General features: G+C 42.4%; 2 protein-coding genes across 9 annotated transcripts; both read left to right on the forward strand.

Moving 5' to 3' along the window:
- Positions 1–3,464: 3,464 nt before the first annotated feature.
- On the forward strand, positions 3,465–202,919 carry SYT14 (synaptotagmin 14). 4 transcript variants are annotated; one of them, XM_050951827.1, is made up of 9 exons: positions 3,465–3,528; positions 22,918–22,965; positions 81,238–81,402; positions 91,334–91,552; positions 153,280–153,548; positions 156,494–156,943; positions 194,990–195,179; positions 198,768–198,824; positions 199,987–202,919. In XM_050951827.1, the coding sequence occupies exons 1-9, from the start codon at positions 3,516–3,518 to the stop codon at positions 200,298–200,300; spliced, it is 1,725 nt and encodes a 574-aa protein (XP_050807784.1). In that variant the 5' UTR covers positions 3,465–3,515; the 3' UTR covers positions 200,301–202,919. The 4 variants fall into 4 exon arrangements, with proteins under 4 accessions (XP_050807784.1, XP_050807782.1, XP_050807783.1 ...); XM_050951825.1 differs by lacking the exon at positions 198,768–198,824; XM_050951826.1 differs by lacking the exons at positions 194,990–195,179; positions 198,768–198,824; positions 199,987–202,919 and adding an exon at positions 157,370–157,426.
- Positions 202,920–231,865: 28,946 nt separating this feature from the next.
- On the forward strand, positions 231,866–250,542 carry SERTAD4 (SERTA domain containing 4). 5 transcript variants are annotated; one of them, XM_050951933.1, is made up of 4 exons: positions 231,866–231,892; positions 240,258–240,449; positions 241,666–241,781; positions 244,876–250,542. In XM_050951933.1, the coding sequence occupies exons 2-4, from the start codon at positions 240,275–240,277 to the stop codon at positions 245,632–245,634; spliced, it is 1,050 nt and encodes a 349-aa protein (XP_050807890.1). In that variant the 5' UTR covers positions 231,866–231,892; positions 240,258–240,274; the 3' UTR covers positions 245,635–250,542. The 5 variants fall into 5 exon arrangements, with proteins under 5 accessions (XP_050807890.1, XP_050807888.1, XP_050807887.1 ...); XM_050951931.1 differs by lacking the exon at positions 231,866–231,892 and adding an exon at positions 232,046–232,507; XM_050951930.1 differs by lacking the exon at positions 231,866–231,892 and adding an exon at positions 239,593–239,738.
- The last annotated feature ends 37,816 nt before the right edge of the window (positions 250,543–288,358 follow it).

Below are 288,358 nucleotides of genomic sequence, written 5' to 3' on the forward strand. Positions count from 1 at the left end.
TTGTGTCTGTGATTAGGAGAATTGAGGTAAATATTATAGACAGTTCAGGTGGTGACACCTATAATTAAGGTTCCCTGACACTTTCCATTATAAGACACTGTCTACAGTTGCTGATAACTTGGCTAAATGTAAATCATTTGAGTTGAAATTGTATGTGTTTGGTGTCTGCCTCAGGCTTTTTTTTTTTTTTTTTTTTAATTTAAGCTAACACGGTTCAGCTGTTTCAGAGTGATGTTAGGGGAAATTATGTTGTTTTGTAAGAATTTTTTTAAATTTAGGCAATTGTTGAGCTGTGAAGATCTAGTGCCTCTATGATTTAGAGCAGGGACTTGAAATTTGACTGGGATGTACTTTAGTGGCCTTGTGAAAATTTGCCCAAGTTATAAACCACTAAAAATCTCAGCTCTCATATGCTCAGAGACTCAGATGTTCAGAGACTGTACCTGCCAAAATCTATCTTCAATGAGCATGGTCCATCCCTTCATACACATCAACCAGACTATGCATGTGTCATTCCTACATAGCAACTGAGTATACTCTGGCTTTGGGCTGTAGGAGCTAAGCAGGACTTTGCCTGCAGTTACTCCTTCTGGCTGCTACCAACTGTAGTGGTGGGCACAGGAACGGAGAGCAGGGAGACTCTCTTTTTGCTCTCAGTACTCCCTCTGATGAAAAGGGGGTAAACAGTGAAGTGGCAAAGTTTGCAGATGATACAAAATTACTCAAGATAGTGAGGAGTGCAAAGTTACAAAGGGATTTCACAAAACTGGGTGACTGGGAAACAAAATAGCTGATGAAATTCAATGCAGGTAAATGCAAAGTAATGTACATTGGAAAACATAATCCCCAACTATACATACAGAATTATGAGGTCTAAATTAGCTGTTACCGCTCAAGAAAGAGATCTTGGAGTCACTGTGGATAGTTCTCTAAAAACATCTGTTCAATGTGCAGTGGCAGTGAAAAAAGCTTAAAGAATGTTAAGAACCACTAGGAAAGGGGATAGATAATAAGACAGTACATATCATAATGCCAGTATGTAAATCTATAGTACACCCACACTTTGAATACTGAATGCAGCTTTGGTTACCCCATCTCAAAAAAGATATATTAGACATGGACAAGGTACAGCGAGAGCTACAAAAATGATTAGGGATATGGAACAGCTTCCATATGAGTAGAGATTAAAAAGACTGGGACTATTCAGAAAAGAAATGACCAAGGGGGATATGATAGAAGTCTATAAAATCAAGAATTTTGTGGAGAAAGTGAAAAAATAAATGTTATTTACCCCTTCACATAACACAGTAACCAGGAGTCACCCAATGAAATTAATAGACAGCATGTTTAAAACAAACATAAGGAAATAGTTCCTCACACAACACACAGTCAACCTGTGGCACTCATTGTCGGGGGCTATTGTGAAGTCCAAAAGTATAACTGTGTTCACAAAAGAAATAGACCTATCCCTCCATGAATTTATCTATCAATGGCTATTAGCCAAGATGACCAGGGATGCAACTCCATGCTCTGGGTGTCCCTAAGCCTCTGATTGCCAGATGCTGGGACTGGACAACAGAGGATGGATCATTACCCTATTCTGTTCATTCCCTCTGAAGCACCTGGCATTGTCCACAGTCAGAAAACAGGATACTAGACTAGATGGATCATTGGTCTGACCCATTCTGGCTGTTCTAATGATGTCCATGGAGTGAAGAAGAGAAAGACGAACCTGCCTCAATCAAATGTGGAGAGATGGAGATCTGAGGGTGGGCGGGCAGGAGCAGGAGCTCAGGGATGGTGGAACAGGGCAGGAGCTGAGTAGGTTAGAAGACAGGGCAGGAACAATGGGGGAGAGGATTTGGATTCATTGATGGGGTGATACATAGGAGCAGACAGAGGAGAGGGGCCAGCTGCAAAGAGGGTATGGCCATGAGGGTTGGGGGTGGGGAGAGAGGCAGGATCTGGGAGGAAGATAGGAGCAGAAGTGGATAAAAGAAGGGTCTGTAATCACTAAAGCACACTCAGTTACAGAACATGGAATTGAACCCGTTATTTCTGTGGCTCAACATTCCTTTTCTGTGTAGCAAATACCTGTGAAAACCACTGTGTTTCCATCTAGCAGAAGGTCCACATAGGAAACAAGTCTTCTACTGGTTATACTTACCTCAACTGATAGAGGACAGTGCAATGAATCTAAAGATCTCAAACCTGCTAATGGTCCATATAGGGGAGAAGAGTGAGTGTGGCTCTACATAATCAATTTTTTAATTTTTATTTTTACATTTTTTAAAATTAAGGCAATTACATAAACAATACAGTAGAAGAATGTTAATGTTGCAGAATGAGGCACTTTAAAGTCAAGGAAATGCCAGAATTAAGACTATCTCATTCACGATATATGCTCTGATCCCATAGATACACCTTTACCTAGTGCATAAAGCTCATGTGCTCACATGCTTAAAGTTACTGTGGTGTATGTAAAATTGGGAATTTATTTAAATTTTAAGTCTTTTTGTTTTCTATATGCATAGTTTTTTAAACAAATAAAACTTCAAAAACCTGGAAAATTTTATGGGTTTCCATTTGAAAATAAACCATTTTTAACAATAACTGTAATGTTTTTAAAATTTCAAGGATTGGGGATTGGTCCTGCTTTGAGCAGGGGGTTGAACTAGATGACCTCCTGAGATCCCTTCCAACCCTGATATTCTATGATCAGCTATTGATACCAGATGAGCAAAATTTCAAAATTCTGCCTATTTTGGATGGGAAAAAGTCTGCCTTTGCTGAAAAAAGAAATCAACTACTATCTTTGGTAGCTGGCAAAGAATATATATGCACTTTATGCCAAATTTTATATGGCCCAGATCATGATCCTACTGAATGCTAAGATAAAATTCCCATCACATTGTAGTGTGGGGTCAGGATCTGAGCCCCGATTCCTTGGTTGCACAGTAGAAAGGACCATTGTATGCCCTAACAGGGCCAAATCCTGCTTACTTTGGAGTCACAGGCACAGACCCCGTTAGGGTGATCAGACAGCAAGTGTGAAAAATTGGGACAGGGTAATAGAAGCCTACATAAAAGACCCCAAAATTGGGACTGTGCCTATAACATTGGGACATCTGGTCACCTACACACCACTGACTTCCCTGGGCTCAGGCAGGGTATAGCAGGGGGTGGAGGAGTGCAAGGCTTAGAGCAGCAGCAGGATGGAACGCAGACCCGGGTCACTGACGGCCTCTGACAGCGGCAGTCGCGAACCAGGGCGGCGACGGCCGTTGGCCTCGGCATCGTGTCGCCCACCGCCACCCAACTGCCGCTCTTTGGAATCTAGGCGCACCTGTGGCCCGGGGAAAGGGGCGGAGTCACGCGCAGCCCCACGGCCGTGGCACGCGCCATTCTCCCTCCCCTTTTAGCCCCCCCCTCCCCGCTGTTTCTTTCTTGCAGCCTCTTGCCTGTCGGTGTGTCTCCTGCGTGCGCTGCACTTGGTACGGCCCACCTGGAAGATCATGGCGATTGATGGTAAGTAGGCCAATAACGGGCTCCCCTCCTCCTGAACACCCCCTCCCACCGGACAGCGGGCGTGGGGAGCAGGGGGCTCACTCCCCCCTCAGGTAAATAATCCCTGGCAAAGCAGGACTGTGGTGCCAAGCGGTCGCTGTGGTACCCGGGTGGCCGGCTGGGCGGTGGGACTGGCTGCAGCCTGTGGTGCCAGGTGTCTGTGACTGCAGCAGAGCAGCTACCCCGGGGGGGGGCTATTCCCCGCCGGGCCTCTCCCCCACCCTGTTGTGTCTGCGCCGAGGAGTCGCTGAATAGGTAAATACATAATCCCCGGGGGTGCCAGGCAGCTGCCCCGGGCGGGTGTTGCCGAGGGCTCCGCCTGAGGCGGGTTGAAGCTTCCCCTCGCTGCACACTCGCCTCTCGCTGGCCGGGAGAAGACGGGGACTAGCCCAGGTTCTGAGCGCCCCCCGCCATGGTGCGAGGCTTAGGCGGGGCAGGGGCCCGGGCCGGGGCGGGGCGGCAGTGGGGTTTGGCTGGTGTCCGCGCAGACCAGGAGATGTTGGGACGCAGCCTGGTGGGGGGCTGCTGCTGTTTTCAAGCCCATTGGAATGAGAGGCTCAGGTTTCAGTCACAGAGATTGTGGATCGCATCGAAACCCACGCAGCATAACTCCCCCATCGTCCTCCCTGGAGAGACTTCGTCAGTTGCTCTAAAACTCCTTCTTCCAAAGGACGGAGTCTCCCTCTTTCTCCGTGCTACCCAGGGAGTGAGACTTGCAGGGCTGTCTGTGCCTGCTCCAGCTTCTTTACACTCATCACTTTTGTTTTTAAAGGAGTGAGGATCAAGTGGGCACTTGGGAGAACAAGGGATGATAGACACTTGTTGGTACTGTTGGAAGGTGACCCTCTGTTTAGAAAGGGGTGCCATTTCTGAATTGGCACAGTTTGTTTTGAAACCTCATTCAATTTTGAGAAAAATTATAAATGTAATTAAAAACTCACAACCCCCCAAACTCTAATTTCCAGTGAAAGAGACTGTAAAGGTACACTGTCAATTTCAAAATGTTTGTCAGAATTTTTTCTCCTTACTGTAGCTGAAAAGCTATAATTTAAAAAATAAATTCCAAAACTATTCGTTAGTTTGGTTATTTTGTATATTTGCCAGCACGTTAGGCCTTGACTACACTGGCACTTTACAGCGCTGCAACTTTCACGCTCAGGGGTGTGAAAAAACACTCCCCTGAGCGCTGCAAGTTACAGCGCTGTAAAGCCTCAGTGTAATCAGTGCTGGGAGCACAGCTCCCAGCATTGCAAGCTACACCCGTAGAGGATGTGGTTTACGTGCAGCGCTCCGACCACACTGACACTTCAAAGCACTACCGCGGCAGCTCTTTGAAATTTCAAGTGTAGCCATACCTTTAGTCAGTTTCACTGTCACAGGGTAGGGGCTTGGCTTCCTATAACTGTGGAAGTTGCTTTATGCAAGCAGATTGTAGTGCCCACACAGAATCAAGAGAATGCTGTGTGCCTGCTGGGGTTTACCCACATGGAGTAGCATGCAAGATAAGAACCTGAATTGATCAGCTTCTCCCATTCTGAAAAGCCCCCTTTAAATAGCAGGGGAGCAGAAATCCCTTCTCAGATAGCTTTTATTTATTTATTTTATTTATTTGGTGTGCGGGGTTGGGGGGAGAGAAAGAAACCGTGACTTACTATATAATATAAAGGATGTGCTATCATTAATTGGAATCTTTTTTAAATTAGTCACTAAAAACAAATCAAGCTGACAGTGTCCTTTAAAACAGTGCCTAACTTTTATCCCTAAAATGGAGAATCTCCTCCAAATGCATGAGAGCTTATTGGGCTGAAGATATTTTTTTATCACCCTTTGAATTCTATATTTGAAATCTATTTTTGAAAGATGAGTGGTAGGAAGAAGAAGACTACTACTAAAAATGTTAAAAAACAAAAAAGATTCAGACTTTTAAAAGTGCTCACCACCTGCAGTGGGGGCCAGTGTTTCAAAAGAACTCAGTTTCCACTTGGACACTTAAATATAGTGGCCTAAATGGGAGCTGAGCTCTTCTGAAAATCTGATGCAAATCCCGTTACGAAATTGAGCAGCTAAGTATTGATTTAATTCTCTTGGTCAAGGCAGGAGTTGAAGTGAATTTCATTACTATAGGCTGTAGCAGCAGTGTAGCATCCGTTCTATTAATAAATTATAACTTTTTTTTCCCTTCAGTTTTACTGATCAGTATATATATTCCCTTCTCCTCCTAAGTTTGGTTTTTTCCTTTGGTCTGCTTGTTAGCACCTTGCCTTTGGCTTTAGTGTTTGACAAACCCCTTTAACCAGTCAGCTAATCAAATTGATGTTTTTATATTAGTTAGCTGTCGGAGAAAAACTTTGTTCTTGCTTTTAGTTTGGGTGCAGCAAAATTAAATACTTTATTATTTCTTAAGCAATATTAATTGAGGGAGGGAGTGCCCTAGGACACTGGGTTGCCCCAGTCCCGGACAGGTCTCTCCACAAGTAAACAATTACAGCAAGCATTTATACCTTTGTTACAGACAATAGCAAGCAATATTACAGACAATGATGAGCAACAGATGCATTTTGTTTATGCATAGGCTATTCTGCTATTTTATTTTTTTCAGCTTCTGGGCGCCAGCCTACAGATTTAATTATCAGTGCAAGGTCGTAATAACTTCTCACACAGTTCTTTTTTGCTCGCCTTACACAATCCTCGCTTCTACAAGTCTCACATCATTAGGGTTACAGCTGGCCTAACTCTTGTTAACAAACTAACATGCATTAAGATCCCCTACAAATTCTTGTCAATTCTTTCCCTTCTTCCACACTCCCCCCTTTTGTACTTTTAGTACAACAGACATTCTCAAATCTCTATTTGCTTTAAGCCATGGATTTTTGATTTTACATCAGATGTTTTAACCGTAGGGGTTTTCGTTGGATGAAATGACAATGCATGATTAGCATGGACATGAAAGGTATTACTATTACTACATCTTTTACAACAACAATAACATAATTCTAAACTGACTAACAGCAATGCAAGCAATATTATACTCAGAGCAAGCATATGATGAGGTTGTTGTACAATTTTGGTTACAAAGCATAATACATCATACTTAGTACGCAAAGTAGATACTCTATAAGCTGTATGAAAGGCATTCTTTTCAGCTTGATATATATGTTGAAGTATATGAATTTGTTCTTGTAATTTAGAGATTTTTTGAACCTCTGGTAACAATGAAAGCAAATTTTGAAATCGATCAGTCTTTACTTTAATCCAGTTAAATGATACCTGGAACCTAAGAGCTACTTGCAACATTCTATCTGCAGGCCAGTAAATGATATGATTGCCTGCAGCAGTGGTAAGATTAATGTGTATATCTTGCAATGTGGTGGCTTTGACATACACACAGCTATCATTAGCTTGAAAAAGTGGGTGTCCTGTCAGGGTAGTTCCTTGTCCTCTACCTTTCCAGCAGACGCTATCATAAACAGTGACAACTTTCCCTGGCTTCAGTTTTCGTACACACTGAAGCTGTGGTGGTTCTAATGGCCAAAATGTCCATTGATTTCCTAATCCCATCCAAATATTAGTTGTAATCCCAGGAGCACTAACTAAAAATCGATTAGGCAAATCAGGTGGTCTAACTTTCCAGATATTTCGATGAATCACCCAATCCCATAAGCATCCTCCCCATGGACCTGGTAGGATTCGGTACGTGGGAGCCCACACTCCCTTAACCGGTCCATATGCTTGGAAGGAGCACTGTGAATGTTCACACTTCCACTCAGAAAGTTTTCAAGTATGTCTTCATGGCCACAGATCAGATGGTATTCCTGACGTGTCTGTAAGGAGGTTAAACAGAGGTTAAAAGATGGTTTCTAGCCTCTCTTAACTCACGCTCAATTCCAGGGTCGGCCTCAGGCCAAGCAGCCTGTCTGCTAAGCCGTTGATGAACTTCAGCTGGCAGAACTGCCCTCAAGAGTTGATTAATATCTGCCCAAGATGGATTATAGCACTGAATTACTGTTTGAAGCTCTTCTCTAAACTTTTCCCGTTACTTTCTAATCTTAGGAAATTCCTTTATCAAGTTTCTAAGATCTCCGGGTGTCCAAGGGGCATGCACTGTAACTAACCTTCCATCTCCAGGCAAGTCTCTCAAAGGAGCCTGGAGTGCCTGTGCCCTGCTTCTAAGAAAGTAGTGGGCATTTTCATCAGAAGGATCAGATTCGGGTGGACTAGTGAGAGGATCAGAATCACTCACAGGTGGAGAAGAAACTCCTTCCGTAGGAGAGGAAAGAATTTGTGTAGGGGAAACTACCGGGGCAGGGGGATGTGACGGCTGTGGCCATGGAATGCTGCTGAAAAAATCTACTATGTCTTCAGCAGTCTCCTCCTCACTATCAGCTTTAACTAATTGGGGATAAAGAGGAGCAGAGGGATTTGCTCGAGCAGGAAAACTTTCAGACGTCTTACATTTATGTATCGAACCCTGTACTTGAGTTTTTAATTTTTGTTGGGAGTCCTTTAGACTCCGCACTCGAGACTCATGGAGTCTCTTTGTTGCTTCCTCCCACCAATACATAAACTGCTCCCGCTGTGTATCAGAGGCTTTTTTTGAAGTTAGGATTCCTCTGAGGTATGTAAGTTTATCTAAATCGAAGGTACCTTCTAATGGGCATTGTTTAGATGAATTTTCACGTGTGTTCAGATTCCAATTGTTTAAATGTCTGCAGGTTTCAGGACCATAATGTAAGTACATGTAATATGCTGGGGTACCCTTAGGGGGTGAGGTGGAATATTTAGACTGTCCCCCACCCATTTTCCACTTACACACATAAACTAATGATCTCTCCCTACAGGGTATTCACACAGGAGAGGCTAACGAGGATGGCCACGACCCTCCTACACCTCCTTTCAGCAAAGAGCGTCGGCTAGTCTCTGGGAGACGGCGCTGCTTACTCTGATTGCATCCAGTGAGATGATCAGACTGTCAGTAGCCCACACAGAAAAGGAAAGGGGAAGGGAAGAAGGGAACACACGCTCCTAGACCCAGGTAGCTTCCTCACCGGACGATGCCAGGCCGAATCATCCCACCATGGGTCGGATCTCCTAAAGATCCACTAGTTACCGGGCTTGCGTTAGAGTAGTCCTGGTCACGAGCTTTCGCTTCACAGGGTACTCTGGGCGTCTTCCGGTAACAGTCACTCACACTGGTGTACACACACACACACTAAGGCCTTTATTTCCTATTACCACGATGCATCTGTACCTTATGTCCGGACCCAATACTATGAGGCGGTATGACAACACCTTTTGAGGCGGTAAAAACCCCTCAGCAGCAGTGCATCTCTAATGCATCTCACTATGCATTACCTAATGCATTACCTTGTTGGCCAACCCAGCAGTTTCCCAGTACTGCTATAAACTAACCTGATTGAGGCTTTCCCCCAATACCACTCTGCATCTGATCTTGCTGCACAGTCAATAAGTTCAGATGGCGTGAGCCCAACAGACACAGACGTCCCCACAGACAGTCCTCCTCCGACACCCCAATAGAGATTTCAAAAGGTATCTTACCTCTATTGTGGCGCCATGGGGTTTGAAGGGGAACGATCCGTAGCAGCTGCCTGTGGGTCCGTGGGCGCTGCCATCCCGGACGAGCCCCCAAATTGTCGGAGAAAAACTTTGTTCTTGCTTTTAGTTTGGGTGCAGCAAAATCAAATACTTTATTATTTCTCAAGCAATATTAATTGAGGGAGGGACTGCCCTAGAACACTGGGTTGCCCCAGTCCCGGACAGGTCTCTCCACAGGTAAACAATTACAGCAAGCATTTATACCTTTGTTACAGACAATAGCAAGCAATATTACAGACAATGATGAGCAACAGATGCATTTTGTTTATGCATAGGCTATTCTGCTATTTTATTTTTTTCAGCTTCTGGGCGCCAGCCTACAGATTTAATTATCAGTGCAAGGTCGTAATAACTTCTCACACAGTTCTTTTTTGCTCGCCTTACACAATCCTCGCTTCTACAAGTCTCACATCATTAGGGTTACAGCTGGGCCTAACTCTTGTTAACAAACTGACATGCATTAAGATCCCCTACAAATTCTTGTCAATTCTTTCCCTTCTTCCTTGGTACATGCTGCTTCTTTTGTCTTCCATACTGCAAGTCCGGCTGGCAGCAGGTCTTCCATCTTACAGCACTAAGATACAGAAATAACAATGTTCAAGACATTTTCACACACATCATTAGACATAAAATATGTTCATAGAAAGTATTCTAGTGTTTTTAAAAAACACTATGTACTAGGTCAATATTATTACTATTTGTAACTACAGGGAATCTGCAAAGTAAAAAATTTCAGCGTTTAGAAGAAATATCAAAGATTTTTTTTTTATACATTTGAAACAAAGTAATTTATAGTTACATTTGAAATCTACACAATTAAAATATCAGCTTCAAATAATATTTATTAGCTCTAGTAAAGAAGTACTTTTGGTATATTTAAAAGAATTTTAGGTATCATTTTCAATATGTCAGTCATGTTAACATACACCAGTTTACATCAGTGCTAACTGAAAAACCTAAGATGTTTTTCTCATGTAAAGTTCATAAATATTAATAGTTGTAGGGAAGAAAGCAAGTGCAATTTATTTTGATCAGTAAAATTATTTATAGCTACATTTGTGCAGTGTGGTAATACCTTGGTTACTGACAAAGCTTTAAAAACGAAATATTACTTCATGAGGTGAAGTTCGGGTAGCCACATTTTCTGCTAGTAGCTACCATTATAAAACTTGCTGAGATGATTTCTCAAAATAAACATTGTTATAAAATAATAAATCATTTAAAGTCATTATGAAGCTGAAATTCCAGTCATTGTGGGGATAGTAATTTTTAAAAAATACATTAACATTTTTTAAAATATCAGGTAGATAGTTTGGATTTGGCTTGAGCAACTCCAGAAGTACCAGGAAACAGCAGAGGACAACTAGGAAAGGTGCAGGCTGAAATGGGACTAAAGAATTACTTTGACAGCCTTTCCTGTGATCTGTTTCTCCCTCAGACAAAACAAGTAACGCATAGTGTCAAGTGTAAGATACGTTGGAGGGGTAGATACAGGAAGCACATTGTTTAATATTTCCACTAATAATAGAAGAAGGTAAAGTTTCAACTAATAAAAAATTTCAGAGAACACAAAAATTGGAGGAGTGGCAAACACAATCAATGATAGTGTCAAATGGAAAAATGACTGAGAGATTGGAAGAGTGGGCTCCCTAAGAGGGAAAACTGAAAGTGAAATGGAGCAGTAAGTCACCAAAAGTAGCTGTTGAAAGGAATGTGTCATATTAACTCCACTCTGTGACTCTGTTGGGGCTGCTTTCCCACAGCTCCCTGGGATTTGGGGCTCTGTGAGATTTCAGGCAGTGTGCTGGGATGGGAGGAGAGAGCGCGTGCCACTGAGAAGCTGTTCTTTGTAGCAATGCTTCTTTCATATTCACACAGTATACGTTAATGTTGCTTATACTGTAGCAGCATTAATTTCACTTTCACACCTGCACTCCCTTCCCTCTTGGAGAAAGGGCTAGGCTCAGACATTTGCTAATGAGCTTTGATGAAACAGGACTCAGCTGAGAAGCCGATGATAGCATCTCTTTAGCTGTGATACATGAAGGATGGAGGGAAAAGTACAGGGACAGAATGAATGCTTTATGATCTGAGATGATGCATTTGGATAGCTCTGTAAATCCTCTATTTCTGCCACATTTCTGGACTTTCCTTCTTGTTCACTCTCTAAAGTTGTACACCTGACCTCTTCAAGGTGAGAATGCAGTTAGAAATTCACCAGTTCAAACTCATTGAGTTCTTGAATTTATACTCTTGCAGGTTTTGCTGGGAGGAGTGGAGATTGTTTAATGTTAATAATTATGAAGGTATACTATGCAACATGAAAAGGAAGTAAATAGCACAGATTCAAATTGGGGGATGATTGGTTGGAAACCAGTAAGTTTGAAAAACACCTTTTGTAGGACAGTAGATAGTGAATCTAGTAGAGAAACAGCAAACTCAATCTGACCTTGCAGTGCAGTGCTGTTTAAAAAACACTAACCAAATAATAGTATTTTTCTTTGATGACATAAGGAACCAGAGGGATAATAGTGCTTCTTTGCATAGCTTTGATGAGACTATACTTGGATTATTGTGTCCAGTTGTGCTCCCCGTAAGCTAGGATGGATAAATGTAAAACTAGAGTAAGAACAACAAATTTGGCTCAAGGGCATATGAGGAAGTGCTTAGAGGTAAATATGCTTACTCTAAAAGAAGGCTTGGACAGGGTACAATTTACAGTTTCATGTATGGCTTCAGTGTAGCAGTATAAATTAAGGAAGGAATAAATCAGTTACTGATGATGGCAGGATGAGGACAAATGTCCTGAAGGTAAGGAAGGAAAAGTTTAGGCTGGGCATTAAGAAAATGTTATTAATAGTAAGGAGCAGTCTGCCAGGGATCTAACTTACCATGGGAGATGGTTGAATTTCCATATTTGTCAATTCTTAAGAACAGGTTAGACTACATATACTGGCCCTTTCCTACACTGCCGTTTTTCTTCAAATCTCCCATCATTGCTGTGGAATTGGTTTTAGCTCCACTGATGCTAACAATAGTTGGAGTACTAACATAGATCAGGTGCCCACATTACCACCCTTCAGGGTTGGATGATAGGGTGCTAAAAAATTAGGAGCCATTCTGTATTAGTGATATCAGTTACAGAGCTGCATGAATACAACAACATAAGTGCCACAAAAAGAGATTTTCAGAAAAATCTTAGTGTAGCTGAAACCTAATGGGAATGATATAGAGAATAGTTCTGCAATATTCAAGAGATTAATTGGGTTATTCAAGTAGTCTCTTCTGACCCTAATGTTTAGGATTTTATGGGAAGCAGAGGCTTTCATACATTAGAAGGCAGTTGACACAATAAGCTACTGTTGCATTCAAGAGTTGGAAGAGAAGAACTGAATTGTGTAGTAGATTACCAAGTTTATAAAAATATTAAACAAATACCAGCAAATGCTGAACAGTATAGTGATAGCCAAAAAACCTACACCTCTACCCCGATATAACATGAGTGGATATAACACGAATTCAAATATAACGCTGTAAAGCAGTGCTCGGGGGCGAGGGGGGGGGGTTTGCACTGCGGTGGATCAAAGCAAGTTTGATATAATGCGATTTCACCAATGCAGTAAGATTTTTTTTTGCTCCTGAGGACAGCGTTATATCGGGGTAGAGGTGTACATTTAAAATAAAATTTCAGTTTCACGTCAACGATTGATAAGATGAAATGAAGACAGAAGAAGAAAGTGTGGATCCTTAAATTAGTAAGCAGTAATAATTTTTAAATATATACTGTTAGCATTAGAGGCAAAGACTTCTGTTGCTAAGGATAACTAATGAGTTCAATACCAAGCCCCTTGTCAGTTGCTTTTTTTACTTTCTGAATCTTTCACCTTCGTAGGCTGAAATTTTCCAGGTTTATTTTCAGCCCCAAAGGGGTTTTGTTTTTTATTTGAGCAAAAATAGTTCACCTGATTTTACTAAAAGAGTAAATCAATTATGCTTTCCCATAATAAAAGGAAATCTTGTCATGTTTTTCACAGCTTTGTAGCCAAAATGGTTGGAACACACTGAAATTGGCATTTCAGTAATTCTCTGTAAAGATAAATGCTTTTCGTGAGTTCTTGTAAACTCTTTTTTTTTTTTTTTAAATTTGATGGATTTATTACCCCTTGAAAATGTCATGCTTTGCATGCACATTTTGCACTGTTTTTTCCCTAAATCCATAAAAGGGATACCAGAGGAATGCTTAGCTTCTTTACACCTTCAATATTATTTTCATATAAATGTTTGGGAGGGCTTTTGTGTTGTATATGAAGTTTGCAGGAGGGCACATTGTTCTGAGATATCTTACAAATGTAAACTCTAGATTTACTTGCTTCTGTATTGGATGTTTTGCATCTGTACACTTTTTCTTTTTTTAAATCCAACATCAAAGTCTTCCTTGTGCAGTTAAGGGGATGAAGTGGTTTGCTCTGAAGTAATCTTTGGAGGCCTATGGAAACCTGAAGATTTTCACTGTTGTTGTTTATTTTAGATTTAATATGTAGCATATGTTGTGTAAGTACGGCTTATTGTAGTTTTTGTATAATGGTATTTCCTTGACTGTCTGCCATTCCCAGTCCATGCATTCGTATGGTCCACAAGTGAAGTGAAGTTATATAGAACCTGAATTATTAAAATACATCCCTCAGAAGACAATTTATCATATAAAAAGTCTGTCAGGAAAGATATATTAGTTCATTATGACCTGAATAACCAAGGATGTAGAAGAAATTGTATGATATATTGTACTTTAAGCAATAGCTTTTGGCCTTATAACTAAAGGCTATTGTAATGCATACACACAGAACTAAGGTTGTGCATACAACATGAAGAGTGACGTTTCCTGACTTTCTTTTTTCACCATCAAGTCTATTATAAAGTTTCCACTAAATCTATCTGAATGAGCTAAAACTTGATCGTATGAAGCAAAGTTTACAGGATAGGAATGCAGAGATTTTAAAAACTGATAAAATTCAACTGTCTTGTCTCCTGTGACTTTATTTGGACAATTTTCTGCTTTATGATGTAGTCAGAACTGTGAATACAAACACAGATTTGTGGTAGAAATCTAAATCTTCAATTTAAAATGACGAGAGATGATTATATTCCATCAGCCATGTTTCAGCTGCCTCTTCTTATTCTGGATTCAACATGTGATCTTTATATTTGAGATCAGTCATGTTGGCTAGATAATGGAAAGATTCCATAGCTTCTCTGAATCATGTTTTGATTTTGTTTTTGTGTGGTTCCAGTTCTTTTATTAGTTAGATCAAGTCAAATTTCTAATAACATTTCAGTAATAGTGTCACCAGCCTGTAATCTGGGTGGGGTAGAAAGAGATAATTTAAAATTGTTGAAAACAGAGTAATTTTATTCTAAAAATTACTGAAAAATTTAATCTAGAGAAACAAGAAGTGGTAGACCAGCTCTTTTCTCTTACTGACAAATCAGGGAAACACAAAATCAAAAGATTGACACAGGTTATTCTGACTCGTGGAATCTGACTCATTTTACTCAAAGGGGTTTTTTTCCATATCTTAGGGGACAGCAGGATTAAAACCAAGCAAAATCAGAATTATTAACCATGGATATTTTTTTATTGAAGAAAGTAAAAGAAAATTTTAATACAACACAAATGATAAAATGCAAGTGATAAATTGGCTACTTCCATTGCAATCTCTTCTGTCCATCTCTCTATAGAGAGCTTTTACAGATATAATACCTTTGAGAGTGGACCACTGCTGGGGATGCTCTTCATCTGATAAGTTAAAACCAAAGTATATTGTTATCCAAAATTATTATGAACCCAGTCTTAGTATTTTACTAGATACTTAGAAGCTGTTTCTGTATGGACATAATAATTAATTTAAGGGTAGATAGAAGTTGTCTTGTTATTAATAACGCTGATCTACAATTTTTGAGAAGTCGTCTGCTTCAGAGATAAAATATGATATTTATTATGTATTTTGATGTGCTGAATTCAAATATGACAATTAAAACAACTGGCTACTGTTTCTAAGATATTTGTTTTTACATTTTATGTCTATGTATATTGTGTAGATAGTAAAGTTTTAATCATAAATTGTAAACCTAGGTCTTTTCATGTGTTTATGGTTGCTTTACATGATAATATTTCACCTGTCCTGTTTATGTAACACTTTAAAAATCAGCAAAAGGGTTATATAAATCAAATTTATTATGAAACAAAAGGCAAAAAACTATTATGTACATAGTTTAGTCCTATTCAGTGTCTACTCGGCGCTTCTTGGCTTGTCTCTTGTATTCATTAAATGGAGCATCTCTTGTCACTGTCCAGCAATAGTCTGCAAGCATTGATGGGCTCCATTTGCCCTGATAGCCTGCCAGGAGATTCCACTGCTGTAGTCTGGAGCCCAACAGCTCTGCCTTACTCTTGGGTAGTTCCAAATCCCTGACAAGGTCATTCAGTTCACCTTGTGTTATGAGGTGTGGTTCAGAGGAGGAGGATGGGAGAAAATGTGGGTCCTGTGACATTGATGGTTCAGGACCAGAAGTTTCATCCTCTTCCTCTTCCTCGTCTGACTCAAGTGAGAATGATTCTGGTGCATCAGGAACCGTCAGTCCTTCTCCGGGGGCTACTGGGCGTATAGTTGATGGAATGTTTGGATAATGCACAGTCCGCTTTTTCTTCTTTGACATACCTTTCCTAACTGGAGGCACCATGCAGAAGTAACAATCTCTCTCCAAATCATTGGCACTCTCTCTTGACTCTCTCCAAATCATTGGCACTGCAAAAGGCATAGATTTCCTTTTCCTGTTCAACCACTGGCGAAGATTTATTGCACAAGTGTTGCAGCATACGTGTGGGGCCCACCTCTTGTCCTGATCTCCAATTTTGCAGCCAAAATAAAGGTGATAGGCTTTCTTAACCATAGTGGTTATACTGCGCTTTTGTGATGCAAAAGTCACTTCACCACAAACATAGCAGAAGTTATCTGCACTGTTCACACAAGTACGAGGCATCTCTGCTCACTTTGGCTAAACAGAAATGTGTCCCTTTGCAAAATCAAACACTGACAAATAAGAGAGCATGACACTCACTGTATGATTTCTAGAGCTGATATAGGGCAATTTGTTCAGCAGAGTGATGTAAGTAAGCTTCGTTTTGATTGCATTGATTCTAGGAATAACATGATGCAATTCATATCATGTATGACGCAATACCAGCTTCAGATTGCATCATTCATTGTTTTGCCTGAAAAGCAAGTACTGTCCAAACCCTGTCATAGATTTATTCATAAATCCAGTCAAAGGTGTATTTTAGTCATTTCTGGTTTAAATTGAGATCCCTTCCCTTTATAACTCACTTATCCTCCGCCATTCCCAAGTCAAGGGTTGTATATACTGACCCAATAGCATATCTTGAAAACTAGAGCCAATTAACAATTTTAAGCATCATTTTCGTTCTCAGTGACCCAGAATTAGTAAAGTTGGACTACATTTATTTCAGAAGCATTTTGGCCGTAGAGCAGTGTAATCAGCTAGTTTATAGGCGGGCAAAGTAAGCAATCTTAACGCAATCCTATGAAACTGAAGGAGGTGTTCAAATCAGTGATTTTAGAGCAGAAGCCATTTAAAGAGCTGTCTTGAGACAGGGCAATTGACCAACATTAAGAATCTTAGATCCAATTAAATCCCTCTTCCTTTTATTTCCAGTGTTAAGCCCTTGACTCCTCTCCAGGTGTATATGGTCTAACCATTTGATGATTAACAGGAGCAACTATTAATGTTTTAATTTATAACAGCATTTTCATATCCCAATAAAATCATTACAAGAGTTTTAAATCTAATCTCTTGGTTAACTTTCTTTCACCAATCCATGTTGAAATCTTGGGGAAGCTATACTTGTGGTTTTTTTTTGTTTTTGTTTTTGTTTTTTGTTTTTTTTTCCTTGAGTCTTCTCCAGTTTTCCTTAGCTTTTGTGGCAGCTTGCTTATAGAGATGGAAAGGATAAGTTGATGAATGTTTGCTGTTTAAGTAGAGTAGCACAGGATTTGTGTATGTGGGTGCTCACTTCTGAGGTTTTTAAAAATAATTTTCCTTTTTGTTTTGTGAAGTTAGGAAGACACATCTTTTTCAGGCTTGTTTAGATTCAGAGTTGGTTGCTGTCCTCTTTTCATTGGCTTCCTGCCATTGGGGTTGGCTTAGGTGCTATCTTCAGCTTCTGAATATGCAGCCAGGTGATTGTCTCTTTATCCAAGGTCCTTAGAGTTACAGTCTATCTGGTATAGCAAGTAAATGTCTCAGATATTTTGTACAAAGCATAAATTTCAATAGCCAATATATCCTTTAAACATAGAACAAAAAATAGTACAAAAGTTAAAGCAAGGTAATGTTTAAAATGCAGCTTTTCTTAGTTTGTATAACACTCATGGTTTTATGGCTAAAGTATGATAATCTTCTGAGACCATTTGCTTGTTCTTGGGAGACAGAAAGCAGAAACCTCCCGCAATTTCTTTAGCCAGCCTGAAATTTTTATAACATAATTAACTTAAACATACCACAGATATTTTTGTATTTTCAAGCATTCTGTCTATAATACATTTGTAGTTGTATCTTAATATTCGGTAAAGACGCAGACAAACTTATAATAACCTAAGCAAAAATAGTTTTATTAATATAATTTTGCGTCAATATTGAGGTCTCTCCCTCACATCTACAAAGTCCCTGTAAATTCTTCATTTTTTTAAAAATAGATTTAGTGGCTTTCTAGAGTTCCTTGTATAAAATATGTTTTGTCCTCCTTGTGCTAAGGGCAAATTTTGGCATACTTATGGTAGTTGGCTGTATAGACAGTTTTCCTCAGTTCTGCTCTGTTTAGTTGAGAAGTTGGGACATCAGTCCTCTAGTTTCATCCAATCAACCAGGAACGTGATGGTGGTTTTTACACTAATGCTTTTGAACTGTATTAGTTGATACTTTATTCTCAACAAGCATCAAGTAGTGTGTTGCATATCAGTATGTTGCTTCAGCATGATTTCAGCTGTCGTCTTTTTTCAATTTATTTTCATTTTCTGAAAATTGGTGAAGTCCTCTTTGTTTAACTTTATTCTGGACTTCTGGATGGGATTTTCAGCAATTTGGACACAGTATTCTGTTTTTTATTTTCATGTGTAGAATCAGTAGCATTAAACAAGAATACATTTCCTTGACTAGATGTTTGTAATAATTATTGAGTGACTTCTCATTTTCAACCAACCAACTAATGTCTGTGTTGATTCTTTTAGCTCTTTCCATAATTTTCTTTCTTTACTAGTGAGTTGAAATCTATCTGGAGGAGTGTATCTAGGGAGAAGTATTTCTGCCTCTTTTAAAATGTCTTATTTGTACTCCATTGAAGGCGGTTATGTTGACATAAGTGGTTATGACTATCTTAACGAGTTGAGGTTTGAGCCTTTATGCCATAAAAACAGCCAAATCTTTCATTATTCTTCGTCAGATTTTTGTGTGTCAAGGACAAAAATACTGTTCCTAAACTAAGCTGATATTGAAAAGCTGCTGGAAAACCTTGAACAGGGACTTAAATGATCAGTCTAGCTACATTTTGATAACGGTGATGACCTTGAAAAAAATCTTACCTGCAGGATCATTGGACTCATCAATATTCTATCTTTCCCATTCAGTAGATGAAGTTTCAGTCAATGGCACATTTGGGCTTGATGAATCAGAAGACACAGATTTTCTGCTCTTTAAGATGAGCATGGCCCTTTCTCATTTGCTACTTAAACAATTCTTGACAGTTTTTGCATTACAGTGTGAAAGAGTTACCTGGTTTTATTGCTTTGATTTATTTGATCCTACTATTTCTTTCATCTTCATTCATGTCGAGTCAGATAAATTTATATGCCAATGAAGGAATCATTAACAGTTGTTTTAGCATATTGATTAAAAGCTTTCACACATACTACACTTAAAATGAGAAATGACCACGTAATAAATTACCCTGTTGAGACTGAAGATTGATGAACTCGATACCTTTTTACAAAGGAGCTGTATCACCTCTAAGTCAAGATTGGGTTCCATTTTTTTTTAATTTGGGAAGATTCATTCTTTGATTTGCATGAAAAATACATTATATCTTCCCCAAACTTCAAGCTCAGAGTCTGAGTAAAGACTGAATTTTCAGAAGTATTTCAAACTAAATCATTTACTTTGAGTTAAAATTAAATGGGACTTTAAAACATTTTTTTAGTGTTTGACTTTTCTTCATATCTGTTTTGCTAACAAATGGTTGTTTTATCATCATTCACACTTTCTATACAGTTAACAGTTTATTGCCAGCATTTCTTGAATGCATTTAATAAAAATAGATTGTAATTAAGCAAAGTTCTAACAATTGTATTTTCTTGTCTTTCCCATCACATTCACAATTTTCCACTGCTAAAAATGGCCACCATTTTCCATAATTTAGTGTGGGACTGAAGCTACCTATTGGGTATGAAATTACTCATGGCCTCAATAAAGATGGCCACTACTTTATTTGTTGAACAGATGTCCCCAAAAGGAGAAGTGGTACTTAACCAGTGGGTTGGTTATTTGCTAGACAGCAATATAATGCTAGGAATCGGGAATCTTGGATTCTATTCCCACATGGGAGGGGATAATGGTCTTCTGGTTAGAGTAGTGGGTGCACTGGGAGTAAGGAATGCTGGGTTCTGTTTCTAATTCTGAGAGGTGCATAGGCTTGTGGTTAGAACCATGGTTACTGATAGCGTAGCAAAGCACTTAGATTTGGCAAATGCTTTTTGAGGGGCAGAATCAATGAGGCTGTGTATATTAAAGACAGGAAGTCAGAGGTGCAGCACAGAATCAACAGGCCAGGAGGAAGAGGCACCAAGGTGGCTTTAAAGCCAGGAGGGGGTCACATGTAAGTTATAATAGCCTGTCTTTGGCTGCCCATGGGCAGTAGTGCTGCCCTGAATCTCTGCAGTGCTACATGTTTCAGCCCCACTTTTGATGTACTCCTCCCACACACAGCCATATTATCCCTGGCATGCCCCTATGCAAGGACTTCAAAGGGGATCTTTGGAAGATGGCCTGCAGATGTCTTCAGTCCCTGCATCAAGATGAATATTCCCTGGATGGAACTGGATCTTTCTGGAGGCTCTTTATGCTGGGCAAGAGGGCAGGGAAGCAGCCTAAAGTGGCAAGAGCCGTGGAAAGACCTTCACCCTGGTGTCTATCCTAGCTCTGCTTGAGATGATCTTGTGCGACCTCTCAGTTATTTTATATGTGAAAGTCATGGATGATATTTTGCCACCTCATAATATAGGGATATGAGATGTTGCTCAATAATAAAGTCTTTGGAGTGAAAGGAATAGATGAGATTTGAACTCATGGTCTCCTGGCTCCCAGCTCAGTGCACCTTTCACAAGGCTGAATAATAATTTGATGGAGAGCTTTTTCTGACCCTTCCATCCCCCAGAAAACTGGGAATCTACTTCACCTGTAGTCCAGTATACTTAAGTGCTTGCTTGCTATGTGAAAGTGAGGCTGCCCCTAGTCAAAATTGCCACCTCTTGGGTCTTTTGTTTCTGGTGGGACTGAAGCCACAAACTATCCACAGGAAAAGGGTCCTTCCCTGTGGTCTACAGTTGGGAAACTGTGAGGAGAAGGTGTATACCATAACTTTGGCTCAATTGGGAAAAGTGATTAGCATTCCCAGGGGAGAGGAATTTGGAGCTCCAGTTCTGAGATCTCTCCAGTCTTGTTAAAGTTTTGTACCTCTGACTATGAGTGTGTCTGCATAGCCTACAGAAGTGAGCTTCCCAGCCCTGGTTGATAGACTTGGGCTACCCCAAGTCATTACTTCAAAGCACTGTATATGCAGCTATTTTTAGAGTTCTAGCGTGAGCCCTGCTAGTCCAAGTCTGTTGGCCCAGGCTATGTAGACATACATGAGGAACACTTTTTCTGCCCAGTTGAGCAAATCCAGCACTTGACAAGATCTCCTAACCTGCTTTCCAGAATGCAGAAGCTATTGTATTGGAGTTGGAAACATAGAGAAGGGCCTTCTTTGTCCCCTCTCTCCGCCCCGCCTTTCTTCACACAGTTAGTCCTCTCCTCACTATGCCTGCTGTCTCCCCCTTCCCCCACTGCAAACATTCCCACTCCCGCCATAGCCCCATGCCATTGGGGAAGTCCAGGCATCTTTATCACCATTTGGCCTTGCCCCCCTTAAAAATATAAACAAAACATCTCTCCTACATTTGCTGTATTAAAAATATGGGAAATTCCTTAAACAGAAACTTTGTTTAAAAGGGCTTGAAGTTACTGGTCCGTTCAACTCAAGCTCTAAAATTCAAGAAAATACCTAGTCATGGGATACATCTTTACCATACCTTAATGTCTACACAGCATCTGTCCACTGACAGGAACAAACTCCATATTTTCATAAGGAATATTTTGTCTCCAACATATAAGAAACTATACTATGTACAACACATTAATTTCACTTATAAGGTAACATTAATTACAGTCTCATGCACTCTTCCCCCATAAACACTTAACACACCACACTTAACCTGTGCCCTTTCTGTCAACTCTAAATATTTGCTGAGGGCGCAATTTAAGGTTTTGCATTATGCTGTGAGGGAGATTAATATATTGTATATACACTTCCTTATCTTTTGGAGGCAGAAAAAACTTCATTGTGAATATCCAGTCTGTTAGTAATGGGCATTAAGATATGGTTAAGAAGTGTCCTGTAACTTAGTATTACCCTGAGTTTGTGTTTTGAGTTTGGATGATGTCAAGCTTAAATAAAAACATTGTTTAAAATGGTTGTATATGTGTCACACACACCTTTTTTAACACTTAATGACCGTTTAGTTCACTCAATAACCAATCCTTTCTCTCTAATCACAAATGACTAATTCCATTCTTTTTCTTTAGGCTTCTGGACACTTCTTAACTTTCCCTAGTAGGCATGACAAATTTCGATATTCTCACTGCTTCCCTTTGAACATTTTAGAATAGTTAAAGTTTTCATTCACAGTCTGAAATTGCAGCCTAATTTTTCTAGTAACAAAAAGCTTTTAAATATGTTATGCCCATGTAAGTACTTCAAAGTAACATAAGTTTAAAAAAACTCCTCACCAAGTGGAAAAACCTGATAAAACCTGGGGTGATGGGAATGACACAAATAACCTCTCGGTTTCCCCCTGAGGAGATAAAACCTGTTTTGTACAACTTATCAATTAGACATTGCAACAGAATGTCAATATGATGTTCTAAAACTCTGGCTTTCTGAAACTTCATTTGCAGATCAGCTGGCTCACTAACTTTTCAGAACTAGAGGACTTGGTTTATAGTTAGGAAGAAGTTTGGGGTGACTTCAGCTCACAGATTTCAGTGTGTAAATTCCACATGAAAAGTTTAGGGATAATTTAATATTCAGTCTAATACATTGAATCCAATGCATGAATAACTGCATGTTTAGTAGAATGGTAATACCAAAGAACTGTTTGAGTTTTCATATTTCCTATTTACATATAATATCCTCTGAAAAAAGGAACTTGTTTTATTTTTTTTGTAATGTCCTCATTAGGTGGCTCTCAGTTTCCTTCTTTATCTTTTTTGCAGTTTGTAAACCTTATTAAATATTAGAATAGATTTCATAATATCTATTTACTATTTTCTAATGTTATTTTTCCCAAATAGGTGGAGAACGAACCTGTGGCGTACATGAGTTAATCTGCATTAGAAAAGGTACACAATTTTTTAAAATGAATGTTTAGTTTAATTTTAAGGGTAATTTTTGGAAACAAAGAAATATTTTAAACTGGATATTTATGCTATACTTTCAAATTGCTGTACAATTACTTCCATTTAGTTTGTATGCAGTGTTGTTGTAACTATGTCAGTCCCAGGATATTAGGGTATGGCTACACTTGCACTTCAAAGCGCTGCCGCGGCAGCGCTTTGAAGTGCAAGTGTGGTCGCAGCGCCAGCGCTGGGAGAGAGCTCTCCCAGCGTTGCACGTACTCCACATCCTCTACGGGTGTAGCTTGCAGCGCTGCGGCACTGTTTACACTGAGGTTTTACAGCGCTATATCTTGCAGCGCTCAGGGAGGTGTTTTTTTTCACACCCCTGAGTGTGAAAGTGGCAGCGCTGTAAAGCGCCAGTGTAGCCATGGCCTTAGAGAAACAAGGTGGGTGAGGTAATATTTTTTATCGGACCAACTTCTGATGGTGAGAGAGACAAGTTTTGGAGCTTACACAGAGCTCTTCTTCAGGTCTGGGAAACAGAGGGTTTGGCTACACTTGCAGCTTTACTGCTCTGGGAGTTAAAGCTGTCTTCGTACAGCTGTGTAGGGAAAGCGCTGCAGTGTGGCCACACTGACAACTACCAGCGCTGCAGTGTGGTCGCATTTGCAGTGGTGTTTGGAGTGGTGCATTATGGACAGCTATCCCAGCGTTCAAGTGGCTGCAACATGCTTTTCAAAAGAGGGGGGTGGGGTGGAGTGTGACAGGGAGCATGGAGGAGAGAGAGAGAGTGGATTTTTGGAGCCGACATTGTGTCAGCTCCCTGCCTTGCAAATTCCGACCACTTCCCCCACCGCACTCTCATTCACTTTTAAATGCAAATAGCCTTCAGACCAGATAAGCAGCTGCTCCAGCCGACTCCATCCCCCCACCCTCCGTGCTGTTTCTCTCCTCAAGCAAACACTAGCTGTGGATATTCCCTGCCTGCCCTCTGCTCGAGCAAACAATTGCTGTATTTGTTTTTTAGATAAGCAGCTCCGGGAGCCCCGAGTTCACAGCAAAACAAAGAGAGTTCTTTAGTTAAAAGCATTATGGGAAAGTTCCGGAGGTCAGTTACAGCGTAGTAAGATTAATCACTGTTTACACTGGCACTCCAGTGCTGCAGCACCAGCTCTGTTCTCTTTATTCCTCTCATCCTTGTGGAGTACAACCAGCGCTGTAGCCAGGGAGATACAGAGCTGTATGTGCCTTGCCAGTGTGGACGGGGAGTAAGTTACAGCGCTGTAAAACCACCATCAGCGCTGTAACTCTCAAGTGTAGCCAAGCCCTTAGGCTATGTCTACGCTACAGACCTTAGAGTGTCACAGCTGTACTGCTGCAGCTGCGCCACTGTAAGGTGTCCTGTGTAGATGCTCTATGCTGACAGGAGAGAGCTCTCCCAGTGGCATAATTAATCCACCCTCAACAAGCGGTGGTAGTTACATTGGTGGGAGAAGCTTTCCTATTGGCATAGTAGTGTCTACACCGGCGCTTCTGTCGCATAAATTTATGTCACTCAGGCGTGTGTGTGTGGTTCTCCTCCCCCCCCCCCCACCCCTATGCCCGACCAACAAAAGTTTTACTGACAAAAGTGCTAGAGTTGACATAGCCTTAGGCTATGGCTATACTAGAGAGCATTCAGCTGTGCTGCTGCACTGATGTAGCTGCACTGCTGGGAGCTATCTTGTGTAGCCGCTCTAAGATGACGGGAGAGCTTTCTCATTGACTTAATCCACCCTTAACGAACAGCAGCATCTATATCGGTGGGAGATGTTCTCCCACTAACATAATGCTGACCACACTGGTGCTTCTGTTGGTGAAGCTTATGTTGCTCAGGGAGGTGGTTTTATTCACATCCCTGAGCAATGTAACAGGGCCCCCTGGCTCCTGCCTCTGCTCTGGTCCACAAAGCGCTCAGAGACCTTTGTGCTGGTCAAACATCTTGAGTAGTCTGATTACAATGTGGGTTCCCACCCCTTCATACCATATACAGCTCTGCTCCAACTATCCTAGGGAGCCCCCAGCTCCAGCAACAAGCAGGGAAGAACAAAATCTCTCCTCCTGCTGCTATCCGCTTTTCCCCCCTTATACTTCCTTCCTGTACCTATTTATAGCCTCTGCTTAATGGCTTAATTAGCCTTCCAGCTCTACTTCCCCAACCAATTAGGCACAACTCTGTTTAACCAGCTGTATTCTGCATTGTTTGAGTGGAGCTGCCATGACCAGAGTACAGGCCCAGCAGTTCTTGCCTAGCACTCTGTTACAAGCGACATAAGTTATACCAACATTAGTGGTAGTGTAGACATAGCCTTCCTCAGAGTGTCACAGCTAAACATGGAACAGATTGTTTAGCATAAGTAGTTAACACACATTTCAAGGGACCATTCAAGGTGAAGGGGCCTTTTAACACCCCTCCAGTCATAGGAAGAAAGGAAAGGGTCGGGGGAAATAGCTGGGGCTAGTTTTAATGGGTTGTTGTAATAAGCCACAAATCCAGTGTCTCTCTTCGGTCCATGATTTTTGGTATGTAGCAAAGTTATAAATTTAAACTCCCAGGCTCATCTTTTGAAAGTGTTATACAGGTTTCCTTTGAGGGTGAGGACTGATAGGTCAATGTAGTAAGTCTTTAGCTGCGTGTGTGTTCTCTCTGTATGCTGCACTGGCTCTGGCCAGATAGCCCATACAGAAGACTCTGATCAAACTTCTCAATCAGACCACAACACTTGGTTTAGTAGTGAAGGCACCTGGCCAGGTTTATTGTCAACGAAGCATGGTCCTACTTCTCCGGATTAGTGTTTACAGTTATACTAGCACATGCATGCCTGTTGCACAAGATGCAATTCAGTGAATGGTGGACTTTCCATTCCCTTCTTGACTGGCCAAAGACAGATCCTCTGTGACCCTTCTTTTATACACCAATACAAACAAGTTATATATTGCCCCTTGATGTATTGAGGTGGTTAGTTACCACCCTTTACCTTGTACATATTGGTTCCATCATCACGCTGTCATTGTAATCTTATTTTTAAGAGAGGGTTAGTGTATCCTGGTATCATCTTCAGGGAGTGTTTTTACACTATAACCCTGTATTGGGGTGTTCTGGTACTGTCACAAAAGGCCAGCACAAAACCCTCCCCCCAAAAAGCCCAACAAAGTCTAGTCAGTGTGTTTTTAAAAAGTTAAAAAAACCCACAAAAGCTGTTTTTTAACTGGTACAAAAAACACCACCAACAAAGATCGCAAAACAAAACACCCCCAAAAAACCCTAAACTTAAAAACCCTCCTAAAAGCTAAAGCAATTCAAAAATCAACAGCAAACCTCAAACGGCCTGGGCCCAAAACAAAACTCCCATCCATCCTTCCCCTTCTTCTTCTTACCTTACATCCAGGCTTGGCCGGCCTCAGGTAAACCGTGTGTAAGTATAAAAGTGGGTTAGGGCTTGGGGCACTAACACTTTCTTCCTTCCTCTAAGTAACATAAAAAGCACCCATCAATCTCTGCTGTTATTTTATTATTTTATTAATAAAGCTTTAAAACTGAAACACTTAATGTGTTTCATCTCCACCCTAAAAATCCTGTGGCCTCGGCCTAATCACCTGACGCCTCAGGCAGATTGGTAACAAAAATCTGTCACAGTACCACCCTTCTGGAATGTGTTTGTGTGAGTGTCCTGTGCCTAGCACTTCTTAGGAATGTGTGTGTTTTTTTGCAATGTCAGCCCAGTTCTTGCCAAGTTCTGTGAACTTGAAAGTAGGCATCTTTTGTAACAGAGCCTGACTTCTACCCACAACCTGAGTCTTGTTAATTTTGCTTTATGTCTACAAGGTTTGACACTATTTTAGTTCGGATCTCAGGCCTTGTACAAGGCCTCTTATACCAGGCCTCATGTTCCAGGCTCTCTCTTTCTACTACTGTCCAATATAGAATGATTGCTTTATGAAAAGTGTTCACCAACAGGTGATGTGGTGTTTTTGTCTTCTATCATTTTCATGTGTGAGTTCATCTGAGAGCGTAGTGATTGTCTGGTTTCACCAACACAGTTGCTGTTGGAGCATTTAATGCACTGGATGAGGTATACCATATGTTGTGATAAGCATGTGTAGGACCCATAGATTTTGAAAAATGTATTGTGGTGAGTGAAAGATGAGTGTTGATCATTGTAGCAGTGGAGATTAAGGATGTATATATCGTTTAAACAGTTAACTGTTTAAATGATTAAAATAAGATTTAACTGGTTAACTGATTAAAGGGAGAGGGACTGGGGCTGCTTTGGGCTGTGGCTGGGGTCAGGGTCTGGGTCTGCCCTGGACAGCGAGCTGACCTGGCCTGCGGGGCTAGGGCCGGGGTCAGCTGGCCCAGGGCTGCTGGCCTGGGTCTGGGGCTGCTCCAGCCAGCCCGGGGCTGGGGGTTAATGGTTAGGGTGGGTTAATGGTAAGACTAATGCTTACCGGTTAACCATTTAATATTTTACATCCCTAGTGGAGATTCGTCTGCAGGTTTTGTATCTGTTGTTCTGGCAGGGTCTGGTGCCACTTTGAGTTTGTTTGTCCTGGTCTGTGGGCAGCTTCTTTCTGATGCTGAACTTGGAGAGGTTGGGTGGTTCTTCAAAGGACAGAAGTGATGTTCAGGAAAGGAGATTTCAGGATGGAGTCACCATTGAGGAGAAGTTGTATTTGTTTGATGCTACCCTGTATGGGTTCCAGTGTTGGGTGTTAGGGATGGTCTGGACAGTATTTGGTCCTGCCATGAGGGCAGGGGACTGGACTTGATGACCTCTCAAGGTCCCTTCCAGTCCTAGAATCTATGAATCTATGACAACTAGGGATATGCGATCAGAGTGGGTTTTATTTCTGTATTGAAATAGATTGCCTCTTCCATTTAGTTTAATAGTCACTGGAGGTTGTGGTTGTATTTTGGCTCTTGGGTGCACTGTGCTGGCGATCTTAGTCTAGTTCTTAATCTGGTGTCCTTATGATAATATTTATTAGTACTATTTTTTTATAGTCTCATGCTTGCAACTTCTTTTATTTATATAGTGCACACATCTGAAATTCTCTAAGTGAGTGAACATTTTTTCTGTTTGAAACAAAGCCCTAAAAACAACAAAGCTGGGAAAACTGAAGGTCCTGGCACAGTCAAGGAATTATGATGTGATTGGAATAACAGAGACTTGGTGGGATAACTCACATGACTGGAGTACTGTCATGGATGAGTACAAACTGTTCAGGAAGGACAGGCAGGGCAGAAAAGGTGGGGGAGTTGCATTACATGTAAGAGAGCAGTATGACTGCTCAGAGGTCCAGTATGAAACTGCAGAAAAACCTGAGAGTCTTTGGATTAAATTTAGAAGTGTGAGCAACAAGGGTGATGTCATGGTGGGAATCTGCTATAGACCACCAGACCAGTGGGATAAGGTGGACGAGGCTTTCTTCCGGCAACTAACAGAAGTTACTAGATCACAGGCCCTGGTTCTCATGGGAGATTTCAATCACCCCGATATCTACTGGGAGAGCAACACAGAAGTGCACAGACAATCCAGGACATTTTTGGAAAGTGTAGGGGACAATTTCCTGGTGCAAGTGCTGGAGGAACCACCTAGAGGCAGAGCTCTTCTTGACCTGCTGCTCATAAACAGGGAAGAATTAGTAGGGGAAGCAAAAGTGGATGGGAACCTTGGAGGCAGTGACCATGAGATGGTCGAGTTCAGGATCCTGACACAAAGAAGAAAGGAGAGCAGCAAAATATGGACCCTGGGCTTCAGAAAAGCAGACTTTGACTCCTTCAGGGAACTGATGGACAGGATCCCCTGGGAGAATAACATGCTGGGGAAAGGAGTCTAGGAAAGCTGGCTGTATTTTAAAGAATCCTTATTGAGGTTACAGGAACAAATCATCCCGATGTGTAGAAAGAATAGTAAATATGGCAGGTGACCAGCTTGGCTTAACAGTAAAATCCTTGCTGATCTTAAACACAAAAAAGAAGTGTACAAGAAATGGAAGATTGGACAAATGACCGGGGAGGAGTCTAAAAATATTGCTCAGGCATGCAGGAGTGAAATCAGGGATGTCAAGAGTAACAAGAAGGGTTTCTACAGGAATGTTAGCAACAAGAAGTAGTTCAGGGAAAGTGTGGTCCCCTTACTGAAGGGGGAAGGCAACCTAGTGACAGAGGATGTGGAAAAAACTAATTTACTCAATGCTTTTTTTGCCTCTGTCTTCATGAACAAAGTCATCTCCCAGACTACTGCACTGGGCAGCACAGTATGGGGAGGAGGTGACCAGCCCTCTATGGAGAAAGAAGTGGTTCAAGACTATTTAGGAAAGCTGGATGAGCACAAGTCCATGGGGATGGATGCACTGCATCCGAGGGTGCTAAAGGAGTTGGTGGATGTGATTGCAGAGCCATTGGCCATTAGCTTTGAAAACTCATGACGATCGGGGGAGCTCCCGGATGACTGGTAAAAGGCTAATGTAGTGCCCATCTTTAAAACAGGGAAGGAGGAGGATCTGCGCAACTACAGGCCAGTCAGCCTCATCTCAATCCCTGGAAAAATCATGGAGCAAGTCCTCAAGGAATCAATTTTGAAGCACCTTGAGAAGAGAAAAGTGATCAGGAACAGTCAGCATGGATTCACCAAGGGCAAGTCATGTCTGACTAACCTAATTGCCTTCTATGATGAGATAACTGGTTCTGTGGATGAGGGGAAAGCAGTGGACGTGTTATTCCTTGACTTTAGCAAAGCTTTTGATACAGTTTCCCACAGTATTCTTGCCAGCAAGTTAAAGAAGTATGGGCTGGATGAATGGAGTATAAGGTGGATAGAAAGCTGGCTAGATCATCAGGCTCAACAGGAGGTGATCAATGGCTCCGTGTCTAGCTGGCAGCTGGTATCAAGTGGAGTGCCCCAAGGGTCGGTCCTGTGGCTGTTTTTGTTCAATATCTTCATTAATGATCTGGAGGATGGCGTTGATTGCGCCCTCAGCAAGTTTGCAGATGACAGTAAACTGGGAGGAATGGTAGATACGCTGGAGGGTAGGGATAGGTTACAGAGGGAGCTAGACAAATTAGAGGATTGGGCCAAAAGAAATCTGATGAGATTCAACAAGGACTAGTGCAGAGTCCTGCACTTAGGACGGAAGAACTCCATACACTGCTGCAGACTAGGGACCGAGTGGCTAGGCAGCAGTTCTGCAGAAAAGGACTTAGAGGTTACAGTGAACGAGAAGCTAGATATGAGTCAACAGTGTGCCCTTGTTGCCAAGAAGGCTAATGGCATTTTGGACTGTATAAGTAGGAGTATTGCCCACAGATCGAGGGACGTGATCATTCCCCTGTATTCGACATTGGTGAGGCCTCATCTGGAGTAGTGTCCAGTTTTGGGCACCACACTACAAGAAGGATGTGGAAAAATTGGAAACAGTCCAGCAGAGGGCAACAAAAATGATTAGGGGGCTGGAGCACATGACTTATGAGGAGAGGCTGAGGGAACTGGGATTGTTTAGTCTGCAGAAGAGAAGAATGAGGGGGGATTTGACAGCTGCTTTCAACTACCTGAAGAGGGGTTCCAAAGAGAATGGATCTAGACTGTTCTCAGTGGTACCAGATGACAGAACAATAGTCTCAAGTTGCAGTGGAGGAGGTTTAGGTTGGATATTAGGAAAAACTTTTTCACTAGGAGGGTAGTGAAGCACTGGAATGGGTTACCTGGGGAGAAGGTGGAATCTCCTTCCTTAGAGGTTTTTATGGTCAAGCTTGACAAAGCCCTGACTGGGATTATTTAGTTGGGGGCTACGTCCTGCTTTGAACAGGAGGTTGGACTAGATGACCTCTTGAAGTCCCTTCCAACCCTGATATTCTATGATAACCTCTGTGCAAGACATTATGCTGCCTTCATTACTTGACATAACCATTCAAGCCACAGAGAAACATTATAATTTAGTAAATTTTCAAAATCTCCAAAGTTTATTGAAAATAGCATTTCATAATGAAAGCTCTCAACTTGAATGAAGATTTAATACCTCATGACCTACTAGAGCTTGAAAAAATGCTGCATGCCACTGGAAAGTGAGAACTCTTATTCTGGTGGTACAAAAATATCTGGTTTTTACCTCTTTTAGTTTGTGAGCTATTGAATCTTGCAAGTCATTGGTCCAAAGTTGAATGTTGCCCATCATGTGTCTCAGACAAGTGTGGTTTTGGCAGGAAATTTTGTCTTTGGGGAGGAGCATGTGATTCCCCCCCCCCCCCAGTGTGTAAAGTTGTACTTGTTTTAAAAAGAAAGATCTTTGTATCCAGTTTCAGAGTAGCAGCCATATTAGTCTGTATCTGCAAAAAGAATAGGAGTAATAAATTTGTTAGTCTCTAAGGTGCCACAAGTACTCCTGATCTTTGTATCAAAACTGTTTGAAAGCTGCTTAGAGGTTTGGAATGTTAATTCCTGGTGGTGATGGATTAGGGTTCAGAGGGCAGGTTAGGCACTCATATGTACATGACTGCTGTTTATCACATGGTGATGCAAATTTATGTGGCTATCAAAGATATCTACACCAAATACAGGAGGCACATATATATATACAGTGTGTACACACATTTATCACGGTACACTATTAAAAATATGCAAACATTAGGATAGCATGTTTTGTAATGATATTGCAGGTTAGATATTCTCCGGTTAAACATGGTTAACAGTCTTTTGGCGCAGTGGGCACCCAGATTTTCTATTAACTTCAGAGACCAGGTTTCAAAATATAGTTTTGATTTGGTACTGTTTTTCTCTGAATTTGCCTTTTTAGTTGCAATTTCATTTACACACACACACACACACACACACACACACACACACACACACACACACAATCTTTTTCTTCCTGTGAATGCAGTTGATATTTCTGAGGATATGCGGGGAACTGATATTAAAGGGAACCTGTTATGTTGCTTTGCTTTACATCCAGCACATAAGAAATAAAGCAGAAATGCTAGAAATAAATGGAGATATATAGTAAAATACCATCTGTGTTTCTTTAAGAACTTGATCCAATACCATTGAATTTGATAGTAGTCTTTCCTCTGACTTTAATAGAAATTGGATCAGGGCCTTAAAAATCTGTATGCATGTTTGTGTGAAAATATTTTATCCACTGGTCTGATAAATTATATCTACGATTATAATAACTGAGAGATGAAAGAAAAAAATTCTCTGTTTTAGATTGTTTGCTTTATGTGTTTCTCAACATTTTGAGAATAGTCAATTTCATAATCTTTCATGGGTTATCAGTCAGTTTCCCCTTTTGTTTGGGTGAGTCTTTCATGCAGCAACAGATGAGAAACAAACGTTTTTGAACATAATGAAACCTGATTGTGAAACTTGACTAAGGGCAAGTTGGTATGTGGACTGAGGGCAAGTACGTTAAGGTCTTAATTAACTTATTGTTTAAAAATCATCTTAATTTCAAGTTGATGTATAATTTAATAGATGATAAATTTGTGTGGATTAAATCAAACTTATTCTGAGAATTTTAACAGATTTTGCTTAATAGAAAATGTGAATAATTACAATACAATAAAATACCATTTATCTAGGCTTTCATTATCTGTCTTTCTGGATGATAGGGCTTGGGCTGTCAGCCCCGCCGCCCCCGGGGGGCTAACAGCAGAGTCCACCCCATTCTCCTGATTATCTAAATTTTTGATCTGATGTGGTCCTGTGCCCAGTTAGATCAGATAAACAGAGTTCTGCTGTAAGTTTCCCTGTTTCAGGGTAACTTACACTAAAAATTGAAATAAAAGTGGTTTGTTGCTATAAAATGACTATAAAATAGGATTTTCTTTAAAAATATATAAATTATATTTATTTTTAAAGGTGTATGGAAATGCCAAAGGTAATATCAGTTATTTTTATTGAGGAAGTATGTGTGCCGTTAGTTACTAGGCTTCACAATTTAGAGGTGATTTTAGGCCCCCCAACTGTGTGACAACTGTAAAACAGAAGTAACCCAGTCAGCTTTCTACTATATTTATCTGGCTAGGAGATTGTGAATTCTCCTTTCGGATGCAGACCTTGCTACTGATAACAAAAGTATGGGTACCTCCCTATTATGCAATTGCAGTGCACTTTTCAATAGGGTATACCTCAAAACAATCTGGAGACTGAAGCTAGTGGAGAATGCTGTGTGGCTTGCTTGTTGAATGGGACATTTAGCAGGGAGCATATGACGTCAGTGTCCTGGGATCTATATTGGCTGTCTTTTGATCTCTGGGTGGAGTTTGAGGTGTTATGTGTGGCTTTACAGGTCATATTTGTCTTGAGACTGGCCTATTTGGTGGATTGTTTTTTTCCCTAAGTCATACTACCAAACTGCAGACAGCAGGAGTTCCTGAACTGGGCTTCTCTCATTATAAAAGAAAGAGGGCATCTGACAGTGCATTCTCTGTGAGGGCTCCAGACTCTGGAACTTGGTCCAAAATAGCCTAGATACTGTAAAGAACATCTGTTTGATAGAATGTTTGGAAACAGCTAAGAGTATGCTTCCCATAACAATAAAGGGTGGGAAGGAGTTTTTGTACGTGTCTGGCTGGCTGAGTTCTAGTTGGAATGATTATTCCAGTGCTACTGGGATTCAACTCTATTGTGTAAATAATAGTGTTAGGGCACCTAGTACCTTGGATAGGTGTCTTGTCTTTTAAAATCTAGATATATAAATATAAGTGTATACTCATGTTTAAAAATAAAATTAAAACGAAAAATCTTTTACTGACCAGCCATTGGAGCAGTTGACCAGACCAAACAAGACTCAGTGACAGTCTTGCAGAAATACTTCAAGCTGTTACAAAAGCCTCATTTTCATTTTGCTTTAGATATCAGATTTGCTTGAATGGTTTTGTGTGGTGAATCTGCTTGACTAACAGCTGCCTTTTTCCAAAGCAATAATACACTTGTCTTGTTTATGGAGTGTCCTGCGAGCCGTATGTGTCAGTTTGCAAACAGATTTATGATCTTTAGCTCTGAACTAGTATGAATTGAGTTAATTATTGAATTGCTTTGAGAGCAGTTAACTAATTGAAAGAAAAGGAACAATTAAAGGAAAAAGTGGAAATAAATAAAAAAACAAATACAAGTTATTCATATTTTTTCCCCCTGTTTTTTGACAGCCAAAGATTCAGGTTTCTTACTTGGACACAATTCGGTCAGTATTTTGGGGCTATTTATTATCCACAACTTTGGCCCAATCCTGGAAAATGTGAAGCATCTTTAGCTTCCCTGCTCAGTATCATGCATCACCTCAACCCATAATGACTGCTATAAGTACCATAACACTTGCTTCCTAAGTAGAAAGCTCTCCAAATTAGGCATTTGTTTACTTAAACAGTTACTCAGTTTCCTTATTTCATCTTATGACATGCCTGTTTTTCACTGACCATTAAAGAAGCAATCCAAAGGTTATTTACAAACCTGAAAATCCCATATGGCAGTGCAGTGTGATGCTGCTGTGTTACCAGGCCATCTACAGTATTTTTCTTTTTTCTCTTCAAAGAAATACCCACTGCCACTTTTTTTGGCAAATGCTGTGTTTCTGTCCCATATTTTCCCAGAACATTTTCTACCCTGAATGTTCTGTATTTTGTGACAAAAACAAGATACTTGATTCTTAATTTGCTCTGGCTACTACTTCCCTACCTAAAATCATAATCCATTATTTTTGTCAGTTTATTTGTTACAGGGATGATTGTCATGTCATAAACAAATACAGAAATAATATTGCAAGTGAGAAGTAAGCATTTGGAGGAGATAATGCATAAAACAAAGTTCCAGTTTCCATGCGAATGTTTTTTGTTTTTAAAAGAGGGCAGAACCCCTCCCCCTTCTGCCTTTTTAAAAACATGATATGGAAAAACTTTCTTAACAAATTGAAGCCCAGAACTCGGTGCGATTTGTCTGTACTGCATTTGAGAGGTGAGATTCCCAGCACAGGTAGACAAACTCGCACTAACTCAGCTCAAGATAACACACTGAAATTAGCAGTGTGGATGTTGCAGCGCTGGCCGCTCAAGCTCTGACCCAGAAGGTTGGGCGGGCTTGGATTCAGGCAAGTCTGTCTACTTGTACTGGGAATCGTGCCTCCCAGCATGCCTGGGGCATTCAATCCCCTGCAAAATCAGGCCCCAAACCAGCTTGAAAAGGTTGGTGGATATTATTACTATCCAGGCATAGGATCAGCAATCAGAGGCCAGGATTGCATTAGGCTGAAAGACCAGATATATTATTATAAGTCTACCTGAACTGACATTTTCAAAAATTAAGGAGAAACACTCCTCTACAAAATTTGTGACAGGAAGTTCCAAAACCTTTCAGCAAAGCACTTCCTGTTATGGTTATACACAGATTTACAGAAGTTACTTGAACCAATAACTAAAAATATTTAAAATAAATAATGCTTGCTAAAAAAATCTTCAAACTATCTTGAGATACTGCTTAGTTGTCCTCAGTTCGTCACAGAATGTAAGATGTCACAAAAAAAAACAACAAACAGTTGGATACTGTCTGGCTGTGCTAGAAGGACAGGAGACACTGGATGTGATTTAATTACTTCCTTTAAATCAGGGATGGGCAAACGTTTTGGCCTGAGGGCCACATCTGGGTGGGGAAATTGTATGTAGGGCCATGAATGTAGGGCTGGGACAGGGTTGGGGTGTGGTAGAGGTGTGGTGTGCAGCAAGGGTGCAGGGTACATGAAGGGGCTCGGGTGCAGGTGGGGTGCGGGGTGCAGGAGTGGGTTCAGGGCAAGGGGTTGGGGTGCAGAAGGGGTGTGGCGGGGGCACAAGGCAGGGGATTAGGGGGCTTAGGGCAGGGGGTTGGGTGCAGGGTGTGGGAGGGGTGTGAGGTACAGGAGGGGGCTCAGGGCAGGAGGCTGGGGTGCAGGAGGAGTGTGGCAGGGGGTTAGGGGGTTTAGGGCAAGGGGTTGGGGTGCAGGAGGGGTGTGGGGTGCAAGTGGCTCTGGGGTGGCAGTGGCACACAGCAGGGCTAAGGCAGGCTCCCTGCCTGGCCTGGCCTGGCCCCACGCTGCTCCCAGAAGTGGCGAGCATGTCCGGCAGTGGCTCCTGCAGATGGGGTGGGGTGGGGCAGGGCAGGCGGCTCTGTTGTGTGCTTCCCTTGCCTGCAGATACCACCCCTGCTGCTCCTATTGGCTGCGGTTCCCTGTTCCCAGCCAATGGGAGCTGCAGGGGGTGGTGCCTGCAGGAGAGGGCAGCACATGGAGCTCTCTGCCCCTTTTTCCCCCTGGGGCTGCAGGGATGTGGGGCTGGCTGCTTTCGGGAGCAGTGTGGACCAGGGCAGGCAGGGAGCCTGTCTTAGCCCTGCTGTGCCATGGGGCTGGCAATCCTGTGGGCTGGATTGAAGGCCCTGATGGTTCAGATCTGGCCCATGGGCCATAGTTTGCCCTCCCCTGCTTTAAATCCTTTATCAATCAATTTTATTTGGTCCCTGTATCCCTTCCTTATGGAGTACCTGCACTAGACAACCATTATAGAGAAGTGCCAGCAGTTAGCTTGGCTGCCTTACCCCACACCCATACCTAGCTGTGTTCCCAGACATGTCCTAATGCTCCTTTAATATTTGTCAAAAAGTGTCAGCTCTCAGGTCAGACAGGTGGATCCCATCCTCTTTTGAGTTATTCTGGTGCCTTGTTGACTTGTGTGGGCTTCACAGCTGCCCACCACACCCTGCATTGCAACAGGTCCGACCACACCATATTTACAACTGGAAAAGTTCCAGGATCTGCCCCAAGTCCCTCTTAGCTTTGATTGTTAGGTCTACCCTTTTACACATTCCATAATCATTTTCCCCAAGCTGAGTTATAGTTCTATCAGGTGCCTGCTCATATGCTTCCACAGTGCACAGAAGGGGCATCAACTGATCCCATAACATGGCCCTCCTCCCATGCCAGCTCAGGACTGCTTCACCACTTAAACCCAGCTATCAACCCGTGGCATGTGCTTGGAAGAGAAACAGATATTTAAAGTTTAAACATTGTAGAAATGCGCTCACCAGCCTCCTAACCTTCTGTGATCTGAAGGTCTGGTGATTCTTCTCTCCATAATGGCACTCCATTAAAATGACTCAGAAACAGGTCCTATACTCCCAAATTCTTCATTTCTCCAGTAATTCATATAAAATGGTGAGATCTTACTAGGCAGGGCCATCCTTACCCATATGCAAAGTATGCAGCTGCGTAGGGTACCAGGAAATTTGGAGCACCAAATTTCCTGGTGCCCTGCACAGCTGCATGCTGCTCCAGCCCCTGCCCCTGCTCTGTCCCAGCCCTGTCCCAACTCCGCCCCTGCCCCTGCTCCGCCCCAGTCCCGCCTCTTCCTGACCCTGAGGACTGCAGCAGGGTAGGGCCTGCACTCACCGGCAGTGGGAAGTGCAGTGACCCGGCCCCAGCTGCGCCGCCAGTGGGTGCTGAGGGGCGGTCCCCCCCTGCCTCCCAAGCCAGCCCTCCCCCCCACATAGAGGTCTGGGGCCCCACACCAGCTGCGGGGGGGCTGCGTAGGGCCCCAGAATAGCTAGGGATGGCCCCATTACTATGCCTGTGGTGGCCGCTGCAACCCAGTCACAGAATGCCTGCCCTGGGACTACCACCCCTCAGGCAAAGTTAGCATGCCCAATAATAAATTGTGGCTCAGAGTATTTACTTTTTTGGACCTGTGATGGAGTGTACCACCCCCGCACTGGGCCACCAGTAGCGGACCAATCATTGTGGGGCCAGGAGGCCACCCCCCTCTTCCCTGCTGCACATGCTCTAAGTGGAGAACTCAGATAGAAGGAGGCAGCCCAAGCCAGTAAAGGATGGGATTGGGGAGGAAGGGTGCACACTGCTGGCTCCTGCAGGAGTACCTGTAGCGCCCCTGGTGGTAAAGCCCGGTGACCTGGACTACCTGTCAGAGGACCTGCTGGCTGTGGAGACTACCATGGAAGCCGAGCTGCTGCCCGCTGAGGAAGCTGCCTAAACTTAGCCCCAGCCCTGAGAGACATGAGATAAATAGACTGATTGATTGTTTGCTTACCTTGCCCTGCCCAGGGGCTGCAGCCTGCTTGCTGCTTCACCCTGACCAGGGCGCTAATCCAACAGACTGGTTGATTGTTCTGCCACTCAGAATCCATGGACCACCCATTTAGGTGACCCTGTCCAGGGGCTAGGCCAGACTTGGCAGAGATCACCTGCTTAACGGGAAAGCCTACTACCGAGTGGCAGAGTGGGCCACCCCCATACTGATCTGACCATACTGAACTTGACTTGACCAAGCTCGACCAGCAAGGCGCTGCCCATCACAAGTGGTGGAGAATGTGGGCAAAGGTCAGGTCCTGCTAAGAGGACTAATTCAAGGAGAGCTACGTGTGAGAACACCATGGACACAGGGCAGATATTAAAATGGATGCTAGAAATCCAGCAGCAGCAGCAGCAGCAACAAGCCCAGCTACTATAGCAAATGGCTGCCCGACAACAGCAACACACGTCCTAGCACCAAGAGCAGCAGCAGCTGATTAGGGAGCTAGCAAGAATGGCTAGTTCAGCAGATGATGGCGCTCCTGCAGCCGTGGGGACCATCTGGACCTGTTGCAGGGAGCTAGGGCTTGGAGAACACTCTCACTGGGTTACCGATGAGGCTGGCCAAAAGGGGATGACCCAGAGGCCTCCATGGTCACATTCGAATGGGTTGCCACGGCGGTCTGCTGGCCCCCAGAACACTGGGCTACCCTAATAACCCCATACCTAACCGGATCTGCGCAAACCGCCTACCGGAACTTAGGCCTTACAGAAACTCTTGACTATGCCAAAGTGAAGGCCGCCATCTTAGACCAAACTGAGGTGAGCTCCGAAACATTCCACCAGCAGTTTTGAAGGCAGAGGTATTTCCCAGGGGCACGGCCTTGAGTGGTGGCTCAGCAACTCTGAGATTACTGCTGGAAGTGGTTGGAACCCAAGAAGTTGATTGAGCCTCAAGTGGCGGATGCTATTGTACTGGAGCAGTTTACAGAGATCCTTCCCCTGGGGGGAAGGAATGGGTTCGCAGACATCAGCCAAGGGCTCTCACTGAGGCGGTGTCCACAATGGAAGATTACTTGGTTGGAAAAGGGCCCCGACTTCTAACTCCTAAACCAGAGAGCCCCGGGGACTGCAGGAGGGACCCAAGAGAAAAACCGCACAAACCTGAAAAAGAAGGACCTCGGAGTAGGCTGGGGTCATGAGGGCTGACTTCCCATCCTGGAGTTACGTGGAGACCTAGTGGGCCACCCTGTGAGAAAGAGGTCCCTGCCAGTAGGACTGTGCTGGCACTGCTCAACTCAGAGGCAGATGCCTTGAAAGGTTGATGTTATGAGTGCGGCTAGGTGGGGCACTTCAGACGTGACTGCTCTTTCATGGACTGTAATTATGGCCAGCTCTGGGTAGCAGGTTCTCGGGCCCAGCAAATGGGCTCCCTGAAACTGCTCATCTCTGTGCAGGTCAATGGCACCCTAGTAGCTGGTCTTATTGAATCGGGTTGCAGCCAGACCCTTGTACAGGCTGATCTGGTGAAGTCACTAGACTGGACAGAGGCTCCTATATACCTCCAGTGTATCCACGGGGAGGTACAACCCTACCCTGCCACCAAGATGAAACTGAAGGTGGGCAGGTGCCAGGAGATGTGCTGAGTCAGCCTGGACAAAAAACTAGCATACCCCGCAGTTCTAGGTCGTGACTGGCGCTGGTTTGGGGAGGTCATGCAAGAATGGGGGAATTGGCCACTGGCGGAAACAAACGAAAGATCACGAGCAAGGGGACTCCTGGGCCAGCAGGAGGAAGAGGGACAGGATGAGTTGCCCGCCCCCCCCCCCAGCGCCTCTGAGGACTCTGGACCATGTCCTGTGTGAATGGCTGGTAACTTACGGGTACTTCCTGAGTGAGCAAAGGGAGAACCCCACATTGAGTTGTGCATGGGAGCAGTTGACCCTAACCGAGGAGGAAGGGATGCCAACCCACAGCCACCCCAAGGGCCCCACTTTGAGGACCACGAGCGCCTACATCAGATGACCAAAGACCCACAAACCCAAGAAGTGATCCAACAACTGCTGGTGCCATGTAAGTTCTGGCGGGACTTGCTGTGTCTGGCACACTTGGTGCCCTGGGATGGACACCTTGAGCGAGAGAAGACCCTATGACAGGTGGTCCTTAGGTTTTTCTGGCATCCATAAAGAAGTAAGTGACTCTTGTGCTTTCTGCCCGGAGTGTCAGTGCACCAGTCCCAAAGGGATACCCAAGGCACCCCTGATTCCGCTCCCAGTGATAGGAGTGCCATTTGAGAAGATAGATATGGACCTAATTGGGCCCTTAGAGAAGAGTAGTTCAGGGTTCTGCTACACATTGGTGGTGGTAGACTATGCAACACGATATCCCAAGATGGTCTCCTTGCCTTCAATAATGGCAGCCGCCATAGCAAAGGAACTCTTAGAAATGTTTGTCCGAGTCGGATACCAAAAGCGATTCTGACAGGCTGAGGTGCCAACTTTTCATCCTGACTAGTAGCAGAGCTATGCAAGCTAAACATCCGGGCCCCGAAGACTTCCATCTACCATCCCCAGACTGATGGCTTAGTTGAGAGATTTAATGGGACTTTGAATTTGATACTCTGTAAATTTGTAGAGGATGATCCACGACATTGGGATAAACTGTTACCTGCCTTGCCATTTGCAATATGGGAGGTATCCCAAGCGTCCACGGAGTTCTCTCCATTTTAACTATTGTACGGAAGGCAACCTAGTTTACTGGGTCTGTTCCCTGTATATTACAACTGTGAGAGTGCCTTAAGAGGCTCGGAGGGTTTGCCCATGAGAACCCAATGAAAGCACAACAGACTCAGGAGTAGAGGTACAATCAGGGTGCCCATCTGTGGACCTTCAAACCTGGTGATTGTGTCTTGTTGCTACTCCCATCATCTGAGTCCAAAGCGTTAGCCAAATGGCAGGGACCATTTGAAGTAGTCTGAAGGGTGGAACTGGTAGATTACGAGGTCCAGTTGCCCAGATGGTGGCACGAGATGTGGGTGTACCACGTCAACCTAAAGGCCTTGAAAGCCCAGGAGGGCATGCTAATTGCCTCTTACCCAACTGACCCAGAATTAGGGCCAGATGCTTTAAGCCTCCCTGACACAATGACGATTGACATGGGGCAGGAGCCCAATGAAGAAAGACGGCAACAACTACAACAACTGATCCAGTCTTTCTCAACTGTTCTGTCACCTTGCAGACTGAGGTGGCATACCATCACATAGCCACCCACCCAGGACAGAAAGTGGGGGATCATCACTGACAGTTGCCCTGGAAGATGTGGGGGATCGTAAAGGAAGAACTTGAGCTGATGCTAGCCTTGGGGGTTGTGGAGAAATCCCGTAGTGAGTGGAGGAGTCCTATTGTCCTTGTGCCCAAGCGAGACAGATCCATGAGGTTCTGCATAGATTTTCAGAAAGTAAATGTGATCTCCAGGTTTCATGCATACCCTGTGCCACGGGTAGGTGAGTTACTGGAATGGTTGAGGAATGCCAAGTTCTTCTTCGAGTGATTGCTCATATCCATTCCAGTTAGGTGTGTGCGCGCCGTGCGTGCACGTTCGTCGGAAACTTTTTACCCTAGCAACTCCAGTGGGCTGGCAGGTCGCCCCCTAGAGTGGCGCCGCCATGGCGCTTGATATATACCCCTGCCGGCCCACCCGCTCCTCAGTTCCTTCTTACCACCGTGTTGGTCGTTGGAACTGTGGAGCACGGCTTTGCTGTCTTCCACGTCCCTAGCTCTCCTTCGTTGTACAGTTCATAGTTGTAGTTAGTAGTAAATAGTTGTTAAGTATAGTTAGTTAAGTAGTATATTGTAAATAGTTGTAAATATTTGTTAGCCAGTTTGGGCCGTAGCCCTTCCCGGCACCGGGCCCATGCCTGGTTCGCCGGGCTTCAAACAATGCACGGCCTGTAAGAAGCCGATGCCGACCAGCGATCCCCACGACGCGTGCCTAAAGTGCCTGGGGGAATTGCAGATCTTGGACAAGTGCCGCATTTGTAAGGCTTTTAAGCCTAGAACAAAGAAGGAGAGAGACCAGAGATTGAGGACTCTCCTTATGGAAGCGGCACTCAACCCGGCAGCTTCACAGACCATCGCCTCTACACCAGCACCGGACCGCGCCGGCACTGGAAAGACTCCCCGGCACCGGGTCCCGAAGCAAGGCCCTCAAAGTCTGCAACTCCATCCAGGCAGACTCGAGTGGAGCGCCCGGCACCTATCTCGGCCGCGGCACCACCGACAGGGATCCCGTCGACTCCGGGCCCGGAGGGTCCATCGAGTCCGGTCCCTCCTAACTCCCCCATAAGATCTGGGGTTGAGCTATTGGTCCCATCGACGCCGGAGACCTTTGCCTCGGCACGGGACCTAATCGCTCTAACAGAGCCAACTCAGCCTCCACCCCCAGTACCTCCGGTGCGGGTTGTGTCCAGAGGCAAGCCGACGATGAGAGCGCCATCTCGGGACTCACGCTCGCTGTCGAGGTCCCGTCACCGTGGACGCTCCCGATCCCGGCGCCGCTCGCAGTCCCGGCACCGCTCCCCTCGGCGGTACCGGTCGCACTCGCGGCACCGGTCATCCTCCAAACAGTCCCGGTCTGGTTCCAGTCACCGATACCGGCACCGGGACTCTAGGAGCCGTTCCCGCCGTCGATCAACTCCCCGGTCGACCTCCCGGCACCGCGTCGGTGGCAGGTCCCGGTCCCGATCCCGGCACCGAGTCCAAGACAGGCCCCAGTCCCGATCCCGGCACCGGTATGACTCCCGGTACCGGTCCCCGGCACCGAGAACATCTTCGGCGCCAGGACGAGGGGATTCCTACCAGCCGCGTTCGGCCCCTCCGTGGCCTTCCAGACAGCCGTCTGTGTCATCACAGGCGGACAGTGTTTATGCACTGGGCACAGACAGGCACGCGGCCCTTTTTCAAGACCCTCCTCAACAGGACCAGGGACCGCAGCAGTGGGGGTTCTGGACACCCTGGGCGTACCACCAAGCCCAGGGCCCCCAACAGCTTCCTCTTAGGCCTGCGACGACTGAGCACAGGGCACCGGAGGCATCGCTGTCTCGCGCCCCCCCCCCCCCCCGGACGGGGAGGACATGTCAAAACAGCAGGACCCTGAGCTCCCTCCAGAGTCAGAGGCGCGGGCTCAGACAGACCCCCCGCTGGACACTCTCTTGCCAGGGGTCTCCTCATCGTCTTCTCCCGATGAGGCTGTGGCAGGCACTTCTTCCACCAGCCCTCCCCCACTCGACTTCAGGGCACACCAGGACCTCCTCAGGCGCGTAGCGCAGAACTTGAACCTGCAAGCTGAGGAGGTCTCCGAGATCGAGGATCCCGTGGTGAGCATCCTCTCCTCAGATGCTCCCATGAGGGTCGCCCTGCCCTTTATTCGGACTATCCAGGCCAACGCCAATACGATCTGGCAATCGCCGGCCTCCATCCCCCCTACTGCATGTGGCGTGGAGCGGAAGTACATGGCTCCCTCCAAGGGCTATGAGTACCTCCATGTTCACCCGACACCGTGCTCCCTCGTAGTGCAGTCGATGAACGAGAGGGAGCGTCATGGACAAGAGGCCCCGGCTCCCAAATCCAAGGAGGCCAGGCGTATGGACCTCCTCGGCTGCAAGGTCTATTCGACGGGGGCCCTTCAGCTCAGGGTTTCCAACCAGCAAGCCCTCCTTAGCCGCTACGCCTTTAACTCTTGGGTGGCAGCGGATAAGTTTAAAGAGCTGTTGCCACAGGAGGCGCGTCAAGAATTTGCGGCAATTCTTGACGAGGGCAAGAAGGTCGCAAGAACCTCGTTGCAGGCCTCCTTGGACGCAGTGGACTCGGCCGCGCGTACCCTCGCCTCAGGGGTTACAATGCGCCGCATCTCCTGGCTTCAGGTTTCTGGCGTTCCACCGGAGCTCCAATACACCATCCAGGACCTCCCGTTCGAAGGCCAGGGCCTGTTCTCGGAGAAGACAGACCCCAGACTAAAAAGTCTGAAGGACAATCGGGAAATTATGCGCTCCCTTGGGATGCACACGCCCGGGACACAACGCAAACCCTTCCGGCCGCAACAACAGCAGCAGCGCCAGCCGTACCCCCAGTTCCACCAGCGGCAAGACCTCAATAGGCGCCGCGGCTGAAATGGCAGGCGCAGGCAGTCGGGGAACCAAGGGGGGCAGAACCAAAGCTCCTCCAAAGCCCCACCTGGACCCAAACCTTCGTTTTGAAGGTGCGCCTGAGGGCGTAGTACCAGTTTCCCCCACGGATCCTTCCTCCCCGTTTTCCAACCGCCTTTCGTTTTTCCACCAGGCGTGGACCCAAATAACATCCGACCGCTGGGTCTTACGCACTGTGCAGACGGGATACCGTCTGCAGTTTACGTCTTTCCCTCCCTCCCGCCCCCCCACCCTCGTCCCTCTTCAGGGACCCCTCTCACGAGCAATTCCTCCGCCAGGAGGTGCAGACGCTCCTCGACAAAGGAGCCATAGAGGCAGTTCCGGAGAACGAGAAGGGCAGGGGGTTTTATTCCCGCTACTTCCTCATCCCCAAGGCCAAGGGAGGCCTCAGACCTATCCTCGACCTGCGGGAACTCAACAAACATCTGGTGAAGGTGAAGTTCTACATGGTATCCCTGGGGACCATTATCCCATCTCTGGATCCTGGAGACTGGTATGCCACCCTCGACATGCAGGACGCTTACTTTCATATCACCCTATTGCCACACCACAGACGTTTCCTTCGGTTCGTGGTCGACCGCCATCATTACCAATTTGCGGTCCTCCCGTTTGGCCTCTCTACGGCCCCGAAGGTATTCACCAAATGCATGGCTGTCGTTGTCGCACATCTTCGGCGCAGTCGCATTCACGTGTTCCCTTACCTCGACGATTGGCTGAGTCGGGGCACTTCAGAGCTGCAGGTCCGCAGCCACGTCCACAGGATCACCGGCCTTTTTACTACCTTTGGGCCTCATTATCAACGTGGACAAGTCCACTCTGCTCCCCACACAGAGGATAGAGTTCATTGGGGCCGTTCTGGACTCCACCTTGGCCAGGGCCCTTCTGCCGTTGCCCAGGTTCCAGTCGCTGTCGGCCATCACTCAGCGCTTGCTGGCGGCCCCCCTGACCTCTATAAGGACATGCCTAACCCTGTTAGGCCACATGGCGGCCTGCACGTTTGTGACAGGTTATGCACGGCTCCGCATGAGGCCCCTCCAATCTTGGCTCATCGCTCAATACCGGCCGGCCAGACAGTCGCTAGACACGCTTGTCACACTCCCCCAGGGGGTATTGGATTCCCTCCGCTGGTGGCTAGACCAGTCCGTCGTGTGTGCGGGGCTCCCGTTTCACCCACCCCAACCCTTGGTGTCCCTAACAACGGATGCCTCAGATCTCGGCTGGGGGGCCCACCTGGGAATCCTGAGGACACAGGGCCTGTGGTCCCCGCAGGAGGTGGATTTACACATCAGCATGCGGGAGTTGAGAGCGGTCCGCCTTGCTTGTCAAACGTTCTGTCATCAGCTTCGAGGTCGTTGTGTCGCGGTATTCACCGACAACACGACGATCATGTACTATATCAACAAGCAGGGCGGCACCAGATCCTCTCCCCTATGTCACGAGGCAATGCGACTCTGGGACTTTTGTATAGCCCACTCCATTCACCTCACGGCTTCCTTCCTCCCCGGAGTACTGAACACACTGGCGGACCGCCTGAGCAGATCCTTCCTCTCGCACGAGTTCTCCCTTCGCCCGGAAGTCGCCCTCTCGATCTTCCAGAGGTGGGGTTGTCCCCGCAAGGACCTCTTCGCGTCCAGGGGGAACAGGAAATGCCAGGCGTTCTGCTCCTTTCAGGGCCGGGAACCCGGGTCTATGGCGGACGCCTTCCTTATTCCGTGGACGACCCACTTGTTTTACGCGTTCCCTCCGTTCCCACTGGTCCACAAGGTCCTTCTGAAGGTGCGCAGGGACAGGGTCCGCGTGATTATGATAGCTCCAGCGTGGCCCAGGCAACATTGGTACCCCATGTTGCTGGATCTGGCCATAGCCAACCCAGTCTCCCTGCCCCTTCACCCGGACCTGATCACCCAGGACCACGGCAGTCTCTGTCACCCGGACCTCCAGTCGCTGCACCTCGCAGCGTGGCTCCTGCGTGGCTGACCAGATCCGAATTACGCTGCTCTACCCTGGTACGTGAGGTACTCCTGGGCAGCAGGAGGCCTTCCACCAGAGCGACGTACTCGGCCAAGTGGAAGCATTTCTCCTGTTCGTGCACGGAGAGGGGTTTCCTCCCTATGGAAGTTTCGGTTGCCAATATTTTGGACTACATTTGGTCCCTCAAGCAACAGGGCCTGGCGATATCGTCCCTTCGGGTTCACCTGGCGGCTAGCTCCACCTTTCATCCGGGTGGGGATGGCCGCTCGGTTTTCTCTCATCCGACGGTGACTAGATTCCTGAAGGGACTAGAACGTCTCTACCCCCAGGTTCGACCCCCTGCCCCTACCTGGGATCTCAACCTGGTTCTGGCTCAGCTCATGGGGACCCCCCTTTGAGCCGTTAGCGACTTGCTCCCTGCTCTATCTTTCTTGGAAGACTGCCTTTCTAGTAGCCATCACCTCAGCTAGACGGGTGTCGGAACTCCGGGCCCTCACGGTAAATCCCCCGTATACGGTCTTCCATAAAGATAAGGTACAGCTGAGACCGCACCCTGCCTTTCTCCCCAAAGTGGTCTCAGCCTTTCACGTCAACCAGGAGATCTTCCTCCCCGTTTTTTTCCCGAAGCCTCATTCGTCACGCAGGGAGCAACAACTCCACTCGCTTGAAGTCCGTCGGGCTCTCGCATTTTATGTGGACAGAACCAAACCGTTCCGCAAATCCCCCCAGCTTTTCGTGTCAGTAGCGGACCGCATGAAGGGGCTTCCCATTTCCTCGCAGAGGTTATCCTCGTGGGTAACGTCCTGTATCAGGACCTGCTATGACTTGGCCCACGTCCCTACGGGCCGTGTGACTGCGCACTCTACCAGGGCGCAGGCGTCGTTGCTGGCTTTCCTCGCCCGTGTGCCCATCCAGGAGATCTGTTGGGCAGCGACCGGGTCATCGGTCCACACCTTTGCTTCCCACTACGCCCTGGTCCAGCAGTCCAGAGAGGATGCGGCCTTCGGCTCTGCAGTGCTCCATGCCGCGACTTGTCACTCCGACCCCACCGCCTAGGTAAGGCTTGGGATTCACCTAACTGGAATGGATATGAGCAATCGCTCGAAGAAGAAAAGAAGGTTACTTACCTTTGTAACTGTTGTTCTTCGAGATGTGTTGCTCATATCCATTCCACACCCGCCCTCCTTCCCCACTGTTGGAGTAGCCGGCAAGAAGGAACTGAGGAGTGGGTGGGCCGGCAGGGGTATATATCAAGCGCCATGGCGGCGTCACTTTAGGGGGCGACCTGCCGGCCCATTGGAGTTGCTAGGGTAAAAAGTTTCCGACGAACGTGCACGCGCGGCGCGCACACACCTAACTGGAATGGATATGAGCAACACATCTCAAAGAACAACAGTTACAAAGGTGAGTAACCGTCTTTTCGTATCTACTCTCGATTTCACAAAAGGATACTGGAAAATCTCCCTGACTCCAGCATCCCGGGGGAAGACAGCCTTTGACACACCATTTGTCCTCTTCCAATGGACGACAATGCCATTAGGGCTATGTGGGGCTGCTGCAGCCTTTCAGAGGCTTATGGCCAGTTACTGTGGCCACATGAGCAATATGCGACCACTATATTGACGATATAGTGATATATAGTACCAACTGGGAGGACCATCTTGGACACCTCACTGAAGTGCTGCAAGCCCTTGGAGAAGCTGGGTTGACGGCCAAGCGTCCAAGTGTCACCAAGGGCAAAAGGAGCTAACGTATCTGGGGTAGACAGTGGGGTGGGGACAGCTGCACCCACTTGTGGATAAGGTCCAAACCCCACGACCCAAGAGGCAGATGAGACAGTTTCTAGGCCTGGCCGGCTACTACAGATGCTTTGTCCTGCAGTTTGCCACATTAGCAGCACCCCTAACAGACCTGATTAAAAAATTTCCCAACCTAAGAGGGTACAGTGGTCCCGGGACTGCAAGTACGCTTCCAACGCCTGGTAGGCACGGTTAAGTCAGGAGCCGGTTCTTTTTCACCCAGATTTTGCAATAAGGTTTATACTCCAGACTGACGCTTCAGAGGTAGGCTTGAGAGCCATCCTATCGCAAGAGCATCATGGAGAGTAACACCTGGTGTTTTATCTGAGTAGGAAGTTATTCCCTCGCGAGACCAGGTACTCAACGATTGAGAAAGAGGCACTGGTTGTGAAATGGGCCATTGAAGCACTACAATACTACCTCCTTGGGAACCACTTCTAGCTCATCACAGATCATGCATCCCTCCAATGGCGCCTTGCTATGAAAGACACTAATTCCAGGATTATGAGGTGACACTTTGCCCTCCAACCCTACAATTTTGAGGTACTTCACTGACCGGGCTGAGTCCATGCAAATGCGGACTTCTTTTACCAGGTAGGAGGGGAAGGGGGTAACTGGGGACTGCCATCTGGCCCAGACTTGAGGGGAAGGGTGTGTGACGGGGTGTACCCCAGCCCCGCAGTGGGCTGTCTGGGGCGGACCACTCATTGTGGGCCCAGGAGGCCACACCCCCTCTTCCCTGCTGCACATGCTCCAAGTGGAGAACTCCGATAAAAGGAGGCAGCCCCGGCCAATCAAGGGAGGGGAGGGGAAGAAAGGGAGCACTTTCCTGGCTCCTGCTCCTAAAGTGCCTGGGGGAATCCTGTATTTCCCGTGGCGGTAAAGCCTGGGGAACCTGGACTACCTGCGAGATGACCTGCTGGCCATGAAGGCCGCCGTGGAAGCCGAGCCCCTGCCCACTGAGGAACTGCCTAAACTTTTCTCCAACCCTGAGAGACGTGAGGTCTATAGACTAATTGTTTGCTTACCTTGCCCCGCCCTGGGGTTGCAGCCTGCTTGCTGCTTCGCCCTGGCCAATGGGCTAATTTCCCCCAACTATTCGATTGTTTGCTGCCCCAGGCAGGAGGCTGCTGCGCTATAGAGACTACTTACTTACATTGCCCCTCCCAGGGGCTGCAATCTGCTTGCTGCTTCACCCTGAGCGGGGGCTAATCCCACAGACTGTTTTGCCGCTCAGAATCCACTGACCACCCGTTTGGCCTGGCCCCCAGACGGGTCACTCACACTTGGCAGAGATCATCCGCTTAAAGGGAAAGTCTGTGACTGAGTGACGAAGCGGGCCACCCACATACTGGACTGACGGGGGCACCGCAGCTCTACCAGCAAGGCCCTGCCTGTCATAGGCCCCTCTACCTCTCCTGATTAAGCCCAGTAGCTCCCGAATCTTATCCTTAGGGAGTCGCAATATACCTGCCAGTGTGTCTATCTACATCTCCAGGAAGATTAGTATAGTGGAAGGTCCCTCTGTTTTTTTCCTTCACTAGGGGTACCCCCAGTTCTTAAGCAAGGGCTTGAAAGGTGTCCATCAGGTTAACACAACCATCCAAATTCGCCCTGCCCACAAACAAAAAGTTCTCTGAGTAATGCATTACTTGCTGTAAACTACTTCTTGCATCTCTGCACATTGAAGCATTGTACTAAATTTCTCAAATGCTGAACAGAATATTGCACATTCCATAGGCATAGCTTTATCAAAATAAAATTGTCCCTTGAATGAGAAATCCAAAAGTATGAAGTAGAAGGATGCCCTGGCAGCAGTCAATAAGCAGACTTGATATCACTCTTGGAAGGGTAGATTTAATGATCAAAGCAGATTCTCGAACTTTTCCCAGGAGTAAAAATTGTATGGGAGGACATACTGCAACGCAGGGTGTGGTGGGAAGCTCTGAAGCCCCAAAAGGTGAACAAGACTAGGAGGCACAGTATCTGAATAGGTCAATTATTTCATTCCAGGCAAGAGCCTCTCCTATCCCAGTTGCTTGATCTGTTTAATTATAATAGCAGTGGAATTTGTTTTGGATAGGTAAAAAGTGTAATAAAATTTTTTAATCTCTAGGAAGTGAGAGAACAGAAAAGGAAAAGTGGTCAAAGGTCAAGCTTCTGATGTGTGCAAGTAATAGAGAGAAGTGGGGTCCAATAACCCATAGGTCAGGACCTTAAAGTATCATCCTCTCTATACTTCCAGCATAGGAAGAGCAGGTTCCTGGGAGAGACTGCGGAAGAAAAAACATAGACGTGTAGAGACAGACGTGAAGCTGAGGGCCAAGCAGCAGTCCAGAACTGTCAAAGCTGAGAAGCGGAATAGCAGGCTAGGGATAGTGGTGATGAGAGAGCCTGAGGGAGTCTGGTAAAATAGAGAATAGTATGTATTGTAGCTATACAGTTGTGTCTGAAACTTAACAAAACAGTGTAATAAACAGTTTTTTTACTTTAAATAAATGGTTTATTCTTCTTTGAGTGATTGCTCATATCCATTCCAGTTAGGTGTGTACGTGCCGCGTGCACGTTTGTCAGAGAAACTTTTACCCTAGCAACCCAGGCGGGTCGGCTGGGCGCCCCCTGGAGTGGCGCCGCTATGGCGCCCCATATATGTCCCAGCCGACCCGACCACCCTTCAGTTCCTTCTTACCGCCCGTGTCGGTCGTTGGAACTGTGGAGCACGACTTCGCTGACCTCCACACTCCCTAGCAACTCATTTCGCTTCGTTGTATATAGTAGTTATAGTTAATCGTTGTAAATATATATATAATTATTAGTCAGTTAGTTAGGGTTATTAGTGTAGTTATTAGTCGTAGTTTGAGGGGATCGGGGACCCCCCCCCCTTCCCTGCACCGGGAGCCGGGGCTCATGCCCGGCTCATCGGGTTTCAAGCAGTGCTCGGCTTGTCACAAGCCGATGCCAGTTGGAGACCCCCATGACTCCTGCTTGAAGTGCCTCGGGGAGTTGCACTTATCGGCTAAGTGCTCGATCTGCAAGTCTTTCAAGCCGAGAACCAAGAAGGAGCGAGACATTAGATTAAGACAGCTCCTTATGGAAGCGGCCCTGACACCTCCACCCTCAGCACCGAGCACAAGTCAGCCGGTAAGCAAGGGCACCGCCACGGCACCGAGCGCTGCCAACAAGGACTCATGGCACCGGCCTCCGCCGGTACCGAAACCGGCTTCGAGCCGCTCCCTCTCCCCGAGGTCGAAGACGGCGAAGGCGCAAATCATCCCGACAGCAGCTGCCTCGCAGCCAGAGCCTGCGCCAAAGACGGACCGCCCGGCACCGATACCTGCCGCGGCACCGTCTAAGCCGGTACCGTTGACTCCGACCCCACGAGGGCCGTCGAGTCCGGCACCTGGTGGCTCCCCGGTGCCCACCGCGGTAGAGCCTGCTTCACCATCTACCCCGGAAACGTTTGCCGCAGCGAGGGATCTGATCGCGATCACCGATGCACCACTGCCCTTACCCCCGGCACCGCCGGTGTGGGTACTACACTCAATGGGCAAACCGATCCTGACCAGACCAGCTTCGGTCAGCGTAGCAGACCGGCACCGCTCCAGATCGCGGTCCCACGGACGCTCTGCATCGAGGCGTCGCTCATACTCTCGACGCCGATCTCGGTCTCGGCACCGTTCAGGCTCCCGGCACCGATCACTTCGGCACCGTTCAGGCTCCCAGCACCGGTCAGGCTCCAGGCACCGGTCGACGTCTCGAACGTCAACCCGGTACTCGCGGTACCGCTTCAGCTCATGGCACCGCGGTGGGTGCCGCACCTCCAGGAGCGGATCGAGACAGAGGGACTCGAGATCTCGGTCAACCTCCCGGCACCGAGCCGGTCGCAGGTCCCGGTCTCGCTCTTAACATCGTCACCAATACCGACACCGGTCACCACAACCCAGAGGTGTAAGGTCTGTCGGTACCTCGGCGCCAACTTTCGCCGCTCCACCTTGGCCGTCTAGAGGCACGTCGGCATCCTCCCAGGCGGGTAGCTACTACGAATGGGACCAGGATCCCGAAGTACCGCTGGGAGTGTTCCAGGACCCCCGCCCGCAGGACATGGGTGCCCAACAATGGGGTTTTTGGACACCCTGGGCATATCATCAGACCCAGGGTGGCCCCGTGCCCCAGACCCGTTCTACCGCCTCAGAACATCGGGTACCAGAGGCCACTGTCTCCCGCCCCCCCGTGGTTGAGTTGGATAAACAGCCGCCACCGGACTCCCCGGGCCAACTCGAGCAGGAGCCAGTCCAGGAGCAGGAGACCGCACAGGATGCCCTCATCCCCGGAGTATCCTCCTCCTCCTCCTCGCCAGATGAGGCCGTGGCTGGGTCTTCGGCGTCAGGACCCCCGCCAATAGACCTCAGGGCCCACCAGGACCTCCTCCGTAGAGTGGCCCTTAACATCAACCTACCTGTGGAGGAAGTCCCAGAGGTTGAGGACCTGGTAGTGAGCATCCTCTCTGCGGATGCACCTACCTGAGTAGCCCTCCCATTCATAAAGACTATCCAGTCCACCGCTGATAACCTGTGGCAGTCGCCAGCCTCCATCCCGCCGACAGCTAAGGGAGTGGAAAGGAAGTACATGGTACCCTCTCGGGGATACGAGTACCTATACATCCACCCTCCTCCCTCCTCCCTAGTTTTCCAGTCTGTCAACGACAGGGAACGGCACGGCCAACAGGGACCGGCCCCCAAAGCCAAGGAAGCTAGGCGAATGGACATCATGGGTCACAAGGTGTAGTCAGCTGGGGCCTTGCAACTCCGTGTGGCCAACCAACAGGCCCTATTGGGCCATTATAACTATAATATATGGGTGGAGGTGGGTAAGTTCTCTGAGCTTCTACCCCAGGACTCACGCCCGGAATTTAACGCGTTCCTGGAGGAGGGTAAGAAGGTGACCAGGACCTCTCTACAGGCCTCCCTCGACGCGGCCAACTCAGCAGCCAGAACCTTGGCCTCGGGAATCACCATGAGGCGCATTTCCTGGCTTCAGGCCTCCACCTTACCCCCGGAACTACAATATACCGTCCAGGACTTGCCCTTTGACGGGAAGGGTTTGTTCTCGGACAAAACGGACTCCAAATTGCAGAACCTTAAGGACAATAGAGTCATCATACGCTCGCTGGGGATGCATACACCTTCCACCCAGCGTAGACCCTTCAGGCCCCAAGCAAGACGCACATACTTCCCACCCCGCCAGAGGCAGGACTTCAGTAGAAGGCGTGGCCGGGGGCCGCAGATGCCAATCCGGCTCCCAGGGAGGCCAAAACCAAGGGCCCTCTAAGGCACCACCGGGCCCCAAGTCCGGCTTTTGAAGGTGCGCCCGAGGACGGCGTACCAGACTCAAGACAGGATCCTTCCCCTACCTTCTCCAACTGCCTCTCCCACTTCCTCCCGGCGTGGTCCCGCTTAACTTCAGACCGCTGGGTGCTACGCACGGTGAAGCAAGGATACCACCTGCAATTTGCTTCCTCCCCCCCTTCCTGCCCCCCTTCCCAGTCCCTCTTCAGGGACCCCTCTCACGAGCAAACCCTCCTGCAGGAGGTTCGTTCTCTCCTTGCAGCAGGAGCTATAGAGGAGGTACCTCTAGACGAGAGAGGCAAGGGGTTCTACTCCCGATATTTTCTGATCCCCAAATCCAAGGGAGGTCTCAGACCCATCCTAGACCTGCGGAACTTCAGCTTGAGCATCCATTTGTTGAGGCCCCGCATGATCTCCCTGGGAACCATTATCCCATCCCTGGATCCTGGAGACTGGTATGCCGCCCTTGACATGAAGGACGCGTACTTCCATATTGCCATCTTTCCACCGCACAGGAAGTACCTTCGCTTCACGGTCAAACATCAGCACTTACAATTCGCAGTCCTACCCTTCAGTCTCTCCATGGCCCCGAGGGTGTTTACCAAATGCATGGCTGTTGTGGCCGCCCATCTCCGTCGGCAGAAAATCCATTTGTTTCCGTACCTCGACGACTGGCTCCTAAAGGGGTCCTCCCAGTCGCAGGTGCGGCAACATGTCGAGGTGGTTACGGACCTCTTCTCCCAGCTAGGCCTGCTTCTCAATGCCGAGAAGTCCAGCCTGGTCCCCACACAGAGGTTGGACTTCATAGGCGCGACCCTGGACTCTACTCAAGCAGGGCTTACTTACCTCAGCCCCGCTTCCAGGCTATCGCCTTGCTCATAAGGAACTTGCAGGCCTCCACAGTCACCTCAGCTCGCACCTGCCTCACACTACTGGGGCATATGGCCGCATGTACTTACGTAACGAAGTATGCCAGGCTCTGAATGAGGCCTTTCCAAACGTGGCTTCATTCCGTATTCCGCCCGGGCAGGGACCACCTAGATGTATTGGTGACGGTCCCCTCAGACCCTCTCCGCTTCCTCGACTGGTGGCTGACCCCATCCCTAGTGCGCGCGGGGATGCTGTTCCATCCAGAGCCGCCGTCAATGACTCTAACAACCAATGCATCATCCCTGGGGTGGGGGGCCCACCTAGGGCACCTACGTACCCAGGGCCTATGGTCGTCCCAAGAGCTGTCATTCCACATAAATGTCCGGGAGTTGAGGGCAGTCCGCCTCGCCTGCCAGGCGTTTCACTGACGTCTGCATGGCCGTTGTGTTTCCGTACTCACGGACAACACAACGGCCATGTACTACATCAACAAACGGGGGAACCCGTTCGTCTCCCCTATGTCAGGAAGCCATTCGACTCTGGGACTTCTGCATAGCCCAGTCGATAGATCTGGTGGCATCCTTCTTCCCAGGAGTCAGGAACACACTGGCAGACAGACTCAGCCGATCCTTCCTATGCCACGAATGGTTGATCAGACCGGATGTCATCCATTCCATCTTCCAGAGATGGGGATTTCCCCGCATAGACCTCTTCGCGACCAAGTCCAACAGGAAGTGCCAGGAGTTTTGCTCCTTTCAAGGTCTCTCTCCTGGGTCGATCACGGACGCAGTCCTCCTGCCATGGACCCACCACCTATTGTATGCCTTCCCTCTGTTCCCTCTGGTGCACAAGGTCCTGTTGAAACTACGCAGGGACAAGGCACATCTAATCCTGATCGCTCCTGCGTGGCCAAGACAGCACTGGTTCACTGCCTTGCTGGACCTGTCTGTCGACCCTCCAATCCCCCTCCCTCTCCACCCAGACCTGATCACTCAGGATCACGGCAGGCTCCATCACCCAGACCTACAAGCCCTCCACCTCACGGCGTGGCTCCTGCATGGCTGAATGTGGCGGAGCTTAGCTGCTCCGCACCGGTCCAACATATCCTCCTTAACAGCAGGAAGCCGTCCACTCGCTCAACGTACAAGGCCAAGTGGAAACGCTTCTCTTGCTGGTGTGCTACTCACGGGGTGAACCCTACGCAGGCCCCGATTCCCACGGTCCTAGACTACCTCTGGTATCTTAAGCAGCAGGGCCTGGCGACATCCTCCTTAAAGGTGCACTTAGCGGCCATATCTGCCTTCCGACCAGGAGAGGGTGGCCGCTCCGTATTCTCCCACCCCCTAGTCTCTAGATTTGTTAAAGGCCTGGAGCGTCTCTACCCCCCCGCACGCCGCCCTGCTCCCACCTGGGACCTTAACTTGGTCCTAAACAGACTCACGCTTCCACCATTTGAGCCACTGGCAACTTGCTCGCTCACGTACCTGTCATGGAAGACGGCCTTCTTGGTGGCCATTACATCGGCCAGGCGGGTTTCCGAGCTGAGAGCTCTCACAGTGGACCCACCCTACACTGTCTTCCATAAGGACAAAGTACACCTGCGACCCCACCCGGCGTTTCTCCCTAAGGTTGCGTCTGCCTTCCACACTAACCAGGACATCTTCCTCCTGGTCTTCTTCCCGAAGCCCCGCTCCTCTCGGAGGGACCAGCAGCTACATTCCTTAGACGTACGCAGAGCGCTCGCTTTCTACATTGAGCGAACAAAGCCGTTCCGGAAGTCTCCTCAGCTGTTTGTGGCGGTCGCAGAACGGATGAGGGGCCTACCAATCTCCTCCCAGAGGATTTCCTCCTGGGTGACTGCATGCATTCGCGCATGCTACGATCTAGCTCGTGTCCCCTCTGGCCACCTCACGGCACTTTCCACGAGAGCTCAAGCATCATCGGCGGCCTTCCTGGCGCACGTGCCTATCCAGGAGATATGCCGTGCAGCGACCTGGTCATCGGTCCACACATTCACCGCACACTATGCACTAGTCCGTCAATCAAGAGATGATGCGGCCTTTGGCGTAGCAGTTTTAAATACCGCCACATCTCACTCCGACCCCTCCGCCTAGGTAAGGCTTGGGAATCACCTAGCTGGAATGGATATGAGCAATCACTCGAAGAAGAAAAGACGGTTACTCACCTTTGTAGCTGTTGTTCTTTGAGATGTGTTGCTCATATCCATTCCAAACCCAGCCTCCTTCCCCACTGTCGGAGTAGCCGGCAAGAAGGAACTGAAGGGTGTCCGGGTTGGCTGGGACATATATGGGGCGCCATAGCGGCGCCACTCCAGGGGGCGCCCAGCCGACCCGCCTGGGTTGCTAGGGTAAAAGTTTCTCCGACGAACGTGCACGCGGCGTGTACACACCTAACTGGAATGGATATGAGCAACACATCTCGAAGAACAACAGTTACAAAGGTGAGTAACCGTCTTTTTTCACTTTCAAGACAGCATGTGGAGCCCCACATCTAGCTAGATTGCATGAATGCTCCCAGAGCCACTCATGAATTACTCAGAGAAAGGCACCAGCCAAATCTCTCCCAGCCTTGCACCTCAGGAATATACCATTAAGATGAGCAGTGCAAATTTATTAATTGGCTCACCACTTCATCAATGGAAAGTAGATATACACCAGCCTTTGCAAACTGGAGCAGATTTGCCACACACTTCAGGCAACCTCACTGGTAAAGATAAGCAATAAAAAGTTTATTGACCACACAAGGTAGATTTTAAGTGATTATAAGGTAAAAAGTCAGAGTTAATTACCACAAGATAAGAAAATATAAGCACGCAGTCTAAACTATCAATCCTATTAGGCTGGACATCTAGGTTCAGCAGTTTTTTCTCATCCCATTGGATATCGCAGTCGTTAATATACAGGTTTGTCCCTTAAATCTGGGCCAGTCTCCTCTGTTAGAGTCTTCAGTCTTTTGAGTGTCTTTTTTGCTTGCAGCATAGGAGGGGGAAGGAGAAAGGCGAAGCATAGGGCCCCTGTGTTCTGTTTTATACCCTTAATCCATGTGTGCTTGGAGAACGCAAGTCCAGGCATATCTAGTGGGCATTGCTGAATCCCCAGGCAAGGTTCAGAAATTTGCCTGGTGTGGCCTGATCTAGGTGAGTCATTGAATTGTAGCTCCCTTGTTAGACAATTGCTGTTGAAGGGTTTGACACTCACCTGGGTGTTGGTTACTTTCCTTGGCATTGTCTCTGGAGAGCTAGTATCTGGGCGCCTCCCAGACCCATAGCATATTTTCAGGACTATCATATAACACAAGTCTCATAACTTCATATACACTAATGATATACATATTTCAATAGAACAGTGACTTTCAGCAGATCATAACCTTTCCCCTGATACCTCACATGGCCTGTTTTATGTGCAATATCATGATTATATATAAATGAGAAATATGGGGGTTACAGGATGCTCCCCCAAGGTATAGAATGTCACATAGACATACTAGTATTTTAATTAAGCTTTGAACTCTCTTTCATGCATTTTTTTTCAGTGTGTGAGAAATTCAAGCTGTTTGTTTTACTGGATTGTAAATTAACAAAAAGATAAATATATTTTACAAACTATTACTTTACCCCATGAAAGTTATTATACAAACAAACTATGTGTGACCATCATGGATTTTTTTCATGACTTGTTCTCCAAGATTTGAAGGGACACTATCAGTCCATTTTTAATGAATGAGGTAAAAGTAGTTTTGGGTATGTCACCAGGTCCTGAGTAGCTTGGTGAATTTTTGTGGTTTTGCTATCCTATTTTGTTAATAAATTACCCTTTTTTTCCCTTCCCTTTTCTGTTGCTGTGAGAGACCTACACAAGCAGGAGAAACTTCAGCAAACTGTTTGTAGAGCAGAAAGAGTGAAACTGACTGTACACGCAGTGCTGTCAAATGCACAGCATAAAGAAGCTGTGAAAATACTGAAATCATTTATTTAACTCAAGTAACGTAATGCTAAATGTCACTTAACAATATCTGTTTAAAGTAAAATCCAACTGAAGCATGATTTTATGTTTTTAAGTAGTCATTATCCCTTTAAATATTCAAGGCAATATTACTTCCTGATTTTTACCCTTTTTGGTTATTAAGTTACCAAGATGTATCTGTGTTTCATCTCATTCATATATAATACGTACAAAAAAATCCATTCACACTTCTTTGTGAATCTCATTTTATTACTAGAGACTTTTATTTGTTGAGTGGTAGAATCAAACTATTTATTTATGAAACTCAAAGAACATTTTATTTTTTTATGACACATTCTACATTAAAAAAATAGACCTTTTAAAAAGTAATTCTTTTTGTTTCCCCTTCCTCTCATTCAGTTGGTGCTTATAGTTAGAGCTCAAGAGAAAGAGGAGACTGCAGAGCATGACAAGCTTCTTTAACTTAGGTAACATGACTAAAAAGTGAAACAAAATGTAATTATCTCATGTTACTGTTCAGTGTGTAGTTCATAAATATTGAAGATACAAAGGTTACCAGCTTTCCTCTGTTGCTTTAAGTATGGATAAAAACCCTTTAACTAAAAACAAGATACAATTTTTGAAATAACAATCTTATAGCACTTTCAAAAGACAGTAATAATCGGTTCATTAGATGATTGCAAAGCAGAAATCTATCTATTTGTTTTTATAATAAATGTCCTGTATGAAAATCTATAATTATCTCATAAGTAGCAAACCTATAACTGAGGTTTTGATGTTCAGAGAATATCACTAAACCTTTAGAAAACTGAAGGTTAAAGTTGTTATATTTAAAAATATTAAGATATTAAATTGTTTTGCTGTTGACTATTTTACTATGAATCTGTGGAACAACTAATCTATACCCGAATATTTTTGGAGCAGTGAAATATTGACTTGAAACACAAATACTGTTCTTTGAGGTATATTCTTGTATATCCCACATATGAGATGCATTCTTGCTGAGGCTGCAGAGCTTCTGAATCTTCCAGTAAGCAGTGCCTGTTGTGGTCATGCAGCCGCAATCACTTCAGTTCCTTCTTTTCTACAGCAAGCTGCAGGTATAGGAATGTTGCTGTATCCAAAGTCTAACCTCCTGCCTTCCCCCCCTCTTCCAGAATATATTTGTGTAAATAGTTATTAAATTTAGTTTTAGATGAATTTTTGGTAGCATTTGAGCCATTGCAAAGATTAGTTCCTAGAGATTTTTTTCAGGTTCAGTTCTGGATGTCATGGCTGACCCAGCTTCCAAGAAGGCCAGTTTTAAATGATTTTCATTGTACCCCTCCATTTTCCCACAGTTCAATATACACACTTGTCTAATTTGTTTCAGGGAAGGCCATTCTCCAGGTCAGTGCTTGATGTGGTGGGCCCTTATGTCACAAGCCCATAGAGCAGGGGTAGGCAATCTATGGCATGTGCGCTGAAGGCGGCACACGAGCTGACTTTCAGTGGCACTCACATTGCCTGGGTCCTGGCCACCGGTCCAGGGGGCTCTACACTTTATTTTAATTTTAAATGAAGCTTCTTAAACATTTAAAAAACCTTATTTACTTTACGTAGAACAATTGTTTAGTTATATATTATAGACTTATAGAAAGAGACCTTCTAAAAACATTAAAATGTATGACTGGCACGCAAAACCTTAAATTAGAGTGAATAAATGAAGACTTGACACACCACTTCTGAAAGGTTGCAGACCTCTGCCATAGAGATAGAGACAGGTTCTTCAGTGCCCTGATGGCATTGGATTTGGCAGGTTTAATGAGAGCTAGTTGGAGTCTTCATTCCAGTTACCAGCTGTTCTTCCCCTCCATTAGGGAACTGTTGGTTGTTGGACTTTGGAAATAATCCAATTTGATTGCACATTGGTGGTTCCACCCCAAACCACATACAACCCACCTTCCCTGTTACTTTTCATATCCCTCTGAAATACTGAGAGAGACTGCTCAGAGAAGAGATGGGTTCCTTTATTAAGGCTGGAAGCTGACGAAGACATGCGAAAGCAGCACAGAGGAAGAATGCCATTCAAGGTACTTATTCATCCCACAACAGAAAGAGAGCCTTCACCCCATCATATGCTGAAGAAACTGAAGAGTTACATCAGAAAGTTAAAATTCCATATGCAGACTTCGGCTGTGGAACTGGTGCATTTGACATCACGTATCTTTCACAGAGATTCACCTTTTAGGTCTCCAGAATGTCCTAGCAGACAGCCTGAGCAGGCATTTTCCAGCAGACCACAAGTGGACAATGAAAGATTCTGCGATTCACCCATCTTTTCAGGATTTAGGTACTCCTTTAATAGACCTGTTTGTGACAGATGAAAACAATATGTGTCTTAGTTTTTGCTCCAGATGGAGTCAGGCCCAGGATTTCACGTGCATGCTCATTCACTAGGCCTTGGTACTGAATGTATGCATACCAATTTCTCTGATTCCTAAAAGCAGCAAAGAATCCTGTGGCACCTTATAGACTAACAGACGTTTTGGAGCATGAGCTTTCGTGGGTGAATACCCACTTCGTCAGATGCATGTAGTGGAAATTTCCAGGGGCAGGTATATATATGCAGGCAAGCTAGAGATAATGAGGTAGTTCAATCAGGGAGGATGAGGCCCTGTTCTAGCCGTTGAGGTGTGAAAACCAAGGGAGGAGAAACTGGTTTTGTAATTGGCAAGCCATTCACAGTCTTTGTTTAATCCTGAGCTGATGGTGTCAAATTTGCAGATGAACTGAAGCTCAGCAGTTTCTCTTTGAAGACTGGTCCTGAAGTTTTTTTGCTGCAGGATGGCCACCTTAAGGTCTGCTATAGTGTGGCCAGGGAGGTTGAAGTGTTCTCCTACAGGTTTTTGTATATTGCTGCCGCCGCCCTGGGGTAGCGATGGCAGGGCTCCAGCGGTGATTTAAAGAGCTCCGGGCTCCGGCCACTGCAGGGAGCCCGGGCCCTTTAAATCACCAGCCCAGCTGCACTGCCACAGCCCCGGGGTAGCAGCAGGGCTCTGGCGGTGACTTAAGGGGCCTAGGGCTCCCCGCAGCAGCTGGAACCCTGGACCCTTTCAAGCCCCACCAGAGCCCTGCTGCTACCGCACTATATGTGAACCCATGTTATATCGGGTCATGTTATAGCAAGGTAGTGGTGTAGTTTGTGGACCCACGGGGGTCTGTGGACCACGGGTTGAGAACCACTGGTTTAGAACAACCAGCTAACATTAGGGCTCAATCTGCTAGGACTCATGGCAGCCTCTAAAGCTTTCTTCTGAAGCATACCAATTTCAGATCTCTCTAATGCAGCCATTTGGGATTAGTCCATACTTTTACTAAACATTATTCCATAGTGGAAGCATTGAAGTCTGATGCCTCTTTTGGCAGAACTCTACTGCAAACATTGTTTAAATAAAAAGAACAGGAGTACTTGTGGCACCGTTAGAGATGAACACATTTATTTGAGTATAAGCTTTCGTGGGCTACAGCCCACTTAATCGGATGCATAGAATGGAACATACAGTAAGAAGATATTTATACATCCAGAGACTATGAAAAGGTGGAAGTGCCCATACCAACTGTAAGAGGCTAATTAATTAAGAGAAGCTATTATCTGCGGGGGAGAAAAACTTTTGAATTGATAATCAAGATGGCCCATTTCAGACAGTTGACACAAAGGTGTGAGGATACTTTAACCTGGGGAAATAGAGTCAATTAGTGTAATGACCGAGCCATTCCCAGTCTCTGTTCAAACCTAAGTTAATGGTGTCTAGTTTGCATATTAATTGAAGTTCAGCAGCTACTTGTTGGAGTCTGTTTTTGAAGCTTTTTCTGTTGCAAAATTACCACCTTAACGTCTGTCACTGAGTGATTAGGAAGATTAAAGTGTTCTCCTGCTGGTTTTTTAACGTTATGATTCCTGATGTCAGATTTGAGTCCATTTATTCTTTTGCGTAGAAACTGTTCGGTTTGTCCAGTGTACATGGCAGAGGGACATTGCTGGCACATGGTGGCATATATCACATTGGTAGATGTACAGGTGAGCGAGCCCTGATGGCATGGCTGATGTGATTAGGTCCTATGATAGTGTCACTTGAATAGATCTGTGGAGAGAATTGGCATCGGGCTTTGTTGCAAGGATAGGTTAGTGGGTTGGGAGGCTGTCTGTAAGCGAGGACAGATCTGTCTCCCAAGTTCTGTGAGAGTGAGAGATCATCTTTCAGGATAGATTGTAAATCTTTGATGCTCTGAAGGTGACGGCCAGTGGCGTTCTGTTATCTTCTTTGTTGGGCCTGTCCTGTAGTAGGTGGCTTCTGGGTACCCTTCTGGCTTTGTCAATCTGTTTTTTCACTTCAGCAGGTGGTTATTGTAGTTTTAAGAACACTTGATAGAGATCTTGTAGGTGTTTGTGTCTGAGGGATTGCATTCGATGAAGTGGGCTGTAGCCCACGAAAGCTTATGCTCAAATAAATTTGTTAAGTCTCCAAGGTGCCACAAGTACTCCTCCTGTTCTTTTTGCTGATACAGACTAACACGGCTGCTACTCTGAAACCTGTCATTGTTTAAGTAGACTGCAAGCACCTGCCTCCTCATAGCAGGTCAATGGGCATCACCAAGAATGGAATACACATGGATGAGTGCTTGAAAAGGTAAAAAAAATTACTTAACTTTAAAATAACACTGGTCTACAATTTTTGAGAAGTCATCTGCTTCAGAGATAAAATGTGATATGTATTATGTATTTTGATGTGCTGAATTCAAATTGGCTACTGTTTCTAAGATATTTAAGTTTTTACATTTTATGTCTATGTATATTGTGTAGATAGAGTTTTAATCATAAATTGTAAACTTAGGTCTTTTCATGTGTTTATGGTTGCTTTACATGATAATATTTCACCTGTCCTGTTTATGTAACACTTTAAAAATCAGCAAAAGGGTTATATAAATAAAATTTATTATGAAACAAAAGGCAAAGAACTATTATGTACATAGTTTAGTCCTATTCAGTGTCTACTCGGCGCTTCTTGGCTTGTCTCTTGTATTCTTTTAAATGGAGCATCTCTTGTCACTGTCCAGCAATAGTCTGCAAGCATTGATGGGCTCCATTTGCCCTGAAGCCTGCCAGGAGATTTCACTGCTGTAGTCTGGAGCCCAACAGCTCTGCCTTATTCTTGAGTAGTTCCAAATCCCTGACAAGGTCATTCAGTTCACCTTGTGTTATGAGGTGTGGTTCAGAGGAGGAGGATGGGAGAAAATGTGGGTCCTGTGACATTGATGGCTCAGGACCAGAAGTTTCATCCTCTTCCTCTTCCTCGTCTGACTCAAGTGAGAATGATTCTGGTGCATCAGGAACCGTCAGTCCTTCTCCGGGGGCTACTGGGCGTATAGCTTGATGGAATGTTTGGATAATGCACAGTCCACTTTTTCTTCTTTGACACACCTTTCCTAACTGGAGGCACCATGCAGAAGTAACAATTGCTGGTATGATCTGTTGGCTCTCTCCAAATCATTGGCACTGCAAAAGGCATAGATTTCCTTTTCCTGTTCAACCACTGGCGAAGATTTATTGCACAAGTGTTGCAGCATACGTGTGGGGCCCACCTCTTGTCCTGATCTCCAATTTTGCAGCCAAAATAAAGGTGATAGGCTTTCTTAACCATAGTGGTTATACTGCGCTTTTGTGATGCAAAAGTCACTTCACCACAAACATAGCAGAAGTTATCTGCACTGTTCACACAAGTACGAGGCATCTCTGCTCACTTTGGCTAAACAGAAATGTGTCCCTTTGCAAAATCAAACACTGACAAATAAGAGAGCATGACACTCACTGTATGATTTCTAGAGCTGATATAGGGCAATTTGTTCAGCAGAGTGATGTAAGTAAGCTTCGTTTTGATTGCATCATCCATGACTTCTAGGAATAACATGATGCAATTCATATCATGTATGACGCAATACCAGCTTCAGATTGCATCATTCATTGTTTTGCCTGAAAAGCAAGTACTGTCCAAACCCTGTCATAGATTTATTCATAAATCCAGTCAAAGGTGTATTTTAGTCATTTCTGGTTTAAATTGAGATCCCTTCCCTTTATAACTCACTTATCCTCCGCCATTCCCAAGTCAAGGGTCATATATACTGACCCAATAGCATATCTTGAAAACTAGAGCCAACTAACAATTTTAAGCATCATTTTCGTTCTTAGTGACCCAGAATTAGTAAAGTTGGACTACATTTATTTCAGAAGCATTTTGGCTGTAGAGCAGTGTAATTGGAGTTCTTCAACATGTATTGTCCTTATATATTCCATGATTTCCACACTACTATGGAGGCCTATTATGCTTGGATTCTGTGGCCGCAAAGTAACTGAGTAGTGATTGGGCCTGCTCTTTCGTTCAAGTCCTCTGTACAGGAGGACAGTCAGTGCATGCACAGCCCCAATGGGTATTGCTGACCAAAAGACTCTGATCTCCAGCTCATGGGATATGTGTGCACCAAGAGTGGAATATATATGAACATACCTTGAAGAACTTCAGTTGCTATAAAGGTAAGTAATTTTTCTTTCTTGTATAGAAAGCATGCACTCTTACTTCAGTTTAATATTGAGATATGTATTAACAACAATAGTCACATGCAGCCTATAAAATGTATTGCAAAATATCACAAAGGAGCACAAAATAAAAATGAGAGGTGGATTTAAAAACAAAATATTTTAAAACAGAGGGAATTTCCCTTCCAATTATAATAATTTTAAAATGGGTCAGACATCAGCCCCAATTTAATTGATAGTGTTCTCTTAAAGCAGATATAAAAAATCAAAATCACGAGTGATTTATTTCCTCGTTGATTTTTTTTTTTGATTTTTTTAAATATGTTCAAATCTAATCTGGCAAACATAATGATGACTTGAACTTGCCAGCACACGGTAGATTAATATTGTAACACTTTTAAAAAAAATGTTTCTCTCCTTGCTGATGTTTCCCTAGAAAGCTCATTTATTTGAATTTCTGTGATAGAATAGCATACTTTTGTATACAGAACACTTGGTACTAAGAGTGTAAGCTGATGTACATTGAGTTATGAACCTCAGTTCTTAGAAATACTTTTACTTTGTAATAATTTGTATAAATTCTATACAATATATAAAACCAAAAACTTTTAGTGAATAGTTTACAAAATTAACTTAAGAACTAGTTTAGCTTTTTTGTCATAGATTTGTACTTATGACTGAACCATATAATAAACTATAATAAATGCTTTGACAGAAAATGCAACAGAGACTAACGGAGTACAAATTCTGTTTTTTGATGTTTGCAATCTTAATGAAAATTAATTCATATAAAGATTATACCCAGTCCTCACCCCTTTCTCAGTGGGTGAAGAGGGTCCTGGATGTTGTGAATTGTTACCTTAGGGACGAGTGAGTCCGTAGAGTTCATAAGAGAGTCTGCACCAGTTTGCAACTGAACAACTCAGTTGGGATTTGCTGTCCCTCGGAGTACGTGAGTTTTGATGGAGGGAGGCCAATGGATTCATCACTACCTGGCTTTGCTGGCTTTTTTTCCTCATTCCCATATCCTGTGTACATTATGAGGTGTGTAGCAGTCATGGAATCCTTCTGTTGCTTTTTAGAAGGAGAATTCCAGTAGACAATTGTGATGGTTCTCAGGGCATCCAGGACTGGGGTCACCCTGTTACCTCCTGCTTCCAGTGTGAGGCAATCTTGCCTGGGGTGGCTGGGTATTAGGCTGGTGGCATTAGGGAGCTATCAGCTGCTTGAGTGCTCTCCTCCAGCCCTGACTTTACCATGCAGGTTAACTATAGGTGCACCCCACTAACTGAGTCCCTTTGAAGTGTTCCCCTGTGATATCCAAACTCTAACATTGGTTATTCACAGAAATCCCAAATCCTCTGCAGCCAAAGGAGAGTGTACTCCACTTTTACCTTAACCCCCTGCTCCTAACAGTGAGAACTTGTAATAAAACAAAAGAGAGTTTATTTAAAAAAGGATACACATTATATTAGAAATAAGGAGTGATTGAAAAAAACTGGTTATAATACAAACAAAATAATAAAACACAAACTTGGATCTACACTTGTCTTTTCAGTCTAATAAAGTAGGTTTTCCTCTCTCCCCGCCAAACTCCAATCTGTTGCAGAGCTGGCTGGCTTCACAGGAACCAGGATTAAATTTTTCATGAAAACACCACAAGATGTCTCCTCAGTAAAAGGATACAGAGTACCTTTCCCCACCTTGTGTGACACTGAAAAAGTCATTTATCTTTATTCATAGTCATGGTGATTCTCTGTTGTAATGTTACTTTTCAATTGTTTGCAGTTGTCTCTGATGGTTTCCAGTGAAAGTCTTGGGGTGGAGCAAGGCTAGATTGTTGAAAATCACTATATTAATGCAAAGTATTATTTGTATTTATTAAGTGCAAAGTGGATGCAATGAGAATCCAGGCAAATTTAAATCATGGTTAATCCTCCTCACTTTTTGCCCTTTTAGATATTGTTGATGATGTGTAAGAAGAGCAGCCAGTTTTCTGCCATCTTAATACTCGCTCAGCTGCAGTTGCAAGATTTTTCGTTTTATAAATCCTGTATCTGATTTACCTTCACAGTAGTGACAGAAAGTCGTTGAGCCAACATGAAGTGACAAGATAAACTGAAAAAAGGCTGCTGTTATTCCAAATAAGAGCATATCGTGCAGTTATACCAGTATTGTAATGCCGATAAATTTCCCTGTGTAGACAAGCCTTTAGATTTTGGTTTTATTTAGTGACCGGTTATACAGATTGTACATATTTTATAAGTTAGCATTAGATGGCACCGCCTATTAGCTAAGGTAACTTAATATCAAATTCTATATTTACATTTTACATTTGTATACTTTGGAAACAACATAAACTAACCAGCAGGTCTCAAACTTCACTGCACCTCGGCCCCCTTCTGACAACAAAAATTACAACATGACCCCAGGAGTGGGGACTGAAGCCTGAGCTTGCTGCCCCAAGTTGGGGAACTCAAAGCCCAAGCCCCACTGCCCGAGGCGAGGGTGCCAAAGCCCAAGCCAAAGGGCTTCAGCCCCGGGCAGGGGGCATGTAACCTGAGCCCTGCTGCTCTGAGCTGAAGCCCTAGGGCTTTGATTTTGTCCCCAGGCAGTGGGGCTCGGACTTCAGCTTCAGTCCTGGGCCCCAGCAGTCCAACATCATCCTGGCAACCCCATTAAAATGGGGTCACGACCCATTTTGGGGTCACAACCCACAGTTTGAGAACCCCTGAACTAAACTTTAAAAAAAGGCCACTGTTATTCTGAATAAGAATATCCACAGTGGGGAGTTGATCAGTATAACTATAGTGGAATAATTATACCTGTGTAGTAATGCCAGTAAATTCCCCTGTTCAGACAAGCTCTAAGTGAATGAAGTAAGACATATTTCCTTAGTGATATTTGTCAGTAATATTGCAATATATAGTAGTAGTTGAATATTTTCAATGTTCATAAAGCATTATTAAAGTATTTTTTTTCAGTGTAATATAGTATAGACTCTGTCCCTCATTCATGTTGTCTTCACTTTATTTAACACCAATTGATAACAACCTGATTAACTGTTAGCGCTGTTAATTGTAGGGGAATTGATAGTTAAGGTTGAATAAGCTCTGTTCCGATGCCATGTTTTCAGTCTATCATAACTTTCCAAAATTTGAACTTTTGGGGCTGAAATTTTCTATCCTGAGTCTCTATCTAAAGGTTTTTTTACTCCTTTTTAAGTTTGAGCAATTAGAAAAACCAGAACTTTGAAAGTAGTATGTGCATGGGGAAATCCATTTTCTCATTTGTTAAAAAGAAAAAAAAACGAAGGAGAAAAAGTTGTGACTTTAATAGCTGTAAGTGCTAAAATAGTTGAGAATATAGAGCTGAAATTTGGCAAGGTAGTAGTCCTATTTATGGTGAAATTTGTTTTTACTTGACAGCTGTGTCCATTTGAAAATTATGCTTCACTCATGAGCAATATCGTTGATACAGATGTTTTATAATATTGTAAATGCATGTAGGCTCTGCTGCATATGCTTGGTTACTTTAGTTAGTTTCCTGAAGTATTCCAAAGCGCCCAAATCACATTTCTAAATGTTTGAGAAATGTTAAACTTTTTTTTTTAAATTTGCTGCTGCTTCTTTCCCCCACCAAAATTTCCTCTTAACCTAGAGCACTGTATACAAGTTGAAAATGGGACTTACTATTATTATTATTTTATATTTATTATTTGTACTACAATAGCACATAGCCCCAGTCAAAGAACATTATGCTAGGCACTAGTTAAGCAAATAACAAGAACATAGTTCCTGTGCTGGAGAGCTTTACATTTTTACATAGAACAAGAATATTTTGCATAGTAGGCTGTAGTCACAGGTCACCTTGTACTGAGACATTATTATCTGGCAGTATTCAGAAAGCTTTATGGCAGAGTTAAATTTTAAGAAAGCTAAAATAGTGGCTTTATAGATTTGTGACACAGTTTGTCCCACATATAAAGGGAGGCATGGAAAGGGATATGTGAAAAAAAATTGTGGAGGCATTTGTGAGAGAAGCAAATGAATAGCTGATAGGAGTTGGCATTGGTAAAATGTAGGCAGGAGATCAGTTGTCTTGATAGACAGTAGAGCTGATAAGTATGTCTGATCTAAATCTTGAAGCCCTTATAAGGTATTGACAAGAAGCTTATGTTTCATGCAATGGAGAAAAGGATAGTCAGTGGAAATTTTTAAAGAAAGTGACTTGGGCAGAATGATGAGGCAGGAAGATGATCCTAGCAGCAGTGTTTTGAGTAAGCTTGAGTGAAGGGGGGAGGCTTCAGATATAAAGACCAGCTAGGAGATTTCAGTAAGCATGAGCAAGTGTTGGCTATATGAACAGACAGAAGAAGCTAGATCTTTCAAATGCTATGTAGGAAGAAGATGCGTGATTAGATGCACCCTGAATATATGAGTCTAGACAGAGAGAGGGCTGACTTGAAGTATCAACAAGATCACAGGAATGATTGGGAGGGGGATTGTCATGTCTAAAGGGGTAAAGAAGGGGATGTAGAGAGCTGAGAGGGAGGGAGATCAAAGGTTTAGTTTGGACCATATTGAGTTTAAATTGATGTCTGGACATCCATAAGGAGATATCACAGATAGAGATTTGGATGGATGAAGATATCATCTCTGTAGAGAAGTTAGCCCCATCACCTGTATTGGTACAAAGGGCTATGAATATTCTACAGCTTATACAGTCTGACCAATCTCAATATATTTTTTGTTTAGTTCTTTTGTAGTTTAAATATAAAATACAATATGCTCCCCAAAGATACTACACTTGGCTGCAATATATGTCACATATGGTCTGGGCCAGAATTTGTCCCTTACCCTATTTCATTGCCTAATAGCTCAGTATAAATGTCCAACAATAGGGAAAATGTTACAAGTTGCTAAATATATGTTTTGTAGAAAAAGAGTGAGTAATATTATGTGATTATATAATTAGCCTGATGTCATTCATGTGGATGAGGCACAAGGAGCTAAGGTTGCATGTACAACCTTCAATTTGGGAGCTCCTGAGTTTTGAGTGCTTGTTCTTACAGATGAAGTTTTTATGTGTTAGTAAAACAGCATGGATTAAAACTTGTTTGTCCTGTTGCTTAATATCACAATTTCCAATGAAATGTGAGAAAGAGGAAGGAACTGTCAAGTAAGGAGACAAAATATAAGAAAATATTTGCAAACCTTAAAAAAAAAAAAAAGGAGGGGGAGGATAAAAATTTGCAAACCTTTTAAAAAGAGCTCTCCCTGAAGTTATTCACAGATCTCCCACTGACTTAAGTGGGAGCACAAAGAGCTCAATATCTGTTTAAGACACTTTTTGTTTTTGTATGGGTGAGTAGATGACACCTGAATATTATTAAGATACAGAGTATGTTCTATCAAGTAGTAATGGGTCTATTTTTTCACTTTTGAAACATTAGAGCAGAAGGCTGAATAAAATATTACCATTTTAATTATGGTATTTTATTTATGGTAAATTAAAGATGTAGAGTAGCTTGCTACAAGTACAATATTACCCAGGTGAATAATAATACCACATTTTGAAGCCCTGTGTATTTAACTTGCTTTTCTCAACCAACAGTCTCTCTCTTTTAAAGAGAATAAAATACTAAAGTAGCCTTCAGGTTCAGTTGCCTGTTATTAGAGAAGTCATCAATATCCTGGGTGTTGTAATTAACTGTAAAAGAAGAGATTTTTATTATCTGTAAACTACTTTAGTGATACAAACATAGAAAATTATAGTTTTTATTGCTATCCAATCAATCTTGATACTTCACTTAAAAACTAACTCTGATGGAGTTTCATTGTGACATGGGTTGTTAGCAAGAAATATATATATATATATACACACAGTATGCAGAGGAGAATAAAGGATGGATAGGAGGAATCTTGGGCTGAATTGCTTTTTGTCAGTCATTGTATGCATTTTATATGGCAAGAGGGAAAGTTCACCTGTAACTTCAGAAAGATAGTTGATTAAAATGACAAACTACAATGAGTAATCTTTGTACTAGAATAATATTATGAGCTAGATAATTACATTTTTAAAATTTCAAAATATGCAAATATAAAAATTAATATAATTTTTCTTAGAACTGATTCAGAACAGATATTTTAGCACTTAAATTTCAAGTAATGAAGAAAACAAAGAGAACCTGTTAGATAAAAATTGCTGTAAAAAATCCAGTATCTAAACTAGAAAGCAGGTATACTTTTTCTGTTCAAGCTGCTTCTCACTTACAGACTGAGTCAAAGCCTATTGAAATCCTTGGGAGTTCAATGGACTTTGGATCAAGCCCACAGTAACTTAATTTGTGAAAAGGGCAGGTAAGATTTCATCTATGAAATAAATAATTAAAGCTTCATTGACATAGAGTTAGGTTACCATATGGTTTCATACATTACCGGATAAGTGAGAACTACACTACATTGTGTGAGCTCCAAAAATAATTTGCTTTAAATTACACGTTGTAAATTAATCTTTTTTTAAAAATATTTTTGTTTTGTAGATTATATATCTGAAGATCTACATTTTTATTTGGCTTCAAGATATTTTTAAAGATGATTATGTATTTTGATGAGAATTATACAGTACATTTGAAACTGCTTTTTATAACATTTTAATAACAGAAATTAGATTTGAAAGAGAGGCACTAATTTTCATGTTTTAAGACAGCTCAGCTAAAATAAGGTAAGTTTGTTCTCTAGTATAGTCCTAATTAGTAATCCAAATGTATTAATGTAATATTTCCATAATACTTTTGTATAACATTAATTTTCATTGCCAGTGAATAAATTAGTCGTAATACCAACTTTGTAGTAAGACATTTGAGTTTTTTTAATATGTTGAAAGAGCATTATTACATTAATTACCATACCATCCTTTCGGCCATTATTTTATATTGTTTAGAATATAAGCTGAGGATAACTATCAAGTTAGTGAAATAAAATATGTGAATTTGATCAGTTTACAGAAAATATTTTGAATTAAAAAACAGAACAAAACAAAACATCTTTCTGCTCTAGTTTTATAGTCACTGGAAATTCAGTTTTTTTTTCTTTTACACTTTTAATGGTTTAATGAATGTCTGTTTGGATTGTTAATTAGAATTTATGTGAATACATATTTTGAATGAAATTCTTTTCATGCATGAATATAGAAAAGACCATGTTTTACACATGGTAAGATGCTGCTTCTTATTGTTTTCTGTCTAAGGAGCACAACTGGTTAGCACTTGAACTATGAGAAGCTAATTTAGGGACTTATCTAATCATCATTACTCATACTATACTACACTGTTAGTGATGATACCTTCACAAAAGTATGGAAAATCAAAATTCAGTTTTAACACAATGCAGTTTTACTTATTATGGCTTTTATAATAGCATTAAAAGTAAAAAAAAATTTTAACTTGATAACATATTCAGTCCATGTACAAGCATTAAGATTCGACATGTATGCAAATTGGAAATTATCTTTTTTGTATCAAAGTACAATGGTGGTATTAAATTACATTAATAATTAGGCTTTCTGGAGCTAAAGTTTCAGTCTTTTCAGTAAGGTTAGATACTGTGCTTTCTTCACTTCAGAATGATGTCATTAGATACTGTGTATCCATAGAGAGCTGCATAGCTTAGTTACAGGGTTTTTTATTTCCTTTCTTGAATACTACTTGAATACTAATTTAATACTAGGCCTACTGTATTGTGGAACAAACTGCTTTATTATAGGTTCCTTTCTGTTTCAGGGCTCATGTTGAATAGATCAGAATCACCTTTGAGGTTGACAAGAATAGTCTGTGCATTATAAATGTTAATGATATAAGCACATTCAGTTGTTTTTTATTTTAATTTTAAATATCAGGGTGCATAATACTTGAATATATGCTTTGATTTTAGGATGAAGTAATTGTAGTTAACTTGGATGATTAGTTTTTTGTTTTTATTTTTAAATTAGAACTCATTTCATACCCTCCCATGTGGAGTCACTGATCAGAAACCCACTAACCAGCAGAAAAACAATTGCAGACTTAGCAAATAAGAGTCCGTTTCTCTTCTGCCAGTGACATCCATGTGCTGTCTGCATATTTAAACATTGAAAGACACAAGACACTTGTCCATGTACTTTTCATGCAGGATGCTTTTAAAAAAAATGTAGCTGGCCACTTACCAGGGCCTGTGTAATTTTGGGCCATTTGCCCTTTTCTCCCTGCTTGCCCAGTCCTCTTTCCTTTTTGTAGCTTTCTGATAAGAAGTTAAAGAAAATCAAACTAAACAAATAGCATACCAGCCAATTGATTGATGTAAGGTAAAAACAATGTATAACTTGGTTAAACATGAGGCCCATGACTTTGTATGTATAATAGATCAGAGACCTGATTGAACAATGCTGCTGAACCAGTTTTAGTACTGTTGGTTCTGGCTGGGTACTTAGTGCGGCATGAGCCAAAGTAGTATCAGCATAGAGGGTAAATTGCTCTTGCTATATGCATCCAGTCTGAAATGTAAGAGTTCTTCTGACCCTACTCTGGATCTTGATCTTTGTCAATCTGGTTAGTGACCCGGGTACAACAGAGGTGGCTATGGTTGTGCTGATTGATGATCTCCTGGTGGAGGCTGAAGGTCAGGTATCCTTGCTGATGTTGTTACATCTGTTAGTTTTCTTCAGTACAGTTAACCATGAGGTTTTGTTGGCTTATTTGTGAACCACTGTGGGGTGGCGAAGGCTGCTTTTGAGTGGCTTAGTGGGTACTCTCACAGGATGGTGGTAGGCTACTTCTCCAATATGAAGGTGCTGTCATGTGTGGATCTTCAGGGGATCCATCTTGTCATCACATGCTTAGAAAAGTGGACTAGGTCATTAGGAGGGTTAGTGTGGAGACATGGATTGTATTGTATTCAGTATTCTGATGCTGTACAACTTTGTCTCCCATCTCAGCTGAGCCTTCCATAATGGTCAGATGCATTACTAACTGTCTGTGGGAAACTGAAATATGGAAGAAGGAAAGGTGGCTGAGACTCAATCCAGTCAAAATGGAAATGATTTTGGTTGGTTGAAGGAAGCAACCAGAAGATTTGTCAGGAAATAATATCAGCCTCCTTTGTTTGAAGTATGTGTGTACTATTTTGTGGATTGAGTTTGCAAGCTGAGAGTCAGGTTTAAATTCCCAACCTCTGCTAGAAGAGCAGGAGCAGCTACAGTTAGGCTGGCTTTTTTAATCTCTGATGGCCAGAAGTGTACACTTGTTTCTTATGTATGTATTCCGTGCATTTGTCACCTTGAGATTAGACTAGTGCATTATTCTGCATGGGGCTACGTTTTAAATCCATCTAGAAACTGCAACTAATGCAAAATTCAGTAGTCATCTTGTTAAGTGTGTCATTTCATGAACATATTAAGCTGGTACTCTATGGGCTTATCTATATAGGTGGGGGTGGGAGGGTTACTACACACTAACTTGAATTTGTGCACATTGAAATAGCCTTTGTGTACACAACAAAAACCCTTGAAAAGCATAGTAACTCCCTAACTGTGCAATCAGTAATACACTTGGAAAGTGTAGTAAGTTTGTTGCAAATTGAATTAGTGCAAATTGAGTGTTTGGGTGCACTGAATGCTCCTTCACACTACTTTATCAGTCCTCCAACTGCTATACCGCACTGTTTTGCATGCTGCTGTGACCGATCTGTCTGTTTACCTGTGTGCCTTCCACTGCTCTGAGATCAAATTGACCAGATCTCCCCTCCCTGGTTTAAAATCTGGCACGAGGCCAGGATTTGTACGTTTGTACCCGGATTTGAGTACATCAATATTACAGTGGTATTATTATAGCAGTGCTACATAATACCTTGTGCATCCACTCAGAGCCATGCAGAGATCCTGCCATCTGGGGAGAAACAATAGTGCAGCCATTTCTTGCCATCAGCCACCACAATAATGACATGTTCATAGATTTTGTGAAGTAGCTGTTTGCAAAGGGTCACAGCTGGGACACTAATCAGTGTCACCTGAAGAGCAAAGAGCTTAGGATCCTTTACAAGAAAACCAGGGATGCAAATCAAATCTCCAGTAATGCCCCTGTATACTGTTCATTTTATGAGGAGATGGATAGGATTTTTTTTTAGGCACCCCACTATCAAACCCAGCTCGTGTATGGACAGTGCTGACACTGTCACTGCCACCAGCAAGGAGACTGTTAATTCCAAGAAAGACCAAGATTCAGAGGAGGATGAGATCTTCCCGAACAGCCAAGGCGCTCTCCTTCAATAAAACCCTAAGAGTACCCATACAGATAGCCCAGCCGGATACTGTACCCAGGGCCCAGGATGATGATCCTTTTGAGGGGACCTCAGCATGTAAATATCTATCACTCTAATTTGTTATTGTTAGTTATTTATTACGCTTTACAGCAGTGGTAACTGCGCCTGGTGGCACCCGCCATTTGTAGTGGATGTGAGCTAGGAGCCTTTCTGAGCTCCTAGCCCCTGCTTCCCTCTCTCCTTCGCCCCGCGGGGTCTCCTGTTCTTCCCCCTTTCCACCAAACACATTTTCAAAATGGCAGTTGGACCAGGTATTAAGCCATTAACTCATACTGACATCCCAAACGTTGATTGTTTACATACTCATGACATGGAGGCCACATATCCATCTACTTATTTTCTTTTCCCTGCCTGCCTCTCTCCACTGGCTGGTGAATACCGATCCCCTCCGCAGCCCTATTTGTATGCCCAAACTGGCATCCACATACGGTGGCCCTAATCCCTCTCCCCTTGGGAAGTAGATTCAAATAATGAAACCTTGTAGTTGTACAAAGTTTTAAAAGTTTACTGAAACAATCAATGCAGGAAAAAAGGATAGGTTAGATTTCACAATTTACATGAGGGGTGTAGGTAGACGTAGGAATTATGCACCTATACAGCTATTTAGGCTATTGCTCCTACCTGAGACACATCAAGTACCCTTTTCAACATTGCAACCAGAGTTTTAGACAGGAAAGAAGTTTAGGTTAGTTTTGTTTTCAGTTTAGCTTAGTTAGTGTACAAGAAGAATATGTAGGTAAAAGGATTGCATAGATTTAGAGCTTTTGAGGCCACCAGCTCAGGTATTTCCAGTACCTTTTCCTCATTGCAATCAATTAGGCAAATGTTACATAATGACATTTCATAGTGTAGTGTATAGAAAAAGACTGGGAGCCATTAAGGTTTCAAACAATCAGTGCAAAACCCACTCTATTTCTTTCTGCCCTTTTTTCATGTCTGCAGAGGAGTTAAAGCAGAATTAAAGGCAAAGAAGTGCTCTGTATTGGCACGGATGTTCCATGGTTTCCCTTCCATTCCTGCAGCACTTCCAGGGGGGCCATCTTGGTGAATAACATCACAGCATATTGCTGGTCTTCCCTTTGCCTTTTTGAATAAGTCCCTTCTCTGCCTTCTAATCACCTACATTAATGTAATGTCACCAAGAGTCAAAATTGTCTTAAGAGGTACAGAAGGGATTACTGTCCAGCCCCTTCCCACACCCTAGCCATCCTCATCCAGTTGTCTATACCCACCATCCAGATATTTAACAAAAAGTTACAGCATATGCTGTAAGACCCAATCTAGGATACACACACACACATACCCAACTCATCCACATCATCCTTCTGTACGCATATTGCAAAACTGCAACATGAGCTATGAGACTTAACCCAGGAAACACATACACCCACTCACCTCCCCAAATATCCTTAAAACTGACATGTAGAGTAGGACACACATGCATAAGAGGAGCAAGGATGTGCGCAACTTACCCTGTCTGAAGTCTTCCAACCTATCCTTGCAACAAAGCCCGATGCCAGCTCTGTCCACATATCTATTGAAGTGACACCATTATAGGACCTAATCACATCAGCCACGCCATCAGGGGCTCGTTCACCTGCACATCTACTAACGTGATACATGCCATCATGTGCCAGCAATGCCCCTCTGTAATGTACATTGGCCAAACCGGACAGTCTCTACGCAAAAGAATAAATGGACGCAAATCTGACATCAGGAATCATAACACTCAAAAACCAGTGAGAGAACACTTCAACCTTTCTAACCACTCAGTGACAGACTTGAATTGTGGCAATTTTACAACAAAAAAAACTTCAAAAACAGACTCCAAAGAGAGACTGCTGAACTTGAATTAATATGCAAATTAGATACAATTAACTCAGGCTTAAACAGAGACTGGGAATGGTTGGGTCATTACACTAACTGAATCTATTTCCCTATGTTAAGTTCTCCTCACACCTTCTATGGGTCATCTTAATTATCACTTCAAAAGTTTTTTTTTTTTTCCCTCCTACTGATGATAGCTCATCTCAATTGATTAGACTCTTCGTGTTGGTATGCATACTTCCACCTTTTTATGTCTTCTGTATGTATAAATATCTCCTGTCTGAATGTTCCATTCTATGCATCTGAAGAAGTGAGCTGTAGCTCACGAAAGCTCATGCTGAAATAAATTTGTTAATCTCTAAGGTGCCACAAGTACTCCTGTTCTTTTTGCGGATACAGACTAACACGGCTGCTACTCTGAAATCTCTCTAAATCCACATTTCATGGCAATGAGGTGTAGCTACTAAAAACCAAAAAAGTATGTGGTGTATAATATGCACAACATTGCTAACCTATTTAACCTAACACAAGCAAAATTTAATAAATTATTCCCAACAAATAAAAATGTAAAGGAAAAGCAGGAAGGTAAATAAATATTTGTACTGCTTATGGGAATTACATGTTAACTACCATAACCAATTCATTAGGGAATATAGAGAAAGGAAAACTGCCTGACCTTATTAGTGATGAACAGTTAGCTAACTACTATTTCCCTTAGTGTATAACAAAAACTATGGTAAACCGGTAGTGCGTTGAATCATATAGGCAAATTCCCTTTCTTAGTGGAATGTGACTGAATTTCGCTATTGTGTAAAAGCAAATGTATCATTACTGTATTCTTTGTTAATATAATAGCATCTTATCAGGAACGTGCACAAGACTCAATGGCTGGGTAAAAGACTTTTTGTAATTTGATGTCAGTGACGTCACATCCTAATCAAGCCATATGTTATTCAAATCAGTCTTGCTCAATGTCTGATTTCATGTAATGATTTTTTTTACATCATCATTACAATATTTGATAACTTGGTTACTGTCCTAAAAGATGGCATCTATGAGGAGTGATTGGATTTATCTTCACTATTGGTGGTATCGCACAGCAACACAAACCTGGAGAGCACCGCACATATCTTGCATGTTCCACTAAGAGAGATCAATACATGTGCCAATGCAATGTTTTTGAGATTGCGACTCCAGTATATGGCCATAATGGTTCAGGCCAGTACAAGGAACAGAGAAGCTGAGCTGCTCCTGTCTCCTGCCCAGTGAAGCTTACCAAATGGCGACAACCCGCAGTAAGGGTAACCTTTAAGATGGATGGACAGTATGGAGGCCTGACTTGCAATGTTACTACTCCAAATTTCTGTTTTACTCTTCCTGTATGTAGCACTGTGGGGGACACTGTAATAATGCCTATTCCAATTTCAAAATAAAGCTGTTATCAAAAGTAAGTCTTTAACATGCATATTAATTCACTCATTTAAATTTAAAAACATTACTAGACACAAAAAACATACACTTTATTTAGATTAGCAATGACATGCACAAGGCAGACCTTATCCATGATGGGGATCTTAAAATATTAATTTCTCATTTGGACACAAGTTCCATTTAAAGCTTTACTAGTGGTTCAAGGTGTATTAATTTTAGCTGTGTTCATTATGTATTGCCACTTATGCAGGGGTAAAACATTTTAAATTAGGTTTAAAGGCCCTCCCCACTGTTTCACATATTAATTTGGCAAAGGTGTCACCTTTTGCTATAACAATTAGCAGGGTGACAAGTGGGGGCCTGGTGACCAATATGTGCTGACTAGTGTGTGTGTGTGTGTGTGTGTGTGTGTGTATGTATATATATATATATATATATATATATATATATGTATATATATATATATGTATATATATATATATATATATATATATATATGTGTATATATATATATATATATATATATATGTATATATATATAAAATTAAAAATAGATATTATCTGCACCATATATACCTTAGTATGCATTAAGTATAAATTAGCATTAAGTACAACTAGTATAGCAGTTATAGGCTAAATTGGCCCATATCTTTAATCCTTTTGTCTCAGCCTGACTATTGATACAGTTAACAGCACTGTCCGATCTTTTACATCAAGACAGCAAAAGAACTCTTCATACACAAGTTTCATAAGGGTATATTTGGCAGCCATTAATGTCTTTCACCATCCATTGGAAAGCTTTGCCATATTTTCTTGTGTACAAAATCTAGTTTTCTTAAGAGGTGATTATATTTTTTTCTACCTATTAGGGAGACATCTCTGGTTTGGGAGCTTAATCTGGTCCTTTTGGCACTCGTGAAACCATTCTTTGCATGCTGGGAAATTGACCTCTTGCTCTATCATTCCTGTACCATTTGTTTCTGTGAGTGCCTCACCATGCATTGCCAAAGCTTCCCAAAGGACTGTGCACATGATGGTGGTGGGTTGCACACAGCAATACTTACCCATGGTGCACTGCGCTATGCATTGGCACAAGCACTTCTGGTGAGAATGTGCAGCGCTGATGCAAGGAGCCAACTATGCATGTACACAAGCGATCTACTGACCGTGGTGGCTTTATGCTGACATAACTTGAGTCAGCAAAATTTGATATTGTAGACCTGCTTTCAGTTACTAGTATTCTCCCAAACTTTATGTCAGTCATGAGGAAGGTAGGTTACGTATATTAGACATTCTGTGTTGGCTTTTTATCTTCAGAGAACAGACCCTTCAGAAACTCCCTGAGGCTTTTTAATTTTTCTTTGTAGAAAGGATTAGGGATGTCCCTATCTCCACACAGAGACTGTCCAACTAATTTTCAGGGTGTATAAGACATGTTAGGAGATCATGACTGTAGATTCCCCTCCTAACCTTGGAGCCCATTCAGCAAGCTCAGTCCATTTCAACAGCCTTGTTGAGGAAAAACTCTTGTTGTTGACATCTGTAAGGCAACTACACATACAGGTTGCAAGAGCAGATGCTTCATTTGAGGTGGCTGTATTTTAGTCTGTCTTTGATAGAACTCTGAAACATCTATCTTCATAGTTGAATCCCTGCATGGGAGGCACCTAGAATAGAGCACCCACAGGGACAAGCAAAGGAGTGGTTACTTATCTGTATCGTGCTCCACAACCCACCTTCCCTCCTATCTGCTTCAAAGTCCCTAGTTTAGGCTGGGTTCAGTAGTAGAAAAGGAACTGGATTGGCAGCTGGTCCCACACTAGCCTACGTATCCTCGATAAAGTGCATGAGTACATTTAAGGCATATGCATGGATTAAGCAGACAGTTCTGGCAACAACAAAAAAAATCTCTGATTGAAGGTTCATTGAGTACATGCGCACCTTGATGAACTCCGTTTACTGCACAGGTAAGTAACCTCTCCTCTCAGAAAAGAGTTCATATGTTTGTAATGTTTTCATTAGGTTAATCAATCAAACATTCTGTTTCAACATACCTTGGCTGTTTGGTAGGTGTGAGCTGGGTTTCTTGAAGTTGAGTATTTCCTCCATGCCTATTCAATATAATCATTACAGAATTCAGGGCTTTTTTGTACGTGTACATTGTTCTGGAATTTCCACAGTATGGATGTACCTTTTTAGTAACAATCTATATTTCCAATAAAAAAAAATCATGTTTGTGCACACACTGATCAGTGTGAAAGGAGTTGATGATTCTGTTTTCAATTTCTGGTAGACTAGCTGAAGTTCATCAAGATATGATGAAAAATTGTATAACATGACGTGGTAAGACAAATATTCAAAATGATGCCAGAGATGTTAAATACCTTTTATTTTTGGCAAATCTATGTGACGTCTCTTACATGAGAACTAATTTAGGACGTGTTGGATGACTATAAGAAAATACACCTCTACTTCGTTAGAACGCTGTCCTCGGGAGCCAAAAAATCTTACCGTATTATAGGTGAAACCGCGTTATGTTGAACTTGCTTTGATCCACCAGAGTGCGCAGCCCCCCCCAACCACCTGAGCGCTGCTTTATGGTGTTATATCCAAATTGGTGTTATATCGGGTTACATTATATCAAGGTAGAAGTGTAGTAGGTTTAATCAGCTGATCACATTTTTTAACACCATATCTAAAATACATCAAAACTGAAGTAGTATAATTTTATTTTAGTAATCTTGCATATATATTAGAGACACTGTGGGTATTGGTTATTGAACCATCATACTCTGAAATCTGTTGTAGATTTTTAGATTTTTTTTTCTATTTCTTTTCAGTATCTCCTGAGGCAGTTGGATTTCTGTCAGCTGTTGGAGTGTTCATTATCCTCATGTTGCTTCTTTTTCTATATATTAATAAGAAGATGTGTTTTGAAAATGTTGGTGGCTTCCCAGACCTTGATTCAGGATACAATGCAAGGAAGAATTCACAAGACAAACTTTGTAAGTATCTGAAATATATTCTACTCAGTTTAATTCTGTAAAAGTTAATAGACACTTTCATAGAGTAATACAAAATGGACCAAATGAAAGAGATGTGTTATATGTATAAAAGTTTATGATGACTGGAAGCTATTTGGAGGAAAGGCAGCCTCTGTGACTGCTTGCCCCCAGAAGCTCTACAGGTCTCCATGGTTATATAGCCAAAGAGATTATCTTTGCTTATGACAGTGGTTCTCAAACATTTGTACTGGTGACGCCTTTCACACAGGAAGCCTCTTAGTGTGACCCCCCCCCCTTTATAAATTAAAAACACTTTTTAAAATATATTTAACACCTTTGTTAATGCTGGAGGCAAAGCGGGGTCTGACAGCTCATGGCCCCCCATATAATAACGTTGTGATCCCCTGAGGGGTCCCTACCCCCAGTTTGAGAACTCCTGGCTTATGAGAAGATACTTTTCCCTCCCTATGCTCCTTGATATTGGATGCATAATGCCAATTGAAATATTGCATGGTTGTCTATAATTGCCCGTCTCAAATAGATGTAGGTGAACCACATTGTTGGAGATTGTACTCAGCATGCTGAGTTAGTTCTCCAGTGTCCTTGCATGGGAGGTGGCTCGTTTAGTTAGTCAGGGAAGAATTTTCAAGGAAATCACTCACCAGAAAACACAAGAGTTTCTCTTTGGTGGCTAATAACTCATATCTAGAGCTTGCCTATATGGAAAATTGGATACTATCTGTGGCTTACTGGGTCCTGACTGTCTAAAAAAAAATTAATAATAATTAGGGAAACTGCTGTATCAGGGTTATGAATTTTGTATTTCTCTGGGATTGGAGGTTGGTAAAATGGCCTTTGGGCTGGAAGAATTCCAGCTGGCTTTGTTGGCTCTCTTGTAAAGAAGAGACAGGCCTGGGATAAGGAGCTATAGACTATGGGAGATGGTATGTTTGTTTTACTTGGGCTGTTCTTCTTTCCTGCCTTCTTGAAAGTTGCTTCCCAAAAGGGAGGAGTAAGTTTTGTTTTCTGGGGTAGGGGCTAGGGCTTCTTTCTCTCCTTCTAGCTGTGGAACAATTGTCTGTGGCCCAAAGTATCTCACATTGCTTAGAAAGCAACAAATGGTTTGAGCTGAGGAAACCCTTTGGGGTATGTGCTATTATGCAGCTATTATGTTAATTTACAGTATTTCATTGCAATGTGAATTAATTTAGTAAAAGTACATAATTTTAAAGTGTTTAACTTCTTCTTTGCAGGTATTGAATAAAATACACATTTCCCCTTGTTTTGTTGTATTTTTGAAAACAAATACTTATGGTATTATGGCTAGTTGATACTGAACTTTGATGAAAGACTACTTATTTTGCAATGGAAAAATATTGTTTTGAGCTAGTTGATCTTGGCTTCATTTCAAAGATTTTTTTAGTTCAATTTATTATTTCCTTCAATACATATAGAGTTTTGGGCAAGAACAAAGCTGCAGTGGCTGCAGGTTATACAGTAGGCTTTTGGACAGCAAAACTAGATAAATGTAAAATTGAGTCTTTCGGGTGGGTGACAAATTCACAAAACTGAAGACCTTTCTACCAAAAATAATTTGTTGGTTAAGATTGGACAAATGGCATTTTTCAAAAACTTTCAACAAAATCTGAGCCTTCCTTCTGTGTCTTCTTTGGTTGACGCTCTTAGTAATGCTGTAGATGATCTGACCAGTGTTGTTGGAGAGGTCAGCTATACTGTAGCTGATTCAGTCACAGAGCAGGTAACAAGCATGATAAATGGCCTTCGCACAGAAGATCAAAACTCTAGAGTGCAAGAGGATAAATCTATGCCTATTAGAGGGGAAAATACAACATCATTAGCAGATTCTAAGGAAACTAATATGAAGGAAAAAACATGTGTTGAAGAAGATAAACATAAGCAGACTCATTATTCTGATTCATCAGATTCTTTAAAACAAGAGTTGAATCAAGTTAGAATGTCAGTTCATGTCCAGGACAAAAGAAACAATCAATTAAAACGGGGAGATGCTAACAAACATTCTAATAATATGGAAGCATCTGAAGACATGAAAAAAGTAGGAAGACATGTTAAAAGCAAAGGAGCCACTGGAAACAAATACTTGGAAAATGAAAAGTTTTCAAAGGATAATAATTTGAATAGTAACAAATTTATGGCAGGTGAACCTATTATTGAAGACTCAGGCAATGGATTACATGCAGTACTGGAGAATTCTAAGGATCAGTTGAATAGAAAAGTCAAATCCAGGTTTTCAGCGATTGATTTTCAGGATCCCAAAGAGCAGCCCTGTACAGATGGATTCAAGGATTCAGAAGCAAAAGCAAATGACCTGCCAAAGCAGAGATTACCAGAATCAAATTTTAAAAAGACACCGAGTGATCATCCTGATTGTGTTAATGAAGTAAAAGCAAAGAAATTCAAAACTTTTTCAGATGGTAATGAACAAACCATAGTGAAATGTGAAGAAAATGCAACAACCACATTTTCTAAAGGAGGTAAAAAGAGAAACTATAAGAAATCAGAAAAGATTTCAAGAGAAGTAAGTAGCAAGAAGACACCAGAAAAAGGTGAGGTGTCTTTCATCAAATTTTTCCATTAGGCCTTTCCTGCATCTTTTTCTACATACTACTTTTATCTCCTAATTTACAGACTTCACTAGAACAATTCTTCCTTTTAAATTAGATCACTTTACAGTATATTTTATTTTCTAGGTAATTTATTCTCTAATTGCAATGATATTTATTGAAAACCAGTTAATTTTCTTTCTGTAATTGGAGACTCAGAGTTTGGCTTGTTTAACCTAACCAAAAGAAAGCTGAGGGGAGATATGATTACTTCAGAGGGATAAATACTAGGGTGGAAGAGGAGTTAAAGTAAAGTACCAGTGTGGACACAAGAACAAATGGATATAAACTGACAATCAACAAGTTTTTAGATCTGAAATTAGGTGAAGGTTGTTAATCATTAGAGGAGTGAAGTTCTTTTAACAGTTTTCAAAGGGGAGCAGTGGGGGCAAAAACATAACTGGCTTCAAGAATGAGCTTGAAAAGTTTATGGAGGGGATGGTATGATAAGACTGTCTACAATGACATGTAGCCGATCTGTGACTGCTAGCAGCAAATATCTCCAGTGTCCGATGAGGGGACATTAGTTGGGGAGGGTTCTCAGTTACTACAGAGAATTCCTTCCCAAGTGTTTGGCTGGTGGGTCTTGCTCACATGCCCAGGGTCTAACTAATCACCATATTTGGGGTCGGGAAGGAATTTCCCCCCCTGGGTCAGATTGGCGGAGACTGGTTATTTTTTTTTGCCTTCCTCTGCAACATGGGGCATTTGCAGGTTTAAACTACTGTAAATGGTGGATTCTGTGTAACTTCAAGTCTTTTAAACCATGATTTGAGGGCTTCAGAAACTCGGCTAGAGGTTAGGGGTCTATTTCGGGAATGACTGGGTGTGTATGAGGTTAAATTAGATGATCATGATGGTCACCTCTGATCTTCAAGTCTGAGTCTATGCTAGTACTCATGATTAAATCTCTATCGTTTGTTCTAAATTTTCTTTTTTCCAAATAAAAATTATTTTGCATTTTTTGAAGTGCTTTTGTGTGGTTTGTGTCAGGTCCTGGGAATTTTTCTCTAGTCTTTGGCTCTAGAATGTTCCTAAAAATCTGTTTATTTCAGTGGTCCCGGTCAGAATGTGTAAGAAAACACTTAGTGCAGCAAACTGTACTATATTGTCTAGGAACAGCTTCAAAACATCTATGTTGCCCTTATTGCATGTGGATCAGGGAACATATATATGAGCTTAAGATTTAAATTTATTTTTCTAACATTTTATTTGCAATTACAGTATTTTCTCAGAAACAACAAAAATCCAAAATTAATCTTCCATTTTTTCTTTGAAAGCAGTTTAAATTCTTTTGTGCACTTTTTAAGACTATCTAGAAAACAGTTTTTTAAGGTCTGCAGAAAACATTCAGTATGGGATTTTGAAGGCATACGATAAACAAAAAACTGAATTTTTGATATATTTGTACTGTGGTAGAAAAATTTCCCAGCATTTGTTTTCTGCTTAAATAATACAGTAATTTTAGGATAGAATAATCACTGTCAAGAGGTAATTAAGAAGCCTGTAGACATAAAAACTTAAAAACTTGGCACTTTACTAAATTATTTCTATAACTTGTCTTAAGGAAGGTTAGTCTGATACAGAGAGATTTCTTATATGTGCTGTCGGTAAATAAGCTTTGTGATGTGTTTTTAGCATACTGAGCTTATAAAATATGTACATATGTGACACTACGCAAATTATTTAATGAGCTAAATTTCATATTTGCAAGTAACTTAATTTTTAAGATGAAATGTATACTTATAAGTATGTGGATTCGTTGCTGGTGAAAGGCATCAGTTGGTGACAGCCTGATAAATGAAGATCTGGGGAGCAGCTGGGCAAATGTCCTATACACATTGTTCTGCCAGCATATTTCAACCCTGATCTGGGAGAGGGGCAGACAAAAACTTTCTTTAGAGATAGCAGGGGGTCCTTCTCCATGTCATGTGCAGGTCATCACTTCTCTGCTGAATCGACGAGTTAGAACAAAGCATACTGGTGAGTTTATGATGTGAGAGATGGAATTGGAACCTATGAAACTGATTTCATATAGTTAGGGTTGCCAGGCATCTGATTTTTTTCCTGGAACGTCCAGTCAAAAAGGGACCCTGGTGACTTTGGCCCGCACTGCTGACCAGGCCTTTATAAGTCCAGTTGGCGGCACAGTGGAGTGCCCTGGGCTAAGGCAGGCTCCCTGCCTGTCCTGGCTTTACGAGGCTCCTGGAAGCAGCTTCCAGGTCTCTGCAGCCTCTAGATGCATGGACGGCCAGGGAGGCTCCACTCACTGCCCCCTCCCCAAGGGCTGGTTCCTCAGTTCTCATTGGCTGGTAACCGCGACCAATGGAATCTGCAGGGGGTGGCATCTAGGGGCTACAGGGACCTGGCAAACACTTGCCAGGATCCTGAACCCCCTCCTGCAGCCCAATCCCCTGCCCCAGACCGGAGTCCCCTCCCACACCCAGACTCCCTGCTGGAGCCCACACACCCCCAACCCTGTGCCCCAGCCCCATCCTGCATCCCAAACCCTTCATCCCCAACCCCACCCCAGAGCCCACACCCCCAGCCGGAGCCCTCACCCCCTCCTGCACCCTAAACTCCTGACCCAGCCTGGAGCCCTCTCCCGCACCCCAAACCCCTAGCCCCACCCCAGAGCCCACACCCCCAGCTGGAACCCTCACCTCCTTCCCACACCCCAACCCCCTGCCCCAGCCCAATGAAAGTGAGGGAGGAAAGGGGGCTGGAGCAAGTGGGGGCATGGCCTTGGAGAAGGGCCAGGGAATGGGCGGGGCCTTTGGGAAGGGGTGTGGTAGGGGCAGGGCAAGGGTTTTGGGTTTTGTTTGATTAGAAAGTTGGTAACCCTACATATAATGGCATAAAATGGAAAATACCTCTTATCCCTATTTGAGCTGGACTGGATTCAAACTAGTGACTTCATTAGCAATATCCTAAGGCATCAACTCACCCAATAAATGATAACTTAAGATATGGTCATATATACATATTCAAAATGGAGTTGATAGCACTACGTACGGTTACAGTTGACTGACATTTCCCATTATGAGATTCTGTTTTCAGTTGCTTATAACTTTGCCAGACTTCTATTGTTTTTAGGCCGAAATTTTCCATGCCGTGTCTCTTTTTTTTAGTCAGATTTTTGGGGTTTTTGGGCGTGTATGGCCGTCCCTCCCTCTCAATCTCAGAGGGAGGCCACACCCTTAAAGTGGCAATTTATCAAAGGAGGAAATTAGCAGTTTGTGATACTTGGGCCCTCTAAGATGGGCTGAGCAACAATCAGTTTGCGTAGAGCAATACAGAGTCTTGGAACCCAGGCCCCAGGTAGGGTGGAGCACCAAAAAGTCTAGTGTTCTGGCCTGTAGTCAGGGCAGAACAGCCAAAAAGTCTAGGGGCCCAGGCCCTCAGGCAAGGTGGGGGCATCAAATAGTTAGGTGTCCTTATTCTAGCAGATGGCCAAAATATACAGGCCTCTTGGCCTAAAGATGGGGAGGTTGCCATATAAGGGGTGGGATGGCAGAGGGATCCAGGCCCACTCAACTTCATTGGGTCCTAGTCCAGGGCAATACTAGGTCAGTGGGGATCTGCCTACAACACACTGATCTAGAATCAAGCCAAGACTCAGCCAGACTGTAGTCTTGTTTTCCTGGGCTACTTCCTACATCCCTTTTGTGTGGTACTTCCATTTTGTGGGTGTCCTCTATTTTCCCAGGTCAGGTGGCCAGTGGTAGCCACAGCAACTCCTCGGCATCTCGATTGGCTGGTTGCTATAGCAAGTTCTCAGTATGGTTGAGATACTCTTCAGGTTCCAGTATCACAAGAGATGCATCTGTCTCCCTTGGCAGCTCCAGCCCAACTGAGCTGCAGGGCCTGCCTTTTATACTTCTGGCTCCTGTCCTGCCCCTCTGCTTCCGGTGGGCCGGGCGTGGCCTTCCTGGCTCAGCCCACCAGAGGGCAGGTTGTGGTTCCTCCCTGTCAGTCTCAGAAGGCTGCCACGCCTCCTTGCTCCAGTTTTGTTTAAGTTTCAGCTGGTTCCAGGAATGAGATTAGGGAAAAATAAATTGGCCCATGTTAAAAAAAAAAATAAAAAATCGTATAACAGTTTCATTGAGATGCTTTTGCACCTCCCTGCTATGGAGCAAGAACTTGAAATTTGTGGGTATGGGAGGGATGTTCTGGTGTAAGAGAAGTGCCTTTTGCTGTTTCTGTGGAAAAACTGCCCAAATTATACTAAGTTATAAACCTCTGGGAAAATTGCAATTTGTAAGTACTCAATAGAGGCTTTTGTAACCATGCCTTAGCGGGTCACAACTGAGGATGCCAAATTCAGGACGAACTGCTGAGAAATAGGGCAAACACAACCCAAAACTGGTGGTTATTCTTTTGTGGCTGGTTTGGTATATCTTATAAAAGTAAACTCCTGTTTCATCACACTGGCTAACAAGAAAACATAAAGGCAGTTTCCTCAGGGATTCCAGTTCTGATATCACCACCAAAAGCACTATATTTAGAGATAAGTGGTACTTTACAACCAGTCTAATTAAATAATGGGTTCTTCTGATCCCAAAGGACCAGCCACACACCCAGGTCAATATATAATTTAGATCTTACCCAAAAATCATGCTGATGCCAATCCTTTATTATCTAAAATCTTATTTATTAAAAGAAAGAAAGGTGAGAGTTAAAATTGGTTAAAGGAATCAATTACATACAGTAATGGCAAAGTTCTTGATTCAGGCTTGTAGCAGTGATGGAATAAATTGCTGGCTTAAGTCAAGTCTCTGGAGTACATCGACAGCTTGGATGGGTCATTCAGTCCTTTGTTCAGAGCTTCAATTTGTAGCAAAGGTCCTCCAGAGGTAAGAAGCAGAATTGAAGGCCAAATGGAGGTGTTTCCAGGGCCTTTTATAGCTTTTGCCGTGTGGAGGGCATTCCATTGTTCTTACTGTGGAAAATTACAGCAAAAAATGGAGTTTGGAGTCACATGGGCAAGTCACATGTTCTTACTCAATTTCCCTAGTCGTTGCAGGAGGCCATTACCTACGCTCCAGGCAGCACGTTTACGTGACAGTCCACTTAATGTAGATTGGCGTCTCCCATGGTCCATTGTCAACCAAGTGTTTCTTGATGAACCACTTAACTCTGAATAGTCCCTCCAAGATGTGCTGGCGAGCTACCTTGTGGGTGGTACCCCAGGATACTGGGCTAGATTGACCTTTGGTCTGACCCAGTATGGTTGTTCTTATACCACTAGAATGCCCTTCTCCTTTGTTTGAGATTTGCTCAAATTAGTCACTGCCCACGTAAAACAATTTAAATGATAAACTTTATCTTAAATTGTAATCATAATTGAAGAGGCTAGTGTGCACTTAAGTTAGTAGTGCATGTAGCCCCAACCAACCTATTTGTGCAGCTCAGGTGGGTATGCTAAAATGTACAGGAGAGAGCCTCTTTCCTGTGCAATTGAAGAACTCCACACTTGTGGAAGACTTCATTCTAGTCTGGCTATGTTCCTAAACTCCACTGGAAAAGAGCTTCTATTCAGGATTTCCTTCAGCCAAATCCTTCCCCATCTGTGGAGCTACCACAGTGAGGAGGGGCAAAGGCAAGGGCTTCTGCTGACCATATGCAGTTAATTGGAGTTTCAGGCAATGATCCTGCTGACCTTTATCAGGTTCTCAGGAGCCCATCCTTATCCATCTTAGACCTTAAGATCCACACTAACCTTTGCTTCAGCTACTGTGCAGCTTACAAAATTGGTTAGACCCCTTCCTTAATCCTTTTGCACACTATAGGAGGTGCCAAGCCCCCAGAAAACTATAGGAGTCTTTACTCAGCCCTTGCACACCATACAAAGTTTCAGCCCTAATTATTCCAATTAATATGCAACAATTTATTTTACTAGCCAGTTCACTGTGAAACTAAGTCTGCTTGGAAATACTTATCCAGCTTATTCATTTTGGATATCCACTTGGGGTAGAGTACATAATTTCTGTTTCAGGCCTCATAGTTACGTCGTATATTTCTATATAGGGGTTAAGTGGAACTTAAAGATAGTGTAGATCTTGTACTAGCCATCTGCACTGAGTGAATTTTTGTCATAATGTGCGTAGTGGAAAAAAATCAGTCTACTTATGGTATGAATTGTTCAAATAAATAATTTTTTCTGGAACATGGTTGTGTGCTGCTCCCAAGTGAGATTTGATTTCCTGCTAAACTTCAACTTTTAAACTATAGCTACTTCAAATGGAGGATTTAAAAAAAAAAACTAACTAAAAACCTTGTAGGATTTTTAAAATGGAAAATGTTTATTTTTCACTCCATTCTGAAAACAGCTGAATCTTCGTTGAAACTTCAAACAAACAAAAAAGCCTTCAAAAGTCACTAAGTTGGAAAATTTTAAACACAAATGTGGTCATTTCAGAATTTACGACTGCATAAAAACAGAGGTTAGAATATAAACTTCTATGCAACCTTAACTATTGCCAGGTGGCTTCTATGAGAATCTGTATTAATTCCAGGTTTGAGGAAAATCATCAGTTGTTTTAAGTAAAATAAGACTCCGTATGCCCATTTTGATTTTCATTTAACTGAGTACTTTTCTACATCCTTCACATATATAGGTATGTGCCTGTATTGTAAAACTTCTGCTTTTAGCTATGAGCATATTGGTCAATTTGTTAGATTGTCTTTAAAAATGTAGCAACAGTATTACCATACCGTTTTTTCCTTTAGGTGTTATTAGCCTGAAATATATTTACGTAATTTTGTCATCTGTTTTGTTTTGACATCAGAATTTTATTTATACCATATTCTACACCATAAGCCCCTTAACAGGAGAGAATCAGGAGTTAACTTTATAATATGAGTCAGTAATCCAAAATATGACATTACATTATGTTGTCTGTGATTTACATAAAATCTTTGGGAATTTTATTTCTTAAATAAAGAGATTCAAGAAATTGGAAAAGTGTGCTTCCTAAAAAAAAAAAAAAAAAAACAACAACCAAAAAAAACCCCAAAAAACAACCATGGCTTATTTCCCGTTAAATATACTGTGTAATATTAAGGAATATGTAATTTTTCTGCCTTTGTAGAAAAACAATAAACATTTCTGAGGTATTGCAGTTCAATCTGGTACCTATGTAAAACGATGACAAAAGTTGGTTAAATATATTTTGTTTATTTCAAAAAATTTCAGTAAACGTTGAAAATATTTAAATTGTATTGATTGATTTGTTTCACTTTTTCTCGAGCTGTCTGTCATTTACTGTTCTGTTTTCTTCAAACAGACAACTCGTACATGAATAAAGACCAGCATGGTTCTTCTTCTGAAAGTGAAGATGAAGCATTGGGTAAATACCATGAGGCCTTGTCCAGAACACAAAGTTCCAGGCCACCAGTGGTAGATAGCAGACAGCAAAAAAATTACATTTGGGAAACTAGACAAAAATATAGCCCTCTATCTGCAGAGTATGATGGGTACAGTAGTGAAGCCTCGATAGATGAAGGTAAGATGTGATTTACAATATTTCTCCCATCATCCCTCACCTTCAGGTTACACTGTGGATATGAATGTTACAGTTAAAGACAGTCTGGCTTAGAAATAGTTACTATCTGCTTGTAACTCTAAAATATTTTTTTATATCTGCACACATTACAGAAGACAGGTACTGGCATGCTTTCATGTCCTTCCCAAAAGCACTGCATATAGAATTTAATATAGGAGGAATTAATAGCATGCAACTTTACCAACAGTAAAAGGAGTTCTTCCAAAAAAAATGTTAAGCTGATTTTTGTGGGGATTGAGAGGAAAACATGGTGGCTTCTGATGAAGTAGTATAGGTACAAAATTACAAGACATACTTGCTGGATCCTTTGTACAGAGGTATACTTCATACATATGTTGACTTTTATAGCTCCAAAGTATAGCTTATCATTCAGTGGAATTATTCTATTATGCTATTAACATGTAAATGACAGGAATGTCCCATGCCTTTTATTTAAATCACAGGAGTTAAGAACCAAAAAAAGTTGGTTTATTAATAAAAATTCCTAAAGGTCAAATTTTGAAAATAGATCCTTTTTGTGGCATATTTTTGAATCTTCCGTTCATGTCAGTTAGGAAGTGCCTACACTGCCATTGTGAGATGTGGTCACAGCTTGAGTAGACATACCCGAAATAGCTTTAATTTAGCTAGTTCAGGTACTGTTAGCAGTGAAACCACGACAGTCCTGGGCTTCAGCTCAGGCTAGCCAGCTGAGTAATTACCCAGGGTTCTGAGTGGGCTTGTACAGCCACGCTGAAGCTTGTGCTGCCGTGGCTTTATTGGTATCCAAGCTTGCTAGGTTAAAGCTAGCTAAGGTATGTTTACACAAGCTACAATCATCCCCCATGATTGCCATGTAGATAGCTAAGTACACAGTCAGGTACTGAGGTGTCAAAATTATATAATTTGCATCTGGAAATAGTTCCAGGTGCAAAATTGTATCTGTAAGCATTTCCAAGCATAAAAACGGAGTTCTGGCTGAGGTCCAGTTAAAAAAAAAAATCAGGTTGTATTTTTCATGTATGTGCAAGGTTAAGACTTTCTTGGTGGAGGAATTAGAAATTTTTATTGTATATGTAATAAAACTGAAAGTGTATTTTAATGGACACCATATTTTAAAAGATTAAATAATTTTTCCTAGCAAAAAGTAATACATCTCATAGAATCAGAGAATCGTAGGGTTGGAAGGGACCTCAGGAGGTCATCTAGCCCAACTCCCTGCTCAAAGCAGGACCAATCCCCAGATTTTTCCCCCAGTTCCCCAAATGGCCCCCTCAAGAATTGAACTTACAACCCTGGGTTTAGCAGGCCAATGCTCATGTACGAGTGCTTACATTTAAGTATAGCTTGCAACCTAAAAACATCCTTACAAATTTGGAAAGTCTTTTCATAATGTGAGAGCTTAATTTATTTTTGTTTTGGAAAAATGTCCATTTACAACTTAAGCTAGAAGAGATGTTGCTTTTGTGACCCTTTCTTACAATTCTTTGGAAGCACGAGCTGGATGGGTACTCTGATACCTATGGCAGGACACAGAGATAGAATAGGTAAGCCATACTTGAAGCTCTCAGCAGAGTAAGATAATTTTCTTTCTTCACCATCTAAATTCATCAGTCCTTCTGCTTCAAAACCGCATCTTAAGAGATCGGCGAGCTTGAGTCTGAGCATTTAGGGACGAAAAAGGGGAAGTGATGGTTATTGTTTGCTCAGGAAGCACTTGGACAAAGGCAAAGATGAGTAAGGGTAGAAGGATGTTTCAGTTCCTTTTATCTACTTAAATTGCCAACAGCAGCATCTACATTCCCTCTCCTTCCCTGCTGCCTTTCCCCATAACACCTATGCTCTCCATGCTATGTGAGGATCCAGCTTCCCCTGGAGCTACTTAAAGGGAGAAGTATAGGGGATACTTAGCTGGGGATGGGAAAGGGAAAGGGAGATGTTGCCATCAGCAAATAGGAGAAGAAAGATACACAATCTGAATGCTGTTTGCCTCTTTCCTGTCAAGTGTCTCCCACTTGCCCACTTCCTCCTACTGCAAAGTTTCTGAGATTTGAATCTGAACCCATCTCCTAAAGTTTTTTCTTCCCCTTCCTTGCTTCCAAGCTTGTCTTGCAGGGCCAGTGAGATTTTACCAGTCACCTTCTTTTGCCTCCTGTCTTGAAAATGCTGGGGCTCATGCTGGGTTCCCCCTTTCACCTGAGCTGGAGTCCTTATTCCTCAAGCTGGAAATTTAGAATGTTATTGAGGTCCATGAAAGATGGGCCATCCTTGGCAGGTTCTAAGCACAGCAGCTAGGAGTTTGCTACCCTGTTTCATGTGCCCTGCTGCGTTGTCATCAGTGCCTGTGCTTCCAGAGAGTGTCTCCATTCAAGAAATGGGGTGATTGTCACAAAATAAGGTCAACAACTTAAGTGGTGAATTGACCAATTTAATTTATTAGTAGAAAAAAATTAAGGAAAATTTTTAAAAAGTTTGATTTAAAATATGTTCAATTTCAGGTTATTTGCATGTATGTTCTATATTTTAATTTACAGAAAAAATGTCAAAGTAATATTTATCAGAGTTTTGTGAATGCTTATTTTGCATTTGCTGTTCTATGTAAGATGACATTCTTTTCCAACCCATAATCAAGAGCTGAACTCCAGCAGTGTTGTCTGCCAGAAAACCTGCAGGTGTGTTACAGTTGTGAGCAAAGCATTTGTAGAATCAGGGCCATGTTTTATAATTATTTCTTTAGCCATTAGTCTCCATGAGATGCTGCTCAGTAATGTTACACAAGTCAACAAAAAAAAATCATAGTGTTCTTTATAATATGTTATGACCTGAACATGGTACGGTACAGTATATATTTTGTTGATATTTCCTACTTCTTCCAAAACAATTTCAGATACAACAGCAAATTGCTTGCACTATTATTAAAATATGTTACATACAAATTTGCTCTGAATACAGGAAAAGACAAGGAAGAGTATGCATGGTTGCACTCTATTCACCAAGAAAGGCAAGCTTCACATCCTAGAGCTTTAGTGACAGAGAAAGTGGGACCCTGATAAAGAACACCTGCAGTTCATAAAAAGAGGCTGGAGCATACAACCAGCCAGTTCTGATATGTTCCGAGAACACTGTTTAAACATTTGAAGTTACAGTCTCACATTAAAAGTGAAGAACATCAAAAATGTTTTAGTCATTTTGTTTCAGTATAAATTATGCAATGCCAAGTTTTACTGTTTCTGAAAACTGGACATGAATGCTTGGAAAGGTATAACAAGTGGAGTTCCGCAGGAGTCTGTTTTGGGACCGGCTCTGTTCAATATCTTCATCAATGACTTAGATGTTGGCATAGAAAGTACGCTTATTAAGTTTGCAGATAATACCAAACTGGGAGGGATTGCAACTGTTTTGGAGGACAGGGTCATATTTCAAAATGATCTGGACAAACTGGAGAAATGGTCTGAGGTAAACCCGATGAAGTTTAATAAAGACAAATGCAAAGTGCTCCACTTAGAAAGGAGCAATCAGTTTCACACATACAGAATGGGAAGAGGCTGTCTAGGAAGGAGTATGGCAGAAAGGGATCTAGGGGTCATAGTGGACCGCAAGCTCAATATGAGTCAACAGTGTGATACTGTTGCAAAAAAAGCAAGCGTGATTCTGGGATGCATTAACAGGTGTGTTGTGAGCAAGACACGAGAAGTAATTCTTCCTCTCTACTCTGCGCTGGTTAGGCCTCAACTGGAGTATTGTGTCCAGTTCTGGGCCCTGCATTTCAAGATGTGGAGAAATTGGAGAGGGTCCAGAGAAGAGCAACAAGAATGATTAAAGGTCTTGAGAACATGACCTACGAAGGAAGGCTGAAAGAATTGGTTTTGTTTAGTTTGGAAAAGAGAAGACTGAGAAGGGACATGATAGCAGTTTTCAGGTATCTAAAAGGGTGTCATCAGGAGGAGGGAGAAAACTTGTTCACCTTAGCTTCTAATGATAGAACAAGAAGCAATGGGCTTAAACTGCAGCAAGGGAGATTTAGGTTGGACATTAGGAAAAAGTTCCTAACTGTCAGGGGTAGTTAAACACTGGAATAAATTGCCTAGGGAGGTTGTGGAATCTCCATCTCTGGAGATATTTAAGAGTAGGTTAGATAAATGTCTATCAGGGATGGTCTAGACAGTATTTGGTCCTGCCATGAGGGCAGGGGACTGGACTCGATGACCTCTCGAGGTCCCTTCCAGTCCTGGAGTCTCTGAATCTATGAATCCTTAATGCTATGAGGCATCACAGCAACCTTAACTGAGATTTTTCAATAAATAGTTTAGTTTTAGTTTACATGATATAACTTAAACATAGATGACGTAAAGACAAATAATAGACAAATTTCTTAATTCTTGGAAAATGGAACAACGTTACTTAAGGAAAATGTCATATAAGAAATAAACAGTTTTAATACTTAGTAATATCTTTGCGCCCATGTTTTTAGGTTTTCACAAATGTGTTTAATCTTTTCTGTTTCTACACCCTAGATATTTTAGTTCCACTTTCAGAACATTAAAGCCTTCAATCCCTATGCATGACTCCTACTGAAATCAGAAGGAGCAATGTGAGCTGATAAAACTACAATAGCTTTCCATTTTCAGAAACATGTGCTATTTTTTTTGGCAATTAATCAGTAGTTCTGTCAGACTGTATATACCCTACTACGTATTTTCTAAGAAGGGACCCATAGATGTGTTTTTACCAAAAGCTGTCTTTTCTGCACTTCAACAATTACTTATATTTTTGTTTGCTTTTTTTGTTTGGCTAGTCCTGCTCTTATTTGTTTTAAAAACATGTACACAAAATCTTACAACAGGACAGGCAAGAAACAGAATCTTGTATTAACATATGAGGTTAAGAAAGATTGCATTGCTTGATACATTACCTGCTTTTTGTAATCCCAAAGTGTAAAAATTCAATTATAATATCTTAAAATCTTCTTATACTACTAAAATAATACTGACATTAATTATAAAACATGTATCAATACTTGACCAGCATATTGTATTTAATTTCACATTTACAGGATGCATATATTCTGAAAATGTGTTATTTTGAAGCTTGGAAACATAAGAGAATGTGGCATATTTTGTTATCATTCTTTTGTCCTCTAGGTGGCAGATTAATCTTTCTTTCCACCTCGAAGTACTGTATAGAAATAACATATCATCATGATATAGCATGTCTAATAATCTTCAAATGGAGAAAACAAGTAATAACAACATTATTTCTAGTTTTGTGTTTTTACCTGCATTGTTTTATGGCTCCGTTTTAATTTGCTCCATTAATCTTTCGTTAAGTATTTTAGTTAGAAAAAGAGTGTTCTTCTAATTCCAGGTTTCAGAGTAGCAGCCTTGTTAGTCTGTATCCGCAAAAATAACGAGAGTACTTGTGGCACCTTAGAATTTATTTGAGCATGTATATATATCTTCTTACTATATGTTCCATTTTATGCATCTGATGAAGTGGGCTGTAGCCCACGAAAATTTTTGCTCAAATAAATTTGTTAGTCTCTAACGTGCCACAGGTACTCCTGTTTTTCTAATTCCAGGAGGTCAAACACAGCTTATGAGCTGGATCTGTCTTATTCATGTATTTCTGTAGCAAATATGATATATTCAGTTTCTGCACAATCAAAATTTACCTTTTGTAATAGAGGTTTGACCTGAACTGGGTCTAGATTCAGGCTTTTCTGCATAGGCCAAAGGATCATTTTACCTCTCGTGGGACAAGCTGTAGTGAATTACCTCAGTCTAAGACACAAATGTGTCTTTAAATAAACCCTAGTTTATTGCAAAATTAAGAAAAGATCAAGTCAAAGCAAGATTAAAAGGCACTGAAGACATACCTAGGCCTGAAATTCCCTCACCTTGCACAGATAGGCCCAAATTGTTGAAGTCACAGAAAAGAGATCAGCAAATTTAATGCTACATTTCTAGACTTCTCTTTGGCCTGGTCTACACTACGCGTTTAAACCGATTTTAGCAGCGTTAAACCGATTTAACGCTGCACCCTTCCACACAACAAGGCCCTTTAAATCGATATAAAGGGCTCTTTAAACCAGTTTCTGTACTCCTCCCGGATGAGAGGAGTAGCACTGAAATCGGTATTACCATATCGGATTAGGGTTAGTGTGGCCGCAAATCGACGGTATTGGCCTCCGGACGGTATCCCACAGTGCCCCATTGTGACTGCTCTGGACAGCAATCTGAACTGGGATGCACTGGCCAGGTAGACAGGAAAAGCCCCGCAAACTTTTGAATTTCATTTCCTGCTTGGCCAGCGTGGAGAGCTCACCAGCACAGGTGACCACGCAGAGCTCATCAGCACAGGTAACAGTGCAGTCTCCTGAGAATCGAAAAAGAGCTCCAGCATGGACTGCATGGGAGGTACTGGATCTGATTGCTATATGGGGAGAGGATTCTGTGCTAACAGAACTCCGTTCCAAAAGACGAAATGAAAAAAACATTTGAAAAAATTTCCAAGGCTATGATGGAGAAAGGCCACATCAGGGACTCAGTGCAGTGCAGAGTGAAAGTTAAGGAGCTCAGACAAGCCTACCAGAAAACCAAAGAAGCAAACAGAAGGCCTGGGGCAGGACCGAAAACATGCCGCTTTTACACTGATCTGCACCACTACCCCACCCCTGTCCGTGGATTCCGAGGTGGGGTTGGTAATCTCAGCCGTGCCTGAGGATTCTGCAGACGGGGAAGAGGAGGAGGAGGAAGAGGAGGACAAGCTTGCAGAGAGCACACAGCACTCCGTTCTCCCCAACAGCGAGGAGCTTTTTCTCACCCAGACGGAATTACCCTCCAAGCCCTCCCAAGCCACTAGCCCAGACAATGAAGCCATGGAAGCGACCTCTGGTGAGTGAAACTTTTGTAAATATAAAACATGGTTTAAAAGCAAGCATTTTTTAATGATTGATTTGCCCTGAGGACTTGAGATGCATTCGTGGCCAGTACAGTTATTGGAAAAGTTTAACATGTCTGGGGATGGAGCGGAAATCCTCCAAGGACATCTCCATGAAGCTCTCCTGGAGGCACTCCAAAAGCCTTTGCAGAAGGTTTCTGGGCAAGGCAGCCTTATTCCATCCACCATGATAGGACACTTGACCACGCTATGCATGTAGCAAGTAATCTGGTATCATTGCATGACAAAGCCTAGCTGCGTATGGTCCCAGTGATTGCTGGCATTCAAGCAGCGTCTGTTCTTTATCTCACTGTGTTATCCTCAGGAGAGTGATATTGTTCATGGTAACCTGGTTGAAATTCAGGAATTTAATTAAGGGGACAGAGATGGCCATTCCTACTAGGCTGTTTGCCTGTTGCTTAAAAGAAGTCCTTCCTTGCAGGTAGCCAAGCGGGAGGAGGGGAGGGAGGGTAATGGCGCTGAGCTTTTTCGCGTTTGGCTAGCAGGGATCATCCCTGCTACCAGCCATGCGGTGTGGGGGGGCAAGGGGGGTGATTAGCAGTGATCTTCCATGATACCAGCCATGTGGTGGGGGGAGGGGTAAAGCGATCATCCCAGAGAATTGGATGGGGGGTGGTTTCTGCTGCTGCATGTTAACAGGAAAGAAGCAGCATTGAACGGGCTCTGCTTGGTATTTGGGAAAGGAGGGCACTGTGTGTATGAAGGCTGCAGAAGCTGAAAGACAATGGCTTACCATGGACGCATGCAAGCTGAATTCTGCTGCCTGGACCTGCGTCTGTGAGATCTCTAACACTAGAGCTGCAGGCACTCTATATTAAGATGCAAAATGCGACCTTGTAGTGAAATCACATATGCTATGTAAGGTGAACAGTGTTGTTCACTGTGAAAGAATATAACCGTTGTTCTGTAAAATGTATCTTTTTAAATGCTTCTCTCCCTTTTTTACGTCCCTCATGCAGCTGCAAATTTTTCAAGCCTCCCTACTCCATCCTGAAGGCTTTCTTAGATAAGGCGGAGGAAAAAAAAGACCCGAGATGAAATGTTCTCGGAAATCATGGAAGTAACCCGCAATGAAAGAGCTCATCTGAATGAGTGGAAGGACGTGGTATCAAATTACAGGAAAGATGCCAGTGAACGTGAGGACAGGAGGGACAAACGTGAGGACAGGAGGAACGAACGTGAGGAGAGGTGGCGGCAGGAAGATCAGAGGTGTAGGCAGGAAGATCAGCGGTGGCAGGATGCAACGCTGGGGCTGCTGCATGATCAAACTGACATCCTCCGACGTTTGGTGGAGCTTCAGGAACAGCAGCAGGGTCACAGAGTGCCGCTGCAGCCCCTGTGTAACCACCCTCACCACTCACCATGTTCCATATCTTCCTCACCCAGACGTGTAAGAACGTGTGAGGGAAGGCTTCGTGCACCCGCCCACTCCACCCCGCGTGGACAGCCCAACCAAAAGGCTGTCATTACTCTGAAATATTTTTAGTGGCCTTTTCCTTCCCTCCTATCCTCCTCCCAAACCCCACCCTGGATACCTTGTCAGTTCTCTCTCTCTTTTTATAATGACATTTTAATAAAGAATACATGATTTTTAAATGATAGTGACGTATTTCCTTAAGCAAGCTGTAATCGAAGGAGGAGGGTGGGTTGCTTATAGGGAATAAGTCAATCAAGGGGGGGGGTTCATCAAGGGGAAACAAACACTACAGTCACACTGTACCCTGGCCCGTGATGAGACTCGTTTTCAAAGCTTCTCTGATGCGCACCGCTTTGTGATGTGCTCTTCTAATCACCCTGGTGTCTGGCTGCGTATAATCAGTGGCCAGGTGATTTGCCTCAGCCTCACACCCCGCCATAAAGGTCTCCCCCTTACTCTCACAGAGATTGTGGAGCACAAGGCAAGCAGCAATAACAATGGGGACATTGGTTTGGCTGAGGTCTGCACGAGTCAGTAATGTGCGCCAGCGCACCCTTAAACGGCCAAATGCACATTCTACCACCATTCTGCACTTGCTCAGCCTGTAGTTGAAGAGCTCCTGACTACTGTCCAGGCTGCCTGTGTATGGCTTCATGAGCCATGGCATCAAGGGATAGGCTGGGTCCCTAAGGATAACTACAGGCATTTCAACATCCCCAACTGTTATTTTCTGGTCTGGGAAGTAAGTCCCTTGCTGCAGCCGTTTAAACAGAGTAGTGTTCCTGAAGACACGAGCGTCATGAACCCTTCCTGGCCATCCCACGTGGATGTTGGTGAAACGTCCCTTGTGATCCACCAGTGCTTGCAGCACCATGGAAAAGTACCCCTTACGGTTTATGTACTGGCTGCCCTGGTGCTCCGGTGCCAAGATAGGGATATGGGTTCCATCTGTCGCTCCCCCCGCCCCCAGTTAGGGAATCCCATTGCAGCAAAGCCATCCACTATGACCTGCATGTTTCTCATAGTCACAACCTTTCGTAGCAGCAGCTTAATGATTGCTTTGGCTACTTGCAACACAGCAGCCCCCACAGTAGATTTTCCCACTCCAAATTGATTCCCGACTGACCGGTAGCTGTCTGGCATTGCAAGCTTCCAGCGGGCTATTGCCACTCGCTTCTCAACTGTGAGGGCTGCTCTCATCTTGGTATTAATGGCGTTTCAGGGGAGGGGAAAGCAAGTCACAAAGTTCCATGAAAGTGCCCTTACGCATGTGAAAGTTTCGCAGCCACTGCGAATCGTCCCAAACCTGCAAAACTATGCGGTCGCACCAGTCTGTGCTTGTTTCCCGGGCCCAAAATCGGCGTTCAATGGCTTGAACCTGTCCCATTACCAGCAGGATCTCCAAAGCACAGGGGCCCACGGTTTGAGAGAATTCTGTGTCCGTGTTCTCATCACTCTCGTCGCCGCGCTGCCGTAGCCACCTCCTCCTCGCCTGGCTTTGCAGATCCTGGTGCAGCATAGACTGCACGAGAATGCGCGAGGTGTTTACAACGTCCACGATTGCGATCTTGATCTGAGCAGGGTCCATGCTTGCTGTGCTATGGCGTTTGCACAGTTCAGCCAGGAAAAAAGGCGCGAAACGGTTGTCTGCTGCTTTCACGGAGGGAGGGGTGAGGCTGTACCCAGAACCACCCGCGACAATGTTTTTTGCCCCATAAGGCACTGGGATCTCAATCCAGAATTTCAAGGGGTGGGGGAGACTGCGGGAACTGTGGGATAGCTATGAGATAGCTACCCACAGTGCAACGCTCTGGACATCGACACTGGCCTTGGTACATGGACGCACATCGCTGAATTAATGTGCTTAGTGTGGCCGCATGCACTTGACTTTATACAATCTGTTTTACAAAACCGGTTTATGTAAAATTGGAATAATCCCGTAGTGTAGACATACTCTTTGTCAGTTTCACCAGGATTTGGACATATGCCATTCTCCATGACAAACTAGATCCCAATGTCAGTTTCCCTTTTTTGACATCCTGTTATACCCTCTTTTGATGTGGTCAGGTGTCAACTTACTCATTATCATATTAAACAAGAAAGTATGTGTAGCATTAGCATCTTGACAATAATGTTTTCTCAGGGAGAGTGAAGTAACCTTTGTTCGTTGTTCCTGTCCCAGTATGATTGCCATATTGCTTTTAATGATATCCCCTCTTTACTGTAGGTTAGGGTGACCAGATCAAAACACTAAAACATCAGGATACATTGGGGTGCTGTCAGCACTGTCCACAGTCCACCCCCATTCCTCCCAGGCTCTACCCCCACTCTGCCCCTCAAGCCCTGCCACCTCCCCACTTGTGCCCCCCTCCCCGCGCCCTTCCTCATCCCCCTGGCCCTCTGCTGGCTTGTGGCATTCCTCCTCAGTCCCCCACCCACCGCTCACCTCCTCACCCACTGCTTGCTTGCCTCTTCACCCTTCCCGCCCGCCACTCGCCTCTACGATGCCGACTTTCCCTCTGCCAGATGGGGGCTTGCCCATTACCCGCCTCTTCCCCCAAGTACCCACCCCTGCCCTGCCTCTTCTCCACCACCTTCCCTGTGTGCACTGCATCCCCATTCCTCCCCCCTCCCTCCTGGAAAATGCCAAGCATCGCCAAACAGCTGTTAGGCAGCGGGAAGCGCTGGGATGGGGGGAGGAGTGGGGACGTGGCACGCTGGGCGGAGAGGGAGGTGTGTGTGGGGGGGGAGATTGGCTGTAATTTTTCCCCGTGGATGCTCCAACCCTGGAGCACCCACAGAGTCGACACCTCCCTTCCACTCACCTCCTTATCTGAATATCGGGACAAATGGTGTCCTGATCGTACATTGGGGATGCAGGACAAAGGGTTAAATATCGGGACAGTCCCAATTTTATTGGGACATCTGGTCACCCTACTGTAGGTATAGTTATTTTTCCTAGCATTTCAAATGCTGCTTTGATACTGTTAGATATAAAGTAATCTTCCTTACACAATGTTATCCGATTTGCAGGATCTGGTCCACTTTTACCTATAAACATTTTTTTATTTCAGCACAAAGAGTGAATATTTCATACTCTGTTAAAATTCTTTTTTAAAAAAGTAAATAAATTATTTCATTTTTCATAATACAAGCTGCTAATTATTAATATAAGTAAGGAATTGTTTGTTTACAACAATTTAGTTTTAAGTTGACTGTCCTTTGATATTTTTAAACCTGAGGCAATTTGCCAGTATCTCTCTGTCATAATTTTAAAGTGACCCTACTTTCTTAGTTCCAATTCATATGAAATATGATTTCTCAACAGACGTTAGCTAATCTGTCATACTGGCCCTCTTAATATATCCTGTTGTGGCTCCTTATTAAACCTAAAACACCCCCAAAGCAGCCATACAAGCAAATTGTCATGCCTTTGTCCTTTTCTAACAGTTCTACGGAAGAGGGCAGTATTTTTTCTTTAGAGAAACAGTCCCCCGAGGTTCTTGAAAATAAGTTGTTTTTTTTTTTTTGAAGTTGATAATATTAACACAAACATGGTGAAACTGAGACATTGCAGACAGACGTCAAAAGCCTAGATTTTTCCTTGTTTCTAAAAGCAAGAAATCCCCTAAATCCCGGTTACCCAAAGAAGTGAAAAGGATTTTGATTTTTATATTCATAATGTGCAAAAATGTCTCAGTCCACCTTGGATGCCCCTGACTAAGCATGCTTTTCCCAAATCTCTTGATCAGCTAAATTCCGGATGATAGCCAGTGAATCTGGGGCACAGTTCCCAAAATTGGCAATGCTGTTATTGCCTGTATTAGGAAATCCTCAGTACCACTTGATATGTGGTAACATAGTTGGAATTATAAGACAAAGTCATTGGCAACATAAATATTCCTTAAAGCTTTCTTTCTTTTTCTTTAGGTGTTCTCAAATTAGCTACAGATTACCAGTGCAGTACAACTGTAGATTCCATCTCCATCCTATTTTAAAGTATTTTTAACAACATTGCAGTCAGTAACCCTGTGGCTAAAGACTAGGTTGTTCAGAGATTTGGTTTGTAAGATTAATTTGTTTCTTACTCTTCACAAGGATTTTTGGAAAGTACTAAAATATTACAGTAAGAAAACAGAAGTTCTCTTAAATGAGCATCTGCTGCTCTAGCAGGCATATGGTACTGGCTTTTATCGACCTTTTGTACATTGTGTACAGCAAGGGGTTTCTCTTATAGTTTTTTTTACTTCCCCATCTCTTTTTTCCCAGCTAGGCTTGCAGCATGGTATGCTTACATATCTGTTGGACTGCAGCCACGTTGCTCCTCAGTTTAGTGTCTCTGAATAGGAAGGCAGAGGTTTCTCTGGAACTCCGAAAACTCTATTTCTTCTTCGAGTAGTGTCCCTATGGGTGCTCCATTATAGGTGTGCTACCACTCCCTGTGCCTTCGATTGGAGATTTCTCATAGCAGTGTCCGGTCAGCCTGTGCATGCATGTCAGTCTTGTGCCTCGTGCCATTGCTATGTAGCACTGCATAGGTGAACTGCCCTCAGTTCCTTCTCAGCCTGAGACAGAGATCTGACAGTTGTCTCGTTGAGATTTCCTCAACTTTCTGCTACTTTTATTAATAGTCAGTAGTAGTATTAGCATTACTTTCTACTTAGTAATTTTTTTAGCTTGTTATTTTTTCTTTAAATACTGTTTGATTTTCTTTCTGTTTGGATAGATATTAGCTAGTGGGTAGTCTTTTCTTTTACTGGGAGGTTTTGCCTAGTTCTCCCAGCTTCAGATGCTGTCTGTGATGCTGGGAGGCAATCCTGGTCAGTGACAGGTACTCCACTGCATCCATTGTCTCAGGAAATTGCATGTTGTCCAGAAGTGTAACTTTTGTCTGGCAAGGAAATCAAGAGCTGAAAAAACAGAGAGAAAGCTCATGATGGAGATCTTTACATCTATCTTCTGACCCAGGCCAATAGACACTCCTCTTTCCCCCGCCCCCCAGGTGTGTCGGTCTCCAAGCAACACTGCTGCCTCCATGACCATTATGCCCCACACCTGCAGGTCATCTAAGAGGAAGACTCAGGACTCTTTCCGTAAGTCCTCAACGGAACGTGTCCCTGGCTCACAAGGTAGAGAATCTACCTCTAAAAAGCCAAGTTTGTTAGTATCCTCAGCTACCCCAACATCACCAGCTCTGTCACGTACTCAAAAGGCTGCTGGCTCCTTAGGGAGCCAGGGCATGGCTAGACCAAAAGATGGCAAAGCTTTGGGCCCAGAGAGGTACTGTTAATGGGCCAAGGCAGCAAGAAGGGCTCTAACTCTGCTTCCTCAGTACTGAAGAAGCCAGCTCAGGCTCCGATTATGCTTTTGTTGAAGTGCTCGAGACCTTTGGTACCATCAGCAACCACACTTCCTGCTGAGTGCCTGAGATCTACAGTACTGTCACCACTGTTGGCTATGATCACCTCACTGCAGATTGCAGGCTTGGTACTGATAACACTCTTGAAACCACAGAAGTTCCATTTCCCCTGGGACCTGGCTGTATCTGAGATGCCCAATTCTTTGCTGTTTGGCTCCTATGTGTTGTTGGTACCGAGAACATCAAGATTGCCTGATCTCTCCAGGTACTCCACTATTCCAGAGTTAGCTTGAGGAAGAGGATTCTGACGAAGTTCTTGCCTTGGTGTCTCAAGTGTCAATACAGTGTTCTCCCACTCACTCCTGTAGAGGTCTCTTTCCAGAAGCTTCAACTAAACTGTAACTATTCATGGCTCACGATCACCACCAACACCTCATTTGTTTGAGTGCCCTTGGGTGCCATCTCCTGTGCCTCATGCACCTCCTCCTTGCCCATATTGGGACTCTTGGGTGGCTTATCACCTACAGTTTTCCAGAGCATCCAGAACCACCAGCCATAAAAAGGAGCAACCAGCTTCACCTGCTCCTTCTAGGAGACCTGACCCTCAACAGAAATCTTTGAGGAGCAGGAAGCTAAAGCTGATGAAGAGGTTTCTCCTACAGCCAACATCTCCTCTTCCTTTCCAAATGAAGCAATCATGCTGCCTCCTCCATCCTTGGCAGATGACTTTAAACGCTTCCAGGATATGATCAAGCGAGTTGCAGACTCCTTGAAGATTCCTCTTGAGGATATGGAAGGGCCTCATCATAACCTGCTTGATAGTCTCTGTTCAGCCCACATAGCTTTGCCTGTTAACAAAGCTCTTCTGGACCCAGCGAAGATCACCCGGCACATGCCATCTTCTATTCCACCTACATGGAAAAGAGAAGATAAGTATTAGGTCCTGGCAAAGGACTGTGTTTTTATTTTTCCATCCCTCACTTGTTGGTAGTTGACGCAGTTAATAAAAGTGGATGGCAGCACCATACTAAAACCAAACCTCAAGAAAAAGATCATAAGTGTCTGGATTTACTCGGGAGGAAGTCTTATTTCTCAGCCTCCTTGAAATTTAGAATCGCCAATTATCAGATGTCAACGGCAAAATGTAACTGTGTCAGTTATATCAAACTGAACTCTGTTGTGGACCACCTACCAACAGAACACAGGGATCAGTTTCAAGCAATTATTGTAGAGGGGCAATTACTTGCCAGAACAGCTCTGCAAGCTGTCATGGTGCCTGTGTGGGTCACAACTGAGAATACCAGATTCAGGACAAACTACTGAGAAATAGGGCAGACACACCCCAAAACTGGTAGCTATTCTCCCATAAGATATACCAAATCAGCAACAAAAGTAAACTTCTGTTTCACCACACTGGCTGACGAGAAGTCAGAAAAGCAGTTTCCTTAGGCATTCCAGTCTTTATATCACCACCAAAAACACTAGACTTAATGATGAGTGGTTATTTAAAACCAATTTAATCAAACAAAAGGGTTCTTCTGATTCCAAAGGACCACTCCCACACCCGGGTCAATATATAACTCCGATCTTATCCAGTAATCATGCTGTTGCTAATTCTTTATCTAATATCTAAAGATTTATTTGTAGAAAGAAAGATGAGAGTTGAAATTGGTTAAAGGAATTAAATGTATACAATAATTGCAAAGTTCTTGGATCAGGTTTGTAGCAGCGATGGAATAAACTGCTCCCTTGTTAAGTCTCTGATTTGCTTTCAAATCACTGGAAGATTAGAATGCTCCCATTAGTATAAGTTTATAGTCCAGAGGTTTGAGCAGGAAAAAGGCAAAATGGGTATGTTTCCAGTGCCTTTTATAGCCTCTGCCAAGTGAAGAGAAACCCATTGTTCTCACTGTGGAAAATTACAGCTAACAAGATGGTGTTTTGGGGTCACATGGGCAAATCACATGTCCATGCATGATTTTGCTTAGTCATAGCAGGAGCCATTACCTATACTCTGGATGGACTGTTCACAGGAAAGTTGATTAAGTATAGATAGGCGTCTCTCATGGTCCATTGCGAGTTGTGATACTTATTTAACTTGAATAGTCCCTTCAGGATGTGTAGGCTAAATACTTCGTGGGCGTTACCACATACTTGAAATACAGAGTGTGACAAAGTTCCTCCTCTACCTTGGTGGGTCCTGCGCTTATTGGCGGATTTGCTCGCCTCAGAGATCTTCCCCTCTGGTGGAACCCACAGTCCTGGTCAATTCCTCCTGTGTCTGATCAGGAGTTGGGAGGTTTGGGGGAAGCCAGGCCCGCCCTCTTCTCCGGGTTCCAGCCCAGGGCCCTGTGGATTGCAGCTGTCTATAGTGCCTCTTGTAACGGCTGCATGACCGTTACAACTCCCTGGGCTACTTCCCCATGGCCTCCTCCAACCACCTTCTTTATCCTCACCACTGGACCTTCCTCCTGGTGTCTGATAACGCTTGTACTCCTCAGTCCTCCAGCAGCACACCCTCTCACTCTCAGCTCCTTGTGCCTCTTGTTCCCAGCTCCTCATATGCACTCCACAAACTGAAGTGAGATCCTTTTTAAACCCAGGTGCCCTGATTAGCCTGCCTTAATTGATTCTAGCAGCTTCTTGATTGGCTGCAGGTGTTCTAATCAGCCTGTCTGCCTTAATTGTTTCCAGAAAGCTCCTGATTATTCTGGAACCTTTCCTGTTATCTTACCCAGGGAAAGGGGACCTACTTAATTTGGGGCTAATATATATGCCGTCTGTCACTCTCCTGTAGCTATCTGGCCTGACCCTGTCACAAGAGCCAGTATTCATAACTTCAAATACAAAAGTGATGCATGCATACAAATAGCATAATCATATTCAGCAAATCATAACTTTTCCATAGACACTTTACTTGACATACTTGTTGCAGTTATACAACAGTGTTAGTAACAATGATCTACATGGTCATATTTTAATCAGATAATGCCACACAAGCCTTCCTTGATGCTGCTGATACTGCCACCCATTCAATCGCTACAGTAGTAGTGATGAGAAGAGCTTCCTGGCTCCAACTTTCTGGATTCGCAAAAGAAGTCCAGAATACAGAAGAGGACTTTCCTTTTGATGGGTTTAAGTTGTTTGCAGATAGAACGGATGAGTCTCTGTGAACATTAAAGGACTCTAGAACTACCTTTCCTTCTCTTGGCATTTACACACCCACCTGCAAGAGGGAGCACAGTAAGTTCCATATGGCCCAGATATCCTACCATACTCAATACTTTACCTTTTCAGAGGTTGTATGAATATCATTGAAAGAGGCAGAGATTTCAGAGAAGGAAACTTTCTGCCTCTCAGCCTTCCTCCTCACACGCATCCACCTCCAAGCAGCAATTTTGATGAGTTGGTTGAAGGCTCTAATTGCTATTCTCAGCCTCATCAGCTGCACCAATTCACCTTTCTCCCTTTGACTGCACGGTCACCACTTCAGGTGCTCCTGAGAGTTGATCACTATGGACTAGTGAGTTTTGGACATGATTTGCACAGGATACACCATCCACTTTACTGCACATACACCAATGAACCCCACCCCTTGCTTGTCACTCTTCAGGGACCCCTCTTATGAGAGCTTGCTTTATCAAGAAATAGACACTCTGTCACGCTTGGGAGCCACAGAATCAGTCCCCAGCAGCACAGAAGGAGGGGTTTTTTTCAAGTTACTTTATGGTACCAAAAAAGAGTGGAGGTTATAGACCCATCCTAGACTGAGATTATAAATACCTATGTGAAAGTACAGAAATTCAAAATGATTACACTTGCAGCCATAATTCCGTCAGTAGAGTAAGGGGATTGGTTCTCAGCCCTTGACCTTCAGGATTTGTATTTTCATATTGGTATTCACCCATCCCACAGATTATTTCATTGTTGGCAATGATCACTTTCAATACAAGTGCTCCCCTTTGGCCTGTCATCTGCCCTGAGGGTCTTCTTGAAAGTCATGTCGGTAGTAGCAGCACAGCTCCGCAGGAAAGGTATATTAGTATTTCCGTACCTGGATGATTGGCTGCTGAAGGGCTACTCCCTGGAAGATATGATTTGAGCAACCTCCAAGGCCATATGCCTCTTCCTCAAATTTGGGCCTGCAATTGAACTTTCAAAAATCCACTTTGACCCCTGTACAAAGTTTAGAATCTGGAGGGGTACACCTCGATTCAGTAATAGCAAGAATGTATCTCCCTCTTCACAGGTTTGTGGCCCTTTCCAACATACCCAACACAATTCAGTTCAACTCCCCAACTACAATCAAGAACTGTCTTCAGTTGCTGAGGCACATGGCAGCCACCACCTTCATTACAGAACACACGAGGCTCCGAATACACTATTTTCAAAGGTAGCTCACAACGGTTTACTCACCAAGCAAACACAGTTTAAATATGCGACTTTTCATACCTATCTCTGTAAAACAATCCCTCAATTGGGGGAAAGGCCATCACAACATGTGTACAGGAATTCCATTTGCACTTCCTTCCCAATGGTCGTCGTAACAACGGATGCCTCTCTGCTAGGGTGAGGAGTGCATCTTGACACTTACATAATGCAGGGCAAATGGACATTGCAAGAGGGCATGCTTACACCTCAACCTCATGGAACTCAGAGTGGTCAGATATGCCTGCTTCTGGTTCCTGCCACTGATCGGGGGCAAACACATAAAAATCATGATGGACCATATGTCATACATGTTTTACATCCATTGCCAAGGAGGAGCGAGATCCCCCTCCTTCTGTGCTGAGGCTGTAAAGCTTTGGAATTGGTGAATGTGCAACCAGATCGCCATCATAGCAGCCTGTCTCCAAAGGGCTCCAAATGTGGCTGTGGAAGCACTAAGCAGGCACTTCTTCCAAGACTATGAGTGGGAAATAGACCCCAGCATATTACACCACATATTCAGTCAATGGGGCACCCCTCAGATAGATTTGTTTGCCACAGTTACACAAGAAATATACCCACTTTTGCTTGAAGGGTGAACTGGGTCACCAATCCCTGGGGGATGCTTTTCACCTTCAGTGGTGATCAACTCTCCAGTATGCATTCCTGCCAATTCCCTTAATAGCCAAAGTTATGCTCAAAATAAAGAAAGACAAAGCCAGAGTCATCCTAATAGTTCTGACCTGGCCCAGGCAAACACGGTTTCCCTGCCTAATACAGCTCATCATTTGCTCTCCAGTCACTCTTCACACTATTGCTCATCTCCTTTCCCAGGAAGGTGGAAGGATTCTTCACCCCAGTCTCACAGTGCTTCATTTCAAAGCATGATGGTTGATAACTCATGGGATTAGAGGCAACCTGCTCAGATGGCATAAAACATTACTATTACACAGCAGGAAACAATCTACTCACTACACGTAACTCAAAAATGGATAAAGTTTGCCGGTTGGTGTGACCTCAAGCATGTTTCATTGATAACCTCATCACTTCCAGATATACCTCCTAACTCTAAAAACCTCAGGACTATCAATGAGCTCCACAAGAGTCCACCTGGCAGCCATCATGGCTTCCTACTCCCCATTAGAGGGTTATTCCATCTTTGCCCAACCACAGTGAGTTTCCTCAGAGGGCTTGGAAACCTCTATCCACTGATCCAATGCCCTACTCTGGTATGGAATCTTAATCTGGTCCTTAAATGCCTCACAAGACCACCGTTTGAACTGGTGGCTACCTTCTTCCTGATAGCCATTACATTGACACAACAGGTTAGAGAAATAGTGGCTCTGATGGCACCCTTCACAGTATTTTTTTAAGGACAAGGTCACACTGCAACCCCACCCCAAATTCTTACCAAAATTTCTTCTGAGTTCCATATCAATCAGCCAATTCACCTGCCTATCTTCCATCCCAAATCACATCTAGATAACCAGGAGGCACTGCTACACACCCTTGACATCAGAAGAGCCCTCGCCTTTTATCTAGGTAGGACAGGGTCCTTCAGAAAGACCCATAGGTTGTCTGTCTTGCTAGCAGATAGATTAAAAGGGTCAGCAGTCTCTCACTAGAAGCTTTCCAAGTGAATATCAGTCTGCATTAACTCTTGTTACGAGTCTTGCAAGATTTAACCACTTTTCATTCTGCAAGATCTCTTGCCACTTCCAATGCCTTCCTCAAGAACGCCCCCATTATTTTGTATCTGTAAAGCCTCTACTTGAGCGTCTGTACTTACGTTCACTGAACACTGTGCTGTAACTCAGGACTCTGCTTCTGATACTGTGTTCTGCACAGATAGCTTTTCTGTATTGGAATCAAATCTGAAGCCCACTCCACCTTACAGGGTTCTGCTTGGTAGTCACATAGAGTGAAGCACCCATACGGATAGTACTTGAAGAAATGGTTAGGCACCTTGTGCAATAACTGTGGTTCTTTGCAATGTGTATCCCTATGGGTGCTCCATTACCTGCCCTCCTTCCCCTCTGCTTCAGAGTTCTCTTCTATGGAGCTTTGTGGTAGAGAAGGAACTGAGAGTGGTTTGCGGGCACAGTGCTATACAGCAGTGGCCCAAGGCACGAGACTGACTGACATGCATGTGCAGGCTAAACTGACACTGACTGACTGTGTGGGGGTGCTAGCACACCTGGTGTGGAACACCAAGAGGGGGACTGTGGTGGGGCGACGACTCACTGGCATAGCGCCTCCTGCTGGTGGTCCAGGGAATTAGCACTTTTCCAGCTCCAGAGCACCCTCTGCCGGCTGATGTCTCTCCTGCTGCTGGCCCCCATGTCCCTCCTGGACCCTGGTCCCCTTTCCCCGGGGGTTCTGCCCACCGCAGTAACCCCTCACTCTGGGTGTCCTCTAGCAGGGGAACCCCCAACCCCCTATCTCCACTTTGCCTCAGTGGCTACTGCCAGTCTCCATTTAGCCCCTGCTTACTGGGGCAGACGGCAGTCGGTAAACCACTCATCATCGGCAAGGGGCTGCCTCTGCCTATATCTGTGCTGCCCCTCTGCAGCCCTAGTACACTTTTGTGGGCCCTTAACTTGGTCTGCAGCCTGGGGCTTCTCTAAGCTGGAGCTCCCCAGCTCCCTTTGCCCTTCCCCAGCACTGCTCCACCCTAGGTTCCCTCCTCAGCTTCCCAGACAGCCAGGTCCTTCTCTCTCTAAGGAGCTAGAGAGAGTGTGTATACAGCCTCTGGCCCTCAGCCATGGTCTGACTGGGGCATGGCCTCAGCTGTGGCTGCTTCCCCAATCAGCCTTTCGCCAGCCACAGCCCTCTCTAGGGCTGCTTTTAAACCCTCTGGGCAGGAGCGGGGTGACCACCCCGCTACACATCCTCCCCCTTAAGAATGCATGGGGGTGGGGGGATCCCTATCGCCCCAGTGCCCTCGCAGCTGGGCTCGCAGGGAATCCTTCTCCTACCGCAGGCTCTCCACTGTTTGGAGCCACCTGCTTCCCTCTGTTGTGGTCTGGATACCCACCGTAGCTCTCTCAGCTCCCGCATGGGTTTCTCTGTCTGTTTTGAGCTCCCACCATAGCCCTTCTGGCTCTTATGGGGTCCCCGGGTTCAGCTGGGGCCTCCCTGCCCCAGACAGTTCCAGGTTTTGGGCTTCAGCCTTGCCTGTCCCTCTCGCCTGGTCAGGCTCGGGCTGGTCCCCTTGTTCAGTGCTCCCCCTCTTCCTAAGGGGGCAGTGCCTTTTTAAATAGCCCCTGGTGTGGCAGTGGAAGCACCTCTTGTGCCTTCCCTTGGCCGTGGCCCTCCCATGGTTTGTATGTGGCTTAGCCCTCACTTCAGGGCTAGCCTGGGCCCTGCAAGTCCCCTGAGGGCACTCCCTCTGTAGGTGCCTGGGCTCCTTGCAGGTCCAACAACTTTGGAGTCCCCTGTTGACTTCACAGAGGGCGTTCTCACAGTTCCTACTTTTTCCGTGTGGGGCCTCTGTGCTCCATCTCCATAGGGACAACTTCTTTTATAGTGTCCTGGTCGCCCACAGGCAAAACAGTTTTCAGGCCCTTCACCGACCTCTAGCCCTTGGTACCTGGTCTCCCATATGGTCCAGGTGTCCACCCCCGCAGCAGTCGGAACAACCCCCTCTGCAACTCGGTGAGCTGGGGCACCCAGGCCCTCCAATAAAAGTCCACCATTCTGTCTCTCAAAAGTCGCGGATCTGGGCAATGGTCCCACAGTCCTTGTCCTGCCCCTTGTATCAGGAGTGGACTGTATTGCGCCTGCATTCTCCACCACGTTTGGTGGGGCGACGACTCACCGGCGTGTCGCCTCCTGCTGATTCTCGAGGGAATTAGCTCTTTCCATCCCAGACTCCGGCCTGCAGTGGGCACTCTGGGCTGGAAAGAGCTAAGTCCCTGGACAACCAGCAGGAGGTGCCATGCCAGTGAGTCATCGCCCTGTCACAGGGACACATCTCAAAGAACCACAGTTACTGCACAAAGGTAAGTAACCATTTCTTCTTCATGCAACTTCTTGCATTTTCTTTTCCTTTAGCTAAGCATCCATCTTGTAGGGAGAGTCCCTTCACTGGAGCACTCAGAGAACTGCTGGAAATTCCCTTAGCCTAGTGCTAATGTGAAAAAGCTCCTTTTCACAGCACCTCAATCTGGCAATCCTATTCATTTTCCCGACTTGCTGAAACAATGTTTTGGGGCTTCTCCTGAGCAGATACATATTCAACAGAGCTCCAGTTGTTTCCCCACCCTTTGAGTATCATTTAAACCAGAACCAGGACTCAGATTGGACAGGGGGAGGAAATGTGCTCTGTGTGACACCCCCCGCCCCCAAGTTGTTACAGTGAATTCTTTTTACCCCTATTATCACAGGGAATTCCTTGGTAACCATATCCTTTCCCTGTCTTGCTTCTTTTATGATATCTGGCCATGTATAATTTTAGGCTGGAAGTTGGAAGACTTCTGACTGTTAGAGGAATGAAGTTCTGGAACAGCCTTCAAGTAGGAGTGGTGGAGGCAAACAACCAGACTAGTTTTAAGAAGGAGTTTGATAAATTCATAAACAGGATTATATGACTGAGAGAGCTCAGAACTGGAATCAATGACTCGGGAGGTCCCTTCCAGAATTATGTTCCTATGTCCCTCCTTTCAGACCACTCTTAGTTTGACTCAGAACACACCATTTCAAAAAGATGGCATGGAGGTCTTAGTGTAGCAGATTTGACCCACCTCTAGCAATTTAGCGTCCACCAGCCCAGAATCCTTTCAAGATACAGTGAAGAAAGCGCAGTGCTGTGAAAACCTCTAGTGGTGTTAGAAGACTATGAATGATTGAACCCAGCAAGAAAAGATTTCCATATGTAGGACCTCTCAAAAACTGGAGCAAGTTCTGCAGAACAAGGCCTCTAAGTTATTCTCTGTACCAAAAATTGATTCACCCTTTGTATGCTACAGCCCAGACTGTTGCAGTCAAAGAAAATATTGATCCCAGTGAATGGAGCAGGAGCTGAAAATTATTTTTTAGACCAGAAGATTGAAAGCTGCTTTATATGGAACTTTAAATCCTTTTCCGTTACTTTACATGTCACTTCAGCAGGTTGTGATGTCAGCTTGAATGGTTCTTTCTATTCTTTCATCTCTATTATGCTCCCAGAAGAGATCCCAAATAGTATGGGAGATGTTTAAAAAAAAGCTGGGCTTTATCAATAACTTATTAGATTTCCCTGATGCCATATTTTGTGATAAGATCATGAGATCTCTCTTGCATAACATCCTAGCACGAAGAAATTCTGTATCTGGCTTCAGGCTCTGCACACTAATACTGCTTCTCTCAATAACCTCATTCACACACATTTGATAGGGTGAAATTTTTCAGAGAGGCCCTAGAGTAGCAATTGCCAAATGTTCCAAACTGCCTTGTATTCTATCTGGTAGGTGTATATACACATCCATGTATTATTTGGTTCCATCTGCACTAGGAGTGCTTTCCTGGTATGATATATTGCCAGGCCCAGCTGTGTGTTAAAAAAGGTTCAAAAATTGCCCCTCTCTGATCTGATCTGATCTGCCCATGTGGCAGGGTGCCTGAGGGGGAGATAGCGTCTGGCAGCCTGCTGGAGCGCTTCTGCCAGCAGGGGGTTGGTGATGCTGCAGGGGAGCAAGGTGCTGGGCAGTTTTGTGGGGAGAGGGGATGCTCTGGGCAGTGAGGAGGTAGAGGGTGCTGGGACCTAGGGGTTGTGGGGAATGCTACAGCACACCTAGGTTTCAGGCTGCCCAGCCCTGCTGCTCAGCCCCACACGGTGGGACTTGGGTCCCAGCTGCCCAGCCTGATGTGGCAGAGTCCAGGTCCTAGCTGTGAGCTGCCCTGCCCCATGTGGTGAGGTGCAGGGGCCGGCTCCCAGCACCACGGTGCAAGTGCAGGGTCTGGCTGCTTGACCCTAAACTCAGGGCTCCACTCCTGGCCCGACTCTGTGGAGGGGTCTCTGGGTGGTGGGCGCTGGGCATAAGGGAGTGTGGGTGGCTTTGGGGGGGGCACTGTGGTTCTCAACCTGCGGCCCATGTAATACATTATGGGCTACATTTGCAGCCCACAAAGATAAATAGGTTGAGAATCACTGGTGTATCAGTATTCCTGTACTAGTAACACACTCTTAGTGTAGATGTGGCTATCTTTTAAGAAGATGTTTTGAGCATTTGGGTCTGGCAATCAGCCTAAATATTTATGCTGCACTCATCATCATGATATCAGATCCTGGAAGTGAGCGTGACATCACCCTAACCTCAGACAAAACTATCAATCTCTTCTAAATGTGTTTTTCCTAAACCTGAGTGCTGAGTTTCATCAGATTGAGTCAGGACTAGGCTACAGAGCTCTAAGATCTGTAGAACTCCTGTACATTTCTCTAGATAGATGTTTTGTCTTGTATTCTAAGGTTGAGGAATTTTCTCTCATGACCTAGAATACTGAAGTCTCTGGTCTCAGACCACACAAAAACCCTTGAAACACATGCAGCCAATGAAAGTGAGATGAACTTACAGAAATTTGTACTGCAGAAGATTTTTAGGTGATAATCCCAAAATATACTGAAACCTCAGATTCTTCTATGAATGCCTGTCCATTTGTATTCCACTCTCGATGTGTGTTTGCTCCATGCACTTGAGATTGGACTCCTTTGGTCAGCAGTGCCCAATGGGACCATGCCTGCACATCGAGTGCTGCTGTGCCCACATGTGCCTCTCTCTTCCCGAGGACTTAAGAGATGGAGTGGGGCTAAGTGTCTCTATCTGTGCACACCTGCATATCTAAACAAATTTAATTGTTATATTGTAAACTAGCTTTTAGTTGTTAACATGGGATTGCGATACTTCCATTCAAGTATTTTTATTCTGTGTTTTTGCTTACTGAGTTCCAGGCTTCAGTCCTTATGACTGAACAAAAATATTCAAGGTTTAAATATTGCCACTTGTATGAAATAGTTGTGGCCCTCGGTAATGGTCATTCAAGGTATTTAGTTTGCTTTGGTGATGGACATATTCTTGAGAAATACTTGATTTACCATTTATTTTCTAAATGGGCACAAAAACAAGAGGGGCTCTCCTAAAACATATTTTCTTTGGGACCACTCCATGAGACCTGCTTCTGATCCAGGTAAACAAGGTCCACCTAGATCTGAGCAGCCTTCCTCTGGAAATGCGCATGTGAGTGTTGGCTCTGGGGCCAATTCCCAGGTTCCTGCTTCCTCAAAGCACTCAGCTGTTCCTGCCCTTAAGTCGTTATCAATTAACAGAGATAGGACACAGCACTATTCTTCTACTGATCACAAAAACAGTTCACTGTGTGAGGGACCTAATATGAAAAAGAGGCAGAGATCACCTTATTCTGCATCATCTAAAAGTAGAACAAGGTCTCATATAGGTCCCTCTGGCACCCAAAAAAGACCTTGGGCCCTGTGCTTTAGTGCCTACTAAAAAGCTTCTGCATGCAGTCTCCTGCACAGACTATGTGGCACTGTATTCAATGCTTTAAATATTGGCTGTGACATACCAGAGGTACAGCCCAGACCAGTGAGAGGCTATGTCACCTCTTTCCTGCAACCTTGGGTACCTTACAATGCCTTGCTGTAGTAGCATGCAAGCCACACCCTGAGTGCCTGTGTGTAACTGCAACCTGCCAGCTGTACCCTGGCTCTCACCAACCTTAGGTATACAGAGTAATCCCCAACACACCATTAATTCTGGATCGTCCCCCAGAAATGTATGGACAGCACAGATGAATTAAGTCCTTTATTCCTTTAAGGGAATAATATACCAGTTTACTATTTTAAATAGCCAAACCAAATACTCCAATTTAAACACATTGGATTAGATTAAACAATAAAACAAGTTTATTAACTACAAAGAGAGAGATTTTAAGTGAGTATAAGTAATGAGGCATAAAAGTCATTAATGGTTACAAGAAAAATGAAGTTAAAATGCTAACAACTACTTAAAAAACCTATCTTAATTGCAAAGAAAACTTTCTCACCGCTTTTCAGTACCAAGATTGATGATAGTGGGTGATTTAGTGGTATTTGTCCTTCCCAAGTCACACTGTAATCTTTACTACCGAAGATACTACCATCAGCATCATCCACCAACAGCCTTGGAACCAGGTGCATCTTTGGTACTGGAAAGGCGTCTTCCCAGCTTATTCCCTGATACCCTCTGCCAGGTCTATTCCACCATTGAAAGAGTCGTGTTCTCCTCATCAGCTTCACAACATAGTGGGAGAGTTCATCTACATACTTCACACTCATGTGAAACTGATGCCTTTTGATAGGGATTTCAGAGCCCCAAACTATCATCATCACCACAGGGTATACATGAAGGGACTCCCTACCATACCCCCACTCATTTTGCTTCTGGCTCACTGCCGGATGCCAGGGGGTCTTCAACATGCTAGAAGACCCTCTTCCTCTGCCCTTTACTGGGTTAGATCGCCTCCCTGGTACAGTCCCTAAAGGCTCAATGATATCAGCAACTCAGAAGAAACAAAGATTCTGTAGAGGAAGGCCATCAGCTGCTACTACTTCGGCAGCAGTGCAACCTATGAACATGTTGAGATAGCTGGTTTGATGTTAATTCAAGGGCCGCCTGGGACCACATCCGAAGGTTCTGTATCCCTTTCCCACAGTGTTTGGGGACCATTTGTTTTATTTTCTAGAGGCCTGAAGCAAATCACCTTGGACTGCTGGGTCCTGCATATATTCCAGGTGGAGTATTCTATACAGTTCCATGCTCTCCTTACCGTCACCCGCCTGCCCTAGCTCTTTTAAGGGACCGTTCTGTGTTACAGCAAGAAGTAGAGTCACTTCTTACCACTATAGCAATAGAAGAAGGTCCTCTTTAATACAAGAGATAGGGGGCTTATTCCCATTATTTTCTAATTATCAGTAAAAGAAGGATGGCACCTGATTCTGGACATGAGAAAACAATGCATTTGTTAGTCAATTCAAATTCAGAATGGAAGCCCTCGCCTCAGTAATCCCATTCCTAGATGCACAGTACTGGTTTGCGGCTCTTGACCTCCAAGACACGTATGTTCAGATATCAATGCCTTCAGCACATAAGAAATACCTAAGATTTTTAGTGGGAATCTCAAATACTCAATACAGAGTCCTGCCATTCGAATTATTAGCAGCTCCAAGGTTTGTCACCAAGTGTTTTGCTGTAGTAGTGGCACATTTAAGGAAGTGGGATACAAGTTTACCCTTACCTTGACAACTGGCACATTCAAGGGAGCTTAACTCAACAGGTCACAGACAGCATTCATCACATCCTGTAGCTCTTCACCACCTTGGGGCTCAGGATCAACAAGGAAAAGCCATCTTTTGTGTGAACCCAAAAGATAGTTTATAGTAGAACTTGTAGACCAGGGGTAGGCAACCTATGGCATGGGTGCCAAAGGCGGCATGCAAGCTGATTTTCAGTGGCACTCGCAGTGCCTGGGTCCTGGCGACTGGTCCAGGGGGCTCTGCATTTTATTTAATTTTAAATGAAGCTTCTTAAACATTTTAAAAACCTTATTTACTTTACATGCAACAATAGTTTAGTTATATATTATAGATTTCTAGAAAGAGACCTTCTAAGAACATTAAAATGTATTACTGGCACGCGAAACCTTAAATCAGAGTGAATGAATGAAGACTTGGCACACCACTTCTGAAAGAGGGACTGATGGGTAAGCATGCAACACTCTGGGACCCCTGTTGTAGAAATCAAGGCAATACATTTGATTTGTGTAACATTTGCACCTCTCAGGCAAATAATTGAGATAATGATAGACAATGCCATGATGATGTTTTATGTATCAGACAAGGAGGAGCCAAGTTATCCCCTTTAAGCCACGAATCTGGTCTGCCAGAGGAATTGGTGCATCCACCATCAGTTCACCTCAAGAGTACTACACCTCTGAGATTACAAAACTCCTGATCAGATTTCATGCAACTATGAGCAGCCAATAAAGGACTCTGGCATTCACGTGACAGGTGGAGTCATCTGTAAATTCTGTGGCAGTTAAGTTGAATAGAATGTGTCATATCTTTTTCTACATGAAGGGGGTCTGAGTCCCAGTTCACAGTCAGACACATTCCTCATCTGTTGAACTCCCAGAGTGTTGCATGCTTACCCATCAGTCCCTCTGATACTGAGGGTTTTGAGGAAGCTCAGGAAAGAAGCTGCAATAATGATCCTGATAGCACCAGAGTAGCCCACACAGTTCTGATATGCAGGTTTCTGTTTGACCTCCAGTAACGTTGCCTCTGATATCAGACATAATTTTCAAGAGCAGGAAAATACATCCAGAGCCAGACTCTCTGCATCTCATAGCCTGGATGCTGGCTTCAGAAACCTTTTCTAGAGATATCCAGAACATTCTGATCTGAAATAGGAAAGACTACAAGAATGACTTATGCAGCCAAGCGGAAAAGATTCTCCATCCAAATGGAGAATATGTCACCTCTCTCCCACAGAGTTTTAGATTCCTCCTCTTTTAGATTGTTTTCTGTCATTGAAAATCTGAGGACTTTGTTTGTTGGCAGCTGTATGAGCTCACCATCCCCCTATACAGAATCATACTGTATTGTTTTATCCTACAATGGTTGGGTTACTTCCTTAAAGGCTTTAATGCAAGTATTTCCCCTGCATGGGACCCCCCTTCCTCCTTGGATCTCCATGTCATTCTAGCTGGGTTGATAGTTCCCCCCCTTTGAACTTTTGGCATTATGCTTTTCACACTATCTTTCAATGAAGACAGCCTTCTTAGTAGTGGTCATGTTAACCTGCAGGTTGTGGGAATTGCAGGCACTCATGAGCTCACCATACACGTTTTCCACAAGACAAGGCCACACCTGATCCCCATCCAAAATGTTTACCCCAAATGATCTCTAACATTTGCCCAGACCAGATCATATAGTCACCTGTTTTCTTTACTAAATCTCACTCCAGTGAAGGGGAGGTAAGACACTCATATCTACTCAGATCCCCCTTTTTCTGGCTAGATAGAACTAAGTCATTCAGGGTCTCACTAAGATTGTTTGACATAGCTAGGGATGTCTGTCTGTTACCTGCTGTTAAGAGAGATGAGATGGATTGTATACTAGTTTCTACAATATGGATTTCAGTGTTGTTTCTTTTATTTTAGACCTAGTTATCTGATGATTTAGTTAGTGAAACATCTAAAGGCTCATGTTTGCTCTCGACCATCAGATAAAGATGCCAGAGAAATTGGTTTCTTGAGCTGAAAAATGTTCTCAGATACATTGGGGATTTATATTGTCAGTTATCAGGCCCTCATGACCTGATATCAATTCCACCTTTAGGCCTGGAAATGAGCTCGTTTGAAACACTTTTGTTGAAATGAAATTTTGCTGAAATATATGTATTTTTTATCAACACCAAAATGTTTTGTGGCAGCATGTCAGTTTTAACAGTGTTTGAGAAAGCATGAGAGAGACTTGCACCCTGTAGCCCAGTGGTTAGGGCACTGGTCTGGGATGTGAGGCTGAGGTTTGAGTCACTGCTCTGCCTAATTCAGAGTGATCAAGGATGAAAAATACTGCTCTGAATCAGACAGGGGAGCAAAGACCTGAACGCGGGTCTGTCATAGTCCAGGCCAGTGTCCTATTGACCAGGCCACACCCAGAATTCTGTTTTCATTGAAAGGTTCAAAAGGTTTTGGTGTGACTGCAATGTGGAACAAAAACAAATTTTGAAACTTCAATAGTTGCCATGAAATGGAGTCGTCATTTTGCAGCCAGCTCTACTGGAAACTTCTTTTGCTTGACCATCTCCCTGAGTGGCAAAATGTTTTAATGTGCTGTTTAATTTAATGAAGCCTTATATGGGGTATTGCTTCAGTTTAGCATGTGATTCCTATTAATGTAAATGGTGGTCTCATGGTTCAGTCTAAGCATGCCATGCAGAAATAAAACAATGTCTCTAATCCTGTAAACTCATAGAGCACTCATTTAAGTTTTCCATCTGTTCATGGAGAGTGTGTATAATAGTTCTTGAATTTTAAACTGGATAGCTGTTGGCATTCTTTCATCTGCGAGAGACAGTGGGAATTGCAGCCTATGATGTAGTTAGTTTGCAATGTTTCATGTGACTGAATAGTCCAATCCAAGATTTGCATGATCTTTAGCAGTTATTGCAAATGTATGTATCTTGGTTGAGAGCTGCTTGCTTCCTACTGGCTCTCGCAGATGAAAGAATGCCAATAGCTATCCTGTCCTAGACTTTGATAATTGGCATTATGCTTTTCACACTATCTTTCAATGAAGACAGCCTTCTTGGTAGTGGTCATATTAGCCTGCAGGTTGTGGGAATTGCAGGCACTCATGAGCTCACCATACACGTTTTCCACAAGACAAGGTCACACCTGATCCCCATCCAAAATTGGATGGAGATGATGGCACTACTTATTATGATCACTTGCCAAGATTTCCCATTGGTCAGGATCAATTCCAAATTCCTTCATAGCTTGCTTGCAAGTGTCTTTACAGTGAAGCTTGGGACATCCTGTTGTTCTTGTTCCCTCTGATAGCTCCCCCGTAGCATGTCCTTGGGTATACATCCATCTTCCAACCTACTCAGATGACCCAGCCAGTGCAGTCATCTTTGCTTGAGCAGAGCTGTCACACTTGGTTAATTAGCCCTTTGAAGAACCTCTGCAATGGTGACTTTATCCTGCCATTTGGTGTTGAATTTATGGTGTAAACAACATAAGTGGAAACTATTTGACCTTTTCTTTTGATGAACATAAGTTGTCTATGTTTCCCTACCATACAGAGTTTTAAGGATGCAAGCGTGGTACACTAGCATTTTGGTCTTGATGGTAAGCTTTGAGTTGTTCCATGCTCTTTTAGTTAGTTTGCTAAAGGTGGTGACAGCCTTTCCAATGCGAACATTTAGTTCTTCATCTGGTAAGAGGTTGGTGGTCACTGTAGAACCTAAATAGCTGAACTTTTGGACTACTTCTAGCTGGCTTACATTTAAGGATCTCGTGGAACCCCCTGTCCTAATACGTGGAATCCTAGAGGATTAGAGTTGGAAGAGACCTCAGGAGGTCATCTAGTCCAACCCCCTGCTCAAAGCAGGACCAACCCCAACTAAAGCAGGACCAACCAGGGCTTTGTCAAGCCGGGCCTTAAAAACCTCTAAGGATGCAGATTCTACCACCTCCCTAGGTAACCCATTCCAGTGCTTCACTACCCTCCTAATATCAAACCTAGACTTCCTCCACTGCAACTTGAGACCATTACTCCTTGTCAATAGCCTAGCTCCATCCTCAGTACAACCATTTTCTTTATGCTGATGTGAGAGTAAATACCTGACAAGCACTTGGAAGTGGTCCATGAGTTCTTGTAATAGATCTTCATTTTGCACTATGAGGAAAACATCATCAGAGAATAGAATTTTTCTGTTTAGCACCTTTTTTACTTTGGTCTTTGACTTAAGTTGGAACAGGTTGAAGAGTTTCCCATCTGATCTTGTGTGGAGATGCACTCCATCTTGCATGTCCTTAAAAGAACAGTTCAAGAGTATTGAGCAGAAGATTCCAAAAAGGGTAGGGGCAAGAACACATCCTTGCTTCATTCTGCTTTTCATCTCAAAGCTGTTGAAAGTGGACCAATTAATTTTAAACTGGATACATCTATATTAAATTAGTATATTTATTTCATATTTTTTTATTTAAAAATGCTTGGAGCCAGATCTTCAGTTTGTGTAAATCAGCTGAGCTCTAGTGACTTCAGTGGAGCTACGTCAATTGTCATTTTAATGAATAAAAATAATTCTAATGCTAGTATATTTCTTTTGCAAGTTCCCCATTCAGGAGTTGAATGGAGAAAATTGTTTAAAGATCTCTCCAGTGAATGGTGAATAGGGATTCCCAGCTTCGGGTACTGCAAGTTGGAAGAGATGCAGAATTTGGTTAGTCTGAATTTGCTTTGAGCAGAAGAAATAACAAGTGGATACTATGTGAAGAGTTAGTTGGTTCTGATTTTTGTTTTAGTTGGTAGAAACAAGTGAGAGAGAAATTAGAGAGAGTACGTTGTTCTCTGTAAAATTAGAAATTGTAGAATATTAGTCATTGTTTCCTTGCTTTATGGTTTAATTGTCTGATACTGTATGCTCATTTTATAAGACTTTTGCTTATATTTTGAATGTATTTTCTTAAATCACAGAGCAGGAAATGACTCGCTTGGTCATCTAGTTCTTCCTTATGCAACAGTGCAAGGTAGTCTGTTTTGCTAGTTAAAGCCTTGAATCCACATTGTAAATATCTGAAAAATATAGTAAAACTAAACATTTGAGAGGCTAACAGCAACCTCCGCACTTAACATTTGATCTGCTAATATTCTGTTTTATAAAAAGTGTGTTTTTTCCACGTTATTTTGATCTTTTTTGATAACTAGGGATCTAATTTTATCTAAGGCCAAAATGTTTATTCCTGTGCTAGTGAGAGAAATAGAGTGTACGTTTCCATACTATGGATTTTTGAGAGAGCAGTTCATGCTCTTGAGCCTCTTAATATAGGGGCATTAGAGAGCCATCTGTGTGTATGAGTTTTTATACATGTATTACAGTTAAATAAGATATCTAAATATAAAATCCAGCACTAAAAGAAAATGCAGCTGTCTGAGGCTCCTGGTGGGATTTAGAGTCCAGACCTAATAAATAGATTACCAGTACACAGCTCTATGTCTATGTTACAGTGTATATATTAAAAAAAAATCATGGGAAGCATGGTCTGCATTGGTGAGATGGAATGAGGCTGATGGTATACACACAAATGCCTAATTTATCCATGGTATTTCTAAGTTGCATATCTCTTCAATATGTATGTGCTCAAAATGCCAAAAAGTAGTATAATTTATGCCCAAAGCGGAGTTAATTCCCAGTCTTTTCATGTTCTAGGCAATTTTCGTTGTCCTTTTCATCCTATTTCTTTTCCTCCTCTTCTTCCTTCCTTTTCTTGTCTGGCTACCTTCTTCTGGAACATATTGTGAGGACATCCCTTTACTGGGGGAAAGCCTTTTGAAAGAATTAATTCTTTAACTTAGATCATAATGTGGTCTGTTTACATCTAAAGTCATTTCACAACCAGAGTCATGATACTAAGAATACAATGCTTCATGAGCCAGAGTCTTATATTGAGCCTGTATAGTTGCAGTGTCCTAATATAGTATATTTGTTCTGATGACTTGTGGATAAATAAGCAGTCTTTATGGGTCTCAAGTATAAGTTAAAAAATTACAATATTTTGCAGCAGTCTGGCTCTGGAAAACCTACTCACAGCCAAGTCCACGAACACTGTTCTGTTGAAGGTCCAGGAGCAAAGGCTGCTAGAAGCTTGCAATGTACAGAGATGTGCTGAAATTTAACAAATCTCCAAAAGGTTAGAAGGTGGCTTTTAGGGTCAAATTAATGCTTGATGCAGTTCTACTAAAGTGAATGGCATTAAAATGATAACATTCTGGCCGTACTGTTTCATTTGTTCTGCGTGTGAACACATCAGTGATGTTGCCTTAGCAGTCTTCCTTATGAGTTTACTCCTTTGTCTACTGGGTCTTTCAGTTAGAAAATGATGAGGGAAAATAGTTATACACCTCTACCCCAATATAACGCTGTCCTCGGGAGCCAAAAAACCTTACTGCATTATAGGTGAAAGCGCGTTATATTGAACTTGCTTTGATCCACTGGAGTGCACAGCCCTGTCCCCCAGGAGCGCTGCTTTACCACGTTATATCTGAATTCATGTTATATTGGGTCACGTTGTATGGGGGTAGAGGTATATATGGTGTAGTAAATTTATATATTTGTTTTTATTTATTTACTATTTTTATTTTAGTTTTAGTTTAACTTAGTGTAGGTTCACAGCAGTGTTAGTCCTTCAGAAGTCTGGAGTATGTAGAAGCTTTTAGCCTAGGAGCAGCTTCAGGTAGAAGGGCTCTGATTTTAATGAGTGTGGAAAATTGACATAGTTGGAAGAAAACAGTGTGTATTTTTTAAAGGCAGTTTTCTTGTCAGTGCAATCTTGAAAACAAGAAAAAAGCAGCCATAAAAAAAAGAGAGCTTTTGTGATAACTTAATGTCTTCTCTTCTTCCCCATCTGCTTCTGTTTCAAAAACTCCACTGCCAGTGTCAGTGCTGCCAAGTTAAAAGCAGCAATAGACTCTAGGCTCCTGGAGAAGTCTAAAGTCTATAGTATATTTATATTTAGCTAAGACTGACTGAAAAATATTTTCTACCTTATTTTGTGTGTTTTGATGTGAGGATAGGATTATGTGGTGAACTGTGTTCCCTCTAAGCCCTGCTCCCTACTGGCAGACATCATGCAGAGTTCTGAACCTGCCACTCAGCTCCATGTGGTAAAGATTTGTCTGAGCAGCCTCCTCTTCCTTCAGCTCCTGTCAGAAGGGGAAAAATTCACCTTTTCTTCTGTTCACTTTGCTGCTGGCCAGCAGGGGAAAGCGGCACTAGAGATGTCCTCTTCTGTCTCCTGTGGAAAAGGAGCGCCTGCACCAAGAGCGAGTGCATGAACAGCTTTTTATTTCTTGTGATGCACAAAGAGTTCATAGGTATTAAAATTGTGCTCTCAGTGCTGATTATTCTGCATACAGAAAAATAGTGAGAGGGAACACTGGGTAGCAAATGATAGCAATAGTGAAATTGTATTGGATAAAATTATATTTGGCAAATTAGATTACTTATTCCTGTTCTGTAATAAAATATGTGTAAATACAGAGATAACATTCTGATATTCATCCGATTATGTCTCCATATCAATACAGAAAATATTGTCCATAACTGCATAATAGCATAACCTAAAAGTTCAGCACTTTTCTAATTAGAATGCTAGGTTTTCCTACTTTTATATTTGCTCCTCATTCCCCATATTGCAGAAAAGATGGTAATTATTCATTCTTAAAGGATTAAGTAATTCATTAATTTATTTAAATATGATGATACAATATGTCATTTCCATTGTATATATGTTCAGAAATGTGCACTTATAACAACCATCCCAGTGTTAGCTTGTAGTTGTGTAACGTGGTAAATAGCCAAACAGAGGCACACATTTTCCAGCTAGACTCTTTGCAAGTCATGCTGGAATTTCTGTGAGATCCTTTCAAAGTCTACTGCATTGCCTGCTGCTGTCCTATTATGTGTAACAATCAAAGTGATTCCGAAAGATGCCTTTCTCCACAGCAAATGAAAAGGAATGGCTAGATAGATGCTGACAGGCCCTAACCATACTCTTTAAAGTTGAACCTGAGTTATCCAGCTGAAGAGCAATAAACCTTTCCATGAGTAAGTTCCAGGAGTCCATTGAACATGACTGGAGATGTTGATTCTGCAGGGTTTTTTTTGAAATTGGATTTTGTCTTCAGTATTTTCTCCCTAACTGTCTCACCTTTTGTTTGGGGGAATGCATTTTGGGAGGTATTTACAATTGTCCAAAATATATAAAACCACCACAGATGGCTTCTTGTTCTTTAGCATTTAAAAATGTATATTTGTTTTGAGGCTTCTCTTGAGATTTTCAGTCTCCAGAAGTTTGAATCCGTCAATATGGTATCTTAAGAAAAAATGAAATTCCTAATTTGTAATTTGACATCTGTGAAGATATCATTTTACTGGCTTTCTACTCATCTTTTCTCCTTTTCAGAGTTGGGAGGTACAATATTTTCCAGTGACTGGATTTGTGGTCACCCGTTGATAGATATATTTTTCTGACACAAATTTTGTGAAGCAGGTAGAGAGCCACTTTGATTCCCATTCATTAAGGAGGATACTGAGGCACTAGCAGTTGGTCAGAATAAAAGACAATTTCTGGTGTCTCCAAGGGCCAAAAAACTTGCTGCACATATTGGAATCTGGAGTTTGGTAATGTATTAAGTCCATAGATAGGAGCTGAAATTAAGTCATTAAAGTGAAAGAAGTTGAAAGCAAAGAATAGTGCAGCAGAGACGGAATTACACAGTAGTATACCTAGGTAATATCATGGAAATAGCAGTAGATAGATTTGCAGATGTGGAAGATGGTGGCAGGAGGAAGAGAATCCAAGGTCAGGTTAGTATCAAGTTTGAAGATAGGGCAGGTAAATAGAGATGTCTTAGTTGAAAAAATGCCTGAACAAGCTCTTGTTGGAGAAGAGTAGCATGTCTCTTGTTGATAGATGTGAAGGAAATTTAGATAAACATAAAACTTTACCCCAAAGCCACGTGTTACCCAGTCATGAACAGCAGAGATGGCAGATGGTGTCATTTTAAAAAATTGAACAATATGTACAATAGATGATCAGCAGATTAAAAAGTAGTAACTAAGTTCAAAGTTAGCGATGGCGATATGAAAATTGTCAACAAGAGAATCCTCCTTTCCCAACACAACAATCTCAGAAGAGGATATCCACTCTACGATGTAAAGTTTTTGTTTCTGATGGATGCAAGTGAGCAAAGTGATTTCCCAAAATAGGCTACCCCTGCCAGCATTCTGAAGTCTTTGAAGAAATACCGTTTGCAATGATGTGGAGTCTTTGAAGAAATACACCCCTAGCAATGGGATGTCTCTGAAGTGATGGAAATCATGCATTAATAATTACAGGAAGGTTTTCATTTAATTTAAAACATATTCGTTTAATAAGTCTCTCATCTGGATCAGGGGATTTCTCAAAGGGTTGAGAATGAGATCTTTTTGTGATTTCTGTAAGTAACTTGGCAAAGCCTATGTGAATAATTGGGCTAAAATGGAAAATTTTAATATAATACTGTGTTTGGGCATTTAACATTACTAAAAAGACACAGAAATCAGATGCAGTACAAACACAGATGTAGTACGGTATCAGTGTAAAAGAACACATTCTTGAAGAACCAAGAATTTTTGTTTATGTTGTTTTACACTGAAAACTAGATGTGTTTCTTTCACTTGTGTGACATAAAAGCTTGTAAAATGATTGTCAAGTATCAGAGGGGTAGCCGTGTTAGTCTGGATCTGTAAAAGCAGCAAAGAATCCTGTGGCACCTTATAGATATTAGGAATAATATACAAAAACCTGTAGGAGAACACTTCAGCCTCCCTGGCCACACTATAGCAGACTTTAAGGTGGCCATCCTGCAGCAAAAAAACTTCAGGACCAGACTTCAAAGAGAAACTGCTGAGCTTCAGTTCATCTGCAAATTTGACACCATCAGCTCAGGATTAAACAAAGACTGTGAATGGCTTGCCAATTACAAAACCAGTTTCTCCTCCCTTGGTTTTCACACCTCAACTGCTAGAACAGGGCCTCATCCTCCCTGATTGAACTACCTCATTATCTCTAGCTTGCCTGCATATATATATACACCTGCCCCTGGAAATTTCCACTACATGCATCTGACGAAGTGGGTATTCACCCACGAAAGCTCATACTCCAAAACATCTGTTAGTCTATAAGGTGCCACAGGATTCTTTGCTGCTTGTAAAATGATTGTCAGTGTTGCAGAAATCTTAAAATGTTCATTTATGTAAGGGCCCTGCAAAACCTGACCTTGAAACTTTAGGTGTAATATAAATGTCCAATCATTATCTTAAACACATTATTCTACATGAAATAGAAAGATGTATGCATGATTTCAGCATTTTGTTCCTAAAGTGTATTGACTTTTAGAAAATATTACCCTGGATCCTAGTTATCAAAGCTAGTGAAAATATCATACAGTGGTTTGAAAATCTAGAAACAGAACAATCTGCAGAAGAGACTGTTGCAGGACAAGTAACAGTATCTAATAGAGCTCTCTAATCTATAATCAGTTTTTATTTGGCCACCCATCACTGTAATGTCTGAGCATCTTCCACTTAAAATCAATAGCGAAGTCCTTAGTGGACTTTGTGGAGTCTCTGGCACTTCTTCCTTTATGGGGTCAGAACTCTGCTTGTGGTAGGGGTTTTTTTGGGGGGGTGGGAAGAGTAGGAGAGTTCTGGGACTAAAAGAGTTGTAGAAATTGTGAGTATCATTTATAGTGGAAGGAAGGAGGCTTGGCAAAATTTCCTACAAATTGTCAGATTTTGGATTTGCCTGATCTCACCCAGTAAAATTTGCATCAAACCCATAATTTGTGTTTGACTTGTAGCTTATTTTTTAGAGAAATGTATCCAATCTTGATTTAAAGACTTGAAGTGATGGAGAAACCACCAGATCCCTTGGTAAGTTATTCCAAAGGTTAATTATCCTCACTGTTAAAAAAATGAGCTGGTTTCGAGTCTGACTTTGTCTGGCCTCAGCTTCCAACCATTCCATCTCATTATGCCTTTTTCTGCTAGATTAAAGATTTATCAAAACTATCAGAAATCTCTTTCTCACATAGATACTTGTAGACCATGATCAAATCACTTCTTAACCTTCTCTTGGATAAATAAATAGATTGAGATCCAAGTCTTATGATAAGGTGTGTTTTCCAGATCTTGAATCATTCTTGTAGCTCTTTTTTGAACTCTTTTTTCTAATTTGTAATTTTGTAAGTATGGCCTCTGTTATTGTTCTGCATGTATGAGCTTTCATTTGTGTTTATTACAATGAGCTAACCTTACCAAGTAATCCAAGTTTGCCTGTATAGCTGACCTGTTTCTATCTTTTTTTACTGCTCCTCCAATTTTTGTGTTGTCCACAAATTTTACCAGTAATGGTTTAATACTTCCAAATAATAAAGATATTGAATAGCACTCAGCCAAGAACATCACTAGATATACCTCTATTGGATGACTATACCCCATTTACAGTTACTTTTTGAGGTCCATCACCTAGCATTTAAGCAATTTAATGTGGGGTACATTGATTTTATACAGTGCTAATTATTTTATCATGATGTTATGTGAGACTAAGGGCTTTTCTACACAGGGCAAAAGATTGCACTAACTAGTATGCACTACCCCTTGTGAATGCTCTTACTGCAGACTAAAGATTTGTCTATATAGAGACACTCAAGAAAATTAATCCAAATTAACTAATGGTGTACATTTAAAGTGGATTAGTTAAACCATGTTAAATACCTGTGTGGATGCTTTTATACAGAATTAAAGTGGTCTTAATTTGATTTGTGTTCATTCACTTTAAAAATTAATTTGGATTAACTTTCCTGAGTGTCCCTGTATAGAGAAAACCTAAGAGTGCCTTTGTATGCAATAGCTCTGCCTTGATAGATTTTAGAAGTGCATTAAGCTAAATCACCTGATGGTACTTTCAGTGTGCAGTAAAGCTGCCAATATGGGGAGTGAATGCAAAGTAGTTAGTGCACTTTAAATTTAAATTCTGTGTTACTGCGCACCGACTTCTCCATGTAGACAAGTACTAAGTCAAAATGCCTTACAGAAGTCTAAATATGTTATATCAACACAACTTCCTTTATCAGCCAAACTTGTGATCTCGTCAAAAAATAGAAAGTTTGATGAGGTCTATTTTCCATAAAATCATGGTGATTTTAATTGTTATCTTTTAATTTTTTAGTGATTATGTCCCAAATCAACTTTTGCATGATTTTATCTGGGATCAATATCAAGTTAACCAGCTTATATACCTGGTCATCCCTTTTATCCTTTTTGTGTACCCTTCTACCTCGATATAACGCTGTTCTCGGGAGCCAAAAAATCTTACTGCATTATAGGTGAAACCGCGTTATATCGAACTTGCTTTGATCCACCAGAGTGTGCCGCCCCCCCCACAGCACTGCTTTAACACATTATAGCCACATTCGTGTTATATCGGGTTGCATTATATCGAGGTAGAGATGTATTGGTACTATATTAGTTTTTTACCAAGGCTACATGATATCTTTAAAAATCAACATTAATGTTTCAGAGAGCTCCCTCTTGACCAATCCATTTTATACTCATGGGTACAAATTATCTAGTCCTGCAGATTTAAAAATGTGTAATCTCAATAGGTAACTAGTTATTGATGTAATGAAGTATTTCATTATCACTGTCAGATATGACTACATCAACATGCTTTTTTACAAATAAAGAACAGAAATATTTATTGAATACTTCTGCCTTTTCTACATCATGATTGACAACTTTGCTGTCTAGTATGAGACCTGTATCATCACTAGTATTTCATTTTTTCCTGATATTTAAATAAATCCTTCTTGCTGTCCTTATTTTTACTGGCCACAGATTATTTCCATTGATATTTTTAGTGTTTGTTCTACTGGTTATTACTATATTGTGTTCGCAAATAAATGAAATTGGTTATAATCACTTGCATGTAGGTAGCCATCTATTTTTAGATCAGTGATCAATTCATCTTCATCTGTCAGAATGAGGTCTAATACATAATTCCCCCAATTTGGGTGCAACATTTCTTGTGTTAGAAATTTACCTGAATTTTTAAGAACTTCACAATTGTTTTCCTAGTGGCAACATGAGACCTCCATGATTTGTAAGACATCTGGGGGCAGAGCCTAATCTTTAGTGAATTGTCATTTTATCCTGAGGATCTGGCTCCTAGAGTGAAATCTTGGCCTCATGGAAGTCAATGGCAAAACTCATATTGATTTCAGTGGTGCCAGGATTTCGCCTCCAATATTCTAATTTTCAGCCTGTCCTAGTCATATTAATCTGGGCATAGGGTTTTGGTGCCAGCTAAACTGAATGCATTTCATTCTTGATATGTAAAGGAGAAATCACTCTCTATACCATCTAAACTTCTGGCACTGTAACTTTTATGGATATTAACAGAACATTTTGTAAAAACTTGTCTATTATCTTTTTGTGTCTTTTAGTATTTGAATCTTGTTGAACCACTCTACATTGTTGGATTTAGAGCTCATTTTCTAAGACTATTTTACAGTTATCTTATTTTTTATTTGTTATTTGTCCTTTTTTCCAGTAGTTTACAAATGCATTATTATACAGATGCAGCACATTTATGACATTACTTTGCAAAGTGTATCAATTTGTCAGATAAAGTTAAAAATTAGATACACTGTATTCATGTTAAAGTCACACCCTAGCTTATTTAAAAGCAGCTTTGACTTAGAGTTGCAAGCCTGAGGGTACTGATTTGAATTATGCATGACTGTCTGGTGTGCAGTTCCATTAGCCTGCTGGATGTATAATGTAAACATGTTCTGAATTTTAAGTATAATATATGAGCAGCAGGTTAAAAATAGAGCTAATAAGAGAGTACATATCTGGAAAATGTGAATCTTGCAGAATAAAACTATACCAGGATGATCTCTCTAAAGGTATGTCTACACAGCATTTTGTAGGGAGCAGGAGCCAGCCTCCTAGCCCAGGTCAACAGACTTGAGTTAACTGGGCCTGTGCTAGCACTATGAAAATGTTATATAGACAGCACTTCGAAGTTGTGTCTCAGGCTGGAGGCTTCAGAACCCAGCTCTAGCCTGAGCCGCATCTTCAAAGCTCTGTCTATACAGCTATTTTTAGAGCACTTGAATGAGGGCTTGTCTTCGCTACCAGGGAGATCAATGCTGCTGCAATCAATGCAGTGGGTGTTGATTTAGCAGGTCTGGTAAAGACCCACTAAATTGACAGCAGAGCGCTCTCTCGTACTCCAGCTCCCCAAGAAGAGTAAGGTAAGGCGACTGGAGAGCGTCTCCCATTGGTGCAGTGCAGTGAAGACACCAGGGTAAGGTGACCTAAGTTACGTCAACTCCAGCCACATTATTCACATAGCTGGAGTACCAGTTACGTTATTCACATAGCTGGAGTAGCATTACTTAGATCGACTTACACCAGTAGTGAAAACAAGCCCTGAGCCACACTAGCCTGAGTAATCAACCTAGGCTGGGAGGCTCACTCCAAAATGTTGTGTAGATATACCCAAAAGTCTGACTTCAGGTGTAGTTTGTAATAACTGTTTCGTATTTTTGTAATTTATTTTTCTTTATTTGTTGCTGTTGTTTAGCTGAAACAGTTACTATTTATGTGTAAGCCTACTACCTGAATGGGGGAAAGGTTACGGTTGTTTATCATAACCGGTTTATTATTCAACACTAGAAAATAAACTTGTAATAGAAAGATCAGAAAGAAGTATGTTACCTTTTGGCAGACAGAAGGCCAGATCCTGCTCTCACAGTGTGTAAATCAGGAGTATCTCCATTGACTTGAATGGAAATTCTCTCAATCCTTTATGAATTGTTTGATATTAATATACTCAAGATGGCTTTGGCTGAAGGTATCATAACCTTAGTCCCAGATTTGGACCTTAGCGTCCAAAATATGGGGGTTAGCATGAAAACCTCCAAGCTTAGTTACCAGCTTGGACCTGGTACCTGCTGCCACCACCCAAAAAATTAGAGTGTTTTGGGGCACTCTGGTCCCCCTGAAAAACCTTCCCTGGGGACCCCAAGACCCAAATCCCTTGAGTCTCACAACAAAGGGAAATAATCCTTTTTCCCTTCCCCCCTCCAGGTGCTCCTGGAGAGATACATAGACACAAGCTCTGTGAAACTACACAGAGTGACTCCCCCTCTCTGTTTCCAGTCCTGGAAACAAAAAGTACTTTCCTATTCCCCCAGAGGGAATGCAAAATCAGGCTAGCAATCCAACACACAGATCTCCCCTTGATTTCTTCCTCCCACCAATTCCCTGGTGAGTACAGACTCAATTTCCCTGAAGTAAAGAAAAACTCCAACAGGTCTTAAAAGAAAGCTTTATATAAAAAAAGAAAGAAAAATACATACCAATGATCTCTCTGTATTAAGATGATACAATACAGGGTCAATTGCTTAAAAGAATATTGAATAAACAGCCTTATTCAAAAAGAATACAAATCAAAGCACTCCAGCACTTATATTCATGCAAATATCAAAGAAAAGAAACCATATAACTTACTATCTGATCTCTTTGTCCTTACACTTAGAAACAGAAGACTAGAAAGTAGAAACTACTTCTCCAAAGCTCAGAGAAAACAGGCAGACAGACAAAAGATTCAGACACAAACTTCCCTCCACCCAAAGTTGAAAAAATCCGGTTTCCTGATTGGTCCTCTGGTCAGGTGCTTCAGGTGAAAGAGACATTAACCCTTAGCTATCTGTTTATGACAGAAGGTCCTGATACTTGCTGTTTTATTCAAGAAATGTATTTCAGTGGTTCCATTTGCCTCATTATACTTAATGATCAATATGTTTTTCCACAGTAAACTCTTGTTTTGTAAACATCCCTAACTTGACAGTAAAAGCATGACACAATCTGAAACTTTGTGTTGAAGATCTCAGCATTGAGAACGCAGTTTTTAGTACCATTTAAAATAAGTAATTTGGTAATTTTTGAGATACTATTGTGAAGAGAATTTTGCGTGTGTTCTTGTAACTCAAATACACAGTTAAATTTTAAAAACAAAATTTTATAGTTGATTAGTCAAAAATGAGGACTACAATACTACATATGTTTAAATATTTAAAGTCACTTTTCTTAAAAACTTTTAAGTATTCATGCCATTTTCATTGCACCTGAATAATCTGATAGGTGGAATGACTAACAATCCTTCAAGACAGTGATGTTCAGAATGAAAAAAAGTTTCTTTGCTTTCATAGGTCCTGGTCTAATGGCTAATAAAAGTCAAAAGATTCCAAATTTTTTCTGAACTTAAAACTACCCACTGAAAATTACTTTAATATCTAGATGCCTACTTTTAGCTTCATACTTAAGGTCAAGTTGAGTTTTTCACTTAAGGTAAGTATTTAACTACTGTGTTATGTGAATTCAGTGTATTTTCCCCCAAATTACCATGGTTATTCTTTGAGTATAGCATGAATTGAATGAGAATTTACAGGTAAATCAGTTAATTTTATTCTATCAATTAATATTAATTTTTTAAATGGATCATTTAAGAAGTTTAGCACTTGGTCATTTTACCCATTATTCTTGATAACTGAAAGTTTATCCTTCATCATGGATAGAAATTCCATGCTTGAATAATAAGAGTATAGCAGTAGGAATATACTGCGGACCACCTGACCAGGATAGTGACAGTGATTGTGAAATGCTCAAGGAGATTAGAGAGTCTACAAAAAAGAGAAAACCCAATAATAATGGATTTCAGCTATCCCCATATATGTCACTTCAGGATGGTAGGCAGAGATGAAATTTCTAGACACCATTCATGACTGTTTCTTGGAGCAGGTAGTCCTGGAACTCACAAAGGGAGAGGCAGTTCTTGATTTAGTCCTATGTGGCACACAGGATCTGGTCAAATTGGTGAATATAGCTGAACCGCTTGGTAATAGTGACCATAATGTAATTCAGTTTAACATCCTTACAGGGGGTAAAATACCAAAGGAATCCACCACACTAGCATTTAACTTCAAAAAGGACACTACACAAAAATAAGGAGGCTAGTTAACTGGAAATTAAACAGGAAAAGTCATGAGAGTGGAATGCCTGCAAACTGCATGGAAACTTTTTAAAAACATCACATTAGAAGCTGAAACTATATGAATACCCCACATGAAAAAAAAATAAGAGGACCAAAAAATACCACCAGGGCTAAACAACACAATAAAGGAGGTGTTTAGAAACAAAAAGACATCTTTTAAAAATTGGAAATCAAATCCTACTGAGAAAAACAGAAGGGAACATAAACTCTGGCAAGTCAAGGGTAAAAGTATAATTAGGCATGCCAGAAAAGAATTTGAAAAGCAAATATCAAAAGACACAAACTACCAGCAATTTTTTTTAAGTAGAAGCAAGAAGTTTGCTGAGCAATCGGTGGGACCACTGGACGATAGAGGTGCTAAAGAAGTACTCAAGGAAGGCAAGGCTGCTAATGTGTATAATCAACTTTTCAAAAATATCATATGGTGGCGTTCTCTTTAGGTTTCTTGTTGAGTGTTTATATATGAAATTTTTAAAAATAAAGAAATTCCCAGACACAAATTCCCAGATATGGAGTTTATAGTTGAGTGTACAAACATTGAATGGATTTAGTGGTATCCCAAAGAAAGCATTATAAACTCAGGAAACTCAAAGTTAATTTTAAATTTAAATCCAAATACATTAAAGAATGAAAATACACACGTATAGCATCCACACAACCTTAATTCAGACCTATTGTGACACTGATGGGGGCAGGGGAAAGGAGATAACATTAAATATATCTTTAAAATTAATTTCCTCCAAGCTGGGGGCACAACACTAATATGCATTAATCATAATTGTATGTTTTTTGTATAATGTCACCACAGAGCAGAGTTAAGGGTTTTTTCGGGTGCGCCTTCAAAGCCTGGGGAGTTGAACTGGTAGGACTGCATTCCCTGAAGTTGTTTAGCCTTTGAAAAGTATAATACTTCGAGAGGTTCTTAGCGAGTGCAGAATAAGGTGTCATTTTGCTTTACTGTTTTAACAGATTTAGCCATTGCTGCCTCCAGTGTAGCTATTTTATTAAAGCCAATCATTTCCCACTTAGTGCGCTCCAGCTCAGAGAGCCAGCTTGCACCTGGCCATTGCATATACAATGAACTATTGTACGTAAACATTAGATCTAAATTCACTCTGTGTGCAGAAAAGCCCTATTTGGTGTATGTTCTCCTTATTTATAATATCATTATAGTTCTTGTTAAATTAAAAAAACTGCAGTGACTGTGGCATCATATGTACTACTGCTCTGCCATCCCCCACAGCCTTCAACCAAAGCATGGGAGAAAAAATCTGGGAAGCTAATACAAATAATGAGATTGTATGTATGTGAACTACAACTGGCTGACATTTTTCAGCTGAAAAAATTTCCCAATGAAATCTGCAGATTTCCACAATCAATTTTCACAGAAAAATTTCAATTTTGAAAAAAAGATTTCAATTTTTGATAGGAAAATTCAAAGAAACATTTTGTTTCAGATCAACATGTTGAAACAAAACATTTCATTTTGATCAAAAATGTCAAATTTTGTCATTATGACACTTTAAAATACAATTTTAAAACTTTCTGTCCTGCAATTTTTAAAAATATTTTGAGTTTTGTTCTGCTTCATGATGAAAACAAATGTCAAAATATTGGAATTTCTTTCTGGACAGAAGTTCTATTTGCCAAAGAGTTCTAATAGGAGAAAAGGAAGTGAAACGTTCTAAAACTCTTGTCTATCCTGTGTGTTATGTGATAAAGTTGAAGTCTAAAATATTTACTTCCAGTTATTTTTACTAAATCTTTAGTTCCCCAGATTCATAAAGAATGCCATCCTGAAGAGTGATTAGGTGGTAGTTATCCACTTTGAATATATGCCTTAAAGCTGTCACCCATTATTCTGCTTTGGGATGCCTGTTTCACAGTAGTGACCTCCCTTCCTTTTTGACTTTATAGTAGTTATGTTTGCCACACTCGTTGTCTGGGTACACACCGCAAGAAGGACAGGAGACACTTGTTATGGATTTTAATCAGGCCGCAACTTTATTATATAGAACAGAGAGGCAGGGGGAGGAAGGGGCTGGCTCCCTGCTGTACCAATCAGAGGACTCCCTAGTCCCTTCCCCCGTTCTGTTCTTTTATCCAGTACCTCCTTTTAAGTCTTTTATCAGGCCATTTAGCTAGTCACTGACTGCCCTCCCTATGGAGTACCTGCACTGAACATCCAACCAACCTTACAAAATAAGTTGTGACATATGGTCTACCACTTCTTTTTCTCACCAGAAAAGGTCCTCCCTCACACCCGCTGTGGGGAAGGCAAAAAACCCTCACTCTACTGAAGCCAATTCTGGTGGTGCGGGAAAAATTCCTTCCCAGACCCTCTTTAAAAGGAGCGGCTAGCGTAATGCCCACAACAGGTCATAACCCAGCCTGCCATTCACCTCCACTAGGGAAGGGAGGGTGGGTGCTGGCTTCCTTGCTGTGTGGAACAAAGAGACTTGCCCTAGCCAGGTTTTGTACCTTTAAGCCCTTCGGATCTCACTTTCCGGGGGAGGGCGGGAAAGAGTCATTGTTGCAAAGCTGACCACTAAGCACCTTTTTACAGCAGTTTCCAACTTTCCCGTCTCCCCCGCACCATAAACCAGAGCTGTCCCTCCTGGGTAAGCCCAGACAAACTCTGCCCCACCTTAGTTATGGTGCAGTCACTTTGCCCCACCTTAGTTGTGGTGTAGTCACTTTGCAGCCAACACCTTACCATAATGTTGAACTCAATAGGTCAAAATTAGAGGTGATTCTGAATCAGTCTATTGTGAGTCTAAATGAGTGTAACTAATATTTTCTTCTGCTGCCTCTCCCCTCCACCCACCAGCCTGTAATGTACCCTCTGCTTTACATCACCTCTGAATTTGGTTGCCTGAGTGTGAGGGAGTCTAAATTGGTGTAACTAACATGAAGAAGGATCAGAAGACAGGAGTGTAACAAGAAAATCAACTAACAGACCATCAATTATGTTAATGTACAACTTTTTACACATTCTTCTGGCTCCTTGAAATGTAAATTACACCAATTCGGACACCTTGAACGCATATACACATAGTAAGAGGACATGAAGAGGTCTAAAGGTATTAATCTGTGTTTTAAAGAAATCTAACTTGCCTCACCTTATATATCATCTCTGAATTTTGCCCAGTGAGTCTCCATTCCTGTGACAAGTTCTGAAACTTGCATCACAATGTATTTCACAAGAAACGTTGAGTATCACTTCAGAAACACTTAAATTCTCTCCACTCAAAATGAACAGCAAACCCAAAATTGTTTAAGATCATTGATTTACCATTGGACACCATTTATAACTCTATCTTGGAGTTAATCAGGTTAGTTTTAGTTTTGTATGTACAACATCACTTTCACTTCAGTTCTCTCTAAAAACAGTAGTAGATTTAAAGTAGGAAACAACCTACTGGTATGTTTCATTAAAAATTTAAAGAATGATGTATTCTTATTTTTGAAAGCATGAGGAGTGCTACCAAGAGATTAGATATTCATCCTGTATAGATGCCTCAGATTCCTAGTGTGTCAGTTTTCTGATGTTTAATAAGACACAAAAAGCAGTTGTGAGAGCGAGCATGTCATTCGTATCCATGGTAACTCAGAGATACTTTGGAACTCAGAGGGATAGAGTAAGTCACAGTAATAGGTCTCATTTTAAGGGGAAAATACATAAAAGGTTCAAGTATATGCTTTTAATTAGTTTCCCAAAATAGCTAGAAACAGAAAAGATGCAGTGAAACAATATAACTCTTAGAAATGGCAACATTTGAAATATAAAGATGTGCTTAGCTGATAGGCTTTTCTCTTACCATCTTAAGGGTATGCAGACTATGAGTACTAATAGGCTTGTTACCATTTGTTAATCATGCTTAGGACATGAGAGAGCATACTGATAGAAGGTAGTCTAAGTCTCATGACTACAAGTTTTAGAAGTTTCATGTCAATGTTAATTCCCATAGCAATGATGCAGCTTCTTATGAATGTCATATTTAAAGCTTTCCTTTGTGTTTTACAAATGTATTACTGGAAAGGTACATTTATTATGTGCCTTTATGCAGGAATAATACGAGAGATATGGTTGAAAGATGCAGATCAGACTAAGGTTAAAAATCCGTATTTTTAGATTAACATGACTTTAATCTCTTTTTTTAAAAAGGATGCATGTTGCAATGATGAATAGAAAATATCATTGGAAACTTAAATGGATGGGTTAGAATTGGTTCCAGGAAAAACAAAATAGAAAGGGTAAAGAAGTGTAAGATATGATATACTTCAATAATTTAATTTTTTTTAATAAAGTGAATTCTTTAAAGTTTGCAGTTTGAATTACATTGTTTGTAAAGAATTCATCTTGTGTTGCAGTGCAATTCATCACATTATTTCTTCTCTGTTGCTATAGAAACTAATTCTGGTGCAGCTGTGATCACTTATCAGCTTTCTAACATTTCATTACTTATTTCTTATTTTAAGTTATTAAATTGCTTCATCTGATTTTGAGTTAAGCCACACATTTCAACATTGTTGAATTGCTGACTGGTGAAAATGTTGGGGTTTTTTTGCATTCATCTCTTTCTGTAGTGTAAGCTGCTATACTTTTTGTAGAAATTTGAATTACAAGAAAATTAAAGCTTTTTTATTTGCTGAATTATAAATTGCTATCCAATATCAGTATGGTGTAATAGTTATTACTTCATAAATCTAATCTTAGTTATACTCGATGTTAATACTTCATAGACCCTAAATTGTTCTTAATACTGAGTTTTATTTATGAAGTGCTTGACTGTGTGGTGACTTATAGTTATACTAAGTATAAAACTACAGAATTATTAAATTTGTTATCTGAAATCCATATGTCTTTTATTAATTTGGACAAAGGACCAATTCTCAGTGATATTATTATGTTCAGTCTGAAACTAGTTCACAGCAAGAATTGTTGTAGTAGCACTTGACCTTGTGAAAATCCCGGGTTATATCATAGATATTAATGATGTAGGTGAATGTTTTTTAGTCCCTGTTTTTTTTTTTTTCGTATGACAGAACTACCAATATGTATGATTTGTAGAATACAGTATGGCTGGTAGATTCAGATGAGGTTCAGGAGTAGAAGAGAACTACTGCAGATCAGAAATGAGCTGCATAATTAACTGCATGGAGAGCTGAACTATTTCAAGTGTTTTTAAACACGTGCTGTACAGACATTTTGAGATAATGTGATGCCTGTACTGGATTACACAATATATAATGTTGGTTTTGTAAACCACAGGATAAGGTAGTTAGGCTTACTTTACGCTGAGATTTGAAACAGTAGTACTCTTCTAATATAAACCAGTGTTAATATAATTCTGGCTAATATGATTTGAAGACTCATCTACACAGCCAAATAGTATTGGTAGAACATGGATAGGCCTGGTCTGCATAGATTGAACCAAAATGATGATATGCTGCTAGATATGCAGCAAAGTATTGAAATGTTTTAGTGGTATTTCTCCAGATAATTATTTAGCTTTTGAATGGGTCTACATTAATTTCATGTAGAGTGCAATAAGCCATTTTCAATTTTGAAATTATCATACAAATATCTTGCAACTGTAGCTGTCGGACTTAGATTACTAATTACCTGCTTGTGCACCACCTTCAGATCTCTTATTTAACAAATAGTGCGAAACAGTAATTTCAAATTAGGTCTATAACACCTTGCTAATTTAGGATGCTCCTTCAGAGAAATCTTTTTATGTGCACGTATACATTTAGTCTGTCACACAGCCTGATAAGTAAACACATCATCACGTCTTGACTACTATACTCACCAACTCTTATTTTTGTGAGTTGAGTTAAACTGCATATGAGTTAAATAGATGGCAAGTGAAAAGGCTGTAGTGTGACCCTTGATTATTAAGGGTATTCCTGTTTCACTGAATCCCCTATGATATGAACAAGGCTGATATAGCATTCTTGTAACATTTGTAAATACCACATTGTCTTATCTTTAGCTCCCCCTCCTCTCCCATGTTCTCACCAACCCAACATGCATATAGCCTTGCACCCTGGTGGCAGCTGCAGCAGTTTAGTGTACCTGTCTTCACTATGCAGACTCAGTTTCATCCACTCTTGTCAAGGTTCAGGATATCACCTGCTTCTGAAGTATGTGGGGAACACTGGAACATAGGATTTACCAGTGGTCCATCTAATCAAATATTCTGTCTCTGACGGTGGCAAGTATCAGATAAATCAGAGGAAAGTGCAAGAAATCCGTTTATGAGAAGACTCAGGAAGGAGATTGGATATTCTCCCTTTCTCTGTCTGCTGCTTTCTCTCACCAGAAAAAACCTCAAAGCAGGAGAACACACTTTTGGAACTAGGTTGAGGCCATTTTGGAGAAAGCAAAATAGGCTAATGCCACCTTCAACATATTGTCCCTGACTTTCCCACTCTTTTTTTAGGTTAATGGGAAGGAAAGGTTCTACCTTTGATACCAAGGTATGTGTTTACTTTTGGATTTAAATGTGTCTGCTGCCCATTTCTCTCTCTGGGCACTTTACATCAACAGTGGTCCCAAAAGCTGTGGGTTTCTAAGCCCCCTTTTAGCAGGAATTAATATTTGTAAAGATTTTGAAGGACTCTGAAGCTTATACCTAGTATGCCATAGTTATAGCCTACCATAAACATCCTGTTAGAAGGAGACCAGGAGAGTTTTACTCTGATGGCCCCTATGACCTCTGACATGTGAGTCCTGACAATTGGTCAGTTAGGCTACAAGATCTGGTTTATAAAACAGAACCAAGCCCTTCATTTTGCTTTTCTCAGGAATGCTACACTAGCAAGCTTACAGTGGCACAGTTGCACCAGTGCAGGTGTGCCACTGTAAAATCACTCATGTAGCCTCCTTATGCCAACAAGAGAGAGCTCTCCCACTGACATAATTAAACCACCCCCAACAAGAGGTGGTAGCTATGTTAGCTGGAGAGATGTCCTGCTGACATAGTGCTGTCCACACTGGTACTGCTTTTGGTGTAATTTATGTCATATGGGTCTTTTTCATACCCCTGAGTGACATAAGTGATACCGAAAAAAGTGCTAGCCTTAGTCTGTCTGTGCCTCAATTCCCTGTCTGTAAAATGGGAGTAATTAGAGTGGTGTGGAGATAGATATGTTAAAGACTTTGAGGTGCTCAGATACTGTGGAAATGGAGACTATATATGTACCTTAGCAAACAGCTAGAAATCCTAACTTTTGCCCTATTGCAGTGGTCACTCTAGGGCAATTGAATCACGGGAACATATGTCCACTCCAGCCACACCCCTACTCTCCTTTGGTCCATGTTCATTTTCCTCCTGTCTTATCGAAGACTGCCCTCTTCACCTGAGGCTTCTGTGTCTGGCATTGAAGCCCCCACCTCGGAAGGGGAATATGGGGGGCTTAGAGCTATTTTACAGTTGCTTTGCTCCAGTCTGCTTGGTGCAAAGAAATTTCAAGGCAATGATGAATGGGACCTAATATATGTAGAACTTCACATGGCCATTTTAAGAGTTACTTTTCAGAATACAACTACAGGAGTTAGCTGCCATGGTAACAGTCTTAAATGCATAAACTGTAGTTGTTCCCAAGAAACTATAAAAAGGGAAATTATATCTTAAACTGTAACAACAGCTCTTAAAGACAACACTTACATGCCTCGTTAAATTGAAGATTTGGAAAATCGACTAAAATGTAAGAATAGTGGAATTCTTGGAATTAAGGAAAGTATGGCTATTTGAACTGCTGACTGGATTGTATTTATTATATATTAATATTCTTATTAATGTAACAATTACTGAAAAATAAGTTTAACTCTTCTGTGACATGTGGAAAAATTTTTTATCCTGATAATGTTTGTCAAGTTGCATGTTAACATTTTTGAAACAAGCGCCACATTTTAAAATGTTTAAGAACCATGTTATATGTTATATATATTAATTGTCAATACCTGCTTTTCCTTGTCTTTGAGACCAAGTTTTGGAGCAAATACAGTGACAAAAAATGGGCCTTGCTGTATAGCTCATTCATGGATTTCTAGACTATGCTGGAATAACCAGTAGAGAGAGTACCATTTTGCATTGCTGAAGTAAGATTTTGGACCCATCGATAGCCTTTTCACATTTCCCGCACTTCATCCAGTTAAATCAAGCCTCATGTTATATGGCACAAAGTCTATATTTTGAGACTTTGCTGCTGCCAGAGAACTGTTGGATGAAAAACTTGCTTGCTTTAAGGGAAGAGCAAATTATAAAAAAAACCCCTCTTGTGTGGATATGAAGATTTCTCTAAGAATTCTGTCTTTCTAGAATTCTAAACACTTTTTAACAAAATTTCATTGAAGTCTTTCTCTAATAAGAAATTACATGCAATTTAAAATAAATTATAAATAATATCTCCATCAACATTGACCGTAAAATTTGCTTTATTTCATTCCTGGAAAATAAATGTTCCAGTCTGTTACCAAATTATTGATTTATGTATATCTCACCTGATTTATCAAAGCATATTGCATTCCAGGTATGAATAGGAAAGACAGAGAGAGGTCAGTCTTGAGATAAATATCTCTGTGTAGGGACACACCAATAATTTCAGCAACATACAGCAATGTTATATATGTGGTACTAAAATAAGACACACCAAGACCCTGATGTTGCAGACATACACGTAAATTTGGCTTTATGCACTGAAGTCATTGGAACTACTCAGAGTGTGCAAAGTTAAACATGTGAATAAGTTTTTGTGTAACTTCAAGTCCCTGTTCCAAAGCACGAGATACTAAACCATTTAAAGAAAAAGCTAGAAGTTTTGAACATGGGCAAAACAACATATTCCCCCCCTCAATTTCATTCTTAAAATGACTAAATTCTTTTCCAAAATTTTGGCTGAATTTCACTTGTTTTTGGCTGAAATTTGCCAAATGCAATTCAGGCAAAGGTAAGCACCCAGTATGGAAAATTTCAGACAAATAGTAGAAGTTTGGCAAAACTATAAACAACTGAAAACAGGATCATATAATGAGGGAATGTTGGGCAATGTTATTCATAGGCAGTGCAACCAGTACCATCAATAGTTCTGTACTTTCCCTGTTTGTACTCTAGAAACAGAGTGGCTTTATTGGCCATCGTGAATGTTTTGTGCCAATTTGTGAATATCTTTGATTTGCCCATTTTTTGTTTCAAAAACAAAACTCTCTCTCAGATTTGTATCTAGAAACTTTGCAAAATTGAAGACGCAATTTAGTAGTGGAACAAAGATGCAGCCCAAGGAATACATACTAATTAGTCAGCTTAGTACACAATTCTGGAAAGTAATATGTGCAAATAGTTAATGTTATTGATGCTGTGCACAACCCTAGTTAAAAAGGTGAAACCAGAGTCTAGCTTGTATCCACTGAAGAAGAGAATACAAAACGAGCAGTAGTACTGCATAAGGCAACACTACCTGAAGAACTGTATACAGTACGGGTTATTATCCCCAAGGATGTATATTATTATTAAGGGTACAGTGTCAGACAACTATTATCATTTCAAGTCTCTAGAATCTCTCTTACAAGGAAAGGTTTTAGAGATTTGTGCATAATCTCACTGAAAGAGAGGAGATTTTTAGCTCGTGTGGCAGAAACTTTAAAACACTTGAGAGAATTTGCTAAAATTGATCAATATAAATGGTTATACTAATAAGCTTATATATTTAAATAAGTACAGCCGAGAAGTATTTGGGTAGACTTTTGACAATATAAAGCACTGTACAGGATAATTGTTAAATATTATTTAAGAAACTAAGGATAAAATGGGAACTTAATCATTGCATACACAAATTACTGAAAACAGAATAAGTTATCAGGGAATGCTATTCAAGTAGAAGGCAGATGAGTTCAAGACATACCAAGATTCATTTCTGATGAAGGGAGGGATGGAGAGAGATGGTGAGAAACAGGACAATGATAAATATAATTTTTAAAATAAGGAGTAGATACCACCAGATAGCCATTCTTAGTTCCTTCATTTTTATAATGTACTTCTATTTTTAGTCCATTTTGGCACTCAGAAGCTTGGAATTACTTCACTAATTCAGCACTGACCATTGTTTATCCCTTACACAAGGGATGCATTTCTGGTCAAGCTAATGGAATAGTTTTCAGGTCAAAAACAGTTGCAGCAAAATAATAAGCAGCAGTTGCAGCAGAAGTTAACAGAAAAGTACAGTAGACTCTGCAGGCTCCCACATTTTGTCAGCAAACCAAACCAAACAACAGTTTTATTGGCTCACAATGTAAACAAACACAAGCTAAATGGAATTTACTATACCAGCAACAATAGTCTCAGTTGTGGGAGTTTTTACTTCTCCTGAGAGAAAATTTGGAAGTCGCTCGAAAGAATGTACATAAATGACATTTAACATTTTTAGGGAATCTAATATTCTATCAAATAAAAATTATACTCTAATCATTTGTATTAATACTAATAAAAAGTAATTGTGTTAGCATATGACAATCAATATTTAATATATTCATCTATGATTAATAAAACTATTCTGCAATGTAATGAAAATGCAGTGTAGTGATATAGGATTCAAACCTGAAATGGAAGTGAATGCCAACATTTCCACAGGCAGAGGATCAAGCCTATAATGAGTATGAACATATGATGTTTTAAATACTTGGGAGCAAAGAAAAAGTGCCATTAACAAAATAAATCATGTGTGCTGGTACAGCATGTATAGTAGATTAAATCCTGGTTCTGTCAATTCCAGCTTACTTTAAGAACCTCTAAATTTGAAAAGAAACCAGAGATTACTGTATTGTGAATAAAAACCAAAATATATAGCATTTGAAAACAGAAGATTGTTAAAAAGGGGCTGCCTCCCAATGTGCAGATACATTTCATGTTGACCTTAGATTCCCCACATTTTGATAGGCGAATCACATATACATAATTTCCGTCGTAAAAATTAAAATGCCAGGAAATCTGCTTCATAGTAAAATAACATTTTTTCACACACACACACATAATCTTTTCATTTTAAAGGGAAGATAAACCCTTCATTCAATATTATATATTTATATTTTGTCCTCTCCTTATGATGTAGGGTTATTCGGTCAGTTGAACTTTTCTCCCATCCAAAATATTAAAACATGAAAATTACATTTGGATGGTGTGAGCTGCATACCAGAAACAGCTAAGGGTGCTTAATCATTCAGAATAAAAAAAAAGTCTTTAATTTTTAAACATGTATTTCATTTTATGTTTTATTAAAATTGTCTTAACATTTGCATAGAACCCCCTGAAGGATTAAAATTTGAAATTTACATTAGATTAAAAAATGAAGTATGAAAAATACTGTATGTAGCAAAATTGCAGAGGAATGAAAGATGCCACCTAAAGTAAAGATATTCATGGAAACTACAAAACATGACTTGCAAAAATTCTGGATTTATATAAAGTTTGTTGATTTAAAGAAACTTAGAACCAGGTTCATTATGAAGTTTTCAGTAAAGCGTGTCTCCCACAATATTGTGAATATTTAAAGAAAAAATATACAAGAGATGCATCAAGGTTCCCTCCCCACTTTGAACTTTATGGTACAGATACGGGGACCCTCATGAAAGACCCCCCTAAACTTATTTTTACCAGCTTAGGTTAAATTTATGCTGCCACCACCAAGTGTGTTCCAAATATTTAGGGAGAGTCACTTGGAACTTTGCCTTTCCCCAAATACCTCCCGAGTCCCTAACCCCCCTTTCCTGGGCAGATTTGAGAATAATTCTGCCCCCAAACCCCTGCACCCCTTTTCCTGGATAGGCTTGAGAATCCCCCTCACCAATTAGTCCTGGTGAACACAGATCCAAATCCTTGGATCTTAAAACAATGAAAAATCAATCAGGTTTTTAAAAGAAGAATTTTAATGAAAGAAAAACAGGTAAAAGGAGTACCTCTGTAAGATTAGAATGAAAGATAATTTCACAGACAGTTAAATTGAAAATACAGAGGGTTTCCCTCTGGGCAAAACTTTAAAGTTACACAAAGAACACAAATTTAGCCTCACTCTTATTTGCAAAAGAATTTACAAACAAGAGAATAAAAGTAATCGAATACATTTCTTCTCTAAATACTTACTACCCTATAGGAGTGGGATGACTCCTTCTTTTTCTGTCTCTGGCAAAAGCCCACACAGCACAGACAAAAGACTTTTCCCCCTTTCAGATTGGCCTGCTAAACCCAGGGTTGTGAGTTCAATCCTTGAGGAGACCACTTAGAGATCTGGGGTAAAATCAGTACTTGGTCCTGCTAGTGATTGCAGGGGGCTGAACTCAATGACCTTTTAGGGTCCCTTTTAGTTCTGTGAGATGGTATTTCCATGTATTTATTGGTCCTTCTGGTCAGGTGTCAGCTAGGTTATGTGGGCTTTTTAACTCTTTACAGGTAAAAGAGGAATTAACCCTTAACTGTATGTTTATGACAAGATGTTCAAAGATCACGTACAAAAGTGTACTTTGGTTGTTGTTTATATGTCTAGGGAATTACAACCACAGGAATAAAGTTTTAGTTTCCAGATGCTAATGAGATAGTCATTCTTGGAAGTGGACTGGAAAAATTAAATAAAAGAATGATAGGATTGTGGAGATGATGACCATTTGGGGGAAATAGTTGAAGATCCTACATTTGCAAACACAGAGAAAAGAGCTTCACCAATAGCAGGATACTTTTGTTGGGACTAAAGTGGAAGGTAATGGACCAGAATAAAGTGGAAAAAATTAACAAAATTGGGGATGAAGCATTTTATAAACAATAAAAAATGTGAGAAGAAAAGCATTCTATTCAGCAAGCTGTTGAAACCTTAAAGCATGATTCTGCTCTGAAAAATGTCTGTGCAAATTTTCACATAATTCACATAATTATAAATGGTATGTTTATAGTAATATTCAGCCAGGCATAGGTTGTTTCTATGGGGACTTATGGAAATCCCATTGAAGCAGGGAAAGACTTCTGTTGGCTTCAGTGGTCTTTGAATCAAGCCCAGAGCGGGGCATTCTTGAAAATAGACTAACATCCATCTTTTGATGGACAGAGTTTAAAGAAAATCTTTTTACCTCTGACTTCAGTCCACTAATGGCCATTTACTCAGTGTGACTGCTGATTGTACCAGCAGTCCATCAGCTGCTTGTGTTCATAGATTCTTACCCATAGTTCTTAACATGCCCAATCAATAAAATCTCTCAGAAAGGGCTGACATACACAAACATAGTTTTTTAATTTTAAACTTTGATCTATACACAAGTTGATCAAATAAATATTATTTGCTGGTTATATAATTTTGCTTCTTACTAGTTAAATTCTTAGGGAAAATGCCCTACTTCTTATTTTGAGCTTTGATCGAGTCTATGTGATTTCATTGGTCTCTGATGTCCATCAACAATTAGATTGTCTCTTCACAGAGTTCCTTCTGATAGTACTTTAATGCATGCAATAATACATAAACAATGATAGCCATTTATAAACCATCATTTGCCAAATTAGCACATAATGGTATCTGTGCTACCACAGTATCCCTTATGGTTAGAGTAGGGGAGATCCATGGTAACTGTATGGTAGCAGTTGGCAAGTGTTAATTTTTAATGGCTTCTGCTATATTTGAACTCCTTCTCTGAAAATGGTCATCTAACATCCCTAACACTCCTATTTCTGTGTGACCTGCATTGTCTGAGGAAAGTACCCATATTACTTCATTTCAGTGACTGCTGAAGTGTTATTTGGAATACAAATATACGTAAGATTGGAAAGGCATATACTGGCAATGCTTCTATGCTACTGGTTTGCAAAGGAGGGGCTGCTTAAAATAGAAGAATGCAGGGCCAAATTAATCTCTGGTGTAACTCAATTGAATTCAGTGGAATTCCATCCAGAATATATTAGGACTACAATGCTAGGCAGTTACTAATCCATACTTCTGTTTGCTTGACTCTGAACTTTGAGGCAAGAGTTTTAAACAAATTCAGAACAGGCATAATTGATCAGAAAGAGTTTAGGCAGCCGTGAGATAATGGGCCTGATTTTCAGAAGCGCTGGATTACTTGCTGCTCCAACTCAAGTCAGGGGAGTAGCAGTTGCTCAGTATATCAGGAAATTCTGCCCTCTCTGATTAAGAGTTGGACAAGGGGTATGGATATGTATTCTGCAGCACTGAACATTTACATCTGTGTGTGCACATAGGGGAAATAAAATTTAACCTGAAGAAAGGTCTATCTAATATTAGATGATTCTTAATACAAAAAGATCCACTGTTACTATTTTTTTAAAAAATATTTTACCTCAAAAACCATTTTCAGTCTAATTCCTTTAAAAACTTAGTTACCTCTTTATGTTGAGTTAAGGGCTTTTTTTATTCTGAAATGGTTTGTGCCTGTTTACATTGTTTATACAAATGTGTACTTAGATCCTCAATATCGGCATTCAAAACCTGTTTTAAATAGTTTACATTGTAGTTCTCTTTGGTAAGTAAGCTTTCAAAAATAAATAGTTAAAAACTTGCATTTATGTTTCTGCTTTTCTGACATTTATGAATCACTCTAGCTGCTTAAAAGGAATTTTCTTCTCTTCACTTTTACTCCACCTACATTAAGAGCACCTTTTCTGTCACACAGTCTTATGCAGTTTTCCCATAGGGGCACATGAGAGAGTTCATCAAAGTGGAAACAAAAATGAATCACATAGTCATTTTATTTACTCATTTAAGACAATTATGGTGCTTATAGCTGTCCGGGCACATTTTAGTTTCTCTAAGTTGTGCACAAATTACTGAAAAAAAATTGTCATTGTAGATTGCAACTTTTAAAAAAATTGCAGCATAGCTGTATGGTGGTAGTTGTCTCATTTAATGTTGTTTGTGGGCATTTTGCCACTTTGAGCAGAAACTGTTGCTTTAGATTTGAAATAACATTAGTGACTTTGTCCGACTATACCAAAAGAAGAAGACACTTGATATGGATTTAATCAGGATGCAACTTTATTATTAGTTGTCTGTAACTACCCAGCAGATAAAAGTGTACAATGCAGGTAACCCAATGTTTATTCTGTAATTACCCAGGGGGCTTCCACCAGCTACCCATCCTTTTCCATCCAGGTCCCTCTAGCAAATCCATTGCCATCCACCCTCCCTCATAGGAGAAGTTAAGTGGGGGATTGGCTCCCTGTCATTCCAACCATAGGAGCCCATAACTCCACAGCGTTCTGTTCCTTTAACCAGCACCTTCTTTTTAAGTCCTTTACCAGGCCATTTATCTGGTCACTGGATACCTTCCCTCTGGAATACCTGCACTGGACATCCACCGCACACTTACAAAATAAATTGCGACTTATAGCCTGCCACCTTTTGTGCTCACCATAATAAGTCTTCCCTGCCACTCTCTGTGGGGAAGGCAAAAAAAAAACCCCACTCCACTGAAGCCAATATGGTAGTGTGGGAATAATTCCTTCCCAGCCCCCTAAAAAGGAGTGACTTATGCAATGCCCACAGCAGGTTCAACCCCTGCCTGATAATCACACCTCAAGGGGAGGGACAGTAGGTGCTACCTTGCCTGCTGCACGGAGAAAGGAGTTTCGAACACCAGGGCTTGCACCTTTAAAGCCTTTCGCCCTTACATTCCTAGGGAGTGAGTCCGTGCTGCAAATCTGACCACCACCTACCTTTTTGCAGCAGTGTGACCTTGTTCATAACTTTGCCCTTAACCATCAGCTGAACAAAAACTGATGTTATGTACCAGCCAGCTCTTCAACAACCTTACCAAGACCCATCAATAAGCCTGGAAGCCCTGCATCTTGGCAGGGGATTAGACCAGATGACACTTGCTGTCCCTTTCTAACCCTATAGTTCTATGATTCTATGGTACATATTTTACCTATGTCTTTGGAATTTCTATTGCTTCTGCTAACACAGACCATATTTTATTTTCCCATCTGCAGTTTACTTTGTAGTGCCAAGTAGTAAGGCAATAAGCTAAAATTTGAAATGAGTGCATAAAATCAGGCTTCTACATCTTTATTCTGACACCTTGATTTTCCATGATGGTGAGTAGACAGAATTTATCTGTCCAGCTGGTGTCAGTGGAAGCTGAAAATGTTCAGCCCCTTGGAAAATGAAGTCACTTTGGGGATTGATCTAAAGCTCACTAAAGTCAGTAGTAATCTTTCCAATGGCTTCAGGGAGTAGGGACCAGTGTCTAATGTCCAGGTACCCAAATTTTGAGCCCTTTGATTTTAATAACTAACAGAGGATATGATGCTGAGAAGCCACTAAGTTTAAGTTCAGTGGGTGAAATTCACCTTTGGGAAGGGGCATATTGCTAGTCTTTTGCATTACTTAAACTCTATGTAAAGGCTGAACAGGTAGTCCACTGACTGGTCACCTGCTCAGAGGTGCCAATGCGGTCCCTACAAGCCATGGAAAAAAAGCCTTTGTGCCAGCCCTACGTAAGATGATATACTAAGCCACACTGCTGGTAGGCAAGGAGAGAGGTTGCATATCTTCATTTACATGGATCCATTATCCCTGATACTTCACACAACTGACATGGAGGAGTTGTAGTCACTATTTCAGCGTGTTGGAATTGCAGCCACATAGGAGCTACTCAGCAATCTTCCACTGTGGTCTGGGAGTGGATTTCATTTGCCCAACTGCTTCACACTCCCAAAACTCTGACTTAGTGAATTGCATCCAATAGAGTTGGAGGGGCCTAGCACATCTCACAATCAGGGCCAGAGTTTTTATATTGTGTAAAATATTTATGTCATGCATATACAATTCATGTATTCAAGTAATTTGCTTTTTTTCCTATACGTTCTCTCTAAAAGAGATAGATGAGTTATTTGTTTATTAATGCAGTGTGTTTTCAGGAGTATCCTATTTAATTTGAAACATCAAGAAATTGAAGATAACTGTTGTGTTTAAATGTTGCGTCCAGATGTTCAAATTCAGTCTTTTTCCAAAGCAGTTAATAATAACCAAATGCTACATCTGTTTTCAGTTCAGAAAGTGTATAAGTAAAGAGCTATCACTTATTCACAGCAAACTGTATTCAAAGAATGAGAAGAACACCTCCACTGGATGAACTGCAGCCTCCACCATATCAGGATGATAGTGGTTCTCCTCACCTCTCTTGTACACCCTCTGAAGTTGATGACAGTAAATGTGAATTTTCCCACTGTAGCAACAGTCCAAGATGTTCATACAAGTGCCAAAGTGAAGGAAGCACTGGACATGAAATAGAAAGCTTCCATAACAAAGGATATGAAGAGGATGTACCCAGTGATAGTACTGCTGTCCTTAGCCCAGAGGTAAATGAAATACAGTCTAGCACTACACTTGTAGGCATCTTGGATGTAACACAATAGTATATTAACTTCTCTTGCAGATCTTTTAGAATCAAGATATTTATTTTACATCTTACAGAGACTGTGTACATTAACTTCAAAGGTCTGTTATAAAGAAGAAAAATGTATATTGCCAAATAATATAGCAATAAGATTTTAACTTACTCTGTATAATGACCTCAATGACACTTCATTTTAAAACAACCCCCCAGCAGGAATAGTTTATTTTTTAAACCAGTAAAAGCTATGATATACATTCTCATGGGGAACTATATAATAACAACTTGCTTCTTATAACAATTTTCAATTAATAATTTAGCAATAAATCAATCAAAATTATATTTCTCTTAGTGCCTTTCATATTAAACTCCCTAGAGAACTGGAGAAAAATCTTGATTAAGTATCCTTATGGTTTTGAGATTAAAGAAATATTTTATTATGGATAATGTAATTGATTTATGGTACACTTACTTTCTCATTTTTCTCTTTGTAATTTGTAATGATTATTCTTCCTAAACTGAATTTTTAATATTTTTAATATGTAGATGTCTAAAATGTGTAAAGACAATCAATAGTATCAATTCTTAAACCAGAAGCAAACAATTTTTAGATAAAAAAAGCTACATTATAGCATTTCCTATTCATTGATATGAAAAAGTCATACCTTCAGCCATATGAAAGGACCTCAGGATTTACATTAAGGTTTTACATGTTTGGAATAAATACTTGTCATATGAATAATACAGTGATCTATATTATACTTCAAAAAATCTTATTTATACAGTATCTTTTGTCACACTAGCCATTGCATTTTTTAGCTCCTAATTGTATCAGTCCTTGGGCTGAGGTTATTGAGGTACAATATGCAAGCATACAGAACCATTGCTTTATCTTGATCAGAACTATTTTGTATTATAAATTCAATTCAGGCCCAACCTTTGGTCAAATGGCTCCCTCAGTGATCTAGAATTTTCCCATTCCCTAATAAATAAATAAATAAATGGGGATGAATGTAATTTTAATGACATCCAGGAGGTTTGAGGACCTGTTGCTCCCTCCTGATGTCCTCGTAGAAATTGGTCACTGATCATGACTATGACTGTATTATTTTTATGGTAATCACAGATCTAATGGAAAATGTGGAGTTGACAATTTGCTGTGTAAAACATGCATTGAAACTTTATGCCCTCCTTTTTAAAAATAAACTGCTAATGCAGAGAGGAAAAACCTCAGAGATGTGGATTGTTACTGAACAAACAATATTGCTGACGAAGGTAGCTGAGGAGGTCTTTGTTGGAAATAGCTGGCCTGTTCTTTGGGCTTGCTTGGGTTGAGCCTACTGACACAGACCAGCGATCACAGGACAATCATGGGAAAAGAAAACATAGGTGCATACTTAGGCAACCTGGCTTTCCCAAATGGAAAAAAATATAGATTGATAAATATTGTAGTCAGAAGTGGGACCAGACAGCAAATGTGAAAAATCGGTACAGGGGTGGAGAGTAATAGGTGCCTATATAAGAAAAAGCCCCAAATATCAAGATGTCATCCTAGTAGTCAGTCAGTAGTCAGTCATCTTTTGGGTCAGTCCACAGTGCATGTGTTAAAAGATTCTTTTCATGTTCTGCTGAATGATAAATGCCAGAGAATTTTCATCTATACATCATGCTCTGTCTGAATGAACACCACTGAAAAAACACTTTCTATAGGAGGAGTTCCAGATTGTTGGTTTTATTGAAATGTTGTGTTTTTGAATGGGAGGCACACAAATTATTTCTTTATACTTGACTTTTTAAAAATAAAATTTTTGTCAAATAGTGAGTAGAAATTATTTGTTTCTTTTACATAGAATGATATACTGAAACATTTCTAGCGCTGTATGAAGCACTCACTGTATTTATGAAATTAAAGTTGCTCTATGAAATCTGACATATTGCTTCACACAAAATAGCACTTATTTTCTTAAAAAATACAGCCTTAATCATGCCCCATGATAAGAATATATTTGTAGGTACAGCTAGGTTAACTTTCACTAACCTACCTGTACCATGTAAATGGAGTAAATTCGTAGTAAACTACTTATGCTGTAAGGGAGAAAAATCATCCCATATTAAAGAAGGGTTCATTGTGCAAACAAAGTGATTTTATTTGAAACAGAAAGTAGCTCCATGTCTTCACTATTTTATTAGCTATTAAATTTTTAAGTGCACACCTAATGAGAACACTGAAGATTTTAAAAATTAAGCATTAGCAATAATTGCTTTAAGAACTGTTATACAGTATATGGCAAGTACAGAAGACTTTTCTGACATAGGTATGGTTCTTGTATACTTCTAAGAAGTTACATTTAACAACCTATATTAGCCATCTGCTGCATGTACATCTGACTGCATTGGGAGTTGTATGTGCAATCAACTGCAGCATTTGGCCCATTACTTGCTCTAGTCCTATATATTTCACGATGTTCTGTTACCGTCAAATCAGGTATTAATGTGTTAAATATGTTAAACTTGAGTATTTGGTTTTTTAAAAAAATTCTGCAGAACCCCTCACTTGAATCAGACATTTGGATTGCACCTCACAATGAATGATAGTTTATTTATCTAAGCTTATGTGGAACTGAAAAAATTAAGTCATTAATATAACTTTATTAGTTCTAGCTTTTTCTTTTCCAGTTGGTGCCTGGGTTTTTCTATTTTGACTAGCTGGAAGTAGCTTTTGATTTTCCTTGGTTGCCAGTCAGCCACCTCTTCATTCTTCAGTGTTTAATTACCTTGTTTATGAAGTGAACAAAAAGATCATAGTCACATCATGCTGCTTAGAGAAAACCATGCATTTCTATGCTAGATTTAATAATAGAATACCAAAAATAAATAAATAAATAAAAGCATTTATATTTCTTTCCTTAGGATATGTCAGCTCGAGGATCATCTTCACAGCTTCCTAAACCTTTTGATCCTGAGCCAGTAGCTAAATATGGCACGCTGGATGTGACTTTTGACTATAACTCACAAGAGCAGAAGCTTCTAGTAACAGTGACAGCTGTCACAGACATCCCAACATATAACAGGACAGGCGGAAACTCATGGCAAGTACATCTAGTTCTCCTACCTATAAAGAAACAGAGAGCAAAAACCAGCATCCAGCGGGGACCATGCCCTGTCTTCGCAGAGACATTCAAATTTAATCACGTTGAATCTGAGATGATTGGGAATTATGCAGTTCGGTTTAGACTGTATGGTGTACGTCGCATGAAAAAAGAGAGGATTGTGGGGGAAAAGATTTTTTACTTAACCAAATTGAATCTTCAAGGGAAGATGTCAGTACCAGTGATAATGGAGCCTTCTTACAGTCTTTCTGTGAGTATTGTACAAAGCAGAATAGTATGTAATTATGTAAATTGTCCTGAATTGATTAGGAATAGTTTATATATTTATAGAGACAACACTTCCACTGACTCCTCCCCTCCCCATTGTCATGCACACTTTATGCAAAATAATAGTTTGTGGGAGGGGGTCCAATTAGCTACTGTTAGGTAAATTTATTTCTCATGTGTAGAACCTGCCTATGCTTTTTCAGTTTGATTACTTTGGTATTTTCACTATAAAATATTATAATAGTAATAGGAGGATAAAATTATTATATTGAAATTAGTTTTACAGGTTTGATTTATCAACATGTTAACCATTGTGCTTTCATTTTAAAAAATCTATATTAGTAGGTGATTTTTGTCTTCTGTAATAAAATTCAGTTTGTAATATAATACACATGCTTTGCTTTCCCAGAAACAATGGAAATAGGAAACCTGAAGATGTGGAAACCCTTATTTTAATGACTTCAGAGGACAAGCAAAATAGAATATTTAATTTATTTTTAGTCACATTAATCTATAAAGGACAATAATTTGTTGGGATTTGAAATGAGAATCAGATAAAAAATATAATATGGAATCCTGGTAATGGAGCAGATGATATAAGAGGACTTTATCATCTCCCATTTTTTATGATTCTGTAAGGAACGCAAGGGAATCCTGGGTAGTGCTTTCTGAGGACAAATACTGTTCACTCACCTTAAGTAAACTTTCTACTATTGAGGTGCTTAATACAAGAGCAATGAAAAATACTTGAAACAAAATTGAAAATACACTAAATTTTCTATTTTTTTAAGTGTCTGAGGATCTTGCAACAATGAAATATGTATTGTAACATTTTTGTGTCAGTGAAAATTGTGCTGAAGTTGAGTTCCTTCTGCTCCCCCATCCCTTTGGATGTTAACAAGAGCTTTCTTGTGATGAAGTCTTGAGTTTTAAGCTCGGCTGGGTTTTGTCACATGGCTGAAATTCTGATTAGGGGTCTGATTCAAAGCTCATTGAAGCCAGTGGATCAGGCCCTAGATGAGCGTATACCTCATGTGCTCATCAGAAGTAATTTTGACTTATTTTCTAAGGCCAGTCTACACTTACCAGTACAGTAACGCCACGCTTAACGTTGTAGTTATGTTCCTGAAAAATGCGACTTTAAGCAAAACGATGTTAAGTAAATCCAATTTCCCCATAATAATTAATGTAAATAGGGGGGTTATGTTCCAGGGAAATTTTTTTCACCAGTCAAAAAACTATGTATAGTTATTTATTTATATATACATAAAACTGTGTGTGTATATATATATATATATACACACACACACACACACACAGAGTATAAGTTTTAAACAAACAATTTAATACTGTACACAGCAATGATGATTGTGAAGCTTAGTTGAGGTGGTGAAGTTAGAGGATGGAAGAGGGTGGGATATTTCCCGGGGCATGTCTTACTGCTAAATGATGAACTAGCATTCGGCTGAGCCCTCAAGGGTTAACACGTTGTTAATGTAGCCTCACACTCCACAAGGCAGCACGAATGGAGGGATGGAAGACAGCATGGCAGACAGAGATAGAGAGACACATCCTGTATGTGGGAGAGAGAACGAGATGTGCATTGCCCTTTTAAGTAAGCTGACTCCACTCTAAGTACATTGCCTCTAAAAAGATCAGGAAGTTGAGACAGCAGCTGCATCCAGCAAGCTCTCTCTGTCCGGAGCCCTGTCGTGTCCCTACTCTGCTCTACATGGAGAAGGAGTAAGCGGGGGGCAGGAATGGCGGGAGGGGGACACCCTGACACTAGCCCCCCCGTTCCTCTCCCCAGTCTCCCTGCACAGCAAGCAGGAGGCTCCCCGGAGGAGCTCCAAGGCAGAGGGCAGGAACAGCATATGGCAGTGCGGGGAGGGACAGCTGAACTGCGAGCAATTGATAGCCTGCTGAGCGGCTGCTGCACAGGGAACTTAAAGGAGCGGAGAGCTGATGGGGGGCTGCCAGTCCACCCTGGTTCCAAGCCCCCACCAGTTAGCTGCAACGGGCTGCTCTTTCTGCAAGCAGCAAAGAATCCTGTGGCACCTTATAGACTAACAGACATTTTGGAGCATGAGCTTTCATGGGTGAATACCCACTGACGAAGCATCTGACGTATTCACCCACGAAAGCTCATGCTCCGAAACGTCTGTTAGTCTATAAGGTGCCACAGGATTCTTTGCTGCTTTTACAGATCCAGACTAACACGGCTACCCCTGTGATACTTTCTGCAAGCAGTGGACAAAGCAGGCGGCTGTCAAACAACGTTATAAGGGAGCATTTCACAGCTTTAAACGAGCTGTCATGGTACAATTCCCCACTCTGAACCTTAGCGTCCAAAAGATGGGGTACCAGCATGAATTCCTCTAAGCTCAATTACCAGCTTAGAACCTGTAGCGCTGCCACCAACCAGGAATTTCAGTGCCTGGTACACTCTGGTCCCCCAAAAACCTTGCCCTGGGACCCCCAAGACCCAGACACTCTGGATCTTAACACAAGGAAAGTAAACCCTTTCCCTCACCGTTGCCTCTCCCAGACTTCCCCTCCCTGGGCTACCCTGGAAGATCACTGTGATTCAAACTCCTTGAATCACAAAACAGAGAGGACAATTCACCTTCCTCCCTCCTTCTCTTTCCCCCTCCCAGACTCTTCCTGAGAGAGAAAGTAATCCTGACACAGAGAGAAATTAGCCTCTCTCTCCCCCTTCCCTCCTTTCTCCCCACCAATTCCCTGGTGAATCCAGACCCAGTCCCCTGGAGTCTCACCAGAATAAAAAAATAATCAGGTTCTTAAACAAGAAACTTTTAATTAAAGAGAGAAAAACAGTAAAAATGATCTTGTAAATTTAAGATGGAATAGGTACAAGGTCTTTCAGCTATAGACACTGGGAATACTCTCCCAGCTTAAGTATTCAAGTACAAATTAAAATCCTTTCAGCAAAATACAAATTTGAACTCCTCCCAGCCAAATACACATTTGAACTCCTCCCAGCCAAATACACATTTGCAAATAAAGAAAACAAACATAAGCCTAACTCACTTTATCTACCTCGTACTCACTATTTTGGATCTATAAGAACCTGTATCAGGGAGATTGGAGAAAAACCTGATTGCACATCTGGTCCCTCTGAGCCCCCAGAGTGAACAACAACCAAAACTAACAACACAGCACAAAAACTTCCCTCCCTCAAGATTTGAAAGTATCCTGTCCTCTGATTGGTCCTCTGGTCAGGTGACAGCCAGGCTCACTGTTCTTGTTAACCCTTTCCAGGCAAAGAGATATAAAGTACTTCTGTGCTATTAACTTTTCTTATCTGTTTATGACACGAGCATGTTCCCTAATTGATCAGCAACGTAACAACAGAACAGTGTTAACCTGGAAGACTTTAAGTGAGGAGTTACAGTAGATTAGCACTGCTGTGATTGATGTAGCAGTGTTGATTTAGTGGGTCTGGTGAAGACCCACTAAGTCAATGGTAGAGCGCTCTCCCGTTGACTCTGGTACTCCAGCTCCCTGAGAAGAGTAAGGTAAGTCGACAGGAGAGCGTCTCCCATTGACACAGCACAGTGTAGACACTGCAGTAAATTTACATAAGGTATGTTGACTTCAGTCACGTTATTCACGTAACTGAAGTAGCATAACTTAGGTCAATTTACCATAATAGTGTAGACCAGCCCTTGGGAGGGAGAGTGGAGTTATGTCTCTGAAAAACATCAAAGATGATACTGAGATTGTTATCCACTAAAGAAGGTAGATATAGGTACCAGGCTTTCAGTCTTCCCCTCCTGCTCCTTCACTAAAAGAATACCAGGAATGGGGGAAATGGAGATTATTGGTGGGTCAAAGAGTCTTCTACATAGCCTGTTGCTGGTATAGGAATTGCATAGGAATGGAAAGTCAAATGGCCTGAAAGAAGCCTTCATATGTTTGGATAGTTTGAATAGGAATTCATACTTCTGGACTTATGTGAACCAGTTTCCAAATCTTTTCAACTCCATACATTTTAAGGGTTGTTGTGTACTGTGGTTTTAGATATAGTTTTTCAGTAGGAAGGCTGACTGATGACTGCATGCTCTGAAGTGTACGTGATTCCACAGTAAAGTTAAGGTTTGCATTTTATAATGTTATTGTCCTTGTAGTCCTAAAAGTAGGGCTACGATTACTTAAAGGGGAAAAGGAGAGGATTATTTTAATTTGGGCAGCTATAACTGAGTAGGGAAACTTGGAAATTATAAATCTCGTACTTACATAGGTTCTAAATCCAGAACCAAATTTGTCTTATGCTAGTGTTAGTCTGTTTTGTTGCTAAACACTAGCTGTATTTGATTGATCCTTTGTACATACAGATATTGTAGCTCTCTTCTCCCCTCTGGTTCTCATTATTTTAATTGTACATATTAGATAATTTATATATTAAATATATTTTAAAATTAAAATATATTTATATGTTAAACATTAAACATATGTGTCACCGAACCTTACTAACTTCACTGAAACATCTGTAGTAATCTCTTCTGAACAAGTTTATCTTACTTGCTGCTGCCTGATAGCATGTCAATAAATTCTTATTTGCTAATAATCAGTCTGGGAGCAGTGCAAGTCCTGCATAAGTCTCATGGAGCATAGCTTCAGTTCCACCTTTAAAAATACTTAGAAGGGATACTAGCTAGAGACCAGGTCAACAGGTTAGTTCACCTCTGCCCCTACCCCACAGATGCATATGGTTACTGGTGTGTGTGGTGGCAAACTTCCCCACGTCAGGGACATACTGGTATAGAGTCAAGTACAGTCCTTGGTGGGTGTTCTTGAAGTCCATCCACATTACTATGTTCCTTATACATGGCTCAGTACCACATCTTAACTCCTTCTCATAACCTCACAAGTCCTGTTCCTCACCCAAGATAAAATATCCTCTCTCCGCTGCATCCAGAGCCTTATCATCACTCTTCTCCCCTTGCTCTCCTCTCTGCTCTTTTTCTACCATAAAAAGGGTGTATGCATGTAAAGAATATATTTTTCTCTCTCTTACTTTCCTTCTTCCACACACAAGGAAAATACTCAAAGTCACTATCAGATTTCAGCTGTTCTGGTCTTTTTGGCCGATTATCTCAGTTCGTGTGTCCATGTGATTCTTTTAGATCAGTTAGCTGCCTGATACCTCTGAACAAAATATTTTGTTGATCTATCTGAAGTAAATAGGATCACCGAAGTGGTTCTGCACTTTCCTCCAAAGGGATTGGAAAACTGTTCATCATTCTTTTCATCCAAGTAAATAAGAAAAATTGTCTTGTGCAAGAAATTGGATCAGAGTCTCCAGTATTGTGTGAGTAGAAAAACAATTTTAACAGTTTATTGGCAGATGAGCAAAAATTATTTGGATAAAATCAAAACACTACCCCTCCCCCTTAACACCGTCCACCAGAAAGTTGCCGTTTGGGATAGAACAAAAAAAAATACATTTAATATCCTCTGGATCTGAATTCAGAAGTTAATTTTGGGGGTACAGTGTGGAAAATTCCAACACATCTGAATAGTACATTCCATTTATTTTAATAAAATATTTTGTCTGTTCCTAATTGAGGGCTTAGAGGTGGAGGAAGGCTTGGTGTTTGGATTTGACTTGCTGCAAACCTGTATTAGTACACTTGCGCACCTTCTTGACTACTGAGCTACCTAATCCAACTTTGCAATCTAAATGATCACTTTTTAAAACTCTCTATAACGAAATATTTCTTGCAGAAGAGGCGACAGCATTTGCAGTACTTTACAAATAATTTTCCTTGTGCGTATATCTGTTATGCCTTTTAATGGGTAGGCATAATGATCTTTCACCTTACATCCCTGTGCTAGTCATTTTGCTATGAATAATTCAATTTAAATTTCTCACTCTCCATCCTTGGATATGCTAGATGTGATCCCAATGATAGTGACTAGACACTGGGCAGGTGTGTGTGCATCAAACATTTGTGGAAAGATGCTTAAATTGGCCTCTGGAATTGTGCAAGAAACATTTTAGTTTGAGTTATTTTTAGTGAAGTAAGGCATTCATATTTATCAGTTTAGAAGCTGATGTTTATTCATTTGTTATACAGACACTCCCCGGGTTACGCAAGACCCAACATACGCAAATTCGCACTTCTGGAAAAAGTTCCATAAGCCAGAAATAGGATTTTTGAGTTGCGAAAATTTGTGCTTAATGTGCAGGTATACGTTTCCGACTTATGCAAAATTCAAGTTACACAAGGCTTTCCAGGATGAAATGATTGCATAAGTCGGGGGGGGGGGGCGTATGTACATTTCTTCATGCACTGTGCATTTGTTTCATGTTGCTCTTTACCTGTGGCACACATTATGTAGCAGTCCTACAGGATATAGTAGCGCTACATTTGTCAACTCATTACCTTCTCAGAAAAGCATTTTAAAACTAAAACTTTTAAATTTCATCACAGTCATGAGGATTCATGGCCATTGGGGACTGAGATTGACAAGTTTTATATAAATTAGAGCTATCAAGCAATTAAAAAAAAATTATCATGATTAATCTCACTGGTAAACAATAATAGAATACTATTTATTTAAATATTTTTGGATGTTTTCTACATTTTCAAATATATTGATTTGAATTACAACACAAAATACAAAGTGTACAGTGCTCACTTTATATTTATTTTTATTACAAATATTTGCACTGTAAAAAAGAAAAGAAATAGTATTTTTAAATTCATCTAATACAAATACTTTAGTGCAATCTGTTTACCGTGAAATTTGAACTTACAAATTCAGAATTACGTACAAAAAAACTGCATTCAAAAATAAAACAATGCAAAACTTTAGAGCCTACAAGTCCATTCAGTCCTACTTCTTCAGCCAATCACTCAGACAAATGAGGGTTTTTTACATTTGCAGGAGATAATGCTGCCCTCTTCTTCCTTACAATGTCACCTGAAGGTGAGAACAGGCATTTGCATGGCATTGTTGTAGCCAGCATCGCAAGATATTTACATGTCAGATGTGCTAAAGATTCTTATGTCCCTTCATGCTTCAGCCACCATTCCAGAGGACATTCGTCCATGCTGATGCCGGATTCTGCTCAATAATGATCCAAAACAGTGCGGACCAATGCATGTTCATTTTCATCATCTGAGTCGGATGCCACCAACAGAAGGTTGCTTTTCTTTTTTGGTGGTTTTGTTTCTGTAGTTTCTGCATCAGAGCGTTGCTATTTTAAGACTTCTGAAAGTATGCTCCACACTTCATCCCTCTCAGATTTTGGAAGGTATTTCAGATTGTCAAAGATAGAATCAGGACTCACAATTTGTCAGACCACTCTGTTTATTAGCGCAGCTCTCCGCCAATAACATTCAGAATATGTGAGTGGCCATGCAAGGCCCAAACAGTCTTATTTATACAGATAAAAGAGCGGGAATTAGACAAAGGGACAAAGAAAGCAAAACAGTAAAATTCACCTGGGGCACTGCATGCATATCCTATTTCCTTACTAACTGCTATCGATCTTAGGCTAATACTTCGCCAATTGCCCTTAAACGGTGCAATTGTTCTATGTTAATGTCTGTATTCCTGACACCTGGTTGCAACATTCCAACAATTTTGCTTAAAGGTACAGACAACATTTCTTTAATCCTTTCTATTCTTACAATATAATTCATTCTACTTTCACAAGATTCTTAAACCTTGGGTTGAGTGCTGTAGCTATCTTTAGAAATCTGATATTGGAACCGTCTTTGTGTTTTGTCAAATGTGCAGTGAAAGTGTTCTTAAATCAAACAACATATGCTGGGTTTTCATCCTAGACTATCATAACACAAAATATATGACAGAATGTGGGTAAAACCATGGAGTAGGAGACATACACTTCTCCTCCAAGGAGTTCAATCATAAATTTAATTAACACATTTTTTTTAAAACAAGCATCATCAGCATGGAAACATGTCCTCTGGAATGGTGGTCCAAGCATGAAAAGGCATGTGAATGTTTAGCATATCTGGCATGTAAATACTTCGCAATGCTGGCTACAAAAGTACCATGTGAATGCCTTTTCTCACCTTTAGGTGACATTGTAAATAAGAAGTGTGCAGCATTGTCTCCTGTAAATGTAAACAAACTTGTTTCTCTTAACAATTGGCTGAACAAGAAGTAGGACTGAGTGGACTTGTAGGCTCTAAAGTTCTACATTGTTTTGTTATTGAGTGAAGTTATGTAACAAATCAACATTTTGTAAGTTGCATTCTCATGATAAAGAGATTGCACTACAGTACTTGTATGAAGTGAATTGAAAAATACTATTTCTTTTGTCATTTTTACAGTGCAAATATTTGTAATCAAAAGTAATATAAAGTGTGCACTGTACACTTTGTATTCTGTGTTGAAATTGAAATCAGTATATCTGAAAATGTAAAAAACATCCAAAAATATTTAATAAATTTCAATTGGTATTCTATGGTTTAACAGTGCAATTAAAACTGCGATTAATCGCGATTAATTTTTTTAATCATGATTCATTTTTTTAGTTAACTGCGTGAGTTAACAGTGATTAATTGACAGCCCTAATAAAAATGGTTGTGTCTTAGACCTGTGGAAGATTGTATTCCCATAGTAAGTCTTCCCCTAATACATTGCATTCATTGTCCTACTTTAGAAATCTGGAGTTGAATATTAAAATTTGAACATACGGATTTATCTTAATTATTAGCAGGTGGCCTTCCAGTTTAATAGATTAAAAGGGGGAAAACAACTAAGCCGTTTCAATTTACAGTAAATGAACCAACTTCAGATGAAAGATCTTGTTCATAATATTTTATATAATTAAAGTTCTGTCTAAAATTAAATTAATCTACATATCAATGACTTTACTCTACATTGCATGAATACATTAATGTAGTTTATAAAATCATCTCTACCAAAGTAAGATCCAGTTATCACTAAACACTGAAAGATTTAAAAATATATTTTTGTATATTTGATTTAGGACCACAAAGTCTACTTTATCCAACAGATTTTTCTCTAATAATCTCTTATTGAGAATGGATAATAATTCAAAATTGCACATAAAGCTGTGTGCTGTAAACATGTAATTCAACTCTGTACTCATACAGATCCCAGTGCCCTGTAGATCAACAGTGCTTACCCATCAGATCTGGCTAGGTTTGGATCTGTGGTTCTTTCCTGTGGGGGCCTGTGACCAACAGAGTATCATTACCCAAATCAGACTTCTCAAAACAAAAGTATTGTTTATTTAGCCATACAAACAAAGCATTCCAGAGAAAAGGATCTTAAAACAAAAGACCTACACACGTCCATCTTACCTAAACTCTCTAACCAGCCTCCTGATAGGGACCCTGGTAGGTCTGACTTCTCACAGACCAGCACACAGAAAACTTCAGGTTCTCAGTCTCAAAAACCTGTCTCTGTCTTTGAAGGATTGTGTATCTCTCTAAACTCCACACCCTCTCCTCCCCCCAGTTCCATTGATAAACCTCACCCTTCACAGAGACTGATTTGGACCCGGAGAAATCTATCTGGCAAGTCCATCAAGGAGGTTGCATGACAGCCTCAAAGCAAATGGCTCTTGCATTATCCCTCAAGTGTATCTCTGGATCCACTCCCCCCTTCCTGGATGCACTTTCTGACAGTCCTTCTACTGAATTATCTCAATATATGCATATAGTAAACTTTACACTAATGAGGCCAACACATAATTACACTGCTGCCTCGATATAATGCCACCCGATATAACACAAATTTGGATATAATGCGGTAAAGCAGTGCTCCGGGGAGAGGAGGAGGGGGCAGGGCTGCGCACTCCGGTGGATCAAAGCAAGTTCAATATAACACAGTTTACCTGTAACAAGTAAGATTTTTTGGCTCCTAAGGACAGTGTTATATTGAGGTAGAGGTGTATTATTATAGGCAACTCCAAATACATAACATGTCATTGGGAGAACTGGTTTCAATGAGATTGAGAGATCTGTATGAAAAGAGAGTAAGATTCCAATTGTTAATTATCCAGTTGCTGAAGGAAATCCTGAAAATAGAAAATCAGACTCCAGTGTAAGATATTATGATTGTTATGGCTTGATTCTCATCTCTTTTTTAAACTGGAATAAACGGGAATAACTCTACTGAAGTCAATTAATTGAGTTACCTTGGTATAAAATATGAAGGAGTAGAATCAGGCATGGAAGTTCATAGTACAGACGATGAAACACTTGTGGTTTCTTTGATAAGGTTTAATAGAGGATTAAAACAGACCAAACATTAACAGGACTGAGCTAAATCAAACATATAGGGCTGTGAGCTCTTTTTGAGCTTACTGTGAGACACTGATCTTTTTAATGTGCAAGACAAAAGCCTAAAACAGTGATGCAACAAGAAATATCAGAAGCCTGGCATAATGTCATCTTTAATATCAGTTTCAAAATTTCATATTACTGGTGCTTACTGGTATTTTATAAGCAGAGTTTGTTGATATATAGCTAAATCTGGGTCTACAGCGAGCCTTACAATAAGGTATAGTTAAGATAAATCAAAGGAAAGAAAGCAAAAGAAATTTCAGTTTTGCATCAGACCTGAAGAAAAGCAGACTTTCAGGTTCCAAATTTTAACCAAAGATGTTATGTGATCTCTAATTAAGGCTGTGTGAATTTGACAGAACTTTGTCATGTACTGTATGAAAAGGCAGCTCAGCTCTAGGTTGTTCAAAATGGTATTGGCTGTAACCAGAAAAACTGAATAGATCTACTTTGGAAATTTTAAAATGTGTTGATATGCAACAGAAAGATGATGCTATGCATTTAGGCTATTATAAGATATAAGAACAGTCTGTACATACTGGGTAAGGTTCTGATGATGTAGCTTTCAGGAGATATATGCGTGTTGTGCATGGACTTAACACACTGATCTTTCAGGTCTGAAAGCCTTGGTTCGTGTTTGATTTTAGTAAAAAATTAAGGGTGAAATTCTTCCTGGTGTGGAGGTTTAGTGCACAGTTCTCAACACCACTTAAATTCCGTGTTAAGACAACATGGGGCAGAGCATCAGGGGACCTCTGTACTAACCCCGTGTTCTGCAACATGTAGGTCAGCTTTGAAGACAGGCAGTAGATCAATGGGAGCAATGATTATTCAGATCCAGTGGAATCATGTGGAAGGCAGGCAGCCACTGTCCCACTCTATAGACAGTAGATGTGTACGGTTGTGCTTCAGCTCTGTATCCTGACTCCATCTTGGGGTGCCTTTCTCTTGCATAAAGCTTGATTACTTAGGCTATATGCTGAACTGAATTTCACTCTGATTGGGTTTAGTGGTCTCAGACAGCAACAATATCTAGTAGTTGTTTCTCCATGTCACAAAACGATTACACATTGTAGGACATGTGGCGTTTTTGGCTCTTGATTCAAATGCCAAGGATGCTGAAGATCAGAAAGAAGGTATATTTCCATTAAATCATCCCCTCAGAGAAGGGGCAGGACCTCAGGGCAGGGTTGGGGCAAGAGAGTTCCATTTTGTGCTATTAGAATGTTGGCAATCTCATTCAGTGGAGTTGCCAACTGTTTGCCAGTGGTGAATTTGTCCCATGGTCTATGAATTCTCTCTATAAAAAGATTAACAAAGGAAGCTTTCTACTCGAGTCCACATCATACTATAGAAGAGATTATTTGAAACTTCTGAAATACAGGGTTGTTTTGAAGAATTATAAAACAGTCTGTATATGGGTTTGGGTGTTCCAGAAATGAAACATTCTCTTTACAATTTTTGAGCTACTAGCTGAAGTATACTCCCTTTACAAGAAATCAACTCCTAATATCGGATTACTTATCAGTTACTGCTCAGTCTTAAACTTCATCTTTTTTTGTGAAGGTCTAGGTCCATCCCTCCCTAGCCCAGGATTCAAACAGGCCTGGCATTCTTAGACAGCACTGGTATCCTGGGAGGGATTTAAATCTGGGTTTCCAGCCTTCCTTTTTAATTTAGACCTTGGCTGTCATGATTATGAATGATGATCTGCCTGTTTTAGATTAGAATCAGTTGGCCATTTTGATCATTTAGGATCTTTTGATACAATTGACCATGGATAAGTGCTTCAGTATTAAGGGACATTACTTGATGTGTGGCTGCCTATCTTCCACTTCTAAGTAAGGAAGGGCTAACCTAGGACTCGGAAAAGCTAGACAATGTTTAAAAAAAATTAGCCACCATTGCATGAAAATATAGAATCGGGGCCAAAATCTAGTTTAGTCTCTCTTCCTAAATGTGATATTATTGTGGGTTCATTAACCATAGATATGGGTATTTTATTGGAAGGTTTTTTTCCCCCCAAAATAATTTGTAGCTGGAAATATTGAAGGAACTTAGAAATGAGATTTCAGACATTCCTTCAACTGTCTTCCAAGCATTCTTAAAAACCATAAATACTCAAAAGACAAAGAATTTCTTCAAAATGCTCAGGACCCAAAGTGTTTGGTGAGACACTTGAAAGAGGGGATGGAAGGAGATGGAGTTTTCACACTATGAACAGAGCACATATGTACTGTACAAAGTGCAAATTTACCCCTTTACTGTGAGTTAGGTTTTATTGATAAATCAATTAAAACCTATCAAACCTTAAACTAGGATTTTTCCTGCAAGACCTCTTGTATGCCAGTCACCAGCTCCCTCTGGTCTTGAGAAAGGCCCACCCCTTATATACCCTATTTGGAGCAAATCGAATCCATCTGTTAGTAAAATTCACCAATGATTCTGTTTACCTGCATGTGAGGATATGTAAAAAAAAAAAAATCACTTCAGAATGTAAGTTTTTACTTCAATTACAGAAACTGTGTGTCCAGCAGATGTTTGTTTATTGATCTAAATCAATGGAGAAGTAAGTGGAGTTAAACCCCGTAAAACCAGTGTATCGGAATGAAGAATCAGGCTAAGGGCAGTCAAGATGTATTTCAAATGCACCAAGGATATCAGAAAATCTTCAGCTTTCTTCATTTTCTTCTACTCAGATTGCATATGGGTTAAATCCACAAAATCAGGGCGGGGTGGATTAAATGCTGCATCAAAGAACCATACAGAGCAACTGGTAAGCCATACCTAAAATCAGGGCCACCGAGAGCTGGTCCGGGCCCCAGTGAAAAAAAATTTTTGGGCCCCCCAGCAAGGGTGGATTGGTTAAAAGGGCTGACGAAGACGGGGAAGTCGGGTCCCGGGCCCCCTACCAGACTGCCAGGCCCTGGTAATTTGTACCGGCTTCCCCCACTCTCGTTGGCCCTGCCTAAAATTACAAACAGCATCCTGCTAGAGCTTTTAGCTGAAGAGTTGCAAGATCAACACCTGACATAAAAGTTCTACTTTCAAAGACAACAAACTGACCCTTAAAACTTCTTCAGGCATACCTTCCAAAGGAGGCATATTGTCCAATCTGTGGGTTCCAAGATAAATTTCCATTTCCCTTAGAGATGCTGATAGTCTCAATTCCCCAACTTCTATTTTATTTTCTCTCCCTGCTTGCTACTTCTCACAGCAATGGAGACATGAAGAATTGGAACACTAACTGATTATTTTCTTTCTTCGGTTATTGTTTCCACTAATCTGAAACCATCCATAAACTCAGCAGTTAGTGACATCTTTTTTCATTTCTGCCCTCTTCCAAAACTTAGTGTATGTATGCTCCCTCTCCTTTGCTGGCCACCCCCCAAAAGTTTCACAGCTAAGGCTTGTTTAACTTGGAACAAGTTATCATCTTCTGCAGCTTTGGAAATATTCTTCTAGCAGGAAGCCAAGTGGGTGGAATTTAGGCTTGGATTTTTCCAGCCAAAGCACCTGAACTCCCTACCGCAAGCCTTTTTGTGCCTAGAGGGGTAGCTCTGGATTGAGGAATTAACAATGACACTAATCAAACCAAGGAAATTGTCTATATGCATCTTTTTGCCTTTCAACTATTTGATTTATATCTTTTTTGTGCTGTCATTTCAATGTTCAGTTTACCTGCTCTGTCCTCTGTGGCTTCTTTCTGGGTTCTTCTCCTTTCCTTGAATCGTACATTTTAACATAAAAACTATGGGTTATTTTCTTCATTTAAGACCTCATGATTTTAATTCCTTTTTTCTATTCATGTAGTCTGCATCCTGTTTCAGACAAACATTTCCATTTATACAGTCCCTTTAAGAAGGACCCTTATAGTCATGGCTTCGTCAGTGCTTGGCTCTCAGCTAATTCTGACCTTGAGCTATGTATTTCACATTACATGTCCTGTATTTCTAATGTGCTTAATCACCTGGCAGCTGAATCCCAAGAGAATCCATCTTATCTTCACTTCTTACCCTTCTCTATAGTTTACTAGATAGCTGTGAGATTAAAGCAGATCATTTCCAAACTGCAAAACATCTGGGATCCTCTGTCCAGGAGATTTAACATGACCTGAACAAATCATGTGGGATGCCACTGCCAACCTTTTTTAGTGTTGGGTGAACTATCCAGAGAAAACAGTCTAATTGACAGCCATTGCCTCTTTTTTCTGTATTGTGAACAGATTTTTAATATTGCAAGTGTGTTCATTATCCAAAATGATTCAATGAATATTTTATGCAAACAAATTTTAGCAGATTGATTACTCGCAAACTGAGTTCAACTGTAACCTAGTCACACAGTATTGTTTCTGTTCCAGGAGTGAATGAATGTATCTGTTAGAAAGGGAGTGAGGATATGATAAAATCACTGGATTCTCTCAGTTGAGGATGGGAGCAATTTGTGGAATTAAGACAGGCTTGGCGGACATTTTATCCTCCTCTACCCATAACAGGCAACTGTGAGGGGGCAGATGGTGGGAAAAGGCAGGGAAGGGAGGACAATGGTTCTTAAATTGGCTCAGGAGCAGTGACAGCAGCTACATCACTGATGCAACTTTTTCCCTTAACAAAGGTGCAGGTTTTGGCCAGTGGGTGCACTGTGCCAGGGGACGTCATATTTTGTTTAAAAATTGGAATTCAGAAAAAATTGAACATTTTTAGTTGAAGTCCACTCCTGGGCCTGTTCCTGCCAGTGTCCCTCACATGGGTCATCTCCTGGCTCAGAGACCACTTCTAGCCAGGCTGAAACCCAAGTCCCAGACCTAGACAAAGTCTGTGTAGCATGGATCAAGGGCATTCCAGGTGATGCACTCCCTCTCTAATTCATCCTGACTTTCCCAGCCTCAGAAGGGCAGCCAATGGCACCCCTGGGCTCAACTTTCCTTGGTTTGTCACCAAAACTAGAAACATTCAATTGTTTCTGAATTCCAATTTTTTTTTTTAACAAAATAGGTCTTCCCCTGACACAGTGCCCCCACTGACGAAGACCTGGATCTTTGTTAAGGGGAAAAGTTGCATCAGTGATTGAGCTGCTGTCACTGCTCCTGAGCCAATTTAAAAAGCGACTGTACTCCATTCCCTGCCTTCTCCAGGAACAGGCCTGTAACCAGGCAGACTCACCCCAGCAGCACCTCCCACTGGTCATCCTCGGGAATTAGCTCCAACTCCAGTTCAGAGTGCCCTCCACAGGCCAGTGATCCGCCTTGTTCTCAGCTACTGGCCCCGTGTCCCTCCCTGGACCCCAGTGCCCCTTTTACATGGGGGTTCTGCCCCCCTGGCAGTGACCCCTTTCTCTTTGGGGTTTTCCCCCTCCTGGGAACCCCCCACCCTCTATCCCCACTTTGCTTCAGTACTGGCTACTGCCAGTCATTGTCTAGCCCCACGCCCTGGGGCAGACCGCAGGATCAGCCACTCATCATCAGCAATGGGGTGTGGACCTGCTGCCTTGGCCTACCCCTGGGTTGCACCCTGCAACCCCAGTACCTCCTGGCCTAATCCTAGGCTGCAGCCTGAGGCTTTCCAGGCATCAGCTCCCCAGCTCCACTGCCTTTCCCCAGCCCTGCTCCACACTAGGTACCTTGTCTGGTTTCTCAGCAGCCAGGCCCTTCTCCATCTACAGGCAGAGAGAGACTGTTTGTGCTCCTGGCTTCTCTACCTTATGTAAGGGCCTATTGCTCAGTTTGGGGCATGGCCCCAGCTGCTGCCACTTTCCCCAATCAGCCCAGCCTAAAAGGCTGCTTTCTCCGGCCCCAGCCCCTTACCCAGGGCTGTTTTAACCCCTTCAGGGCCAGAGCAGAGATCCTCTCTGCTACAAGGCCCAGCAGTGGAATTGTTGGCTGTGCCTTACAACCTACTGCAGGTACTTCCCTTCCCACTTTCCTCTCCCATCCTTACTATCCCAAGGATCCAGGCAGAGCAAGTATGCGGTGGGGAAATGGGGAGGAAAGCAATTGGACCAAATTGTGCAGCTGAAACAGGAACTCCACTGCTGGACCCATTCTGCCTGTCTCAGCTGTTGGTTGACAAAGTTACAGGCACTGCAATGAGCCTGATGAGGGGACAGAAGTACTCATCAGCCCTCAGCAACCTTAAATAATCCATCTTCTGTCTACTGAGAATGGGGGTGGGGGGACAAATAGGACCAGCAGGACAGAGCTCAGGAGTGGAATTTCTATGTCTGCTCCACAAATATTTCATCTCCTTGTCCCCTCTTTGCCTTCTCTCTGCCTCTTCTTACTTAGGGACTAGGAGATAGGGAGAGCAGCAGCTGGAGTAGATTGTAGAATTCTAGTCCTGGTCTGAGGAACCAGCTTTGGTTCATCAAACTCAGGTTTTGAGCTGGTCATCTATAGGAAGTTCGCCATTTGGGAAATCTGCTGAGAGAGATGAGCTTGTTATCTGCACTCTTGACAGAGTTTCAGCTCCCAGGCCTCTCCCTAACATCCCCTCCATATTCCCTGTTAGCTTCAGAGGGGTAAAGAAGAGTGGGGGAGTTGGTAGCTCTAGCTTTGTCAGGAATGTAGCTGAGAAGTCTGTGCATTATGCTGGCAGTCCATAAGTGGATCACTAATACTTCATAGTTCCACTAAGTAATTCTCAAAAGAAGGTCTAATAGCAGTTAGTAATTTAAGTTACACATCTTTTGGGCACTATACACTAAACTCAGCAAAAAGAGTTGGTGGATAGAAAGCTGGCTAGATCGTCAGGCTCAACAGGTAGTGATCAATGGCTCCATGTCTAGCTGGCAGCTGGTATCAAGTAGAGTGCCCCAAGGGTCGATCCTGGGGCCATTTTTGTTTAATATCTTCATTAACGATCTGGAGGATGGCGTGGACTGCACCCTCAGCAAGTTTGCAGATGACACTAAACTGGGAGGAATGGTAGATACGCTGGAGGGTAGAGATAGGATACAGAGGGAGCTAGACAAATTAGAGGATTACACCAAAAGAAATCTGATGAGGTTCAACAAGGACTAGTGCAGAGTCCTGCACTTAAGACAGAAGAATCCCATGCACAGCTACAGACTAGGGACCGAATGGCTAGGCAGCAGTTCTGCAGAAAAGGACCTAGAGATTACAGTGGATGGGAAGCTGAATATGAGTTCACAGTATGCCCTTGTTGCCAAGAAGGCTTATGGCATTTTGGGCTGTATAAGTAGGAGCATTGCTAGCAGATCGAGGGACATGATCATTCCCCTCTATTCAACATTGGTGAGGCCTTATCTGGAGTACTATGTCCAGTTTTGAGCCCCATACTACAAGAAGGATATGGAAAAATTGGAAACAGTCCAGCAGAGGGCAACAAAAATGATTAGGGGCCTGGAGCACATGACTTATGAGGAAAGGTTGAGGGAACTGGGATTGTTTAGTCTGCAGAAGAGAAGAATGAGGGGGGATTTGATAGCAGCTTTCAACTACCTGAAAGGGGGTTCCAAAGAGGATGGATCTAGCTATTCTCCCTGGTAGCAGATGACAGAACAAGGAGTAAGGGTCTCAAGTTGAAGTGGGGGAGGTTTAGGTTGGCTATTAGGAAAAATGTTTTACCTAGGGAGATGGTGGAATCTCCTTCCTTAGAGGGTTTTAAGGTCAGGCTTGACATACCTCTGGCTGGGGTCATTTAGTTGGGGATTGGTCCTGTTTTGAGTAGGGAGTTGGACTAGATGACCTCCTGAGGTCCCTTCCAACCCTGATATTCTATGATTCTATATAAGTTTTATGTCTCTTTTGCTCTGTTTTATTTCTAGGTATGTGGAAAATGTGTTAAGGCTTTTGCAACTTTAAAAACAGATATTTTTTGGAGTGTTCTCTCTCTCTGAAATCTCTAGTGCAAATGACTCTAAATTTCCTTTTCCAGACATGCCCTACAAATTTGCAGGCTCATCTAAGTTTTCTTCTGGATCTTAGACGAGCTTTGAAATTCAGCTTTAAATAGAAACTTAGCTAGATCTTTAACTGTGGAGCAACTAGATACTGTTCTGTATTCTTGTAGAAAGTAAAGCTATCATTTAAATATTTAGTCTAAACAGATGCACATTATGGCCAAATAAAATAAAATGTTTAACTATTTCTGTACATATTAACATTTTGTTCTTTTGGATTTAGTATGAAAAAGATCTTTTATGAGACTTATAAAATTACTGTACCCTGAGCAGTAATAGTGTTGTCAAAATATGACAAGCTACACAGGGCTCTTACCTGGCTTGTTTAAAGTCTTTCAGGAAGACAGAATGCTGTTTTGCCAGTTTTGAGAACATAAATTCTATTTAGTCATTTCATTTTATGGCTAATTTATTCATAATATCTTGAGTTCGGAAACAAAACTGAATAATATGGCATTTTTCTTGTTATATTAATTTGGCTGTGCATATTTTTCTAACTTTTAAAGTATGAGTAAGGACATTTTATATAACTTTATAGCCTCCATAGTGATAAATTAAGGCTGTACGTAAGAGTTTTAGTCCCTTGACTATAATGAATGAATTATATTTTTCATTTGATCTCCCTTTCCAGATGTTTGCCCATAATAACATGAGTTTTTTTGAATAGTACATTCAGTAGCTTGTTCTCCTGAGAGCAAAAAAACAAAGGGAAAAGGTTTTGATGAAAAGTTATCATTTTAGCAATTTTTGAGGCAATCTGATTATAACCACATAGATAATAATTTAATAATCATCAAAACAATTGTAAATTTAATGTGAATATTATTAATGTTGAATCATAGTTGATATCAAGTCTTATTTTGGGATTTGCATATAGAAAACATGCCAGCATTTAAAGTATTAAATTTTACACAAATGAGAATGTTGTTTCATAAACTGAAGTTACACAATGGTAATATTTGTAAAACATTTGATGTTGCTCCTATGATTTAAGTTGATTCAGTACTTAACTCTGCAAGCTTAGCTTTAAGCACATGAATAGGACTATGCAGTATGCTTAGTTAGGCCCTGATTTGGGAAAGCAGTTAAAGCACGTAAGCATGCTTCCTGATCAGGAATGCTGTCTTGAATTGGAGCCTTGTCATGTGGTTAAAGTTTTATATATGCTAGCAGGCTCAGAGTCTAAAACAACTTGACTCACAAGAGTGATACCATATGTTCTACTAATTTACCATATTGTAACTCCAATTTAGTAAATTTTCTTACTTATATATATCGAAATCAATGGGGCAATTCTGGTGCTTAAATTAAGGATGTGGTTAAATGTTTTCAGATTAAGGTCTTCATTAACATCTTTTGCCACTGAAAAACATTATTCATATAAACAAACATGACAGAATATTAGAAATTAATTCCTTTGGTAATTTTTGAATGTTATTAACCTTAATCTTAACTTTACATGTACTTTACAAACAGAGTATCCTGTTAAAAAAGTTTCTTATAAAACGAATAGTTCCAAAATGAATAATGTTGGACAGCAAGGAATACAGTCCTCTTCTGTCAGATATACTGGTTTATTTGCATACAGACCTGTCTACGGTTATGTGCTTAAATCCCCAGCCTGTCTTGTCCCCAGTTCCTGTGTCACTTTGTCCAGATGTGAGTCTTGTACTGGGAATTTGCCTGTACTTGACAACTTCCAGCATCTGGTCCAACTTTAGTCCTTGAAGATTGATAAATTTCAGTGTTTGGCATCCAACCTTGATTTTTCCTAGTGTGCTCATGGTTTGTAGCCTGTATAGGCTGGCGTTCAGATGAGCTGGTCTACTACTTTCTGGGGAGTAGCAGCTTGCCACCAGAGTGAAAGTCAAGGGACATAGGCTTTAGTAATTTTACTCCTGAGCTTTTTGCTTACACGTAGGATGGAATACTGGTCCTATTGAAGTCAATGGCAAAATGCCCATTGACTTCAGTAGGGTCAAGATTTCCTCCATAATGTGTTGGGAGGTTACCATCCTATGGTTTCCAAAGTATTAGGGCTTATCTAATCAGGGATACTCAGGAAAATTAATCCAAATTTTTTTAAGTGGATTAAACCACATTAAACCCCTTTGTAGACACTCCCATTCAGAATTAAACTGGCCTTTATGTGATTTAGCTTGATTTACTTCTAAAGAGAATTAAATTAAACCAAATTAAGATCATTTTAATTCTGAATAAGTGTGTCCAAACAAGGGTTTAATATTGTTTTACTAATCCAGTCTAAATTCACACCTTTAGTTAATCTGGATTAACTTTCATGAGTGTCCATATGTAGATAAGCAAAAGAATAGCTAGTTAAGAGAGATCATTTTTTTAAAAGTTTTGAAAGTTGTAAAATGACAGTGCTGTACTAGGGGGAAAAAAACTAGATTAAAAAGAGTATTCAGTACATTTAATCTTCATTTCTTCATTTAACTGCTATTTGGCAACATCTTTACTAACAGAGTGAAGCTTATTATTTCATGCATATTTAACATGAGGATATAAGCATCACTTAACTCTTTGGATCTGCTGAATATGTTCCCACTAAGCAGAATTTATGCTAATACTGTCCCAGTTAAATATCCGTCAGTGCCATTCATTATCATTAGGTTAAATTGGCTCCCTGGGAGCTAGCCCTATAAAACATATGATGATGAAGTGATGCATACTGTACCATCTAGCAGATTTCCTGAACTGTCATGTGCTCTAAAATTTTCCTCTTTGCCACTGAGAAAAAGCAGATCATCCTCTTTTGGGCACAGGAGAGTACTGGGAGATCAAGGGGAATGAGGAATTTAAATTTCCTCCCTAAATCCCATAACCTAATGATATTGAATGTCTTTGGTGACTTTGGAGATGTAGTATCAAAAAGAGACCATGTTATTGTGCTCATTGTGAGTTGTTGGTACACTGTGCAAAAATTTGAAAAACGTATTTACTTGAACAGCTTTGCCTTAAAAAACAAACAAACAAACAAAAAACCCACTTTGTTTTCCACTTTTCTCTTCCCTGCCCAAACAAAGCTCATAAAAAAATGTGTATATAGGACTATGCAGAGGGTGTCTTGAGAGGGTGTCTCTGACTTTGGAGTAGCATTGTCCAACTTAACTCTATAAGAGCCTACAATAATGGTACATATAGGGCTGAATGCTTGAAACAAATGAAAGTTACAATATCAAATTCAGTTCAGCTAGTCACTGAGGCTAGGATTTCAATACATTATATTGATACAGTACAAATAAAAATCAAAAGCTGGCCAAAAAAATTCAATATGTGTTAAATGGTTTAATATTAGACATTTCCACAACTAACATGCTGTGAATCACATTTTTGCTACTGACAGATTATCAACAAGGTCTAATCTTTCTTACATATATTTTTAAAATCTAGAAGACTCAGATGCTTTTGTTTCATAAAATATGAAGGCACATTTTTAACCTGTGCAGGTAGGAAAATGTATAACTTTAACTGGACACAAAATGTGCCCACATCATTCACCAGTCCAATTGGTTCACAAATTATAACAGACTTCTATTGTTTCATCATCTGTAGGGTTCCCACATTCCGATCAACAGTGCATAAATACTACTACTTAGTATTAATAATTCGTACTCTATTATACTTGCCCAACATAGTGCTGGCTCCATTGTAGGTTTGAGCTCTCAGAATTTTCAATGACAAGTTTGGGCAAAAAAGCACAGGACACACCACATCAGCCAGTGCTTGTTCAATAGTAGTACTAAACTATTGAAATTTAAATGTGTTCATCAAAAGCTAATGTCATAATTTGCCAAAGAATAAATAAAAATGAATGAAGAAAGGTTCTGTAAACACATTAGATCCAAGAGAAAGACAAAGGAAAATATAGGTCCACTACTTAGCCAGTAAAGAGAGCTAGTAACAGAAGACATCAAGAAGGCTGAGGCCTTTAGTGCCTATTTCATTTCAGTGTTCATTAAAAAATGTTGATGGTGATCAGATACAGATAATATTAACGATGAGGGGGAAGGAATGCAAGTCAGAATAGGGAAAGAACAGGTTCAAGAATATTTCAATAAGTTATATATGGTTGTCGTCAGGACCTCATGAAATTCATCCTAGGGGTACTTAAAGAACTAGCTGAAGCAATCTCTGAACTGTTAGTATTTATCTTGGAGGACTCATGCAGGATGAGAAAAGAGCAAACATAGTACCTGTTTTTAAAAAGGGGAACAAAGAGGATCAGGGGAATTATTGACCAATCTGCCTAACTTCATATCTGGAAAGATACTGGAACAAATTATTAAACAATCAATTTGTAACCACCTAGAGGATAATGGGGCTATAAGTAAGAGCCAACATGGAATTGTCAGGAATAAGTCATGCCAAACCAACATAATTTCCTTTTTTGACAGGGTTATTGGCCTAGTGGATAGGGGGAAGCTGTAGACTTGATATATTTTGATTTTAGTAAGGATTTTGACACAGTCTCACATGACATTCTCATAAGCAAACTAGGGAAATGTGGTCTAGATGAAATTACTATCAGGGGGTGCACAACTAGTTGAAAAAGAGTAATTATCAATGGTTCGCTATCAAACTGGGACGATGTATCTAACAGGATTCCAGAGGAATCTGTCCTAGGTCCAGTACTATTCAATAGTTTCATTAATTGTTTGGATAATGGGGTGGAGAGTATGCGTATAAAATTTGCAGGTGATACCAAGCTGGGAGGGGTTGCTAGCTCTTTGGAGGACAGGATTAGAATTCAAAATGACCTTGATACAATGGAAAATTGGTCTGAAATCAACAAGATGAAATTCAATAAAGACAAGTACAAAGTACTACAGTTAGGAAGAAAAAAAATCAAATGTACCACTACAAAATGGGGAATAACAGGCCAGGCAGTAGTACTGCAGAAAAGGGTCTGGGGGTTATAGTGAATATGAGTCAACAATGTGATGCAATTGCAAAAAAAGCTAATATTATTCCCAGGAGTATTAACGGAAATGTCGTATGTCAGACATGGGAAGTAATTGTCTTGCTCTACTAGGCATTGTTGAGGCCTCAGCTGGAGTACTGTGTCTAGTTCTGGGTGCCACATTAGGGAAGACTGGATAAATTGGAGAGCAAAACAAGATAAAAGGTTTAGAAAACTTGACATATGAGGAAGGTTGACAAACAAAACCAGGCATATTTATTCTGAGAAAAGAAGACTGGGGGGGCACCTAATAACTCTTTAGATATGCTAAGGGGAGTTATAAAGAAGACTGTGACCAATTGTTCTCCATGTCCACTGAAAGTAGGACAAAAAGTAATGGGCTAAAGCTGCAGCAAAGGAGATTTAGGTTAGGTATTAGGAAAAACTTTCTAACCAATTAAGCTCTGGAGTAGGCTTCCAAGAAAGGAATCCCCATCATTGGAGTTTTTTAAGAACAGGTTAGACAAATGCCTGTCAGGAATGGTCTAGGTTTACGTAGTCCTTCCTCAGGCAGCGGGCTAGACCAGATGAGCTGTGGAGGTCCCTTCCAGCCCTACATTTCTATGATTCTATGAAATACTCAGTATTAACAAAGCCAAGGAAACAAACAAAACAGCAATATGGGGAAGCAGAACCCATGTAAGATTTCCCCCCAAACATGGCCTTCTTCAAAGCTTCTTCCCCATACAGCCCACTTCAGGTTTAGCAAAGCAAAAGAGATTTCTTTCATTAGAATATTGGGCAGCCAGGAGACTTCAGAACCTCTTTCACTCATGCAGAACAGGATTAGCATTTTATATGACAAATGGGCCCTGGTAAGAGTTTGGACAAATGACCTACCTGAAACATTGGGAAGGAAAATATCCCTTCCCCAGTACTTGCACTTACAGTGTGAGCTCCACTGAACTGAGAGCAGAATTTATCTCTTACTACAAGCCCAGAATAAGTCACATGAGGAGATGAACATGTAAGAAACAAACATCCTATTTCAATGAAATTGTGATTAATAGTAAAAAACAAAGAGAGACAAACGAAGAAGTTGTGCTATAGACTGGGATGTAGGCAGTCTTGCCTAGTAGTCAGAGCAGGAATCAGGTCTAGTGAGCAGAGCAGATGTCCAGGATGGGAATGAAGCCCAGGGTCAGCACCAGAGTCAACTGCCAATTACCAGAGCCAGGGGGCAAGCCCGAATGAGAACCAGGAATCAAAGCTGAGGGTCACAGAGTCGAGTCAGATGCCAAAGCCCAGGGTCAAGCCAGAGTCAGGGTCAGAAATTGGTGGCCAGAGCCAGAGCCAGGACTAGTAACTGATGACTGGAGATGAGGTTTAAGCTCAGGAATTGGAGGAGAGGCAGGAGCATACTGGGAACAGGAGTGAGGGTAGGTATGAGGCAGGAGCCAGAAGTGGAGCAGGAATCAGGAAGAGGGTTGGATGCAAGAGGCAGGCACAAGCAGGGGCCAGTGCAGCCACAATAGGAACTCAGCTTGTTACTCAGACAAACATCCTGTGCAGACTTCTGGCTTAAATAGTGTGGTTGTACCAATTGGTGGAGCAGAGCAATCCTCCAATCGGGGCTTCTGTGGGTGATGCCTTGGCTGAGGCTATAGTCCTACCAGCTTCTTGGCCCACCACATTTCAGAATGCACTGCGTGGAGGCTAGGGTGTGGTGCCTGCCTAGGGACTCCCAGGCCTGAGTTTGAGACCCAGAACTTCACAAGCTCTACATAAGAGATACCATTACAAATACCAGATTTTTTCGATACTTTCTAGAGAACAATATCTGCTGTTTAATTTGACCCAGTTAACTCTGTTTGCTGATAGGGAAGAAAACAGAACTGAACTCCCAGGAATAGGGAGTCACTTCATGTGCCATAGGGCTAAGGTTCAGATAGTAAGAAAACTTTCCTCAGGAGTTCAACATGCCAACACTGTGCACTGTACGTATTTTCCTCTATGAGAAAAAAAGGTCTTGTATTTCTTTTGGTTTATTGATGGTTGTGCAGTAGGAACCAGTTATAATGTGTTTGATAGAAACATTCCTGTACCTGATATACTCCTTTAGGGATTCTTTTTAAAAGGTTTAGTTTTGTTTTCTATTTGGTACATACAAAGAAGTTAACAGAGAGAGTCTCTTAATCTCAGATGTGTACATACACAGTACATTTTAATCTTGTAATCGGATGTAAATTCACCCATTCGAATGATGTTGATCAAATCAATTCTGAAAGTACCAGCGCTGTGGTGTATGCAGAAAAGATTTAAAGATCAACCGGGGATGATAGCTCTGATGTATAAAGCCAGAAAGCTAGAAATCAGGGCATTTTAACGTAAAGCTATTGCCCTTCTGACCAAATGCTTGAAAAAGGTTTTACCACTTAGTATTTTTATTTTGTACTTAGTGTACTAAAAATATATTTTTGTCACAGATAATCGAGGAAAAATATAATTATCTTAATGCAAACAAACACCTTTATGAATAGGTCAGTGTAGATAAACTTGTTTTGACAGGTTTTAAGGATAGAGCATTGGGCTGAGACTCAGGTGACCTGGGTTCTAGTCTCAGCTCTGCTGGATGACCTTGGACATACCACTTTATTTCCCAGTGCCTCAGTTATCCCCAGAATGGGAATACGGATACTGCCCTCTTTTTATAAAGTGCTTTGAGATCTGTGGATAAAAAGCAGAAGATATTATTAATAATTTATTTTACCTTACTCACAATGAAACTGCTGTGATGAAGTGGCCTCCATGCTGATTTATAGCTAGGTTCAAGGCAGATTTAGATGGCAATGAAAGGCAGAAATAGAACTCCATTATTGTCATAAGATTAAAGCTTTATTGTGTCCATCTTTATATTCATGTTGTATTGATTAACAATTTCATAATTAATATTTTAAAAGTTGGCACTTGATTATTGTGCTTTTATTTATCAAAATATCGGTACCATCCGAAGGCAGGTAATATAATATCATTTCTTTCCGCACTTTCTTAAAAAGACTGGTGACCTCTTTTTGGATTTTCTACCATGTGCGCAGAGTAAAAACAAGATAGGACTTGGAAAGGAGCCCAGTGATACTGTTATATTTTTAAATCTTCATGCAATATACAGATTAAGGACTAAGTGAGGGTAAATACCAGTAGCCATTGCTACCAAGAAGAGGGTCACTTGAAAGGCAATAAATGGATCTGTTTCAATGTAGATCTCCACATCAACACTCAAGTAGGGCAGCATACACTGGGAAAAATACTGTAGAGAAGAAATCCTGCTAATATAGACTCTCCTTGAGTTCATATAGCTTTTGCTTTAGTGTTTAGTGGGACCTCCCCATAATGGTCAGTGTGGTGGACAATTGCTGTTGTCATGTATGAAAATGCTTCTAGTCCTTAGTTTGTGACATTTTCCATACTGCCATCTATGTGTAGAAAATCTTCACCAAGCACTTCTCTCTCTTGCTCATCTCTGTTGCTGAGTTTTCCCTCTCTGAGCATCACCTGGTCCCTTTCAACATTGCCCGTCAGCCCCTCCCCTTGTCCTGTCACTCAACCTTCTCCTTCGAGTGCTTGCTCATATCGATTCCAATTAGGTGTGCATGTGCCGCGTGCACAGCCGTCGGAGAATTTTTACTCTAGTAACACCTGGTGGGTCAGCTGTGGAGCCCCCTGGAATGGCACCTTTATGGTGCTTGATATATACCCCGGCTGCCCCAGTGCCCCCTCAGTTCCTTCTTACCACCCGTGATAGTTGTTGGAACTGTGCTACCCTCCACTCTTCCTAGCGTATTCCTCATAGTTTTGTTCATAGTTAATAGTTGTAGTTATAGTCTTTAATAGTTGGTGGGTTTGAAGGGGTTTCCCTACTTCCCATCTTTCTCTTGGGCTCATGCCCGAGGCTCTGGGCTTTAAACCCTGCGGTTGCTCCTCTAAGCCTATGTTAATGGGCAACCCCCATGATTCTTGCCTGCAGTGTCTGGGGGAATCTTATCAAGCTGAGAAGTGCAGGATCTTTAAAGGGTTTAGTTTCTGGACTAAGAAGGAGCGGGACTTTCGTTTCAGACAGCTCCTCATGGAGGCGGCTTTTAGCCCTCAGCCTCCAGTGGCATGCCAAGATCCGGCACCAAGCACTTAGATGTGCAGCGCCCTGATGGAAGCAGTAGGAACGGCACCGCGGTTGGACTCTGATAGAGACCTGTGGCGCCGACATCATCGGTCTGGCACCGCTCCCACTCTCGTGGCCAGAAGTGGCACCGGAAACCGGAAAAGGCTGGCCCACCTCAGCAAAGACCAGCCTCCCTGGAACTGTCCGCAGAGTCACATCCTGCAGTGGAGCACCCAGGGGTGCAACATGCATCTTCGGCACCATTGACTCTGGCCTCGAGGGTGGAGCTGTTGAGTCTGGTGCGACTGGACTCCCGGACTCACAGTGTCGTTGAGGTCCTGTTGCCGTCTACCTCAGATCCTTTGCAGCAGCAAAGGGATCTGATTGCCATGACAGTGTCGGCATCCCCTCAGCCTCAGACCAAGGCGCTGGTACCTGTACGTGTGGCACCGTCCCGGGGCAAGCCAGCACTTATCCGTCCATCGGCACCATCAGTTGAGCTGCAGCACCGATCCTGTTCTCAGCACCATTCCCGCTCCTGATACTGCTCGCAGTCCCAGCGCCATTCACAGTTCCGCCACCACTCTCCTTCACTACACCGGTCATATTTGCGGCGCTGGTCATGCTTGTGGCACCACTCCGACTCCCGGCACCGGTCTCGACACTGCTCCATCCACCAGTTGCCATTGAGGAGCAGATCCTGGACCTGATGCTGCTCTCGATGCTGGTCATTGTCACAGCCTAGGTCCAGATCCAGGCACCGTTCCAGGTCCCAGTACCGGTCCAGATCCTGGCACCGCTCCCCTACATTGCGGTGCTGCTCTCCACCGTCTCTTCAGCATGACTCAGCGCAGACCCACTCAGCACCACCATGGCCATCACATTCCGCCTGTCATTCGTCAGGGTCAGAGGCAGGGTCGCGTTTCTTAGATTGCCACCATTTGGAACACAGCCACCTGGACTCAGCGGCTGGACATTGGCAGGCACAGGATCAAGGTCCAGCTCAAGGGTCTACTCAATGGCCATTCTGGACGCCCTGGGTGTACCACCAGGCCCAAGGTGCTCCATCTGGGGCCTCTCAATCAGCCCCGTCTGAGCCGCAAGTAACAAAGGCTACCGCTAGCCGACCTGCCCCTGGCGGCATGGAGACCGTGGTGACTTCTCTCCCAGCTTCAGGCCCTCCTCCAACTCCAGTTCCTGGTCCAGGCATCAAGGTCACTGGCACAGGGCAACTAGGCCCAGCTCTGCAAGAGGCCCCAGATGATCCTCTTCCTCCTATGTCCTCCTCCTCATCCTCACCCAACGAGGTGGAAGTGGGCACTGCAGTATCGGGTCCCTCTCTGATAGACCTCCGCACCCACCAGGACCTCCCATGTAGGGTGGCGCGGAATATGAGCCTTCAAGTGGAGGAAGTGATAGAGGTGGAGGATCCTGTGGTCGATATTTTGTCTGCCAAAGCTCCATCAAGAGTGGCTCTACTCCTTATTCGGACCATTCAGACCACCACCAGAACAATCTGGCAAATGCCCGCATCCATTCCCCTGACTGCTAAGGGAGTGGAGTGGAAATACTTTGTCTCCTCTAAGGGGTATGACTAACTTTATACGCACCCACAACCCTGTTCACTGGTGGTGACCATAGTAAACGAAAAGGAATGTCATGGCCAGCAAGCCCCAGCACCCAAGTCAAAAGAGGTCAGGCACCGTAATCTATTTGGGTGCAAGGTTTATTCCTTGGGGGATTTTCAGCTCAGGATTGCTAACCAGCAGGCACTCCTGAGCCGATACAATTTTAACTCTTGGAACTCCATGCTGAAGTTCAAGGAGTTAGTACCTCCAGAGCCAGGAGAGGAGCTTGGGCTTTTGCAGAATAGGGCAATGTGGTGGCATGGACCTCATTGCAGGCCTCGTTGAATGCTGCAGACTTTGCCGTGTGGACTTTATCTTTTTGGATTGCAATGAGACGAATCTCTTGGCTGCAAGCTTCTGGCTTGCCTCTGGAACTTCAGCAAACATTGCAGGGTCTCCGCTTTGATGGACAGGGTCTGTTTTTGGACAAGACCAGTTCAAGGCTGCAAAGCCTTAAAAACTCAAGGGCTATAATGAGGTCACTGAGTGTGCACACACCAGCTACCTAGTGGAAGCCCTTTAAACCTCAGCAGCCTCTGCTATGTTTCTATCCCCCTCCTCAGCTGAGGCAGGATTTTTATAGGAGATGGGGTTGTAATTGTAGGAGGAAGCTCTCCAGGCAGCAGTCCAGGCAGGGCCAGGGCCCATCCAAGCCCTCGACAGGTTCTAAACAGATCTTTTGAAGGAACATCTGAGGACGATGTACTGGATGTAATTCAGGATCCTACCCCACCTTTCTTGAACCATTTATCCCATTTCCACCATGCTTGGTCTGTCATAACCATGGACCATTGAGTCCTTCACATGGTGGAAAGGGGATACTCTCTCCAACTTTCTTCTTCCCACCCTCGCTCCCCATCCCTCTTCAGGGACCCCTCTCACAAACAACTCTTTATTCAGGAGGTTCAGATGCTCCTCGCCATGGGGGTGATCGAGGAGGTTCCAAGGGAGCTAAGGGGCAGGGTTTTTTACTCTCATTACTTCCTAATCCCCAAGGCAAAGTTCGGGCTTCAGCCCTGTCATGGTATAATTCCCCACTCTGAACCTTAGCGTCCAAAAGATGGGGTACCAGCATGAATTCCTTAAGCTAAATTACCAGCTTAGAACCTGTAGCTCTGCCACCAACCAGGAATTCCAGTGCCTGGTACACTGTGGTCCCCCCAAGACCTTGCCTGGGGAACCCCAAGACCCAGACCCTCTGGATCTTACCACAAGGAAAGTAAACCCTTTCCATCACCGTTGCCTCCTAGGCTTCCCCTCCCTCCCTGGGTTACTCTGGAAGATCACTGTGATTCAAACTCCTTGAATCTTAAAACAGAGAGGAAAATTCACCTTTCCCCCTCCTTCTCTCTCCCCTTCCCAGACTCTCCCTGAGAGAGAAAGTAATCCTAACACAGAGAGAAAATTAACCTTTCTCTCCCCCTTCCCGCCTTTCTCCCCACCAATTCCCTGGTGGATCCAGACCCCATCCCCTGGGGTCTCACACCAAAATAAAAAAAAGTCAGGTTCTTAAACAAGAAACTTTTAATTAAAGAGAGAAAAACAGTAAAAGTTATCTTTGTAAATTTAAAGTGGAATAGGTACAGGGTCTTTCAGCTATAGACACTTGGGAATACCTTCCCAGCCTAAGTATACAAGTACAAATTAAAATCCTTTCAGCAAAATACAAATCTGAACTCCTTCCAGCCAAATACACATTTGCAAATAAAGAAAACAACCATAAGCCTAACTCGCTTTATCTACCTAATACTCACTATTTAGAACTTATAAGAGCCTGTATCGGAGAGATTGGAGAGAAACCTGGTTGCACGTCTGGTGCCTCTGAGCCCCCAGAGTGAACAACAACCAAAAACTAACAGCACACACAAAAACTTCCCTCCCTCAAGATTTGAAAGTATCCTGTCCCCTGATTGGTCCTCTGGTCAGGTGACAGCTAGGCTCACTGATCTTGTTAACCCTTTACAAGCAAAAGAGATATGAAGTACTTCTGTTCTATTAACTCTTAACTATCCATTTATGACAGGCCCATTCTGGACCTGCACAGACTCGACAAGTTCATGGTAAAGTTGAAGTTCCACATGGTCTCTTGGGCATCATTATACCTTCCCTGGATCCTGGAGACTGGTACGCCACCCTCGATGCATATTTCCACATAGCGATCCATCTGGCACATAGACACTTCCTCCTCTTTGTGGTCAACCATGAACACTGTCAGTTCATGACCCTTCCCTTAGGCCTCTCTACGCCCCGCCCCCCCCCCCCCGAGTGTTCACCAAATGTACGGCAGTCGTGGCAGCTTTCCTTCGTCAATGGCAGGTGCAGGTATACCTTTACCTCGACAACTGGCTTATCTAGGGGTGCACCAAGGAACAGGTGCAGTCCCATCTTCGCTTGGTCATGGACACGTTTTGTCTATTAGGCCTCCTTCTCAATGTGGCAAAGTTGACACTAGAACCGACAGAGACTAGGAGCAGTCCTGGACTCTGTGTGGGCTCGAGCCCTCCTGCCGGATGCTCGTTTCAAAGCTATAGTGGGTCTTATCCAGAATCTTCAGAGCTTCCCAACCTCGTCAGCAAGAACTTGCTTGAGTCTTCTAGGAAACATGGCTTACGGCACGTACGTGACAAGACATGTCAGACTTCAGCTCCGTCCGCTACAAGCTTGGCTGGCATCAGTCTATCGCCCAGATCGAGACAGCCTGAACCTGGTTGTCACCGTCCCACAGCAGGTCCTGGCCTCTCTCCGCTGATGGCCAGATCCCAGGGTGGTATGCAAAGGAGTCCCTTTCCACACCCCTCAGCCCTCCTTGTCCCTCCTCACAGATGCGTCAACCCTGGGATGAGGCGCCCACCTCAGAGACATCCAAACGCAGGGCCTATGTTCCCTGTCCACGCTCTCTCTCCATATCAATGTACGGGAGCTGATGGCGGTACATATTGCTTGTCAAGCCTCTCAGGAGCAGTTGCACAGTTGTTGTGTGGCGGTCCTCACGGACAACACCACAGCTGTGTTCTACATCAACTCCCCTCTGTCAGGAGGCCATTCAACTGTGGGAGTTCTACATAGCCCGCTCCATTCACCTGGTGGCATGTTTTCTACCGGGGTCCATAACACGCTGGTGGACTACCTGAGCGGGTCCTTCCACTCCCATGAGTGGTCACTTCAACCGGATGTCATCCACTTCATCTTACAAAAGTGGAGGGTTCCCCAGGTCGACCTGTTTGCCTCCCACAACAATAGGAAATGCCCAGCTTTTTGCTTCCTCCAAGGTCGCTCTCCAGGCTCTCTCACAGATGCATTCCTGCTCCCGTGGACAGGGAGTCTATTCTACACCTTTCCTGTTTCCTCTTGTGCCCAAGGTCTTGCTCAAGATGCGCAGGGACAGGACACGACTGATTCTGGTTGCCCTGGCGTGGCCCAGACTACACTGGTACACTACGCTGTTGGAGCCCTCTGTGGATGCTCCAGTCCTGCTGCCTCTTCTTCCAGACCTGATCTCTAAGGAGCACGGCCACCTCTGTCACCCTGACCTACAATCTCTCCACCTCATGGCGTGGATGCTGCATGGCTGAGCCATTCAGTACTCCTCTGTTCGCATTTGGTGTAGCAAGTTCTGATGGGCAGCAGGAAGCCCCCCACTCGGGCCATGTATATGGCTAAGTGGAAGCAATTCTTGTGCTGGTGCACTCACTGCAGCATGTCTTCTCCCCCGCCAAGTGTCCATGGCTCTCATTTTGGACTATCTTCTGAGCCTGAAACAGCAGGGCTTGGCAACATCATCTATCAGAATTCACCTGGCGGCCATCTCGACTTGTCACCCGGGTGCGAATAGATGATCTGTCTTCACCAATCCCATGATCGGTAGGTTCCTCAAGGTCCTGGACCGTCTCTACCCACAGGTGTGGCAGCCAGTCCCCATATGGGACCTTAACCTGGTCCTCTCCAGACTCATGGGGGCCCCGTTTGAGCCACTGGCCACCTGCTCCCTTTTATACTTCTCTTGGAAAACATCTTTCCTCATCACTATCACATCGGCAAGGCATGTCTCCGAGATCAGGGCTCTTACCTCAGGACCATCCTACACAATCTTCCATTAAGATAAGGTACAGCTATGGCCTCACACTGCCTTTCTTCCCAAGGTGGTATCAACCTTCCATATCAACCAGGACATATGTCTTCCATTTTTTTAATCCAAAACGGCAAGCCAGTCGCCAAGATGAGCAGCTACACTCCCTCAATGTCCGTAGGGTCCTTACCTTCTAGATTGAGCATACGCCATTCAGGTAAACAACCCAGCTCTTAGCTGCAATGGTGGACTGGATGAAGGGCCTCCCAGTCTCCTCTCAGTAGATCTCTTCATGGATCACGTCCTGTATCCGTGCTTGCTAAGATCTGGCTAGTGTTCCGACCCCACCCCTCACCGCTCACTCCACAAGGGCTCAGACCTCATCAGCGGCTTTTCTGGCCCACGTGCCAATCCAGGAGATCTGCAGAGATGCAACTTGGTCATCAGTAAACACTTTTGCTTCACGCTATGCCATCATCCGGCAGGCCAGAGATGATGCGGCGTTTGGTAGAGCAGTCCTACTATCCACGTTACTTCACTCTGACCCCACCACCTAGGTAAGAGTTGTGAGTCACCTAATTGGAACTGATATGAGAAAGCACTCAAAGAAGAAAAAACGGTTGCTGACCTTTGTAACTGTTGTTCTTCGAGATGTTGCTCATATCCATTCCAAACCTGCCCCCCTTCCCCTCTGTCGGCATGGCCAGCAAGAGAGAACTGAGGGGGCGCTGGATCGGCTGGGGTATATATCAAGCGCCATAAAGGCACCATTCCAGGGGGCTCCACAGCTGACCCACCAGGTGTTGCTAGTGTAAAAATTCTCCAATTACCGTGCATGCGGCATGCACACACCTAATTGGAATGGATATGAGCAACACATCTTGAAGAACAACAGTTACAAAGATGAGAACCGATTTTTCCATGACTTCCAGTCCATCAGCATTGATGTATTTTTATCTGCTCTCAGCCCTCTCCTCCCTGTCCTGTGTTCCCTTTCTTCTATTGATGTGGTTGTTGATTGTCTCCACGCTCCACCCTCCTTCGCCTTTGTCTCTTTGGCCTCTCTCTCCCATCACAAGGTCCATCCTGCCTTGGCTCACCCCCAACATCCACTTCCTCCATTTCTGCTATCACACTGTAGAGTGTTTCTATGGAAATCCTGTGACCAGGCTGATTTTGTCCACTACAAATTTGTTCTCTTCATCAGTTCTGCCATCTTGCTAGATAAGCAGCTCTACTTCTCCAACATAATTTAATCCCATGCCCACAATCCCAGTCATTTTTTGCTATCTTTGATTCAGTCCTCAAACACTGCCCTCCTCCTGTCTCTGTGTCTGTCTCTGCACAGAATCTCATTAATTTCTTCAAAGAGAAAACTGATAAAATATGACATGATTCTCCCTCCCCTTGGTTTCCCTTCCCTTTCCCTCCTACAACTCTCTGCCTCCTCCACAGTAACAGACGCAATGTTTTTTCATCTGCTCTCCTCCTCTTCTAACACTTCCACTTGCCCCAGTGAGCCCATCCCAAACCATCTCCTCTCATCTCCTGATCTCCCTTGCTCCCACTCTCATACCCTACATTACTCTTCTCTTTAATCTCTCACTCTCCTTGGCTCTTCCCCTCACAATATAAACATTCTTTAATCTTTCCCTTTTTAAAACAAAGCCATCCTTGACCTCACTTACCTCCAACTACTGCCCCCTCTCCCTTTCATCTCTAACCTCTTTGAATGCACTGTCTACAATCATTGTCTGCAGTCCCTCTCCTCGAGTTCTATCCTAGATCCCCACCGTTCATTTCCGCTTCTTGCACTCCACTGAAATGGCTCTTCCCAAAGTCTGTAATTACCTCTTCCTGGCCAAAGCTCAGAACCAGTACTCCATTCTTGTCCTCCTCAACCTGTTGGCTGTCTTTCATACTAATGACCATGGCCGCCTTCTTGACATTTTGTTCTCCCTTGTCTTCCATGACTCTGTCCTCTCCTGATTCTCCTTCTATCTCTCTAATTGCTCCTTCAGTGTGTTCTTAGGAGTATCCTCTTCATCACCCTCGAACCTTCTGTGGGTGTTCTGTAAAGCTCTGTCCTTGGTTACCTTCTCTTCTCCATCTATATCTTATTTCTCGTAATCTCATCTGCAAACACAAATTCACCTACCATCTCTATTCTGATGACTCACAGATCTCTCTCTCTCTACTCCCAGACCTGTCTCCTTCTGTCCAAACTAAAATCTTGACCTGTCTCTCTGACATCTCCTCATGGATGTCTAGCTGTGTGCCCAAGCTCAACATGGCTAAACTGAGCTCTTTATCTCCCGCTCCCCAAGTCCTCTCCCCACTCTTTCTCAATCACTGTCAACAACATCACCATTCTGCCTGTCACTCAGTGATCTTCGTCTTGGACCTCTCTCTAGGTATCATATCCAGGTAATGTCTAAATCTTGCAGATTTTTTCTGAGTAATATCTCTAAGATATGGCCTTACCAATCCATCCACACAGCTAAACTCTCATCCAGGCTCTCATCATCTGCCATCTGAATTACTGCAACATCCTTGTCTCTGGCTCTGACAAATGCAGCCTTGCCCCACTCATATCCTTTAAGAATGCTGCTGCAAAAACATTTTCCTACCCCATCATTTCTACCACTGGCATCCCTCCATTTGAAAGGGACTCCAGAAAACATACCTCATCCTCCTCCTTCAGATCCCTCCTTAAAACTCTCCATTGCCCTGATGCCTACAAAAACTTGATAACGGTTAGGCTGTTGATAGGCTCACACCACTGCCTATTGTACTGACCGTTATATGGGTATATCTGTCATGCAATCATGGGGTGTAATTCCAGCTTAAGTAGACAAACTGAATAAGCTCAACAGAGAGAAAATATATGTAGTTTTAACAGCTGTGAAAAATTGTCCTTGTGTGCCATACCTGCAGTTATGAAAACACATAAAAACCGACTGGCCAAACCTTGATCTTATCCATTTCTTGACAGCCAGCGCTTTTGGAATGTACAGTGTACACCGTGCTTGCTGGAGCTGAATCATGTTCCTTTTCAGCTTTCCACTTTGTACTTCATAGTTTAGGTTGAGGAATGTGGGTTTTTATTTGCTTATACCAAAGAAGCAGAGAGTAAATGCAATTTAAAAAATACTGCATAGCTCATTTTCAGCCCTAAATAATGAGCATTGGGAGAAATTATCAAAGGCTGAAAATGCAAATTTGGATGGTTCAGGGGACTGAGATCTGAAGATTTGGGTTAGGACCTTCTCCAGCAGAAATGTGTTTGGTAACACCATTTGCATTCACATATAAGATCTGGAATTCTTGGAATAAGCTTTGGAAAGCTTGTATCATCCTTACATTTATTTGAAGGTATTGTTTTTGTTGATGAGAATTAGGACAAGGGTTCCATTTCAAATGCAATCTCCTAGACTAAACTAATACCTGTGCTATAATTTGGTCTTCTGTATTTCATTCATGCTTTATGAGTAAAGTAAAATTTTCATTTGCTTTTAAGATTGACCTAGGCCAGGGATGGTCCCAGACTTGGTCTCATTGTCCCTTACCACCAGTTTCTAGAAAGGGTATGGATGTGTTGAACACTGGAGAAGTAACCACCTCGAAGAACAATGGATCCATTTCTCTTCCTTCAATCTCTCCCTCAGCAACTCCTTTAAATAATGTTGAGTCTTAAAGGAACCACCTCAAATTCTCTTTGACTGAAGAAAAGGCGAGTACAACTTACAGGCCTCCCAGCCTGGGTAGACAGATTTGTGCTAGCGCCCTGTAAATAGCAATGTAGATATTATGGTTCTGATGGAGATTTGGGTTAGCTACCTGAGCTCAGACCCAAAGATGAGTGTCAGTGGGCATGATCTTAGGTGGCTAGCCCAAATCTCTACCTGAGTGGCAGTGTCCATACTGCTATTTTTAGTGTGCTAGCTTGAGTCCTGGTAGTGCAAGTCAGTCTACCCAGGCTGGAAGGTTCACTTCCAGCTGCAGTGTAGACAGACCCTTAGGATCTTTGAGGGAGGAATTTAAAGTAAATTGGGCATTTTAAATTCTCTCCACAGCTTCCAGGCAAATAGCAGTTGGGCCAAATACAACCCAGAGTCTTGTTTGCACTAGAGTTACTGTATTCATATAGTCCCCAGAGTAGGAAGTCCACCAGGGCAATAACTGTGATAGTGTAAAGTAGCTGTAACCTTTCCTTTGCTGGGGGAGAGGGGCTGAAGGGGGCCAAGGTGGGTGTGAGTAGCCTGGATCAAGATGCAGTACAATCATAATGGCTGGGAGATGTGCATCCTCTTAGAGGCTCCCATGGTGGAAATTAAAGCTTCCTCCCTGCAGGAACCCAGGTGGAGGACACTAGATCACTGCCTGCCCACCCTTAACATGACTTTTCCTCACTGCCACTCAGGGCACAGAGGCCTGTTACGTTCCATATGCCTGCCTCAATTAATCTGCCCTACCAGACAAACTGGTTCTTGGCAGTGTGTGTTTGTGTTTGTTTCTCCTCGTGTCTTTAACTGTATGCTCATGAGTTTTCAATCTGGCAGATAACCTTTACAAAGGAGAAATAAAAATTGTGTTCCAAGTTCAAATGGTGATTTCTATCTATGGAAAAAACAGCAGATATCCTAAGTTTACTAGGCTCTTAGATGCCAGCAAAGTACACTGTATGTCTCATCTAATAAATTCAAGTAAGTAAAGACAATAAATGCTGTGTTTGTCTTGGTCCTTTTATTCTTCCTGACTCGTTAATAATGAAAACACAATATTAATAATAATTTTGTCTCCAGATTGTTTATTCTTTGTTACCTCAAGTGTATATCTAAACACAAATATACTAAAGGACTACAATTCTCATCTGGTGCATAAGGGGTTTAGGCATGCAACTCCTGTTATTGTTAAAGTTGCTTGCCTAACTCCCCAAGTGCTACACTAAAAATTGATCTCCAGTAGCTTCACTCTGTGAAACACATCAAAATATTTTTTTTCTGCTTACAGGGCTGTGACTCTCAAATAAGCATGTCAGAAATGTCCTGCAGTGAAAGTACCTCCTCTTGTCACTCCCTGGTACATGGCTCAGCTCCAGAAATCCTCATCGGCCTACTTTATAATGCCACAACTGGAAGACTATCAGCAGAAGTGATAAAAGGCAGCCACTTCAAAAATTTGGCAGCAAACAGACCACCCAGTGAGTGATAATCTTTTTTTTTTTTTAATCATCCTAATACTTCTGCACTTGTGGGGCTCTCAGTGGTGGGAACTTCAATCGTATCATTTAGTCTTACCCAGTCAAACTGAAATAGAACAATCATCAACTAATCTGTTTCATGTTTTATATTTCTAGTCAGTTGGGAAATAGCAAAAATATAAAATTCAAAATATTAGTTATAAGTTGACAAGACTGTTTTAATTTTTCATGATGACTGACTAATAAATTACCTTTATTATAATGATTAATCGCTAAACTATTAATGCCTCACATCACAGGCCAGGAATAAAAAGTTACAGTTTTAAAAGAAAAAGTATGTGCCAACTAACACTAGTGTAAATATGGTGAAGCTATTGCTGTTACTAGGGGACTGATGCTACAGTCTTTAATTGTGTATGAGTTTGTGTATGTATGTGATATATTTGGAAAATATATTTAACTTTGGAAATCTCAGAGAAGACAATCTAAGACAAATTCTAGCCTTTGCCAAGTAATGCAGTACAGCTCACCACTTAAATTGGAAAATTCATCATTGGACGGAGCTGGGAAAACTTTTTCATTCTAACGTAGTCTGTAAAATGTACTCAAACTCAACCTTGGTTTGAGATGAACCTGCGTCTAAAAATAGCTCTAAATTTTCTAAGTTTGTATTTTGAGTTTGAGCATAATTTGCTGAAATAAGACACATGGAATAAGAAGGTGGTATTTTTCCTCTGTCTAGTGTTCCCAATTTTGGCTGGATGTATTCCTGGACGTTTCCTTACATGACATAATCTTTAATTACAGATTAATCTTAAATTCCTGGAGACTCCAGGACAATCCTACCTCCCTCCCTGACTGGTTGCTCCTTCTCATGTGATGTGAAGAATAAGCCCAGCTAATCAGAATCCATTTTTTATTTGGTTCCTATGTGGTTCCATTCTAATTCTTTGATCCAACTTGGCAAAATTCAGTAGGTATCTGTCTCACTCAAGCAGGTTATAGCCAAATATGTCTGGAGGCTCTGACCTTGGCCACATTATTCCCCAATCTAAGTTCCCTCTAAACTGTGCGGCTGCACAGCTGCCTATTAAGCGCTGTGCAGACGCTCAGACCTGCAGTGGGTAGAGATGCCTCTGTCCAAGCCACAGACCTGCCCCAGCTCTGATCCAGCCCAGCCCTAAACCTGCTGCGGCTAGGGGACAGGCGCCCCCTCCCCCCCCAACCCAGCCCAGACCTGCAGCGGCCAAGGAAGAGGTGCTTCTCCCCTCCAGCCCAGGTGCTGCTGCAGGGAGAAAGAGCTGTGGGGGGAGTTCTCTCTCCTCATCATTTCCCCGGGGAGCCCCACTGCACCCCAAACTCACTTCATCCCCACTCCAGAGCCTGCACCCACAGCCAGAACTCTCATCCCCCCAACACCCCAACCCTCTGTCCCAGCCCTGAGCCCCCTCTCACACTCCAAACCACTCAGCCCCACCCCACCACATGAATTTTGTTATGTGCACCAATATGGAGGTGATGTGTCAGACATCACCTCTATATTGGTGCACATAACAAAATTCATTCCACACATGGCTGGGGAAAATTGAAGGGAACAGTGTCCCTAATCTGCAATTTTTCTACCATTTTGCAGGCTTACTTGGCAGGCTGCCTACATTAAAAAAGCTGCTTTCATATCCTGCCCATCTCTAGGATTCTCTTCTTTAGCAGCTGAGTCAGGAGTGGGACGCCAAGGCTTGAGACTCTCTCCTCTCCGTTCCCTGGCTCTTTGCTTATCCCATTCATTACCTTTGTCTCAGCCTTCTCCTCCATCTCCCTCTCTGAATATCTTTCTGCAGGGATGGAGCTGAGCTTGGTGGTCATGGCTGGAGAAGGGTATGGCATAATCTTAGCTCCCCTTGTGTTGCCAAGCAGCAGCTCCAGAGACATCTCTTTGGAGTAAAAAAACTAAGAGATTGGGGATTAGAGAGATGGAAAAGCTGAAAGAAAAGAGAGCAAGAGAGAGAGATGGAGAAACATGAAGGACCCAAAGACCCCAGAGGAGGGAGAAGAGCAGAAGATGCATGGAGAGATGGGGCTCTCACAGGCAAGAGAGATGAGTGTGGAGAGGGACAATGGAAGTTTGAGTGATGGGATGGAGGTGGAGATGTGAGCATCAAGGTAGGGGAGAGATGAGTCTGAGTTCCCGTAGAGAAGAAAGAAGAGGTAGCTGCCCCTGAAGGTGCTGGAGAGAGGGAATAAGCTAGTTTCCTGTAATACATTAGTGTACAAATTTTATGCAAATTAGATCTTGTGGTTTTTTTTAATTTTATTTTATTATTTCTAGCAAGACTGGCAGTATCCTAATATTCTTCTTTCATTCATTTCCCAGTTATTGGGAATTGCCTTATTATTTTATGTTTTGATTAATAATGAGGGCCTAATTCTATATGTGCAAACATGAGATCAGAGTTCTGTTGTTTCCATAAAGCTGAGATGTAATCTAATTTCTAGTTCTGATATGAGTGCTAAGACACTCATGATCCCATAGAATCCCAGTTTCACCAATGGATCACAATGAGATTCACCTGTGAAAAGTAAGGTTTTGTTCAGACATGACCCTTTTTGTAGATGAGGGATTGTGAACCCATGTAAATTGGGTGAAGTCCTTTCAAACCAAATCTGGAAAGGTTCGTGCATCTCTATTACTGTTATAAGAGTTGTAGTGAACTCATCAAGCTACAGACTGACCTATGCTAACAATCAGAGTTTGGAATTTATCTGGTATAGTATCTATAGTATAATTATCACTATAGTGTGATGAAGATGAGTGTACTAATCCTGATGAACTTTTATGTATTTTTAAAATTCCATTATAATTTAAAATGTTAAAGTAATGCATAAACTTTCATGTAATAATTGTATGCATTAGTTTTAATTAATGAATTGTTTAAATTTTAAACTAGAGATGGACCCATATTTGAATCCCAGGTCTGAGCATCTGTGAACTTTGCAGAAGTTTAGATCAGTTTCACTTTGTGATTCAACTTCATCTCTGCTTCAAACAGTCACAAAGTAACATTAAACAGTCACAAAGTAACATTAAATATAATAACTGACCAAAATCATTATACATTTATAGGATTAACTTTTCAGGTCAATAATCTTTCATCCTATAATTTGTAATATACTGAGCATAATTACTGTGTGTAGTCTTACTTAATATGCTGGAGTTTGCATGAAAAAGCGTAAGGTTTGATAAAGAAAATAGAGTGATATCAACCTAGTCTTTTATAACCTGATCACTTGCATGATTCTTTCTATGTGCTTTAAATCTAATAACTATTAATATTAAGATCTCCCGCTATTTAAACAGTGTAATTTTTTTGGTAAAGATTACACAATGAATGTACAAAATTCTCATTTCATTAACTTTTACCCAACAATCCTTTTGTTCAATCCTCTATCTGAACAGAACTGCTAAGATTTTGTGGTGTTCTGCTCCAGTGAACAGTGTTTCCTCTTAAACTTTAACCATTGACCCTCTCTCACCAAACTATTGACATCTGGTCATTATTTCTTTTACTGCTTTCCACCCCCTGTTGTCAGACGGACTGTTCTGTTGTCTAAAACACTTGATAGGTGGACAGGTTTATATAATCCGAGGTGAGTTCCTGTAGAGACTAATTGGATGTTGTCTTTTTCATGCAAAAGAAAACTTGCCAGCAGTAAAGCTGTCCACGGCTGTCCACCATGCTAGTTTCCAAAATGTACATTTATTATCTGTGGCACTCTTAAAAGCAGTGGTAGCACTTATCTCTGATTATGGATGATGGTATTTCAGAGTATCTAAAAAGTGAAAACATGCAATGAGCCTCTTTTTTACACAAGCTCTTATCTTTTAATAATCTTGTCATATATACAATAGGAATATAAAAGTAGATTTTTTTCAGACAATTGTATATTTCTTAAAATGAGTAACAACTTTATGAAATACAAATGCTGTATATGGTATGCAGGTGTTATGACAAACAAGAAAAAATACAGTTTTAAAAATAAAAGGCTTATCACTCAAATACTAAAAATCATGGTGTGTTAAAATGCATTTTACAGTATATATTTTAAACATTGCATCAGCATTTTGAAAGTACTTCCTAAAGCACTAGGCAAGCCACATCTTAAAGAACCATGTTAAATTGTGCAAAGATTATTTATTTTCTCTCAAAAATGCATTAAATGCAATCTTGCATGAAACTAGGAACTATAAAAGAGATTTAATCTGTTTTGGCTACATTTTGATCTTTAAATGTAAACAGAATCAAAAAGCCTTAAGTAAGAAACCACATCCATGCAGAGATTTTTTTTAAGCATTTCATTCTTAGCTGTTTTGATGTCATTGCTGCACACCAACATTCATTTTTCCTCTTCATTAGTTGTCTTCATTCCACTTTGTGTGTTCTTATTTTCTGAAAACTCAGTGATATGCTTTACAGTGTTGTGGCTAGTTGAAGCTTGCTAAGTGTTAATGCTGTTCAAGTCTGCTTTGTGTACAGATGTCGGGGGTGGTGGGGAAGAGAAGGATTATGAGGAATACCTTTAACTAAACTCATTAACTCAGTGAAAATACCAGCTATGTCATTAGCGCAATACAAATATTTTTGCTTACTTATCATCTTCTTCACATTATAACTATGTATGTCCAAACTGAGCTATGTTCAATCAACATGGTATACACCATATCCTTATGTAGTATGTTGTTATATATCTCATTAGCCAAAAGTCCTATCTAACACACAGCTAACATTCCAAAATGTCATTTATTTTGTAGATACATATGTTAAATTAACACTGCTGAATTCCATGGGTCAGGAGATGTCCAAGTGCAAGACATCCATCCGCCGAGGGCAGCCCAATCCAGTATACAAAGAAACCTTCATTTTTCAAGTGGCACTATTTCAGCTTTCAGATGTGACACTCATACTGTCTGTGTATAATAAACGCAGCATGAAACGAAAAGAGATGATAGGCTGGATTTCTCTAGGTCTCAACAGCTCGGGAGAAGAGGAGCTAAATCACTGGACTGAAATGAAGGAATCAAAAGGACAACAAATCTGCAGATGGCACTCATTACTAGAGTCTTAACAGGTAGCACCAAGGGTCAGTTGTGGTTCCAGGGTGTTCCATGTTTGACAAGACTGTCCCTTAGTCACCACCAGGAGATTTGTTATGGAAGTAACAAATTCAACATTCCACCTTAAAAATGCACAATGTGCGATGGAGCAGAACATTTGACACATTTTCTTCAATTCATTTGTCAGACACCTCACTAGTGTCAGATTAAACCTTTCTGTACACAGATGAGATAGCAATCGCTCCATCCCCTTGATGCATTCAATACTGTTTGGTTTGGGATTATTTTCTATTTAGCAATTCAAATATATTTTATGTAAAAATCCCCAAATTATTATAAAATTCTCCTATCATGTTGGGGTTTTTTAGTGCTCTTATATTTTTAGTTTCTGACCTGCCAACATCCTGATTAAGGGACACTGGCCTTTAATACAAGAAACAAATTATTAAACTGTGAAACAAGAAAACCAAACAACAACAAAAAATCACTACCACTTGGGAAGAAAGCTTAATATTGACTATATTGTTATTTTAGATTGATTTTGTTTTTTAGGCACTTAGTTGCATTAACTTCATTTCTGATGTGAAATTAGTCTGAAAAACTCTAGGACTCAGTAAAATCAGGTGAACTTTGACATAAATGTTTCTTCAATCTGTGACAGGAACAAGCTCCACATTGTGCTTGTGCTTCTGCCTAACCCAAAGAGACCAGATCACTGTTCTGGTCCCTTGCAAGTCTGTTTAGACAGGTTGTACTGTAAAACTATGTAACTTTCTGTTGAAAGCACTTCCTGTATTCATGTATTCCAATATAGGAAGCTCATAGAGCACGAGTTTACTAAAAATATCTTTTCATTAAACCAACTGATATGCATTTCTTTAAAATGTCAGTATTGTGAAGATTATGTTGAAAGGTCATAAAAGAAACAGTAGTAGTTAAACTGCTAAGGCAAAGGACCAATTCTATGACTTTGGGGAAAAGAAAGATATTTTTGTTTCCATGGCTGGTCATATGAATTACAGAGTTTCAAGAACCATAATTTCTAGTCTTGTTGCTGGAGGAGGAATACAGGGGATCTAGAAGAGAGTTATTTCCTCTCTGTTTTCCAGGTGGCAGAGAGAAATAGGGCTAACCCATGAGTTGTCAGGGCTTGCATGGAACATTGAACTCCCAAATGTATGGGTCTGTTTGCTCTGCATGTATTTAAGGCTGGCACGGTTGGCCTCATAGCAACGTCATGGTAAAAAAAAAAAAAGAAAAAAAAAGCTGTAGCATAATGGACAAATTTTCCCTTTGGATATATACCCACAACTTCCACCGACATCAGGGAAATATGTGTGTATGTGTAGCTGAGGTTTGGGCCTAAATACCGTAAGTACAGTAGAGTCTCACTAATTCACGCTGACCGACAGATCCAATTCAGATTACTAAATATTGTGGATGACTGAATAAGTAATGACACCGTTTTTTAAAAAAAGTCAGGATTCTCAAAACGGATTTTTTTATATATTACAATAATTTTCATTTCACCTTAATTGCTGCTCTACAGTATGTGAGCAAACATACTGCAGTTTATTTCTTATTTCGTAATGAAGTCCCCAGTGCAACATTCACTGAGAAGGAGAGTACGATTGCTGTATTATTTTTGGTGAGAATTACTGATGTTGTAGAGAATTTGGATAAAGAAAGAAACTCTTTCTTGTTACCTCTGAACAGTTCAAGCTTTGGGATACAAAGACAGTCAGGTACTGTGTGATTGCATACAGCAAGTGTATAATGTTAAAGATACGTCATGTGATTCTCAGATACTCACAATACTTAAATGATTTCATAACCCCTTTCCTAAGAAATCTCCAGTTACAGTTTTCAACTGACATTATTTTGTGCCTTTCATATCACACTAGTTGAAGCTGCTAATACAAACGAATGGTTGTATTTGCAGAACAGGGCCTTCAATTTTTATTGACTTAAGGATTTCTCAGAACATTGCCACAGAAATTTTCTTTCCTGTCTTGCATGTTGTTTTTTATGTAAGGCACAATAAACTTCATTTTGGTAATTCAAACATCCAAGAACTTTGATTAGCCAGAAACATTGTAAATAGCGGTACAGTATAAAGTGTTCTTTCAAGTTCTGTTTGTTGCTCAGTTTGTGAGGTGCAACATCAAACTCATAAATTTTTAAATAAAAATATGTTAATTTTATGTGCATAAGAAAAACCACCTCCATTTCCCCAGCTCATTTTGGTTTCACTTACAATAGACACACTTGTTATTTACTGAGTTACTACCAGGAAAAAAGTCATAAGTAACCAAGGGTCATAAACCACATATATTTGTGGATATTTTGAGGCAGTCTCCTAAGATCAAATATTGTCTGTCAAGGGTTGTCTCTTGTACAGGTTTCACTGTATAAAGTGATGTACAGTATTTCACAGTGACTACTGAACAAGGTAATTCCATTACAGAGCATGAGGGATATCTCAGGTCACCCACAGACTATATTACAAATTAAACTTGGTGAGTCTGTAACTTGGAAAAGGAACCCAAACTACACTAAATGATAGGAGCAATCAAATTCCTTTTGAAAAGTGAGATTGTTTAGGAATGACATTTTCATGTATTAACAATTCTGACATATAAGACATTAACATATTAATTTAGACACATCTTGAGTACGTCTAACGAGATTGTTTTTGTTAGATCATGATGCTTTTCCAACATTTTCATACATGATTTTCATAGAATTCAGATTCAACAAGTGTATCACAAAGTTAAAGGTCTTACTTATTTAGGCTCCTGCAATATAAATGTATATGAAGAGCTTAAAGGAATTTCTAATTTTACATGGACATCATATACAGGTAATAGAATGTGATCAAATGTTTTTGTCTTTCAAAACCAATCACATCATCATCTACTGAAATTCACGTGAGGATTTTTATAAATTAGCAGTAGAACAGGTAACTGCTATGTTCTTTATTCCTAGGTCAATGTTATGACTTGTGGTTTTGCGGGTTTTTTTGTTTTATTATTTGCTTAATGTGAATATACACTCTCATATTCTAAATCTGCCTTTAGATAAAGCTTTGTGCAAACCTTACCCCAGTAGCTGATGCACAGAGTCTTTTGTATGCATTCAGATAGAACAAACCTCAGTCAAGAAACAGACAATCCAAAGAACAAAAACACTGGTATGTAGTAAAAAGAAATCAGAACAGGGCCTTTGTGCTTGCCTCAAAATTGTGCATTATTCTATTTTCTCTTGACTTTTTCTGTTGTTCACCCTTCAGACCTCTGTTTTAAAGGTACAATCAGCACTTACAAGAATTTATCAAATGGTTAAATTATTTTTCTCCTGTATATCAGGATTATACAGAAATTACAATCCTTGTATTGATACTGGTTTTTGATACAACACAGCAATGATATTTTTTTACCCCTTGGATTGACATAAAATATGCAAAGTTTCTTTGAGAAACTACACTTAAAAGGGGTTTCTGTCTTTTCTGCAATATATATACCTATATATTTGAAGAAAGGATTAAAATCTTCCATACTATACATGGCTCTTTGCAAAAAGGATTACAAAAGTGAGAGAGAATGATTGGCTTCATACTTGAACTGCACAAAAGATTAAGGGCCAGATTATGACCTAACAGGCCAATACAAGAGAGTATGAAGTTCCCAGGTGCAATGTTACTCCCCTGCACTGGCCAGTAATATAGAAGTGCAGGAGAGAGGACAGCTTCCTGTGCAGGTGGGTGGGGAATGGACAGAGCCTTGGCTCCATTCCCTCGTTTGCCAGCCAGAACATCTGGAATCTCTGCTCTGGGTAGAGTGAATCTGTGCCAGATATAGGACTGGTGCAGATAACTTCGTCCTGAGCAAGAAGGGACATGGCATTCACAGTCACAGTCCCGGTCTGCTCCTGTGGCAGCACATCCACATGCTGCCCCTTGTGCTGGCCTTGTGGCAAAGCCACAATTCAGCCTTAAAGTAGGGTCCAGCTCCTTGGCTGACAGCAGCAGCTGAGGATTTGCTGGTATGCAAGAGCTATGGATTCAGCTACTTGACAAGTACAGCATCGTTTCTAAACATAATTAAAATCCTCGGAGCATATTAATAAAATGAAGTTTCAAAATAAGGAGATTACTTGAAATGAAAGCATACCCTTTTACTGGTGTCACAGGCTCTATTTATCAACTAAACAAGTTCACAGGCTATAGTGGAGTAGGCGAGAGTACCCAAACCACTGACTAGTTTTATTGCAGATACTGTAGAAGACAGTTTTTCAGCACTCTAGAGACTTTCATCCATAAACGATTGCAATCATTCCTATTGGCTACAATAGTGCCTGTTTTTATTATTTTCCCACCCAACATTGTTTGGGTGGTTTCTTTTTTCCCCTATTTGTGTTTCTGTATTAGTCAGTGCATTCTCTGTCCTCACTAAGCGGCCTGGTTCTGTGAGATGGTAGGCACCCTCAACTTCTGTTGTCCTCAGCCACTTGACTTTGAGAGTGAGACACTCAGCACCTCTTATCACAAGGCACTGAAGTGGAGTGCAAAATAAGGCAATTAATAGTCCTGGGGGAATTCTGCGTCACTGTGCAATGCAGAATTTTGCAGAAATTAATGTTGTGCATGCAGAATTTTCTTTGCCCCTGCAGAAATGGGCTGCAGAAATATTAGCTGCCACTAGGGGCCACAAGACCAGGCAGAGCCCAGCTCACAAATAGAAGACAAGGCCTCAGAGAAGGGGGAGGGAACTGGAGGGTTTCCAGCAGTTGCAGTTCCCAGCACAGCCTGAAGGAAAGAGATGGCAGTGCACAGGAAACTCCATGCAAGTGCAGGACCCTGCATCAGGCTGTTTCTCCCTCTGGATCCCTGGGCTTTAAGAGGGTAGGGTCTGTGAGTGTCTGGGCTGGGGGCCTGCAGCTGACCTCTGGGGGCGAGGGTGTGTGAGTTATTGGGGGGTAGCTGCGGCTGGGAGGAAGGGGATATGAGTATCTGGGCTGGGTAGGCCATGGCTGGGCTTTGGGGGGACAGGGGTGTGAGTGTCTGGCCCCCTGACTGGGCTCTGGGGGAGGGAAAGGGGGCAGAGAAGCAGGAACTGGGAATTGTCATAGGGATTTCTTTAACTCAATATTCCTGGGGGGGAATTTTGTGTGTCTGTATTGTGACAGACATATTTCCTGACAGGTATTTTGAAATAAATTACCAAAATAATTGAAACTGATATGATTATATAGTGTTATTTTGACAAATAAAATTTGCAGAATAAAATTGTGTGCAGAATTTTTAAATGTTTGGGGCAGAATTCCCCCAGGAGTAAGTAAAGCAGACTATCTTCTCTCCTTATGTTGAATTTTCAGTAACAGCTAGGTATTTATATACTTTAAGGGTTCTATTCTATTGCAATGCATGCCTAACTTTTATTAATGTTAATGAGAGGAACTCACAGACATTAACGGGAGAATAGACCCAACCCCAAAAGAGTAAATAGGATCAGCAGATCACAGCACTGATATAGCATGGTACCTGTAACACAACCAAATGTGATTTCAATTAGGAATGGAGGTAAAAGTCAATTATCAGGAGATAGTTTGAGTCTCAAATTTAAGTATTTAAATAATTTCTCTCTCTCCTCTTTGGTTCTATTTGTTCCAACTTGTGGATTCTTTCTTTCACTTTAGCATTAATTTAACATTTAATAAAAATGGTCCACACATATTTTGATTGTTTTAACTGTAGCTTTCAGAAAAGTACAGCGCTAAAGTAAACTGCCCCAGGAATGTACTATACCTTGTAATCTCTTAAATCTGTTATCAGGTTTTGTAACATACTGTAAGTTGATGTTTTGTTTTGTTGGTATTTTTTATGGGGAAGATCCAGTGAAGCATTTGCTTCTCACTGAATGAATGCCTGAAAAAATGATGTCAGCAAAGAATGTGAGAATTAAAAATAAATTTGATAGCGTTAAACAGCCTTTTGTTCTATGGGTCAAATTCTGCTCTCGGAGGTAGATCTTGTCCCTGGACCCCAAAGCAATCCTGTGTTGATGTGCAGTGGGGCCAGGATTTGTGGGGCCCACACCACATAAAAGGCACACTTTGCTCTATGGGTTCCAACACATGCTATTTAAGGGATGTGGGAGGGCCACAGGTCATGGGCTTGCTGCGGTGTTTACCGCTGGCTGTTGCCTCCTCTTGAATGGTGGGGATTACTGCAACCTTACAGCCTTACTGCTACCCCTCTGTACCCTAGGAGCTGGAATTCTTCCCTCCCATAGGCCCTGTAGAACCTCCTCAGGCTCAGCTACTTGATTTAGATCTAGGTTACAGCCTTGTAAATATGGACTTCAGTGAAGTTACTTCTTATTTAAAATGATGCGACTGAGCGCAGAATTTGGCCCTATATAAATATTGTGTCTGAGTCCCTCCATGGACAGTGCTAGCTTCTGTAAGTGCAACCCAGACCATGATTCCTAGGGAGCTCCAGCCGTCAACTAAAGCTGCCCACCCGTGGCAGAAACCTGTTGGAGGGAGAATGGCAGCAGTACTATCACCTGCCCTCCAACAAGGGTGAGTCGCTCCTGGGTGCAGTGCAGATGTAATTTGTACCTCCCCTTTCCTCTTGTGTCCATGGAGATGAATCTGGCCCACTGTATCCAGTTAATTGTAGTAGTGTGCTTTCGAAAATCCTACATCCTTCCATTATATACCTAGAGTGGATTGATTTATAACTTCTGATTGATTTCCAAAATATAAACTTGTAAGAATCTGCCAAATGAGCTAGAAACATTAGTGTGGCATTGAGATACAGGGAAATTTCTAAGACTTGCACGGTACAGTCAGGAGCTGAACTTTGAGCAAGTTTTGATAGTCAGTTTTGATATGGTTCATTATGATATTTTAAGAAAAATTCTAAAGCAGTTTGAATGTTTTAAGAAATGGTAAAAAAAAATAAATAAAAAGCAACACTCTTTTATTACAATACAGCTAGTTTGCTGTCCTTTCCAGTAAACCACAAGGTTCATTAATGCTTGGAACTGTTTCATTTGTTACAACTGTTTTTAATGTAATTTTCCTGACAAAGTATAATTAGGGAAATCTTTTATTTACTTTTTCCCTCTCTTTGCTTGTTTGAAGGAGAAGCTTTTCCCTATACAGTATATATACTTTCTTACAGAGCTTTCTTATCTATTTTTATAAAAATTGATCTAACAATGTCAAGTTAAATGCTCTATGAGCAAAGCTACATCTCTGTTAAACAATCTAAAGTGCTGTACTAATAATTAAGGGCCTGAACCTACTGCCCTTACTCAGGGTCTGATTCTGCCACACTCCTTCATGTTGAGTAGAACCTTACTGCACAAGTAGTTCCACAGGTTTCAGCGAGACCACTCACAGAGCAAGGTACATGAGTAACAATGGCAGAACTGAGCCCTCAATGAGCAGTCCTATTGATTTCAGTGGGACTTCTCCCACATATAAGAGATGCAGGGTCTGCCCCGTAGTTATGGTTATAGATTATAGTTCCCTTCATCTTAAATGATATCAAACTTGTTTGCTGGTGACTATAAACTAATAACTAACCTTCTTAGTAAATTCAAATACTGTACTGAATTGTGCTGTTAGCCAGGTTATTAAAATGTGTTTATTCCACATTGTAATTCATTCTTTCATTAAAATATATAAAAATATGGGCTTGTGAAGCAGTATTTGTATGGAGAGATCGCACGTCCACCAAATTTTATATGAGTGTATTAAATATATAGTACGTAGCGTTTTATTCACATACTTTTATACTGCCTGTATGCCACTGACACACTTGATGCCTTGCTTCTTTTGTATAAAATTTATCTGTAGAGAAACTGATGTTATCATTTATAAACAATGTCACTGTTATTTGAGCAATGTCTTAGCCAGATTATTATTATTATAGTACAGAAGGTTTTAAATGGCAGGTCAGTTTAACATAGTACATTTTCTTGGGAGGTTAAAAGTTGGAAGTTCCCTTCTCAGCTGCATCCCAAGAAACTTCTTCATATGACTGTACTTAACAGACTCTTGTGTCTGATGTTAGTCAGGTGGTGTTGACCAAAGAACCAGCCCTGTTTTTAATTCATTGGACAAATAACTTTGGGGCTTGCTACCATAGAGTTACTGAAGTGACAATATGGATCTCATTGAACTAATATAAAATTGACATATGTAAATGTGATTCACTGCTGGGAATAGAAGATATCTTTTTTCTGACTGGTTGTACATTATTGTGTCAGTAGCAAAACAGTTGATTTGTATCTGTATGTGTGTGTTAATCAAATGTGCCCACAAAGCAAACAAAAATACAAATAAACAGTGCAGACATATTTAACCTTATTTTACCCATTTAATGCCTATGTCAAGAATGTACAACTTCCAGAAGCCTGGTAATTTCAAGCCTATTCCTGTCTGAAGCCCTGATAGCAGCATAATGTATCTGTATATCTACACTGCCCTTACCAAGACAAATACGTATCATACTAAAAGTACATGTGGTTAATATTCATAATATAACAAAACCTCCAACCATTATGTTTCCATTTTAAATTATTTTCATTAGATGATTAGTCTATAAAGGTACAGGGTTTTCCTATTCCATTTACTTCTATAATTGCAAATTGTTTGCACACCCTTAGCAAAGACTTATCACAACAAAAGCAGTTTAAGAGAACATACCATACTTTCCAAGTCTTATTCAGCACATGAAAAAGAATTTTAAATATCAGACTATAAAAATACCAGAAATTAAAATCAGTACATTCTGATCAAGTCACTGATAGCCTTTCAACCCATAATTCCATGAATTAACCAGAAGCCTTCCTGATTAACTTTTTTGAAGTGAAACATCAATGCCCAATCAGTGGTTTGGGTTTTTTCCCCCTTCCTAAAAAGGGCTATCTTTTTTGTTGACATTAGAAATGGAAACATAAAGAACTCTTCATCCTTATGCTTTGATCTCCAACTAGAAACAAGGACCCTTAACTGATGCCTGAAACAGAATTTGCTCTTTATTATCAAACTTTCTTGCCCATCTTTTCCTTTGTTATATTTTAGGTCAAATAAACAGAAATTTACATTCTCTGTAATTAACATTCTATATTCTGACAGTAACAGGATTAAAAAATGAGTGACTCCTTTTTCAACTACTCACATGATTTATTAGATATTTAGGACTTTGAAAGAGAGATTGTCTAGATGACTCATTTTCTCATGGCATTTCAGCTGGATGTAGACAAAAATGGAGTTCTAGCAGTGAATGTGCAGCTCTGCATATTATGTATCAAATTGTGGGGCGTTAGCAATATTTTATGTTAGAGAAGGATTTATAATTAAATGTCACACTGTATCACAGTATCTCAAATTGAGTGTTGTCAGAAATTTGTTGTTTTGTTTTCCTTTCCCTATCATTAGCTAGCTAAAAACTACTTTAAAACTTGATACTAGCTTACGTTAACCCTTAAACGTCTCCAATGTACATAAAAAGTTACTGTTGTCAAGTTGTCTTTTTATAAAAAGCAGTAGCACTTCCAGCATGTCTGTTGCTGTTAAAATAGACATTTCCTGGTTTCAGAAAAAGGGTTTACGGAAAATTTCCATCATGTATTTGTAGGTATACCGGTGCCCATACACACATACAACTAAAACTCATCAATGAACTATATATTATGGAACCGTTCACAGCTAATGTATATACGACAGCTTTAAGACTGTTATTTACATGCTTGAGACTGTGTAACTAAGGATTTATAAATTTTGTCTACCTTCTCTCTCTCTTTGTGTTTCTATTGATGACTAAGTAAACCATTTTTGCTAAGTTCTGGGTTTGCGTGGGTATCCTTTGTTAATTAAAAAGCAATTTTCCATTGAAGGAGTCCAACCTTTTACATTTGAACCTTAATAGTTGGAAAATATTTGAAAGAAAGAAAAATCAATTGCAGTAGCTAGTTGTTTCTTTTACTTTGGAATTTGGGTCTTGTTCAAATATAACGAACTCCACTATTTAGCAAATAGTAATAGCAGGTTGACAGTTCTATGGAGTTTGAATTTCAGGGAAAAGATGAGATCTTAATTTCCTGAAGCTAAATCTGGACACAACACACTCCCTTTTGTGCTATTTCTGAGCTTTTTAAAGAGTTTCCTCAGTTACTTTTGCAGCTCTCATAGGCACTGCCTGTGTCTTGAATCTTCTAACTACAGAATTTTCAAAGCATTTTGGTACCATATATCCTCCAAATGCAAATAAAGGGACATTCAGGTGACTATTTTGATTGGCCTCTGAAAAAGGCTCCTATAGCATTTTGTAGACCTCATCTAGGCTTCCGTGAATTTATTCTATCTGCAGATTTTGCAGAAGAGCTGTATGCTTAAGTTATATGAAGTTTTTAAAAGAGAGTTCAATAACCTCAGATAGTTGGAGTTTGACTTAAACATTTTACTGAAGGTTACACTTTCAATAACACAGCACTGTCTAGTGATTTTATTATGCACATTAAAACAAAACTTCTGGAGCCATCATGGTATCTCTGCTTTCAAAAGTGTGGGAGTACATACTTTTTATTCATGGGGTTTTACCAAAACGACATACATGCAAACAATAAAACAAAACAATTGACTAGTTAAAACGCTTAAAATGAAACAAAACCATAATTTTCTCCACCCAAAAGATTGGAAAACTTATAGGGAGTCCTTTCGTTCTCTCCAGTGCTGCCAGTGGAAGTGGCAAAATCCTGGCAGCTTGGGCCAGGAGAGAGTGCAGAAGAGGGAGTGCATCTTTGCTGTATCATTCCTCATTTCCCAAACCCCCATAATCATCTCAGCCCACAGGACTTCTGCAAGTATGTTGATGTTGATCTTGTCAGTGTTAATGCTGAAATTTTCCAAAACTAGTGTGAGTGCAAGTGGCCTGTTACTCCACATGGAGTTTGGTGCAAGTTTTGGGACAAGGAGCTTTTCGGAACGAATATGCGTCATGCCCAAGTCCTCTGCACAACATAACCATCAGAAATGCAATGCCTTTGCCTGAGAAGGCAAATGTAAATGCTTCCCCCCGGCAAATGAGGATGAGGAGGGCTTAGGAGCAAGAAGTGATTATAGAACCAAGTGGTGGTGGTGGACCTTGGAAAGCAGACCAGCAGCCAGTGGGGGCACGTAGCTCTGGGCCATCATAGAGGATGATAGCCGGCAATGTTGCAGGTGAGTAGTGTATGAAGAACTAGTAGTAGAAAAAAGTATTACAAATACTAAACATACAGTAAGTAACGTGTTTTTTTATTAGCTCACACAGCTGGTGTATCAACCAATTTTCACAGCTGGCAGGGGGATAATGTGCTCAGTAGGACATGCGCATGGAATGGGATTGTGCATTGGTTATTGGCTCCCTTGCTTTTTGGCATATGGAAAGAAAAGGACAGATGGTTCAAATTGCAGCATCTCTCTCTCACACCTCCAGACGTCTACTATAAGAACAAAATATTATTATTGTTATTGTATTTATTAATAAAAGTTTGGCCTTGTATTCCTAATTGAACATAACCTGTGATAAAAGATCTATGACAATGTGATCATTTGACCCACTATATTCCGGTAAGTTAAGTATTAAGAGAAAAGAAAAATTAAGACACTCTGAAAATATGTAAGGTGGAGAATTGGAAAAGTTTCATGATGCAGTGAATAAAAAATGTAGTATGATATCTCTTGGTTTACATGCGTTCACTTTAAATATCTACATACTGCCATGATTGATGATCATGAATAGGGTGTGTATTGTCCTCCATGGACCACGTTCTGTCCTCAGTGACATCTGGTGCATTCTCCTATGGTCAGTGGGATTACATGGATGTAATAGAGCAGAATTGCATGGTACGGGTTGTGATCATTGAGTACCTCCACGTACAGTACTAGCGATAGCTATACACAGATCTTATCAGACACAACTTCTGATATACAGTACTTACAGATATATATTCTATTTGGCAAAACATTCAACTGTCACACAGTTTTATTCATGTGATGGATTCCAAGTTAATTTTTAAAAATCTTTTTAAAATAATTAATTACTTGGCTCCAGATACTCTGGCGAATAAGGGCTATTTAGTATTTTCTTGCTGTCCAAATTTGTAGCATACTCTTTTCCCTCTAGTGTTTGGGTTTTACACTCCACCGGTGCAGTTCTACCTCAATGCATGTCACTTGATGTATATAATAGATTTAATTTTACTTGTAAATGTATACCTCTCCTTCCCAAAAAATAATAAAGGAGCTGCTACATTTTCTTGCCTAATTATTTTGTATAGATAGTTTTCAACATGGTAGCCCTAAAAACAAATTTATTTTTGGATCAGCATAAAAAATATTAGTGCTGGAAGGATATAAATGAGACTAAAAAAGATTTGTGGATGAAATCAAATATCAGCTAAGATCATATTATAAATAAACTGACTATTAGATAAATTATTTATTAAAACAAGACCTTAAAAGAGTTATGTGTTGTGAATATAGTTTACAATGGTTTGTTTTCCACTTAATTAGAAGCTTTACATTTCATCTTATTAATAATGAAAATCCTCTTGTCAAAGTGGGTAAGATCATAGTGACACTAATATGTACATTTTAAAGGCAGGAGTGAATCTTGCCTTCTAAATCATTTCATTACAATATGGAAAGGGCCATATTCTGCTCTCAGTTTCGACAGTGTAAATCCAGAGTAGTTCCTAACACAGCCTAGGGTCAATATGCCTTCTGCCTATTTGGGAGTGACCACTTCTAGAGCTGTAATAGTTCACTCTCTATGGCCCATTCAGTCCTCATCCTCTGCAGTGAATACAACCACGTCAAGAATTTGGAGGCTAGACAGGTTTATGTAGCATCTTATTTCAATCATTCAGGAACTCAACTGCACTTCGCAGAAGTAAAGCCAAAGTTTACTATGAAAACCGGAACAAGCAGCATGATGGCTTGCTAGCTAATATGGACTGGAATTTGTAAAAGCTGCATCTATCCTTTCAAATGGTTTGAAGATGCTAATCTAGTTCCTGCAGGAATACTGAGGTAACTTGTAATACAATATGATGTGAGCATGGTGTGGGCTATCAGTTTGAGCATGGAAATGAGACTAGGAGCCCCTCAATTCGAATGCCAGCTCTGACACTGACTGGCTCTCAGGTAGATAGTTTGCTTTGGCCTTGCTTCTGCTCCCATTGACGAAAATGGGGAATTTTGGCAATGAGAACAGACTGGTTGCCCTAAATTCCCTGCCTCGGTGTATTTATTTGTAAAACAGAAATAATTACACTTGCTTTCCTGTCTCAAAGGTTAATAACAAGAGAGTCTGTGAAGCGTTTACACATGAAAGCTAATGTATAAGTGCTATTATATAAAAAAGTAGCATATATCCTGCATTTACTTATACACAAGAAGACACAATATAAGTAAGGTTAATTTCCACCATGTTAAATAGATCAGTATAAGATCTCTCAGTAATCCTCAGTATAATCAAGAATCAAATAAAATTACTGTATGATTCCTACCATATTAATTTGGACAAGTTTTTACCTTGAAACCTTCTGCCTGTAAGGAATCCATGTAGCCCTTTATGGAAAGGTCCTATAAAAACAGGGATACAAACAACACATGTAATTAGGTTTGGCAGAAATTGCTCTTAATTACCTATAGAAAGATATTCTTTCTATAGTTGTTTGTAGTGTTGTTGTAGCCATGTCAGTCCCGGGATATTAAACCAGAGATCGGCAACCTTCGGCATGCAGTCTGCCAGGGTAAGCGCCCTAGCGGGTCAGGCCAGATTGTTTACCTGCCACGTCCGCAGGTTTGGCCGATCATGGCTCCCACTGGCTGCGGTTCACTGCTCCAGGCCAATGGGGGCTGTGGGAAATGGCGCAGGCCGAGGAATGTGCTGGCTGCAGCTTCTCGCAGACCCCATTGTCCTGGAATGGCGAACCATGGCCAGTGGGAGCTGCAATCAGCCGAACCTGTGGATGTGGCAGGTAAACAAACTGGCCTGGCCCGCCAGGGGGCTTACCCTGGTGGGCTGTGTGCCAAAGGTTGCCGATCCCTGTATTAGACCAACAAATGGGTGAGGTAATATGTTTTATGGGACCAATTTCTGTTGGTGAGAGACACAAGCTTTTGATCTTATACAAAGCTGCTCTTCAGATCTGGGAAGGTATTCAGAGTCTCACAACTAAACACCAGATGGAATAGATTGTTTGGCATAAGGAATTAACATGTTGTAAGAGACCATTGCAGGTGAAGTGAGCAGTTAATGCCTCTGCGGTTACAGGACAAGAGAGGGTTAGTGGGTTATAAATTGTTGCAATGAGCCATGAATTCATAGGTGCTGACTACATGAGTCTCCGGGGCTGAAGCACCCACACGGAAAAAAAATGGTGGGTGCTCAGCACCCATGGACAGCCCCTCTATCAACTCCTCCCCCTCCCCCTAGTACCTCCTGCTGATCAGCTTCCCTACCTCCCAGCACCTCCTGCCCACTGCGGATCAGCTGTTTTGCAGTGTGCAGGAGGCACAGCGGGCAGAGGGGGAGGAGCAAGGGCAGAGCACACTTGAGATAAGGGGCAGGAAGAGGTGGGGTGGTGTGGGAGCTTGGGGGTAGGGGTAGAGTGAGGGTCGCACACTCCCCAGGAAAGAACACAGTCAGTGCCTGTGCATGAATCCAATGTCTCTGTTCAGTCCATGATTTTTAGTGTCTAACAAAGTCAGGCATTTAAGCTCCCAGGCTCATCTTTTGAAGGTGCTATTCAGGTTTTCTTTGAGGATGAGGACTGAGAGGTCAGATATTAAATGATTGTTGTGTGACAAGTGTTCACCCACAGGTGATCTGGTGTTTTTGTCTTTTATCATTTTCTGTCTGAATTCATTGAGAATGTGGTGATTGTCTGATTCACCCACCTAGTTGTTATTGAGGCGTTTATTGGGTCTCTGGATGAAGTACACTACGTGTTGTGATAGGTGTGTATAGGACCCATGGATCTTGAAAGGCATGTTGGGGGAGGGGTATTGAACATCGAAGGAGTGGAGCTGTTTTTGCAGATTTTGCATCTGTTGTTATGGCAGGGCCTGGTACTTTTCCCAGACCTGAAGAAGAGCTCTATGTAAGCTAGAAAACTTGATTCTTTTACCAGCAAAAGTTATTCTCACCTACCTTGTCATTCTTTCTATAGGCTTTTGTCTCAGATGTCTACAGCTAGGATAGAAGTCTCTACTCAGTTTTATGCATTGCTGCAAAGAGTGTATACAATGATTAATATTTTTATTAAATTCTGTGTGACTTCCCTATGAATGAGTCTTCCAACCCTTAAACATTAAAAATAAAAATTGCTGATTATTTTCATGGGGCTAGATCAGGCAGAATCAATTATTTTTTGTAAAGGTCCAAATTGCTTGGTCAAAGTCCAGACTCCAGAGAAACTAATAAAAAAACTGCCAGTGATAATAAATAAATAAAAAGATTTCGGGGTCTGTTGAAAAGCACCTGGCAGTCTGGATTGGCCCACGGTCTGCCTATGGACTACCCCAGGCGCGAGTGTTCTGTGAGAATTGTTTCACAGAAGGGCTCTCTGCACAGAGCACCCCCCCTTTTCTGCGCTTGGATCCCAGGGAGGGTCCTTTGGGTGTTGTGGGGGTAATACAGCATAGAGTGGAAGCTCCAGTGGAGCTGCACTACCGGGAAGCAAGAGGCGATAGGGGAACTTTGACACTAATTTGAGGGCAGAAGCTTCCTGATGATCCCCTGAGATCCAAAGATGCTAGAGCCCAAACCCTCTCATCTCTCATAGAGGTTTTCTCCCCTGCCTCCTTCCAAGTGTTTTCTGCAGGATGGGGTGATCTGGCCTGAGGCAAAGCCTTTTGCTGCCAAAAATATTTTAAGGAATGATTTTTCTCTTGGTCTATATCCTATCCTGTCTAATTATGCATAATATTCCACTGTAAGTTTTCTCTGAGGGTAGACATGCTGCATAAGATCTATTACAACAAAAATGTATACGCTTAAACTGTTCATTGTCATTCTAGGTAATCCAAATTAAATGTAATTTGCAAATGCAGCAATCAAAAGAACAAAAGCTGTAAAATGATGCAATGAAATTTACAAAGCATATATCCAGGAACACAGCATGACATTTACGGAGGGCATAAAGAGTAGAAGTGATACAGTACATAAATATTATACAGACTTTTTTAAAACCTCAGTTTAAAATGTCATGAAGGTCTGTATCTGCATCTCCTTCACTTAACACCTGCCTATACTACTGTTTGTTATGGATTTCTGAGCAAGACCACGAGTAGAGTCTCCACTGGCTACTCTGCTAGGTACAATGCACCCTTTAATAATAAACAAAATGCTTTCATTTTTATATTGCCTTTCATCATCACTGAGGATCGCTAAGCATTTTCCAAATATTAATTAACCCTCAAAACACCCCGGGAAGTAGGTAATGAATATACAAAGATCATTTCACCCACCCCGAAAATGCAGCCAGTTCTACTTTGGACCATAGAAGCTTCTTAATAGTATACAGCAGTTCTGCATAACAGTTTGGGGGAAGAAGTGATGACACATATCACATCAACTGAAATTTCAGGGGGAATGTAGATTGGTAAATGGAGTTGGAATTTGGTCAGAGCATTGGTGTTAACACAATCTACTCTTTTAAAACATGCCAGGTGATCTTTAATGAACACAAGCAACCAAGATCTTAGGATTACATCTTGTTCACAAGATGGCCAGTGTTCCTTCTCATCATTGTGCTGGAGCACTGATTCCAGGCTGGCTGAAAGACAAGTGCCACCTACTGAGTCCCCAGTGTCACTTTCTGCAGCACCAACGTAGACGTGGATTGGCCTCTAGGAGGAGTAGCTGAGGCCTGTACTTTAATAATAACCCTCTTACCAATATTGAGGAATAGCTGCTTAGCAACTTAATAGGTCAGACACATGAATGGTTAATTTGCTTCCTTTGTAGCCTGGAAACCCTGTTTGTTCCCAGAATGATTTCATATCAGGCTGTTGCCCAGACAGAGTATATCTCAGGGAGGATCTCACTAGCCTTGTTACTTCCCTTCTGGGAGGAATGATGTTGTTTCCATGTCCATAAAGTTCCTCTCTCCAAAGACTGTCTATATATTTGAGATTATTACTTCCAAGTTTGGAGAGCATGTGACTGAAGAAAGAGATCTTGCCAGCATAAAATGGAACAGAGCTGATCTTTTTGTGTCCCACTGGTACTGGAATTGTCTTTCTTGTGGTTTAAAGGATTCTGGCAAGCTATCTGAACCCAGAATGTAAATTATATTTTATTTTATTTTTATGTAAACACCACCTACAGTACAAGATAACCATACTAATGGAAACAAAAGCCTTCCTAAAAGTATCAGACTTCAAAATGTGTATGATCTTGTATTTTAAAAAGGGGTTTTAATAATTTAATGATGACAACTTTTCATTTGTGTTTAAACCTTCCTTTGTAGAACTTGCAACTGAAGCACTGTGCTAGTTCCTGAGATCCAGAAAGACTACAGAGTGAAACTGACTTGATCGTTTTCATTGTCTAAAATGAGTGAAGTGCAAAAAGTAAATAAATTCAAATGAAATTTTTTTAAATGAGTTTTATTAATCTAAGTTAGTAGAATAACAGGGGTCAGGAATTGATCGCTTGATCAATTCCCGATTTTTAACCCGACAATGAGCCAGTAAAACAAAAAATATACACACACAAGGGACTGATTCTCAGTTATGCTTAGGGCCCTTTACACCACTCTGGTGGTGTAAAGAGCCTTAATGATTTAAGATCCAACCTATGCATCACTATGTTTTTTATTCTGCGTGATGATGATGAATAATCATGTTTATTATAGGATTGCATCAGGGCCACCAAAGAATGGGGCTCCCTTGTTCTGTTACCTGCACAAAATTATCTATTTGCACACCCTAGGGGCACCCACCTTTACCCAGTTCCTATGGCTCAGGCAAAACCCTGTTAATTTAGGCATCCACCCTCCCCCTTCTGTGGGCTCAGGGCGTAACTTTACACTCTGCGGGTTCACGGGGTCTTTTACCAATGAAAGAGTCTTACATAGTAATATCCTACTTAACTTCTATTTATCAACAATTACCCACCCCCAAATGTATACACTAAACATACAATGCTCACCACTCCCAACAAGAGGGATGAACTTTTCTTGATGGCCTGTCAGGATCAGGTTATCTGAGGGACTCCAGTTTCTGCACAGTGTCATTGGCAGAATGTTGAGGTCTGGCACCTCTGATCTTGGGGCTGTGTTCTGGAGTTGGTTCCCAAGACCTTGAGTCCTGCTTAGCTATACTGTAACCCAGTGGTCCCCAACCTTTTCCAGGTGGCGGGCGCCAGACGACGAGTCACCAAGGACCGTGGTTGGCGGCCAAGCATCCGCTGAAATGCCGCCAAGAAGCGGCAATGTCACGAGGCATCGCTGCCAAAATGTTGCCAAAGTAGCGTCATCAAGAGGCGTCGCTGCCAAAAATCAGTGGCATTTCGGAGGTGACACCACTTTTTGGTGGCATTTTGGGAGCAACGCCTCTTGATGACATTGCTTTTTGGCAGCATTTTGGTGGATGCTTGTCCGCCGGCCAGTACGCAGGTGCACATAGATGCCCCGGCAGGCACCATTGCTCCTTCAGGCACCGCATTGGGGACCACTGCTGTAACCAATCATTTTACTAAAATTTTACTAACCAATTCCAACATATTGTAACAAAATCCTCTAACCAATCCTACCCCACCACCTTAATTAATTTACACCTAGCACAATTAATTATGTAACAGACAGAAACAATCAACCAACCAGATCAAGCCCATACAGACAAACAATAGAGGAGTGGGCCCCATAAAGACAAAACAATAAAGAAAAGGGGATTTTACAGCCACAGCTATTGATAAGTGATTGCTTGTCAGACAGAATGCTATCAAACTACATTTCCTTTAACCACTGTAAAATTGGTTTCTCTACCCAGGGGTGGCAGTTTTGTAGAAATTTTGGTGATGTCCAGACCCCTCCCCCCCCACACCTGCCTAAGGCTCTGAAATGGAGTTTGGATGGGAGAGGGGGTCTGGGGTGCAGGCTCTGGAATGTAATTTGGGTAAAGACTCTGGGCTAGGGCAGGGGATTGGGCTGCAGGAGAGGATGTGGGGTGCGCACTCTGAGAGTGAGTTTGGGTGCAGAAGGGGTGAGAGGTCAGGTTCTGGGAGGGAGTTTGGGTGGGGGAGGGGGTCTATGGTGCAGGCTCTGGGGGGGAGTTTAGGTGTAGGTGCTGGAATGGGGGTGCAGGCTCTGGGAGGGAGTTTGGGAATGGGAGGAGGTGCGGCGGGAGGGGGTGCAGGCTCTGGAAGGGAGTTTGTGTGCTAGGTGCAGACTCTAGGCTGAGGCAGTGGGTGGGAGTGGGGGGTGCACGCTCTGGGGGGAGTTTGGGTGCAGGCGGTGGGGTGGGGGTGCAGGCTCTGGGAGGGAGTTTGGAGGTGCAGAGGGAGGGGGTGCAGGCCTTGGGAAGGAGTTTGTGTGCTGGAGGCAGGCTCTGGGCTGGGGCAGGGGGTGGGGTGCAGGAGAGGATGTGGGGTGCGCACTCTGGGAGTGAGTTTGGGAGCAAAAGTGGGTGTGAAGGGAGAGATAGGGGTGCAAGAGGGGGTTTGGGGGCAGGGGGTGCAGGCTCTGGGATGGGGCAGGTGTGGGAGTGGAAGAAGTGGTGAGGGGTGCAAGCTCTGGGAGGCAGTTTGGAGGTGAGAGGCGGTGCTTGGGGGGTGCAGGAGGAAATTTTGGGGCCAGAGGGTGTGGCGGGGGAGGGGTGTGGGTTCAGGCTGTAGGGTTTGGTGCTTACCTGGATCATCCCCTCCAGCAGCGGCTCCTAGGCAGGGCAGGCTGAGGGGGTCTCCATACACTGCTGTCCCTAGGCACTACCCCTGCAGCTTTCCATTGGCCGCAGGGATATTTGGGTGGAGGCAGTGCACAGCAGCAGAGCACCCCCTGGCCTGGAAGGACATGCCAGCAGCCATGTGGAAGGAGTGTGCAGGAAACTGCTCAGTTCTGCTGCACTTCCATGGCAGCGGGAGCCCCCTGGCTGTTTTAAATCACCCGGGGGCAGCAGGCAGAGCCGGGGGATGCACGGGGGGGGGGGTGCACAGAGAGAGGGGGCAGGTAGGAAACTTTGCTGGAGCGGGGCCCCCAAGCCAGGAATATTCCTAGTGCCTGGGCACCATGGGCTCATAGAACTCGCTGCCCATGTGGCTATCTGGTGATGGTGGGTACTATTAGGACCTGATTACCTTCTGAACAGCCCAATATTACATTGTTTTAATGGAATTTAGATGGAATGTGAGGATGTGACTTTCTGATTCTTAGCTCATGGCTGTTGCTCTCCTAATATGGCTGCAGACAAAGCCCGAGGCTCTACAATATGGCTATAGGAAAAGGCCTTATCCTTACAGTGCTAGATACTATATAAGCACAAGGCAGAAGACAGTCCACTGGCCTTTCATTTCCACCCTTTTTATAGCAAATAGAAACACTGTGTATATGCTCCAGATCCAAAATTCATATTCATTAATCTAACTTTAGTCTTCTATCACATCATTTATTTGCCTGTACACATGTACGGTAGACGTAAGATGTATCAGATATTACAAGAAGTTGGATATTGAGGGTAAAAGTCAACCATGAGTGACAACACGTACAGTAGATGAAACTTTTATTTCAGCACTTTTTAAACTATGAACTGCAGAACAACCACTGTTTTTGTAATTGGACAAGGCTAATGTTCAAATTTTCCTCAGCTTAGCCGTGCCTTGCACTACTACATGAATCCCCCCATTCGTTTTCTTTCTACTTTGAGTACTAGGAATAAACAGAGAAAGGCATCTGTACATATGGTGAAACTATTCAAGAAGACATGCAGTTGGGATCCAAGTAAAAATAACTCTTTTTCTAGTTTTTCCACTGCATCAACAACTCTAGCCTACACTTTATATTTACTATGATCAGCTCTGGCTCTCGTGTTAATTTCACTTGTTAATTTAACTTCACAGCCTTGGTCATGCTTTCTTTCCTGCCTATCCCGTCCCACCCCACCGCCATCCCACGCCTCCTGTGTTGTTCAGTTTAGAAATTGTTCCCTAAGCTTCTTTTTATTAAGTGTCAATCTTCTCTTTAGAGATTATGAGACCCAACAGGATTTTTATTTAAAAAATTGCTCTCTTCATGATGCTGTGCAGCAGCAGGAAGCTGCTGATTGTTTTATTTGAAAGCAGCAACACACACACTGCAAGAGACTCTCTCCAACTAAATGATGTATTTTTAAAAGTAAAGATCTTTAGCTTTGGGTCTCTGTCTGTTGTGAAACTGTGCTGTATACCAGTGGTTCTCAACCGGGGGGTCCGCGGCCCACAGGGGTCTGCAAGCTCTTTCAAAGGTCCTGTGGATGAAGCATCGATCGCCAGCACCCCCTGCAGGGCTGAAGCTGGGAGGTGCGGGGCTGAAGCCCTGATCCCCAGTGCCCCCCTAGTGCCCCATGTGGGGCTGAATCCTGGAGCCCCAAGCCCTGGTGTTCCCTGTAGGGCAGAAGCCCTGAGCCCATGGGCAGAGTTGGGGATATGGAGGGCATTGCCCCCACCCCAAACCGCAGTGCAAGAGCGCCGTGGTCCCAGGGACAGCTCACACCTCCTGCCCCATCTCCTCTCCCTGCCCCCTGGCCAGGTCAGAGGCAGGAAGCCAGTGCGGGGCAGCTGCTGCTCTGAATGGTGCCATGGAGCAGGCAGTGTTCCCTCCACTCCTGCTGGTGCCCCAGGTTGAAGCTGCTCCTCTGCTCCCAGCCCCCTTTGCTCCCACAGAGGCAGCCGATAAGAGCCCGCCCAGGTGGGGAGCCCTGGCTCCGTGGCTGACAGACCCCTCTGGGAACAAGGACTGCAGGGAAGTTCTCCCAGCACACAGCCCCTAATGCCCCTCTCCCTACAACCTGAGCTAACCTCTCCCTCCACACAGCCCCTAGCTACCCCCTCCCTGCACCCTGAGTTACCTCCTGCCCACATATAGCCCCAGCCACCCTCTTCCTTGCACCCACAGCCACCCCATGTGTACACAGCCCCAGCTACCCCCTCCCTGAATCTTGAGCTACCCCATCTGCACACAGCCCCTAGCTACCCCCTCCCTGCACCCTAAGTTTTCAAACTTTTTGAGCTAAGCCCCCCACCTTTGAGTTATAATTTCTGGTTGTGCCCCTCCCCCCCAAACCCAGACATTCTGGGTGGCCTGCTGAGGTGAGTCCAGGGATGGAGGTGACGTGCCCTCCCTGGACCCGACCACATGGAGGTGGCTTAAGCCTCGCTGGTCCCTGCCTCCCCAAAATAGAAGTCAAACTATGCCTTTGCCCAAGGCCCGTGCCCCAGGCCCCCACCTCCCTTGCTGGGCCCTGGAGTTTTTATAGCATGTTGTGGGGGCCTAAGAGAGAAAAATGTTGAGAAGCCCTGTTGTATACTATAGGTGTTGTAATGATACTCATTCTGTAATACAGTACCACCCAATTAAACAGACAGATGACTATACTCCTGTCTAATCTCTCCTTAAACAAAAGCTAACTGTTATAATTATTGTTTTGTTTCTGATACTTACATAGCAAAGATTTGTAAACTTGTTAAAACTTTCTAAATAAATAACCAGTTAAAGGGACAAAAACAGTAGTAGGGCTGTATATTGCATGAAATACAAATGGAGTACATTTTCCTATTCATAGTAACAAATTGCTTAAGCTCATATGAACTGCAAATCCCTTCTCCAGCTCTGAGTATTCTTCCTCTGGCCTTGCACAAACCTCTCCCAAGCCTGTGACTGAAACCTGGCACCTAGTTTTCAGCAGTGTTCAAATTGGGCTCATGCCTCATGGAATTGTATGCTGACCGTCTGTCTGGACTGATTGGCTCTTTACTCCTGGGCATAGGTTCTGCCAGATTTACTCCAGTTGAGTAGTCCCATTGTAGTCAATGGAACTATTCAGCAAGTGAGATAGGATGAGGAACTATTCCATGGGGCTGGCAGAATCTGGTCCTTGGAAAGGAAGAGAGGAAATACTTTTCTTTCTCTCTCTCTCTCTTTTGTGAAAAAATAGGGAAGGATGTGTAGGACAGAGGCCATGGAGGAAGGGAGTGGGGTGATCATATGTGGAGCTAGGAGGGACTGGATCCTTTAGTTAATTATGATGCAGCAGTAGCTGAACTATAGTTGTCCTAGAGTTCAGTTTTTAACTGAAGATCTAAGCCTTTATTTTATAAAAATCTCAGTGAAATGGCAAAAAGCAAGCCCTAGATTATAACCGTTGAGTGGTGTTTTTAATTGGTGATTTGATTAAAATGAATTGATAGAGAATAACATGAATTTAAAAGTTGTCACATTGGCAGTTTTTCACTGGATCAACTTTTTACCCCTCTTGCAAGAAATCTAAAGCACGCAGGGGCCTGTCCTTTGGCCACATAGTTGAGCAATCAGCACGCAAGGAGCTACAATCAGTTATACATCTATAGGTTTTACACTAGAGCGCAAGTTTGATGAAAAGTGGTTATGTATTGCTTTTTGACATCTGTTGGAAATGGAAGTGAAAGATTTATGGAGTGCTGAAGTGCATTATTAACTACATTTGGCAATATAAAGATGGAAAGGAATGGACAAAGTCTTTCCCCTTAACTTATTTCCATTCTTTTACATTTTTGAGGGACCCCAGATGGGGGGAGGATCCCACAGCCCAGACTCCAGCACATTGTTCCAAGAGCTTGAGTCAGCTGACATTGGCCAGACTGGGCAGGTGCGGGGGGGGGGGGGGGGGTATTGCAGGATAGACATACCCACAGAGAAGAAACCGAATTCCCTGCAGATAACTGGGTTCTCCAGGCTTGACTGTCCATGTCATTTACCTCTTTTACAAATCCCTACACCCTTTTCTTTCTGATGAGAATATGCAAAGGAAACTGCAAGGTCAGCCTAATGGAATTTCCTAGTCCTGCTGCCCCAGGGTTTTCAGCAGGACCACCTTGTATTTAGCTGAGACACTCTGAATACCTTTCCCAGACCTGAAGACGAGCTCTGTGTAAACTTGGAAGCTCGTCTCTCACATCAACAGAAGTTGGTCCAATAAAAGATATTACCTCACCCAGCTTGTCTCTCTAATATCCTGGAACCGACACAGCTACAACAACACTGCAAACAACAGTCTCTTTATGTTAGTCTTTATCATGGGAACGACAGCGTTCCTGAATAATGGTAGAAACAACAAAGACCCTTTTTCAATTCAAGAGGAAGAACTACTGCAGTAGCTCATAGAGTTATCAGTTTTAATCCCAGCAAGAACAAATTCCTCAAAATCAAGGGTGGCACTACCTATAGGCAAAGTAGGCAGCTGCCTGGGGTGGCAGATTTTGCCCAGCCGCTCCTCTGTCATGATGCAGGGGTGGCTGGGCCAAATCTTCTGTCCTAGGCTTGTGAGGAGGCGGGTAGCACTCTGAAGTTGTGTGTAGGGCAGCACATTGTCTTGAGTGGCCTCTGCTCACCATTTAATGCTATACAACATTGTTGGTGGAAGCTAACTCACGAAACTACTGGAGGTTTCCACCCAGGCCCTGATCTTGACTTGCTGTGACTGCAGCCTGCATGTCCCTGCTGGAGAAAGCCAGGCAGGGGGAAACCACCCCATGTGAGAGGTGTCTGTCGGTGAAGTCCCTCAGGAAGAGGTAAGAAAGCTGCAGGAGGAGCTGTCTTGTCTGCATAGCATCCAGGAGCATGAGGATTTCATCGACAGGATGCACATGGAAACATCTTGAATGGAGATGCTGGCCAACTACAGAAGCAACAGAGGAGGAAGAACAACTGACTGCTCTGCGGGGAGGGGACTGGCTGTTAGCCAGTTGAGGGTGTAGACAGGGCTCCACCTCCCACCCACAGGTCAGTCCCCCATCCATTGCATTCAAGAACCAGTATGCTGTACTGGCAACATGAGGAGGGAAGCAGATGCCAGTTGCTGAGGAGGAAGATCCATCTGTCTCTAAGGCTGGGAGGCTCACAGCCACCACACCCAAGAGGAGGAGGCATAAGGTGCTGGTGGCCAGGAGCTCCCTTCTGAGGGGGATGGAGGCATCCATGTACTGACCTGACATGATATCGCAGGAAGTATGTTGCCTGCTGGGAGCCTGCATCTGAGACATAACAGAAAGGTTTCTGAGGGTCATCCATCCCTCAGATCACAACCCCATGCTGCTCATCCACATGGGCACTAATGATACTGCCAGGCCTGACCATGAATGAAACAGCAGTGACTACAGGGCTCTGGGAGCACGGTAAAGGAATCTCATTCATCCTCCAAGTTCAGGGTAAGGGCCCAGGCAGGGACACATGCATCCTGAAGATGAATGCATGGCTGCACAAATGATGTCAATGGGTGGGCTTCAGCTTCCTTGACCATGGGATACTGTTCCAGGAAGCAAGACTACTGCGAAGAGATGGGGTCCACCTGACCATGAAAGGGAAGAGCATATTCATGCACTGACTTGCCAATCTAGTGAGGAAAGCTTTAAACTGGGTTCAAAGGAGTCAAGTAACAAAAGCCCACAGGTAAGCACAAAAAAGCCTTAATAGGAGGCTAGACGTGGGTTTGTGATGGGGTGTCCACTCCATACACAACTTGGAGGGGATAAGGTGGCCAGGTGGGCCATTTAACTCCCCAGGCTGAAACTGGAGGAGGAACCAGGGAGCAAGGATTGATCAAATGAGGCTCAGCTGCACATGCACAGGAGGGGCCGGTATAAAGCGTTGGAGATGAGAGCAGAAGGAGGCTGCAGGGAAGTAGCCTGCAGTCACTCCGTGGGAGAAGTGAGGTGTGTCTGGGGCTATTGGGATAGGTAACCTACAGTTACTCCCTGGGAGGAGGGAGTTTGGGCTGGCAAACTCAGAGCATGGGAGGGACCCAAAAAGGTAGTAAAGGCTCAGGGGAAAAGCAACAAAGTATGGAGTAGGGCAGACTTTGCGTGCTGAAGAGAGGGCCCCTGAGCTGAATATAGAGTAGAGGGCAGGTCCGGGTTCTCCTATCAGCCACTGGGGAAGTGGCATGAACCACACAGCAGAGAGCAGACTGCCTGGGACAGATTTTGATACCCAAGAACGGAAGGACTATAGCAACCTGGCTGGAAAGTCAAGTCACAAAGAGGAAGCTGCAGCTCCTGGAGCTAGTGAGGCAGCACGGTGAGAGAACACAAGTGAAGAGACAGTGATAGGAGTGTATGGCACCTGGAAAGAGCTAATCCCCAGAGCAACCAGGAGGAGGCACCACTAGCAGGGTGAGTGGACCTCGTGACAGGGCGATATGGAAATTTATAATTGCGTCAGAGGAAAGAGAAGAGGGAAGTAAGTGGGGGAATCGGCTCAACATCTGTACACAAATGCAAGGAGTATGGGGAATAAACAGGAAGACCTGGAAGTATTAATACATAAGCCTGTCATAAACAGATTGTTAAGGGTTAATGTCTCTTGTACCTGTAAAGGGTTACAAGCAGGGAATGGGACACCTGACCAGAAGACCAATCAGAAGACAAGATACTTTTAAATTTGGGCAGAGGGAAGCTTTTGTGTGTGTTCTTTGTCCGTTGTGTGGTCTTCTTTCGGAGGGTCTGAGAGAGACCAGACATTACTACAGGCTCTCTAAGTTTCTTTTCAAATAATAAGTAAAAATAGGCGGTTTAGGCTTTTTGATTGTTTTACTCTATTTGCAATTGTGGATCTGGCTGGTTAACTTTTATATGTGTAGTTGCTGGGAATATTTTGGGGAAAGTCTCTTTCTGGTGTCTGTAAGCTATAGGACCTTGTAATATTTACATCTTGAAGTTACAGAGATAATCCTTTACTTTTTCCTTTCTTTTATTAAAAAGCCTTCTTTTTAGATAACCTGATTGATTTTTTTTTTCTTGTCTCCCTTGTTTTATTCCAGGGGATTGGGATAACTCACCAGGACGGGTGGGGGAGACGGGAGGGGGAGAGATAGAATCTCTCTCTGTTTTCCTTGAATCTGTTTGCCTCTTTGTGGAAGGGAAGGGAGATGCTTCTCTGTATGGTGATTTAGAGAGTGGATCAGTATCTCTCAGGATAGCCCAGGGAGGGAAATTCTGAGAGGGGGAAAGGTGGGGGGAATGGTTTATTTCTCCTTGTTTTAAGAACCCAAGGGATCTGGGTTCTTGGGGTCCCCAGGGAAGGTTGGGGAGGTCAGAGTGCCCCAAAACACTATATTTTTGGGTGGTGGCAGTGCTATCAGATCTAAGCTGGTAATTAAGCTTAGAGGATTCAGGTGCTAGTATCTTATTTTCTGAACTCTAAGGTTCAGATCTGAGAAAGAATGCTATGACAAAGCCAAATTATGATTTTACTGGTATCACCAAGATTGGATGGGATAAATCTCATGACTGGAATATTTGTATAGAAGGGGATAGCTTATTCAGGAAGGACAGGTAGGGAAACAGTGAGCAGGTGTTGCATTATATATCAAGAATATAGACACTTGTTCCGCAGTCCAGAAAGAGGTAAGAGGCAGACCAGTTGAAAGTCTCTGGGTAAAGATAAAAGGGGAAACAATAGCGGAGACATCATAGTAATGTCTAGTATAGATCACCAAATCAGGAAGAGGAGGTGGATGAGGAATTTCTAGAACAAATAATGGAAATATTCAAAACATAAGACCTTTCACTGATGGGAGACTTTAACTACCCAGACATCTGTTGGAAAAGTAATACAGCAAAACACAAAATTTCCAATTAGTTCTTGGAATGTTTTGGGGATAAATTTTTGTTTCAGAAAGTAAGTAAGTAGGGGACAGCCATTTTAGTCTTAATTCTGACCAACAAGGAGGAATTGGTTGAAGGTGGAAAGCAATTTGGATGAAAGTGATCAGGAAATGATAGATTTCATGATTCTAAGGAAAGGAAAGAGTGAAAGCAGCAGAATGAGAAAAATAGACTTCAAAAAAGTAAACTTTAGCAAATGCAGAGAACGGGTGGATAAGGTCCCAGTGGAAGAAAATCTAAGAGAAAAAGGAGTGCAGGAGAGCAGGCCGTTTTTCAAGGAGACAATATTAAAGGCACAACTGCAAACTATCCCAATGCGAAGAAAGATAGGAAGAATGGTAAGAAACAAACATGCGTCCATCAGGAGCTCTTTAATGACCTGAAAATCCAAAGGGAAAATCCAAAAAGTGGAAACAAGGACAAAATGCTAAGGATGAATACAAAATAACAGCACAAGTATGTATGGACAACATCAGAAAGGCTTAGGCACAACATGAGTTCCACCTAGCAATGAACATAACAGGCAATTAGAAGAGATTCTTTAAATACATTAGGAACAAAAGAGGATGAAGGAAAGTGTAGGTCCTCAGCGTGAAAGGAGAGCTAATAACTGCTGACATCAAGAAGGCTGATGTAAGAAGGTGAATGGTGACTAGACAGTCAACACAATTAATATTAACAACAGAAGTGAAGGGATGCAAGCCACAATAAGGAAAGAACAGGTTAAAGAATATTTAGATAAGATAGATGTATTCAGGTTGGCAGGGCCTGATGAAATTTATCCTAGGGTACTTAAAGAACTATCTGAAACAATCTCAGAACCTTTAGCAAATATCTTTGAGAACTCATGGAGGACAAGTGAGGTCTCAGAGGACTGGAGAAGGGCAGAAGATAGTACCTATCTTTCAAAAGGGGAACAAAGAGGACCCAGAAAATTATAGACCAGTCAGTCTAACTTTGATACCTGGAAAGATACTGGAACAAATTATTAAACCATCAGTTTGTAAGCACCTAGAGGACAATACAGTTATAAAGAATAGCCAGCATGGATTTGTCAAGAAGAAATTATGCCAAACCAACCTAATTTCCTCCTTTGACAGGGTTATTCACTTAACGGATGGGGGGAAATGGTAGACATGGTATACCTTAATTTTACTCAGGCTTTTGACACAGTCTCAAACAACATTCTCATAAGCAAACTAGGGAAATGTGGTCAAGATTAAATTACTATACGGTGGGTGTGACAGAATACACCTCTGTATTCACACCCGGCACACTATTGTCATAATCTTTGTATAAAATATGCCTTGTTAAGGTACCATTTGAAAACTAATAACTCACTGGTCAATAATATCATGGTTAAATGTATGCAGCAACATTATATGTAAAGTTATAAACATAAGCTGAAATCACAACTGAAGTATGTTTACCAGACAAACCTCGAGAGTGGGTAAACCTGTTTCTCACAGACAAAGAGCAAGTTGATGCCCTGGCCAGGTGTCACCAAAGCTGATGGGTGTGGCTGGCTGCAAAGCTGCTCCAGCAGTGGCCCGTGTAGCTGTCCTCGGGCGGCTGTGGTGGGGGTGCTTTGGGCTCCTGCAGAGGAGGGGAGGTAGAAGGGAAGGGGGGGCAGAAGGGAAGTGGGGGGCCTCGGGCACAAGGGAAGGGAAGGGGCTGGGGGTTAGCCTCCCGGGCGCGCCCATGAAGATGAAATTCAATAAAGTGTGAAGTACATCACTTACAAGTACATCAAATGCAAGCTATAAAATGGGGAATAACTGGCAGTACTTCAGAAAAGAAACTGGGCATTACAGTGGATCACAAATTGAATATGAGTCAACAGGGTGATGCAGATGAGAAAAAGGCTAATATCACTGAGGTGCATATTAACAGGAGTGTCATTTATAAGACATAGGAGACAACTGTCGCACTCCACTTGGCACTGGAGAGGCCTCAACTGGGTTACTGTGTCCAATTCTAGCCACACACTTTATGACTGATGTGAACAAATTAGAGATAGTCTAGAGGAGAGCAAAAAAAAAAAAAAAAAAAGAAAAGAAAAGTTTAGAAAACCTGATCTATGAGGCAAGGTTAACAAAACTGAGCATGTTTAGTTTTGAGGAAAGAAGTTTGAGGAGGAGTTTAACAGCTATCAAATATGCTAAGGGTACTTATAAAGAGGATTGGGATCTAGGGGGTTGGATTTCATGACTTCTTGAGATTCCTTCGAGCCCTATGATTCTATGATACAAAACAAATTATTTTAACTTATCGAATGTTGTTGCTTTTATCTAATTAACTGTATTTGCATTAAGAAAAAATAAAATCACTTATCAACGTGAGAGTGCACCAACATTTTAGAATGTGTGCATTACAAGTGGCATAGAAAACTCATTTATGATACTATATTTTAAACACCTGAGAAATAAGTATGCAAATTAGATCATTTTAGCAATTCTACCTTGATTTTGCTCAGTTGTCTGACTTTTTCAAGGTCCATATTCCTGAGGTACCTGGTTAAGAAGAAAAATTACTCTTGGTGCTTTAGAGAAGCGTTGCTTTTACACATCTGAAACAGTAGTAACTGTGTGATCTTGGTCAAGTCCCTTGGTCACTGACCCTGCAAAGCTGAACTCAGTGGGTGGGCATTTTATCAATGACTTTAATGGGTGAAAAATCAAGCCCTTAAAACCTCACTACTCTTCATTTCCCTCACTCTATGAGAGTAGGAGAATGGTACTTACCCTCTTCTGTAAACCACTGTGAGATTTACAGATGAAAAGTGCTATATCCGTAATAAGCAACAGTACCAGTAACAGTGTCAGTCTTTTTGTTCTGGGCTTGTACATTCACCCAACACAATGGCATCTGGGCCCCTGCCTTAGGCTCCTGGTGCTACAGTAATACAAATAATAAATAATATTCATGAAGAAATATCATAGCCACTTATTTGTGTACAAGTGCTTTGGCAGCTAGAGCTCTGTGAGTTCTTCAAGTCCGAACGAATATGTAGCAATGTACCTAACAGTGAGTTACCGCAGGTCAAGCTGTGCGCAGTGCCCTGGATTATTTATTTAAAAACTTAGGCTAAATTGTTCTTTTATTTGCCAGGTCTTCCCACCCTGGACCTTGTCCGCTCACGAACTGGTTTTTGAAAAGGGGGCAAGTTGTGTCTTTAGGAAGCTTTGGTAGCATTTCCTCTCCCCGGGGGGCCTGCTCCCCCCCCCCCCCAGTTGCAATTTAACTTCCAGCAACACCAAGATTTCCAGCTGAACTGGTCAGTATTTGCATGGTCTTATTGCGCGGCGGCCTCCCCGCAGTACAAACACTGACACTCCCCGCGGTGCCCCAGCAAGTCTGGCGCTGAACCACACCGGCCAAGCGCGCGGGGCGGGGAGGGAGCCGCGCGCCCAGCGGGGTGACGGGGCAGCCGCAGAGGCGAGACTCCAAGTCTCTGTCCCTGCCGGCGCCCGGGGCCCAGGCTGCCCTCGCCCGGCTCCCTGCCCCGCGTGTCACGGCCCCGCTCCCAGCCTGGCGGCAGGCGGGCAGCGCGCGGGCCCCGGGGGCCAGGCCTGCGCCGCGCTGGGCTCCTGCAGCCGGAGGCGGCGCGCGCAGCAGAGGGCGCTCAGGGGCCCGCCTAGCGGCCGTCGGGAGCCTGTGGGAGCCGCCGCCGCCTCTGCCCGGCCAGCCGCGCGGGTAAGCAGGGCTCGGGGATGGCGCGCGGCGCCTGGCGAGCTCCCGGCTGGAAGCGGGGCTGCGCAGCCTGCCCTGGGGCCGCAGACCGGCTGCAAGGGGCACCCGAGGAGGGGAAAGGCGCGAGCCTGGCTCCCTCCCAGCGCCCCGCCGAGCTGGGGCATCATCTCCCGCCGTCCCGCGGCTCGCTGTGTCTGGGGGCTGGCGGGCCATTGCCATTGCCCCGGGGCCCAAGGGCGCTCGGCATCCACCGGGGCGGGACCTGCCAGCTCCTGATCCGGCATGTCAGCAGAACCGGGCTTTGAGCGAACGCCGAGTGCAGGGGCGACTCCGCAGAGCTCGGGCCACTCTCTGATCACAGCCCAGCCCAGCCCCTCGGCAGCTTGCGGGGAACACAGGCACCTAGATCTCGGGGGAAGAGCGCTTCCGAGGCTCTCAAATACAGCGGTGCATTTCCACCAGCCATGGGTCCAGCCTGGCACCTCGCAGACACTGCCCGGAGAATTTCACACAAGGAGCAAAAATCTGGAACCGGACTATTAAGGCTCCGACTTAAAAGCAGGCAGGAAAGGCAGTTGGGAGACTCCGGGCTCTCCCCTTAACTCACCGCATGCGGAGGTAGGTATTCAATATTGGATGCTACTTAGAAGCGATGCCATTGGACACCCTCCCTCTCCATCCGGCAATACTTGTCGGAGGTGTTTATATATAACACGTTGCGAGAAGTGGGCTTCAATCTCATTCCCCCCCGCCCCCGAGGATGACTAAGTCAAACATCAAAAATCTCCAGCTTTCAGCTAAAAATGGCATCAGAAGCCATGCCCCGGGGGGATGGGGGAGGCGGGGGAGACATGAAAAATGGGTTCTGTTTCTGTCTCCATGTCCTTACACACACACAGCTGATATTCATCTCCTATTTGAAACGTTTATTTTGAAATCAAAAGGGTTAGTATTCTGCTACAGGCTTTTGCGAAGACTGGATCCAATTTTCGAAGCCTGTTGCCAATATTTGTGAGTCATTTCCTTGGAATCCTACCTTTGGTGTTTATTTCCCTTAGAAGGAAACTTGTAAAAGAATAATAATAGCTCTTATTCTTCGTGGAAGGTAGCACACAGTAAAGAAGACAACTTGCTCTTTGTTCCAAAACACTTTTTTTTTGTTTTTGTTTACTTTTTTCAGCGGACAAAAGCGAAGAAGGCAATATAATTAATCCCATAAAACATCTAATTATGGTGCCAGCGACATTCGTGTACTGCTGCACTGGAGTGAAAAGCAAACTGGGAAAGCAATTTTAATTGGTGCGTCTTTAAAGAATAAATAAAGAGAACCGTGTTGTGATTTTGGAACTCTGTGATATTAAACTGCTTTGCTTTGTCAACCCATCCAGAGTTGCTTGACCCCTTTTCTTTCCGTTACTTCAGTAATAATAATAATGTCTAACACTTTTTCAGCTACAACAGACTTTACAAAGGTTAGCTAATTAGAAATACTAAGGACAAAAAAACCCACCTTACGTTAAAATAACATTAATTATAGTTTGCAGTAACGGAAGCATCTTTCATCACGCAGGATCCCAAAGTGTTTTGCAAACTAAACTTCCCTGGGCTTCAGTGGAGGCAGGCGGGGGGTTCTATGGACCTGGAAGAATCAGGCAGCCATCAGTGGGGTGGTGGTGGTGAGGCATATGGCAGAGGACAATGGACATTTCAGCTGAGAACATTGGAAGAAACATCTGTTCTTATTTTTAACAAATTACCGTGGAATCTTACTGTTGTCATAAAATAGGCAGGACCTTGGTTTTTAAGGGCTCATCTGGGAAAAGAAGTATATAACAGCCTTCATGGAATCTGGTTTCACCTGCTAAAATCATAAGAACATAAGAATGGCCCTACTGGGTCAGACCAAAGGTCCAGCTAGCCCAGTATCCTATCTTCTGACAGTGGCCAGTGCTAACTGCCCCAGAGGGAATGAACGGAACAGGTAATCATCAAGTGATCCATCCTCTGTTGCCCAGTCCCAGCTTCTGGTAAACAGAGGCTAGGGACCCATCCCTGCCCATCCTGGCTAATAGCCATTGATGGACCTATCCTCCATTAATTCACCCAGTTCTTTTTTGAACCCTGTTATGGTCTTGGCCTTCACAACATCCTCCAGCCAGGAGTTCCACAGGTTGACTGTGCGCTGTGTGAAGAAAAATCCTCTGACAAAAAAGTCACAAATTTGCATACATTGTCATATATTTGCATAAATCCAGACCATCATAAACAGATGCCTTCCTATATTAAAATTTAGCAGTAATGAATCCCAGTGGGGAAATATTTACACACAAATGGAGGGAGCACCTGAAAGGTACAATATACTCTATTTAAATCCCAATAATTAAATAATTTAAAAAGTTGTTCTTGCCATTTTTCGTCTCTTTCATGGTGACATGTAGTAGGAAAATGGATGGGGAGGAGTATCTGTTAGCACTACGTAATTAACCCCAAAATATCAAAGGGAAATGCAGTAAGTCAAAACATTTAAAACAGTTGTGTTCTAGCTTCTTAAAATAAGTGGTAATAAGATATTAAGGTCATACACTGAAAAATCAAAAATCCAAAAAGTGCAATTTTTCTCCTATAGAACCGTTTGCTGTCTAAGCTCAGGGAACAAACCAGTAGCCCCAAGAAACCCCCAAATGTACCTCCAAGAAGTTGCCATAGGAAAATTCCGGGAGGAAGGGGATTAAATGATAAATCTGAGGGACCTGTCCATTGAAAAAGATGGGAGAAAATATTTTTAGAATTAGGTCTTGTGAGAGAGACTGGAGCATCTGGATTTGAATAATCTAAATTAGGAGAGAAGTCAAGGAAGCAGATGATGATTTACAAGTATTTTCATGCCAGAGCTATTTCTTAAAACACACAAATCACTCTCTGCTTTCATGTGAATTCCCCCCCGCACTGAGCTGGGAGTCCGGCATCAGAAAAAAATAGTGGATTGCTTGAGTTTCCCTGAATTAAGGGCCAAAAACTACAGGGAAAACTACTAGACTTGGCACGTCTGTAGTTTATCTACCTCAGAAGGATGAAGAGCTGAATTGACCCTGTTGGCGTGTAGATCTGTTGTTCTGGCAGTCTAGATATTTCAGACCTGACTTAACTCTGTCACTACTGTTGGCACATGCATATGTCTGCCCAGCAGCTTTTAGCTACATTTCCAATGCAATATGTGTATGAATGAATGGAAAATCACACATCTGCAAGGCCCTGAATCATTTTGTTCCCATCTACATCTCTAGTTTCATTTTCTCCTTCTCCCCCTTCTCCTCCTTGCACTTTTCTCCCTTCCACTTTACTTCTCCCTTTACCTTTTTGTTCCATACTCTGTTTTATACCTTCTGTGAGACTGCCTCTGCCTGAGATAAGTCTCCCTTCTGATCTGGGAAGCATCTTCTCTCTCCCCTTCAGCTAACCTCTTCAGTCAGCTCCTGCTTATTCCTGTTCATTAATAATCCCCATGGACCTTTCCTCACCTTAACCGTTGGCAAGTACTTTGCCTTGTGTCTTTTTGTTTGTTTGTTAGATGGAACGCTGGCCAGTGTAGGGACCAGCTCTGAATCTATATGTGTAAAACACGGCGTATATTTGTGATGCTACTATATATTGTTATTTAATAATCACAAAGAAGGAGCAGGTACGGCAGATCTTCCTTCCCTCTCTCTCTCCATGCAATCTCACATCTTGACGTGTGTCTCTGCTCTCTTCCTGGAAGTCTCGCTGTTATCAAATTTAACATGACCAATCCCTAGCCGCTTGACTCATTTTCGGTCATTGGGGATAACATAACCATTCTCTCTGTCACCCAAACCCTTAACTTAGGGATCTTCTTTGACTCCTCCCGTTCTCATGCTGCATCTAGGCTATGGACGAATCTTTGCTGCTGCTGCGCCCATAACGTTCCTAATACTTATCCTCATCGTGCTGTGTCCGCCAGGCCTTGAGCATCTCCCATCTTCCTTACTGTAACTTCCGCCCACTCAGACTTCTGACGCCCACATCCTTCCAGTCTGAGCGGCTCAAACACAGCTACTGAGAGATCAGCTCCCTTGCTCACTGTCCTGACCACGGGGACTCCCTCTACTGTCTCCTTCTTCTTTCCCTGCATCCAGTTCAAGCTTCTTTTATTCACCTTCACAGACCTTCCCAACTCTGACCCCCCTACCGTTCCACTCCTCTCTTGCCGCGTCTCTCCCCCACGCCAACAATGACGCCAGCGTTGCTTTACCCATGTGCCAACTTCTCACATGAGCATCCCATCTGCCTTTACACATGGAAAGCCCTCCCTGCCTGAGCTGTAAGGGCACTTCCATTGCCTTCTTCACACCCCTCTCCAATGCCCATATCTGCTGCCTACAAAAAAAGCAGCCAATTCATAAGGGCTAAGCTGACATGAGGAGGGACTCGTTTACACTGTTTCTGTTCTTTTGTAAATGTATATATAAACACTGCATATATTTGACTGTATTTCTCTTTCCCCACCCTTTGTCTGGCACTTGCTTTCTTAGATTGTAAACTCCGTTCAGCAGGGACTATGGTTTGCAGGTGGTTGGACAGTGCCTAGCGCAATAGGGCTTTTGGATGCCACAGCAATTTAAATTTTAAATAATAACGAGGTACAGCCAGAATATTTGGGCAAGTTTATTTCCTAAGTACATGGCTCAACAATTGTTTAATCCAGCTAGGAAAAGCAAGGCGATACAGTGTTTAGAATGCCGTCCTGTCCTTAAAGCATGCCTCTATACTATGGGATTGCTACAGAATATATGGTAAATAGTGAGACCCAAGCAGGACAAACTCAGGAGTTAAGACTGGAGCAGCCTCTATCTCTTTGTCTTTATAGATCTGAGTGAGACCTGCAGCGTTATTGTAACAAACATTTGAAATGTAACTTCTGTTTTTAGAGGCATTCCAGAACTGTACAAAGAGCCCTTTTCATTGACATTGCATCAGATTTGTAAAGTGAATGGTATCATTAGAGTTCTCTCATTAACATCATAATGAATCTGAAGGAATAGTGGGTGAAAATTCTAGCAAATGGAATAGAGTAGCGATGTATAGTAGTCTTACTATATAAAACTGCATGCAGAAACAGTTTGACATTTTAACCTTCAGGCTGCTGTAGGTGCCTCAGGGTGTCCTCCTGCTGCATGCATTTGGCTGGCAACGTGGAAAAATTGTGGTCGCCTACGGATTAAGGGTTGGGTTCAATAAAAACTGCCACCGAAGCCCACACAAAGCTCCAAAATGAATTTTAAAAAATGGAATTCAGCCCTAAATGTCAGCCCTTTTGCTGCAGTTTTATATAGTGACAGTAGTGTGCATTCAGGTATACATATTTTATCCTTTTAGAGCCACCCGTGTTAATGGAAGCTCACCATTCATACGTTCTGAAAAGTCTCAATGAAATACATGGGCATTGGATTGAATCCAGATATTGCGTATAATAATGTAGTGTAAATGGATTGCGAATGTGACTGGGCGACAAGGGGACCTGGGTTCTATTTCTCCTTATGCCATTGATTTGCTGTCCGACTGGTAAAGCACTTGGACTAAATTCTGTCACCCTTAATCGTGATGAATAGTATCCTAACCTGCAAGCAGTCACACTGAAGTCCCATTTGGGCAGTCAGGTATTATTTATATTGAGTAAACATGGCAGAAATTGGTGCTTGGAAACCTTTTTTCAGAAATGACCTTTGATTTGGGATCCAATTTTAGACCCCTGGAGCCTGATTTTCAGAGGTGCTGAGTAACCGCAACTCTCTTTTAAGACAAGTGGACTTGTGGGAAGTAAGGGCACCCCAAATTAGAGGCCCCTTTTGAAATTTTGGGCTTCAACCTCTATGCATGTAAACTAGTTTTTCTGCTGCGAAATTGGGAATAGTGACACTTATCTTTGTAACGTACTTTGAGATCAACAGATTAAATGCTATGTATTATTCTTTATGCTTTGTTTTTAATGATGTTATAAAATGTTAGAGAGAGCAGATTTTGTTCATAGACAGTAGCTGTTTATAAAAGTTAAACCAACTTGCGTCTATTAATGTTGTATGTTCTAAATAGCAGGCACAGTTAATTTACTTTAAAAACTGTCTGAAAAATTGTATTTTTCAAGATGAATCTGTTTCTACTCTGAGAGCTGCGCAGGAAGCGCCCAGCTCGTTCGTCTGTCCGTGTGTGCTGTGTGTTTGTGCTCAAACACAGAAAGACCAATTTGAAATGAAATATTGTTTTAAAAAAAGCAGGACAGAAAACTTCTATTCCAAATTTTATTCTAATAATAACATCCGTCAGAAAAAGGCATCCGCGAGAGATGCTGATTTATAAGACGTTATTACATGCAAAGAAATCTCGACTTCTCCAAAGCAGCAGAGGGTCTCTTCCATCCTCTTTTCTCTAAGGACAAATGCTAAGTCTTGACATAGTGCCAGCATCAGGAGACTAATGTCTAACTGTGAGTGACTGCTCAGGGCACATTAATGAGTGGATCAGTTCATGGGTGCTTTCCAATGACAGCATAATCTTTTTCTGTAGCATATATTTGATTTTTAGCTGGTTCTCAGTCCTGGGTGAGACAGAATTACTCTTACTCTGTCCATGTGAGGGCACTCTAATGGTAAATAAATAAGATATAGTAACTAACAGATATAATGTAATCTACAAGGCTAGTAGGTCGTGGGCCATGCTTTCTCGGGCCATTGTTTCTTTCTCCAGGAAAAAGAAAGGCTTAACTTATAAGCAACCAATGAGAATATGAACTAAAAGTATTCTGTATGTTGTATGTTTCCCCGTGTCTGAGAGAGTTCCAAGTCACATGATAATTTGGTTTCATAGAGGGAAGTTGAAAGTGCACATTTACGGTTGGATTCTGTAGTCCTTCCTCAGCCAAAACTCCCAGAGACTTTAGCTGAAATCCCATCCGACTCCCACTATTCAATTCGAAGCGAATGTAAATTTTCGGCTTGAGTAAGGGTAACAGGATCGAGGTATGGCTGAGGCGTGAAAACATTATCTAAAGTTATCTAGCAAGCCAGCACTTGCCCATTTCTGAAGAAAGTGGCACTCCGGGTGCATTCTGAAGGTATCTGACAGATGTTAATGATTTATTTTTCTTAATCGCTCACTTCTGCTGCCCCTGCTATCTTTCTCCAGCCAGGCAGAATTTAATTGCTCGCACTTCTAATTGCTGGGACCACAGCCCCCTCTCCCCATTCCCCACCGGCCTCCCCTTGGAACCTTGTCTTCCTTCTGTAGCACCGACCTGAGACACGCAGGAGGAGGAAACTCAATTCCAGTTTCTTGGAGAGAAGAGGAGGAGGGGGGGCAGGCGGTGTCTCGGGTCATTGTTCTGTACTCCAGTGCCAAGAGAAGTAGGTGAACTGGGGAAAGTGAACTGAGCCGGTGCCCCTTTCAGGAAGTTTGCTCTCTCGCTCGCTCGCTTTGCTCTTGCACTGGGAGGCAGCTCGCTGCCTGGCGCTGGCTCTGGAGTCCCCGCTCCTGCTTAATATTCTGCCTGCTCCGTTGATGTTGTGCTTGGCTCCTGTGGGACTGCAACTCACGGCTTGAAACCGGAGCCAATTTTCTGTCTTCATCTCACAGTGTTTTGACTGGAGGCAGATCCAGTTCAGTCCGATCGGGGCTAGTGGAAACAACTACCTAAGTCTCTCTGTGTCTTTCGCTTGGGAGCCGGGGAACAGAAAACAAACCTACCACACACACACCCGCGCGCGATGTGGCTGCCGAGGCAGGGCTGCTGAGCAGGAGAGCATGGGAAGCGAATGAACTGATTTGTTACATACAATCTGTGAGCATCGTTTGGATCTGCTCGTTTGATGTATTTCCATGGAAGGGGGGAGGGGATCTGTGCATGGGGGAGGGGGCTCTCGGGGAGAGGAGGGAGGGATCTTCCATGCGTGGGATCTGGTCACTCTTTTTTAGTAGAGGGTTTTTTTCCCGCTAAAGGATTAAAAATGTAATTTTAAAAGGCACCTGGATCCACCGACCCCGGGGAAGGGAGTCGGAGAACAATAAGCACTGGGATAGAGAGAGCTGGTAGAAGAGACGCTCCAAGCTGGACGCGCCCGCTGCAGCAAGACAGAGCCTACACTGGTGTGGACAAGAGAGTTTGGGGGCTGCGTAATTACGCGGTGAGAGAGCACCCGGCTAGGCAGTGGAAGGAGGGCAGGACGAAGGGGGGGGGGGGGAAAAGGATGGCGAAGAAGTGACAGTCCCTCCTGGAAAGGCGCGCTCCTCTGCGGTGCCGGGGGATTCGCCCCTGCCCAGGACTGCTCGGGCTGACCTGGCTGTTGTGTTCTGCTTGCAGGTCTCTGGCGCTCAGCAATGACTCTGGTGCTGTCCATGCATAGATTCTGCGATCCCATTGTCTCGGGAGGAGCTGCCGAGATCGCAGAGTACCAGACTCTGTGGGAGTCGCACTGTGGCAGCAAGACTAGCCCCCCGGATCCCAGCCAGGCTCAGCAGCAGGGAGACAGGGCACCATGTCATTCTCTGGCAGGTATGGCTCCCTTCTGCCTCTCTATGGCAGCCAAGCGAGTGGCCAAACGGTGGGGGTGGGGTGTCAGTACCCTTACGGGATAAGTAGTCTGGGCAAAACGCATGTTATTAGTGTTGTCTTGACTATATTCAAGAAGCCAGTGCTTTCTGGCAGAGAACTGGATCCGCTCGAACCAGCTTCTATATGCAGCAATTTATCTGGCACAGCCTTCATTCATCCTAAAGCAATGTCTGGGGGGAAATAGATGGCTACATTAAACTGACAGTAATTTCCGTTTCACTATCTGTGTAAACATATGAATAGATTGGAGGAATGTGGCCCAGGAAATACTATACTACAGTCATTCTCCAAAGGGATAAAAGTCATACCGTTCTGGCTAGTTGTCAGTTCTTTTCTATGGATTTTAAGGAACCCTGCACATAACTGGCTATTATAACATGGCATGTATTGGCCAAAACAGGATGGAGATTGTGTCTATTTTGGTGCGGGATGGGGTAAGAGAAGGGGGTCCAAGCATGGCCATCTTAATTTAGTTTTTGTGAAGATAAAATATTATAAAAATTGGATTGTAACTATTCTGTGTGCCAGTTAATAAAGTATTGAGTAATGATGAGTGATGCTATAAAATGTATTTGTCTGAAGATATGTTTACCTTTTTTATCATGAAAGGTAGAAACAGACTCTTACCTTTTGTTGAGTATATCTGATCTATGCTACAGTCTGTTGTATTTTTACATATCCATTTCTGGCTTTACACTAGGACACAAAATGATCCACTTCTGAAAAATTATTTTAAGCTACTAAATCTTCTTCCAGGAGTATGGAATATATTTAGCAACTGTAAAATAAAATTTCTTCTGTAACTCATGATCCCTGGAATCTGAACATGATGCACTGGTGAATGCCACTACTTGTTGGACTGCTTGTAAATTCAGAATGAAAGTTTTATTAAAGAAAAATATACAGGGAATATCTAAGTATGCCAAATGCGCTAATGTCCTATAGTGTCTATCAGACTGACCTTCAATTGCCCATGCTATTGCATCATATGAGTTATTTATTAGTAAGGTAAAAAGTTTATTTTTGATCACTACAAATATATATAAACAAATGTGGTAGACTTATCCTGTAGTGAGAAAGGAAATGAACAGTATTTTGTTTGGAGAACCTCAGGCAAGCCACATGTCATTTGTCATATCTGATTTATTACCCACAGGATCACATTACAGGGGAATTTCAAATCCTATAACAACATCCAAGATCACATACTTTAAAAGGAAATATGTGGAAGAAGAGGATTTTCATCCACCACTCAGCAGCTGTACGCGTAAAGTATGTTTTTTAATAGACTTTTTTTTACTGAGCATTTCAAATACTTAGTAACACTTGCTTGACTCATTTCCAGAAGTTGAAATACTCCACCCAAATTATGAGAATAACCCAGCTGTTTGCATAGAAACAAATAGTTCACACTTTTTTTTATTGTATTTTATTATTACTGTCATCACATAGTTTAAGAAACAAAGGGGTTTGTTCAGCTATAATAACAGTAAATACAAACACTCTGAATAACTTACTTTTTTCACAGGTTTTATTCATAAACAGTTAAACTGTGTTTACAGAGGTTACTCTGGAGTTTACACACCAAAAATGCATAATGTAAATTTAACAAAAGTAAGCTCCAGGCTCTCCCATTTTTTCAGTACTCTTTTTCCAGGATTGCTAGACTCAACGTACCCCAGTGGATGTATAAATCCTACATAGAAACAATTATTTGAAAGGGGAATATATTCTACTCCAAAATTTAATCTTACTTATAAAATAAAAACCCTAACAACTCAAAATGAATTAAAAACCCAAACAACATCTTTCTTTTCTAGAAAGGGGCCTGGGTGGGGTTGTAGCTTACATTTGACACGCGACAATATACATTGATGTTTAACAATTCATGGGAGATTTTAGAAAACTGTTTATGCTCCTGCTCATTAAGCGCTCAATCCTGCAAGGTACTGAGCTCCCTGCCCTGCACCTTGCTGGATCATGGCTGATTGTACATTTAGTATCTGAGATCTAGATAAACTTCCCCCAATATATTCTTTTACTGTAAAATCTGTTTGAATTAGTGCTTGTGAAAGGAACCACTTAGATAGCCCTGGAGATTGGAGTCCTCTCTCCGTCTATAGAATAGTTCAAGCAAGTGTAACGCTGGTTATCATCAGTGGGCAGAATAGAACCTGGGCTTATGGAGCTTAGAGCATGAATTTCCACTGCATGAACTAAAAACCATGTGGCTGTTAGCTAAGGTTCAAGAGCAGATTTGTACTCGTTCTCTAAGTTGTCTTGGTGCCACTAAATGGGACAGAACACCACACCCAAGAAATGTGTGTGTGAGTTACACAAGGGCAGAGGCAGTGCAAGCTCCCCACAGAACCTTGTAGTGCATCTGAACCTTTACCCAGAAAGGCAAACGTTAGGGGTGAGAGGATAGTTCAGTCTCCCATTCATACCATGGGCTCCTTACTGAGGAAGGATCCCAGTTATGTTGGTGATTTCTCTGGATAGCTTCACACTTGGAAATGCAGAGCAACTACTAAATCATTTCAAAATGACCCTAGAACAGCCATTACAGAGTACCAATTTTCAATTATTCAAGCTGTGAGAGGAGTTTTGAGTGCTGGGTGCAGGCTCTGGGCTGGGACAGAAGGTTGGGGTGTGGGAGGTGGTGCGGGGCATGGGGCTGGGCTGGGGATGAGGAGTTTGGGGTGCAGCAGGCAGGCTGCCCTGGGGCTGGGATGGGAGGCCAGAGTGGAGGGCTTCCCCACCCTCCTTCCACCAGCAGCAGTGAGCTCTGGGGGAGAGGGAGGCCCAGGACCCTCCCTCCCTGGCCCGACACTCACCCAATTCCCCGCATGCTGCTGCTCAGGTGGTCCAGCCAGGATAAGCCCCCCTCCCCTCGAGTCAACTCGGAGTTTCCTGCTGGGGGGAGAAGGGGCTGCCATGCGCCTTCTCCCTCCACAGATGTAGCAGCCGCCTCAGCCTGCCCCCAGCACCGCTCCCTTGTAGCCAGCAGAGGCCAGCAAGGGAGCACAGTGCAGAGCAGCAGGGATGTTCTGGGGAGGCATGTGGGGGCAGCAGCTGGGGCCGGGGGAGAGACCCAGCCCGAACATTGGCGGAGCCAGGCCCCCACAGGCTCTGAATTTGCTGGAGTCCAGGCACCACAGGCCCATATAACTTGCCTCTCCTGCAGATGGTGGGAATTAGAGCAGCCTGATGTGTTTCTCCACAACTAGGCAGATTGCATTCTGTGCTAAAAATAGAAATTAGTTAATACTACTGGGAGTAACATTCACTACCCCTCTGCACTTTGATTCCCATAGTAGGGGTCACAGAGCAGAGCCCATGGCCTCCTGGGAGTAGTAACCTGGCCATGCTGCCAATGCTGAGAAGGAAATCCTGGCAGGAGCCTAGAAGGGAGAGCAAATCTGTGTGCTTGTGGCCAGGGTTTTCCATAAATCCCCAGCCTCTTCTAGTTTCCTGACCTTGTTCCTGCCCAGCCACATTCCCACTAGACCCAGGGATTGTTGAGTGTAGTACTCAGCTCAACAGCTGCACTCCAGATGCCGCAGTGATATTCGATTGTTTTTACCACACTGCCAACATTTTTCTACACAATAGTGCGGTAAAAGCGTTTTGACTAATAGAGACTTCTCATTGTGGAGTAGGGAGACCAGAGAGCAAGTGTGAAAAATCAGGACGGGAGTGAGGGGTAATAGGTGCCTATATAAGAAAAAGCCCCAAATATTGGGACTGTCCCTATAAAATTGGGACATCTGGTCACCCTATTGTGGAGGCCTATTTCACTGGTAGTTCTGACATTTGTTCCATCTGCACTGTTGTTACTGGCTGCCTTGCAAACTTTAGCAGGCCTTTGGTATGGAGGGCATGCAGGAGGAAGCCACCCTTCAGTCTGGTGGCTTTGGTGAAGCCCAGCAGTGGCTAGGGCCTGATCCCTGCTCTAGTCACATAAAAAACCACATCAGCTAAAACATTTCAGCTAAATTGCACAGTAGCTTTACAGTTTACACAGGATGCAACTAAAGAGCCAGTTGTTCACATCCAGTGTTTGGTCACTCGAAAGCCTGGACTTGTGAACGCTAATAATGTTTGCCTACACATATCAAACACTTAGCTATTTGTCTCCCCGGTATGGGGGCACATCTGACATTCTGGCCATGAAAAATAGGGTCCCTCAACACATGGGTGCACAAATTCAGAGGCCAAGCTGAGATCCCTAAGGAAATTTGGGCCACCCAAAATGTTAGCTGGCTTTACAGACTGCCGATAGGGTGCTTAACATGCTTCTTATTACATAAAGCAAAACACTCTAATCCGTTTTTTTTGCCTCTTCTGTCTCTTTCGTTTTCAGACAGTTTCTGCTTTTGAGGAGCGGGCACACATTCTTTACATGTCTTTGGAAAAACTGAAATTTATTGATGATCCTGAAGTCTACCTACGGAGATCTGTCCTCATAAACAATTTGATGAAGAGAATCCATGGAGAAATTGTCATGCAAAACAACTGGTGCTTCTCTGCTTGCTCTTTTGGTGGTCCCTCATCACAAGAGTGGTTTATGACTCAAGACTGTCCTTATAGAAAACGTCTCCGGATGGCAAAAGAGGAGTGTGAAAAGTTCCATTCTTGCTGCTTTTATCAAGAATGTGGCAGTCACTATTTAAATGTACCCTTCTCTGTTAATACAAATGGGGAGAATTCTTCTTCCTCTTCTTCCTCCTCCTCCTCCTCTTCCTCCTCCTCCCCTATATCTTTGCCAAGTTGTTCCCACCAGGTGGATTATGGCATCGACAGTGCCCCCGTTTACAGGCGTGATGACCAGATTCTTGCTAATGAAATATTCATTACTAATGCCAAGTCTCATGGTAATCAGGAAAAGGCAAAATTAAATGATGAGAAAGGAGATAAGGAAACTGATCGAGCTGGTATCACTCTAAACTGTGAACCTATGAAAGGCGACCTTGCTCTTGAATGTAAAGGCAAATTTTATGATTATTTTGAGACTGGATGTAATGACAAGAGCAACATAAATGAATCTTGGAAAAAGTCCTTAAGGAAAAAGGAATCTTTACCAAGTAATAAAATGTGCTGCAGCAAAGGAAGTAAAATATGACCCATCTTTTTTGCTGTAACTTTGAAGCATGCACAGCATGTTATCTATCAACATTTTATTTGGAATGGATTTTTTATAGTTTTGTACAACTGATACAATCATGCCACAAATGTTGCATATAGTTTTAAATGACTGGAGAGCAGATTGCATAAAGCATCTGTATGATCTGCATCAGTGAGCTATTTATAAATATGGAGACTTCATAAAGAGCACAGTTGAATTACTGCTTACAACTATAGTTTAGCTTTTGTTACTGAAAATACCAATAAAACCAGATGAGGAAAACATATCCTTTTATATATGCCCTCCCACATGGAGTCTGCCATTAATTAAGAGGAACCTCCATTATGTTTACCAATTAATTAGATGTTTGGTAAACAAATTGATATTACCAGCAAGGGTGCTTTGCTTCCTGTAACACAATATTTGTTGTGACAAAAGACTGGATACTATGGACTGGGATTAAACAGTTTCTACACTCTCATACTGACACTGTTAAATTCACATATTTAACAGGTTTGTACACCTGACAAGATAGGATGTATTGTGAGGAAATACCTTTTCATGGGCTCTTAACCAGAAATACCACATACAGCTCAATCACTTGCACATTTTCAGCTCAGCTGTAATAATGAGGCTTATGGTGGTTTGTTATTATACAGGGCAGGTGTTTTGGTGCCTTACCTTTTATCTTAATTTTTGCCAGCGTGAAAATTAAGTATAAAATCCGAGCTGCAGCAGGGATTTATTAACCTAAACGGAAAAAAACCCAGGATGGATCAATATTATTAGAAACCTGTAATCTTTGAAATACTGAGTTCGACTTCTTATTCAAACATTGCTATTCTTCCTTTTTGATGTTCTATTGCTTTTTGATTTGCTATCCTTAGGAAGGGATTTAAGAAACAATAGAGAGACGTGTCTTGTAAACAAGCACTAGATGCTTGAGCATTTCTATGGCAACTGTCTGTTGCTGAGGTTCTTTTTTTTTTTTTTTTAAATCTTCCATATAATGAAGTTCTTGAACCAATCGCATGCTTTATACTTTATTCTGTTTAGCATAATTTCTCTCTTTTAGATTGCAAAAGCACGTGGGGGTTTTCTATGACTTTTGCTGTTGATTTAAAACAAAACAAAAAGCACAATGTTAATAAATAATGTGGCGATAAGAGTTTATCTGAAATAAATGTTTTAATTTTAAAAAAGATTATTTTGGAGAAACAGGGCTTGAAGTTTCAATGATTAAAGACAAAATTTGGTCATACTTAGGTACATCATTTTAAAATACACATTTTTTAAAACATACATATTACATTTTTCAGGGGGTGATTAAGAATATGCTGGGTTCTGGATCCACCTAATTTTTGGATTCCACACCCACCTGGACAACTGTGGATGTGCTGTGCATACCAGCCAAATCCAAACCATAGGTGACACGTTATTGCTGCCTGTCCCTGCCTGGGACATTGTGAATCCAAACAATAGCTCTTTCTCGTTGGTTCTTGCCTCAGGAACAATTAGCTGTGCTCATGCTGGCCATTGTTTACTAAGGATGAAATTCACCCCTGTGAATGGAAGCAGCCCAGTTCCAAATTGGGTGTAAGTGGGATTTAAGGAGTGCACAGACCTTGTGCTGGCCCTCCGCACAGGGATAAATTTCACTCTAAGTGTATAGTCCGGCACTCGTTTAAGTCACTGACATACCTATGGAGTTTAGTAGTGCAGAGTCAGGTTCTGATTCACTACTGCCTTGGGTTCCTCTGAGAATGTAGGCCACGGAGTCCAAAGAATCTCTCTTAATTCTCCCCTGCCATTATTTTTCTTTATGGCAGGTAATACGTGTACCCCATAGTCAAGATTACAAATTGGGCATCTGTCATCAACACCTCTCCTAGTCACTCTTGGAAGCTCGCCAACTGCTTTAGATACATAGTTAAATAAAGTTACCTCAATATTTGCAGTATTTCCTACAGGAAGGATATTGAATGCCTAGGGAATTTTTCAAAAAACTGAGATAACCATTATTTAGTGATCTAAGACAAAACCGGCTTGTTTGTAAGGGTTATCACTGTAACAGGAATCAAACAACAAAAAGAGAAAATATGGATTACACCTGATTTCTCCAAGACAGAAGCTTTTTTATTATTAATAATAATATAAAATATAGATCTCATTCATACAGTGTATGAGTAGGATCATCATTTAGGCATTTGTCCACAAGGACCAATTATTTAAAAGCTGATTTTCTTGTATTATAACCAGTTAGTCCAGTAATATCTGCTCTTTTTTCAGTATTTGATAAACATTTGATGTTTTAAGTGTAGATATTAGACCCTTGTACGCTAATGTGTTGTTGTAGTAAAGTGAGGTTTCCTTGGTATATATTTATTAAAATGACCAAAATTCATTTTGATTTTACATCTTTAATGGCTGTTGGAGTCTTCCCCTAATCCCGCCCCAAGGAAATATCATTTAATCAAATCGTTCCAGTGTTGAAAAGGTTTAAATTACAATCAGGTCTTTTACCACAGCTGCAGACCAATACAGAAGTCTAAACTGTCAATTTTTAGAACACTTTGGAACAGAATTTTAAGATAGCCTGACAAATGTAAAAGGTTTGTTTGCGGCATAGGGCTGAAATTTGGGATTGTACAGGTATAGCTACAGACAGAATTGGGCCAAACTTTGCAGCTTACAGAATTCTCTTCGGGCCCAGTCATGCAGAGTGGGGAACACTTGTGAGGTACTGAATGCCATCAAGTCCCCTTTGTTCAGCACTCTGGACAGTCAGGCCCATTTGAGAAAACTGCATCCAATGTATGAAGCCATAACGCTGTGGTATTAGTTTATGGGTCTTGTTTACACTCTATTGAAATGTGGAATTATCTGAAACAATTCTATAATTATCTCTGTATATTTAATGTATTTCTAAGCCACCTACCACCTTGGCATGTCTAAATGTTGGACAAATTTAAGACGTATCAGAATTTATACAAAGATGGTGTTATTTTATCTGTTCTCTGAGAACAGCAATGTGGATTTAAGTGTTCCTTGATGTCTTCCCCTGACCCTTCTTTATAAACTATAACACATGCTGAAAGTAAATATGTAGAACTCAACAGTGTACTAAACATTCCTGTTTGTTTTTCAAAGGGACGAGCTATTGTTCTGTTAAAGAGAAAAAGAGAAGTGTGTCTGAAGCAACCTGGGTAAACTGTCAAAAATATTATAGCTATTGTTATGAGTTTCAGCTTAGAGATTCATAGTGGGTTTTGTAGCTTCATTTTTGGTTTGTAGTCCTTTAAGTTATACTAAGGACCTACACCAGACAGGGTCTTTTCCCTGTGACTATTCAGTACCAAAGCACTTTTCTTCCTAGCACAAGTTTCCAACAATTGGTTCTTTTCCAAGGTCATATTAATTCCCTTCTCTTTTATGTCTTATGTGGAGCTTAATGCATCTTCTCCAACTTGATACCAGTCTATCTGCTTGAGAGAACTGGTCAGAACTTCTTATCTATCAAGGAATTGTTTTCTTCTGCACCAAAAGATAGTTTACTCATAGAATATAACATTATAAAACACTGAGACTTTCATCAGGCAATTCTATGCTTATATCTCAAGTCTTAGAATACAACAGAAAATAGAAATGGAACAAGGGTGTTTCTGTTGTTATGTCTATTTTACTGTTGATAAGAATAAAAGTGCTGTTTTATCTCCAGGATCACTTCCCAATAGATTATACATTTCCCATAGAAATGTATAGTATATTTCAGTTGAAAAAAGTACTGCACTTCTTTTCTTAAACATACACAGTAACACTATTGTGCTTCATTCATACTTATTGCATTTGTTAAAGAGTTTACATTGTACAACTTCTATGAGGATAACCTGAAAAAATAGTCGGAGACACAGTTGTTTAGGTGTTTGAAGTGCATGCAGTGCAAGCATTTAAATATAGGCAGAGGACAAGTGTCCATATCACTCAAATCACCAGCATAAGTGGCACTAAATGGCAAGCTGGAGGGCAGTCTCAGCAGAGAGGGCAAAAGCTGAATGAGCCAGGAAAGTGAAGCTAGCCTTTCACTACTAGAGATGATCCCCTCCAGAGCAAAGGTCGAGAGAAACTGCTATTTTCATCTATGGAAAAAGTGAATAGGGAAATGTTATTTAGCCCTTTACATAACACAAGAACCAGGGGTCACTAAATAAAATTAATAGGCAGCAGGTTTAAAACAAACAAAAGGAAGTACATCTTCACAAAACTAACAGGCAGCCTGTGGAATTCATTACCAGGGGATGTCATGAAGGCTAAAAGTATAACTGGGTTCAAAAAAGAGTTAGAAAGTTCATGGAGGATAGGTCTGTGGATGGCTAGTAGCCAAGTTTGTCAGGGAGACAAATATGTGCCCCGGGTAGCCCTAAACATCTGCCTGCAAGAAGCTGGGACTGGACAACAGGAGATGGATCACTCGATAATTGCCCTGTTCTGTTCATTCTCTCTGAAACATCTAGCACCAGCCACTGCTGGAAGACAGGATACTGGGCTAGATGGACTTGGTCTGACTCAGAATGGCCACACTTAAGTTCTTATGTTTCATCACCCATGGTCATTCTTCCTTTCCCTCTTTTATCATATTTACCATCTTATCAAATTTCCCTCTGGTTCAAACTCTTGAACTTTTAGTCAGTGCTGTGCCTTTCGCTGCCATACTTATTGGAAGATCCAGTTCTGCACAGCAGATACAATGAACAAGTTCAAAGATACAGGAAGACTAGAGTGTTTAAAAGGAGAATTAAATCAATAGGCCAGATTCACCAAGACATTCTTGTTGCTTTCAGCATAGGTTGGCTAATACATCCCTCCACTCTGATGCAGGTTTAAGTTGCTTACAATGTCCAGAATAGAAACTTGGGTAAATTTTATCAAAATGAATCATTCATTTCAATGGACAGTTTAAACTGCTATGAAATCTCTGATTTTTTTTTATTAAATAAATATCACAGTTATGCTAAAGAGCTCAGATGTATTCGTTCTCTTATATTGTCCACTCATCTCCATGCAATTCATAAGACCTAGAGCAATCCTTAGTTTATGAAGATAAAATCCAGGATATTCAGTTTAGTGATAAAATTATTTCACGGTGGTATGAAACAGTAGTAATAAATTTCCTAGCAGTATAGACAGTAGAAGAACACAATTAAAGAAGTACTTGCAAAGAATCATGTGAGAGGTTATAAAGATGTGAATCTTTCACAACAGCCAATGAGTCCAATCAAGAGCACTTAGAATAGACAGTAATTTCCTGTATTTTTGAATATCACTTTTAAATTCTATGACAGATGGAAAAAGATGACTAAACTAAGGGAGTTTACACAAGTTCGCCTTGTGATGTTTGCAAAGTATCTCTGTGAGGTCCATTTTCTCTAACGTAAACATCACTCCGGCATTGTGCCCAGAGCTTCTGCATCAGTTAATCCAGCACAGATTAATTTTGAAAATGTGAGATATGTTTCAGAGGCCATGTAAGGCAGTGTTTTAGCCCTATTGAGTTGAGCAAAGATCACTTTTGGGTGCGAAGGGACTCCTTAGGGGGTTGGAATGAAAACCCCACCCCTTTTGGCTCTCCACAGAGTGGGTAAAACAAAGCTGCTGCTGCTGTGAGGCCAGGCTGAATTCACCACAGAGGGTCTGTGGCTTTTTATATCAGAGAAGCCTGTGGTAAGGTATGGAATGTCTCGGATCAGACATGTGAATCCAGCTGAGTGATTATGCAGATACTGCTGCAGTCAGAACTGTGTAGCTTTCTGTTGCTTTCTCAAGCTTTTCTGCTATGGAATGCTCTGGATAATTTATGATACTGCACATGCAGCCCAGAGGCTGAAGGTGTTTTAATGTTCCAGTTTTGCAGATGTCTCCAGAAAGATGGTGCAGACTTTATTCTCATGAGTCTCAGCAACTAAGCAAAGTTCTCCCACCAAATTCAGCTGGGCCCATAGGCCATGTATGCAAGTTTGCAAGCCTGTTTGAATTTTCAAAAGTTACAGTATAAACTGGTGCAAAAGCCCTTGCATTCAAGATCCATACTGAAAGGGGCAATGTGCTCAGTGAAAAGGCATAAGATCTCAGGTTAGGGTATCAGGCAAAATCAATAAGAAATGCTGTTTTACTTGGAAAATGACATTTCTTCTGCTATATGCAGTGTTGTGGTAGCCATGTTGGGCTAAGGATATTAGACAAGATGGGTGAGGTAATATCTTGACCTGAAGCTAAAACTTTTCTCTCTCACCAACAGAAGATGGTTCAATAAAAGATATTACCTCACCCACCTTATCTCTTCTGCTAGTTATTGCTCTCTGACAGCACCACATCATTGTCCAGTTTACAACAGAAAACATGTTTTCAGATGTACCAAGCATGCAGAAACAAGACAAACAGACCTCTTGAGGTCTGTTCATTTCATTCTTCCTCTGAGCGCAGCATTTTCCTTGAGGAATGCAAGGTAATGGCCATCTGTTATGGAGTATCCATCCCACACAAAGCCTGAATAGATAAAATAGGCCAATTAGCCAATGGGGCTGCACCTGGAGGGGAGCCAAGGACTGATAAGGCCTAATGGCTGATGAAGCCCAGCTGAGGGAGGAGCTGGGACAGGCTTATAAAGAGAAGAAGTTGGTAGTAAGAGAGGGTCTGCAGAGAGGTCTACAGTCACTGTCTAGAGAAGTAGGAAAGAGTCCAGTGACATAGCAACAGGGTCAGAGCTTGAGCAGACCATGGTTACTGGACGTAGTGTCTGTGTGCTAGAACCCAGAGCTGTGGGTGGGCCTGGATTACTCTCCTGGTCACTGGGAAAGTGGTACAATCTGGGAAGTGGATTGGAAGAGTGTCTTGTTGCAGATAGATCATTTGGCTGTTGTGCCTTTGTAACCCCAGAAAGAGAGGACAATAGTGACCTGCCCAGAGGGCTCAGTCATGAAGAGGGAGTAACTTGAATCCAGAGAGTGAGAGACACCACATGGTTAGCAATCAAAGGAGGGGGCATCAGGCCAGTTGAGAGCTAATCTCCAGATGAGCCACAAGCCACAGCAGTAAGTAGTAAACCCTGCGATACTAACTGCTTCATGTGCCCTATATGCCTCTTAAAGCAGTTAAAGGCACTGACAGTTTCTAAGCAACATGACAATCACATAGGCTTGCCCAAGACATTCATTACTATCAGATAATTATTAATATATTGGGCTGAATCCTCAGATGTGAATCCATATAGCTCCATAGACTTTGATAAAGCTATGCCTATTCATACCAACTGACAGGATGGCCCAGTAGTTATAATTTTTGTCCCCTCCTCCTCTTAACCAGACATGTGGTACAAATAAAAAAGACACTTCCCATAGACCAATGCCACCGTCATTGCTTTCTGAGACAGATTCCTGCATGTCTCAGCTCAGTTTTTGTATTTATTGGCATTCCCTTCCCGTGACATTCAGAAAAGGTCACCAGATTCTTTTCAAAATCACCTGGTTTATTTTTTAACCTCAAAATCATTCCTATAAATGAGGTATCGATGGCTATCTGTGCTGTGATCTATTCAGGCATCAAGTATGCCCCTAACATCTTTATGAGACTCTTTGCCATCATTAGTCATTCTGTTAGCCAACATTATTTTAGGGCAAATTCTTGCTCACCTTACTCATGTGACCAGATCTACTGCTTACAAATCATTTCTTAGCCATCTGGCTATCACAAGTTCACTGATGTGAGTAAGGTGATCAGTAGCTGACTTAAAACGTTAGTGATCCTTTATTTTGTGAGTAGCCAGCTGATATACACAGGGTTAGTGATGTGTGGATTCATTTTGTAAATGTTATGTAACGTCAGTAACACTCTTGCCCCACGTTTCTCTGAAATTGATTTCAGTGCATGTTTCTACAGCCAGCTGCATTTTTCAAACATCTCCCCCGGATGTTATTTTCCTGTAAACTTAACATGAATAACTTCTGAAATCTTAAATTGCATAGATTTTAATTTTGGACCCCTGAAGACTGAGTAAATATTATTCCTTCTTTTGGCCCATTCCTCCTTGTTGCAAATATGGCTTAGTTTTACAGGGGGATTCATTAGTCTAAAAAGATCCGTTCCCTTTTGTATGCTCAAATCAAAATAGGGCATTTGGTGATTCTACAGTGATGGGATTTGCCATGGAATCCTGCCCTCGTCCCCTCTCCATTGACCAGTGCTCCAGTATCTAAGATTTAAAAATATGTCTTTAGTTCCCATAGTTGTGAAGACAACATTAAAAATTTGAACTGAGCATAAACTATGTCTTCTGTATGCTGCAGACAGCCTGACCCAATGGCACTATGTCGTCTGAACTTACCCATTCAAGACAATGGCTTGTTAAGTCTGATAACGAAAGGTGACAATCTTTTGTCAACATTAACTATTTCACTGCTGATCATTATGAGACACCCAGATGAGTTTACCCCATCATCCCAATTGCCCTTTAAGCCCCCCAAGATGCCAAAAGACCCAGGTGGGCCCTGCCCAGCTACCTAAACCTCCATTTCCCCTTTGTCAACTTCGAACTTGCAGTTCTGTGTTGTCAATACAAAAATCTTGCTAAAATTTGAAGACATGGGGATGGTGTAAACTAAATTTAATATTGAAACAGGGACTAGGGATTATTTATTGACATTTTGAATTTATTTAAAACCTCACATTTTTAAGTTAAATGAAATCCCCACAGAATTTCCAGCCAGCTGCTGGAGTGCTACATGAGTCAGGTACCTGCTGCAAAATTTAGACTTCTCTTGCTGTGGAATATTTAGGGTCTTGAAGGATTGTCTAGGGGGCTGGGACTCCGGCGATGTGCGTACAATTCCTGGCTCTGCCATGACTGCCTGTGTTACCTTGGGGAAGTTACTTAATCCCTCTCTTCCTCAATCCCCCAACTGTAAATTCTCCTGGATAAGATTATTATGAGTATAAAAAATAATAAATCTTCATGAATCACACTGAGGAGGGACATGTAAGTACCTAGAATATACGAGGTTTTGTAAGTGGTTTTGCCACACTGCCTCTTCTCAGCTCTGCTGACAAGGGGAATAAAGGGGCGAGGGGAGAAGAGAAAACAATGTAAATTATAGCATCACTGTAGGAAGGGGGGCATCATTTTTCATCCCCAGTGATCACTCCATGTGGCAGTGGGTGTGTAATGGGAAACTATTGTTTTTCCTCTCTGCTTTGTTTACAGGTGCCAAGAAAGACTCGGCTTTTGCCCCTCAAGCTTAGTGGTAAGAAAACCTTTAGCAGCAGCAGATAAAGAAAAAAGGTTGCACACTGGTTTCATTCCTGTTTGATGGGCTGGCTGGCTCTCTGCAAGAGCAGCAGGGAAGAAATCATTAGCATAACAAAGAGCCATATTATAGCATTCCACTGTGCATTTCTGAGCTTTCAAATATCTTGACACACTTCGGATGTTACATAAATCTGAATTCCAGGTAGTACTAGACAAATTTATTACTAAACCCTTTCCTAAAAGCTAAAGCAGTTTGAACACTCTTATTGACAATGGAGCTGTGACAATTGACACCAGCTCAGGGTCTGCCCCACAGAGAGGGGTTTGTTGAGCAAAAGTCTGAAGGCACTAGCTGCCATGTTAATATTCTTTGGATTGGACTTCATAAACTGTTACATTGGCCATATTCCCTGCATGCAGAGATATTGCTGGTTTGTGTTATTTTGGCTAAACAAACCAGAAACCCCAGAGACTAGACTTTTTTTTTTTCTTAACCTGGGTCTCCTGTAAACGTTTCACTCAGCTGCTTTGGCACACCCACTAGAACTGCTACCACTTCTCTTTGTCTCTTGTGTTTCATAGCCAAAGTTTGACATGCCTCCTCTTGCCTGTGGTTTGGATTCTGGATTGAGTCAGTTATTAAAGCCACGTGACCCCTTGTATAGCATGCACTGCAGTTAAAACGCAGTTCGTTTTAATCTGGCCTCTCATCATAACTGTACTATGTTTCCCCTGTTGGGTGCTGGCATCACTTGGCTAGCGTCTTGTGATGGCTCTATAGGTTGTTCTCTGTCAGGCTGGCTGTTGAGGGAAATTACATACACCAGGAGTTAGAGTAGGAGCAGAGAATGAAGCAAGAAGAGTAGGGGATCAGTGGTAAGGCTTCTTGAAGCTGATCCTCCCCTGGGTCTGATGGCTGCCAGATATGTTTGCACTGCACAGATGCATCGTGCTCTCAGACTGAGGGATTTAAAACCTAAACCGCATATGAGATTTTTCCTCTCCTATCCCTGGATCAAGAGTCCCTGACAGGGCAGAAGAGTAAATCCTAGATTAGGTGACTAGTTCTGTCAACCCCCTAAGCAGTATGTATTGCAGCAGGGGGCTATGTAAGCCCTGTCACCCACTTGTGTTATTTATTCATGTGAAACATGAATATACTTCACTAAGATGCTCTGTGTAGGGATAACCTAGTCAAACAGGGATACACAGAGACATTTTTGAAGCAAAGAGCATGCTGGATCACGTGGCTCAGCCTTGATTGTGCCTTAAACAAGAGGCTTGTTGAACCAATGTAAAAGGTAACTGCAATATGTACAGATGAAGATGTGCTGTTCCTGGGCAGCTGACGACAAAGAAGAGACACTGCAGTAAGATGTTATGGTTCTTAAGAAAGCATTTGCAGTAGATTTAAGAAGTTATTTGGCATGTTCAATTATAAATGATTATCAAAAACACCCTAGTGTTTAGGCTTTACACCTACGAATTATAATGGATTACATTTTTATTTTCTAGGTAAATATTTAAGTTGGTGTTAATGTGACACTGTCAACTTAAAATTCACCCATCTATCTGGATTGTTCTACCTACTTCCTTTACAAGTAACTATTTAAATGACTATAACTGAAAGAGATTAGAGAGAAAAACAATTGCATATAATTTTATTTATTATGTGCATTTGATAGCACTTTGTATACAGTTGATTTCAATGCTTCCTCTGTTTGTTTGGGTCTTTCATACAGCAGCAGAGGAGAGAGAATCTTCTTCTCTCGCTCGCTCTTTTTTTTTAAAAAGGAAAATATAATTGTGAAAGCACACCACTTGGCAGAGGTCTGTGGGAGAGGGGAATGAGACTGCTTTAAACTTTTTTTTTAATTGACTTGATTTGAAGTTGACTGCTTCCTTTTGAAGTTGAGATTACTTCTTAGTAGCCTCAGGGTGTAAAACCTTAACAGGAACGTTGACAATACTGAGAAAACAAGTATTAGAAAACCAGGAAGTTTGCTTAAAGTTATATCCTAAAGATTAGAAAATATGGAGTAGGACGGTAAAGGTCGCCCAAACAACATTAATTCTACTCCTATACTGAAAAACCAGAAACACTGAGACAGCCTTGTCTGTCCATAACAAATATGAAGAACTCTATATAGCTTGAAAGAGTCGTTCTCACCAACAGAGGTTTGTCCAATAAAAGATATAACTTCACCCATCTTGTTTTCATAAAAAAATATAGTTCATCTCATCAGAGAACAAAAATCAGAAGCACATACTCTGCATCGTACAGGGGTAGCACCATGTCTGGATTGCTTAGAATCAAGTTTAAGCTCAGCTGCCAAAATAGTACAGAACATGGTTTGTTCCTGTCTTTACTTATAGTTAATCTGGTTCAGATGCATGAATTTCTGGTACCTATTATCAGCAGCTCACCCACCAGTAGGAAGAGAGCCTTGTACTTGCAAACATTAGGTGGCTGTCAGAAGCAGATCTCCCACCCTCTCCACTGCACTCAAACCTGAGAGGCTTGCTGATGCTACAGGTTATGTTAGTGTAACTTATGTTGCTCAGGAGTGTGAATAAGCCATCCCCCAAGCAACATAAGTTACATCAACCTAAGCACTGGTGTGGAGAGCACTGTCAGTGAGAGAGCTTCTCTCCCTTGGACATAGCTACCACCTCTCATGGAGGTGGTTTTATTATGCTAACAGGAGAGTTCTCTTCCCTCAGCGCAGAGCGCCTTCATCAGGTGCACTACAGTGGTGCAGCTGTAGCGCTTCTAGTGTAGATTAGCCCTGTAGCTGGAGCTGTAACGCACACACCATCTCGGTGTGGTGTTCTGTCCCATCTAGTGGCACTGAGACCACTTAAAGAGAGAGAGTTAAATGAGTCTGCTCTACACTGTTAGCTAAGAGCCAGTTGGCTTTTAGCTCATGCAGTAGAGGCTCACACACTAAGCTCCAGAGGTCACCAGTTCAATCCCACCCACTGACAACTGGGGTCTGTCAGTATTACAAAGCCTCACTGAGATGCCTAAGCTCTCTGCTCTGCATCAACACTCTGTTGGTTCCTGGTGTTTTGCACTCCGCTTCACTGGATGAGAGTGTGTCAGGCCCTCAGTTGTGAAGTAGGGAAGAAATACCTTCGTAATTTCCCTGCCCAATGCCAGATTGCCTAGGAAATCTGCCCCGGTGCGTGCCCTGATCCTGCTTTGCGGCATCACTGGGCGCTATTCCGATTTTGGCAGAACTCATTTGCCTCTCCCCAACTACTGTCTCCTCCAAGCATGCAACTCAGGCTGCTAACATGAGAATTAATTGAGAATATCCACATGCAAATTGTCAGTTTTAATATTGAACAGCCAAGGTTTGTGGTGTTGAAATATATTTCTCTGCATCAACAATAATTCCCCACCCTCGTGCCCTGAATACCTGCTCCAAGATGTTTTCCATAAGCTGATAGCTGGTTTTTTGGTCTGAATTTCACTTTTCAGCAAACATGGAATTTGGAAAATGTAGAAGTATGGGGATCAACACCAACTACTTACATAACTTTTTGAGATGATTGTGGTTTATTTAGCTATGTAACTGTTAGCCTTTGTTTTCTGTGAACTGTAACTTGAAACCTTTACGAACTCTGCTGTCTACACCATAGGCAATTCAGGTTTAGTTCAGAGTGAGCCTAGCAGTAGCTTGTGTGAGGAGACACACACCCTGTGCTCTCTGCTGTCCTAACCTTTGCTCTGTCTTGTTTTGGTGTTCTCTTAATCTAAAGTAGGGGTCATGGTGACCGAAACTAGATCTTCATTCTGTGCACAGAAAAACACAACAATAAAGTCTAATTCTACATTATTCTGTGCAATACAGTGAAGCATCCAGGACAAATATTTGATTATTCCCCCCTTGTAAAATCTAATGTTGCTCCAGCATAAAATAGACCAGTATGGTGACATAAGAAAATAATTTCTTTTCCCCTGCCTTGCACCTGGTGTAGTAATGGTACCTCATTAGAATTCTTCTTTTACCTTACATCAGTGATAGCATTTTACAACCCCTTTGCACAGGTGTAAATGATTGCACAAGATGCCAGGTTGTGGAGAATCAGGCCCGGAATATCCAAGCTAAAGTAAGAACCCACCTTTTGTATTCCAGGAGGACTCAAGACGGGCCTTCGCCCATCTCTTGCAGATAAAATATCCTGATTATGTAGAACTGTCAAAATTAAGCATGTTGAGAGACTTACACTTCCCACTCTGTCACATTAAGTAAGTTGCATTGATTCTCTAGTACTGCAGGTTCTGATCTCAGTCACATCAGTATAAATATTAAGTATCTCATCAAGAGTCAGAAAAAGGAGCAGGAAATGGCATGATGAGAGTCAACCTACAAAAATGCTAACTAATACAGCTGAAGGAAAAAAATAGAACAGTTTAATGGACACGTGGAAGGATATAATGCCGGGGAGCTCTGTCCACCCCATGCGCATGACTGTGGTATCTGAGCACAGAATCTCCGAGTAGGTAGCAAATGAGGTGTGAGCTTGCAATGTGCCATGGCACTGCAAAAAAGACAGCACAGAAGCAACCGATTATGTTACAGGGATCTGCCAGTCTCTCTCTACATGGCACTTTTCAGATCATCCCCTGGGATACTATAGATTCATAGATTCATAGACTCTAGGACTGGAAGGGACCTCGAGAGGTCATCGAGTCCAGTCCCCTGCCCTCATGGCAGGACCAAATACTGTCTAGACCATCCCTGATAGACGTTTATCAAACCTACTCTTAAATATGGTCTATAGCGAGTACTTAACTATGGTAAATGTGACAGGATGGGACAGGCAGAAAAGAGCTAAGCCCTGCCTGCCTGTCACATGATTCAGCAGGACTTTAAGGGAAGAGGTGTGTCTCTTTTCCAGGGGCAGAGAGGTGCAAGGGGAAAGGCCTCTGGCCTCTGCAGCCCATTCTGGGGAATAGCTTTGGTTTCTTGTTTTATGTTTGAATTAATTAACCATGTCCTGAGGAAGGGTTTAAAAGAGACTTGGGCATGGTGCTGAATTCTTCCTGAGCTGCTGAGGGAGCCTACAGTAAAAACGTTGGCAAGCCAGTGGAAATACAGTGAAAAGCAACAAACCACTAATGGACTAGTGTGACTTATTAATGGGGAAAGGCAGGTCTGGATTATGACGTTCTGAGGCCCTAAGCTATGTCAAGTGTAAGAAGCCCCATATCATAAAAAATGAATTTATTATTTTCACAGGACATTGACTATATAAACATGAAAGCTTTATATTTGCATATATATAAAGGCAAAAATGGAAAAATAGAATAATAATCTTCATGTTCATCAGCCCTCTCTGTAACAATGACATCATGACAGAAATCAATTTGACACAAATTCTTTGCACTAATTGCATATGAAAGTAAAGTAGAAGTAAAAATACAGTAAATAATACAGTTTACTAGAAGAGTTCTCAGTAAATTTTTCTTCTCTGTTGGAGCATTTAAATTGTGGAATTCCTTGTCTGAATACACAATGAGACTCTTAGAGGATACAAGATGGCAATAGAGGATAAAGGATGCGGATAACCCACAAGCTGAAAGTTCAACAATTAGTTTCTATTGAAATGAATTATACCCAGGTAATAAGAAAAGTATCAGAAAATTGTATATGGGTTGTGTTTTTCCAATACATTAATTTTTGCTTTTATAGAAGTTTATGCTGAATTACCTAATATTGATTCTAAAATTAGTAGCAGAAGTTTTTATTGAAACCAGTAAAATATTTAATTTTATATTATAAATATTGAGATTTATATATGTATACAACACAAATAATATATATACTGAAAACCTGTGTTATTTAACCAGGATATTTCTGTGAAAGTTAGTGCTATTTTGTTTATGTTCTCACAGGAAAACAAGAGAGGATATATAATTTTTTTAATACCATGAATAAGGAAAATTATCCTTTTTTCATATGAATAAATGAAAAAAAACAATTGATTAATTTTTTTAGGGAAATACAAAGTTTATCCAGACTATATATAACATATATTTACAAATGTTTATTGTGATTTAATTGTTTTGTAGCAAAAATTAATTGTTGGGATTTTTCTTTTGCCATACTATAAAAATACAATGTAGTATGCATATGATATGTGATTTATACATCTATATAAGAATTTTTACATAGCATACTACCTATAATAAAATATTATATTGTGTGGTCCAAACCCGCTGAGCATAAAATCAGGTTTTTTTCTAGGCAGACATCTCTCTTCACTTTTGCTTCTCTATCCTCTGTCTCCCCCAGGAGTAAACACTTTGGACACAGAGTGACAACAAGTTGTATGTGTGGAAGAGAGAGAATGGTAATCTCTAGACAATCATTGAGAAAGTGAGAAAAACTAGACTATATTCAAGCAAATATAATGATTACTATAGGCTTTAATAGCTTATAAATCATATATGCACATAGTTTAAAATAACTTGCTCACCAAGTACTCAGAATATTTTGATATATATGTATATCTTCCCTCACTTCTCTCAAAACCCGCTATTTATCCTTTCATCAGCACTGTTCGATATTTACTGTGAAGGTTCCCAAAACCGACAGAGGGAAGCCAACACAAATTTATCCTCCCCAAGATCCACTCGACCCAAGTTCATAAGACGATCACCTGCAAACTCAAACATGTGAAGCATGGATAGCGCATGAAGCAGAAAGCGGCGTATGCACTAAAACACACAGTTGTACATATGTACAGATCAAAAGAAGAAAGAACCCACTAACATACAAGTATGAGTTTGGCAGGATTGCTTCACAACACTGCTGTCTCCGACCTCACTGCTGATAAAAATCGGGAAAAATGTGAGATTATTTATTTATGTAAATAAGTTATGAAGGCTTGGTCAGAATTTTACCAGTAGCAGCTGGCCAACAAAATGCTGCTTTGGGAGACTGATAACAGACTTACTTGTAGAAATATAATTTTACAAGTGCAATTATTGTTTTTTCTCAGTCCTGGCCTCTCGCCTGTCAATAATGAACAATTAGTGAAGGATAGGATAAGGGTATTTGTGTAGCCAGATGTGTATATTTTTGTCATATTTGAATGAAAATGTCTATATTCTTTTCCCCATATCTCCTTTATTTATCAACCGATTTTGATAAAATTGGAAATGGAGTCATTTTTTTCTTTTTCAGAGGCCCCTCATATTGCGATGCCCTAAGGTGTATCTTAGTTATCTTATACCTTAATCCAGCACTGGGGAAAGGCAAAAAGACCAACCATGTATATGTCAGGTAAACAACTAATGGATAACATTCTACCGGTGTTTGGAGAGGTTAAAGACCAAATGGGAAGAAGGACTATTGAGGATGGTCCAAGGCTCTAGCTAGAAGCAATGGGATGAAATAAGCAAAGAGAAATCTAGGCTGAATATCAGGATATGTTTGCTAACAGTGAGATCTGTCAGAGTGTGGAATAGCCTCAAAAGGGAAGCTGGGAAAGATTGTTTGCTTGAGTCATTTATAACTAGTCTGGACAAGGCGCTGAAGAATATGCTGTAAGGAACAATTCTGGATCTGTCCTTAGGGAGGAACTACAATGACTAATAGTCCTTTTCCACCTTAATTTCTCTGATCCTGTAGTTAATCACCATATAGTATCTGTCTGATCTCCACTCAGAGTGAGTGAGCTCATTTCTTTTGTAAACAATCTATTTGTTAAAGTTACCTAATAAATGGAACTTAATATTCCACCACATGGAAGAATGAATTGTATACTAAATTTTAAACTAGAGATGGGGTCCAAGCCAAAACCACAGCCAAATTCTGGATCTGAATCCAAACTTGGTAGCTCTATATTGGGTGGAATTGAAATCCTGAATCTGAACACTCCTGAACCTGGGGATGAAGTACAGATCTGAATCTTTGTTTGGATTCAGCTTGTAAAAGGGAGAGGTTTGAGCTGAATCCAGACAAGTTTTAGTTCAAGTCCACATATAGTTTAAGATTCTGTCCTTAATGCAGGCTAAATGTGGGTTAAGCAATCAAGGGTTAATCAATGCACAGCAGCCTGACCCACTGGAGTGTGACCACACTGATATCAGTGCATTGCTGTCGTGGCCCATGTCCACACTGGTGCTGTATCTGTCCATCAGAGGCAATACAGTTATCTGGGCACAGATCCTGTGAGTTGTAGCACCACAATTCACGGCATAAGCATAGACTGTGCTTGTATTCACAAGGTGTTGTAGGTCAGCTTGTCTGCCCAGTCTGGAGATTGTGGGAGGAAATGGGCTAGGCCCAGGAAATTCATTTCCTGAGAGGGAGCCAGCTGGCGTTATGTGTCAAAGGTATGGATTCTGCTCATCCTAATAATTGGGGCCAACAGCTGCTGCTCTAGAGGCAGGCAGTATTTCTTTGGCATGTCTCTGCAGAAGCTGCTGCCAAAAGACAGTGGCTGGTGTTTCAAAGGCAGCCTTTTTTTGCCCACAGAAGATCGAAGCAGTGGCCTGCAGTTATAAGCACAACAAGACCAGATCAGGACCATGTGGACATGGAGGAGTAGACTGAGCTGATGTTGTTCTTCATAGCAGACCATCCCCTATGCTGACTGTTGCTTCTGGATGAGGCTCACAAGCACTCAGGGTGGAACCACATTGTGATGGAAACATGGCATCACATCACAGAGGGGCCCAGAACTCCCACATGAGGAAAGCCACATTCCTGGAGCACTGTGAGGCACTCGCTCTGGCCTTGAGCAGCAGAACAGCCAGTTGAGAGAGCCAAAAATTGTCCAGAAGTACGTTGCTATTGCCTTGTGGTAGCAGCCAACCCCAAGCTGTTATAGATTTGTTGGCAACCTGTCTGAGGTAGGCAAATCCACAGCTGGCACTGTGGTCATGGAGGTTTCCAAGGCAATTTATACTGTGCTGGCCCCCAGGGTTGTAAAACTTGGAAATATTCTTGAAATAATTGCAGGATTTGAACGGATGAGGTTCCCGAGATGTGCAGGTGTGAGTGATGACAAGCATACACTCAGCCTTTGCCTGCCATTTCAAGCAAGCAAGTATATTAATAGGTAAGAATATTACTCCATAGTTATGCAGGTCCTTGTGGACCATCATGGCACATTCATGGCCACCTATATCAGATGCTCTGTCTGGGTGCGTAATGCCAGGGTATTCAGGTCTGGACTCTTCAGTATAGGCAAGCTGGTACATTGTTCCTCCTAATGATAGTCATCAATGGGGTGTCCCTGATGACTGTGACTGTAGGTAACCCCATCCAACCTGCTGCTGCCACTCTGCTGGTTGAAGCTTTTCCTGACTTGGGCCCCCTGGACAAGCAGCAGGTGAACTACACACTGAGCAGGGGTGTCATTTCCAGTGTGGTGGAATGTGCCTGAGGCTGACCTGCACTGCTTACGGACTTATTTGTCCTATAGTGTGTTTAACACCATACCTTTGACTGGGGCATGTTGGGTGCTTCACCATACATGTGAGGACAAGGAGCAGTGCTGTGGGATGGAATGGATTGACGATGATATTCTGAGGTCTGCTTACAGACAACCACCAAGTGCACCTCATACTGGCACAGGGTCTGTTAAAGCAAAGGCTGTAAGGGATGCCTTGTGCCTGCATTCTTGAGCTGCATGAAAAGTAAACTAGAGCTGATTAATGGGGTTGTCTGGCACATTAAGGCTGTTGCCTTGAAATCAAATGTCTCTATGCATGAATTAAAGAAATAAATATTCCCTTCTCTAACTTTATTGAAACTAAAAGTGTGGGCAAACCAGCTTGTCTAATGTAGTTCAAAGGTGTGCAAAAAACTCCACACAAGTACAAAACATTGATTTGTGACAAGGTTTTTGGTGTATCTGATCTCCTTCCCCTGCACTGGAGCAGGCACAGAGTGCAGCAGATACTGCAGTTCCATGGTTCATTGACTGGGTCCCTCAGGCATTGTTGTCCATAGCAGTAGTTCTCAAACCAGAGCTGCTGCTTGTTCAGGGAAAGCCCCTGGCGGGCCGGATCAGTTTGTTTACCTGCTGCATCTGCAGGTTCGGCCAATTGCTGCTCCCACTGGCTGCAGTTCGCCACTCCAGGCCAATGGGGGCTGCAGGAAGCGACACAGGCCGAGGGACGTGCTGGGCACCCTTTCTGTAGCCCCCATTGGCCTGGAGTGGTGAACCACGGCCAGTGGGAGCCCCGATCGGCTGAACCTGCAGACGTGGTAGGTAAACAAACCGGCCTGGCCTGCCGGGGCTTTCCCTGAACAGGTGGCAGCCCTAGTTTGAGAACCAGTGGTCTATAGGTTTTAGGATACAGTAATGTCAAGGTGAAGCCATGGGTTTGGGCACTGGTGGCATGGAGGTTTGCTGGGACTGTCTTATGAGCCTGAACAGTCTCTAAAACATGTCTCTTTGAAATGCCATATTTCACTCCTTAATCTCCTAGTCATGGGGGAGAAATTCTGCCAGCAGCTTCTCAAGCTCCCTGTCTTCCTTCCTTCACTTCTCCAATTTCACACTATCCTTTCTCTCTTCCTCCTGTTTCCACCTTTACAGTGTGTGGATCAGTCCTTATGCACCTCCATGAGCAGGTAATCCTGGTCCTTCATTGCTTTGACCTCAAATTCCAAAGCCTTTCACTGTCCCTCAGTGGTCTCCTTGCTGTCCTCTCCTCCCTCCGTGAGTCTTCTGCTGTGGCAGAGGGTCCTGACTGACACAGGGGAAAAGGGTTCTAGGCTCTCAAACTTTTTCTCAGTGTACACAGCTGCAAATAAGAAGTATCGACTTTTAGCTCTAAAGAATGTAGTTCCTTTTATTGATTCTCCCACCCAGCAAAATTCTGCTTGGCGTGAAGCTTTGTGAAGGGCTGTTCCCAGGAAATAGAAATTGAGTTAATTTTACATTCCAGCTCTCCCAAAACCAGGCATAGAGGTGTCCAGGTCCTGGGAGGCAGAGCAGTATTGGCAAGTATGTCAAAATCTTTTCAGGCTGCTGCTTACAAGACGTGATCCTACCTGAGATTCCTGAATGGAAAAGGGAGCAGTTATTACTTATTCTAAGCCTTGGGAAGGAGCCTTTCCAGCTCTGCAAGGACAAATCTTTCTGTGTTCTGTGACAGATGAACTGATAAATGACTGGAAAGGATTTGTCCATTACAAAGAAGCAGACGGAGGTTTGCCTTATGACGGAATCTAAGAGACTGCCTGGAATTTTTACTGAGCAAAAAATTCTATTTGATTACTCTCCAGGAATGAAACACAATCAGATCAGCAATAAAACAGCTTCTGCGCTAGTGAGAGGGTGCTTTAACATGCTGGGGTATTTTGTTGCTAGTGCCTTTAAGGACTGTGTTATGCCAAGTTACATTTTTCCTGGACTGTGGCCACAAAGCTTTTTACTTTTCTACTAATAAAATGCTATCACATTAAGCCACTGTAACCTGTTGGTTTGCAGAGGGGTTTTTCTCTGCTTGTCTGCCATTTTGAGTAGCATGGTTGGAATTGGAGTGAATGAGGAACGGCAGTGGTGGTGGACAAGTGTAATGACACTGCATCTGCCCACAACTAAAGCAGCAGCCAGAATTATAGGCTAAAACCCATCCAAATATTTCATAATATACTTCAAAACAATAGGAAGAAAGGCCCCAGCTGCGATGCTCCCCTGGTGTTTCTCTGTGGGGTTCATTTACTCTGATGTTCTTCCTGGTCCAGACCAACGAAGACATCCTGTAATCTGGGGCCTGCGGTCCTCTCCCTTTCTGGGCCGGTTGTCCGAGTGGCTGAGGAGGTGTCCATGTCCTCAGGGGCATCCACAAAGTTTGAAACCCACAAGACGAAATGGGGCTTTGTGCTCAGCATGCCTCCCAGAACATGGTCCAGCTCACTGTAGAGCAGGGAAGTTGTCGGGCTGCTCTGGATTTGGAATTATCCTTCCAATACTTCACCTTGAGCCCCTTCATCCTCTCTCTGTACTGCTGTCCGGTCTGCTTGATCCAAGATATAACGTTGTGTCTCTTTAAGCACCTCAAGTCATGGTCTTTGCTAAAGATGCACCAAGATACTGATGCCAGCTTCTGACCAGGTGACTGCAATATTGGGCATTCTTCTGCTGTATTGAACACCAGAAATGAATGAAGTTGAATCTGGAGAAAGAGCAAGCAGTGTGGGACCAAGGATGCTGAGCAGAGGCACTTGAAGAGCCAGGGTCAGACCAAAGGTAGATGGCATATGAGAAGGAATCTAGAGAACCATCGTCTACTAATTGTTGAGACTGGGTTTGGCTGCATGTTTTCACTGAAGTTACTTTGGATACACAGCATAATTTAACTCAGGGTCTGCCCTATACCTCAGGGCATGGTGGCTGCCTTACCACGTGGCACAGGCAGAGGTGTGGGATGTGTGCACACAGAGCATGTTATGGGGAAGTCCTGTGGTTGAATGCAAGGTAAATCTACAGCGAAGACAAAGGCTTAATCCTAGACTCCCATCACTATGAGGTGAAAGATGTTTGTTTTAATAATTGCAGAACAGACTGACTTAGGAACAGTGGAAGTAGTGTGCACATGTCCCAGGCAGAATTTGCCTCTTATTTGTGGAACCTGAAATCCAGTAGTATCTCTTGTGTCTACAGCTGACAACAAAAGCCAATAAATAAATAAATAATCCCCATACACGTTCTGGGCTCTAAACTGTCCTAGATCTCCTTATTGGTGGGTCATACGGCAGGGGAACTTTAAAGATGGGGATGTTACCAGGCCATGCTCAACGACCACAAAATTACTAATGATTATTATGGTTTTTATATTACTTTGTATTAAAGCAGTACTCGTTTGATTACCTGACTGACAACACTGTCCAGAACCTCTGTGGAGAGAGAGAGTGAACTGAAACCACACAAGGCTTTTTTCACATAAAGTCATTGGCTTATGATCAGCGCCTCTCTCTCTAAATCCCTGCTCTGAGGCTCAGAAAAATCAACCACTGCACCCCACCCCCACCAGCTGGACCCTCCCCTTTGCCTCTCAACTGCTCCCACCATCAGTACAACTTGACCCCCTTACCCCATAAGCCACTACACCCACCCCTTCCCAGAAACCTCAGCTCTCAAGGGAGCCCCACCTCCCTTCCCCTCCCAAAGAAGCCCCTGCGTCCCCCACCATATGGGTGAGCCTCAGGTCCATCTGTCCGGCTTCCTGGTCCTTGGTGCCAAGAGAAGCAGGAGCAGTTTAGCTGCATTTTTGGCATGCTGAGGGACAAGAACACAGAGCAGGACACAAGTGTCATGCCATGCCAACAGCACACCCAGCCATGTGATACCATGCAAGGTACTTACAAGACTGTGTGGCAGCTGGCATTGCTGTGTGTGCACACAGCTTACAATTGGGAGGAGAGAGAGAGAGGCACATTTTCACTGGCAACCAGCAGTGCAGTAAAAAACAAACCAACGAGCCAGGTGGCAACCACAGCTGACCTTTTGTGACAAGGCATGGTGGTCTTTTAAGATGGACTCCAGCTCTAGCAGTGCTCTTTTTCTGCTTTTAGCCCAGAGGAGGCAGGTGGAAATTGTAGGCCTGTACAGTGAGGCATGCTGGGAAGTGTGTGTGTGGAGGAAGGGAAGGTTATATAACTAGCTTCCCTCTCTCAGAAGGTGGAGAGGATGTGGAAAGAGCAGACATGCTTGATCTTTCCACTGAAACAACATGGTAGGAGCTAGAAGAAGCGCTGAAGTCTCATGAAAGAGGTAAATGCTGGGAAGGTGGCTCTGACATAGCCTTAGGAGGAAGCTGTTTAGATTTACTGGCTTTGTGGAACTTTTGTTGTGTGTGGAGGGGAATCTGGTATTAGGAGCCCATAGTGGGAGAAAAAGTTGGAACGAGGTAGAGGAAACAGCCTTGGGCAAAGGAGCAGTGTGGGCTGGAGGCCCAGAGTGAGCATCTACTTGTTTCTTAGGGAACTGAGCCTATACCATGCCCAAGTGGGAGCTGAATGCAACGCCCTACTGAGAAGCTTGAAACCCAAGTGAAGACTGACTTGGATTTGCTATGTTTGATGTTGGCTCTTAGATAGAGGTGGAATTGTGGGTTAGCTGGACAGCTGACTTGACATTCTGCTGAGGAAAACTGAGGAAGTGGGCATGTTACTATGTTAAAAAGTAAGAGTCCTTCACGCCATAGTTGTCCTGCACAGTCACTGAAGAGAACAAAGTTAAGCCCATTTAATAGTGTAAGAGAAATGATATTAAGCCCCAGCAGCCTGTGAAGTGGAATCAGATACATCTTGGCTCCCACAGACATTAACAAAACTACAGGATCTGAACAACGTGATCTTCATCAAACAAGTCCCCAGAAGCATCCTATCCCCTATTGCACAAACATAAATGACAATAAAGCCTCTCTAGCTCCATCAGTAAAGCCTGGTGGTGGACTCTTGTGCTGTGTATACTGAACTTTAGTTTGCAGCTGTAGTGCAATGTGACTTTCCTGTCTGCAGGAGTTAGGAATCAGTGATGCTTTGCCATTGTCTTTTTCTATTATGCTCATTTGTATGCAATACTAATAGCTTTAGAAATATTCTTTAGCTTAATTTTCCTATGACTTCTATTTGAGTCCTTGATTCAAAAAGGTATTTAAAGTTAGGCATGTGCTTAGGCAGACTTTGCTGAGTTGGGCCCTTACTGTACATGTGTAGCTTTGCAGATGGTTAATCTTATGATCGATATGAGCATGAATCAAAATGCTGCATCCAAACACCTCTCTGAGATTTCAGATCAGGATCCGAAATCTGTACTTGGAGCACACCTCTACTTTATAATAATGCCACTGCTAATCAACCAGGATATTAAATGGCATTGAAGTGTGGCCATGAGCTAAAGATTTTGTCAGTCAGGTTTAAACTTTGCATTTTCAAATCCAAAGCTTTGCATAGTGCACAAATTCTAGGGTAAATGTAAATAGCATTTGTCTGGAGGATTAGCTGTCTCTTGTCCAGAAATGCCACACCTTGTAATTAAAGAAGAGGCTGTTAGTATGTGACATAGGAATGTGTAGGGTGTGGGCCATCTCGGATTTACAGGCTATGGCATTTATGAAAGAGACTAAACCCTGTTTAGAGTTACAAAGGAGGTAAAACCTTTGTTTAAATATAACATTGCTTTGAAAATCTGGCAAACCTCTGGTGGGAGAATGTGGTTGCAAGTAAGTTCTTGCTAGAGAAAAAAACTCCAGGAAAAATGCAGTAGTATTACTCCAATAGCTGCTAAGCTGATCATTTCTCTTTGTGTGCAGTAACAAGATAACACTTTGCAGGTTGCACATAAATATATATATTAGGTGGTTACAGGGAGTTACACAGTTAGGCTGCATGTTGTAGATCAACTTCATAATTATCCCTTTGATCCAAAAAGCATAAGTGAACCTTAGTGCCAAAATAAATGCAACAAGAGCACTTCATTTGTGTTTAAAAAAAATCTGATGAAAACTGAGCATAAACACAGGGCTCAGGAAGTCACTTCGGTAGTGCTCTTCTTTTTTCTTCTTCTTCTCCATTGAGTGATTAGACACTGAGATTCTTACAGCCTTGCAGAATAATGTTATTTACATTTGTCAGCTCACACCTAAACATTAATGTCATAAGGGGAATCCCTGTAGATTAATTCCGTGTATTTTTTGACTAAATGTCTGGCTCAATAAAAAATATGAGTTAACCAGAAAAGGTATAGTGGATTAAAACTCAAGGAACATTCTTTCTGTGCTAGGCAGAACTGCTAGTGGTTGCTATACATGAAAAATATCATTCATCCATATGCAAGTTCCACTGGAGAGTCAGCCTCCAGATTCACACTGTCCTGCACAATACTCACAGTTCCTCAAATGGAGAGGAGGAGGTAGGGGTGGAGGTGTTATGGTGTGCCTGAATTGGTAAAAGTGCAGAACTGTATTAGATGTGCTATCAGGGCATGCGAAAACCAGGAGAGATATATACTTGCTAATCCACAAACTCTGGTAACTTGCAATGGCTCTCACCATTGTGAGGGGAAATTTTAGAGGTTTTATTGCAGGAGGATCTGAATGACTACACTGTCTCTTTGCACTCGTTTGCACTGGTGTAAGGTATTGATTCTAAAAGAACCACAAAAATCCCCTCCTCTGAAAATGACCAGATTTTCAGTGGAATAAAACAAGAAGAGGAGTTTACCACAGTATTGCGAGTGAAGGGTGCGGCAGTTGATTCACAATTTTGAAGCCCTGAAGGGACCATTATGATCACATAGCTTGACCTCAGTTGGATGGTGTTTTCCTTCCATGCTATTATTGGTTGTGGCATTACAGCAATACTGTTTTGGGGCCAGATTGCTCACCTATGTAGCAGTTGGGCACAAAAGGTTTGGGATGCTGCAAGAACTCTCTTCCTCTTGACAGCAGCCAGGCAGAATCACAGTCCACACACTCTCTGAGAAAACAGAGGGACTGCTCCCCCAGTAAAATTCCGCAGCAGAGCACCCTCCAAAGGGAGGCAAATGGGACGGAAGCAGGGCTGTCCTTAGGCATAGGCAGAATAGGCAGCCGTGCAGGGCCTCACTCTGCCTGGGGGCACCACTCTGCAGGCAGCCCAGACAGTGTAGAAGCAGGGCTGCTGGGTCCTAGAGAGAGCCGAATGCAGCACAGTCTGAGGAATGGGATTGGCTGCTGGGGTCTCTGGGAAGGGGAGGGAATAGGGGTTGGGGAAGGAGCTCACCTGTGAGAGTGACTCTTTCCCCCCGGCTGAGGTGAGGTGAGGCAGGCTCTGTGGCTCTGGAACCAGTATCCTTTGTTGTCTCCCATAACATCCATTCTTCTCCCCCCTCCCCCATGGAGCACCCCCTCCTTTCTCCCTCCTCCCCAGGAGCACCCCTCTCTCTCCTCCCTCCCCTCCGTCAGGGCTGGGTTGGGTGAGGTGCTGGGGGTAGGTGGGGGGAGGAGAGGCTGGCTGCCTGCCTGCTGAGGAATGAAAGTGAAAGTAACTCACTTCCTCGGCAGGCAGCCAGAATTGGAATGTCACACAGGGCTTGGCTGGGGTTAGCCAGATGTGTGAAAAATCAGGATAAGGGATTGGAGTAGGGTGAGCAGATATCCCTATTTTATAGGGACAGGCGATTTTTGGGGTCTTTTTCTTATATAGGCTCCTTTTACCCCCCCACCCCCACCCCCACCCATCCCTGTCCTGATGTTACACACTTTCTGTCTGGTCACTCTAGGTGGGGGTAATTGGTGCCTATATAAGACAAAGCCCCAAATAACAATCCTGAATCCAATTTCAATGTTTTTTTTTTAAATCAATATCTTAGCCAAAAACAGAAAATTAAGTTGTTGACAATTATTAGTGACAGGTTTGGTTTGAGGCAGGGAGTGGGTCAGTTTTCATCAGAGAAACAAAAAATGTTGACTGACTTTCCTATAGCCTGTTACTCCTGATAAGAGCCCTCCAACAACTGTAATATGCTCATCTCCTTACTAGTGTATAAAGCAGAGTTCGGCAACCTACGGCACACCTGTCAAAGGTGGCAGGTGAGCTGATTTTTGATGGTATGCAGCAGCAAGCTGAGCGGCTCAGCCCATCACTGCTCGGGGGTTCCAGCTGCTGCCCTATTGCCAGCTCGGATACCAGCCATCGGCCCCACTCAGCACCTGCTGCTGGCCTGGGGACCCCCAAGGAATCCCAGGCTGGCAGTGGGCTGAGCAGGCCAGTTGAACCACTCAACCTGCTGTCAGCCTGGGGTTCCATTCACTCAGCCGGCAGCGGGCTGAGTGGGCTGATGGCAGGCTGAGTGGGCTGGTGGCGGGCTGAGCAGGGCCGGTGGGGGGTTGAGTGGCTCAGTCTGCTGCCAGTCTGGGGTGCCAGCAGCACTCAGCCTACTGCTACTCCGGGGTTCTGGCTGCCGGCCCCTTGCCAGTCAGGAGCTCAGCCGCCAGCCCCACTCTGCCTCCTGCCAGCCTGGGTGAGCAGAATCCCAGGCTGGTAGCGGGCTGAGGGGGGGTTGGCGGCCGGGATCCTGGCTGGCAGGAGTTGGTGGTCAGAACCCCAGACCAGCAGCGGGCTGAGCAGGGCCTGGGATCCTTGTCTAGGGTTCCAGCCACCAGCCCGCTGCCGGTTTGGGGTTTCATTTACTCAGCTGGCAGTGACCTGAGCAGGACCGGTGGCCAAGACCTCAGATAATAACAATAGTTTATTTATATAATATAGACATAGAGAGAAACCTTCTACAAACATTAAAATGTATCACTGGCACGAGAAACCTTAAATTACAGTGAACTTGGCACACCACTTCTGAAAGGTTGCCGACCCCTGTTATAGAGTGACCATATGTTGTACTAAGATTCTCCTGCTTTTTTTTTCCCTGTGAGTCAGTATAACTTTTGCCAGCCCAGAAGGTGGGCAGCCAATATTTTACGTTTTCACAATGTTTTCTCCAACTTTCATAAAGTAAATACATAGTTAATATGAGTTAAAAAGGCCAGGGACACTTCTTTGTGAAGAATCTGTACAGCAGATCATGCCCATAGACGATCCAGAAAAAAAATTTGAGGTTGAATTTTTTAATGTTGTGATGGATAAAGCAGTATCTGCTGTTGATGAAAGGTTTAATACCTTCCAAGTACACCATGAACAGTTTGGATTTTTGTATGACATAACTAAATTCAACAAAATAGGAAAACAAGAGCAACTAATGACAAAGTGCAAGAATCTAGAGAGCCTCCTGAAGCATGGTGATAGTTTTGATTTAAATGACTTGAACTGTACGAAGAATTGAGTACACTGTCATCAATGTTGCCACATACAAAATCGGTGATGGACATTGTACAGTTTATTCATACCCGCAAACTTGTTGACATATATTCTAATGTGTACATTGCCACTCGTATTCTACTGACAATTCCTGTAACAGAAGCATCAGGAGAACGGAGTTTCTCAAAACTAAAGCTCATTAAAAACTATCTCCGCTCTACAATGAGTCAGGAACGCTTGACTGGTCTTGCTATTCTTGCGATCGAACAAAACATGACTTTGTCTTTGTCATACGATGACATTATTACTGATTTTGCAGCCAAAAAAGCCAGAAAGATTGCTTTTAATTAAAAACAAAACTTTTTTTCAATACCTCTTCATATAAATTTCCAATAAAATTTTGATAAATAAAAAAAAATATATTATTTGCATCATTCTGTCATATCAGAATTTTTTCTATAGTGCTGCTTCTTTAGTGCTAGTCCATCAGCATTACAGTGTGCTTAATTAAGTTAAACTGGTTTTAATAATGTGAATGTGGCAAGTTTTCCAATACTATAAGCTTATGTTTGTGTTGCTAAGAGCAGATCAGGCACAGGGGCACCAGTTTAATAATCTCGCCTAGGGCACCATAAATCCTAAGGCCAGCCCTGGATGGAAGGGGCAGTGCCAGTGTCCCAACCCTATCCACAGTGGTTCAGTGCAGGCTTAGTGTACAAGGGGTAGGATGCTTCACTATCTGAAGGGCGCAGCAGCAGGTTTCCCCCCGGAATGGCAGGGAACTCCAGGGCTCTCTGTACACCTCCTTACTATCAAGCAGGCTCAGTGCCTCAGTGAGTAAGCTGTTGTCTAAATTCCAGCTGTGTACATGTGAATAGTCTTTAGCTAGGTGTTTCAGGGTGTCTGTAATTGATTTTTGCATGCATTTGCAAAACTTGTCCACAAGCTGGTTTGACTCTGACCAACACAATTCTTTGTGTGTTTTAGTTTGCATCAGATGCAGCCTGATTCTTGTATAAAAATTCCATGGGAAAATCCAGGAACGCCTGCATAGCTGATTTGGTATGGCACTGGCTTTAATTGTTTTCAGACTTCAGTTACGAAGGCCAAGAAACTAAAACCCAAATAATGTTTTATTTCTATCTCTTTGCAAACGGAGTCTCTGTGGAATGCATGAATGTAGCATTCAACCCTGTATGTAGAAAAGCGTTTTAAATGTCCTACAGATGCCTGCTCAGTAGTCTCCATACATTTATTGGGCCAGACTCTTCTTTCATGCTCATGCAATTCCACTGGAGTTGGCTGGATAGCAAGGGCCAATGTCTGATTAGAATTTGGACCGCTGGCTCAATACCCCACCAACCAATCCAATACATGTTTGATTATGAATTGGAAACTATATTTGGACTAACTAATGAAAATGGACCAAATTCTCCTGAATTACACTGGTACAACTTTCTGTCTTCAATGGAACTGAATGCCTCAAGGGTTTGGTAAGAAGATAGGAGTCCTTTGCTAGCCTGGATCTGCTCTAGGATGGAAAAGACTGAAAGTCATAGGTACCTGAAGATCCTGTGTGTAATAAGTTGGTGGCCTCAGTCCACATCAGTTGGCAGTCCCAGTGCCAGATCTATGTTTCGTTATTTGAAACAACATATGACCAAATCTTGAATTGAAACTGTAACTCAATTTGTGGCTACACAGACGACTTGAGTTTCATGCTGAGCAGAATTTTATGTGAGCCAAATCTGTTCTGTTGACATATACCTCAATGATTTGCAGTTTTCGTATATATTTTGACCCAAAGTATCAGGTTTCACTAGTATAATCTTCTGGCTTCAGGTGAGTTATGCCAGTCTAACTGAGAGAGGGCTTGGCCCTGTGTATACAAGCTATTCCAAAATCAATCTCAATATTTTTTTAAGTCTTACAGCTCCAAATTGTTTAAGCCTTAGTTTAGCAATTATCTCTTTGTTGAAGTCAATGTGAGTCTTGCTTAATTAAGGAAAATTGCATTTGGCCCAAAGAGTATTAAATGTATAGTTGCATTAAAGAAGCCTTGGAGCCACTTGTCAAGATACTGCATTGGTAGGGCAGGACAAATTGCAGACGGTCAGTGATCTTTACTTTTCCCCGTTGTAATCACAAAAAAGAAGGTGCAATTAAATTAGAGGGAGTCATTTTTGGCTGGCTTCTTGTGGTTTTCATTTTGTAAACCTTCTGTGTAGGCGAGCTAATCTGAAAATGGCAGGAAACTCCATTCTAGTTATTAAGAGACACTCAACATCTGTGGTCTAGCAGTACTGGCCAACTGTACATTTGGGACCCAACATCTAGGTACTGGTAAAACTGGTATTGTCTAATCCTAATATATTCATTTACCAGTTGATGGTGTTGTAAGCATGTCAACAGAGCAGCTCTCAAACACGGCATATTTTAAAACGAGAATTAGAGCACTAATCAAATACTCAATTTTTGCTTTGCTGACCTACTTAATTAAAACAGACTCTAAAAATGGAAGAGCTGTTTAGTTTAACATGAAGACAGAGTTGGGTTTTTTCCCAACATCTGTGTCCAGAAAAGAAGAAAAATCCTGTTTTGACTGGCCTTCCTCCATCAGTCATTTTTTTTTATTTCTTGTCTAAAGCAAAGTAAGTTACATAAACATTCCACCTCTTTCCATAAATTGGCTGCAGTTTCTGAACAATAGAGTTACTGTGAAAAGGAAAAAGAACCAACCACAGACACACCCCGCAACTGTTGGTCACACAGCCAAAGAGAACTAAAGACACATTCTTTGAAAGTACCAAAAAGGAAATTCATGGTCTTAAGGCAAGACCTTTTATGTTATGTTTGGAAGTGTTCCTCGTCCTCCCCTCCCCCTCTCCTGCTTCTTTTTTAGCTTTCTTAATGGAACATGCTTGAGAAAGCAAAAGGGTTCTAGACAGAACTTTATTCTTTCTTAACGTGTTGATAATATTTGTCAGTACTCACTAAACGGTGAGTGGATAGTGCAGAAAATTGAATACTAGCACCTCAAAAAGAGGAAAAAACATGCACAGTGTACTTATGTCGCACTAGTAAGGCTTCTGAAGCTTTCCTGGTCAAAAATATTTCACAGCTAAAAATAGATACGTAAAGACAGAAACGTCTGTTTTAATACTGGCAAGGCTGAGTTCTGGAATTGATAATCCTGGGATTACCATGCTGCCCTTCACTCAAGCACCTCAAAGTGAGGTAGGGAATTAGTGTTATTATTGCAAATTTACAGCTGGGGAAATTGAGGCATAGAGAAACTAAGCGACTTGCCTATTGTCACACAGCAAGGAAGAGGCAGAGCAAGGAATACTATCCAATCATCCTGATTTAAGGTCCTTTTCTACATCTACTAGCCCACACCGACTGTCAGATAAAATACACAGTTATTTGCCAGTGACTGATGGCACTCCTAGTTGGAGACTATAGGGCTGCAATATTGATGAGAATAAAACTACCGTTGCTTTCATTGGGAATAAACTCGCGTCAGGAGCCTGGGTTTTTTTTTTGTTTTTTTTTTCCAAATGTGCAAAACAATCACAAGAATTGTGCATATAAATGACCAGTTAGGTATCTGTCTGGTCTCTTGTCTCTTTGTACGCACAGCTATCACAACTGCATATGCAATCACAGTAACTGTGTGCAATTCTAAAATTGCTGCCCTATGTATATTCAGAATGGAGGTAGAAGGCTTGTCTTTAAGGCAACAATTATCTTAAGTTACTCTACTGGAGCCAGCCTAACTTATGTAAAAGCAGCCATACTGCAAAACAATGCAAGCAGCATAGAGTAAATGGATCAGCATCTGATGAATTGTCCTCACTCAAGCTGTGACCTTTAGCTGCATTCTCACAGCATTATTAACTTGAGTATCAGAAGCACTCAAGCTTCAATCCCATGCCCCTCTGTCAAGGTATTTTTCCCACTTTGAACTTTAGCATCCTAAAAGTGGGGACCTGCATGTACCCTTCTAAGCTTAATTCCTAGCTTAGATCTGATAGCACCACCACCAGCCAAAATATAGGGTTTGGCACACTTTCTGTTCCCCCAAAACGTTCCCTGGGGAACCCAAGACCCAAACCCCTTGGGTCTTAAAAAGAGGAGAAATAAACCATCCCCCCTCCTTTCCCCCTCCCAGACTTTCCCCTCCCTAGGTACCCTGAGAGGCTACACTGATTCAAACTCCTTGAATCTTAAAACAAAGAGGAATTAACCTTCCCCTCCCCCACCTTTCCCCCCACCAATCCCTGGTGAGTTCAGACTCAATCCCCTTGGGTCTTAAACAAGGGAAAAAATCAATCAGGTTCTTAAAAAAGAAAGCTTTTAATTAAAGAAAGAAAAAGTAAAAACTCTCTCTGTAAAATTAGGATGGAAAATGTTTATAGGGTATTCAGCTCATATAGCCTAGAGGGACTTCCCCCCACTTAGCCTGAAATTCAAGTTACGGCAAACAGAGGTAAAAATACTTCCAGCAAAATACACATTCACAAGTTAAGAAAACAAACATAAGACTAATCCACCTTTTCTAGCTAGTACTTACTATTTTGAACATGAGAGACTGTTTCAGAAAGATTGGGGAAACCTGGGGTGCACATCTGGTCCCTCTCAGCCCCAAGAGCGAACAAAGAACAAAAAAAAAAAAAACCCAGCACAAACAAAGACTTCCCTCCACCAAGATTTGAAAGTATCTTGTCCCCCCATTGGTCCTCTGGTCAGGTGTCAGCCAGGTTCACTGAGCTTCTTAACCCTTTACAGGTAAAAGAGACATTAACCCGTACCCATCTGTTTATGACACATCCCTCAAATCTCAGATAGCGGTGATTTCTTCCTAGAACTTTAGAATAAACAGATTAATAAACACATGCACCTTTACATATACTACTAATTATGTAAAACTACAAGATTTTCCACATTTCAAGGACAATTTTTAACCAGTTGATTCTGGGAAACTTTCAAGGGAGAGTGCATCAGCTACTTTGTTAGAAGCTCCTGAAATGTGTTGAATTTCAAAATCAAAATCTTGGAGAGCTAAACTGCATCGAAGCAATTTTTGTTGTTTCCCTTGGCCGTATGAAGCCACTTTAGCGCAGCATGGTCCGTGTGTAGCTGGAACCGCCGTCCCCAAACGTATGGGCGTATCTTTTCCAGGGCATACACAATGGCCTAGCATTCTTTTTCACTGATTGACCAGTGTCTTTCCTTCTCAGACAGTTTCTTGCTGACAAACACAACAGGATGGAAGTTTTGATCCAGTCCTTCCTGCATTAAAACTGCTTCCACACCACGCTCAGATGCATCTGTGGTTACTAGGAATGGTTTGTCAAAATCTGGGGCCTTTAGCACAGAGTCAGACACGAGTGTTGCCTTAAGCTGGGTGAAGGCCTTCTGACACTCATCAGTCCACTTAAGTGCATTCGGCTGGGTCTCTTTGGTCAGGTCTGTTAGTGGGGCAGCGATTTGGCTGTAGTGTGGTACAAATCGCCTGTAATACCCGGCCAAGCCTAAGAAGGGTTGGACCTGTTTCTTTGACCTTGGGACAGGCCACTTTTGGATAGCATCCACCTTTGCCTGTAGGGGGTTTATGGTTCCTTGCCCCCCCTGGTGTCCAAGGTAAGTCACTCTGTTTTGGCCTATTTAACACTTTTTGGCCTTAACAGTTAGTCTTGCCTGCCTGATGCGCTCAAAGACTTTTTCCAGGTGTTCTAGGTGTTCGGGCCATGAATCAGAAAAAATGGCCACATCATCGAGGTAGGCAACTGCATATTCTCCCAATCCTGCTAGGAGCCCATCTACAAGTCTTTGGAAGGTGGCGGGTGCATTTTGCAGCCCGAAAGGAAGCACATTAAATTCATACACCCCTGCATGGGTGATGAAGGCTGACTTTTCTTTGGCGGGTTCATCTAGCGGTACTTGCCAGTACCCCTTGGTTAAGTCTATTGTAGAGATGAACTGGGCACGTCCCAACTTCTCCAATAGCTCATCGGTGCATGGCATTGGATAGTTGTCAGGACGAGTTACCGCATTTAGCTTACGGTAGTCCACGCAAAAGCGTATTTCCCCATCTGGTTTGGGTACCAGAACCACTGGAGATGCCCATGCACTGGTAGATGAGCGGATTATACCCATCTGTAGCATGTTTTGGATCTCCTGTTCTCTAGCAGCTTGGGCATGAGGAGACACCAGGTAGGGTGGGGTTCTAAATGGGTGAGCATTACCTGTGTCAATGGAGTGGTATGCCCGTTCAGTCCATCCTGGGGTGGCTGAGAACAACGGGGTGAAGCTAGTGCACAGCTTCTTGATCTGTTGCCGCTGCAGACGTTCCAGTGCGGTTGAGAGGTTCACCTCTTCCACGCCACCATCACTTTTTCCTTCATAGTAGACACCTTCAGGCCACTCAGCATCATCTTCTCCCTGGGCTTTAAAATGACAAACCTTTAAGTCTCTGGAATAAAAGGGCCTGAGAGAATTATCATGGTACACTTGTAGGCTTTAGGGTGGAGGTGGGAAACGCTATGAGATAGTTAACAGCTCCCAGGCGCTCTTGGACCGTGAATGGCCCTTCCCCTGACGCTTCCATCTTATGGACCTGTTGCGCCTTCAAGACCATAACCTGGTCTCCTACCTTGAAGGAACACTCTCTGGTATGTCTATAATACCAGGCCTTTTGCTCTTTCTGAGCATCCTTTAGGTTTTCTTTAGCAAGCGCTAAAGAGTGTCGGAGGGTGCTTTGTAGGTTGCTTACAAAGTCTAGAATGTTAGTTCCTGGAGAAGGTGTAAACCCCTCCCATTGCTGCTTCACCAACTGTAATGGCCCCTTAACCTCGTGGCCATACACAAGTTCAAACGGTGAAAACCCTAAACTGGGATGTGGTACAGCCCTGTAGGCAAAAAGCAACTGCTGCAACACTAGGTCCCAATCATTGGAGTGTTCGTTTATGAATTTACGTATCATGGCCCCCAAAGTTCCATTAAGCCTCTCCACCAGGCCATTGGTTTGATGGTAGTAAGGGGTGGCAACCAAGTGATTCACCCCATGAGCTTCCCACAGATCTTTCTTGGTCCCTGCCAGGAAATTAGTTCCTGAATCTGTAAGGATGTCGGAGGGCCAACCTACCCTGACAAAAATGTCGGTTAAGGCCTGGCACACAGTTTTAGCCCTGGTGTTGCTTAGAGCTACTGCTTCCGGCCATCGGGTAGCAAAGTCCATGAAAGTCAGTATGTACTGCTTTCCTCTGGGGGTCTTTTTTGTGAAAGGACTCAGAATATCCACAGCTACTCGCTGAAATGGGACCTCAATTATGGGGAGTGGCTGGAGAGGGGCTTTGACCTGGTCTTGGGGCTTTCCCACTCTTTGGCACACCTCACAAGACCGGACACAATTAGCAACGTCCTTGCCCATTCCCTCCCAGTGGAAGGACTTCCCCAACCTGTCTTTGGTTCTGTTCACCTCAGAATGGCCACTGGGATGATCATGGGCTAAGCTTAAGAGCTTTCCACGGTACTTAGTTGGAACTTTTTGAGGATGCCAGTCTTCCTGGTGTCCACCAGAAAGAGTCTCCTTGTATAAAAGTCCTTGTTCTACAACAAACCGGGATCAGTTAGAAGAGCTGAGAGGCGGTGGGGTGCTCCGTGCTGCCACCCAAGCTTTCTGAAGGCTGTCATCTGCTTCCTGCGCAGTCTGGAACTGTTCCCAGGAGGCTGGAGACACCAGTTCCTCCTTAGACTGTGGACTTGGGCTTGGTCCCTCTGGAGGCGATATAGGTGATGGGGTTGTTTTCGTTGATGGTGAACCGCTCTCCACTGGTGCACTATGTGATATTTCAGGCTCTGGTTGAGCCTCTTGGGCAGGGTTATCTGCTGCTTCTGCCAGCTCAGGCCCGCTGGCACCCTCTGGCGTTGGGGTTGGAGATGGGTTTGCAAGCGCTGGCGTCAGTGCTGGCAACGGTTCTGGTGCTGGTTGCTTTTCCAGTTCCGATTCTGGGACTGGATGCACTGTGGCTGTTGCAGTCATTGGTAGGCAATCCAGGCCCACCACCTCTGTCTGGGTCTCTGGTAACACAGACGGGGCCCTTGTGGATGGCTCAGGAACAGGGATGGGTCTGGAAGCTTGCCTGGCTTGGCTGTGTGTAACCATTCCCACCCTCTTGGCCCGCTTCATCTGGTTTGGCCAAGTCTTCCCTCAGTAGCATGGGGATGGGATAATTATCATAAACTGCAAAAGTCCACATTCCTGACCAGCCTTTGTACTGGACAGGCAGTTCAGCTGTAGGCAAGTCTACAGATTTTGACATGAAGGGGTAAATTGTCACTTGGGCCTCTGGGTGGATGAATTTAGGGTCCACTAAGGATTGGTGGATAGCTGACACTTGTGCCCCCGTGTCTCTCCACGCGATAACCTTCTTTCCGCCCACTCTCAAAGTTTCCCTTCGCTCTGAGGGTATTTGAGAGGCATCCGGGCCTGGGGATCTTTGGTGTGATGGTGGTGTAATGAACTGCACTCGGTTGGGGTTCTTGGGGCAGTTGGGCTTTATATGTTGCATTTAAAACAGCACCCAGTTGACTGGTTACTGGGCCGGGGTGGGTTGCTGGAGACTGGTGAGGTGGGACAATAGGGAGTCTGGGGCTTTCCTTGGGTTGTAGGTTGGGTCTTGGGTTGCCCTCGGTGATAGAGTTTATTGTCTATTTTCCCCCTGTGATATTCGCTCCCCTTGCTAGTAGCTTTTTTCTTTTCTGCCACTTCCACCCATCTGGCTCCAATCTCCCCTGCCTCGGTTACAGTTTTGGGCTTCCCATCTTTCTATTTCCTCAGGAACACCCTCTAAGAACTGCTCCATTTGCATTAGGAGGGACAGCTCTGGCAGAGATTTAACATTTGCTCCTGATATCCAGGCATCCCAATTCTTTCCAATGTGGTAGGCGTGTCGGGTAAATGACACATCTGGTTTCCACCTTAGGGCTCTGAACCGCTGACGGGCATGCTCAGGTGTTAGCCCCATTCTGATTCTGCCCTTGGTTTGAAAAAGTTCACAATCATTCATGTGATTCTTAGGCATTTCAGCCGCCACTTCTGCTAAAGATCCACTGAGCTGTGGTCTCAGCTCTATCATGTACTGGTCTTAAGAGATGTTGTACCCATGGCAGGTCCTTTCAAAAGTTTCTAAGGCCTCAGTGTCATCACCTGCCTTGTAGGTGGGAAATTTCCTGGGATGAGGAACAGTACCTGGAGAAGGGTTGTTAGGGTTGGCTGTGTCATTCTGCTTAGCCTTTGCTAATTTCATGGCCTGCTGGTGGGCCTCCCTCTGGAGCTCCTGCTCTTTTTGTTTCATCTCTATCTCTCTCCTCTGGGCAGCTTCTTTGGCTTGTTCTTTTTTGTGGGCGGCCTCTTTGGCTTTTTCTTCACTTTCTCTCATTTCTAGCTCTTTTTGATTCCTCTCCATAGCTCTCCTGTGGTCAGCTTCTTTGGCTTGTTCTTCTGCATCCAGTCTTGCTCGTTCCTGTTTAACTGCTTCCTTGGTGCTTATTTTTTTTTCTCTTGTGCTGGCCACACTACCTCTGTAGCTTACTGACTGCTTGGTTAACAGAGATTTTCTAACTAGCTATGCCCGAGAGCTAGAAAGAAAAAAAAACCAATTCACTTGTAAATGCCTTTTGCCGGTTGTGTACTGGCTCACAGCTTGAGCCTCCTCTTAACAAAGACCCTTGTTAAAAAAACTTAACACTTCTGCCCTCAGGCTGCCTTCCGAACAGCCAGAAAGGAGAGAAAAAACACCTCACTGGCTTTTGGTCCTAGAAATCCAACCCCTGCTCACCATGTCAAGGTATTTTTCCCACTTTGAACTTTAGCATCCTAAAAGTGGGGACCTGCATGTACCCTTCTAAGCTTAATTCCTAGCTTAGATCTGATAGCGCCACCATCAGCCAAAATATAGGGTTTGGCACACTTTCTGTTCCCCCAAAACCTTCCCTGGGGAACCCAAGACCCAAACCCCTTGGGTCTTAAAACGAGGAGAAATAAACCATCCCCCCTCCTTTCCCCCTCCCAGACTTTCCCCTCCCTGGGTACCCTGAGAGGCTACACTGATCCAAACTCCTTGGATCTTAAAACAGAGAGGAATTAACCTTCCCCTCCCCCACCTTTCCCCCCACCAGTCCCTGGTGAGTTCAGACCCAATCCCCTTGGGTCTTAAACAAGGGAAAAAGTCAATCAGGTTCTTTAAAAAGAAAGCTTTTAATTAAAGAAAGAAAAAGTAAAAACTATCTCTGTAAAATTAGGATGGAAAATGTTTATAGGGTATTCAGCTCATATAGCCTAGAGGGACTTCCCCCCACTTAGCCTGAAATTCAAGTTACGGCAAACAGAGGTAAAAATACTTCCAGCAAAATACACATTCACAAGTTAAGAAAACAAACATAAGACTAATCCACCTTTTCTAGCTAGTACTTACTATTTTGAACATGAGAGACTGTTTCAGAAAGATTGGGGAAACCTGGGGTGCACATCTGGTCCCTCTTAGCCCCAAGAGCAAACAAAGAACAAAAAAAAAAAAAAAAAACCCAGCACAAACAAAGACTTCCCTCCACCAAGATTTGAAAGTATCTTGTCCCCCCATTGGTCCTCTGGTCAGGTGTCAGCCAGGTTCACTGAGCTTCTTAACCCTTTACAGGTAAAAGAGACATTAACCCTTAACCATCTGTTTATGACACCCTGACATTCAAAATTCAGCTCATAACCCTTGATGGCCAGGACCACTCAATGTGAGCTAGAGATTTTGGTATGTGGACAGCAGTTAGGCTAGGGGAAACATTCACATTCTACCTTGAGCTAATCGTGCAGTGAATATAAGCCTTGTGTGGTGTAAATTATTAGACAAATTATATATTTTACCCAGAAAGGGAGCTGTATTGAACAAATGTTACATTATTTAAGAAATTTATCAAGATTATTGATCTGCTCTCAAGTCACCAGTGGAAAAATCCAAATAATGAAAATGACTAATCAAGAAAAAATTCTGAAAAATTAAGTTTGTTGAATTTTAGTAAATTAGATTCTATAGATGTATTTTGCAGATTTAATCTATAATAATTTCCTATATGTTACTTGTAGTACAGTAGCACCCACAAGTCTCTGCTAGGGTTGAGGCCCCATTATGACAAATGCTGTACGAACACTCAAGGAGACACAATCCCTGATCCAAAGAGTTTACAACTCCTATTTTAAGATGAAATACAAGTGAGGGGCAGGAGGAAACATTAAAATCAGATAAATGTTATTAAATCGAAGATATACATGAACTAAGCCAAGTTTTTGTATCCTACTGTGACTTTTGGGTGCAGTAAGCAGCACACAGACCGAAAAGGTTAATTTTTTTCCTTCTGCCTGCCAAACGCTTTCTGTTTCACCCGTGGTGTCCAACTTTTCAATCCCTGAGTCAGTGTCTGAAGTCAAAACAACCAGCTGGGCCTCACAGAACTTCTTGCTGTGGGAAAGCTCTGCTCAAAATGGCTGCATTGTTTCTCTGTAATCTTATCCTTAGTGTTTAATATCCTTAGCAATTCACAGAATTCTCAGGACTGTGTTTTGGCCCTTTACCCTTGGGAAATCATGGGCTAAACAGTGTTAAGTTTTAGCTGTAATGCTATAAGGGCAAATGTCAAAGGAGTAAATGAACTGTTCACTGCACACAATGTATTTGTAAATAGATCCTTTTTTTACTTAAATACCTTTGTATTACAAATTTGAGCATCTACTTTTAATTTCTTGACAGATGAGTCACTTAAAACCGAATCCCACTCCTATTAATATGAAAGACAAGATTCTGGAAGTATAGTATCCATCATAAAGAAAATGACACAGTAACATCTACTAATCCAGTATATTTTGTCCTTTGATATTCAATTGCATCACAAAATTACTCACGGACATGGTATTCAGTATCTATTACATTATAAAAATCCATATATAGGCAAAAAAGAAATGTGACTAAGTAAGAACAGGAGTACAGGGAATAGGAAGAAACTGAGATTAAGAGCATTCATATTTGTTTATCCATTTAGCTGAAGTCAATGGGAGTTTTGTCCTGAGGAAGGACTGTAAGATTGGACTCTCTGAAAATATTGCTAGAGATAGAAAAAATGCAAGTTGCAGATGAGACTTTCAAATCATCAAATATACAAAGGAACCGGGCTATCAAAAGTTGGGCAATTAGAAAATGTGAGACTTTAATCAAAGTTGGGCTTGAGGTCTGCAGGCTCCAGGAGCACAGACAGCATTTCAGCTGAGTCAGTTTGCCTAACCGTAAAGAGACACAAGAATGCCAAATTGTTCCTGGCTCTTGGATGGGTGTGACAGGGCTCAAGGAATCTTCCCACAGCTTGCATAGCCTGCATAAGGGCCAGGAACAATGGCAGGCTTGGTATTCAGGGAAGTGCATGGACTTGCCCTCCACACTCCCCAGGGGCCCTTGCCATCTGCCACTCCACAGTAGTCCATGGAGGGACTAGCACATTAACAGGAGTATGCTCCACACCCTGAAGGGGGTCAGTGCAGGGTTTGCTCCTTGTGCATGCCTAGGAACTCAGCAAGGAATTCTGCATCAAGTAGAATGCTTGCTCGCTAGATCACTAGGTAGTGTGGAGCCACACCGCCCTCAGTACAGCACTTTGCTTTAAAGACACAATCAACCCTTAGAGAGCTTTGGGTCTAATTCTACAGTCCTTGCACTTCCCAAATTTCCATTAATTTTAATGGGAATTTTAGGTGTTCATGGAGTGCTGGGTAGAATTTCTGTACCAAGAATTTGAGGATAGTCATGTTAGGGCATATAATTTACCAGAGTGATTTCTGTTAAGTGCAGAGCTAGGAGCTGGAGGCCAGAAAACACTGTTTTGTGATAAAATTTTACTATCAGGCAGACATTGTAGGCCGTATTTTCAAATGAGTTGTGGGCTGTTGCCCACGTTAATTTGCATGCACTTACTGCACAAATACCGTGTGTGCATGTATGTGTGTCTGACAGAGGTCATTATTACTTAGTGGGAGGAAGCAGCCTCAAGACGCAGTATGGTACTAAGACTGAAGCCTCGCCTGTTTTAAACCATGAGGCTGGAGTTGGATTGGCTGGAACTTCCCACAGTAAGGTGTCTGTTTTAATGGGCTGTCCTAATGCCCTACTGTGGCTGTCCTACTGTGGCCATCTCTGCAGGGTTTCCTGTGACATTGCGGAAGGAGGTGGTAGACACTCTAGTATTAAAATCCAGAATGAGGAAAAGCTTCAGGGAAACCTTGTGGGTGAAGGAAGGGTAAGGACTGAGAAGAGATAGAGCCTTGCAACACCCCACAGTTGCCGGCTTCTGTTCTGTATCTGCTTGTATCTCACTCTATGCTTGTATGATCTATGCAGGGCCGGCGCTACCATTTAGGCAGCCTAGGCAATCGCCTAGGGCGCCAGAATAAATGGTGGGCGCCGTTTTGCCGAAGGGGGTGGCAGGCGGCTCCGGTGGAGCTGCCGCAGTGGTGCCTGCAGAAGGTCCGCTGGTCCGCGGCTCCGGTGGAGCTGCCGCAGTCGTGCCTGCGGATGGTCGGCTGCTCGCGCGGCTCCGGTGGACCTCCCGCAGGCACGACTGCGGCAGCTCCACCGGAGCCGCGGAGCACCGGACCCTCCGCAGGCACCACTGTGGCAGCTCCACTGGAGCCGCGGACCAGCGCGCGGGGCGGCGAAACTCCCGTCCACCTAGGCACTCAAACCCCTAGCGCCGGTCCTGGATCTATGACTCACTTTATACAGAAGGCCTGCCAACTTTAGGTAGAAATCAGTTTGACTATGGGTGAAATGAACACCTTTTAGTTTGTCCCAAACTATCCATCTCTCTATTCCATTTGTGGGGGTAATCTTGAGATAACAGGTGACTGGGTATCAGTGTATGTGCAAATCAGGTAGCTAAGCAACTGGCATTGTGTGTTGTGTGTATGTGTGTAAATTAAGAGCATGTAACTGCTGCACTTAACTGTAGAAGAACTGGTCCTTTTTATGAATTTTTCTCAAATAAAAGGTCTCTCTCTCTCTTTTTTTAAAAGAACATTAAATATACATTTCAAGTGTTTATTACTTAGGCTGCATGAAAAAATCCACGTAGCTTGCGTGTTCCTAGGCTGTTCATTTTTGCGTGATTCTCTCCCCCTTGTCTGTGAATGCCCATTGTAAAGCATAAGTGTGTAGGCTCAGCCCCAAAAGGAGCAATTTGATCTTTAGAATTGTGGTTGCAGTAGCTTAATAATAAAGACCAGTTACTGTAACAATTGCTAAAGCCTTCCCCAGTTATTTGCTCAGGCACTATGTATGTAACACACAGACACGTCCTGTTTATTACCCAATACTCTGTCAGACAAAGCACAAATTTTAAGCAGCTGAGAAATTAAACAGATTAGGTCTATAGTTTTAAATGAAATGGGGAGAAATAAAGAGAGAAACAAAATGAGGACAGACATGAAAATATGTATAAAATGGCCAAGGGGCTATAACTTCACTAAACTGAATTTAACAAGACAATAGACCCTGGCAGTGATTTTTAAATAGTGGGAAATGAAAGTAGTTTTTCCAGTTTCCCCTGTTCTTAG

The sequence above is a fragment of the Gopherus flavomarginatus genome, chromosome 4, assembly GCF_025201925.1.
Source record: "Gopherus flavomarginatus isolate rGopFla2 chromosome 4, rGopFla2.mat.asm, whole genome shotgun sequence".
NCBI lineage: Eukaryota > Metazoa > Chordata > Testudines > Testudinidae > Gopherus > Gopherus flavomarginatus.

What these genes read in the sequence shown, in the direction of transcription:
- SYT14 (XM_050951824.1), top strand. Translation starts at nt 83,018, where the DNA reads ATGGCATTTTTCAAAAACTTTCAACAAAATCTGAGCCTTCCTTCTGTG. An exon ending in TGAAGCCTCGATAGATGAAG is followed by an intron (nt 91,553 to 153,279) that starts GTAAGATGTGAT and finishes ACTTATTCACAG; the next exon opens with CAAACTGTATTCAAAGAATG. An exon ending in GGCAGCAAACAGACCACCCA is followed by an intron (nt 195,180 to 199,986) that starts GTGAGTGATAAT and finishes TTTATTTTGTAG; the next exon opens with ATACATATGTTAAATTAACA.
- SERTAD4 (XM_050951933.1), top strand. Translation starts at nt 240,275, where the DNA reads ATGACTCTGGTGCTGTCCATGCATAGATTCTGCGATCCCATTGTCTCG. An exon ending in ACCATGTCATTCTCTGGCAG is followed by an intron (nt 240,450 to 241,665) that starts GTATGGCTCCCT and finishes TATTACCCACAG; the next exon opens with GATCACATTACAGGGGAATT. An exon ending in TCAGCAGCTGTACGCGTAAA is followed by an intron (nt 241,782 to 244,875) that starts GTATGTTTTTTA and finishes TTTCGTTTTCAG; the next exon opens with ACAGTTTCTGCTTTTGAGGA.